This window comes from Tiliqua scincoides, chromosome 2 (assembly GCF_035046505.1).
Source record: "Tiliqua scincoides isolate rTilSci1 chromosome 2, rTilSci1.hap2, whole genome shotgun sequence".
Lineage (NCBI taxonomy): Eukaryota > Metazoa > Chordata > Lepidosauria > Squamata > Scincidae > Tiliqua > Tiliqua scincoides.
In genome coordinates this window covers 269,780,232-270,062,490 of record NC_089822.1, presented here as the reverse complement: position 1 = coordinate 270,062,490, position 282,259 = coordinate 269,780,232, and the positions used below count along the sequence as shown (strand labels likewise).

The window sequence follows — 282,259 nt, the reverse complement described above, 5'->3', positions numbered from 1 at the left end:
TCTTCCTTGAGAAGCAGTCGTGTCCCCTCCCCACTAGTCCCAGATCCCAAGACAGGATTGCTGATCTCCTCTCCTCTCTGTTGCTTCCACTGGTTCTGATGGAGCTTCCTGGTGGGTGGTGAGGCTGCAAGAAGCTGGAACTGCTCCATGGGGTCACTTCATGCTGGGTGTTCTTCTTCTTTGGGAATATTCACTGATATTGTTATTTGGGAAATAAACAACCACTGAATGCCATCCCACCCCTAGTGTCTCTTGGTGCTTCTTTCCCTCTCTACTAGAGGGTTACCAGGATTTTCAGTTTCTTGAGAAAATGGAGAAAATTTTCTTGAGAAAATTACAGCCCTTGAATTGGAGACCCTGGAATGCCCTGCAGTCCAAACTAAAAGGGACCCCAAGCCTCAGTTGTGATGAAATGCCTGTAACTTCTTCTTTAGAGTTACAGGCATTTCATCACAACTGAGGCTTGGGGTCCCTTTTAGTTTGGACTACAGAGCATTCCAGGGTCTCCCCTCCAAGTGTAAGGGGAGGATCATCATGAGTGGGGTCAGGTGATCGGTCACAAGAAGGGGTGGCCAGGATGGTGAAAGCCTTCTGCAAAGTGAAGAGGAGCTGTGCACAGGAATGGTGGGGAAAAAAATACCTAACTGGATTAACTCATTGGGGTAATAGAGTATCCCCTTCCCTAAAGAATAGAGTGAGAGATTGTGTAGCACTAATGATGTCAAATTTAGACTGCTTTTAAAAGAATGGAAATAATAGTGTTTTATGCAAAGAAATGACATATTCACCCAAAATTATTAATAAAGAAATACTGCTGTGCCCTAATCAGTGCGTGGTATGTTCCAAGAGGAGCGATTTCCAACTTTATCTGACAAGGCACTAAAATTGTCAGGTTTTCGACAATTGACAACGCACACCACCTGTGGTGTGCACACCACCTGTGGGTGGGGTGGCCATATTCCCCAATCACCCTACTACTAAATGACCCTCTCCAAACTCCTGTGGCACACCTGTGGCCCATTTGTGGCACACCAACGTGCTGTGGCAGTGTTGAAAATCATTGTCATAGACTATAGTGATTGCATTTCTCCCCCTTTATTTGTGAATAATAAAATAACAATAGTGAAAACAACAAATCAAATAAATATTAAAAGGAAAGGGGAAAGGACAAAAAAGGCCATGATATACTCAATAAACTTACAGATAAACATAAACTGTCTATTGATATCTATGAAATAAATTGCTAAGTATCTGAAGGGCTGCCATGCAGAAGGGTGGGGCTTACTCTGAGATGCCCAAGGGCAGGACCAGAATAATTGGTTGATGCTACAGGGGTGCAGATTCAGGGTAGACACTAAGAAGAAGTCCCTGTTTGTCCTGTCCTGGAACCAAGGCTGGTGCATCTGTGAGGTCAACTGAGATACTTGCCTTGGGGGGGGGGCCCTTGGGCCCACCTCCATCAGCCTACTCAGCTCAAAAAGGGGGGAGTCAAGGGAGGGATCAGGAATCCTTCGGGCAGCTGAGGGTGGCAGAAGTGGAACTCCTTGCCACAGGATGTGGTGATGGCATCTGGCCTAGTTGCCTTTAAAAGGGGATTGGACAAATTTCTGAAGAAAAAATCCATTACGGGTTACAAGGCATGATGTGTATGTGCAACCTGTTGGAGGAAATTAAAAATAGTTTCCTCTTTGGGGGGAAGCAGAGTAGCTTAAGCAGCAGACTCCCCCCCCCCCTTTTGGGCATCACCCCAGGGAACCTACCTCACCTGGCTGACTGCTAATCAATGAAAAAGACAAAGAGGCAATGGCTGGTTGAAGTTGCAAAAAAGAAGTTGTTTACTTGCAGTTCCATTGAGTGTATATTTACAGCATCTGATTAGGATCAGAGGTTCAGCTATTACTTAGATAGCAAGGCCCTGGAGCTGCCTCGCCCTGCATGCCTTGTGCTCAAGATGGCCTGGGCATCAGAGTCCTGCTTTGTGCCATCTTAACAGGTCAGTGGTCAGAGGACAAGAGAGGAAGTGCTCAGAGGAGCAGGGAAGGATAAAGGGTTAGGGCCACACCCCTCAAGGATCACAGGTAGGAAGGTCAGAGTCACTGGGCCATAGCTTGAGCCCTTCTGGACAGCATCCTCCTGATTTCAGAAATGGGCTCTGTCAGAATGCCAGATGCAAGGGAGGGCACCAGGATGCAGGTCTCTTGTGTGCTCCCTGCCACCCTCCAAACACCTCCCACACACACACCCCGGAACTTGGACTCAGTCGCCTCTCCTGCTTCACCTGAGCCTCACCTCTGTGCCCCCCACCCCTGCCAACTGTCCCTCATCTGTGCTCCTGAGCCAGAGAAAGGGGAACGGGACCCCATCCAGGGCAGGGCTGCGTTGGAGGGAGGGCGGTGAAGCGGGTGAGAGGAGAGGGGCTGCTGCCCAGGAAGCCAGCCCCCCCCCCCCCCACTCTGTGTTGCAGAAATGGCAACCCGGAGCCAGCCAGAGGACGCACCCCTGACTCAGGGAGGCGCGCAAGGAAGAAAGACCCGCACGGCTGCATCGCAAGGCACTGTCCTTCCCAGCCGTCGCCCACTGGCGAGGGCGCCTCCTCACACTGCGCCCCCCCAACCGCAGCGCTCCCCTCGCCGTCGAAAGAAGGGTTCAAGGGCGGGGCATGATGGTGGTAGGAGAGACCGTCCCAGCGGACAGCAACCTGCGCGATGACCCGGCGCGGCCGGGGGGGGCTGCATCCAGGCTCTTCCCCCACCCCTACCAAGGAGGAGGCGCCGCCAGGGGTGGCGGCAGCTGGCTCCAAGGGGCGGGTGGGCCCGATCCATCACCAAGGAAGCCCTTCCGTCAATGGAAGTCTTGCCCTAATGAGGAGATTAAAAGGCACATAAACTGTGGCAGAAGAAATGCAAGAAGGTGATACGGGAGGCCAAGCGAGACTGTGAGGAACGCATGGCCAGCAGCATGAAGGGGAATTGTGTGCCCGTTGGGCAAAAAGGCGGGGTATAAATTAATAATAATAATAATAATAATAATAATAATAATAATAATAATAAAGCTTCTTCCAATATGTTAGAAACCCACCAGAGAAGCGGTTGGCCCTCTGGATGGTGAGGGAGGGAAAGGGGAGATAAAAGGAGACTTTTAGATTTTTCCTCCAGAAATTTGTCCAGTCCCCTTTTAAAGGCATCCAGGCCAGATGCCATCACCACATCCTGTGGCAAGGAGTTCCACAGACCAACCACACGCTGAGTAAAGAAATATTTCCTTTTGTCTGTCCTAACCCTCCCAACACTCAATTTTAGTGGATGTCCCCTGGTTCTGGTGTTATGTGAGAGTGTAAAGAGCATCTCCCTATCCACTCTGTCCATCCCCTGCATAATTTTGTATGTCTCAATCATGTCCCCCCTCAGGCGCCTCTTTTCTAGAGGAGTCCAAACGCCCAAACACCTTTCCTCCTAAGGAAGGTACCCCAGCCCATTAATCATCTTAGTCGCTCTCTTTTGCACCTTTTCCATTTCACTATGTCCTTTTTGAGATGTGGTGACCAGAACTGAACACAATACTCCAGGTGTGGCCTTACCATCAATTTGTATAATGGCATTATAATATTACCCATTTTGTTCTCAATACCTTTCCTAATGATCCCAAGCATAGAATTGGCCGCCGCACATTGAGTCGACAATTTCATCGACCTGTTCACCACCACCCCAAGATCTCTCTCCTGATCTGTCACAGATAGCACAGAACCCATTAGCCTATATGTGAAGTTTGGATTTTTTGCCCCAATGTGCATGAATTTACACTTACTGACTTTACACTTACTTTACACTTTACACTTACTGACATTGAAACGCATCTGCCATTTTGCTGCCCATTCTGCCAGTCTGGAGAGATCCTTCTGGAGCTCCTCACAATCACTTCTGGTCTTCACCACTTTGTAAAGTTTGGTGTCGTCTGCAAACTTGGCCACCTCACTGCTCAACCGTCTCCAGGTCCTTTATGAAGAGGTTGAAGAGCACTGGTCCCAGGACAGAATTATGCAGGGGATGGACAGAGTGGATAGGGAGATGCTCTTTACACTCTCATAATACCAGAACCAGGGGACATCCACTAAAATTGAGTGTTGGGCGGGTTAGGACAGACAAAAGGAAATATTTCTTTACTCAGCGTGTGGTCGGTCTGTGGAACTCCTTGCCACAGGATGTGGTGCTGGCGTCTAGCCTAGACACCTTTAAAAGGGGATTGGACAAGTTTCTGGAGAAAAAATCCATTACGGGGTACAAGCCATGATGTGTATGCGCAACCTCCTGATTTTAGAAATGAGTTATGTCAGAATGCCAGATGCAAGGGAGGGCACCAGGATGAGGTCTCTTGTTATCTGGTGTGCTCCCTGGGGCATTTGGTGGGCCGCTGTGAGATACAGGAAGCTGGACTAAATGGGCCTATGGCCTGATCCAGTGGGGCTGTTCTTATGTTCTTATGTTCTTATGACAGATCTTTGGGGCACACTGCTTTTCACTTCTCTCCATTGTGAAAATTGCCCATTGACACCCACTCTCTGTTTCCTGGTCTTCAACCAGGTCTCAATCCAGGAGAGGACCTGCAAAGTTCTGCATCTGAAAGGCTTGTTTATCTCTACATTCAGCACTGAGATATTTTAGCCTTGTTGGCATCTTCTGACTATTTTGACTTCTGCCAGGTGTGAAATACGAGTCTTCTGGCCATCAGCTCTCAAATTCAAATCTGTGCCACCTTTCATCAGACTAAGTAAAACACAAAATACCTGTAGAATGTGGTTGATTGAGTAAAATTGAAAATTGAAATCAAATTAAATTGGATGTGCAAGGCAGGTAAAAGTTGCTCCTGAATATAGAAAGGAAAGCTGGGGATATGGGGGGGGGGGCTTCCTTTTGTGGCTCCAGAAATTGCAGTGGGGCATAGCTGATCTGTGTGACCATCTTGCATCAGGGAGCCTGAGTTTTTTTTGGGGGGGGGGGGGAGCTGGCAATGCTCCGTGGGGGTGCGGGTCCTTTTCATCATTGACATATAGCATGCTCCTTGTTAACGGTGGTGGTTTGCTTTTGGAAAATACTCTCCTATTTATTGAGAAATTCATTGTACAGAGTACAAAAAGGAAGCCATTTTGGTGTTGTGGTTCCCCCAGGACCCCCCTTTTTGTTCCTACTTACCTTTTTCTTTCCCTGCAGGTGAACATGCTGAAAGTGGAGATGACCCCAGTTGGGCCACCCCACGCTCAGTCCTCAGCAATGCTGAGGGAACCTGATCTTGTCCTGTGACTCACCAGCCAGGGAAGGGGAAGAGAGTTGGCCTCAAAGAGACCCTCCCTGTCTGCTCATGGACAGGCTTTTGGAGGGCATAGACTCCAAAGGAGGACTTGTGATTTCGGGGCTCTGAGTGACCAGATGGATGGACCCCATCTGGGAGCATAGGCTGTGGAAATGTGAGAAGGAGGCAAAGGAGGGGATGTTGAAACTGTCAGGTCAGAACTGCCAGGCATCCGGTCCTGATGCTGGATAGATTAGAGCTGGAGGACCAGAGAAGAGCCACAGACAAGTGGTGGAACTCTGGGGAGGAAGGAGTCTGCAGGCAGGTTTAAGGAGGAGGAAATGGGGGGGGGGCCAAGCAGGGAAAGCTCTTTGGAAAATGAACTTTAGCTGAAATTGTCCCACAACAAAGTTGATGCTTCTTTCTTAGAAATGTTTTTCGTGCCTGGGATAAATTCAGCATGTGCTGTTTTACAACTAGAGAGGTTCAGTGATGGGGAAAGCGACACCTGTGCAACTTCTGCCTGTTGCGCAGCTCTTAAAAGCACAGAAGCTCTCAGTGACTCTCCAGGATCTCAGGTGTTTCCCAGTCCCTCCTGGAGATGCTGCCTGCCAGGTAGCGCATCTGGGACCCGTGGTTAAAGCATAGACTCCGCCACTGAGCTGCCAACCTTTCCCCCATCACCTGACGCCCTTCCTTAGGAAGCCAGGCTGGCTCCCATGCAATCTGCGTTCAAGCAGTTGTCAAGATTCCACTATAGCAGGCTGCCTTGTGTGGGTTGTGGTGCCTCCGCGTGCTTCTTTTCTGTCCCTGGCCTGCTGTGTTTTTATTGTCTGATTATTTGTTTTTTTTAATTGCTGCTTTAAATCTCTACGGATCCCTTCCCTGGGACTGAAAGGCAGCCGGGAGGAATTTTAAAAGAAAGACCTTGGTGAAATGAAAGAGCTGCTCTTGCCCTGTTTGTGTCGCTGCTGCAGAACCCGCTCCCAGCCTCTGCAGGGCCACAAGCGTGCGCCAGCTGTCTGCAGCGGCCCTGGGTGGCCTCACTGTTCCTGCTGTCTGGGTGCCCCACAGTGACCTGCACACCCAGTTCCTGAGATGATTTCTCTGAAGCCGCCTGCCTTCCTTCTCATGGGAGCAGGAACAGGCCAGCAGGGGGCAGCGGAGCTCCAGGCAGTGATACAGCACCCCTGACTCAGAGGATTCCTCACTTGTCTTGCAGGGCTTGGGCTTCAGCTTTCGGGGAGGAGGACATTTGAGGTTTGGTTCCAGCTCCCTGGAGAAGCCTCCCTGGTTCAGTTTTGGAGCTCACCCTGGTTTGGCCCGTGGAGAAATTGCAACACTGCTGAGATGACCTTGCAGCAGCTGGGAGCAGAAGGCCAAGTTGCACAGCCAGAGCCCGCGATGCCCTCCTCTGGGGCAGGACTAGAGGCCAGAGTGCCCCCCTCCTGGACACAGCTTCATCATTGGCACTAGGGTTTCGGGTTCAGCAGCCAGGGAAGGGCAGTGGAAGGAAAGTCCTGTTCAGGGTTCCCAGCCAGACGGCGGCAGCCTGGCACTGCTGTGGCTTTCGGTTTCTCTTCACAACCGTTGGGCACCTCTGGTCTGAAGGGGATGGGCAGCTGCACTCTCCTCCGGGCAGCAGAAGCCATTTCACACTGCAGAGAAGCCACAGGCACAAAATGGTGGCCTCAGCAGGGAGTGGCTGCCCCGAGCAGCTGTGGGGCTGGTGCACTCACAGATATTTCCTGTTGCACGGCCTGGGAGGTGTTTGTTTCAGGCTCATAACTGTTACAGCAGCAGCATCTTGGCCCTGCTTTCAATGTCTGCATGTGGCCTGGAAGGAAGCCCACTTCCTTCCTGGCAAATCAACAAGGGGCCTGCAGTCAACCACGTCAATCTGTACTCTGCACGTGCCCCGAGGCACTCTTCATACACTGATTTCTTTCTGCAACTGCTGTAAGGTGAAAATGATGTGCTGAGCACATTCGGGGGCCCTGGAAAGTTCCACTATTAGAGGTGCAAAGCACAGCAGCCACCAGAGGAAGCAGCAGAAACAGACTCTTGCAGCACCTCAATTACAGGCCAACATGTTCGTTTCAGCACAGCCTTTTGTGACCGATTCACTGGAAGTGGTTTGGGTTGGGGGGAGGATAAAGCACCCTTGTTGCGAGACTAGCAGGGCATGTGCATCGCCTGCTGCTCCCTTTCGCCGTCAGACAAGCTGCACCTTGCAAGGAAGCAGGTCGTGAAGCTTCACTTTCCCCTTCCTCAGCAACCGAGCTTGGAAAGGGTGACCTGAACTTTCCCCTGCTCAGGAAGTCAACTTTTCTGCAACCTGCCTAAGCAGGAGGCAACAATCAGGAAGTCTGTCCAACTGAATGTTCCCAGCCAGGGTTGTGGACTTCCAGAGCAATGCAGCTGGTCCCTGGGCATGGAGCACCTGGTGAATCAACCATAGCAGTCCTGCTGCTGCAGTGGGCTCCAGCGTGCTGTTTCTTCTGCTACCACAGGCATGAAAAGGGGTTCCACCCCACAGACCCTTGTGCTGGTGGCCTGCACCCCTCAACCAGGGCTGTCAATGGCCTCTCGCTGGGTAGGGGCTGAGAGCTAGACCATAGGATCGCAGAGTTGGAAGGAACCTCGAAGGTCATCTAGTCCAACCCCCTGCCTGTAGCAGGAAATCCTCCTAGAGTATCTCCACCAGGCGCTTGTTGAGCCTCTGCACCTGGTGGAGATGCTCTAGGAAGATTTTCTGCTACAGGCAGGGGGTTGGACTAGATGACCTTCCAGGTCCCTTCCTACAAGACATGATGCAGGAGGTCTCCGAATAGGATCACTTGTGGGGCTTGTTTGCAAAGCAGGCAGGAGCCGTAGGGACCCCAGAGCTCTGTCAGGGGGAATGGACGGGGGGGGGGCTTAACTATTGCTATTTTCCTGATTTATACCCAGTTTCCTCCCCCCCCCCCCACACACAGGGCTATTTGCCCCTTGGGTGCTTCATTCCACGGTGGGGAGAGGGGATATCAGTGTGAGAGGGTCGCCTCCTTCAGTTTTGATTTCCACCAAGGGACTCCAGGGCTGTCCTGTTCCCAGACATCTCTCCTCCTGCCTGACTGCATGCAGTGTTGGAAGACTGGGTGTTGGAAGTGTTGGAAGACTGGAAGGGAGGTGCTGCTGAATGCACTGGCTGGGGGGCCAGGCACATTTGTTCATTTACTTATTTAATACATTTTTACCCCACCTTTCCCCCACTGCTGGGGGTCCCCAAGGCAGCTTACATAGAAACAAACTTTATAATGAACCTTCTCATAAAGCAATGCAACAACACTGCAGCAATGAAAGGGCAAAAAGCCGGAGGCAGCAGCACAGCAGAAATAAGAGCATCAGCAGTGGATAGATACAAAATAGGGAAGGCGACAGTGTGGGAGCACAGAAAAGAAACAGCAGTGAAAGGCAGTCATCAAAGGGGCAGTAAAAGCAGACACAAAACACTAAGAAAAAAAACAGGCCGTGCAAAGCATCCACACCACAACTCAGCACGCCATAAATGCTCATCTGAACACAGTGCAAAGGTTAAAGCTGTTTTCAGGGAGCCAGAACAGAAGCCAAGCTGAGCGTCTCCTGGTGAGCCTGCCTGGACCGGGACGCAGAACTGGAATCCAACCTCGTCCCTGCCCCAGACACAAGATGGGGTAACTGGTTCTAAATCAGCAGCTCCACAATCCACACGCACCTTTCCGTTGGATGCTTCACTGCCTGCTTTTGATTAACGAACGAATTTTGCTCGTAAATATCTTTTTCTAATAAATAAACAGTTTTGAAAAGAGTTTGCATCAGGTTAGAGCTTTCCTGTATTCATTTGCTGGAATGAAACCATCAGCAAGAGAAGTAGAAATTCTGCATCTTTGTTGGTCTGCTTGTCACAGGGATCTTTGGACAGAGTGTTAAAAAAATACTAAAGATCCTGAACCAGAACGGAGCCCATGTTTATCATGATGCGACACCCTTATAGACACAAGCGTCTTCTTCTTTCACTCTCTGCCCTGGGGCTGAGTGATGCCCCCTCACTCCTGCCCAAACCCTGTTGCCAAGAGTCCAGTTCAGTCTCGTCTTGGCCCAGCAGTTTGGGGCCCTGATCCATGGAGACCTGTGTTCTGCTAAGGTTTCCCCACAGGGAGTGCAAGAATCACATATGTTCCTTTGCATTGGTTCCAATTCCCCCCTTCAAAGGAATGGAGACAGCCGCATCCCTCTTCCCACCAGAGCATCTGTCAATCTCTCAGGCAATTCTTCTGTTTCTCTTGAAGCTGGATTGAGGCCAAACCCTCAGAAACCTGACTGGAGAGCAGCCAGAGGAGGGAAGCTGCAATGAGAAGCGTCTGGAAGAGTTAAGGACCCCTGCAAACAGGGAGTTTCTTAGGAGCAGACACAGGACAAGAGATGCTTTAATGCCCTATGTTCCCAGGTCATTCCCGAACCCTTCCAAAGCCTGGCATCCAGCACAGGACATGTGTGCCTCCCAGCAGCCTGCAAGTCCAGCCCAGCTCTTCCCAGGCTCAAGCGATGCCAGCTGCCTGGAGACACCTGACCAAGCACTGCCTGAACATGACCAGCTAAGGGGAATCTTGGCACAGTTTGTATTTAAAGACTCATCCAGAACCCTTGAAGAACCAGGCTGGCAACTGCCTGCTGCTGCTCTTAGATGCTGGAGAGCTCTGTGGAACTTTGAAGTGTTCACAGCCCTCCACAAAACCTTAATTTCAAAGGTAGACTTTTGCCTGTGTGTTAACAGAGAATGAGGACCCTGCCTAGAGCGACTGTGCGGGTGTTTCCTGCTGCCTCGCACCCAGGGCTTGCTCAAGCTGGTTTCTCACCATTTCTCAGAAACCACCTGATTTTGTTTTTGCAGGAGCAGGAAGTGCCCATCAGGGGCAGTGGAGCATCAGAGGACGAAAGGCAGTAATTACCCCAACTAGGAACTTGCAAGGGTTCGTGGGGGAGGGAGGGCAGAGTCGGGGTGGTGCAACTCCGAATCCCAGGTGATGTGTCCACCACTTCTGTGGCGCACCAAAACAAAAAAAGCCCACCCTGACGATCATCATGAGCTGATGATGGAGCCTACAGGCTGAAAAGTTAGACAGGTAAACTAGGTGGTGATCCCACCTTGGGCACCCACATAAATGAGGGTTAGGAGGGATAAAAACTGAATAAACGACGTGTTCAGTGTGCATCCAGTGATAATTCTGGGAGGGAGATTAGTTTCTGCTCAAATCACTGCAGGACTCAGTTGTTGGGAACAGGAGTTCAGAAGCTGGTCAAGGTGGGGGTGGAATTCACTTTGACCTCCTCAAAGTTCATTTTCTTTTTAAAATGTGTCTCCTATTATCATTAATCATTATTATCCCTGTTCCATAGTCTAGGACATGTACACAACCAGTTGAGTTTCTCTGAAAACTTTGACTGCCTCTGACCCGTGACATGGGTGTGTGAGCCCTCATGGGATGGTCCAAGCTCAGGAAGAGATGTCTGCAGGGAGATCAGGAGGAGATGGAGGGAGGGAGGGAGCCAAGTAGGGACAAACCTCAGCAGGTAAAAGAGGATAAGAACATAAGATGAGCCCTGCTGGATCAGGCCAAAGGCCCATCTAGTTCAGTTTCCTGTATCTCACAGTGGCCTACCAAATGCCCCAGGGAGCACAAAAGACAGTAAGACACAACCTGCGTCCTGGTGCCCTTCCCTGCATCAAGGCTAACAGGAAAGCTCTGAGACAGGCAGCCTCTGGATCAGGTTGTAATGGAAGATCATCAGGTGGATGATGTGGTGTTGACGGTGATCCCATGTTTTGACAGCTGTTTGATAGCTCTGGGAAGGGCAGGGCTGGCTCCACAGCTGTAATCAATCAAGGCCACTGGAGACCTGGATGAACACCTGAGCTTCATTTGACCTTGATGGGACTTTGAATGAGCTAAGGAGGTAGCTCATGGCTGAGCTGCATTTGGACTTAACAAGGGGCTGCAGGATGAAAGGCAGCTTTAGAAGGAGCAAAGTTACCAGACCAAAGACTACCCTGACCAGAGGGACCCCAGACCCAAGAGCCTACCTGACCTAGACCTATGGGAGAAGGGGACTGCCAGGACCCTGCTGGAGGACACAGAAGAGAGGACTGCCAGGACTCTGCTGGAGGAGACACTCTGCTGAAGACTGGACTGTGCTTTGGAGACTGGATTGGACTTGGACTGGAGACTTCAGACCTTTACCCACTGAGTTAAGTGGAGTTTTGGGGAGGGAAAGCCTCCGGACAAGAGGACTTGCAGGGAGTGTATGTGTCTGTAGCAATAAATTCTTGTTAATTTTTTTAGGATTCTTGTGTTTCTTTTTAGGAGGGAGCTCAGGGGAGGGAGCTCAGGGTATCAAGAGAGTGATTGGCCAAGGGAGATATGGCGGTGGGGGTTGGACAGGCCATTACAGGAGAAAGAGAGTTCATCATAGGCAGATCATCTCTCCTTCTGGTCCTTCCCCTAATTCTCGGATGCCTGGTGGTCTTGGTGGTGAGTCCCTGGATCTGAAGCTGCTGCTTTTGAATGCCAGGTCGGTGAATAATAAAACCTGCATCATTCGGGATTTAATCCTGGATGAGAAAGCCGACCTGGTATGTATTACGGAGACCTGGTTGGACATGGCAGGAGGAGTTAGTCTCTCTGAACTTTGTCCTCCAGGTTTCCAGGTGTTGCAGCAGCCAAGATTGCAGGGACGGGGAGGGGGAGTTGCAGTGGTCTATCGTGAGTCCATCTCCCTTACCAGGTACCCTGTCCAGCAGTCTGCTGGGTTCGAGTGCCTGCATGTTGTGTTGAGAGGGCCGGACAGGATTGGGATTCTGTTGGTGTACCGCCCGCCCTGCTGCCCAACAGTCTCCCTGCCTGAGCTGACTGGGGTGATCTTGGGGGTGGCATTGGAGGCCCCCCGCCTATTAGTGCTGGGGGACTTCAATGTGCATGCCGAGGCCCCTTCGTCAGGTGCAGCCCAGGATTTCATGGCCGCCATGACAATCATGGGCCTGTCCCAGAAGATCTTGGCCCCAACACATACTGCAGGACACGTGCTGGACCTGGTGTTTACAGCTGGACACGGGGGCAGTGATCTGGATGTAGAGGAGATCAAGATCACTCCGTTGTCATGGACAGATCACTTCCTGGTAAGGTTTAGGCTTGTTGCGACTTCCTACCTCCGCAGAGGCGGGGGACCGTTTTCTATGGTCCGCCCCCGGAGGCTAATGGATCCTGAAGGTTTCCTGAGGGCTCTGGGGGATTTCCCCACTGCCAAGACTGGCGTCTCATCTGAGGCCCTGGTTGACCCCTGGAATGGGGAAATGACCAGGGCAGTGGATGAGATTGCTCCGGAGCGACCTCTGCCACGTCGCAGACTCGGAGCGGCTCCTTGGTTCACTGAGGAGCTGCGAAGGATGAAGCGGCAGGGCAGGCGTCTAGAGCGACGGTGGCAGAAAACTCGGGATGAATCCGATCGGACACGGAGTAGAGCCCATTACAGAGTCTATTCCGTGGCGGTGGTAGCAGCGAAGAGATCGTTCTTCTCTGCTACCATTGCGTCTGCTGACAACCATCCGGCAGAGCTGTTCCGTGTGGTGCGGGGCCTCCTCCATCAGGCCCCCCCAGTAGACCAGGAGGAATACACAGTCAGCCGCTGTGACGTGTTTGCGCAACATTTTGCAGATAAAATCGATCGTATTCGTCACAACTTGGATGCCACATTGACAGTGTCTGACGATGTCCCCTTGGCAACTGCTTGTCCTGTGTTGTGGGATTCTTTTCAGCTTGTACAGCCTGAGGATGTGGACAGACTCCTTTGGAGTGTGAGGCCATCTGCCTGCCTGCTCGACCCTTGCCCAGCTTGGTTGATAAGAGCTGCCCGGGGTGGGCTGGCTGAGTGGACAGGGAGGGTGGTCAACTCTTCCTTGATGGAGGGGACATTACCACTCGCTTTGAAATGGGCGGTGGTTCGCCCCCTCCTGAAGAAGCCCTCCCTGGATTCCACTGTGTTGGATAACTACCGGCCAGTCTCCAACATCCTGTTTCTGGGCAAGGTAATTGAGCGGGTGGTGGCGTCCCAACTCCAGAGGGTCTTGGATGAAGCGGATTATCTGGATCCTTTTCAATCTGGCTTCAGGCCGGGCTTTGGGACGGAAACCGCCTTGGTCGCCTTGGTGGATGACCTACGCTGGGGACTGGACAGGGGGAGTGCGTCCCTGTTGGTCCTGCTGGACCTCTCAGCGGCTTTCGATACCATCGACCATGGTATCCTTCTGGGCCGATTGGCCGAGTTGGGAGCAGGAGGCACTGTTTTGCGGTGGTTCCGCTCCTACTTGGAGGGTCGGTCCCAGATGGTGGTGCTGGGGGATGCCTGTTCGACACCCTGGCCCTTGAGATGCGGGGTGCCACAGGGCTCAATTCTGTCCCCCATGCTATTTAACATCTACATGAAACCGCTGGGAGAGGTCATCCGGGGGTTTGGAGTGGGGTGCCATCAATATACTGATGACACCCAGCTCTATCTCTCCTTTCCTCCAGACTCCAGGGTGGCGGTTGAGGGCCTGGAGCGCTGTCTGGAGGCAGTGAGGATCTGGATGGGGGCTAACAAGCTGAAATTAAATCCGGATAAGACAGAGGCTCTCCTGGTTCGGAAATCCTCGATGCAGGTGCTGGACTATCGGCTTGCGCTGAATGGGGTTGCACTCCCTCTGAAGGAGCAGGTCCGCAGCTAGGGGGTCCACCTGGACTTGCAGCTGCTCCTGGATTCCCAGGTGGCGGCTGTGGCAAGGGGGGCCTTCGCTCAGCTTCGGCTGGTGTGCCAGCTGCGGCCGTACTTGGATCGTGCAGACCTGGCCACGGTGATCCATGCCTCGGTGACATCGAGATTAGATTACTGTAACACGCTCTATGTGGTGCTGCCCTTGAAGACAGTTCGGAAACTGCAACTAGTGCAGAATGCGGCGGCCCGCGTGGTTACTGGAGGTAGACGGTTCGACTCTGTCAGTCCGCTTCTCCAGCGGCTGCACTGGCTGCCCATTCATTTCCGGGCCCAATTCAAGGTGCTGGTATTGACCTTTAAAGCTCTATACTGCTCTGGACCAGGGTATCTTAGAGATCGCCTGCTCCCGTACAATCCGGCTCGCCCTCTCAGGTCATCAGAGAAGGCCTTTTTACAAGTGCCGCCGCCTAGGGAGGTACATGGGGCGGCTGCAAGAAATAGGGCCTTCTCAGTAGTGGCACCAACGCTATGGAACTCCCTTCCCCTTGACTTAAGAATGGCTCCCTCTCTTGAGACCTTTCAGCAAGGCCTGAAGACCCTTCTGTTTAAACAGGCCTTCTGAGTTCTCGGCCTTTTAACATCTTTTTAACATCTTTTAATATTTTTTACAGGCCTGATTCTTTTATGACTTGCTGCTGCTCTATGCTCTTTTTACCTATTTTTTTACTCTGACTGCTGTTTTTTATGATGTGTTAATATGTTTTTATTTGTTTTTAAATTGTTTTTAATATGTTGTAAGCTGCCTTGAGTCCCTTCGGGGAGAAAGGCGGGGTAAAAATAAAGTTGTTATTATTATTATTATTAATTGCTCAACTGATAAGGAATTTTGTTTGTGTCCTTTGCACACCACAGCTGTTGTTCTTGGAAAAGAAGGATGTTAATTAGCCAAAAGTGGGCATTAGAAGGGAGTTGGAATATTTGGACAAGACAAATTGGTGTATTTGGCAGGGTTACAAGACACAGGTGGGGATTGCTTAACTCACTGGTTCCCAACCTGTGGTCCAGGAGACCCTGAGAAAGGGTCTGCAAGGACTCAGATTAAAAAGATTACCTTCCATAGCTTCCAGCATCTCACCAGGTGAGCTCTCCCCCATGGACCACCAGAGAGGGCAGAGAACAGACTCTCTGAAGCCACAGCTGGCAACTAAAGCAGCAACCCACAAATCTCTACAAATAATAAATCCAATACATCTATAATAAATCTTCTCCCATTATTACAAATGTAACTGTCTTTTTTGTGTGCAGGGTGTGGGGGTTGCATGTGGTCCACGATGACTCCAATGTGTGCCTCAGTGGTCCAGCGGCTCCTAAAGGTTGGGACCCACTGGCTGCCTTAAACCATCAGTGAAGGAGTCTCAGCACAGCACAAGAATTTGAGAGACTCCCCTGGGACACTCCCAGAGCCAGGCTGCAAGCTCCTGCCTTCCGTTGCTATTTAGCTGCTTTAGATGCTCCTTCGCCAAAGTGAATGTGGTGAACTAGAAGCTGCCACTTTGAAGGTGCGCTTCTGTTTCCTATCTAGCTGCAGGGCCATAACCACAACACACCAGCTGTGCGCATGTCCACCTCGTCCCCCCCTCCCCGTCTCACACCCCGACTTGCTCAGCAATCCTGGATATGATTTCTCAGAAACCACCTGATTTAGCCTCAGCGAGAGCAGGAAATGTCCAGCAGGGGGCAGCAGAGTTCGGCGAGAGAAAGGGAGATGCTCACGATTGGCATCCTAGCAGGAATTTGCAGGGGAGGAAGGCAGGAGCGGGGGTGGGGGTCAGCCCTTGTCCTCCAGCTCCTCCCCAGTGGTGCTCCACCTCTTGCCTTCCATCTCTTTCCAGAGGACAGCAGCAAACTGCTTGCCCATCCATGCAGCGCCTTGAGGCAGGTTGCATTGGCTGCAGATTTGAGGGCCTTGAGGGGGACATAGATTCAAGGTGCCTTTTTACCCGGTCTGCCACTGCCACTTCCCTCCAAACAGCCCCCCTCCCATAAGCTGCCATGACCCACTTCCTGGGAAGCAGATCCTTCCCCTCCTTGCCATTCTCCTCCAGCACTGCCTGCCATCAAATCTGCAGCTGGGGCTGCATGGATGGGCAGCAGCCAACTGGAAAGAGATGGAAGGCGAGAGGCGGAGCTGCAGGGGGGAGGAGCTGAATTTTCTGCAACTTTTGAGCTGGGGGGCCCTGAAAAATGCATACAGTAATTTTGTGCAGTCCCTGCTTGGGAGGGGCACTTCCTCAATGACATGTATTTCTTTTTCTTCCCCCACCATTGAGAAGGAAGTGTGCAGGCCCAGCCCCAGTTGGGGGGAAGGGGAGGAGAATGTGCCATTGCCCTGTTATGTGCCATTGCCCTGTTATGTTTCCCATAATAGGTGATCCCCAGCCGGCCTCCTCCCCAGGAGATGCAACTTACATCCACTTTAGGAACAAATATAAAGAAGGAAGACAAAAGGCCCTTTCTCAGCCAAATGCCTTCCTGGCTTTCTCCAGATGGACTCCAGACGAATAACTCAGCGGAAAATCTGACATTCCACCTCAAGATGGCAAACTCTTGAATATTGTCACTAACTGGGGGTGGTTTGCAGTCCCCACAGCAAGATTTGCTAAAGACAGCAATGGTGAAACCTTTCTGGAGAAGAGTGGGGGAGGGGCAGGGGGCAGCTCAATTGTGGGACTCTCCAGCCTGACTCGGAGGTTGTTTCCTGGCAAAGGCAGGGACAGAGCAAAGGCTGCTCTGGGAACATGGACTTGGCAAGCTTTGATTTGCATACTGAATTGGTGCCAGGCTTGCTGACACATGTATGGGATGCTGGGTGCCTGCCATGACAGAAAGAGCCAGGCTGGCACTGTGACTTGTGGATTTCGGCTGATGTCAAGAGGCCTTGAAGGTCACAACTGTGGTCTGTCAGAGCAATCTCTCTCTCTCTCTCTCTCTCTCTCTCTCTCTCTCTCTCTCTCTCTCTCCTTTCCTATTTTAACCCCTTCTTCCCCACTTTCCATTCCTGAATGCACCAACAAAATACTGCTCCAGCCCCCCCTGAGCAGGCTCCCCTTTTAAGCAACCCCAAGTGTCATGGAAAAGCCTCTGCCCCAGTTGCCACTGTGCAGCCCTTCTCTTGTGGCCACCATGCAATATGCCCCCTACCCTGGGAAAGCAGCCCTGGCTCCCTCACCTTGCCACCTCCCTTGCAACTGGCTTCATAAAATGAGCCCCATGGGTTAGGCCAAAGACCCATCTAGTCCAGCTTCCTGTATCTCACAGTGGACCACCAGATGCCTCAGGGAGCACACAAGACAAGAAGTGACCTGCTTCCTGGTGCCCTCCCTTGCATCTGGTCTGCTTATAAAATCAGGACATTGCATATTCCCATCACAGCCTGTAACCCGTGATGGATTTAACCCCCAGAAATGTGTCCAATCCTCTTCTAAAGGCATCAAGACCATACGCCATCACCACATCATGTGGCAAGGAGTTCCACAGACTAATTACATGCTGGGTAAAGAAATGATTTTTTTGTCTGTTCTAACTCTCACAACACGCAAATTTTGGTGGATGTCCCCTGGTTCTGGTCCTGTGTGAGAGGGAAAAGAACACCCCCCCATCAATATGACTCAGTCATATTTCCCTCACGCTCCTTTTCTCTAGACCAGCGGTTTTCAACCTTTCTCATCTCACAGTACACTGACAAGGTGCTAAAATTGTCAACGCACACCAGCAGTTTTTTTACCATTTTCAAGGCACACCACGCTGCTGATGGGAGGCTCAAATATCATAAGAACATAAAAAGAGCCCCGCTGGATCAGGCCAAAGGCCCATCTAGTCCAGCTTCCTGTATCTCACAGTGGCCACCAAATGTCCAGGGAGAACACAAGATAACAGGCACAACCTGCATCCTGGTGCCCTCCCCTGCACCTGGCAATCTGAGGCAGCCTTCCTCCAAAACCAAGAGCATGCACAGACCTCCTATGATTTGTAACCCGTAATGAACTTACCCTACTATAAAGGATCCTCCGCACACTCCTGTGGCACACCTGCAGGCCATCCACTGTACTCCAGTGTGCCACAGCACTGTGGTTGAAAATCGTTGTTCTAGACTGAAGAGCCCCAAACACTACCACCTTTCCTCATAAAGGAGGTGCCTCCCTTATGGGCCTCCCTCTGGCCTCTGCCATGCCCACCTGCGTTGGCTTCCAAACTCCTCAAAGGGCTCTGCAGTCTTGAGTCACCACCCTCCAAATTCCTGCAGCACTTGAACCCAGAGGGGTCACCTTGGACTTCAGCAAGGCCCAGCCAGTAACTCACAAAGCCCTTCCATGTTCCTGTCTCGTGCAGTCAAACTGACAGGCAAGAACGCATGAGAGTCTCCAACTCCGAGCCTGCCAAAGGACCTGAGCTTCCAGCAGGCAATTTCCCCAATCTGATCCATCCGAGACTGCAAGAGTGGGGGAGGGGCTGCACATATCAGTTGCATAGTGAGGCTCCTGCGTGTGGAGGGCCAGTTTCCACCTGACATACTCTCCAGCTATTGAATCATCGTGTGGGGATGCAGAATATCCAAACTGCCTCATTGCACAATTTAAATACTTAGCACAATGAGGGGCAGTGTAGATGCTCCTCACACCCAGACCCGCATAATTCTGTGGAAGCCAGATGACGCACTGGGAGGGGGAGGGTCATGTGTGAACATGTGGCTCGTGGTACAATAGGGACAGCATCTGCACTGGTCCAGCGTGTGACCCTCTTTTAGGCCAGCAGCTTATAGAACGTGATCTGGCAGTGGCCAGAGAAACATCCAGCAGCTCTATCTGAGGAGGATCCATTTCTCCCTCTGGCAGCCACGGCCTTTGCACCCTCAAGGCTGGAATACCGCAGGGGGCTTTATAGGAGGCTCCCCTAACGGATGCACAAAGGTTCAAGCTGGGGCAAACGGGGCAGCCCCCTTCCTGTCTGGGGTGGGAGGGGTCCCTGGAAACATGGAGGGGTCAGTGCTCCTGCTGTTTCTTGAGCATGATTCGGAAGGCAATGCATTAAACAAGCACACGCAGCCCAACAAGCGTAGGGACAGCTCCCTCTTTTCCTCCCACATGAGCCTCCTGATCACTTCTGTTGGGTGTGGCTCCAAGGGCTCCAAGATGGAAGATGTGCAGCCACTGGCTGGGATGATGTTGACCCCCAATGCACATACGGTTCTTTGGATTTTTGGAGAGGCAACCCACACATGACAGGAGAATTCAAAGCACTTCTAACATTTACTCGTTTGCAAACAGGACCCCCACACACACACACGTGGAGGACCCCGAAGGATTACAATTAGTATTGGCAACCTTCAGTCTCGAAAGACTCTGGTATCGCGCTGACCAGTCTATAATTTCCCGGGTCCCCTCTCCTTCCCTTTTTAAAGACTGGTGTGACATTCCCTCTCCTTCCCTTTTTAAAGACTGGTGTGACATTTTCTATCTCCAATCCTCTGGCACCGTGGCTGTTTTAAAGGACAAGTTCCATATTTTAGTCAAGAAATCAGCATCTGGCATTCTATTTAGCCTCTGCATCTGGAGAGAAGCCCATGTCTCTAATACCTGCCCAAAGGGCAAAATTCCAGTGAATTTCCTCTCACTGCCAGGAACTTTCCTCTCACTGCCAGGAACTCAGCATCCTCCTGAATGCAGGTGATGGGAAAGGCAACTCCTGTTGGGAGCAGTGTGGTGCAGTGGTTAGAATGTTAAGCTAGAATGTGCGGAGACTTGGGTTTAAAGCCCCAGTCAGCTGTGAAGCCACCTGGGTGCCTTTGGGGCAGTCACCACCTTTCAGTTTCACTCACCTAAGGAGGGTTGTTTACCCATCTGTTAGTTGGCAACCTTCAGTCTCGAAAGACTCTGGTATCGCGCTCTGAAAGGTGGTTCTGGAACAGCGTCTAGTGTGGCTGAAAAGGCCGATTCGGGAGTGACAATCCCTTCCACACTGGGAGCAAGTGCAGTCTGTCCCTGGCCTGTCTCCCTGGCTATGGGCCTTCCTTCTTTGCCTCTTTGCCTCAGACTGTTGGCCAAGTGTCTCTTCAAACTGGGAAAGGCCATGTTGCACAGCCTGCCTCCAAGCGGGCCGCTCAGAGGCCAGGGTTTCCCACTTGTTGAGGTCCACTCCTAAGGCCTTCAGATCTCTCTTGCAGATGTCCTTGTATCGCAGCTGTGGTCTACCTGTAGGGCGCTTTCCTTGCACGAGTTCTCCATAGAGGAGATCCTTTGGGATCCAGCCATCATCCATTCTCACGACATGACCGAGCCAACGCAGGCGTCTCTGTTTCAGTAGTGCATACATGATAGGGATTCCAGCATGTTCCAGGACTGTGTTGTTAGGAATTTTGTCCTGCCAGGTGATGCCGAGAATGCCTCGGAGGCAGCGCATGTGGAAAGCATTCAGTTTCCTCTCCTGCAGGTTTTATAGGGTATTTTAGATAAGGGAGGGGGGACAAGAGGACACAAAGAGAGGAAAACATCAATGGGAAAAGTAACAGAGACCAACAGGCAGAAACAACATTTGGCATGTGTTATCAGCTCAGGATGTTGATCTGAGGAGGGCAATTAGATACACATCGACAATTTGTTTACAGACATATCCCTTACAGAGGGTCTGGTACTCCAACTCATCCCTTTACCCTAACCCTTTCATCCTTATTTATTGCCCTTATTTATGGCTTTCTGTTCACCCTTGTAGGCCCATACTACAGCCAGCTTGTTCTCTGAGAGGGATATTAGATGCTAGCTTTTGGTCAGAGAAGAGCCTTGTGGGTATTTCATATTGTGAACTGGGCATCTTGGGATATCTCTGTATTGCGAGCTGGGCATTTTGATATCAATGTGTAGGACAAGGACCGATTCCTGATGCTCATGCAGGAGCCTGTTGTGCTTTGTCCCTGAACCTGACCCCGGAACAGTCCCTGGCTGAGCCTCCTCTGCTTCTGACCCCCTTTTCTGCACAGCCTGGTCCCTTCTCCCTCCCCAAAGGGGGTGTCTCCAGCTGCCCTCCCTTCAGGCACTGTGAGAGTGAGCCCGGGTCCAAGGATGCTGCTGTGAAAATAAACAGGCAAATCTTTGCTGCTGCTCCTGCCACGGACACACCTGCTGGGACCTCTCAGGAGACCTTCTTGCTCCATTCTCATTCTGGAGTTCTCCCTCCCGTGTCTGTGATGCTCCTTTTCACAGCTATGATGGCTTGTCCTTTATTGTTTTATTTCACTTGTAACCCTTTTAAGTGTAGGCCGCCTTGAATGGTGAGGAAGGCGGACACCCTTCTGTGAAAGGTCCCAGTCCAGCGAGAACTGCAGCTCCTGTCAGAAGCAGCAGGGCCTGGAGGGTGATGGCCCCCCACAGGCCAGAGACAACCTTCCCCCAGAGGTGTGGAGCTTCGGTCTCTCCAGAAAGGGCAGGGCTGTGTGTTTGGGGGACAGCTTTGGGGTCAATCTGTGTGCAGCCTTTCAAATATCACTGGTGGACACATTTCTCTTGCTCACTGATATTTGAAATGATGCTCACATATTGTTATCCTCTTAAAAGTGGTGTGTTTTTCAAATACAGAATCACTGCATTGCGAAGTCTCTGCTGGGCTGTCCAATGTCAGGTTTTCCCTTTTTCCAGTCTTTTCTGTTCTGAGATGGGGGGGTGGAGCAGCCCCAGGAGAGTTTCAGCAGAAGCTGCCCCTTCTGGCCTCCACCCCCCCACCCCCACAACCTCTTTTGCTTCCACCCCCAAAGCCCGGGAAGGCGAAGGGCCGCAGCAGCCACAAACTTCTGTGGGCTCCCTCGTGGCGAAAGAAACGCTTTCCCACAGGAGAAAGAAAGGCTCCTGCAGTGGCGTAGCTGGGGGGGTGCAAAGCACTAAGTTTTGCAGGGAGCCTCACTGCAGCGGGCATAAGAACATAAGAACATAAGAACAGCCCCACTGGATCAGGCCTAGGCCCATCTAGTCCAGCTTCCTGTATCTCACAGCGGCCCACCAAATGCCCCAGGGAGCACACCAGATAACAAGAGACCTCATCCTGGTGCCCTCCCCTACATCTGGCTTTCTGACTTAACCCATTTCTAAAATCAGGAGGTTGCGCATACACATCATGGCTCGTACCCCATAATGGATTTTTCCTCCAGAAACTCGTCCAATCCCCTTTTAAAGGCGTCTAGGCTAGACGCCAGCACCACATCCTGTGGCAAGGAGTTCCACAGACCGACCACGCGCTGAGTAAAGAAATATTTTATTTTGTCTGTCCTAACCCGCCCAACACTCAATTTTAGTGGATGTCCCCTGGTTCTGGTATTATGTGAGAGTGTAACGAGCATCTCCCTATCCACTCTGTCCATCCCCTGCATAATTTTGTATGTCTCAATCATGTCCCCCTCAGGCGTCTCTTTTCTAGGCTGAAGAGGCCCAAACGCCGTAGCCTTTCCTCATAAGGAAGGTGCCCCAGCCCCGTAATCATCTTAGTCGCTCTCTTTTGCACCTTTTCCATTTCCACTATGTCTTTTTTGAGACATTGGGCAAGCGGCCCAATGACTCTGAAGGGGAGGGGAGGGAGGGGAGGGGAAGGGCCGCTTGCTCTCCGCGGGGAGGCTTCTGCAAAACTCAGCACTTTGCCCCCCTTCCAACTACGCCACGGGCTCCTGCATCGAATCGGTGCTGCTGACCCAGGCGGGCCAGGCTCGCTCTCCACCCGGCAAAGGCAGAGCTGGGACCGCCGCAGCCCCTCCCGCTCCTCCCTTCCCGGGGAGGCTGCCCCAAAGGGGATTCCCGACGGAGAGCCCTTTCGCTTTCGCTTTCCCGGCTCCGGCGCGGAATCTGCCCGGCTGCAGCGCGGCTGGCAGGGCCTCTTTTTTCCCATTGGCGGAGCCTCCACCGCGGCCAATCCCGCCTGCTCCGGCCTGGGGCTGGGCGGCCTTCCTCCGCTCCGCACTCCGGACCTCGACGGCTGCGAGACGGCAGTGCCAGATCCGTGCTCGAGAGCGAGGATGCGCCTCCTCCGCTGGCCGGTGTTGCTCCTGGCGGCGACGGCCCTTCTGTTGCGCGCCTGCTCCGGTGAGTGCCTGCACGGGCCCCACGCCCGCTTGGGCGGCCAGCAGCACTTGAACCCGGGCTGTCGGGGGGTGGTGGGTGGGCTGGTGGTCTGCGCTCCAGGCGCGTCCCGGGCAGGCGAGGCGGGACAGGGCGGGGGTCTCTCCCCGGAGACAGCCGGAGTGCTGGCCAGTCCCGCCTGCCCCCTGCCTGCTTTGGAGGCGCGAGTCTCGGCGGCGCTGCCCAGGGCTCCGGGGTCTCCTCCGCTGAGCGGCGGGTCTGGGCTGGGAAGCGGCTGGGCGGCAGCCTCTCCTCGGCGCTGCCTGCACCGGGAGGCTCCATGACCTGCCCGCGTCCCCGCCGCCCAGGCAGGAGCGTCCTGCGCGCTTCATCGTCTATCTGGCGGAGGGAGCCTTCCTTTCTCCCCTCCCCCCCCCAACGCCGCGTGGGCCAAGAGTCCCTTCGCAGCCCTTTGCTCCCCCTTCGCCCCCCGTCTCCCTTGGTCGCTTCTCAGGTGGAAAGACTTGGTGGCAAATACGGGGGTCCAGGACAGCCCCTGCCAGCCCAGCAGGGAAGCCTAGGTCTGGAGGAGGGGGACGCGGAGCGCGCCCCCTGGCAGGATGGGGTGCCCTCGGTTGAGGATTTGGCTGCTTCCGCCTGCCCTGAATGGGGTGCACCCCCCAGGACCAGATTTAGAGGCCTGGGCTCCTTGATCCTGGGCTGGTTCTCGGAGGAGGCTCCAGTGGGGGGGGGCAGTTAAGAGGAGCACCTTTGAACCGCTTCACTTCGGTGGGGGGACTGTCTGCAGCCATTCACAGCTGGTGGCCTCTGGATGGAACGTGCTCTGTGCCTGGCTCAGGAGTGGCGTCGGGATGATCCACACCATGGGGGTTACCCCTAATCTTTAGCACTGGTGGCGTTGGCAGCACCCAGTGAACCATCAGGGCTGGACAGTCGTGGCTGGCAGTGGTGAGGCTGCCCCTGCAATGCCTTGGAAAGGCAGAGCTGGTGGAAAATGCAAGAACTTGGCCACTGACTGGGAGAGTCAGTGGGGGGTACGTGACCCTCCATCTTCCTGGATTTGCTGCCCATTTGCTTCCCACCCAGCCCCATTCAGGGTGCTGGTGCCGACCTTTAAAACCCCAAATGGCGTGGGGCTGGAGTATCTGAAGGCCGACTCCCCTGGATGGTGCAGACCTAGTCAGAGGCCTTGTTCTGGGCACCAAGTTCATTGGACGAATGATGGTCAGCTGTTTGGAGCAGGGCCTTTTCAGTGCTGGGACCAGTTCTCCTGAAGGCCCTCTCAGTGGAAGGCAGGAACTCTCCCTTCCGTCTGCATTTCAGCAAGTGACTAAAATGGGGCTTTGAAGCTTTTCATATCCAAGTTTGATTGTGGTTCGTGATGCAGTTTTAAGATTGTGCTGTATATTTGGTGGATTGTTTAGTGCTGATGACTCATTCTATTCTTGGGTTTGTTTCTGCCCAGCCCTGCCCTCAAGCAGTGCCCACAGTGGACAGCAAAAGTCTTCCTCTTTGGCCATTGGAGTTTTCCACTTCCACCCCACTGCCCCAATCCCCCTGCAGTATTCTGGGGGCCTCCCCTTGATTTCTCCCTACCCAAGGACTGGACTTTTACCTGGGCTTTGGGGCTGGGCATAGATTGTCATCCTGGGGGTGTTCATTGCCCCTGCAACCTACTCCCCAGGTTTATGGTCCAAAATAGGACAGTCACATTTCTCCTAATGATTGTATGTTGTGTCTTGCTGAAACATTCCTTTTTGGGGGGGTGCTTGGATCTTGTGGGTTCCCCCTCTCAGGTTTGCTATCTTGTAGGGCAGCCTCCTTCCTTCCTGCTGGGCTCTGGAGGCTGCAGGGGGGAATTTCCTGGACCAGAGAGTGCAGCAAAGGAGGGACTTCCAAGGTGTTGAGATGGGGCAGAACACTCCCCCTCCCCAGTCCCTTAACTCTGCATCCTGCCAGGCACCAGGTGAAGGAGACTGAATGATTTTCAGTGGTCCCAAATCCTGGCTGGCCTCAGTCATCAGGCTGGAATCGTGGCCGCCTGCTTCCCTCACTTCTAGCCCCTGGGGGGTGGGGTGGCAGCCACAGCTCCCAGCATGCTTTCCCAGTCCAGAGCTGAAAGCCCCCCGCCCCAGTTTGGCCCTGCGTCACTGGGCAGGGTGGCTCAGGGTTTGGCTTTGAGGAGCTGAGGCTCTCCCAACACCTCTGTAGCTCCCCACTCAAAGTGCCTCGCAGACCAGGGCAGCAGAGATCGCCTTGCAGCTGCAGGACATGACTTACCTGCTGCAACAGTGGGAGGAAGGCCAGGGAGGGGGTCCCCTGTGAGGTTACCATGAGCTGCAGCCTGGTTGCATTTCCCTCTGCTGCTTTTCAGAAAAGAGGTTTGTCTCATCACGTTTGAGGCTGTTCTGGTGATGGTCCTCTGGGGGTTGCTTTGGGGCTGCTTTCTTGGAACCTCTAGTGAGAGGTGTTGACTGTTAGAAAGAAGCTCTCCAGTATTTTGGTGCCTGTTTTGGGAAAAGTGCAAGGCTGCATTTGGCAGGGAAATGACAGCATTTAGGGCTCTTCATTCTAGAAAAAGGGGCATATGATTACTGAGGGGGGGATATGATTGAGATGTATAAAACGATGCCAAGGATGGATATTGTGGGGAGGGGGGTGTTCTTTTCCCCCTTGCACAACACCAGAACCAGGGGACATCCACTAAAACAGTGTTGAGAGAATTAGAACAAAGGAAATATTTCTTGACCCAGCATGTGATTGGTCTGTGGAACTCCTTGCCACTGGATGTGGTAATGGCATCTGGGCTAGATGCCTTTAAAAGGGGATTAGGCAGACTGATGGAGGAAAAGTCCGTCACAAGTTATGAGCTGTGATGGGTTTGTGCAACCTCCTGGTTTTAGAAGTAGGCTACCCCAGAATGCCAGATGCAGGGGAGGGCACCAGGATGCAGGTCTCTTGTGTGTCTTGTGTGTTCCCAGAGGCACCTGGTGGGCCACTGAGATACAGGAAGCTGGACCAGGTGGGCCATTGGCCTGATCGAGCAGGGCTCTTCTCATGTTCTTAAGGACTTCCCTCCCCTTCCCCCCATTTGCAACTGTTGAAATATGCAAAGAACCTGTGATGTGAGGCAGTCTCCTCCTTGCCATGCTTTTGGGTGGGGATCAAGAGAAGACACCCTGACTCAGCCAGAGGTGGTTTTGCTCAGAGCTCCTGTTTGAAGTGTGTGTGGGGGGGAACCACCTTGGGGTGAGCTGGAGGAGGGCTTGGAAGTGGTTTCAGGGTTTCCTTGTACCCAGAGGTACAGAGAAGGGGGGGCTGTGGGGGGCTTTGATCTGGAACAAGCTCTGCTCCCCCACCCGCCACATCCTGACTTGTGGTCAGAAGCTCCAGGTTAAAGCAGACTGTCAACTGCGTTCTTCTCCCTGCTTCAGGCTGGGAGTCCTTTGGAGTTGGGTGTTCTTCTTGGAGCTCCCATCAAGTGTCTGTTCTGCACTTTCTGTTTTTCCAAAGGTGTTTTCCCCCTTGTGATTTTTGCACTTTGAAATCCGCTCTGAAGGGGAGGAAGGGTGGCCATGAAAAGTTTGGTTTCAGTTTTGCCCTGAGAATTAGAACCTCTTCCACCCCCACTGTGGCCCCAGTTCTAATCTTGTGTCCCGTCCCCCCCCCCCACCTTTCCCCAACTTCTCTTTAGGAAAAAGATTTTTTGCAGGGTGGGGCAGTGATATGCTTGATATATTCCACTGGTGGATCATTCATGGGTGGGGACGTGTGTAGGAGATTATCTGAAGTGCGTCTTTGAGAGAGGGGAGGGACAGGTGAGAAGCACATCCTCAGGGATCCACCTCCTGTGAGCACAAATGGCTTCTTGGGGAGGCCAAGTGTGTTGCAAAAGAGCAGCCTGGGAGCGGAGCCTGTCCCAAAATGGTGGCCTGTGCAATAAGTTGCATGTTCTGGTGGTTTTTAAACACGCAGTGCTCCGTATTCTCTCTTGTTCCAAGGAAGGCAAAGCTGGATTCTCCACCTGGGTTGCCGGGGAGGAGAGTACCAGAAAGTAGTTCAGATTGCTGAGGGGGGGGGGGGGGAGTGGTGAGAAGGCAGAATGTTGATTGATTCAGGATTGTGGTTGGTGCTTCCAGGGGCTCCAGCGTGGCCTTTGTCCACTCACGAGTCAGTGTGCTGGTTCTTGCCTTGGGAACCCTTGACAGTCTTCTCCCTTTGAGGAATGGGCACCTCCTAGCTCTGCTATGTCCCTGCTATGTCTTGTGAGCACTGGCACTTATATTCTTGTGGGGGTGGAGGTTGGACAGAAGCCCTGTAAGAAAACCAGAAGCCCCATCCCCAGATTTCGGAATTACCAGTTACTGGTAGCAATTGTTGGGGAAAGGGAGAGAGTCCCAGAGGAAGGCAGGCTGACCAAGGGGAGTAGCGCATAGTGGTTACTGTGCATTTACCCCTTCCTTCCCCAGCTTTCTCTGTCCTGGACCAGCAGATGAATAGAGGAAAGCCTTGGCAGTTGCACCCACTGCCACCATCCCAGGCTACTGAGAGTGGGGGAGCATCTGGGGGGAAACTCCTCCAAGGAAAGCTCTGAACCCCAGGGGTGGTTGTTCAAAACCAGAGCCAAAAGATGCAACAACCCACTGAATCACCTATGGAGACAGACCAGGCAGACCAAGAAGCAAAATGGAGCTAATGTATTTAGAAAACCAAAATGAAAAAGAGAACTATGCAAAATAGGGGGAGGAAGGGGTGGTGGTAAATGTACCATCAAACCGATCTAGATTAGAACTAGATCCAAAGGGTAAAAACTACAAGAGAAGCTATTCTGTTTGGACATCTGAAAGGTCAGGGTGGTTTGGCAGTGGAACTGATTGCTGAGGGAGGGGGTGGATTCAATATCTCACTGGAGATATTGAAGCAGAGGTTTGACAAGCACCTGCTGGAGATGCTCTAGGATAGGGGTGCTCAATAGGTAGATTGCGATCTACCGGTAGATCGCGAGGCAAAATGAGTAGATCGTGGAGCCCTGTCTCTCCAAACTGTTAATATGTCAGTTTCGTCTAGTGACTAGAGGAAGCTGACATATTTAGCTGACACTAAACTGACACTGAAACTGACACTTTAGCTGCTCTTCAGGCATACAGCAACAAAACTGGACTGGACTTGGTGGGCCTCCTCTGACCTGGTCCAGCAGGGGCTTCATACATCAAAGGGGGTGTCTGTCAGACACTTCCTTCCCCCCTGGTAGATCTCTGGGCCGTGCTGGGTTTCAAAGTAGCTCTCGAGCCAAAAAAGTGTGAGCACCCCTGCTCTAGGAGGATTTCCTGCTACAGGCAGGGGATTGGACTATTTGACCTTTTAGGTCCCAACTCTGATTCTATCTATGATGGAAAATGCCTGAGCTGGGCAGGAAAGCATGAACTAGAGGTTTCACCAAATGGATGCAGTAACTGAGAATGCCCAGCAGGTGGAGCTGGGCTGTTGCTTAAAACTCTCACGCCGCAATCCACCCGCCCGCCCCGACTGCCATTTTAAATCTGGGGAAGTTGCAGGCTGGCTGGAGGCACTGAGCCGGCAAAGTGAAAAAAATTTGCAATTGTGAGGAGCTCCAGAAGGATCTCTCCAAACTGGGAGACTGGGCAACAAAATGGCAGATGCGTTTCAATGTCAGTAAGTGTAAAGTCCTGCACATTGGGGTAAAAAAGCAAAACTTCACATATAAGCTGATGGGTTCTGAGCTGTCGGTGACAGATCAGGAGAGAGATCTTGGGGTGGTGGTGGACAGGTCGATGAAAGTGTCGACTCAATGTGCGGCGGCAGTGAAGAAGGCCAATTCTATGCTTGGGATCATTAGGAAGGGTATTGAGAACAAAACGGCTAGTATTATAATGCCGTTGTACAAATCGATGGTAAGGCCACACCTGGAGTATTGTGTCCAGTTTTGGTCGCCGCATCTCAAAAAAGACATAGTGGAAATGGAAAAGGTGCAAAAGAGAGCGACTAAGATGATTACGGGGCTGGGACACCTTCCTTACGAGGAAAGGCTACAGCGTTTGGGCCTCTTCAGCCTAGAAAAGAGACGCCTGAGGGGGGATATGATTGAGACATACAAAATCATGCAGGGGATGGACAGAGTGGATAGAGAGGTGCTCTTTACACTCTCACATAACACCACAACCAGGGGACATCCACTAAAATTGAGTGTTGGGAGAGTTAGAACAGACAAAAGAAAATATTTCTTTACTCAGAGTGTGGTTGGTCTGTGGAACTCCTTGCCACAGGAAGTAGTGATGGCATCTGGCCTGGACGCCTTTAAAAGGGGATTGGACAAGTTTCTGGAGGAAAAATCCATTATGGGTTACAAGCCATGATGTGTATACGCAACCTCCTGATTTTAGAAATGGGCTATGTCAGATGCAGGGGAGGGCACCAGGATGGAGACCTCTTGTTATGTGGTGTGCTCCCTGGGGCATTTGGTGGGCCGCTGTGAGATACAGGAAGGTGGAGTAGATGGGTCTATGGCCTGATCCAGTGCGGTGGTTCTTATGTTCTTAGTAGTCTAGCATGGGCTGCAATCCTCTCTACACTTCCCTGGGAATAAGCCCCATTGAATACAATGCCTGCCTAGCCACATGTAGGACTGCACTGCTAGTGACCTCTGGCAGTTTGTTCCCCCACATTCTCCAGGCTCCTCTCTAGTAATATGAGAAACCGCCCCTCCCAGGAGGGCACAGAACATGGCAGTTCTTGTTTATAACTGCATTGCAGTAGCAGTTGAGAATGAAGTGATGTGAGGATCCACTGAATTACTCATAAATGTAGACTAGGCAGGCAAGGAGTTGAAATACAACCAGTTTATTAATATTTTTTTAAAACCCAAAGAAAAAGGAGCCAAATGGGGGAAGGGGCAGAGAGATGCAAGAAGCCAGCATGTGGAAAATCCCTGCACTTGGCTGGATGGCTACAGAGAGACTGCTTGACTGAATTGGCTGCAAAAACGTGATGCCCACCAGAGGGAGCCCTTGAGCTACTTAAGAGCAAAGAGAACAGCATTGATTCCCTGAATGTGCCTGGCTAGAAAGAAAGGCCCTCTTGCTGACTTAGGGGTGCTGGCTGCCTACATTCCCTGGGGATCAGGGGGTTTCCCTTCCACAGAGCAGCAGCTGGTTCCAACAGGAGACCTGGCAATACGCCACCAGGCAGCCCCATGCTTAACCTTACAAAAAGAGGAGTTGAGGATGGTCATGGGGTCACCTGACTGGATATGCCATCCCACTCCTTTACCCATATAGGTGGACTTGACTGCCCAGTTGTTCTCTGAAAGGAGGAAAGGGGGAGAGATGGAGAGAATCCCAATACCACAACTTAAGGGAAGAGACTGAGAGATGCAGAGGTGCTTTTGCCTTCTTGGGGGAACCAGCCATTGGTGGGAGAGCCTGTACTGGCGGGTCTGAGTCAGGTTTGACTGGGTTCTGACCAGGATTCGGCTGTTTCTGCAGAGTGACAGTGACCCTGGAGGTGCCTCCAAGCCCCCCTTGGGAGAGAGCAAAACTGTGGGAGGTGGAAAGCGACATCGGCAACAACTTTCCGTCTCTTCATTTTCTACCACTCTAATGGAAGGGAGAGAGAGACCCATGTGATGATGTCTTGACTTTGCCTTTGGCAAGGATTCAGATAAAAAGCATCTCTACATGAAGTTTTGGATTTGTCTGAGCAGAGCATTGAAGCCACACAAAAGGGGCTTCCCTGAGTGTTTTGTTCCTCTCTTATTTCGGCTCAAGTATTGTGGCTGTTGGGAAAACTGTGACCAGAGAGTTCTGCAGCACCTGACATTGACCAGGGCTCCCCTTCCAGATTGCCTGACTAGAGAGAGCAGTCCCAGAGAGATTAGGTCAGATTACAGTCTTGTGGAGGCACCTTCAGGAGGTGTTCTGGAAGGATGTCAAGGCACAACCTTCCACCTCACTGCTAAATGCTGGAGGCTCTTCAGGAATTCAGGGCCTGAGGAAAACACAGAGGAGAAGCTCTTGGAATGAGACTGCTGACCCTTGTGGGGGGGACGGGACACGGATGGGAATGCCTAGTGCAACCCTGCCACTTTTGGACCTTTGCAAAATGCTTCACTTGTGTTGCCTGCACAACAATCCTTTAAGGGAGAGAAGTATCATCTCCATATGGCAACCAAGGCTGAGGGAGCAGCATGGCAGAGGTGAGATTATTTTATTTCCTTATTGCCTTCATATCTTGCCCTTCCACTGAAGGCAGCTCACACTGTCTCCTTGCTGATATTTTTTCTTCTTCACAACATCCCTATGGAATTGTTTAGGCTTAGTGATGATTCCCAGTGAATTTCAGGGCTGAGTGGGGGACTTGCACCCACTCCTGCACCTCTGACCACTACACCACCCTGCCTTCGGTGCCGTCAGGGACATCCTGGTCCACAGTTCAACCTCTGCCCTCTCTTGGAGAATCACCAGGGAATCCAGCTGGAGAGAATTAACTGAATTTTAGTAGGTGATAGACTAAGAGGACTGGAGGAAAGCCGTCAGAGATCTGTCACTGCCCTGAGCCTTGTGAAATAACAGGTCCCAGGTAGCTTCCAGGCTCCTTTCCCTCAATGAGGCCCCTTATCTGGGGGGCATCTGACCAGGGGCTGTACCTGGCTTCGTCTTGCTGAGCTTCAGGGGGCTTCTGCCTCTGCCTTGGGATACATCCCCTGTGCAATAGTCTTCTTAGGGACAGGAACAGGTTGGCTGAAGGGGGATGTGGCTCTTCAAGGGTTTGGAGAGGGCTGGTCCAGCCCCTCCCCCAGGCTGACAAAACGAGGCATGCCTGAATTACTGCAGACACTCGCCTATAAATCGATCCCACAGACAAGTTGCGGGCAATGGAATTTTCTATGACCCTCGGATAAGTCGGGGGTTAAACTTAGGGGGGTGTATGCCTATAGTTTTGTCTGATTTTACTCAAGGCCAGATCCTGAAAAATAACCCACCAATTGTTACCTAAGAACTGTAGTCTCTAATTTATTAAAAACTTCGTAAAAGATCATAAGATACATTTTTATTCTTTTTTAAATTCTGGTCTTCACCACCTTTTTGTAAACACTATCAGAGTAAGTGCATTGTAAACAACATACCAGTGGTTCCCAACCTGGTATTCATGTACTCCCAGGGACACTCAACAGGACCTTTAGGGGTACTTGAAAAAGAATGGCATAATGCAGGTCATGCTCCAGAATGCCTTGCAAGGACCAGCAAGGCAGGAAGGGAGGTAGCTAGTTGGCTGTGATAAGCCCCACCAATAGCTAGTTTTTGGTCATCAATTCATGTTTGCACCAGTAATTGAAAACCAGCACAGTAAAAAAGCTGAAACATAATATCACCCAGAATTTCTCAGCACACTTGTGGTGCAAAACAGTGCAAAGGCAGAGTCTTCTGTTCTTCAAACAGATAAAAAGAGAAAATATGTGATGAATACATGAAGTCTGGGCTTTCATATAGAGGAGAGGAGGGCTTGTATTATTAATTACAAACATTTTGCTAATATGAAGGGTACAATTTATGGAAATGGACTGCCAAGGGATAGGCAAGTGAAAAAGGGTGGGTACCACTGCAGGAGAACCATGAATCAAATCCACCTTTAAGGTGTCTGGTATGTTAAGCCAGAAGCTCTACGTACAACATACAACCCATAACTCATAACTGGGAGTGTGCAGTTCAATTCGCAGCAGAGAGATGCAGCTGCATATATTTGCAACTCTTTTTACTCAGAAGTAGACCCTCTGCTTTCCATGGGTGCTATTCTTAAGTAATGGTGCATTGAATTGTAGCCTGGGAAGGAGGGTCCCATCCTGGTGTTTCCAAAAACGGACCTGCTTTGCAAGCATTTGCCAAGCAGAACCAAGCTGCAGCAGAAGGAAGGAGAATAAAAGGTTAACTTTGGCTGGAAGGTCAAATTGCTTCTAAGCCTGCCAGCTGCTTGAGAAACTTGGTGCCTGTCTGTCTGCTTGAGAAACAAAACTTTTCAGAGTTGAAAGGCTCTGCCCGCTGATTGACCAGGAGATAAGGCTAAGTGAGAATTGGAGCTTGATTAATTGGCAACAATTTCAGGTACTATAGGCGAGTATCTACAGCAAATGTAAAATTCATTTTAGTTTGGCCCATGCAAAAAATACTACATCAAATATTGGAAGGATGTTCTGAATGTCACTGGTGGTATAGCATGTTAGAAGCTGGGAAGGAATCTTTCTCTTGTACTTGTTGTAGAGACACTTAGGAATTCCCCAGAGGCTGCCAAAGGAGCCTTTGCTGAATGGTGAGGTCAGTTCAGATCCTTCCTGGCCACAAGGAGTGGCTGGACACACTCTGGCCTGTGTCTGAGATGGACAAATGAACAGATCTGACTTCCAGAATTCCTGCTGGAATCTGAGCTCAGTGGAATGTGTTCATTCCAGGAACAATTGGTTGAAATTTCTTGCACTCTGGAGTAACAGCAGAGCTTGGAGGGGGAGGGCAGGTTTTAAAAATATATATATTGAAAATGGTAATTTAAAAAATGTAATAGTGCAATATTTATTTTAGAGCATCATGGAGGGAGGAAAGAGTTATCTAACCAACAGATCTCACAGTCAGTTTTCTTGCATTAGGGTCCTTTTGCAGATGCATCCAGTGTGATCCTGAATTGGCAGGAAAAACTGGGGAGCTGTTGACTCTGTGTGTGTTCCTCTTTGTAACCATTTATCTTTTCTCTCCATGGGAAGTGACAAAGGGAGTTAGTGGGGAGGGGACATTTTTAGTGAAAACCTGCAGAAGGCCAAGTGTTCTCCCTTCCTGCAGATCTCCACAGCTGCATTTTGTCCAGAAAAAGAACAAGGGAAAAATCTGACCTTAACAATGTAGATTTGGCAGATGGAACAAGATTTTGTGGTAATCTGTGAGAATAGTTAACATCAACAAACTCTACCTTTATTACTGTATACAGATCTACAGAGTTCTATTTATCCATATCAAAAGTGGCAATCAAATAAAACTAGCAAAAACAAAGATTGTAGATCTCTGCAAGTCTCAAAAATTTTAAGTACCACACACAGACCGTGTGGTCGGTCTGTGGAACTCCTTGCCACAGGATGTGGTGCTGGCGTCTAGCCTAGACGCCTTTAAAAGGGGATTGGACAAGTTTCTGGAGGAAAAATCCATTATGGGGTACAAGCCATGATGTGTATGCGCAACCTCCTGATTTTAGAAATGGGTTATGTCAGAATGCCAGATGCAAGGGAGGGCACCAGGATGAGATCTCTTGTTATCTGGTGTGCTCCCTGGGGCATTTGGTGGGCCGCTGTGAGATACAGGAAGCTGGACTAGATGGGCCTATGGCCTGATCCAGTGGGGCTGTTCTTATGTTCTTATCCATATCAAAAGTGGCAATCAAATAAAACTAGCAAAAACAAAGATTGTAGAACTCTGCAAGTCTCAAAAATTTTAAGTAGATTTTCCACAACACTAAAATTTCACTAGATATGTAAAGGCCTGGAGGTGTGTGCATGTGTGTGTGTGTGTGGGGGGGGATGTGTCACTGGGATTTTTTTTAAGTTTTAAAATGGGGGGATTAATATTTAGCGGAAAAATAGAATAAAGCCTCAGGGAGAACTGTTCTAGCAGTGCTTCTGTTCTACAGAGCTCATGTTCTCCCATCCTAAACTAAGAGGGGTGCAGGTCTGGGAGGGGGGAAGAGAGAAAATTGCCGGGTGGCAGAGGGGGAAAGCTGCTATAATATTTGGAAGAAATGGTGAAACAAGGTAAGAAGCGGAGAAGCTTGTTTTGGTCTGTTCAAAATTCCAGGCTGTGAAGTGAAAAATAAAAATTGGGCATTGGAAGCTCAATTTCAGAAACTTGAGGGCACAATCCTAACCAGGTCTACTCAGAAGTAAGTCCTGTTTTGTTCAGTGGGACAGGAAAGTGTGGTTAGGATTGCAGCCTGAGTCTGATTAGAGAAGGAAAAGTGGGGTGGAGATGCATTTACCCAAGGGGATGTCACTTATTGTCTTGTTGATGTGTGATGGGTGTTGTCTGGATAATTATACTCCAAGTACCTGTGATGCCGCTGAGTGGATGTGGATACTTCCAAAAGCAACCATGCTAGCAGATTTAGGTTGGGGCCAATTACACCTTCATCTCAATGTGCCTGTAAGAGGAGAGTTTAAAACTGGAAGTGCCTCTTCTGCCATCTGGAGCAGCTGCAGGGCAGGCCCTCCTGGTGCAGTGGAGGTGCTTTTTTTTTGTTCTGTAATGAAAGGAAAAGGCAGCAAATAAAGATCTTAAAGAAGTTTTCCTGGTGGAGCATCTCTGGGGAGCTGTTGACTCTGTGTGTTCCCATGTTTGTAACCATCAAAGAAACCACTGACCCCAAACTGAGTTCAAGGCTTTTATTATGAGGAATGGAACCTGAACTACACCAAAAACAACCTAGTTCCAAATTTCCCCAATTGAGAGGACCTGAGGCAGGCAGGCAGGAGGACTTGAGGCAAAAGGCTGGATGGTTGCTCCCTGGTTCTCAGAGGCTCTCCCAGGGGCTCCTTCCTGCAGCTCTCTCCTCAGTTCCTTCCTATAGCTTGATCTCTCCCAGCTAGCTCCTTCTCTCCCAAGCTTCCCTGGTGGTCCTTCTGCTCCTTGCTTGTGCAGCCCCTTTTATAGGCCTCTGCACGAAGCAGCCTCTACCTTCCCTCTCCTGCAGCAGTTTTCCCTCTGGTCCTCCTCAGACTGAGCCCAAGTTTTACACATAACACTTAGCTACATCAGGCCTGGAGGCGTTGGGGGGGGGGGATGTGTCATTGGGATGTTTTAAAGTTTTAAACGGGGGGGGGGTTAATATTTCAAGGAAAAATTGTATAAAGTCTCAAGGAGAACTGTTGCAGAAGCGCTTCTGTTCCACAGAGCTCATGTTGTCCCATCCTCAACTGTTATATAGTGGGTCTCACGCATCAGTAGACTTGATTAAAAGTTCCATCATAGTTTATTCCTACTCCAAATGAGTTAAAATCACACACCCACGTACACAAATACCCCAGATATATATACAACTCCAACAAGCCTACATCCCTCTTGATTGGACAGCCAATCACATATAACCGGTTGCTTTTCCCACAGGTGATAATACTCACATACATAACACAACCAAGAGGGGTGCAGGTCTGGGAGGGGGAAGAGGGAAAATTGGGGGTGGCAGAGGAGCAAAGCCGCTCTCATATTTGTGCGAGGCGGCTGCTCCAGGGGCGTGCGGCGGCCCCCCCCCCCAGAGGCTGCCCTTGCACTCGCCCCTCCGCGACTCGGACGCAGCCCCTGACTGTCTCCCCGCAGGCTCGGCGTCGCACTCGCTGCGCTACTTCTACACGGCGGTGTCGGAGCCCGTCCCGGGGCTGCCCGCGTTCGTCTCCGTGGGCTACGTGGACGGGCAGCTGATAGATCTGTATGAGAGCGACACGAAGCGGGCGGTGCCTCGGGCGCCCTGGATGGAGCAGGCGGGCCGGGAGGACCCCCAGTACTGGGACAGGAACACGCAGATCTACCGGGGCGCGGAGGCGTGGTTCCGAGGGAACGTGCCGCTCGCAATGCAGCGCTACAACCAGAGCGCAGGTGAGCGGGAGGAGCCGGGCGGGGGGAGGACCGGCAGCGGGGCGCTCGGGGGCCGGCGGGGGGTCGCGGCCTCGGCTCTCAAGGCCCCCGCGGGTCCCTTGCAGGGCTGCACACCTTCCAGCTCATGTACGGCTGCGAGCTGAGCGGGGACGGGCCCAGCGGAGGGAAACTCCAGTTCGGCTACGACGGGCGGGACTTCATCGCCTTCGACAAGGACACGCTCACCTGGACGGCGGCGGACGCGGAGGCCGGCATCACCCAGAGGAAGTGGGACAAGGAGGCGGGGTACAACGACCACACAAAGGCCTACCTGCAGGAGGAGTGCCCGGAGTGGCTGCGGAAGTACCTGCGCTACGGGGCGGAGACCCTGCAGAGGAAAGGTGAGGGGCGCTTCCGCTGGCCAGCTGCCCACGCAGCCGCAGGGGAGGGCGCCGCAGCTGCCCCACTCGGGGACGGAGGGCCTGTGCCCCATGACGCGGGCAAAGCGCCCTCCCTGCCACGCACCACCAGCCTTCCAAGGAAGGGCCTCCTCCTGCGGGGGCGCGACCCCCATCCGCAGCCCCCTCGTGGCTCCCTTGGCCTGCCGAGGGTGCAGACCCAGCCCCGTGGTGGGCTGTGACTGCACTTGGGGAAACGTCACAGGTCTGTAACTTTAACAGTGCGTATGCTGTTAACAGCATATACTCTGCATATGCTTTTAATAATGACAGTCAGTGGGGCTTACTCCCAGGTAGCTGTGGATAGCATTGCTGCCTTTGGGATAGTTGGATAATCTTTTAAAAAACAGATCAGCAACTGCTTGGGAGGCTTAGGACAATTTTCTTTATTTTAAGTAATTGCTTAAACATTATAAATTTTTAATTTAATTTTTTAAATAATTTTTTTATTGATGTAATATATTATTTATAAATTTATTATTAACAGTATTTATATACTGCTTTTCAACTAAAAGTTCACAAAGCAGTTTACAGAGAAAAATCAAATAACTAAATGGCTCCCTGTCCCAAAAGGGCTGGGGCCAGTTACTCTCCCCTGCTAAAAAAAAAGTACCCACTTGACTTATATATATGGATATAGTAACTTATCCATATCCATACATTCCACTTATATTTACATAAGCATACATCAACAGTCTTATTTTTTTCCCTCCCCCCCTGAAGAGCGACCATTAACATTAAGTATTTATATCTGGAGCCATAAGCACACCTTTTAGATTTTACCCATTATAACAGTATTGCCCCCTTTCCTTATCCATCTTCTATATCTCAACCATTTCTTTTTTATCTCGGTTTTCTTATCTTCCCATGTCTTATCCTGTTTCAAAATTGATACTATGTCTGATTGTATCCATTCATATAGGTACCAGTTCCATTTTTCCACAGTCCATTTAGATGCATCTTTCCACCCATAAGCTATAACTGCATGGATAGCTAGAATCATAGCTTTGAATAAATCCTGATTGTTTTTTTCTTTATTATTTCCCAAAACTCCCATAAATAACATTTTCCCAGAGAGCTCCAACTTAAGGTTACATAATTCCTCCACCTTTTCAGATATCAATTGCCAAAAGTCAATTACCTTAAAACATTCCCACCAAAGATGGGCATAATGACCCTTTACCCTCCTACAGTGCCACCAATTTGAATTCCTTCCCTTAATCATATAAGCCAATTGGGCAGGTGTCCTATACCATTTCAATATTAATTTCATCTCCAATTCTCTAAATTTTTCCATTCTAATCTCCAATATTCCTTTCATTAATCTGTCTATCTCCTGTACTGAGATTCCCACCTCTCTTTCCCATTTAATTTTATTAACCTAATTATATAATCTTTATCTTTAGTCATTAAATTGTATAGCTTTTTTGCCATACCCTTTTTATTATCCTCTTTAAGACTATATATTTTTTTCAAATTGAGTATCCTCTTCATTTAAAACATGGCAATATCTTTGTTTTAAAATATTATATAAAGCCATAATCCTTAACCAGTATTTTCTTCCCACTTTCTCCAGTAGTTCTTGTATAGGAGTCAATATCCCTTGAGGATTATATAAATCCTTCACTCTAAAATAACCCTTTTCCTTTAACTTCTCCCCAAAAATTTTTTTCAACGTTTTTAAATTCCTCACTTAAAAATTCAAGTGGGGTCCATTTAGAGAATTTTGGCATCCAGTTGGGTTGTATTTTCCCCCAAACTTAATGCTGACTGTCTTGGGCTAATTGTAATTTTAATTTCCTTTTTCACTTTCTGTGTAAATATTCCAAATTTACCTCCTCCTCTATTTATTGTATCTTCCCATCTCACCCATTTATCCAAATTTTTCACATCTATTTCCATCTTTATTTCCATCTTTATTTGGAAAGCTTCATAGTAACTTTCCAAATGTGGCATCCCCCAACCTAAATCTTCCTGTGGTGAATACATAACCTTCCTTAAAATTCTAGCTTTCTTTTTCCCAAACACCCAATTTTTTATTTCTTGATCCCATATAACTAATTGGTTTTTGGGAATCCACTCTGGAGGCACCTGAAATAAATATAACATGTTAGATAAAATAAACATTTTAATTGCCCTTATCTTCCCTAAAATACATAAATATCCATTATTCCATTGATTTAATTTTTTTTTGTACCTTTCTCCATGTTGTTCTGTAATTTGCCTCAACCAAGTTTTTGAAGTTCTTTCTTAATTTTAAAAAAACAACACAACTTTTAATTTAATGAATTTGATTTCATTTTGTCATATAAGGGGTGATAAAAATTTTACTGCTCAATGATGTTGCTTCTGGCCAGTGTGTCCCACAGATTGTCATTCTAAAAAGTGGGTCCCCGTACTAAAAAGCTTGAGCACCACTACATTAGGGAATAGAAGTGCTTTCAAAGTAGATTAAAGCTGTAGTTGAAATGCAGTCCAGGCCTTCGTCATAAGCACCAGCATGTATTAGTACAATTCAAACCTGGGAAAATGAAACTTATACCTTCAGACCTGAACGACAAGGCCCCAGTAGCAGGTCACCCAGTTCAGTTCACAGAATTCCAGGCCCCAATAGTCAGCTCCACCCCTTCTAGTTTACTGTGTGCCTGAACACATGGCCTTGGATCAAGTCTACATGTTTGAAGCTGAAATTAATGGCATGGAGTAGAAATATAAGTCTCAAGCACAGAAGAGAAAAGAAGAAAGATGGGGGGAAAGTCCAAAAAAGGTCAGGCAAATTGATTTCACTTGGGCTTTGTTCCTAAAGCATTGAATAAAAATAGGGGAGATGGTGAAAGCAATTCTTGGATGTCTGTACATTGTTAGAAAAAACAAAAGCAAATGATGAGGACTTTGCTGAAACAGAAGAAAAGAAATGCAGTAGCAGTACTTAAAATAGGGATGTCAGAGGGTGGGGGGGACGAGAGAAGGGGGGGCCTTCCACAAAGGCTTGTATGGAGGAATACAGTCTTTCAGGCAGCCCTGCTGAAGGCCAGTATTTGATGACATATTTGTTGTTCTTGTTGTTAGGAAGGGGGCAATGCCAGGGAACCAGGGGACATCCACTAAAATTGAGTGTTGGGCGGATTAGGACAGACAAAAGAAAATATTTTTTTACTCAGCGCGTGGTCGGTCTGTGGAACTCCTTGCCACAGGATGTGGTGCTGGCGTCTAGCCTAGACGCCTTTAAAAGGGGATTGGACAAGTATCTGGAGGAAAAATCCATTATGGGGTACAAGCCATGATGTGTATGCGCAACCTCCTGATTTTAGAAATGGGCTATGTCAGAATGCCAATGCAAGGGAGGGCACCAGGATGAGGTCTCTTGTTGTCTGGTGTGCTCCCTGGGGCATTTGGTGGGCCGCTGTGAGATACAGGAAGCTGGACTAGATGGGCCTATGGCCTGATCCAGTGGGGCTGTTCTTATGTTCTTATGTTCTTATGCCCCATGCCCAACAGAAAATCCCTCCTGCCTTCCTCTGGGAAGCTCTGCATAGTTCACGCACACACGCCTGTCTGTTACTTCTTCTCCAAAGACTGGCAGCCAAAGGACTCTCCCCTTTTTTGAAATGGGGGTTCAGAGAGTTGAGGAGAAGGGAGTATTTCTGCAGTTGTCTCTACACATATTTTGCCCTGGAAGATTCACTCTCCTCCACCTTACCAAAATTCACATGCCTTCACCCTGTGCCGTGTCTGTTTCCTCTTCTGACAGGAAGCTCATTTAAAAGAAAAATCAAGGTAAAAATCAGTATAAGGAGAGTGCCTTGGAGCATGTGCAGAGTGCATCTGTAAGGGAACCATTTTTTCCTTCTTTAAAAATGGCATCCAGTTGGAAGTACAGGAATCGCCGACCTCATCCCCTTCCTTTGGACGCTGATCGGGCTGGTCACTGCCCCTGAAGTTTCCTCCCTTCTTGGAAACTGCAGTGGAGAATTTGGGGTGGCCATTTGGACCTCCAAGAACTAGTCAAGGCAAGCAGGAGACTCAGGGATTCTTCCTCTTCACTGGGGGATGAATGTTCAGCTTCAGGAAAAGAAAAAGAACTGCAGGAAGGAGCAGAGAGGGCAGTGCTGGAAAAATGAATAGTGACCATTTCAGGAGCCGTCCCTGATGGATATACCCCGATGCTCAGGGGTGATGCTCACTTCTTGCCTTCCAGTCCAGAGCAGTGGTTCTTGCCCTGTGGTCTGTGGGTGGGCTTCAAAATGTCCATGAGCCAACTGCAAAAGGCATTATGTGTATCTGCATTTTTCTAGGGAGGGGCCAATGCTTTCATCTTAAAGGTATCTGTGACACAGAAAAGGTAGCACACCCCTTGTTTAGAGGGACCTCTGATCGGCTGTGGTGGAGGTCCAGGGACAGTTGCCCCAAAGTTTTGGAGAAGATCACAGGGAAGTCCCAGGTCTGCTACTTCTTGCTTTGGAGCTTTTGTATCAAGTCATGAGGGATGCCACTGAGTCCCTTTCTCTGCAGATTTTAGTCTCTGGAGGATGCTGCACTTGTGGGGTGACTGCTTTTGGGGCAGGGGGTGGATCAGAAGGTCCCTTCCTTCTGCTAAACTCCAGCATCCATCCTGTGAGTCAGCCAAGGACCCCAGTCTTGACACTGGCATTGCCACTTTTTCCACAGAGCCCCCCATAGTAAAGGTGACACGTAAGGACAGCCAGGAAGGCTTGGAGACCCTCCTCTGCCAGGCCCACGGCTTCTACCCCAAGGAGATTGATGCCACTTGGAGGAAGGATGGGGAGGTCAGGCAGGAGGACACGTTCCATGGGGTTGTCAGCCCCAACCCAGATGGAACTTACTACACCTGGCTGAGCATTGAGATTGATCCCAAGGAGAGGAGCCTCTACCGGTGCCATGTGGAACATGATGGGCTGCAGGACCCTCTGGATGTGACTGTGAAGGAGTCTGGTGAGAGGCTGCAGGAGAGGGAGGCCTGGGGAGGAAGCTCTTTGTGGGATGGGGGTAGAGTGTTGGGCAGATTCTGGGAGGCGGGACTCGAAGAAGAAAGACATCAGCAACTCTCAGGGTGTATTTTAGGGCTCAGAGCTTTTGATACACGCCTGTGCTGAAGGCTGGAAGGAGGATGTGGCTGCTGGAAACAGTGGGCAGAGGAACCCTGGAGAGCAGGAGGCAGAAACTTCTGCTTTCATTGCTCTGAATGGGTGACATGAGAGTGCCCCAAAATCAGACCCTTGTATGAGATCAGTGGAGACCTTTCTCAGTGGTATTGCAGGCTCCCTTGAAGGCCTGAGATGCTAAGCTCAAGTGGGTCTCCACGGGGATGGAATGCCCCTGGATCAGGGCCACCACACAGCGGGGCTCATCTCCGTGGTTTGCATGTGTCCCAGCTTCAGGGTCCCCATCTCCAGTTGAAGGGTCTCGGGATCTCTGTCTGAGGCTTTGCAGAGCCCATTTCAGTCTGAGTAAATGTGCGTTCTTTCCATTTCCCCCTCAGTGCCTGTTTGGCTCATTGCTGTGGGAGTCTTCGTGGGGCTCCTGGTGGTCCTGAGCGTGGCTGGAGTCGTTTTCTACATCAGTAAGTACATCCCTGGATGCCTCTGTTGGGCCACACGTGTGCGTCATTCAGTAGCAGATTTCAGATCCTGAGCCCCTCAGACTGGGAACTGTCTTCTCCTTCTGTGTCCTGGACCATGAATACAATTGGTGAGGAATACATGGAGGAGACACATGCTGCTGAGGACGTGCTGGTGTCCCAGGCTCCCTGACAGCCCACTGCCAAAGAGGGCCAGCAGGTGTGCAGGTCACCTGGACTTGCAGCTGCCCAGCAGGCAGGGATTCTCAGATTTGAGCACACAAAAGATAATGGACATTTGATTGATTATACTTATAAGTAAAATACAGCTGTAAATACAGTTAATTAAAGTTAAATCCCCCGGTATACTTCAACCTTTCAGATGGCTTTAGAGTCTGGATCCATAATTGTGCAGCCCCCCCCCCCATCCTTGCACACACATAGACAAGTCTAGTGGCTGCCTTGACTTGGAGCTGGTCTGGCAGACTGCTGAGGAGCTAGTGCTGCTCTGCAACGCGGATCCTAGCTGTTGATAGTCTCCCCTGCTGGCCGGGCTCTCGCTGGTTGTTTTTGGGCGCAATCCTAACCCAATTTCCAGCACTGACATAAGGGCAATGGCAGCTCCAAGGTAAGGGAACAAACATTCCCTTACTTTGAAGAGGACTTTGTGAGTGCCACCCAACTGCAGGATGCAGCACATGTCCCATTGGCACTGCTATGCCAGTGCTGGAAAGTTGGATTTGGGCATTGGTATCTCTTTTTATGCTATGGGGAATGGAAAGTTACCAATACTTTGTGGCAGTCTTAATTGGATTCTTTAGATGCTTCCCCTTTCACCCAGCAGTCCCATGTTCAGCTGTTCCTGCAGGGGCCCACACTTGGGCAGGTCTCTTGCACAACCACTCCCAAGTGCAGATCACAGTCCATCCCAGCCATTTTCCTGTACCAAGCAGGTTCCTCTTTTGCCCATATCTCCCTGGCAATGTCATCTCGGATCCTCCCTCCCTCTGTGGACACTCTGCTGTCCTGCGTGTTCTTCTTCAGCCTTCTGAGAGCAAATACACTTAAGGAATTCTAACTTGCTCAACACACGTGCTTGTGCCAAGGCTGCCAGACTTCTGTTAATGCAGTTATCACAGCAGTTGATTAGGTGATAAATCTGTAATTCTTGCAGCCCCAAAACCATCTCATGACACCACCCACATGCTTTCAAAACAAGGTTTGCTGCATTTGTGGTCCTTTCATGACAAAGCTACAAAATACAGATTTATTTATTTATATTCCGCCTTTCTCATGCTGAATCAAATGCCCAAGGTGCTTATGAAGCTTGATAATAAATGTACATTGTGTCACAACAATAAGTAGAAAACATCAGAACTGAGCATTTAAACATTAACTGTTTTAATTAAAATGTTTATTAAAACAAAGCAGAATCCAGCAAAACCCAACACTTATTGTCGAGCCATGGGGAGGGGGAGAACAAATTAGTCCAGGGAAGCAGTTGAGCAAAAGCACTATTGCAGAAGGCCAACATCCACTCATCAACCAAATGCCAGACAAAACAGGTATGTTTTGAGCCCTTGCAGAATAGCCACGAGGGAGGGAGTAGTTTTTAATTCCCCTGGAAGGGAATTCCATAATTGTGGCACCACTGCAGAGAAGGCTTGCCCCTGAGTTGTCACCCCTCTAAGTTGGGATAGAGGCAGTGCGTGAAGGAGAGCCCCTTCAGATGACCTAAAATGGCAGGCTGAAATGTATGTCCTTTGGATAGCTTGGACCCAACTTGTGAAGGGCCTTGAAAGTCAACAACAGCACTCTGAATTTTGTCTGGAAACAAATGGAAAGCCAATGTAGCCGCTGAAGCAGTGGTGCAATAGAGTCAGACTGTCTGGCCCCTGTAACTACCCAGGCCACTGCAGTCTGCATTAATTGCAGCTTCTGAACCATCCTGAAATCCAGATTTCAAGGGGCTGGAGGGGGCCTGATGGCCACTTTGTTTCCTGGGGAAATTTTCACCTAGTGCAGCAGGTGCCAAACTCTGGCCTGCAGGCCAGATTGTTGGCAACCTTCAGTCTCGAAAGACTATGGTATCGTGCTCTGAATGGAGGCCAGATTAGGCACCTGCAAAATGCCTTCTCCATCATGAGTGGAGCTTACCGTTCTGCGTTGCACCATCTTATCTTTCAATCAAATCTTCTTGCAAAGTCACGCTGGGCAGCCACTTCCACTGCCTGTCACCCCCAGCAGGCTCTACTCTGGATTTCACAGTGAAAGCAGCTGGTCGGAGTGACTTTGCAAGAAGATTGGATCAAAAGGCAACATGGCACCATGGAGAATGGTAAGCTCCACTCATGATGGGGAAGGTTTTTTCTTAATATAGTTGTCCTGCGGTTTGGAAACTGCTGACCTAGAGCCTAAACATTGAATTAAGTGTTCTAATTGTCCCAGTGACTTCTGTGGAATTTCAATCTGGCGTAAATATGTTCCTTAATTTAACAAGAAGGGGGGTAGAGTTTCCACAATTGGTCAACCAATCTGTTAACGTTGGAGGATTTACATTTTCCAGCTCCAACTTGTCCAACCAGCTGGCAGAGGTGGATTGTTAATTCTTTTTTAAAAATTTATTTATTATTTAGAATTATATAAACATTACATAAAGGAAAATACATAACACTATAACCAAGAAAATATACATAAACTATATACACTTTATATAGTAATAGAAAAATATACATAACACTATATATGTATAGAAAAATATACATAACACTATAACCAAGAAAAATATACAGCAAGAGCGAAGTAGTAGTAAATCTGATTTACTTATTTCTCTTATTCTTAAAAAAAGGAAAATAAATCTCCATCAGCCCTTCTTTTCATCTTCCATTATTTGAATTTTTTTCTCTATCTAATAACATATTTCTTAATCCTTTTTCATCAAAAGCACAGCTCATTATTTTTCGTATGCAAAAAGTCAATGAGTGATTTCCAATTGTTCATAAATGTATTCGCAGACTTGATGGATAAAAGTTCTGGAGTTTTGCCAAAACGGACAAGTTGACAATTTTAATTAGAGAAAATCCACTGAAGGTAGTTCTGTAGTTTTTTAGTGTTGTGCATACAATATTCTTACAATATTCTTGCTGCACTTGTCCTATATAAAAACAGTTTCAAATCTTTTTTTCCACACAATCCTATGTGATACCTGTTGGGTATGATCATGGACTATTAACTCTTAATTAGCTGCCAACACTATAGATCAGTGTTTCTCAAACTGTGGGTTAGGACCCACTTGGTGGGTTGTGACCTGATGTCTGGTGGGTCCTGCAGGAATTATCTTGATCCCTTTGATCCAGGGAAGTCCTCAGCTGCAAGCTGTCAACAGAAGCCCAGTTTAAGACTCCTCATGCTTTCCCAAGCAGGACAGTTCAGCCCGCCATGTTGTTAACTCCCCATCGTGATCTCCCCATTTTACAGAATTTCTAATGCAATCTCAAACTGCAAAAAAAGGATGATTCTGGGACATGCCCTCTAAATGGGGAGCACGTCTGCTCCTGGGTCTCCAACATCAACTCCAACAACCATCACAGAAAGTGGGGCATCTCCTCCTGAACCTGGAAGATGTTGGATACCACCTTTAGAACTCTTTGTGACCATTTTTCTTGGGACTGACATTGGCTGTTTGTTTAGGCATTCTGTTTTTCTGACTTTCTCGGCTGATCGTTTCCGCAGGCCCCTTCCCATTTTAGTGGAGACGCATTTATGTTCTCCCCTTTTCAGGGGTTTGGGATTCTTCGTTTCTCTGCTCTGAACCTCTTCCTTGACCAGACCTCAGTTGTCCTCCAGGGTAATTCCAGACCCCAGAGGCAGCGGAGCTGGATTGGAACAAAGCAGGCCAGGGGTCAATACCAGGAAAAACCTCCTGACTGCTTTGGTTCTTAGTTAGGTGGCTGCTGTTTATTTCTCTGTGATCTTCGTGTTGCACTTTTCTCTTTTCAGCCTCACACTGTGGAGCTAAATAGAACTATCAACAAAAATCAGTCCTCCATTCACTTGCATGACACACTGATTACAGACATGACATACAAGTGCTTATCAAGTGTAAGCAGGCTTCTCAGTCCCTGCAAAATAAGGGGACAAGATTGAGTACAGGAACTAGTATAACCCAGCAGGGGGAGCTGGGTGGCTACATAAGAAAAAAGCACACAAAAGCCCAGAGTGTAGCTAAACCAGTTAGGTTTGCTGGCTGGCTTGGAGTAGAAAGAGCAAACAAAATAGATTCTCTAAATGTGCCTAGTTAGAAATACTGTTCCTCTTGAGGGCTGCTTGCATTGTCCCAGGAGTCCTGACCTTCTGCACTCATTAGGGAGCCAGCAGGGCTGCCTTCCGCAAAGCAGCAGCCGGTTCAAACAGCAGACTTGGGGAAGCGCACCTCTCTGGCATTGTGCAAGAGCTGATCTCACCAACGTTTGATGTCATCGGGTTACCTGATGAGATGAGCGTGACCCACCTGGCCCTCCATCCCACCCCTATATTTAGACAGGTGGGCTTACCTGCCTGGTAGGTGGAGGCTGATTAGCGGCTATTGTCTCTGGAGAAGCCCAATAGCTCAGTCCAGATTCAGCCATGTGGCTTTTTGGGACTGGTGTTTGGACCTCAGATGAGCATCCCAGGATCATGGCTGCTGCATCTGGAATGGCAGACAGTCTCTGTTGGAGGTGACACCTACCAGGCAGGCCTGGGAACTATAAATGTCCAAGAATTAGGAAAAATACAGGGGAAAACAGGGCATTTCTCGCACATAAATGCACATATTTTTACTTTTAGCTGGTACCCAAAGTGTGATGCTGATCTTGCCTGGCTACTCTTTTCCGGGAACTACATTCTGGGGTTGGTTCAATATGGCCTTCTCAAAATAGGCATCGACACTGCAGCTCTGTTTGCAGCTTTCCCCACAGACATGTAACAAATGTCAACATTTGTTGACATGTAACAAATGTCAGCATTGAGACCGTTTCCCAGGACCAGAGAAGGTGTATGGTGTAGAAAGTACTTTGCGAGCCTGGGGATCTTGCAGCAGTTGGACAAGTGGTTGGGCCAATAGAAAGGTTGGCTCAGATCAATCTCTAGTTGCCCATTGTGAGCACAGGTGACAAGGTCATGGCTGCTGTTTCTCTTGGTGCTTGGGCCAGCAATTGACTTTGGGAGTCTGCAGCATCCCGAAGGGCCTGTGGGAGCTGGAAATGTTTGACAGGCAAAACAATGGGGGAGAAACAGAGCATTCATTATACCAGTGTTTCTCAAACTGTGGGTCGGTACCCACAAGGTGGGTCGTGAACCAATTTCAGGTGGGTCCCCATTCATTTCAATATTTTATTTTTACTATATTAGACTTGATGCGACCCTGGTATGTGACTGCGTTTGGGGAAATGTTGCACATCTGTACTTTTAACAGGCCGCTATGTATATGCTTTTAACAATGGTAGTAAATGGGACTTACCCCTGGGTACGTGTGGGTAAGATTGCAGCCTAGGTTTGTTAAAAAAAATTTCTGCTTTATGATGTCGCTTATGGTCATGACGTCACTTCCGGTGGGTCCTGACAGATTCTCCTTCTAAATAGTGGGTCCCTCTCGATGCTAAAAATGTGAGAACCACTGCATTCTACAGTTATAGAACCCTGAAGCAATGCAGGTTGGGGGCTGATACAAGAAAGTCTTCCTACCTCTGTTGCCTGTGGTACTTCTGGGACCTCCTCTCTGGAGGCGGTTAACCACAGACCGGAGGAGCATCTGCTGTGGGGGGGGGGGTTAACATCCAAGAGCCCTGTCACTCTCTGGAGGGTGGGATTGGATGATCTCTGGAGAACCCTTCCATCCCTGACTTTCTGATTCTGTCTCCACAGAGAAACGTCCAAAGAAAGCAGCTTACGAAGCAGCACCAGGTGAGTGCCCCTTAGGAATCATGAAAGTTGAGGAGCAGGATGTCAATTCTGGAGATGCAGCTGGTGCAGAGTTCTTGGGGGCCACTCATGTGGAGCTTGCGACACTCATGTTACATTGGTTCCGTTTGTTTCTGGGTCCAAATCAAGGTGCTGCTTAACACCTTTAATGCTGAAATCATTTGGGCCAAGCATGAGGAAAGGAGTGGGGGCTCTGGCCTTGTACTCCTGCTGCTGTCCAGATTTCCCCTTCTCCCCCTGGGGTGGCTGCCGTTTGCCCCTGGAGGGAAGCTCTCACTGGTGCACATTTGTGCTTCTCTGCTGGGGCTGATGGCAGTTGTGTGAAGGGGGCAACCAGTGACCACCCATACTGGCCCTTCGCTTTCCTCACAGAAGTTTCACTGTTGCTGGCATTGCCTTTCACTGCTGGCTGGTTAAAATATTTGTGAATGTTCTGTGATGTCATCTCATGCAGTGGGGGAGGCAGCGTGAGCAGGAACATGGTTTAAAGCCGCCTTTCTCTCTTAACGACATAAGAACCATGCTGGATTAGGCCCAGGGCCCTTCCAGTCCAGTTTCCTGTATCTCACATTGGCCCACCGGATGCCTTAGGGAACACACAAGACCACAAGATACTTGCATCTGACTGCCACTCCCCTGCATCTGGCACTCTGTTTACCCTCGCACACCCCCTCCCAAACAGACACCAGGCTGCACTTGGATTTAACTTGGGCTGCTTTATTAAACCAATTTTTAACACAGGAAATCTCAAACTACGTACCAATCACAGCTTGAAACCAGTGGTGCCTTTTAAAGGCATCTAAGCGAGGCGCCATTCCCACATCCTGTGACAGAGTTCCACAGAATAATTACACGCTGGGTGAAGAAAGATTTTTTTGTCTGTTCTAACTCTCCCAACACTCAATTTCAGTGGATGTTCACTGTTTCTGGTGTTGTGTGAGAGGCATTAGCTGGGGGCCCCCTTTGATTGGTTCAGGTGGATTCCAGGTTGATGGGAAGGGTGATCAAGATATGTCAAAGCATGGAAATGGCAGTCCTCCTGCAGCCCTTCCAGCAATACCCCCAGTGTACTTGAAGGAACCATTCAAGAGTGTCATCTGCCAGACCACCTCCTCCCCAACACAGGCCCTCAAGGGGCTCTCCTGACACAGGTGGTTTGTGGCACAAAGGAAGCCTTCTCTATAGTGGTGCCAACTCTGTTGGGAGTTGCAGGGTACTGAAGAACTAGCCCTTCCCTGACAGCTTTGGGCAAGGGCTGAAACTTTTTAATTTTGTTTTTAGGTGATGTTTTCTAAGGACAGGCCTCCTGTTTTTGCATATTGTGTCTATTATTTGCAGGGGTTTTTATTGTTTGTTTTTTGCTTTGCTGCTGATTGCTGCTCTTGTTTCACTCCTGGTTATATTTGCTAAATTGATTCGTCAGACCCTCCAACTTTACTTTAAAACTACACACACACACACACACAGATGGCCCGTGTATCTACGGATTCAGTTATCTGTGGATTGGGGGCCCTCCTATCCCTGTGCACACCCCCTCCGGAGGGTCCTCTGAGTCCATTAGAAGTTGCAGACGTCAGTGCTCAGAGTGAGTTCTGCCAGGCTCAGACTGAACTCAGCAGCTAAAATAATACAACTTATTTGCGTTAGAAACTGGAAGAGAAACCAAAGTTGTATTATTTTAGCTGCCGAGCTCAGTCTGAGTCCAGCAGGGGCCGTGGACAGACCGTGGCCTCTGCTGGTCTCAGAGGACCCCGTGGTTCCAAGTAACCAATGGGGGGGGGAGTTGCAGAATGGAATCTCTGCTGATACAGGGGCATGCCTGCATTGTATGTCTTTTTATGAACACTTTGCAAGCCACCCAGGGCATTTGCTTTTACAAGGGAAAGGCAGGGTATAAATAAATATTCCAGGCTGCTCCTTGGCTATTTGCAGAATTGATTTGCAGTGGCGGATGGATTAAACCAAGTGGTCAGAGCTGAAAGGGGTGGTTTACAACAGGGGTGTCCAAAGTTTTTGGCAGGAGGGCCACATCATCTCTCTGACACCGTGTCGGGGGCCGAATTAATTTACATTTCAAATTTGAATAAATTTACACAAATGAATATATTAAAGATGAACTTATATGAATGAATGAAGGTCTTGCAGTAGTTCAAGGCCTATAAAAGGCCTTGCACAAAGCAAGGCTGGCCTTTCCTTTCCTGCTGCTACTGCATCACAGACGTGAAACAACAAGCAATGGAGGGAGCCCTCATCCCACAGCTCACTCGAGAGGCCAAACAGTTGCCCTCATGCTGAGAGCAGTTGCATCGGGCCAGTGTGGGCTCCAACAAATCTCTGGAGGGCCAGAAGCTCATTGGATGCTAGGGGCTCCCTGAGGGCCACATAGAGAGGCCTTGAGGGCCGCAAGTGGCCCCAGGGCCAGGGTTTGGGCACCCCTCGTTTACAACACTGACTAGGTAGATGGAGACCCAGATCCAAGTCCGTGCTCAGTCCTGAAGCTTCCTAAAAACATAAAAAGAAACCTGGAACAGGCCCAGGGCCCATCTAGTCCAGCTTCCTGTATCTCACAACGGCCCACCAAATGCCCAGGGAGCACACAAGATACTTGCACCTTGCTGGCACTCCCCTGCATCTGGCAATCTATTATGCTCACACGCCCCAGCGAAGACAGCAGATTGCACTTGGGTTTAACTTGTGCCACTTTATTAAACACAATGACCAATTTTTAATGCATGAAACCTATTGAACACACCTTCCCTCCCTCGCAAGTCTGGGGTAGGTAAAAACTGATGACAGAAAAAAAATTCCTACCGGCTCTCATAATGAGCAACCAGCTAATCTCGGACTGTACATACCCCTCAGGGCTTGTAACCTGTGATGGAGTTCCTGGATACTCTGGGGCCAATCACTGTCTCTCAACGGAACCTACCTCACAGGGGTGTTGTGAAGCTATTGTGGGGAGGGAAGTAGAGTGATGCCCATAGCCCTGAGCTCCTTTGAGGGAGGGGAGAAAGAAATGTACTAATAAATAGATTTCATCTAGCTTCATTCACCCTGTCTCTTCTTCCTCTACAGCAAGCGACCAGGGGTCTGACAGCTCTGCCAGAGGTAAGTGGCGGGGGGATCCATCTTAAAGGGAGGGCTCTTTCCACAGACTCTCCTGGAAATATGCCTAGGACTGTAAAAAGGCTTCTGTTTTTCTGTGGGTCAAAAGCTTAAAACTTTCTAGGGGATAAGAAGAATTTGAGTGAAGATTGGATGAGAACTTCTGCCTCGGAAGCAGAGATGTGACTATGGTTTGTGTCACCCAGTACGAGAGCTCGCTGTGTCACTCCCATGATGGGCCTCCTCCTGTACAAGACCGTACATAACAAATTGCAATATCATATGTAGAGCCTAAATGCAGTGGCATCTCTAGGGTTGGAGCAACAAATCAGTAACCAACTAAAAACCAGTGTTCACACAACTGAATATTCTAATATTATCTCTGATACATGGAACTGAGAGCTGACTCATACTGACACCTTACTGGCTCCCTTCTATGTCATAATAACACCTCATCGGAACAACCCATTTCATTGGTCAATTTTGAGTTAAGGAAATCTACGTTTTGTTACGTAAGGCAGTTGTGTTTTCTTTTCTGATTAATTGGCCATAGCTTTTGATAGAATAAAGATACTGCAACACAGTTTTTTTCATTACATTCTGCATGCATGAAATTCCCATTCCAGTGATATATAACAGGGTGATGGTATTCATAAATACAAATTTTCAAAAAGGTTTCCAAAATTTTGGCCAGTAGTGGTTTCACACACCCCCAAGGGTGTCACTCGGTGCAGTCTGCATCCCCTACACCTCCCGAGTGACGCCACCGCTCCCAGTCAGTCAGCCCATCTTTATTTCATCTGCGCTGGGGGAAGCTCTCTTTCAAAGACACAGGTGAAGGGTGGATTCTGCTCAGGATATGCATGAAGGCCACATTTGGGGTCACATTTGATAGGACTGCCCATCAGTGTTGTCCCTGAGCTCTGTTTGTAGTACATATTGTTTGCTCCTTAACAGGTCAGAGGACAAGCTGTGAAGGCCTCAGCTGTAAAGACTGGGCTGGAGAGATCTCTTGTTCAGCAATTTTCAGTCTCTTTCATCTCACGGCACACTGACAAAATTGCCAAGGCACATAATTGTCAAGGCAGCCCATACTGCTGGCCAGGGACGACCCTTCCCCAAACTTTGCAGCATACCTGCAGACCATTTGCAGCACACCAGTGTGCCATGGAACACTGGTTGAAAATCACTCCTCTAGTTGACTACAACTCTAGGACTCTGATGCCTTCCCACTAAGAGTTGGTTGAACTTTCCTTCTCTTCTGGTTTCTGCAGCATGATCTCTTCCTGGGGCCTGAGAAGGGTACAGAGAGAGCCAGAGTTATGCTGTGAACTGCACCTGCTAAGAGATCCTGCTAACTTCCTGCACTGTTTGTTTCTGCGCCAAGACCTGGCTGTGGCCCTGCTCCAGCATCCAAATAGTTTCAGATTTATCCTTCTGTGTAGAAACTGATTTGAGCTAATTTTGTGTTTCAGCAGATTTTCTGAAGAATGTAATCTGGGGAAAATGTCACATATCTGCAGCTAAAAAAGCTTTTGAAAGGGCTGAAGATTTTTTTTTTTTTAATAATTTGTGCTCAATGTAGCACGTCATCTGCTGTGATTTTCACCTTTAGGTTTGTTCTCTGTATATTGTATGTAAAATAGGCTATGTCTGACTTTCACCAGCCTGCTACAGCCACCCAGAAGATCTCTCTCATGTCTGGGATGTTCAAGAACCCCCTGTGGGTTCCAGTGAAAGGTCCTCTCCACTGCCCCTCCAGGATCCTTCCTGCTTCCAGCTCCTTAGAACAGTGCTGCCTGTTGACCAAGGCCAGGAGGCTCAGAGGTAGAGACATGGTCATTTTGCAGCTCAGGGTCGGCCTCTTTGAAGAAGCTGACCAGCCCTGGAAGCTGGGGAGTTTCACCAGAGTCGAGGCTTCAGCCATTGTCTGGGAAGGGGAAAAAATAGGAACTGATCAGCTCTTATCTCTGGATGAGCTACTAGCCAGCCAGTTCTCCCAGCCTCAGGGCAACCTGCTGGTATGTTCTAGAGCTCTGCTTAGACCTGCTTAACAGAGCAGGTAGTGAGCTGAAAGGCAGACACTTGAGGGATGGAGAAGTGAAGGCAGAAAGGAAAGAGATGGAGGGGTGAGAGATTGAGAGAGAGGCTGAGGACGGAGGTGGGAAGAGAGAGACGTTTCTGAAGGGGGGGACACACACTCTTATCTACTGGATTGGAGGGACCTGCACTGTTGGCAGGCAAGGAAATTTCATAGGCTGAGAAGGCGAAAAGCAGTGCAAATGCTGAATTTCAGAACCTGGTTTGGAGCAGCCCAGCCTGATCTGTAGTTTTCAGTTTCTGCCTTTGGAACAATAGCCAAGAGTCTTGAGACCCCTTCATGATTCAAAGATTTATTGTGATAGCAGCTTTCATGGGCTACAGTCCCTGAACAGTTCTGCATTCATTAAGTGGTCAGTCTTTAAGCTGCTGCAGGTCCCTTCCATGCAAAAACTGGTTATCACCTCCCTGTTGACTCAAGGTCACGAGGCAGGATTGCCAACCTTTTCTCTGTCCCCTCCATTGCTTTGACGGAGCTTCCTGGTGTGTGATGAGGCTGCAGGAAGCTGGAAAGTCTCCAGGGGGCAATCTGGACTCCTTCACAGTGGATGTATTTTCTTCTTCTTCTGGACTATCCTTTTGATTAATAAAGAGCCATTGGATGCCCTCCCGCCCCCAGTGCATCTTGGTGTTTCTTTCCTCCTTTGAAGGAGGGTTCCCAGGATTTTCAGGTTCTCGAGAATACAGAGAATTCACAAACCTTGGAATAAAGATGCTGGAATTCCCCAAACAGAACACCAAGTCTTGATTGCAGTGAAGTGCCCATAACTTCATATGGATAGTGCAAAGGGAGGGTCATCTCAGGTGGGGTCAGGTGAGCCATCTCAAAAAGAGTCTGGCCAGGAAGGTGAGAAGTCTGTCAAAAGAGGAACTACACAAAAGCGCAGGAATGCCAGGGAAAAAAAGGCTAAATGGGTTTCTGTTCTTGTCAATATTGCTGAAACTTGGACTCTGTTTTTTACTGCTCTAGGAACTGGAGCTCTGTGAAATTATCAATAGGCAGTACATATTTAGTGTGCTGGAGCCTTTCTTGTATCAGATCCCAAGTAAAGAAGGATGAGTGCCTGCAAGAAAGGTTGGGGCTTCTACCAATTACCTGTATTTTAAGACAAACTCTCAGGTTGAATTGGGTTTGCCCTGAGATGATGGCACCTACAAGGTTGGCTCTCCTGTCTCCCAGAAGTCATCCAGTGAAGGCTGAGAGAGTAAATTAGGGTAAATGGAAACATGAATGGAGACAGTTCAGTGCATGGGCAGAACTGGTGTATGGCCCTAAAAGTAATTAATCATTCAAGTAGAGCCAGGATGTAGTGGTTCTGGCATTGGAAGGTTCAAATTGCCACTCAGCCACAAAGCTCCCTAGGTGACTGTGGGGCAGTTACTGTCTCACATCATCTACCTCACAGGGTTGTTGTGAGGACCAAAGGAAAGAACCATACACACCATGGAGGAAAGGTGGGATAAAACTGAAATAGACTGGAACCCTAATCCTCTTCCCCCCCCCTCCCCAATGCAGCCACATCAAAAAGGAGTGTGTGGTATCAGTGGGAGAGGGATCAAGAGGCTTGGGGGGGGGGGGAAGAGATTTAAATCCCCTTACTTCTCTATAAACCTCCCGCTCTGCAATGGGTGTCCTCGGACCTGCACCAGCTCTTAAGCTCCCAGAAGTCTGAGGAGGAAGAGGGGGCAGGGAGGGAGGCGGCTAATGGAGGGGAAAGGATCCAGTGGCAATCATGCGCATGATTGCCACTGGATCCTCCTCCTCTTGAAGCCTTCTTGCTCCACGCCTCCCTCTCCCTGTCCCCCCTACTTCCTTACCTGCTCTAGCCTAGACTGATCATCAGGCTCAAGAGTTGCAGTAATTCTTGCATACAGTAAGGGGACAGTGTTATTGCTGCCTCCCCTCTCAGGGTGGACAATCTCCCCCCCCCCGCACTATTTTGCCCAGCATGCTGCTGGGTGCAAGGGGGAGGAAAGCTTCCCCTGCGGATCTGCGGTGCGGCACAGCTCAGGAGAGCTGCCTGGAAAGCGCTGGGCTGCCCGCTGCCCTTTGGAGCCCTGGAAGGGAGACGATGCCAGATCTGCAGCGATTCCGCCCCCCTTCAGCTGAACCAGTGGCTGAGAAGGAAGGAGGCGCGTCACCCGGGGCTGTGCAGACTCGGCTGCGGGAGTTGGGAGCCCCGGGGATTCCCCTCCTGCCCGCTAGACGGATGGAGACACCGCCCCCTGGTGGTGGAGAGGAGGAAGGCCAGACACCTGCCGGCTTCTTTTCACATTTATTGAGAGGGTATTTATTGGCGAGCCCGGGGAGACGCCGCACCTTTGTGCCTTCTGCGCTCCTGAACATGCCCGCCAAGCCCCCAAGCAAGGGCGCTTCCTCACAGTGCGCTGCCCTCAGATGGCGGCGCTGTCCGCCCCGTCGAAACAAGTGCAGGATCCGAAGCTGGGACACGCGATGCGGGAGAGCGAGAAGGTTCCCGGTAGCCATAAGAACATAAGAAGAGCCCCACTGGATCAGGCCAAAGGCCCATCTAGTCCAGCTTCCTGTATCTCACAGCGGCCCACCAAATGCCCCAGGGAGCACACCAGATAACAAGAGACCTGCAAGGCCTCCTGGGAATTGTAGTTTAAGAACATAAGAACAGCCCCACTGGATCAGGCCATAGGCCCATCTAGTCCAGCTTCCTGTATCTCACAGCGGCCCACCAAATGCCCCAGGGAGCACACCAGATAACAAGAGACCTCAGCCTGGTGCCCTCCCCTGCTTCTGGCAATCAGAGGCAGCCTGCCTCTGAAACCAAGAGCTTGCACAGACCTACCATTGCTTGTAACCCGTAATGAGCTTCTCCTCCAGAAATTTGTCCAGTCCCCTCCCAAAGGCATCCAGGCCAGATGCCATTACTACTTCCTGTGGCAAAGAGTTCCACAGACTAATTACACGCTGGGTAAAGAAAAGCTTTCTTTTCTGTCCTAACTCTCCCAACACTCAATTGGGAGTGTTGAGTGTCCAGCCCTGAGCGGCCTGGACAGGGCCCTGCCTGGGGAAAGAAGGGGCCGCGCTCGGGCTCTTCCCGTCCACAGAAGCTGCTGGCCTGTTCCCGGTGGGGAGGGGGTTGACCTGACCAGCAAGGAGACCTCTGAGCCCCACCCTGCGGGAGTCGCCCGGCAAGCGTCCCCAGACCTGGCCCTAACCGCCCCACCCCCTTTTCTGGTGCGGCTTCCCGAGACCAGCCAGCCCCTCCCCACCAGGGCAGCTGCGACTCTCCGCCCCGAGGAATCCGCTCAACGATCCCTTCCGTGCCCCCCCCCGTTGCGACTCCCGCCATCCCATCCCTCCGCCCGCTCCTCGCCTCCTTTCTCTCTCCCAGGGAGGCTTGGCCGACCCGACGTGGCGCCCTGGAGGCAGGCGGGCGGGCGGGCGGGGGGAGCCGCGGCTGCTGCCGCTGCTTTCGCTTTCGCTGGCCCGGGAAGCGGGAGGGCGATGGCGCTGCAGGACGTGTGCGGGCTGCCGCGCGGGGAGTGGGACTGGAACCCGCTCCGGGGAGCCGCTGCGCAGCGCGCGAGCCCCGGGCACTTCGCCTTCGGGGCGCGGGAGCCCCGCATCGCCGTGCCCCGCGGCAGGCAGGTAAGCCGGGTGGGGGCCCTGAGCGGGGAGGGGCGGAGGAATGCGTGCAGGAGGGACAAGGAAGTGCCTCTGAGCACGTGCAGAGTGGCCTTCCCCAGTCGCCGGTCCTGTCCCCGCGCAGCCTCTCCAGCCAGTGTGCCTTTCCTCTCGTCCGTGCAGTGGGCAGGGCGGGGGGGGGGGGGGCGTGGGAGTTCACTCATTGGGAACCTCACAACAGCCAAGATGCCTCGCCGAGAAAGACGTGGGGGGGGGCGAGGGAGAGCCTTCCCTCTCCCGACCCCCAGCACCTCCAGGACGGGTGGCGGGACTGCCGGCTGAAATCTGTCCCCCAGAACAGGCTGGAGCGCCAGACCCCCTTCCTCCGTCTGACCCCAGCCCAGCGCGAGTCCCTCGCCCTGCCCGCCCCCTTGGGGCCGGGGGCGCTTGCAGGGGTCGGTCGCCACCCGTGTCTGCAATCGCAGACTCAATGCCGTCGCTCCCGCTCCCCCCACAGCCCTCCGAGTTCCTGCAGACCCACTGCGAGGGCGGCAGCCGCGACGGGCGCCGGATCGAGCTGGCCCACGGCACCACCACCATGGCCTTCACCTTCCAGCACGGCGTGATCGTGGCCACCGACTCCCGGGCCTCGGCGGGCAGCTACATCTGTGAGTCGCCCCGCGGACTTCTCCCAAGCAGTGATGCCTGCCAGGCCTCCCCTGTGGCCCCCAAGACTCCAAGAATGGCTGGCAGACTTTAAAAGGGGGGAAATCCTCGCAACAGCAGGGGTGCTGCGTGTGTTGGAGGGCTGTCCTCACGGTTGATGGTCTTCAGCCTTTGGGGTCAAGGGGTTGAACCAAGGCCAGTCCTGGGCCTCCCAGTGCCTGCGGCAGGGTGCCAAATGCGACCCCTCTTGTCTCTTGTTGCCTGGTGTGCTCCCTGGGGCATTTGGTGGGCCGCTGTGAGATAGAGGAAGCTGGACTTGATGGGCCTATGGCCTGATCCAGTGGGGCTGTTCTTATGTTCTGGTGATGCAACAGCCTCTGCTCCTCCTGCTCCTGGAATTGGAAAAGGACAAGGGGGGATGGGGTGGAAGAGGGGGTGGCAAAGGGGAGAGTGGGGGCTGCAACACTGTAGCCACCTGGTGCTTCCTTTTCCGATCCAGGAAGCGGGGGAAGGAAGGGCAGTGGAGGCAAGCAGGCAGGCAGAGGTGGGTGCCCTGAGGCAACTGCCTCAATCTGCCTCAAGGATGAGCCGGTCCTGGGTTTAAACCACCCCTAACCTGACACCTCTCCTCTCCACAGCCACTAAGCTGTTCAACAAAGTGATTGAGATCAATCCCTACCTGCTGGGCACCATGTCTGGCTCTGCTGCTGACTGTCAGTACTGGGAGCGACTCTTGGCCAAGCACTGCAGGTGAGAACAGGTGAAGTTGGCCTGGGGGTCACCCCTTCCAGGCTGGCTGGGAAGCAAGTAAGGAAAAGCTCCTGGGCTCTGATTTGCTTGCAAATTTACTCTGATTTGCTTGCAGACCTCCTGTGTGTTTTATGACATCCCACTTTCCAGGAAGTGCACATCAAGATGAGTCCCTGTGGCAAAAAGGCTGAAAAAAAACACACAAATCATTCAGAGCAAAAAATAATCAAATAGTGAAAACAGCAGCAGGTCATAGAAAATGAAACAGTTTAGCTTTAAAAGCTCTCTGGAACACAAAAGGTTTGAAGGCACCAAGGGAAGGGGCCAGCCTGATCTCCCTGCAGAGGGGATTGCAGAGTTGTGGTGCTGCCACCGAGAAGGTCCTGCACGGAATAACTTCACTGACAGTGCTGGGCACTGAGCCCAAGGTCTCTCTCTGCCAACTTACCACTTGTAATGCCTCCTCCAGCCAGCCTCATGGCTGGGCCTGTGTGACCCAGACCAGAACAGCACTGTGGTTCTTTTCTGTCCTCCCCATTTCTCCCCCCCCCCAGGCTGTACTACCTGCGCAATAAGGAGCGGATCAGCGTCTCTGCAGCCTCCAAGCTCCTGGCCAACATGCTGACTGAGTACCGAGGGATGGGGCTCTCCGTGGGCAGCATGCTGTGCGGCTGGGATAAGAAGGTACCGCCTGGTTGGGTGGGGTGAGATTTAGGAGGAGAGATTGAGGGGAGAGGCAAGGGAGGCAATAGGACTTCTCACTTGGTGGGCTGAAAAGGGGGGCTTGGTCAGGTGGATGCCAGGATGAGGGGGAGGCCTCGTGACTATGGGGAAGAAGAGGCTCTGGGGGGGCTTCTCATCATCCAGCAGTGCCAGCTCCAGGAGGTGAGGAGGGGAACCATCTGTCAGGTCAGCAGGGGAGGATAGCCCTTGCTTTTCCGATAGCAGAGTGGCACAGAAGCGTAGGGAGATAGTACAAGAAGCAGGCGATCCCAAACAGAGCCCGAGAAGCAGACACAGGCCTGGGATGCCAAAGGGCTGACACCATCTGTCAGTGCCCCAAAATTAGTTACGAGGTCCCAGCAGTGCCTTGTGCCAGCTGTCTCTCCCCCTACAACCCTGGAATTGCTGCTGTGCAGGCACAAGAGTTGTAAGGAGCCCCTCCATCCCCCTGTTGCATGTCAAGTTCCAACATTTGTGTAACACAGAACATAAGAAGAGCCCTGTTGGATCAGGCCATAGGCCCACCTAGTCCAGCTTCCTGTATCTCACAGCGGCCCACCAGATGCCTCAGGGAGCACACAAGACCACAAGATACTTGCATCCTACTGCCACTCCCCTGCATAAGAACATAAGAAGAGCCCTGCTGGATCAGGCCAAAGGCCCATCTAGTCCAGCTTCCTGTATCTCATAGCCACTCTATCCATCCTGCATAATTTTGTTTGTCTCAATCATGTTCCCCCTCAGGCCCTCTTTTCTAGAGTGAAGAGCCCCAAACGTTGTAGCCTTTCCTCATAAGGAAGGCGCCCCAGCCCAGGAATCATTTTGGTTGCTCTCTTTTGCACCTTTTCCATCTCCATTATGTCCTTTTTAAGATGAAGTGACCAGATCTGGACACAATACTCCAGGTGTGGCCTTACCATAGATTTGTACAATGGCATTACAATATTAACCGTCTTATTCTCAATACCTTTTCTAATAATCCCGAGCATGGAGTTAGCCATCTTCACTGCCCCTGCACACTGGGTCAACACTTTCATCGACCTGTCCACCAGCACCCCAAGATCTCTCTCCTGATATGTCACAGACAGCTCAAAACCCATTAGCCCAGTGGTTATCACTCCTTTAGCATCGAGACCCACTTTTAGAATGAGAATCTGTCAGAACCCACTGGAAGTGATGTCATGACCGGAAGTGACATCATCAAGCAGGAAAATTTTTACCCGTCCTAGGCTGCAATCCTACCCAAACTTACCCAGAAGTAAGTCCCATCATTGTTAAAAGCATCTTCATCGTAGCCTGTTAAATGTACAGATCTGTGACTTTTCCCCAAATGCAGTCACTTACCAGGGTAGCATCAAGGCTAATATATTAAAAATAAAATACTGAAATGAATGGGGACCCACCTGAAATTGGCTCGCAACCCACCCAGTGGGTCCCGACCCACAGTTTGAGAAACGCTGCATTAGCCTATATGTGAAGTTTGGATTTTTTGCCCCAATGTGCATGACTTTACACTTACATTGAAACACACCTGCCAATTTGCTGCCCAGTCTCCCAGTTTGGAGAGATCCTTCTGGAGCTCTTCACAATCTCCTCTGGTCTTCACCACTCAGAAAAGTTTGGTGTCATCTGCAAACATGGCCACCTCGCTGCTCAGCCCTGTCTCCAGGTCATTTATGAACAGGTTGAAAAGCACCGGTCCCAGGACAGATCCTTGGGGCACACCGCTTTTCACCTCTCTCCATTATGAAACTGCCCATTGACACCTACTCTCTGTTTCCTGGTCCTCAACCAGTTCCCAATCTGTGAGAGGACCAGCCCTCTAATTCCCTGACTGCGGCGTTTCCTCACCAGCCTTTGGTGAGGGACCATGTCAAACACCTTCTGAAAGTCCAGATATATAATGTCCACGGGTTCTCTTGCATCCACATGCCTGTTGACCTTTTCAAAGAATTCTATAAGGTTCATGAGGCAAGACTTCCATGCTGATTCTCTCTCAGCAAGGCTTGTTTGTCTAAGATTTTATCTTTGATGAAACTTATTACCTGGAACAGACCAGTCTATAGTTAGGCTGACCAGTCTATAGTTTCCCGGGTCCCCTCTCCTTCCCTTTTTAAAGACTGGTGTGACATTTTCTATCTCCAATCCTCTGGCACCGTGGCCGTTTTAAGGGACAAGTTCCATATTTTAGTCAAGAAATCAGCACCTGGCATTCTATTTAGCCTCTGCATCTGGAGAGAAGCCCATGTCTCTAATACCTGCCCAAAGGGCAAAATTCCAGCGAGGCAGCCTTTCCTCTCACTGCCAGGAACTCAGCATCCTCCTGAATGCAGGTGATGGGGAAAGGCAACTCCTGTTGAGAGCAGTGTGGTGCAGTGGTTAGAATCTTAGGCTAGAATGTGCAGAGACTTGGGTTTAAAGCCCCAGTCAGCTGTGAAGCCCCCTGGGTGCCCTTGAGCCAGTCACCACCTTTCAGTTTTACTCACCTAAGGAGGGTTGTTTACCCATCTAAGGAGATCTAAAATGAGGGGGAAGAACTATTTGCACTGTCCTGAGCTCCTTGGAGGAAGGGCAGAAGGTCAATACCTTGAGAATCATCTCTGCCTGTTCTGCAGCTCCTCAAGGAAAGAGCCTCTGTTCATACAAAGGCTGGCTTCAGAGCTGGACCAGCCCTTCTTCCCAACAATGCACCACAAGCAGACATGGCTGGAGTGCCACAGAAGAGTGTCTGCAGAGCAAGTAGCTGGTGATGACTCTGGTAAACGAGCCACACTGTGTGCTCCAGTGGAATGGAGGGGCCGACCTTCCAAGCCACTACCGATAGGACCTGGTTGTCAAACTCCATTCTGACCCCAGGTGGAGAAATCAGAGCATAAGCAAAACTCATTTAGGGGCCTTCTCAGTGGCAAGATGAGGGCAAGGACAAGGGTCAAGCTCCCCTGACCTGCAAAGGGTCAGAATTCTCTTCCTCTATAACTGCAATGTCTTCTGCAGGGTCCAGGCCTTTACTACATAGATGATAACGGAGTGCGGCTGGGAGGCCCCCTGTTTTCCACGGGGAGTGGAAACACCTATGCCTATGGGGTGTTGGACAGTGGGCACCGCCACGATCTCAGTGTGGAGGAGGCCCATGACCTCGGCAGGAAGGCCATCTCCTACGCCACCCACCGTGATGCTTACTCTGGAGGGGTGGTAAACAGTAAGTTCTGATGACCCAGGCTTTACCCCAGCTCTGTCAGCCTCCCCATCCACAAGCCCTTGTTTTGTAAGAGCCTGATTTAGTTCTGCACATTTTCACTGGTGTTGTGGTGTCTGCCTCTGTCCCACAGTGTATCACATGAAGGAGGACGGCTGGATCCGGGTTGGGTGCACTGATGTCAGCCAACTACTCCACCAGTATGCAGAGACCAAGAAATGAAATGGGGAACAAGAAACCCCAGATGTCCTCACTCAGGGCTGAAGGAGAGAAGGGATGGCTGCAAAGTAACATGGGTCAGCAATAAAGTCACAGAATATTTCTTTCTCCTGACTTTCAATTTACTCTTTAGGAGTCTATTAATTTGTTAATGCTAAAGACACAATTTTTGAAGCATGGACAAGAACATGTGGGATGCCCTGTGTTGCTAGAAATCTCTCTTTACCAGTTGATGTTTTCAAGGGGAATTGTCACTGTTAGAGATAATGGGCAAAACAAAGAGATAGCAGAAGCGCAAACCGGCAGCTGCAGTGTGTGGTGCTCAGAGCACAGGGAAGAACGCCCAAAAAAGGAGGCAAGACCCAGGGAAGTACCAACACCAAAGTCTATTTACAGGCAGTATTTACAAGTAGAAGGCAGTTCCAGAAATTGGCAAGCAGAGGCAGTCCAGCAAACAGTCCAAATAGTCAGCAAATCAGGTATCAGTCCAGCAGAGACTCGTGCAGCAATTCACTCCAACAACTCACACAGTGGAGTGTGCTTGTTGGACATTTATACTCCTGTCAGCCAATGGGAAAGGCCATGACCTCATCGCTGAGGAATGTCGTTGCATCATCCTGGGCATCAGCTTTTCCCATCTCTCCTTGTTCTGCGCAGTGACTCAGCACTTTGCCCTGATTGGCCCCTTGCCCCGTTGTCTGACAGGTATGCTTACATTTGCTTACACACAGCAGCAGTCTGGTAGGCCTGCCTCATCCAGCCACCAAATTGCCTTACTGTATGGAGCACATACAGTCACTGTGGCTGCAAATCTTCTATTGTGGGTCGGTTGGTGGCGTTCTGACTTCCTGTTAGGAAAAAGGCACCTTGCTCTGCTTGGAATGTTCTCCTTAGCTATGATTCATGGTCATCCCAGTGCCTGAGCTGTGCACCAAATGCCTCCTACCTGCTGAAGCGCCAGCCTCTGCCCCTCCCACTTTCTGTACTGGAAAAGGAAGAGGAGGATGCAGCAGAAGAGGAAGTGCGGAAGAGAGGGGAGTGATCCATTTATGTCACACACCGATCCTAACTAAAGTGTAGGGGCAGCAGGACAGAGGTTCTGCGATTGCAAATGGTTGTATAGCTGCATGCGCAGTGCACAGCTGTGGCCCACTCTTGCGGCTGGCTATCCACTGGAGTGCAGGGAAGCCAGCTTATGGAGCAGGTGGTGGAAGGAATGGGGTGGGGAGGGGGAGGAACGGGGGATGGCAGGAGGTGGATTAGGGGAGGGAGGGGTGGAAACCAGCAGCAGCAACTTGCACCAGTATCCTAGCCCTTTCCCTCCCCTCTTCCTTACTCTCCTCAACTCTGTGCTAGAAAAATGGCAGGCTCACATCCAAAGGCACTCATTGGGGCAGCAGAGGCTTTTTCCCCAGGGTAAGGGAACAAATGTTGCCTTCCCTCAAGGAGACCTCCACAAGTGCCCTCCACCACTGTTGGTGGAGCTGTGTCAGTTTGGATTGGGCTGTTACTTTTTCAATTTTGTCTGCAAGCTGCATTGGGCATCTCTCTTCTGGGAGCCCTAGAAGAGGCAACTTCCAGTGCAAATGTGTGGGCATGACTGTGAACCCAACAGAACACTGTTCTGGTCGCCACATCTCAAAAAGGACATAGTGGAAATGGAAAAGGTGCAAAAGAGAGCGACTAAGATGATTACTGGGTTGGGGCACCTTCCTTATGAGGAAAGGGTACAGCGTTTGGGGCTCTTCAGTCTAGCAAAGAGGTGCCTGAGGGGGGACATGATTGAGACATACAAAATTATGCAGGGGATGGACAGAGTGGATAGGGAGATGCTCTTTATACTCTCACATAACACCAGAACCAGGGGACATCCACTAAAATTGAGTGTTGGGCGGGTTAGGACAGACAAAAGAAAATATTTCTTTAATCAGCGTGTGGTTGGTCTGTGGAACTCCTTGCCACAGGATGTGGTGATGGCATCTGGCCTGGATGCCTTTACAAGGGGATTGAACAAGTTTCTGGAGGAAAAAGCCATTACGGGTTACAAGCCATGATGTGTATGTGCAACCTCCTGATTTTAGAAATGGGCTATGTCAGATGCAAGGGAGGGCACCAGGATGTGGTCTCTTGTTGTTCTCCCTGGGACATTTGGTGGGCCGCTGTGAGATACAGGAAGTTGGACTAGATGGGCCTATGGCCTGATCCAGTGGGGTTGTTCTTATGTTCTTAACACACGAACAGTGATGCAAAATCTCAGCACACTGGAGGACACAGATGTACAGTACCAACGTTTACTAGATTAAAAAAGAAGGGAGAGTGAAGACATTCATTCATCGTAGAATTTGGGGATCTCGTCTCCCAGGACAACCTCCTCCTTGACGCCATCTTTTGTGATAGTGACAAGATAAATGACACCCCCGCTGGAGCCATCCCGGACCATGGCCAGGGCAATAGCTGGAGGAGAGAGGAGGGAAATGTGGGGTTAAAAGTCAGCCCAGAAATAGCTGCAGGGTTAAACTGGGGTAGATATGATTTCAGAAGAGTCTCTCACCTAAAAACATACTCTGAACTATAAAAACCCTGGCACATTACATGGAAATGCTACTTCTCAAAGTTTTACAACTCTAACACACTCCCCAAACTGCAGGCACCTGTAAGTCCTCTGCTTACATTAAAAATTGTGTCTAACAGAGAGACCCATCGATGTCAAAGAGGTAACCAAAGCCTGCATCAAGGAACCTGACCAAAATCAGAATCTGCCAATCCCCTTTCCCCACCACATCTCCTTTCTGAGTTAGCTGGGCCCGGCATTGCCTAGCAAAAAAGGCCTGAGCTTCCCAGGGCTGAGTCTCAGCCCCATCTGCTCCCCCCAGATCTGAGCCCTCATCTCCAGGAGTTGCTCCACAGGACCATGTGCAACTTGGCCTCACCCCACACGCAGTTTGTCAGGTACCGTTTTTGGTGAACTGCCGACATTCCTCCTGGTCCATTCCGGGCTTGAAAGCAGAGTCAACGTAGCCATAGATGTAGGTGCTTCCGGATCCGCCGATAGCAAAGGGCTGCCGGGTGAGCATCCCGCCTAGCGTCCCATATACCTGTTGGGGTGAAGCAAAGCAAAGAAGGGGAGGCATCATTTTTAGTCAAGGCTGAGAATGAAATGCACCCGGGAAGAGGTCTGCTACATAGCAAACAATTCCCAGCCTCTCTCAACAGTTATTAAACTGGTTGCTTTGTGGCATAGATGCTCCCTTCCTGTTCTGTGGTCACTGTTTTTTAATGAATGGAGGTTCCTGTGTTTGTGATGGCTACAGAACAGTCAGATATTCAATGGGTGCTGCTTGAATGAAGGGGCATTGGGGGTGTCTTCCAAAGGCAAAGATACCTCTATGTCTAAAAAAAATTGCAATCTCATCAGGTCCCAGGGATTCTATATAGCCCCCCTACACATCCTTCAGGCACCTGGACCTACCTGCCCCCCTCTCCTGGAGTCCCATCCTGCCACCATCAGGTGGGCTGAGAGTTCCTCCTTGTACTTGTAGCTGACATTTCTCACCAAGGTGGCCGCAGCCAGGACAAGTGGGGGCTCCTCCATCTCCAAGCTGCCAGGGATCAAAAAGAGACAGTCAGCAGTTCTGGCTAGGAAGGGAAGAAAAAGACTTTCCCACAAACAGGAGACCTCCCAGGGCCCAGATGAGGCTCCTTCTCACATATATTCTAAAAAAAAGAATGTAGTTAAAATCTTCCTACCACCAGCACTACATAACACACAGTGGTGTAGCTAGAGGGGTTGCAAAGCACTAAGTTTTGCAGTTACCTGCAAAAAATTGTGCTTTGCATCCCCTTTAGCTACACCACTGATAGCACATTTTAATCAGAGGTCCCCACAGTTTTACATATTTATCATATATTCCTAAAGATATTATGCACTTAGAAAAGTGTGTGTGTGTGTGTGTGTGTGTGTGTGAGTAAAATACAAACTCAAAAACTGCATTCTAAATGGCCTCTCTTTTGGTCAATGAATGTCAGTCGTCATTTCTTGATGGAAAGAGATCTCAGTCCTTCAAATCCCCCCAAAGGCATTTTTAGTGACTTTTTAGATTCTATGCAAATCAGTTCAGCTAAACATCCTATGAGTACCCAAATCAACCTTTTTTGGATGGGGAAGTGTCTTTAATAAGAACATAAGAACAGCCCCACTGGATCAGGCCATAGGTCCATCTAGTCCAGCTTCCTGTATCTCACAGCGGCCCACCCATTGCCCCAGGGAGCACACCAGATAACAAGAGACCTCATCCTGGTGCCCTCCCTTGCATCTGGCATTCTGACATAACCCATTTCTAAAATCAGGAGGTTGCGCATACACATCATGGCTTGTACCCCATAATGGATTTTTCCTCCAGAAACTTGTCCAATCCCCTTGTAAAGGCGTCTAGGCTAGACGCCATCACCACATCCTGTGGCAAGGAGTTCCACAGACCAACCACACGCTGAGTCAAGAAATATTTTTTTTGTCTGTCCTAACCCGCCCAACACTCAATTTTAGTGGATGTCCTCTGGTTCTGGTATTATGTGAGAGTGTAAAGAGCATCTCCCTATCCACTCTGTCCATCCCCTGCATGATTTTGTATGTCTCGATCATGTCCCCCCTCAGGCGTCTCTTTTCTAGGCTGAAGAGGCCCAAATGCCGTAGCCTTTCCTCGTAAGGAAGGTGCCCCAGCCCCGTAATCATCTTAGTCGCTCTCTTTTGCACCCAATCGCTCTCTTTTGCACCCAGTAGAGAGGACCCTATTGGGCTGGGAAGAAATAAACATTTTCCATGCCTCAGTTTCTCCCTTCTTTGAAATGGGAATAATATCACAGTGTCACTCTGGAGGTGAAACTTGGTGTAGAAGTTGTCAAGTGCACAAGCCTATGCATGTCTACTCAGAAATAAATCCCAATGAGATCAATGAGGCTTACTCCCGGGTAAACTGAGCCTCACGTCTATCCAGCACTGCCATGGAAACTCCTTGGCAGCAGAAGTGGGAATTACCAGCTCTGACCTCACAACAGGAAACACTTGGGTCCTTGGACATATCTGATCTCAGCTGCGGTAACCACCTTTTCTGGGAAATCAGGCGACAAACAAGAAGCGCCTGTTCCCCCTTTGGTCCGTAGAGGGCGCTGATGCACCAGCAAAACTTCAGCCTCTACAGTTACAATTTTAATTCTTTGCTTGAACTTTGAACTAGACAGTTATAATTTTAATGCTTTGCTTGAACTTTGGACTAGACAGAGACTATTTTTGTCCCCAAACTTTAGTTCTCTTCTTTTTTCCTTCACTTTCCAGCACCCACAATCATGTCTGAATTAACTGTTGAAGGGCTTCACCTCTTCCTTGATGCCTTCATAGTTTTTTGAGCAGGGTGCAGTTTTTTGAGCAGGGTGGCAATTTAGGTTTTCCAGCCAGCAGGTAAAGATGAACTGGCCTTGTAGGTAAAGCAGCTCTAGATCTTCAAAAGTCAGCAAGTGGATATTTCCACTTCACTTGGATTGGGAGGCATAATATAACATGGTGGGTAAAGGGGTGGCTGTGTAGTATTTTCTTTGGGGTGGGGCCCTGCTGGGGATAATGTGTTGGGCAGGAGATGGACTGTGGAAGATACAGGGGTGGGCCAGTCACTCCAGGAGAAGATGGGCTCCCCATAGACAGGTTATCCCTCTGTTTGGCTCTACCCTAGCAAGTTACTAGTGTTCCTGGCAGGACTCCTTCAGCCTCAAGCTGCTGCTTTTCAAGGCCAGGTCAGCACATCATAACACCAGCCTGATCAGGGATCCGATTCTGGAGGAAGGCACTGACCTGGAAGACATCAGAGACCTGCTTGAATAAGGCAGGAGTAGTTGGATCTCTCCCAGCATTGTCCACCAGGTTTCTGGGTCCTGCAGCAGCGCAGCAGCAAGGACCAGGGTTCAGGTCCCAGTACCAGGGACCTGGCCAGATGTTTGCTGGGTTTGAGAACTTGGTGTCAGGCTGAGAGGGTGGGATTCTGCTGGTGTTCTACCTGCTTTGCTGCCCAATAGTCCCCCTGCCTGAGCTGGCTGGGATGGTCCTGGTAGTGGTATTGCAGTGCCCCTGGCTAGCAGGGCTGGGGGACTTCTGTGTCCATGATGAGGCTCCCAGTGCAGGTGCAGTGTGGCCATCATGGCAAGTACAGGCCTGTTTCACTTGATTACAGCCCCAATCTGTGTTGCTGGGCATATACTGGACCTGATATTTACAGCTGGGCAAGTGGTTGGTGACCTGGGAGTGGGGGAGTTTAAGGTCACCCCTTTGTCATGGATGGATCACTTCATGGTGGGGTTTAGGCTAATTGCAGCCTCTCACCTTCTCAGAGGTGGGCGATCAAACTATATGGTGATAGGTCCAGGTGATGGATAGAGGTTTCCTGACAGCTGTTTCCTACTGCCAGGACTGGGGACTCACTGGAAGCTCTGGCCAACCTGTGGAATGAAGAAATGACTAGGGCCCTAGATCAGATCTCTCCCAAGTGACCTCTGCCTTGGTGTAAAGCTAAGCTGGTTCGTTGGTTTACCAAGGAGATAAATGCGGTGAAACTCAGCAAATATCCTGAGTGATGGTGCTGGAAATCCTGTGATGAGTACCACTGGACACAGTTAGAGCTCATGTTGGAGCCTACTATGTGGCAGTGGTGGCAGCAAAGACAACTCTTTTCTTTGCCCCAGGGACATGCAGTGGGTGGGGAGGCAGGTGAGGCAGAGCCTCCCCACTGGAGTCCTTCAAAAAGCACCACTGCCATGTGAGGCACCAAAGCACTCTCAACCCATGCACTCTACGCATGTGTTGTGGGTGCTTGGAGGCCTCCCACAGTGGTAGTGCTTTTTGAGGGACTCTGATGGGGAGCCTCTGCCTCACCTGCCTCCCCACCCACTGCACACCCCTGCTCTGCCCCCATCGTATCTGCACAGAGCCGTTCAGCTGAGCTATTGTGTGATGTGTGGGGTTTACTGCACTTGTGCCCTCTGGAGAACAACGGGGGGTGCGGATAGCTACTCACTGGGACAAACTGGTTTGGCATTTCACGGCTCAAACTGCTCACATCCACCAAGACTAAGACTGCACGTTGTGAGTATTTGCTGATGTCCCTGTGGCACCCACTGGTCTTGTGATTCTGGATCCTTTTCAGCTTATACAACCTGAGGAGATGGTCAAGACCTTTGGGGGTCTGAGGTCCAGCCTCTTGCCAGCTTGACCTCTGCCCAGCTTGACTTATAAGGTCTTCCAGAGGAGCTGACTGAGCAGGCAGTGAGGGTGATAAACTACTCATTGTTGGAAGGTAGTACTAAAACCTGCAGTGGTTCACTCCCACCTGAAGAAGCTCTCTCCAAATTCCACAGTGCATGAGAATTTCTGGCCAACTTCGAAACACCCATTTCTGGGCAAGGTGATTGAGTGGGTGGTGGCATCTCAGCTCCAAAATGCCCTGGAGGGAACTGATTGTTTATCTGGATCCATTTAGTCCTGATTCAGGCCAGGTTTCAGGGGGGAGGCACCCTTGGTTGCCCTGGTAGGTGACCTTTGCCAGGGGCTGCATGGGAGGAGTGTATCGCTGTGGGTCCTGCTGTATGTCTCAGCAGCTTTCAACACTATCATTCACAATGTCCTTCAAGGTTGTGGAGTCACAACACAAAGCCTCTGATTCTGATTAGCGTAATGTGTTGGATGTGGGATTGCCCTCGAAAAGGGTCCAGAAATTGCCATTAGCGCAGAATGTCCCAGTTCATGTGATCACAGGGTTCAAGAGCCTGGCTCAGTGGTTCAAAAGCCAGGATGGTGTAGTGGTACAGGAGCTGGACTTAGTCATGGAAGATCCAGGGTCAAATCTCCACTCAGTCACAAAGCTTCCTGCATGACCCGGGGCCACTCTCTCTCAGCCTCACCTACCTCAATGGTGTAGCTATAAGGAGTGCCGCCCCCCGGGCACACCCACCCCCCTTGCTTGCCATGCTCCCTCTGAACACTACCAGAGCTGTGCTCCAGTTGCGTCTGGAGGCATGACTTCCCCAGGCCTCGTAAGGCCTAAGGCATAAAAATGTCCGGTTCCCCTCCCCCCCACCGGAAAACTAGAAGTGACATTCTAAGGCCTCCTGAGCACCCTCTGGTTGTGTTTGGAGGGGGCACGGGGGTGAGCTGGGGGGCATGACCTCAGTGGCCATCCTGGGTTCCTGTGACCCCCATCAACTAGGCAGCTGACCTACCTCACAGGGTTGCTGTGCGAACAAAAGGAGGGAAGAAACCATGTGCACCACCCTGAGCTCCTTGGAGGAAGGGCAGTTTAAGAACGTGGAAAATAAGTTAACTGTATTGGAGTGCTGCTCCTCCAGCTATGCTGGCTGCCAGTTTGTTTCTGGGCACCATTCCAGGGAATGGAATGCACCTGTAGCTGCCTTTGGGCCTAAGAGCCTCAGGCTGAAGCATTTTTCCTTCTTTTTGCTGCATCCTTCCCCCTTTTAGGCAACTACTTCATGCACTTGAGAAAGTCACCTCTGGTGCACGGAGGCTCAGGCTGCAATAGGGTGGAGTCTTTGAGGTGCCACAAGAGCCTGGACTGTTTTTATTGCAACAGACTAAACATGGCCACCCCCTCAGGAATCATCTGGGACAACTGGACACGGCCACACTCACCACGGCTGCTCCCTCGCCACTCCTCACCTGTGGAGCTCCAGCTGGTAGTGCACCATGTCAGCAATGGCCTGGGCATCAGCTGCTGAGCCAGAGAGGGCACAGTAAATCTGGTCATGCAGCGGTTCCAGCTTGTTGAAGACACGGTTCACGACAGACTCCCTGGATTGGGGAAAGGAAGACTTGACAAGAGCAGCAAGGGAACAGGGCAGCAGTCAAAAGGGAAGCCCCCCAGCTCTAGAAAGGGAATCCAGGAGTCCCTTCCCCAGAATGAACCCTCCGCAGGGCAGTGTGTATTTTGTTTGCCCACCATGTCCTATGTTCCAGGGCCCACAGAATTATGGGACTGAAAATCTTCACTGATTACTCCAAATGATCAATTTCACAAGCAGGGTAATTCATTTGCCAAGCTACAGTCTTGTATAAGGTTCTTTCTTCACAGCAATTTACTTCTGCTGTGTAAGGAATTTGCAGCAGAGGGAAAGAAAAGTCTGCCTATCCCAGGAAATTAACAATCTTAGGAATTTTAAGCTGAAGTGGCCACATATCACATCTCGCCTCCCCCTTATTTGAGTCTGTCCTTTTCCCACACCATATGAAAGGGGGGGACCAAGGACTTACCCTGCAGAGACTCGTGAGTCAGAACCGACCACAATGCCTCCATCAAACTCCACAGCCATGATGGTTGTCTGCAGAGGAGAAAGGAAAAGGCATTGTGGGTGCTTCGGGAACAAGATGAGAGTTATGTGGTGGAGGGCTGGGAAGCACGATATCTAGATCATCTGGGTGGAAATTGTCTTATAGCCACAAGGCTTTTATGCATTATTTCGTGTTTTAAACCATCCTGAAGCCCCCATTCCTCAGAAAGCCCCACCCCTATACTGATATCTTTTCAATGTTCATTTGCTAAAACAAGGTCCTGGAGCTCAAATGATGCTGCCTGAAAGCCACACCATCTGAATGGGAATGTGTGGGAGGAGGCTGTGGTTATGAAACATCCATGGACAGACATTCTGAACATGCTCAGAGGCATGTCCTTGATTTTTAGTTGCTCTGTTGCAGACCAAACCCTGACACTGAAATAAGGCATCAGGATTGGTGCTAAGCCCTGACAACACACCAAGGTTAGGATACTATCTTGGCAAACCTGCTCACAGGCCACAAGATCAGCAAGTCTGTGAACTGCTACTTATAGCTGATGGTGCCACTTTCTACAGGACACCAAGCCGGGGGGGGGGGGAGGAGATGGGAGTGTGGTGAAAAAGAGAGAGGACTGGGGGTAATCAGTATATTGATGACACCCCAACCCAAATATCCAGACAAGTTCTCCTGGTAATTATGAACATTTAGTAAATCTGCCAGAGGGGTGCTGGCTGAGTGGATGAGGACAAAGAATTATTCCTTGACCATGGGCACCAAGTGCCACTTCTCCTTGAAGAAACTCTCAAGGGATCCCACCATGCTAGACAGTTACTGGCCAGTCTGCACCTTCTCTTTTAGCCAAGGGGCTTGAGCATGTGGTGATGACCCAACCAGTATTCCCTCTAAGGGATCTGCATAGATGCATGGACCCCTTCTTCAGGTGTACAATCTTGGTAACCATGTCACAATGCCATCCCCATGTGTTCAAGTGATGTCATCGCCAAACATCTAGGTTGCCGATCTCCATGCTGTGTGGAGTTTGGCTAGGAGCTGGGAACACTGGTTAGGCAACATTGGGAACACTGGTTTACAGGGAACACTGGTCCCAACTCTGGGAATTCCTGGATGAAACTCATTATCTGGACCTATTGCCACATGACTTTTGACCTGGAATAGCTCAGGCTGCCCAAGTGGACAACTTGTGCAGAAAACTGGACGAGGGGAGCAAGTCTCTGTTACTGCTGTACAGTAACAGCACCTTTTGATCTCATTGACTATGGGACCCTTCTGGATGGCCTTTCGTGGTGACAGTGGTGTCACTAGGGTTTGGAGACAGTGGTGTCACCCAGTATGGGAGGCCAGCATGTCACCCCATGATGGACCACCTCCCACACAGTAAGCAGGGCAATGCCCTGGGCAGTGGACATGGTAATGCACCATTGCCCCACCAGCCCTGCCCCACCAGTTTTTTTTGGCTATAATTTTTGATAGAACAGAGATAGTGCTGTCACTCCACTGTGCGCTTCACCTGCTGAGGCCAGCACCCCCTAGTAACACCACTGTGTGGGGATGACCCTGTTCTTCAAGGACCTTCTTGCAGGATAGCTTCCAGAAGGTGGTGCAAAAGATTCTTGTTTGGCTCTTTGGAGAAAGGAGAGGTGGGATATAATTTATTTAAAATAAAATAAACTGAATAGCATGGAGGACAGTGAATGAACGTAAGAACATAAGAGCCCCACTGGATCAGGCCATAGGCATATCTAGTCCAGTTTCCTGTATCTCACAGATACCCATCAAATGCTTTAGGGAACACACAAGGCAACAGACACAACCTGCATCCTGGTGCCCTCCCCTGCATCTGGCATTCTGACATAGCCCATATCTAAAATCAGGAGGTTGCACATACACATCATGGCTTGCAACCTTTAATGGATTTTTCCTCCAGAAATTTGTCCAATTCCCTTTTCAAGGCAACTAGGCCTTATGACATCACCACACACTGTGGCAAGGAGTTCCACAGATTAATTACATTCTGGGTAAAGAAATATTTTCTTCTGTCTGTCCTAACCCTCCTGACACTCAACTTTAGTGGATGTTCCCTGGTTCTGGAGTTATGTGAGAGAGTAAAGAGCATTTCTCTATCCACTTTATCTTTCCCCTGCATGATTTTGTATGTCTCAATCATGTCCCCCCTCAGGCACCTCTTTTCGAGGCTGAAGAGGCCTGGAAGCCCATAGGTCAATGAGGCCAAACAATGAACATAAGAACAGCCCCACTGGATCAGGCCATAGGCCCATCTAGTCCAGCTTCCTGTATCTCATAGCGGCCCACCAAATGCCCCAGGGAGCACACCAGATAACAAGATACCTCATCCTGGTGCCCTCCCTTGCATCTGGCATTCTGACTTAACCCATTTCTAAAATCAGGAGGTTGCGCATACACATCATGGCTTGTACCCCATAATGGATTTTTCCTCCAGAAACTTGTCCAATCCCCTTTTAAAGGCGTCTAGGCTAGACGCCACCACCACATCCTGTGGCAAGGAGTTCCACAGACCAACCACACACTGAGTAAAGAAATATTTTCTTTTGTCTGTCCTAACCCGCCCAACATTCAATTTTAGTGGATGTCCCCTGGTTCTGGTATTATGTGAGAGTGTAAAGAGCATCTCCCTATCCACTCTGTCCATCCCCTGCATAATTTTGTATGTCTCAATCATGTCCCCCCTCAGGCGTCTCTTTTCTAGGCTGAAGAGGCCCAAACGCCTTTCCTCATAAGGAAGGTGCCCCAGCCCCGTAATCATCTTAGTCACTCTCTTTTGCACCTTTTACATTTCCACTATGTCTTTTTTGAGATGTGGCGACCAGAACTGGACACAGTACTCCAGGTGTGGCCTTACCATAGATTTGTACAACGGCATTATAATACTAGCCGTTTTGTTCTCAATACCCTTCCTAATGATCCCAAGCATAGAATTGGCCTTCTTCACTGCCGCTGCACATTGGGTCGACACTTTCATCGACCTGTTCACAACCACCCCAAGATCTGTCTCCTGATCTGTCACAGACAGCTCAGAACCCATCAGCCTATATCTAAAGTTTTGATTTTTTGCCCCAATGTGCATGACTTTACACTTACTGACATTGAAGCGCATCTGCCATTTCGCTGCCCATTCTGCCAGTCTGGAGAGATCCTTCTGGAGCTGCTCACAATCACTTCTGGTCTTCACCACTCGGAAAAGTTTGGTGTCGTCTGCAAACTTAGCCACTTCACTGCTCAACCCTGTCTCCAGGTCATTTATTGTATTGGCAACCTTCAGTCTCGAAAGACTATGGTATCGCGCTCTGAAAGGTGGTTCTGGCACAGCGTCTAGTGTGGCTGAAAAGGCCAATCCGGGAGTGACAATCCCTTCCACACCGGGAGCAAGTGCAGTCTGTCCCTGGTCTGTCTCCCTGGCTATGGGCCTTCCTTCTTTGCCTCTTAGCCTCAGACTGTTGGCAAAGTGTCTCTTCAAACTGGGAAAGGCCATGCTGCACAGCCTGCCTCCAAGCGGGCCGCTCAGAGGCCAGGGTTTCCCACTTGTTGAGGTCCATCCCTAAGGCCTTCAGATCCCTCTTGCAGATGTCCTTGTATCGCAGCTGTGGTCTACCTGTAGGGTGCTTTCCTTGCACGAGTTCTCCATAGAGGAGATCCTTTGGGATCCGGCCATCATCCATTCTCACGACATGACCAAGCCAACGCAGGCGTCTCTGTTTCAGCAGTGAATACATGCAAAGAAGGAAGGCCCATAGCCAGGGAGACAGACCAGGGACAGACTGCACTTGCTCCCGGTGTGGAAGGGATTGTCATTCCCGGATTGGCCTTTTCAGCCACACTAGACGCTGTGCCAGAACCACCTTTCAGAGCGCGATACCATAGTCTTTCGAGACTGAAGGTTGCCAATACAATACATGCTAGGGATTCCAGCACGTTCCAGGACTGTGTTGTTTGGAACTTTGTCCTGCCAGGTGATGCCGAGGATGCGTCGGAGGCAGCGCATGTGGAAAGCGCTCAGTTTCCTCTCCTGTTGTGAGCGAAGAGTCCATGACTCGCTGCAGTACAGAAGTGTACTCAGGACGCAAGCTCTGTAGACCTGGATCTTGGTATGTTCTGTCAGCTTCTTGTTGGACCAGACTCTCTTTGTGAGTCTGGAAAACGTGGTAGCTGCTTTACCGATGCGCTTGTTTAGCTCGGTATCGAGAGAATAAGTGTCGGAGATCATTGAGCCAAGGTACACAAAGTCATGGACAACCTCCAGTTCATGCTCAGAGATTGTAATGCAGGGAGGTGAGTCCACATCCTGAACCATGACCAGGTCATTTATGAAGAGGTTGAAAAGCACCGGTCCCAGGACAGATCCTTGGGGCACACCGCTTTTCACCTCTCTCCATTGTGAAAATTGCCCATTGACACCCACTCTCTGCTTCCTGGCCTCCAACCAGTTCTCAATCCACGAGAGGACCTGTGCTCTAATTCCCTGACTGTGGAGTTTTTTCAGTAGCCTTTGGTGAGGGACCATGTCAAACGCCTTCTGAAAGTCCAGATATATAATGTCCATGGGTTCTCCCGCATCCACATGCCTGTTGACCTTTTCAAAGAATTCTATAAGGTTCGTGAGGCAAGACTTACCCTTACAGAAGCCATGCTGACTCTCCCTCAGCAAGGCCTGTTCGTCTATGTGTTTTGAGATCCTATCTTTGATGAGGCATTCCACCATCTTACCCGGTATGGATGTTAGGCTGACCGGCCTATAGTTTCCCGGGTCCCCCCTCTTTCCCTTTTTAAAAATAGGCGTGGCATTTGCTATCCTCCAATCTTCTGGCACTGTGGCCGTTTTGAGGGACAAGTTGCATACCTTAGTCAAGAGGTCTGCAACTTCATTCTTCAATTCCTTAATAACTCTTGGGTGGATGCCATCAGGGCCCGGTGACTTATTGATCTTTAATTTATCAATGGTTGCTGTGCAACATCTTCTGGGTCCTTCACTCTAGGCAGAGCTGGAACCAGTGCACAAAATAACACTGGCCAGTCCTAATCCAACTGGGTGGCCCAGAAGGAGATCCCAGCTGATGGTCTTGAAAGTGCTGAGTAGTGCAACAGAATCAACAAGGATGCTCTCACTCACCCTGTTCAGTCCCTAGCATTGGCAAGGTTGGCCCAAGGCCTCCCAGCACATTAGACAGTATGCAGTCTTGCCCATCTACGATCATGTCGGCCTCTGGTCCTCCGAATCTCTGGTTGGAGAAGGAAGACAGAATGGAGCAGAAGAGAGTGACTGGCTAGACTAGAGCGCTGGTGGTAGTCTCCCAGCTCACCACTCTCCTCTCCTCCACACTTTTCTCCCTCTTCCCTTCCGAATCCAGGGAGCAGGAGGGACAGGACATGTGTCGACTGACAGGTCTCCAGTTCATGGAGAGGCGAAATGTGCACACAGCTGAGCCTCAGGCCCTGGGAGGCCTTGAGCTGGTCCTGCAGGTGCCAGGAGGTGCTGGTGCTGCATGAGCCGTGAAAGGCAAGGCAAGGCCAGGGCACGCTGCCCCCCCGCCCCCCCAGTCTCCTCACTCCGGATGGATTCAGACGTGCAGCCTCCAGGATCACGTATTCGAAGGGACTGTGAACGTGGACAAAGTGACGCTCAGCGCACCTGCCTCCTCCCTTGGCAAGAGGCAAGTGGGAGGGAAGGGGGATTAATTGGGACCCCTCCCCTCTTTGGCTCCTTTCCGCATGCAGGAATTCCGCGCTTCACTTGACTGCACCGCTGGGGGGGTCGTTCCCCCCCTCCGCAAAAGTGTCCCAGGGGAATCCGCCCCTCCTGCTTTCAGGACTCCGCCCCCCCGCACTCACCCCAGTGCTGATCTTCCGCTGCGCCCCCCGAGGGTCCATGGCGATGCCCCGTCGGACCAGCCCTGGAGTCCCTTCCGCGGGAACCTGCAGTGATAGCGAAAGTGACAGCGGAGCTCCCGGCTGCCTGCAGCGCCACTCATGGCCGCCGGAGGGCGCCTCTGCTCGCTTGGAAGTTGGCCCCAAAGATTCGAAGCCTGCCCGGGTTGAGGATTCTCTGGCTGCACCTCCGTCTCGGGGCAGCGGGCGGGCGGGCGGGCTCGCGTCCAGCCTCGCCTTCCCAGCCGCTTGCACCCGCGCTCAAATTACGCGTGGACGCAGCCCCTGCCCCGCTTGCAGCTAGGCGAGGCCTGGGACGTGACCTGATCGGACCGGGGGCTCAACCCTCCCCAAACCTGTCTCAAGTGCCAGGGTGCAGCCCTTAGGGTGCAGAGTGATGGCGACGCCGAGAGTACCTCTGAGCAGCCACAGAGTGCGTTCGTTTCATCAGCGGGAGCTGCTCTCGCGCAGCCAGGGCTGGGAAGACTCCGCCCTCCCCGTCTCTCTTTGAAGAACTGAGCAGCGCTTTCTTGGCCTATGAGAGGAACATCAGACTGGGAGGCGGCCGGGGAGGCATCCACACGTGCTCTGCGTGTTGGCCTCCTCTCCCCGCGGGTCAGCTGGGTCACTCTAAGCGCGTGGGGGGAGGGCTGAAGCCAGAGCGAGGAGCGGGCCCCGTCCAAAACGGGTCCGTCTCTGTCTGCGCCGGTGCCCCCTTCTTCCTCCCTTGCGGGCTTGTGTGAATGTGCCCGTGCGTGTGCGGGAACACGCGTCTGACATGCTAAGGGAGGATATGTCCCAGCCCCCCCCCCCGTGGATGGAAGCGAGAGAGCGGGCGCGTGTGTCAGCTCCAGAAGGGGAGCGCGACCCGAGAACTCCTCGCTGCCGCGCCCCCGCCTGCCCCGAGGGCGCCCTGCCACCGCCCCCCGCCAGAGCCCGCCCCGCCAGAGCCCGCCCCCGCCCCCTCGAGAGCCGCGGCGCGCGAACTCCCCCCGCCCTCCCCGCAGGCCGGTTTCACTTTCGGATTCCGGGAAACGGCTGCGCTTCCTGCGAGGACGGCGGCGGCGAGCGGAGGGGCTTTCCGGGGAGCGGGAGAGGGAGGGCCCCGGCGCAGGGCACGCCCCGTCCGCCTTCCCCTCCCGTCCAGCCCGCTTGCGAGGACGCTCCGAGGCGAGTCCGAGCAGGAAGCTTCTCCCCGCAGGCGAGCGGACCGGCCGAAGCGGCGCCTTCCTGGGCCGCCCGCCCGCCCCTGCAGTTCGGAGCCGTCGAGCCACCGCGCGGCCTCAGCGGGAGCCGAGCGCGCCGGAGACGATGAAGCGCTGCCGGGCGCTGCGCCTCGCCTGGCCCCCCGCCGCGCTGCTGGCCGACCTGCTGGCCGTGCGGCTGGCCTGGCAGGCGCTGAGCCCGCCGCCCTGGGGGCGCCCCCTGGCGCTGGCCTGGGCCGTGGCCGCCGGGCGCTGCGGGCTGCTCGTCCTCGCGGCCTGCGCCGCCACCTGCCACGGGGGTCCCGGCTCCAGGGACGCGCTCCTGCCCGCTGCCGCCCTCCTCAGCTTCCTGGTGCCCGGCTACGCCTCCCTGCGGGCGCTGCTGCTCCCCTCCCCGGAGGGCACCCCGGGGCTGGCGCACGGCTGGGCCAGGCTGGACGTGCTGGTCCTCGGCTACCTGGTGGTGGGCGCCGCGGCCCTGCTGTGGCACCACCTGGCCCCCTCCGGGCCGCGGCAGGCGGGGAAGAGGCCCTCCGCGTCCTTCGGGAGACTCCTCTCCTGCATGAGGCCCGATGCGCTGCGCTTCGTGGCCATCGCTGGCCTTCTCGTGGTCTCGTCCTCCGGTGAGTGGAGCCCCGTCACGGGTGGTGGTCAGCATGCTTGATGGTCTTTACAGCAGGGATGTGCAGTGGGCGGGGAAGCAGGTGAGGCAGAGTCTCCCCACCAGAGGCCTTCGAAAAGCACCACCACTGTGAGAGGTGTGCAAGCATGCACAACCCATGCACAGAGCAGTGAGAGAGTGGAGACTGCACAGCGCATGGGTTGTGACTGCTTGCACACCTACCATGGCGGCGGCACTTTTCGAAGGACTCCAGTGGGGAGGCTCTGCCTCACCTGCCTCCCCACCCACTGCATGTCCCTGCTATACAGCGCACACATAATCCATGTCTGTGGGTATGCACAGGGCTGGTTTGGATGATGGTTGCCTTGTACTGGCAGGTATCAAGCTGACAAATGCCCCAGGGCTGTGAAACCTGCTGTTTGCTAGGGGCTGCTTTGACTTGGAAAATGAATTTATTATTTCTTTTAATGTACACATTTATACTCTGCTTTTAAGAACATAATTTTTCTACGGCAGTGTGCAGGGTCACAGTACAATCCCTAATAAAATAACTAAAAGTGTCAACAAAATGTGGGGCAAAAGTCATTTACATTTAAATAAACAAAAGCACCTGAGCCCAGCACAGTAGTTCTAGACTTAGTTGAGGCATCTCTTTCTCTGCCTCTCCATTCTAAAATGATGCTCCCGGCAGCATTCAGTAGGTGCTTAAGGGTGCAATTCTAACCTCTTATGTCAGTGCTTTCCAGCACTGACATAAGGGCAATGCAGCCCTGACGTAAGGGAACAAACACTCCCTTACTTTGAGGAGGCCTCCGTGAGTGACACCCAACTGCAGGATGCAGCACACGTCCCATTGGCACCGCTGTGCCAGTGCTGGAAAGCACTGACATAAGGGGTGAGGATTGCGCCCTAAGACAAACCGTAAAATCATATAAAAGCAGCAGCATAAGCTAGAAGGGTGCCTCAGAGCGGCAGGGGGGTAGCAGGAGAAAATAGCATCATAACAAGCAGAGCCCAGAATTACAGCAGGTAAAACAAAAAGCTCCTGAAAGTGAAAAAGCCAAGATCAAAATCAGTTGATTTTGTCCTCAGTTGACCTGCAGGGATGGGGCCAGTTCTGCCCCTCTAGGGAGAGCATTCTGAATGCTGGGCACAAATTGGGAGTGAAGATAGCTCTCTACCTCTCAGTACTGGTGGGACACATAGGAGGGTCTCCTTGCAGACCTTGAGAGGTGGGCTAGTGCATGTGAGAGGCCTTCAACGCTCCAAAGCCACACTTGAACTTGTGCCCAGACGCATCCTGGTAATCTATAAAGATTTTGCCACAGTGGCGTTCCATGGTCCTGATCCGTTGCTCTGCTGTTGATCAGGTAGCTGCATTTTGGACCAGCTGAAGCATCCAAGCAGTCTTCAAGGGCATCCCCAAGTAGCACACATCACAGTAGTCCAGCTGAGACATCACTGAGGTTTGTGTCATGAGGCTTAGATCTGATCTGCTATGGAACAGATGCAGGTGGTGGATCAGCCAAAGCTGGCCAATAGCACTTACATTCATGGCTGAATCCTGGGCCTCCAGGCTCCAAGCTGAGTCCAGGAGCACCCCTAAGCTGCAGGCTTTCAGGGGAGTGCTGGCCCATTCAGCCTCCAGTAGGATGCGTAATTAGAAAAAAATCTGGATAGAAGAATGGTTGGCAACCTTTCAGTCTCGAAAGACTATGGTATAAGCCTACAGCACCCAGTAGTCCCAGGCAGTCTCCCATCCAAAAATATTCAGATTTTAACAAGGATCTCTTGAATAAGGAGAATGGAGGACTTTCCCCCTGGAATTTCAGCGTGGATTCCAGTACATGATGAATCGCAGTGCTATTCCAAGACGATTCTGCATGCCAGCCACGATCAGGTCTCACTTTGCTGCAACCCACTGCTTACCTAGTGAACCTCAAACCAGCTTCTGGCTCTTCGCTCCCCCCTTCAATGCAGCCCCAGTTTTTTGTGTGCTATTCCCTTTTCCTCAGGACCCAGTAGTCCTGAGGTCCGTCTTTTTGTGCCACAGGGGAGATGGCGATTCCCTACTATACGGGGCGAGTGACGGACTGGATAGTGAGTGAAGCTGCCTCTTCCGCCTTTGCAAAGGCTCTCTTGGTGATGTCTCTGCTCACTGTGGGCAGGTATGGAAGGAAGGGGCAAAGCTGGGGCAGATTGCAGGGGCTGGATTGAGGCTGGAGGGAGCCAGGGTGAGATTCAGAGGGTCTGGAGGGCAGAGAGCCCACCCTGCCTTCCTCCTGTCCCTCAGTGCTGTGACAGAGTTTCTCTGCGACTGGCTCTACAACACTACCATGAACCGGATCCATGCCCGTGTCCAGGGCTCAGTCTTCAGCTCCGTCATCCGCCAGGAAATTGGCTTCTTCCATGCCAACCGGACAGGTAAAGGCCAAATCTTCACCCCTCTCTGACTCACCACCTTGTGGGTCTTCATGCTCATCCAAACATCGGCTGCCAAGAACTCTCTCACACTTCGGTCCACCTAACACTCTTTCATGATCCTGGCATGAAGGCCTGTTGGGTGGGCCATGAACTGTTGAGATTATTCTTATATTATGGGTGGAGACGGCCAAGGGAACCTTGAGGGGGAGGAGTCTCAGCTCACTGGTTGAGCACCTGCTGCATATGTAGAAAGTCTCCAACCCAGTGAAAAGGATCTCTGGGAGCAGGACAGGGAAAAGATCCCCCCCCCCCCCCACTGCATGTGATCACCTTGAAGAGCTGCTGTCAAGCAGAGGAGACGCTGCTGAGCTGGACGGATGGTCTGACTCAGAGGAAGCAGCTGTGAAGGTCAGAAGGAGCCACTGAGATGGGATTTGACCAGGATTTGGTCTGTCACCTGGGAGGAAACGCCAGTTCTTGGGTGGAGGTCAAGATGCAGAACTTCCCAGAGGAAGAGGAGCACAGATGGCGAGTTGATGGAGAGGGCAAGAAGGCAGCAGAGAGTTTCTTGGAAAGTGTATCAAGAATTATAGGAAGTGTTCTGGACAGCTCTCTTCTTGACTTCTCTTCCATAGTTTCTACAGCAGCCATTTCCAACTGGTGTGCTGCAGCTCCTTGGTGTGCCATAAAACCTTCGCAGGTGTGCCATGGAAGTTTGAAACACAGCAGTTGAAAATTGCTGAAATACTCTTCCGGGGTCTGTGGCTCTGTTTCTAGGGCAACTGTCTGTATATCAAATTGTCTGTCCCTCTTTTTCTGCCAGCATTGCCATTTCTACAGGCAGTTGCCCTACAAACAGAGCCACAGAACCTGGAACAGTCTCCAGGAAACCAGAAGTGACGTCACAAGAGGCAAAGACCGTAGAGAAGACCATAGAAGTCAGTGTAACCAGAGAGGAAAAATATTGACAATCGCTTTGCTGCAGCCTTCTGGTCCTGCTCTGGAGCCCCATCCTGAACTTTCCTCCTCTCTCCCTCTCTGCCACCCCCTATGAACTCTTCTCTTCTGTGCAGGTGACATCACATCCCGTGTGACAACCGACACAGATGCCATGAGCGAAGCCCTGAGCGAGGACCTGAACCTACTCATGTGGTACCTGATGAGGGGACTCTTCCTCTACCTGACCATGCTGTGGGTCTCTGTGCCCCTGGCCCTATTTGTCACTGTGGGGCTGCCCTTCATCCTGCTTGTGCCAAAGCTCTCTGGGAAATTCCACCAGGTATCCAGCCATGTCTTGCCAAGCTGCGTCCCACGCAGGTGCATTCAGATGTGATGCCCTCTCTCCTGGGAAGGGACTGGACAAATGCCCTTGGGAGGTCCACAGGGTGTGCTGGTGGGGTTGGTTTTGGTTGCTGAAGGGCAAACCTAGGAGAGGTCTTGCTTTTATCACGTTTGTGGGCTTCCCTTTGTGGGGGAACTGGTGGGCCGCTCTGGGACACAGGATTAGATGAGCTTCCTTTGTTTGAATTCAGCAAGGCAACTTGTATGCTCTTATGACCTGAAACACAAGAGATACAAGTGGCCTCTTTGGCTCCAGTGCTTGACGTGTAGCCCTCTACAATACATGCATGTATGTATGTGCCTCTGTAAAAAGACTAGATGAGCCCTGCTGTCAACAGACAAATTATTATTATTAAGAGTATAGTATTTTTTTTTGTGCTTTTCAATTAAAGAAGTTGGGCCAAATCCTATCCAAGTTTGCAGTGCTGGTGCAGCTGTGCCAATGTGGTGTGCTTTGCATCCTGTGGTGGGGAGACAGTCACAGAGGCCTCCTCAAGGTACGGGAACATTTGTTCCCTTACTTTGGGGCTGTATTGCGGCTGCTCTGGTGCTGGAAAGCTGGATAGGATTGGGCCCTAAGTGGGTTAAACAGAAAATCAAATCAGTAAATGGCTCCCTAACCCAAAAGGGCTCACAACCTAACAAGATGTAGAAGAAACCCCAGCAACAGCCATTAGAAAAGATACTATGCTGGGGTGAAGAGGGATAGTAGTTACTCTCCCTCTGCTAAATGTAAGAGGAGCACAGCTGGAAAAAAATGCCACTTGGCCTGGTTCGCAAAGAGATGTAACTTTGGGGTTACCACAAAAAGGGGTAACAACTAGATGGACCAAGACTTCAGCTGGCCCAGCATGCTGCGTCCCTCGGTGGCCAGACAAGCACCTCTGGGGCAATTGTGATCCTGGCCTCTCTGCCACCCGTGGCCAGGACCACAAAATGGATCCCCATCCTGCCCCAGCCCACTGGGTGCATCTGGAGGCCTTCTGAGGGCTGGAGAGGCTGCATGCAGCTTCAGAAGGCCTTGGAAAGCCTGGAAAGGCCTTTTAAAAAAAGAAGAAAAATGGGTGGAAGGGGGTTGCAGTGTCACCAACAGGTGGCACCCCAGGATATTTGCCCCCCTGACCTCCCCAGGTATGTGCTCTGGGGTGCCTGCAGGTGAGATGTATGTGAGTGAGTGAGTGAATGAGTGAGTGAGTGAGTGAGTGAGTAAATTCAGGCAGCCAACTAACTGAAGACAATTGACTTCTGCTGAAGCAAGATACAGTCAGTCGCTCTTCTTGCTCTCTGTGTTGTCATTTCCCCTCCCCCCCAGAGCCTGGCCCTACAGGTCCAGGAGTCCCTTGCCAAGGCCAATGAGGTGGCGGTGGAGACCTTCCAAGCGATGGCCACGGTCCGCAGCTTTGCCAACGAGGATGGAGCCGCCCAGGGCTACGAGAAGAAGCTGCAGGAGACCTACAGGCTCAACCAGTGGGAGGCAGTGGCTTATGCTGCCTCCCTATGGACCAGCAGCGTAAGGGGTGCAACTGCTCTGGGGCTCTCTGGACAGGGATGGGAGCAAAGAGGGGGCAGTGACTGAGTCCTCTGGGACAGGAAGGGGGCCCTGAAGGCAGGGGAGGGCTGAGGCTCCAGGAACAGAGGATGCAGATTCTGTCTAAACCCCACTTTCCTCCTGCAGCTCTCCGGCCTGGCCCTCAAAGTGGGGATTCTGTTCTACGGGGGCCGCCTTGTCACTCACGGGAGTGTGAGCAGCGGAGATCTGGTTACATTTGTCCTCTATGAGATGGAGTTTTCCTCAGCAGTGAATGTGAGTCTGAAACTGGAGTGGGGTGGAAGCACTGACATGTCACTGACATGCAATGTCCCCCTGCCACTTCTATCCCGGGACCCGGCATGTCTGAGTGGGAATGGAGCGTGTCATGGTGGGGAGAACACCCATGGTCCTTTCCTCTTCTTTGTCCCCCCAACTTACTCCCTCCTTCCTCTACCCTCCAGGCCCTCCTCTTTGTTTACCCTAAAGTGCAAAAAGCTGTAGGGTCCTCTGAAAAGATTTTTGAATACATGGACCGGACTCCCCAGATCAGCTCCATGGGAATGCTGGCACCCCCAGATCTACGGGGACATGTCCTACTGCAGGATGTTTGGTTTTCCTACCCTGACAGCAACAGTTCCTTGGTGCTCAAGGTATTGGAGGGGGAAATTGGTGTGTGTGTGGAAACACTGGCAGAAGGGTTCAGGGAAGGGGGAAAGACTTGGGCTACTTATGAGTAGGCATGAGAAAGGAAGAAATACAGTTTTTGCTGGAGTAGGGGGCCCCAATCCCTCAGGATGAGCTGGAGAGCAATGCCCCTACAGCAGTCTGGGTTTTAGTTGTCTTGTAATGATTGGTGTGGAGACCCCATTCATTCTAGCAAACAGTTCTTTCTTGGCTTAAGTAGAACATTAGGTAACTTCTTTGAGTTTTCACTGCTTTGGATTTTTAGAAAAGCAGTATAAAAATATTTTAAATTAATAAAACAAATAAACTCCTTTGACTGCTAGAGCAGACCTGGGGTGGCCTTGGAGAAACCATGGGACCAGGCTGGACCTCCTCTGGGCCCCCTCCCTTGATGCTGTGTTCCAGTCTAATTTTTACTGTGTAGCCATTACAAAAACCTTGGAAAGCCATTTAAAATACTGTAGAATCAAACAATAACACTGCCGTATAAATGCATGTGCCACTATTGATTACATATGCACATCCTCGGCTGCCTGGGCTGGTACAAGGGCAAATGTGGTTGCTGTTTTTTGTGATCCTGGAATGACTGTTGGAGAGCATGCAGTATACTGTCTTTGGAGGCCACGCTATTTGACATGGGCCTTAAAAAGTCTGCAAGTGATCCCTCTCTTGCACCCTGTGTCAGCAGACAATTGAGTAGATGGTGAGGCAGACCCTTCCCTTGTTCATTCCCATCATAGTAGAGATGCAGGTGGTCCAAACTCCTGGCTAACTTGCTCTGTACCACTGCAGGTGCTGTCAGCTGGCACAAAGCAAGAAAACGTTCTCTTCTGAAGTAATGCTTGCAGCACAGTAGGGCTTACTCCCAGGAAAGTGTGTAAAGGGTTGCAGTCTTGGGGTGCCATGTGTTCTCATAAGAACATAAGAACATAAGAACAGCCCCACTGGATCAGGCCATAGGCCCATCTAGTCCAGCTTCCTGTATCTCACAGCGGCCCACCAAATGCCCCAGGGAGCACACCAGATAACAAGAGACCTCATCCTGGTGCTCTCCCCTACATCTGGCATTCTGACTTAACCCATTCCTAAAATCAGGAGGTTGCGCATACACATCATGGCTTGTACCCCATAATAGATTTTTCCTCCAGAAACTCGTCCAATCCCCTTTTAAAGGCGTCTAGGCTAGACGCCAGCACCACATCCTGTGTCAAGGAGTTCCACAGACCAACCACGCGCTGAGTAAAGAAATATTTTCTTTTGTCTGTCCTAACCCGCCCAAAACTCAATTTTAGTGGATGTCCCCTGGTTCTGGTATTATGTGAGAGTGTAAAGAGCATCTCCCTATCCACTCTGTCCATCCCCTGCATAATTTTGTATGTCTCAATCATGTCCCCCCTCAAGCGTCTCTTTTTCTAGGCTGAAGAGGCCCAAACGCCGTAGCCTTTCCTCATAAGGAAGGTGCCCCAGCCCCGTAATCATCTTAGTCGCTCTCTTTTGCACCTTTTCCATTTCCACTATGTCTTTTTTGAGATGCGGCGACCAGAACTGGACACAATACTCCAGGTGTGGCCTTACCATCGATTTGTACAACGGCATTATAATACTAACCGTTTTGTTCTCAATACCCTTCCTAATGATCCCAAGCATAGAATTGGCCTTCTTCACTGCCGCCGCACATTGGGTCGACACTTTCATCGACCTGTCCACCACCACCCCAAGATCTCTCTAAGATCATCCAAGATCTCTCTCTTTCTGGAACTGATGGGAAGGGGCCTTCTCTCTCACCCCCCCATGACCTTTTCCAACAGGGAGTGACCCTAGAGCTGCGCCCTGGAACAGTGACTGCTCTAGTGGGTCCTTCAGGGTCAGGGAAGAGCACTGTGGTGGCCCTGCTGGAGCGGTTCTACGTACCCCAACGAGGGCAAGTGCTGCTGGATGGCAGGGATCTGAGTGAATACGAGCATCACTTCCTGCATCAGAAGGTAAGGGAAGGGCCCCATCCAGAGTCTCTCCCCACTTATTGAGAACATGCTCCCACACTGATAAAGGTCTAGCACAGTGGTTCTCACACATTTAACATCTTGGCCCACTTTTTAGAATGAGAATCTTTTGGGACCCACCGGTAGTGATGTCATTTCCAGAAGTGACATCATCAAGCAGGAAAATTTTTAACAATCCTAGTCTGCAATCCTACCCACACTTACCCAGGAGTAAGTCCCATTAAGTATCATTGTTAAAAGCATATACATAGTAGCCTGTTAAAAGTGCAGATCTGTAACATGTCCCAAATGCAGTCACATGCCAGGGTAGCATCAAGTCTAATATATTAAAAATAAAATATTGAAATGAATGAGGACTCACCTGAAATTGGTTCATGACCCACCTAGTGGGTCCCACAAACCAGTTTGAGAACTACTGGTCTAGAGCATGAAAGAGCCCTTCAAGTTCCCCTCTGGGACCCGCACAAGCCTCTGTTTGCTGCCTAAAGGACAGTCTCTTTCATCCTCCTGGAGCTCCTTGGTGGCTTTGCTTTCTCCCTGCAGTGGCTGTGCTCACATTCCTGGGTCACTCTGTTTGCCATCTTTCCCTTCAGATACTTCAGAGTGTCAGTCTCTGGGCATCTTCTTGGTTTCCTCTTAAAATTGCCTCTTCTGTCCATGCAGATACCCCTCACCATCACAGGAGGGACAGAGTGAATAGAGAGATGCTCTTTTCCCTCCCACACAACACCAGAACCAGGGGACGTCTGCTAAAACTGAGTGTTGGGAGAGTTAGGACAGGCAAAAGAAAATATTTCTTTACTCAGTGTGTGGTTGGTCTGTGGAACTCCTTGCAGCAGGAAGGGATAATGGCATCTCACCTAGATACCTTTAAGAGGGGATTGGTCAAATTTCTGGAGGAAAAGTCCATCATGGGTTACAAACCATGGTGGCTACATGCAACCTCCTGATTTTAGAAGTAGACTTACCTCAGAGTGTCAGATGCAGGGGAGGACACCAGGACACAGGTTGTGTCTTGCTGTCTTGTGTGCTCCCTGAAGCATTTGGTGGGCCACTGTGAGATACAGGAAGTTTAACTGTATGGGTCTATGGCCTGATCCAGCTGGGCTCTTCTTATGTTCTTAACCCCTCCCCTCTCCTGCAGTCAGGTTCTAGAACGGGTGGGCAAACTTTCAACTTTAGGGATCCTGGACCTTTAACAATTGTGTAGGAGAGAGATCTCCTGAGCATGAAATGGAGCATGAATCTCTGAGCATGAACTGGAGGTTGTCCATGACTTTGTGTACCTTGGCTCAACGATCTCCGACACTCTTTCTCTCGATACCGAGCTAAACAAGCGCATCGGTAAAGCAGCTACCACGTTTTCCAGACTCACAAAGAGAGTCTGGTCCAACAAGAAGCTGACGGAACATACCAAGATCCAGGTCTACAGAGCTTGCGTCCTGAGTACACTTCTGTACTGCAGCGAGTCATGGACTCTTCGCTCACAACAGGAGAGGAAACTGAATGCTTTCCACATGCGCTGCCTCCGACGCATCCTCGGCATCACCTGGCAGGACAAAGTTCCAAACAACACAGTCCTGGAACGTGCTGGAATCCCTAGCATGTATTCACTGCTGAAACAGAGACGCCTGCGTTGGCTTGGTCATGTCGTGAGAATGGATGATGGCCGAATCCCAAAGGATCTCCTCTATGGAGAACTCGTGCAAGGAAAGCGCCCTACAGGTAGACCACAGCTGCGATACAAGGACATCTGCAAGAGGGATCTGAAGGCCTTAGGGATGGACCTCAACAAGTGGGAAACCCTGGCCTCTGAGCGGCCCGCTTGGAGGCAGGCTGTTCAGCATGGCCTTTCCCAGTTTGAAGAGACACTTTGCCAACAGTCTGAGGCTAAGAGGCAAAAAAGGAAGGCCCATAGCCAGGGAGACAGACCAGGGACAGACTGCACTTGCTCCCGGTGTGGAAGGGATTGTCACTCCCGGATTGGCCTTTTCAGCCACACTAGACGCTGTGCCAGAACCACCTTTCAGAGCGCGATACCATAGTCTTTCGAGACTGAAGGTTGCCAATACAGGAGAGAGAATTTCAGCAGGTGCAGCTTGTCTGCTATGAGATGACAAGCTGCACTTGCTGAAATTCCCTCTTCTATACAAGTTAAAGGTCCAGGGCCCCTAGTCTGTCCAACCCTGTTCTAGAATAAAGAGGCCCTCCTAACCTCCTGGCTCTTTTGTCCTCTGCGCAGGTGGCGCTAGTGAGCCAGACTCCGGTTCTGTTTGCTCGGTCACTGCATGGGAACATTGCTTACGGCTTGGGGGAGCAGAGCCGGGAGGAGGTGATGCAGGCATCACGGCGCATAGGAGTGCACCGGTTCATCGACAAGATGAGCCGTGGCTACGACACAGGTAACAGTCTCTTTGTTGCAGTCCCTGAAATCAACATGTAGCTGGAAACCTGCCAGCTGAGGGTCCAACTCAGGAACCCCAGCAACTCCTAGTTCCAATTTCAAGTATGCAGACACCCTGCCCTGAACTACATGTTGTGACAGACATGTGGCTCCCGCTGCCCCACATCTGCTGATGTGTCATCCCGGTAATGCATAGTCTAAACAAGGCTTTCTGAAAAGTGTACAATTGAAAGGTCTCATCAAGGTTGAAGGTCACCTCTGGAAAATGCTGAGCAGAAATCGCCAGTGAAAGGGAGTTTCAGAGCTGAACACAACCAAACAGTCTTTGTTCTCATTTGATTTATGTGTTACTGGCTTTGTGTGAAACTTAGGGCGCAATCCAAACATGTGCTGGAACAGGCAAGCCAGGAGGCTTGCGCTGGAACCAGTGCAGGATTGTGGCCAGAAGCAGCTCAGCCAGAGGCAAGGGGAAACTCTTCCCCTTACTCCTGGGTAAGGACGGCTGGCCACAATGGGTCTCCTCGGACCTGTACCACCTCCGAAGGCTTGCGCTGCAACCAGTGCAGGATTGTGGCCAGAAGCAGCTCAGCCAGAGGCAAGGGGAAACTCTTCCCCTTACTCCTGGGTAAGGACTGCTGGCCACTATGTGTCTCCTCGGACCTGTGCCACCTCCAGAGGTGGCACAAGTCTGAGGAGAGCAGAGCGGCTTGAAGCCCTTCCGTTCCCCCGGGGATGGGGTTTGGGATCTGGCATAACTGCCGAATCCCAGCCCCACCTCCTTCTCCCTGACCGCCCTCCCCGGGACCACCCATCGCCTGCCCTCCCTCTGCCCAGGAATGCCTCTCTCCCCCGCCCCCACGCCTACCTTTGCCACTTGTGTTGGCACAGGCGTGCCAACATAAGTGGCTGCGGGGAAACTGGTGTAGAGACTTGTCAGCCTCCGCACATCAGCACATCTAGATGCACTGACACAGCTTCCTCGTCAGGCGGCACAAACGTGCTTTGCAGCACATTTACGACCCTCCCAGACTGGACCAAGTCAGAGTTAGGATTGCACCCTTAGGTATTTATAGCACACCTAGGTGTGCGATAGCGTACCTAAAACTTCAAGACAATATATTAAACAAAATCATCTGCACTCATTTCCTAGGTATTCTGTAGTTTGAGTTTGTTACTGGCACAGTATGAAACATGGTAGGCATGCTATAGAATACCTACGCATTCTATTAAAATCTATAGGTAAATATATAAGGTCAGAATGAAATGAGCTGTTTTCATACTTCGCCAAAACGTGGTGGGCATTCTGTACAATTCTGTAGTTTCACACAGTGCTGATAACATAAGGATAAATACTGAAATGAATGTAAGAGGGAAGAGGCCAGACCTGCTACACTTTGGCACCTTGACATTGTGTGTGGAAAGGAACAGAGAAGCCAGCAGAGATGTTGGAACTTTGTTGCAACAGGAAGCCATATTTGGAGGATCCTGAATGTCTGCACAAGCACCCCAGTTTCTGTTTCTCTCTGCAGACGCTGGTGAGATGGGGGGCCAGATCTCCGGAGGGCAGAGGCAGGGGGTTGCCATTGCCAGGGCTCTGATCCGAGACCCCAAAGTGCTGATCCTGGATGATGCCACCAGTGCGCTCGATACAGAGAGTCAGCAGCAGGTGAGTGACTTGGATGCAAGGAAGGCAGTGGGGGGCAGAAAGAGAGCGCTGAAAATGTTTATGTTTAAGGAGAACCCCTTAGGAATTGTAATCTTGTTCCCACCAGAATTGGCATTGGCTACCTACAAATTTAGTTGGTGAAATCATGGTGGAACAAAGCTGTCACTGTCATCCTTGGAAGGATTCATTGGGTTTTGCTTCTGCTGAGCCTGACTGCTGAGATTCAAATCAAGAAGGAACTTCCCTGTGTGATCTGGGGAGAGTGGGATGGCCTGGAGGCCTGCTGTTCTTGACAGCTAGAATTACCCCTCGTTTCCCTGCCAGGGTTCCAGGGCCTCAAACAGCTTCTTGCTGTGCAGAAACTTAGCTGGTGAAGCTTTCCCCATCATGGCTTCTTGGAATCAGGAAATGCCTGATTTCTGCCTCCATACAACTGATTCCAGTCACAGGTTCCCTGCCTGGCTGGGCTCACTTGTTGGAGCTGATTGTTCTCCAGGTTCAGTTTTGCAGTTCCCTGCCTTTGGCACATAGTGATTTCTGGAGCAGATGCTGGTTGATCTTTGTACAATGGCCTTGAAGGACAGGCCTGAACCAGATTTCATCCCTTCTCAGCTTTTAAGTTTCTCTGCTTGGAGTCCAGGAATATGGCAAGAGGGGGAGGCAGAATGTAGGTTGGGGGACTCCCTGCCAGTGGCATACCTGGGGGGGCAAGGGGACAAATGCCTCAGGGGCCACACCTATGGGGCAGTGCCGCCAGCCTCAGCCCCCACCCCCGTTGCCCATTGCAGCAACTCCAGGGGTGATTCTGTGCCACTATGGGCTGCATCTTTTCTTAGAGGAGAGAAAGGGGGCAGCCCAAAGCAGCCCAGAATTGCACCAGAAGTGGCTTCAGTTCTTGGCGCAGTTCTGGAAGTGATTGCGGTGACGTGATGATGTCACTGCAATTACCTCCAGGTCAGGCAATGGGGGTAGCAAAGTGGGAGGCAGCCCCAGGCAGAGAAGGCCCCAGGTCCACTTTTTCTCTCTGCAAATTAATTCCATTTCTGCTGTCCAGGTGGAGAAGGAGATCTACGAGGGGGCAGCTCGTGCCGGGCGCTCAGTGCTGTTCATCTCTCACCGTCTTCACAGCGTGGAAAGAGCTGACCGGATCCTGGTCATGAAGGAGGGGGAGATTCAGGAGGAGGGGACCCACCCAGAGCTGATGCGGAGGAGGGGTACCTACTGGCAGCTGGTGCAGAGGCAGCAGAATGGGGCTGAAGGGGGTGGCAGCAAACCCAGCAGTGCCAGCGTGAACAGCGAACAGCCCTGATAACATCAGGATGATCTGCAGATCCTTCCTTGTCAGCTCTTGGTTCTGTCCTAGGCCTCTGTGGGGGTGCCAGGTATATGACTGCCCCCCTCTCTTACTTATCAGCCCCTTGCCTCAGTGTGGAGCCCTGAGCGCCTGCTGGGGGAAGCGCCTCTGAATATCCAGCCCCTACATTATGGGGTGTTTGGGCCCTTGCACACAGCAGACCAGGGCCTCCAGGGACTGAAGTCCAGCTGAGACAGTCACAACCCCTGGAGAGGAGATGACTGGGGAAGTGCATTTTGAGAGTGCTGTTGCTTTTCTTACTTGATGCCTCAGCAGCTGCAGGCTTGTTGGGGCTTCTGCAGATATTTTGTTTTAGAAGCACAGCCCCAATCCAAAGAGGGAGGGGACGAGTTAATAGGCAGAGACACAGGGGCAGCTATTTACTTAGATGTATTTAAATAAAAGTATTTGTATTTGGTATTTCCCCCCCCCCCTTTTTCTTGTATTATTATTACTTGCTTGGCCCCTGCTGTCTTTTACTTCCTCTTACTCTTGCCATCCCTTTCCATAAAGCAGTTGGAACAGTGATCAGTCAAAGACAACTGTTACCCTGCACATGCCCGATCTCGTCTGATCTCTGAAGCTAAGCAGAGTCAGGCCTGGTTAGTACTTGGATGGGAGACCGCTTGGGAATACTGGCTGCTGTAGGCTTATACCATAGTCTTTCCATGCCCGATCTCGTCTGATCTCAGAAGCTAAGCAGGGTCAGGCCTGGTTAGTACTTGGATGGGAGACCGCTTGGGAATACCGGCTGCTGTAGGCTTATACCATAGTCTTTCCATGCCCGATCTCGTCTGATCTCAGAAGCTAAGCAGGGTCAGGCCTGGTTAGTACTTGGATGGGAGACCGCTTGGGAATACCGGCTGCTGTAGGCTTATGCCATGGTCTTTTGAGACTGAAGGTTGCCAGCCAACCATTAATGCAGGCTTGTGGGGTGTCTTTGAACCAGTCCTGAGAGGATGATGCCGCCTGAGGGTGTCTGTGGCAAGGCATTTCCTTCCTGCTTCTCAGGAAGCTCTTGAAGGATGATAAGGAGGAACTGATCCCACACACAGAACTCACACCCAGCAGTGGCTCTCCCCCCCCCCCCGTCCCAGGACGGACAGTTCTCTCCCTGGCTTCTGTGTCCTTAACACTTGCAAGGCAGGCAGAAATGCAACTGGTGTAGCTTTAGCCAACATGAGTCAGGGCTGAGCAAAGCTTCACTTGCGGAATTTTTGCCTGTCGCCCTCTTCAGGAGTCCCGCTTGGAAAACATTGGACAACTCTCTGCTGGAGAGGGAAGGGGAACTGTGCAAGGGGAGGAGGAGCAGATTCTTGGGTCTGTCCAGGAAGAAAGCAGCCTAGTTCAACTTCTCTCCCTCCTCATCCTCGTCTCTTCGACATGCAATGAAGAGGGGGAGGTGGCCTAGATGATATGCGACATGCCCCGTGCCTGACACATTGCAAAACTTCTAAAGCAGTGTTTCTCAACCTGTGGGTCAGGACCCACTAGATGGGTCATGAGCCAATTTCAGGTGGGTCCCCATTCATTTCAACATTTTATTTTTAATATATTAGACTTGATTAGACCACGATATGTGACTGCATTTGGGGAAATGTTACAGCTCTGTACTTTAACAAGCTACTATGTAACCATGAGTTGAGAACCTTTATTGGCATTAAAATAAATTCTAAACAAGACACAAAAAACATAAAGGTTCAGTTCACAGCATAGAGTTCAAGTTAGAAGAACGCATGCGGGTATTTTCCTTATAACAGCTAACAAATAGTCAGCAAACAAATCAGTGGTGGCCACAGAGCTATCTCCCAAAAGGGAACGTAGAGAATCATCAGGTGCACCGGAGATCTTAGAATTGGATCTAAAAAGGTATCACAAAGTGTTTGAAGAGCAGGGCAATGACATAGAATATGAACCATCGTGTCGGGTTCCAGAGAACAGAATTTGCAAGTCCTATTGTTAAACTGAACGTTATGAGATCTTCCCTCAAGGACTGTGGAGGGAAAAATATTAAATCTGGCGAGCATAAAAGCCCGCCTCTTGCTTGGGTTGATTAGTTCCCTAAAATAGTTAGCAACACGGCCAGGAAATGGTAATAAGGGGAGCAGGTGGGATTAATGTTAGAAAATAATAACTGGGTTTTGACTTCCAAAAGTCTGGTCTTAGTGATGGAATGGGCCTGACTGAGACCAGTATCAGCAAGTGATTCAAGGGTAATGCCCAGGGATTGAAAGCTACTATGTATATGCTTTCAGCAATGATAGTGAATGGTACTTGTTTAGTCATTAAGTCGTGTCCAACTCTTTGTGACTCCCTGGACCACAGCATGCCAGCTGTATGTTCTAAGAGTAAATCCCACCTATTACCCACTTTTTGTAGATCATAACCAATCAATCATTTGCCCACTTCTTGCCCAACTCTGATGCAAATTTCAGCCAATGAGATATCTAGATTGGAAAACAAAGGACCAGAATTTGTATAAAAGTTGAAATCCCTGTTTGTAATTGTGCTCAATTGTTTTGAGAGTCCCGTGAGCACCCATTGCATGCAATGAAATAAACAGCCTGCAAACTTTCACTCCTGAGTACTGAGTTTTTTGAGTTGCTTTCTTTCAACCTTGCAACACTTATGGTCCAGCTCTCATCACCCAACAGACTGAGGCAAAGAAGGAAGGCCTGTAGCCAGGGAGACACACCAGGGACAGACATGAATCGGCCTTTTCAGCCACACTAGACAGTGTTCCAGAACCACCATTCAGAGTGTGATTCCAGAGTCTTCCGAGACTGAAGGATGCCAATGACACAGTCATACATAACTATGGGGAAAACCATAGCTTAGACTATATGGCCCTTTCAGGCGATTGCTTGGCTTTTCATTAAGTTGTCTAGGCTTCCCATAGCTTTCCTCCCAAGAAGCAAGTATCAAAAGAATGGGACTTACTTCTGGGTACCTGTGGGTAGGATTGCAGCCTAGGATTGCTAAAAACCTTCCTGCTTGATGATGTCACTTGCGGTCATGACATCTCTTCTGGTGGGTCCTGACACATTCTCTATCTAAAAAGTGGGCCCCGGTGCTAAAAGTTTGAGAGCCACTCTATGTAAAGCAAGCGACATCCAATGTGGTTTTGCTGAGTCAATGGCTGTGGGGGTGAAGCGCGCAATCTGTTGCTAGGCAGATTTATTTGCGGAGATTAGAACTGTTCGGAATTTCTCGCCCCCGTGCGTGTGTTCAGCGCCCCCTGGTGGCGGAGATTGGCAGCGTGGCCAAGAAACTCGCGTTCTTACCGACGAGGACTTCATCTGAGCAGCGCTGCGGCAACTCCCCTGCAGGATCGCTCCCTCTCCGCGACGTGGCCTCCTGCCTGCGGCTCACGCTCTTCCTTCCAGTGCAGCTCCAAGCGGGAAGGCACGTGCTGCACGCCTGCCTTTTGGGGGGGCGCCAGGCAGCTCTGGTTCTGCGGCGCCGCCGGGCTCCAGCTGCAGGATTTCCCCCGGCCCAGGTCTGCAGGGGGCCCCTGCAGGCCGGCACGGTTCCCTCCAGCAGCCCCCACCCACTTGGGTGGAGAGTTGACTTTCCCAGGTGGGATGGGCTGGGAGGGGGCGACAACGAGAACGCCACTCTCCTGGCAGTCGAGCTTCCCCCCCCGGTGCCCCCATCCGCCACTAGCCCTCTCCCCAAATGGCCCGGCAGAGGAAAAGCTGTCCTTGGCACATGGGGGGGGGGGCGATGGAGCGGCTTCTCTGCCCCCTCAGGTCATGCCCACGGTGATCACGGCGGGCACTGGCAGTTGCCTCAGGAGGCTGAGCCCTGCCCCTGCCTCACCCCCCTGCACAAGGGGGGAGCTGGGAACTTTCCCAATGGTTAGGGTGCGAGGGGGGCGCAGATGCAGCCCAGAGGGTTCCAGGACCTTGCACCGGTTGACCAAGTTTTTGCCCCCCCCCCCCCGAAAGCGCTCGACCCGCAGCAACATCTGGTCTGGGGTGTGCTTTGAGACACGCTCCCGTCCGGAAAAGAGGTCCGGGTGCCATTCATTCTCCTGGGCTCGCTCTTCTGCAGGCGTCTGGCAGGAGCCTTTTCGTGCCCGGCCCCAGTGGCATAGCTAGAGGGGGGTGCAGAGCGCTAACTATTGCAGGGAAGTCTCAGCGCAGACGCCTCCGTTTTGCTCCCCCGCCTGGAATGTCTCCGAGGGGCGGGGTCGCTTGCACGCGTCTCTGAGGCTCCCTGCAAGACTTAGTGCTTTGCACCCCCCATAGCTACGCCACTGCCCTGCCCTGCCCTGCCCGGCCACCTCGTCGGGCCCTCGACACTGTCAGTCTTGCACCCCAAGGCTGTCGATTCCTGGCTCGCCTCCCCTCGCAGGCAGGACTGCCTGGGAGAGGCCCCCGAGGCCGCTCCTTCCTGCTCTTCCGCTCCAGGATGGCCCCGACGTGGCGCACGGTCGAGCGCTTCCTAGAGAAGGGTGTACTGGGGGTGCCAGTGCAGGACTGGGGGCGCCAAAGTTTCTTTGGGGAGTGAACCCCCTTACACCCGCCGTTTCTCATATCTGTGGGGAGGATCACATTTCAGTGCACTTTGCTCCATGCCGGATAGACCATTGGAGAGCGGACGAGCTCCCTTTGTGCGGTACCCCGAAGCCGCTTCTGGGGTGCAGTGGCGGCTCGTCCTGCGGTCTGCCGAAGGGGAGCACCGAAGCTTCCTTTGCGGCCAGCCCACAGGTGTACCCCTCTGGTCCCTGTTGCGGGTATGCCACGTTGGCAGAAATGGCTTAAAAAGGGACAGGGGCTGCCTGGAAGCAAGACGCGTGGCGCCGAAAGCCCTGCCCGGCTACCCCAGACGTGCGAATGGGTCGCCAGTGGTTCTGTGGGGGTGCTGGGGCAGCAGCAGTCAGGCGACCTCTCGAGCGTGTCACTGCTCCGTAGAGAAGGTGTCTAACGCTGAGACCGAGCGCGTGGCTGGTCTTTGGCCACCGCGGTCCATGCACGGGCTTCCCCGGAGTGGGGATTTGCGCCCCGTCCCTCAAGCCAGGCTCCGATTGCGAGCCCTGCAAACATGGAGCGCGCGCGCCCTCTGGCGGCCACGGGAGGAGAGGCGGTGCCGGGCTGGGTTTTCCCCTCGAAACCGAAAGTGGAGCGTCGGCGCCCCTCGCTCGGCGGCTCCTGCGACGCGTCGCTGTTGGGGTGCCTGGACTGCAGGTGGGTTCGGGGTGGCGGGCAGCGGGAGGGTGCCTGGGCGGCAGCTGTCAAGGAGGGGGGGTGCAGATGGGGGGCTCCCCACCGGGCAGGGAGGGGGCGCCTCGGGCTGGCGGTCAGGTGCCCCAAGACCTGCTCCTTGTCTCACTTTGCGCCCTTTGAATTTGACGGGGCGCTTTGCAGTCCAGCTCGTGGTTCTCGTGGTTGCCTGAAGCTTGCTAGACCTCTCTGAGGTCCTTTTGACCGACAGGCAAGTGGGGCTGAGTGACCTGCCCAGGGCTGCAGGGAGTCTGTGGCAGAGGCGCAGCTAACCCAGGTCCACCTCTTTGCACTGGTGGGAGGGAGAGGGGAATTTTGTGCCCAACAACCTCATGGGCCCACTGGTAGGGCCAGGAAGGACCCTGGAAGGTGCGGTGGGGAATAGTTCTGAAGTAGATCGTGTGGGGTTGGGAACCAGAGTTACCTGGGGAGGGGAAACTTTGAATTGTTGGGATGGAACTTCAGTTGGACTGATGGAATTTTTTTCCCATTGGAGCTCCCTGTCGCAGTGCTTCTCAAACTGTGGGTCACGAGCCACTAGGTGGGTTGTGAGCCAATTTCAGGTGGGTCCCCATTAATTTCAATATTTTATTTTTAATATATTAGACTTGATGCTGCCATGGTATGCGACTGCATTTGAGGAAATGTTAAAGGCCTGTGCATTTAACAAGCTACTATGTATATTCTTTAAACAATGACAGTAAATGGGACTTACTCCTGAGTAAGTGTGGGTAGGATTACAGCCTAGGATTGCTAAAAATGTTCCTGCTTAATGATGTCACTTCTGGTCATGACATCACTTCTGGTGGGTCCCAACAGATTTTCATTCTAAAAAGTGGGCCCCGGTGGTAAGTGTGTGAGAACCACTGCCCTATCATGTATTCAATCTTTCCACTTCTCCTCTCCCCACAGATCTTGCCACCATGGGGCTGCCCCCTGCTTTGTACCTGCCCACCGCCTTATTCCTGTGTGATGCAGGCCTGCTTTCCTTGCTAGACGTGCAGCGCCTCTCTCTGGCCTCGCTGGGGGTCTTGGCAGCCTGGCTGGAGGCTGCTCTGCGCCTGCTGTTTCTCTGGGGGGCCTGGGGTCTGCTTTCTCTGGCTTGGCCCTCTTCGACCCCACCGGAAACCCTAGCAACCGTGTGCCTGCTGCCCCCCTTGTACCTCCTAGTGGGCCCCTGGTTTGGAGACCCCCCTGTCCTCCTGTCTTCAGCCTCATGGTCCTGGCTACTGCTGGGTTATGTGGTGGTGGGTCTGGCCCTCTTCGTATGGGAGGTTCTGAAGCAGGGGGGCAGCTCAGGAGGAGCCCAGAAAGAAGACAAGGCCACCCTCTGGAAGCTGGTGAGGCTTTTTCGTCCAGATGCCCGCTACTTGGCTGGTGCCTTCGTGTTCCTCACCCTGGCTGTGATAGGTGAGTGGGCTTCCGGATGGACAGGAGGGAAAGGCAGGCAGTCCTCTTGAAGAAGGGGGGGGGAAGGTCCCAGAGGGTGAAAATTTAAGCCAGAATTGTTTCATTCATAGTTTTTACTCACATATTTCCTACTTGCCCAGTCCCCAGGAACTAGGGCATGTTGTGACCTTTAGGAAGTCTCCCCTCTCCATGAAACTGACAAAGTGAAATGCACATTGCAGTAGAACATCATGGGCCCAATCCCATCCAACTTCCCAGTGCTAATGCAGCTGTGATAGTGAGGGGTGCATGTTGCATCCTGTTTTGGGGGGGGGGGCGCAACAACAGTCATTGAGACCTCCTCGGTAAAAGGCAATTTTTGTTCCCTGACCTCAGGGCTGCATTGGCGCTGGAATGTTGGATAGCATTGTACCCTTCGTTCTTAACATTTTGTGTATGTCACAGGGAATCACACTGCACATGCACTCCACCTAGTTTCTGAGTAGCTGCATGATGACAGTAGGATATAGTGGAAATTGAAACGATGCAGAAGAGAGCAACAAAAATGTTTACTGGGCTGGGGCAACTTCCCTATGAGGAAAGGCTACGGCGTTTGGGCCTCTTCAGCCTAGAAAAGAGGTGCCTGAGGGGGGACATGATTGAGAAATACAAAACCATGCAGGGGATGGACAGAGTGGATAGAGAGACACTCTTTTCCCTCTCGCATAACACCAGAACCAGGGGACATCCACTAACATTCAGTGTTGAGTTAGGACAAGCAAAAGAAAATATTTCTTTACCTAGCATGTAATTAGTCTGTGGAACTCCTCGCCACAAGAAGTAGTGATGGCATCTTGCCTAGATGCATTTAAGAGGGGATTGGACAAATTTGTGGAGGTAAAGATAATCACAGGTTGCAAGTCATGGTAGGTATGTGTAAGCTCTTGGTTTTAGAGGCAGGCCAGATGCAGGGGAGGGCACCAGGACAAAGGTTGTGTCTGTTGTCTTGTGTGCTCCCTGAAGCATTTGGTGGGCCACTGTGAGATACAGAAAGCTGAACTAGATGAGCCTTTGGCCTGATCCAGCAGGGCTCTTCTTATGTTCTTATGACAGGGGAGGCTACAACTCTAGTCTAGCAGCAGGAAGAGTCCAGCCTGCCCTGTGATTATGCAGCCCCTCCAAAAGTGGGTGGAATGCAAATGCAATCATAGGGGTGGCTGTGGCCATTTTCCTTGGAATATGACAGGTGAGGCTCTGCCTCCCCTGACTATTGCCCCATTAAATTCCCCTTTCAATCTTGAGAAACAGTATACCCACTGTAGGCTAATTAGCTTCCCACACACAAAGGGTAGCCAACCCTAGTTACACGCAGAGCATTGCTGAAGCCCAGCACCTGTTCTAAGTCAATCAGCAGGTAGCTCACCTGCTCAGGTTACAGTGTTCTTCCTTTCACTAGTTCTCAGTTAGCAGTCTCTCCCACCTCAGCAGCTCCTTAGCAAATAGCCAATCTCTGGTAATCTCCACTAGTCTGCATTCCAGCACTCCATCTTCTGTTCCCACCTTTACACCTCTCAGTCACCACTTTTGTTTCCAAGGTGTTCATTACTTCCACTTGATTGCAGCTGTGAACCACACCCATTGCAATTCAGAGCTCTGGTATTAACTCCGTACTTCCCAGAGCTGTCCAAAGCAAGGGACCTTTCCTGACACCACACTATCTCCTTGAGAGAATCTTCTGCCTCTCCACTGAGCTCATAATGTGACATCTGCCTTCACCTTTGGTCTTTCTCTCCAGGTGAAACCTTCATCCCGTATTACATGGGGCGTGTGATTGATATCCTGGGCACCAAATACAACTCAGATGATTTCTCCTTTGCCATCATTCTCATGGGTCTGGTATCACTGGGCAGGTGAGGCACACTCTTCCCTAGGCAGCCAAGCTGAGGCCCCACCCTTCTCTCAGGCCAAACCCACTGCTCTGTCCAGCTTCTGTCTTTGGCCCCGACCTCCTCCTTTGACTTCATTTCGACCATAGCTCTGATGCTATTTCCAGAAGTAACAGTTTGCTCCGTGGAAGTGGAACGAGAGAATGTGAGTGGTCATCCTTCCCTGTAGCCATGGCTCCAATGCTTCCAGGGTCAGTGTTCATTTGCAGGGGCAAGTGCTGACATCAAGGCTGGGTTTTCCTTGTGATTTGCAACCAGTGGCATAGCTAAGGGGGAACTGAGGGGGTCCATATTCGGTCATATTCGGGGTTCCAGGGGCAACTGTTACATGCCCAATCTCATCTGCTCTTGGAAGCTAAGCAGGGTCAGGGTCAGGCCTGGCTAGTACTTGGATGGGACACCACCTGGGAATACCGGGTGCTGTAGGCTTATACCGTAGTCTTTCGAGACTGAAGGTTGCCAACCAGGGGGTGCCTTTCAATGGCCTTCTGAGGCCCAGGGAGGCCACGCCTTGCCTCCCTGAACCCTGAAGGCCTGTCAGAGGCCTTAGAAAAGGCACTTCCTGTTTTCACTAAAACCAGAAGTGACTTTCTAAGGCCTCTGGCAGGCCTTCTAACAACTGGGAGGCCTCTGCACTTCCGACCACCTCCCGGATGCCCCCAGGGGATGTTCTGGGCATCTGGCCTCTGGGGTTGTTAACACATTGGGGTGGGGGTTGTTAAAAATGTTTTTGCCCCTGGCTGCCAGATCCCTTGGCTATACCACTTCCCTGAACTGTATGCAAGGTTAAATATAAAGAAAAATAATCCCCATGGCTAGGAGTCATGTCTGCGCTCCCCCTTGATCCCTAAGATACAAAGATGTCTTTGGGATGAGGCTTCTTGATGAGCCAGAAGATGCCCCCTCCAGCCTGTCCATACAGCTAATACGGAGAATTCTGGGCTTAGCAGGTGGTCTGGAGCCTGAACAGACTGAAATTCCCAAGTGATGGGAAGAGTAGCTTACCGGCTGCATGATAGCCTCTCTGCTGGCACTCCAGATGGTCACCTGATATGCGTGCTCAGCTCAGCTCAGATCATGAGCTGTCCAGGGAGCGCCCTGTCCTCACCCACCCTCAGTTACCTGTTTGAAATGTGTGAACTGTGCAGAGCGCCTTCTGTGTGTGGCACATTCATCTCTATGGCATGATCCACTTCTTCCTCTCCCGCTTCCATTCTAGCTCGACATTCGCAGGCTGTCGTGGAGGCCTCTTCATGTTCACCTTGTCCCGAATGAACATCCGGATCCGCAACCTGCTCTTCTCTTCCCTGGTCCAGCAGGACCTGGCCTTCTTTCAGGAGGTGAAAACAGGTGAGGGTCTGAAAGCCAAACCCAGTCCCATCGCTCAGTACAAGCACCCTTCGCTGTTTCCACCGATTTACTCCCATTATTATTCCGCGTTTATGTGGTGTTTCCCCGATTGGCTTTTAGATCAGTGGTTCTCAAACTTTTTAGCACCAGGACCCACTTTTTAGCATGACAATCTGCCCGGGACCCACCAGAAGTGATGCTATTAACCTGGAAGTGATGTCATGGCCAAAAGTGGCATCACCAAGCAGGAAGTGCTTTCCTGAGAATGCAGCAAGAACTGAAATTGCTCCCATTTCCCTAGATAGGTAGGCTATGAATAATTAAACAAATTAAGATAAATAATTATAAATAAAGTAAAATAAATAATTACATAACAGGAAATGAGATGGGGAAGCCAGTCCTGTTCCACCAAGTGAATTTTCTCTGTAACCTGCCTGCAATAACCTCTCCCCCCAAAAAACCAAGATTTTCAGCCCTTCCCAGTGCCTTCTTCAGTTTAAGTTCTTGTATTTAAACCAGTTCAATTTGTGCTTTGTAATGCTCATATAATTTATGCACATATACTTATCTAGACCTTTAGGTTCTCACTCCTGCATTCTTACTTTCCTATAAAAAGTTGAATCCACTCCCCCCTTTTGGGAAAGGAAAACATTTTGGAAAAACAGCACATTTCTCTGCCCTGGGAAGAGGTGTCTGGAAAAGACAACAACCCTTTCCAATACCCACCAAGCTTTACAAGACTTTAAAAAAAGTTTCATTTTGCCATCTCAAGCCTCCGTTTTTATCCTTTTAATTGTACCACGATGGAGGTGCTGTCTTCTGGAGCATTTGTTGAACTCCACGTTCCTTGTGGTGGCCTTCTTCTTCACCTGGCCTTTGATAGGAACACAGTTGCTTACTTATGAGGAAACGCAACCATGTAGCTCAGTTTCACTTTCCATAGAACTCAATACACTTGTCAGCTTGGAGGGGGGCTTACTTTTCAAGTGTTTTTTGGGGCCTGTGTTCATTGGATCAGGACCACTGTGGTGGTATTGAATTCCTCTTGGCCTTCTCTTTGCAGTGGACCAAGGCACATTTGCCTACTCACTAGGATATGTGCAGTGGGTCAGTTTCACTTTCAACAGGGCTCTATCCATTTTCTTTGTCAGCTATCAGCTAGTCAGTTTCAGTTTCACAACCCACCAACAATCAGGTCACAACCTACCAAGTGGGTCCTGACCCACAGTTTGAGAAACCCTATTCTAGATTATCCCCACCATAGCCCTGTCACTGGATGCTCCCATTTGATGGGTAAGAACATAAGAACAGCCCCGCTGGATCAGGTCATAGGCCCATCTAGTCCAGCTTCCTGTATCTCACAGCGGCCCACCAAATGCCCCAGGGAGCGCACCTGATAACAAGAGACCTGCATCCTGGTGCCCTCCCCTGCATCTGACATAGCCCATTTCTAAAATCAGGAGGTTGCAGATACACATCATGGCTTGTCCAATCCCCTTTTAAAGGCATCTACCTTTAAAGGCATGGACCTTTAAAGGCCTTTACCTTTAAAGGCATGCTATCACCACACCCTGTGGCAAGGAGTTCCACAGACTAATTACCGGTACATGCTAGGTAAAGCAATATTTTCTTTTGTCTGTCCTAACTCTCATGGGATTTGCCCAGTCTTAGTTAGGATGAAACTCTCAAGATCCTCAAAACTAGAGGAGAAGCAAATTGTGGGAGAAGGGGATTCTCTAACAAAGCATAGCTCAGGTTTGCTCCCCCAAATTCCAAATCAATATGCTCCTACTTTCAAGTTTTTTTAGTGTGCTTTTTTTGATTTACAGTCGTTGCTTTTAGCATGAATAATAATAATGACAGCATTTGTATTCTGCCTTTCTCAATGACTCTCTCAACACATTGTGAGAGTCTTACAGACTCAAGACAGTTCAAATAGGCAGGCTAAACTAAACTCATCTTTATTTCAAATGAGTTTTTACAATAATTGTTCTATGAACACTTGTAGAATCCTTCACAGTGTGCAAAATATGGGTGAAAACCAATTAATGTTGGCAAACTCAGGGTATCTGAGGTAACATTATCTCCTGTGTGAGCCCTGCCCCTTGTCTCCAAATGCTGAGCTTAAATAATGAGGACCTATTACAGATTCCATCACCAAAGAAAACAAGGGGATATAAATGCAAACAATAAATAAAGATCGGCCCTAGTGGAATAATGAATATTATTCTTCTGAATAATGTTGGTTCCCAAGAAAAGATCTGTAGCCCTAAGAATATTCCTTCTTAGGGCCAAATTACATGTGACATTAAGGGTACAATCCTCTCCTGCCCTGGAACAGGCAAACCAAGAGGCTTGCACTGTATCCAGCACAGGATAAGAGCCAGAATCTGCTCAACCAGAGGCAAGGGGAAACTTTTCCCCTTACCTCTGGGTAAGGCACCCTGGCTCCTATGGGTCTCCTTGGACCTCCACCACCTCCTGAGGTGGCGCAAGTCCGAGGAGAGCAGAGCAGCTTGAAGCCGCTCCAACCTCCCCGGCAAGGGGGTTTGGAATCTGGCATAACTGCCGGATCCCAGCCCTGCAGCTTCCCGCCCACCTGCCTGACCCAGGGCTGCCCAGGGGCTGCCCTTCCCCCACCCTGGAACACCTCCCTCCTGCCTCCTCCCCACCCACCCCAGAGTCTTGTGTCAGTTGAGCTTGGCCAAGCAAGACTCACTCCCTCCATCAGCGCGGAGGCTTCTGCCAGCCTACACAGGCATTGCTGACTCCCAAGTTGGGACTTGTGTCGGCCCGTGTGCAGCTACCAGGTCTTCTACCAGGCCTTCAAACTGTTTTGGTCTCCAGCTTGTGTGGCGCCTCCTCCTGTTGTTGAGATGCATTCTGTTATTTGTTGCTTCTATAATTTTTGGCAGCTGTAAGTCATTTGTGCAATTGAATGGCCAAAAAGCAACATATTTTCAAGGAAAAAAATAAGTACTTACCATGATTGGCTTAAAATTAATTAGCAAGGCATCAATTTTTTTATTTTATTTTAAAGATGAAGTTTAATTCGGGTAGCAAATTTTGAAACTGTTTTGAATTGGATACAGCTGAACTGAACGTTAGATTTTCCCCCACCCTCCAAACTACACAACTCACCCTCCACTTCCCAGCCTTTCTCGCACACTGGCTTGTCCTCCTGATCTGATTAGGGATTCATTTTCTTCCACAGGGGACTTGACCTCCCGCCTCTCCAAAGACACAACCATGATGAGCCGCTCGGTGCCAGCCAACACCAACATTTTCCTGCGCAGCCTGATCAAGGCCTTGGGGCTCTATGGGTTCATGTTTGGCCTCTCGTGGCGCCTGACGCTGCTAACCCTCGTTGAGACCCCGCTCATGATGGCTGCCCAGAAGTTCTATGACACTTGTCACATGGTGAGGTTTGCTTGGGAGCACTGTGCTGTGTGCCAGAATTGCTTGGGCAATGATGATAAATGTCTGACTGGCAGAGGTGGAGGGGTTACACTGGGCTGGAGGTTCTGTATATTCCTCCCCGCGTCCATGAATTTTGTTCTCACAAAACCCAGTTTCTAGAGATTGGATCAAGGGTGGTTGCTCCAGTTTTTGAAATCAGTATTTACAGGGTTGATGTGTCCCGTCGTCCCCCCAAGCTGACTATTCAAAAGAATTTGGCATTTGAAGGGAGGAGGAAGTCAGAGGAAAACATGTGAAACTGAAGAATTGCAGGGAGTGGCTGCAGGGGAAGATGGATCCAGGCAGAGCATGTTATGATTTAGTGGATGTGTCTCCCATCTGCCCTGACCCGTTTGGGAGGCTTCTGATTTTAAAAATGAAGGCTAAGAATGTAGGAGCATCAGAAGCTGCTTGATCCCCACACTGTGAGTTGTGACCCACCAGTGGGCTACTAACTGATTTCCGGTGGGTTGCAAAGCATTTTTGAAATGTGATTTTTGCAGTCACCACCATGCCATGTAAAAAGGAGAAGAAAAAAACTGAGAAAAGCCAGTAAAAAACCCAGCTGCAAACCCAAAAGGCCTGTTTCATCATAGCAAAGCTCTGATAATGCCAAACTTCGGGCACCCATGCCAGGTCACATGCCTTCCAAATTTTATCAAAGCAGGCAATGTCTGATTTTAGCAACATATCAGTATCCAGCTGGAACTGGAGGTAGCATTCACATACATGTAGTTTAGTCCATCAGTCATGTAGTTTAGTCCATCAGTCCACATACATGTAGTTTAGTCCATCAGTCAGTCAGTCAGTCAGTCTATGCGCCAGCCTCCCTGTTGGCAAGGCGATGTGAAAGTGCCTTATGGTGGTGTGACCGGGAGGGAGGTGGTGTGACCAGGAGGTGGGGAGAGGGCTGGGGGAAGTGTGCGGGAGGAGGAAGTGGGGAGGGAGGGAGGTGGATCCAAAGCCTCTGCATCACACACACTGCTTGACACGGAGGCTTTTACCTCACCCATTGTGGGGCTAGAAGTCCCTTTCTCCCAAGGGGCCACCCTCAGCTGCCTGAGATGTGCAGGATGCGGCGGCAGTCATTTTCAGCGCCACTGCTGCCCTGCGCCCGGGCAGCTCAGGATTGGGCTGCCTGCTAGCTAGTATGTTAAGTACTAAATAAGAAGCTGGTTTAGCTTTTTGTTTTTCCCCATCCTTTTTGTCTAGGAAAGCTCTATGGGTCACAATAGAATGTAATTTAAAAACTGGGTCATGGTGCAAAACGCTTTGGGAAGTCCTGTGCTAGATATTGGGCCCATCTCTCCAGGGTTTTGGTTTCTAGGGTCTTTCCCAACCCTGTCTGGAGATGGCAGGGATTGAACCTGGGATCTTCTGTGTGCTGGGGGGGGGAGGCTCTTCCACCGAGCCAGAGTCCCTCCCCTACATGAAAAAAGGCTATTTGGTGGCAATCTGTAACTGCAGCCCTCCTGCTCTCCCCTTTTCTCTGCCCCCTCCCCCATCTCCAGGCTTTGCTGCAGGAGATCCAAGACTCCCTGGCGCACTCTGGGGAGGTGGTGCGGGAAACGGTGTCGTCCATCGAGACCGTGCGGAGTTTTGCCACTGAAGAGGAGGAGTCCCAGCGCTACGAGAGGGCCTTGGCCAAGACCTGCCAGCTCAAGAATCGACGAGACATGGAAAGAGCCCTGTACTTGCTTGTACGACGGGTGAGTCACACGCAGGGCATTGGACTAGTTGACCTTGCAAGCACCATCCAACTATGAGTGCAGTCCTAACCCGCTTTCCAGCACCGATACAAGGGCAATGCAGCTCTGAGGTAAGTAAATAAATATTCCCTTACATTGAGGAGGCCTCTGTGAGTGCCCCCCAACTGCAGGATGCAGCACACGTCCCATTGGCACAGCTATGCCAGTGCTGGAAAGTGGACTAGGATTTGGGCCTTTGTGATTTTGTGAATCTGCTGCATCCAGCGGAGTGAGGAGGGTCAGGCAACTGAAGGCCTTGAATTGATGGCTCTGCCATCTTCGAGTGGAAGCAGGGAAAATGGGCAGAGTTGCCCAACAGGGCAAGGACCTTGTGGTGGTGGATTGTAGGAACGAAGGGTCTTGGCAGGTCTGTGGGTGCAAAGGTCGCAGGTAGGTGCGCATTGGGTGATAAGGGCAGAAAGACAGGGTGGATCAAGCCCATGGAGACTTTGTAGTAGGGTCAAAGAGTTTGGGCTGGGTGTGGAAGGGGGTGGGAAGCAGAGGAGGACTTCAGAGTCACCTGCAGCATCACCTGAAAGTGTCCCTAACTAACCTCTGCTCACAACTGAGCTCTCCCCAGCTGAGAGTCTTCTGTGTTTCTTTCAAGGCAGAGAAGGGCTCTCTTGTTCTGAAAGTGTCAGCCTCGCATATATCACGGAAATGGTGGAGGAAGCACCAGTGAGAACTCAGTTTTACTTGCATCCACAAAAGAACACATGATTGAAAGTGCACGGCCCAATGAAGCCTCAATGTCTTTGGGCAGTATACTGTAAACCCCAGAGACTGGGGTCTGATCATGGTGTGTGTAAATCTCTATCTCCATCCTGGAGATGTGCATCTCCTGCAAGCTTCTTGGGGGCATCTGGCTGCCTTTTACTGGAGACAAACTGTGTGTCACAGAGACCTGTCATCTCTCCTAGCAAGGCAGTTGTTGTTTTTACTTCTGGGATGTGTTTATGGTTTATTCATCCAGTGCCACTCATACACAGGACTCTACAACAGGCGAAGGGACAGGTCTTTGCCCCAAGAGGCACCCAATCTAAAAGCAGGTACAGGGAAAGCAGTTGGGGAAGGGGAGGGCAGTGAAAGCAGGGTGAATCGAGGAAGGGTATGTGATGGTTGGTTTAGTTACAGCACATCAAGGGGACTTGGGGGGTCACGCCGAAGCCCTCATGGGAAAGGTGGGTTTTGAGGAGGGACTGAGGTGCCCACCCCCCTCCTTTCTTTGTCTACAGCTACTTCAGCTGGGCCTGAAGCTGCTCCTGCTCCACTGCGGATACCAGCAGATCTGCGCTGGCCTCATGACCAAAGGGAACCTGCTCTCCTTCGTCCTCTACCAGATGGAAGTGGGTGCGTATGTACAGGTAGGTGAAGAGGGCAACGGGGCTCAGTCTTTATTGCAATCCAAACTTAGTTTATTGCAGGTGGCCTTGGCAGCCACCCCGCCATCATGCGCGCACACTCCTGCACACGCCTCCGGTCCCTCCCGCTGCCCCCACTACTCCAGCTGCTCCTTTGGGTCTTTCTGTTCTGCCCCTGGTCCTCACCCTTTGCTTCCTTGCACAGACCCTGATGTACATGTATGGAGACCTGCTCAGCAATGTGGGGGCTGCGGAGAAGGTGTTCGAGTACCTCCACCGGACACCTCTGGTTCACAAGGAGGGGACGCTGGCGCCGGACTTCCTCCAAGGACGTGTCTCGTTCAGAAACATCTCCTTTTACTATCCTTCCCGCCCAGAGATCCAGGTCTTAAAGGTACAGGATCAGTAAGCCTCAATGCCTTTCATTAGTGAGGGTAAAAACAGGCATGACATGGAATGCATCATCAAGCTTGTGGGTTTTTTCTGAGTGAAATTACTGGCCCTGTGGGGCCTGATCAGGACTGTGACACATGGGGAAGGAACCCATTTTCTCTGTCCTCCATATTCCCAAAAAGTAAGCCTCCCCCAAACTACTATAAGTCCCAGAAGGGAAGCTCAGTTGACTCCTGAAGGCTGGCAATGGGGCACGTTTTCATTGACTTGATGAGAAAGGGTTAAACAGTGACAGGACCATTGCTTCCTAGACAAATGCATCCTGGTATGGAACATTTGCATCCGTTCTTTTTGCGTCCCAGACATTTGTGTCCAATTTTATTTAGCAGGGGGAGAGTAACTGGCCCACCTCACCCCAGCACTGTCTGTTCTAGTGGCTGTCTGCTGGTATTCCTTTGCATCTTTTTAGATTGTGAGCCCTTTTGGGACAGGGAGCCATTTAGTTATTTGATTTTCTAATGTGAACTTTTTGTTGAAAAGCGGTATATAAATACTGTTGTTGTTGTTGTTGTGTCCCAATATATGTACTTTTGAATTTTTAAAATGCACAGGTAGAGTTAGTGATAGGGCTGGGATACGAGGCTTAGGATATAACATGGGGCTTGTTGCCCAATTATAGTGGAATGCAAATGACCTGGATGCAAAAAGCAAACAGATGTGAATGTCCAGGGCTCCCAGTGACCAGGGCGCATTTGACCAGGAGGACATAATTGTCCAGGATGCAAGCCCAGGATGTACTGGGTTAAATGCTTGCTCCCCATGTGCTGGCATCCTGATTCTCCCCAATATGGTTGCTGTTTTGGTTAAGGGAGGAAACCCAAGCCCTAACTACACACTAACAAAGGACGTATTTTTCTTGGGTATGGTCAGTTCAGTGTCCAGTGCCACATTCAGGGCTGGTAAGACCCTTGAGCAGAAGAATGGAGGACACACAGCCCTGGGTCTGCATTTGCTGTTTGTGGATATGGACAAAACTGGCTGCAAAGGGTTCCTTGCTCCAGTTTCATATGCAATTCTGTCAGCAGACAGCTTCCCCCTCCACTTTCTTCCTCCCATGAGACAGGCATTCTGCTTCCAAGGAAGGGTTCCCCAGGTGTTTTGGGTGAGGGTACAGGTGTAGCTGACCAGAAGCAACCAGCTAGAATTTCTGTGCCCTTATTCCTTCTGCTGCAGAATGTCTCCTTCGAGCTCTACCCCGGGAAGGTGATGGCGCTGGTGGGCCTCAACGGCAGTGGGAAGTCCAGCTGCGTGGCACTCCTGGAGCGCTTCTATGAGCCCCAGTCTGGGGAGGTCCTGCTAGACGGGGTCCCAATCCAGGAGTACGAGCACAAATACCTCCACAGGCAGGTGAGGATTTGCCAGTTGTGCTCCTCTTTAAGGTCAGATTAGATGAGGCAGAGGAGATGTGCTGGTGAGTCGCTGTCAGTCAACTGTCATGTCATCCTTTTTCTTGAAAATCAATGGTGCAGCCACATATGGAATGCTGTGTCCAGTTCTGGTCATCATCCCTCAAGGAGGAGGCTGGAAAAGGTGCAAAAGGGAGCGACCAAATGATCAGAGGTCTGGTGCCTTTCCTGACTAGGCAAGCCTGCACACTTTTACCCTGAGGGAAAAAAGTCAGTTCAGGGGCAGACAAGATCGAGGCTTATGACAATATGCATGGTGTAGATGTTTTTCTCCCTCTCTTGCAATACTAGAACCAGGCTGGGTTTTCCCATGAAACGTGCCAAATGAAATGAAATACCCAACAGTCACCAAACAAGAATTTAGAAACATAAGAAACATAAGAAGAGCCCTGCTGGATCAGGCCATAGGCCCATCTAGTCCAGCTTCCTGTATCTCACAGCGGCCCACCAAATGCCCCAGCGAGCACACCAGATAACAAGAGACCTCATCCTGGTGCCCTCCCTTGCATCTGGAATTCAGACATAGCCCATTTCTAAAATGAGGAGATTGCGCATACACATCATGGCTTGTAACCCATAATGGATTTTTCCTCCAGAAACTTGTCCAATCCCCTTTTAGAGTCATCCAGGGCAGATGCCATCACCACATCCTGTGGCAAGGAGTTCCACAGACTGACCACACGCTAAGTCAAGAAATATTTTCTTTTGTCTGCCCTATCCCTCCCAACACTCAATTGTAGTGGATGTCTTCCTGGTTGTGGTGTTATGTGAGAGTGTAAAGAGCATCTCTCTATCCACTCTGTCCATCCCCTGCATAATTTTGTATGTCTCAATCATGTCCCCCCTCAGGCGTCTCTTTTCTAGGCTGAAGAGGCCCAAACACCGTAGCCTTTCCTCATAAGGAGGGTGCCCCAGCCCAGTAATCATCTTAGTCTCATCATCATGTTGGCAACCTTCAGTCTCGAAAGACTCTGGTATCGTGCTCTGAATGGTGGTTCTGGAACAGCATCTAGTGTGGCTGAAAAGGCCAATTCAGGAGTGACAATCCCTTCCACACTGGGAGCAAGTGCAGTCTGTCCCTGGTCTGTCTCCCTGGCTATGGGCCTTCCTTCTTTGCCTCTTTGCCTCAGACTGTTGGCAAAGTGTCTCTTCAAACTGGGAAAGGCCATGCTGCACAGCCTGCCTCCAAGCGGGCCGCTCAGAGGCCAGGGTTTCCCACTTGTTGAGGTCCATCCTTAAGGCCTTCAGATCCCTCTTGCAGATGTCCTTGTATCGCAGCTGTGGTCTACCTGTAGGGCGCTTTCCTTGCACGAGTTCTCCATAGAGGAGATCCTTTGGGATCCGGCCATCATCCATTCTCACGACATGACCGAGCCAACGCAGGCGTCTCTGTTTCAGCAGTGCATACATGCTAGGGATTCCAGCTCGTCCCAGGACTGTGTTGTTTGGAACTTAGTCCTGCCAGGTGATGCTGAGAATGCAATAAATTAATCTAATTTAGAAAGAATATTATACTGAGCAGTGAAACTAAGAGTCCAACAGAAGAGATGTGTTGCTCACATAACTCTTCTTCAAGCCAGCAGGGGATGCTCTGAAGCATGTAGTTTTGCCTAATGTTGCTGCTTTGGGGATGAAATTGTGCAGATCGGCAGTCCTTGGGGAAGGTGCTAGCTGGACTCGTCTGGGTATGCAGGAATGGAAGGGGACTGGCCAGGAGGAGCACTACTGTAGTTATTCTACATTTTTACTGCAAACTTCTGCTTCATTTTTCCCTCTCAAGTATTCAGAAATGGACTTAAAAGAAAAACAAAAGCGATCCCTATATCGGGTTCCAACTGTGGTTCCTCTTCCTGCCTGCAGGTGGCACTGGTGGGCCAAGAGCCCGTCCTCTTTGCGGGCTCTATTCGGGACAACATCGCCTATGGCCTGCCCGGCTGTAGCCAGGAGGAAGTGGCTGCCGCAGCCAGAGAAGCCGATGCCCTGGGATTCATCGAGGAGCTGGAAGGAGGGTTTGATGCAGGTCGGTGGAGGTTATGGGTCCCACCTGCCCATCCCAGGCAAAACTGGCTGGCCTTCCAGGGAACCCAGGAGTCCTGCTTCTCAACTGGCAGCCACTGCATTTTAAGGGATTGAATGTTTGCTTTTATGTGTGCTGTGATTCCTGTTGCATGCTAATTTTGAACGCCTGCTACCTGGGCAAAAAGTCACCTTTTAAAAGTGGTGCTTTGCTAATACTCTGGGAGAGCGACGGGCCCTCTTCCCCCCAGCGGAGCATCTTTCCCAGGGGCCATGTGCTGGCATCTCTTCTAATGAGGTTGAGCCCCTTTGGGGCAGAGAGCCGTCCCCTTTCCATTCCTTTGCCATGTGCGCTACTTTGTGAACTTTGTTGCTGAAAAGCAGCATGCAAATTGTTTTGCTTCACATTTTTATACTGACCTTCCTCCAAATGGCTCAGGATGGCAAGCTTTGTTCCTCCTCTCCTTTTGTCCTCATAACAGCCCTGTGAGGTAGGTCAGGCTTACAGATGACTGGCCCAAGGAAACTTCGTTCCTGAGTGGGAATTGGAACCAGGATCTTCCAGGTCTAAGTTCAACTCTCAAACCACAACACCGTCCTGGCTCTCTAAATACATTTTATGTGTATAATGTTGGATAAACAAGGTCCTCAGCTAAATAACAAGGCTGGATCTGTGCTTCAAGGAAGCCCCATCTTAAAATAGCAGATTCCCTCTCTCCAAAATGAAAGGCTGACCCACTGAGCAATGAAGGTTGCCCAAGCAATGCCCAGATGCCCCCATAATGGAGGGCTTCCACCCCCATAACCACCACCTTCCTTCTACTGGCAGATGCAGCTTGTCATATTGCAGTGCTCCAAGGGCCTTGCCACAGGATATGGTGATGGCATCTGGCCTGGATGCCTTTAAAAGGGGATTGAACAAATTTCTGGAGGAAAAGTTCATCACTGGTTACAAGCCATGATGTGTATGCGCAACCTCCTGATTTTAGAAATGGGCTATGTCAGAATGCCAGATGCAAGGGAGGGCACCAGGATGAGGTCTCTTGTTATCTGGTGTGCTCCCTGTGGCATTTGGTGGGCCGCTGTGAGATACAGGAAGCTGGACTAAATGGGCCTATGGTCTGACCCAGCAGGGCTCTTCTGATGTTCTTATGTGCATCCTGTGGCAAGGAGTTCCACAGACTAATTGCACCTATCACTTTGCAAGGGAGGGCACCAGGATGCAGGTCTCTTGTTATCAGGTGTGCTCCCTGGCCTATGGCCTGATCCAGTGGGGCTGTTCTTATGTTCTTAAGGGCAAGAGAAGCTGCACCTGGCCAGACTTCCCACTCTTGTTCATCCCTGGAAACCCTGGAGTTGTGGAGCTTGAGTCTTTCACCTTCCTCCTGATCTCTAAGCTGCTTGACTCTCACCCCCAGTAGCGTAGCTACAGGGGGCTGAATGGCAAGTATTGCATGCACTGCAATGTACCGAGTAACCAGCCCCTCCCACTTGCTGTTGGAGCCAGCTGCCCAGAATGTGCATTGTGACGCCTGCAATACTTATTGCATCACCCCCTTGTAGCTATGCTACTGTTTAACCCCTCCCCTTCTGGCTGCCACAGATCAGTACAAAGGCTTTAGGACACACTGACTCTGGCTAGTCCTCACCTGTCCTGTCTCCTGCAGATGTGGGGGAGAAGGGAGGCCAGCTGTCTGTCGGGCAGAAGCAGCGCCTGGCCATTGCCCGCGCTCTGGTCCGGAACCCAAAGGTCTTGGTCCTGGATGAAGCCACAAGCGCCCTGGATGTGGAGAGCGAGGCTGCTGTGAGTATTGAGTGTGGGGTGGGGGTAGGAATCCAGCACTTTGCTGGAACACAGGAAATGTTTGTCCAGAGGTGTGTGGCGGTGAGGTGATTCTCAGTGCTCAGCTCGTTTCTGGAACTTGTGAAGTTAAAAAAACAACATGTCCTTCTGAGTAAGTGTGGAGTTCCTTTCCTTCATGAAAAGGTGAGGTTAACTCCACAGTTAAGTGCAAGTATACATGGAAGAGTCTCAACACTGTTTTAAAAAGAGGTAAAACAGCTTTGAGAAGGAAATTGAAGGCTGGGAAGTATCAGGAGGTGCTGAAAATCCCTTTTCCACCCACTGTTTATGTTCTCCAAATCTCTCTCTCTCTCTCTCTCTCTCTCTCACACACACACACACACACACACACACACACACACACACACACACACACACCCCTAAGTGAGGTTCTAAAAACAGGGTGCTTTTACTTTGAAACCCAGAACGCCAGCATTGGTGCGCTGTTGTGTGCAAGGCAGGTGTGAGCAGCCCCTATAGCCAACCTCGGAAGATGTGAGTTTAGGAAGCTGCACCTCCAGCCGTGCTTTAGCTCCAGCACCTGTCTTTGTAGCAATCAAAGAACTGAGCAATGTGGAGAGATGAAAACAGGAGAGACCTGCTTAGTGTGCTGGATGATGTGATGGTGGGTGAGGAGTGCACCTGGGTAGGGCTTTCCCCAGGAATCTGTAGGTACAATCCCCAGGATGTAGGTACAATACAATGAATCAGAGAATACTAAAATCATGAAAGGCAGTTCAAGTTTGCACACAGTAATGTAGAAGAGGCTTAAAGGTGATTGGATTAAGACACAAGAATTTCTCCCATAATGTGTGACTATGGGGGGAGGGGGTGGTTGTGTAAACTAACTGAGCTTGTGGCTTGACCAAAGTCCTGGAAATGTGGCCTGTATGTTGGGAGAACAGTTTTAACTTGCATGATATTATAGTCCATAATAGTATAACCAGATATAAAGAAAGAAAATTTTTTAACATTATTAATTAATTATTATTAACAGTATTTATATACCGCTTTTCAACTAAAAGTTCACAAAGCAGTTTACAGAGAAAAATCAAATAACTAAATGGCTCCCTGTCCCAAAAGGGCTCACAATCTAAAAAGATGCAAATGAATACCAGCAGACAGCCACTAGAACAGACAGTGCTGGGGTGAGGTGGGCCAGTTACTCTCCCCCTGCTAAAAAAAGCTAAAAGCTAAAAGGCAAAAGGGAGGATTTTCACCTAACAGTGCTGGTTGCCTTCCTTGAAGGTTTGCACAGGGATCTGTGCCAGTTCAGTTCTCTGTGATTGAGCAGAATCTGAAGGCAGAAACAGGTGAGCACAAGTGAGAACAAGGTAGGGACCTGCAGAAGGCACCATAATGCTTGGCCCAATTTTGCAGCAGCTGAATGTGGTTCTCCATTTCTTCCACAGGTCCAGAAGCTGGTGATGGACTGCAGGACCCGGGCAGTGCTGCTGATCGCCCATCACATGCAGACCGTGGAGTCCGCGGACAGGATCGTGGTGCTGGAAGGCGGGAGGGTTGTCGAAGAGGGGACGCATGCTGAGCTGATGAGCCGGGGAGGCCCCTATTACAGACTCGTGCAAAGGAACCAGGCCGAGTGACTTGTGGGCTGGGGAGAGAACCCAGCTGGGGCAGCTTGTGGGGGTCAGACTTTTAAGCCACCAAATCTTATGGACCTCAGAGGCAGGTTTGGTAAGAGGGGTGGACTCAGGACGTGTTCTGTGGAGGAGAAGCACCAAAAGGATAATTGCTCAAAAACAGGCAATACTTGCTGGAGTTTACCAGAAGTCATGTGGCAATATTTGGGAGGGGGAGAGGGACATCAGGGTGGGTTTAAAAGAGGGAGGGTACTTCATTTCCATTTGTTTTTTGCTTTTATGTTGCCATTTTATCATTGCATTTTTTTTAAGTTTCAAAATTATATTAACTCCCTTGAGCACCTCCTGAACAGGAGAGAAAAACACAGGCTAGAAATCTTTGAAATAAATGAATAACCTGGAGAAATAAACGTTGGCAGGTTGACCGATAGCCTCTTGCAGTGAACACAGCAGAATGTTGAGGTATCTCTGCAGAGCCCTAATGACCTAGTAGTTGGCAACCTTCAGTCTCGAAAGACTCTGGTATCGTGCTCTGAATGGTGGTTCTGGAACAGCGTCTAGTGTGGCTGAAAAGGCCGATTCGGGAGTAACAATCCCCTCCACACTGGGCGCAAGTGCAGTCTGTCCCTGGTCTGTCTCCCTGGCTATGGGCCTTCCTTCTTTGCCTCTTAGCCTCAGCCTGTTGGCCAAGTGTCTCTTCAAACTGGGAAAGGCCATGCTGCACAGCCTGCCTCCAAGCGGGCCGCTCAGAGGCTAGGGTTTCCCACTTGTTGAGATCCACTCCTAAGGCCTTCAGATCCCTCTTGCAGATGTCCTTGTATCGCAACTGTGGTCTACCTGTAGGGCGCTTTCCCTGCACGAGTTCTCCATAGAGGAGTTCCTTTGGGATCCGGCCATCATCCATTCTCACAACATGACCAAGCGAACACACCAAACATCTTTTAACAGGCCTACATTCTTCTCTTAGAATAATCTGCACTTGCTGCTTCTTAGCACGGTGTTCTTCAACCTTGGGTTTGGGACCCCAATGGGGTCATGGCAACTTACAGGAATGAAAAAGTCTGAAGACCACTGGACTAGAGCACTACCGGGGAAAGGGGGAGGTGTGCAGTGTGCCCCTTCAGGTGCCCGGAGACTGTATCTCAGTTCTGCTCAGGTTCTTAGCAATTGTGCTGAAAGTTTCACTAGGGGCCAGGCTTCATGGCAACTTTTTCTCATCTCTCCAGTAAGAATATTTGATTACAGTGAACAGAGCTGGGAGGGTGTAACGGGTTGGGAGTGGGTGGCAACAGGGATGGGGTGGGTGGATAGGGCCCTGGGAGGGGGTCAGGATTGATAGTAGGGTCCCCAGTCTCATACCTTATTTGTATATATTGGGGTCATGGCCCAAGAAAAGTTGAATTCCACGGCTTGAGCAGATGGAAATGTCTGTTGAAAAGCACTGATCCACTTGCTGAGAAACAGACATGTTCCCTGAGAAGCCCCTGACTTTTAGGCTGCAATCCTGATCACACCTGGGAGGACTCACTGTGACTTACTTCTAAGAACAGCCCCACTGGATCAGGCCATAGGCCCATCTAGTCCGACTTCCTGTATCTCACAGCAGCCCACCAAATGCCCCAAGAAGCGCACCAGATAACAAGAGACCTGCAAGGCTTCCTGGGAATTGTAGTTAAGAACATAAGAACAGACCCACTGGATCAGGCCATAGGCCCATCTAGTCCGGCTTCCTGTATCTCACAGCGGCCCACCAAATGCCCCAAGGAGCACACCAGATAACAAGAGACCTGCAAGGCTTCCTGGGAATTGTAGTTAAGAACATAAGAACAGACCCACTGGATCAGGCCATAGGCCCATCTAGTCCAGCTTCCTGTATCTCACAGCGGCCCACCAAATGCCCCAGGGAGCACATCTGATAAACAAGAGACCTCATCCTGGTGCCCTCCCTTGCATCCCTCAATCATGTCACCCCTCAATCATGTCACCCCTCAGGCGCCTCTTTTCTAGGCTGAAGAGACCTTTTCCCCCTTCCCCAGCATGTCAGCGTCTGCCTCGGAACCAATTCCTACGCCTCTTTTCTAGGCTGAAGAGGCCCAAACGCCATAGCCTTTCCTCATAAGGAAGGTGTCCCAGCCCCGTAAACATCTTAGTCGCTTTCTTTTGCACCTTTCCCATTTCCACTATGTCTTTTTTGAGATGCGGCGACCAGAACTGGACACAATACTCCAGGTGTGGCCTTACCATAGATTTGTACAACGGCATTATAATACTAGCCGTTTTGTTCTCAATACCCTTCCTAATGATCCCAAGCATAGAATTGGCCTTCTTCACTGCCGCCGCACATGCACATGCACAGGATTGTCTATAAGAGAATTAACAGGGTCTGCTAGAAATGATGCCTCTCTCAGCTTTTTAATTGTGGGCTTAATTCAAACATAGTTTGGTCAACACCATTGATGGCCCTTGGAATGGGGCAGTAGGGTTGACTGTTTCCTGCAGGTTTACAGATGTAGCATCGCACCTGTCACAAGTGATGCATTTGGGGCACCAAGAAAGGCTGAGGCAGTAGGAATTACTTTCAGCGGTTTTAACAACACAACCCACAAATTCTGGAACGTTGCTACAAGTGATAGAAACTGGTTATGCATATGGACGTAGGAAAAAAATGCAACACTCCAGTCATTCAATTAAGTGAAGGACACAAATCCTCAGAAAAGAAACCTCTATAAAATGAAAACATTTGCAAAGCCCAAGAAGGAAAGATGCTACTGCACTTGGCAGCATCCCCAGGTAGGGCTGGGGGAAGATCCACGTTTGAAACCTGAGAGCCCCGCAGTCAGCAGACACCAGGAGTCCCTCAGTGGTGTCCACAACACGTCTGCCCCAGAGACTTCTGATGGTGCCTGCTTGCCCACCACTGCTGCCCTCGTCACCCCACCCCCACGCTGCCCTCTCTGGTTTACATTGTGAAAAAGGAAGCATGGAGAGCAGTACAGACTGCCTCCCTCTTCCACTCCCACCCCCCTGAAACAGGCATCTGCTGAGCCAAGGCAGGAGACAGTGGTGGTAGGGGCCAGGGAGAGCAGATGGAAGGAAGGGGCAGGTGTGATCACAAGGGGAAGCTGCCTGCCTGCCTGATAGCTGTTTTGTCCCTGGCCTCACCCCTTACGTGACTATTTTGCAGTAGCATCTACCGTCCCTTTCTCAGAACTCCTGTGCTCCCCAAGGGCCCTGCAATGTTGGGAGCCTCTGGCAGAGACAATACCGACCCCAATGGCCCAACCCAGTAGAAGGCCTTTGTTTCAGCCACCCAGCACAGATCATCAGCTTGAGGGGAGGCATCCCAAGGTCTTCCACAGAGAATGAGACAGGGAGCCCACTCCTTGGGAATGGATATACAGCCCCCCCCCCAATAAAATAAGCAATATGTTCCTAAATTTGAATTATAGCTTCCTCATGAAGCAGATGGTACAATGGCTGTGCCATGAATCAAAACATCCTGAAGCTCCAGCTTCCTTATTCTCCGCTGATATTCCATGTCTCGGGTCTTCCTAACACAGAAATTGCACATCTTGTTTCCTATTCTTAAATACAGAGCTATGTAGAAACCAGCTACAGCATGAGAAAGTGGTGGTGGGGGGGGTGGAATCCAGCAAGGCTCTTCGGCCACACTTTCTATTCAGACCACCTGTTTCTCTTTCACAAATATTTGTGTAATTCTTAAGGCCACCGATAAAGCACAGGACAACTCCCAACTGATGACACCCTCTTGGATATGCCTCACAGGGGCAGATTCTGCAAACGCATTTTCAAATCTCATAACACCCCCCAGTCACTGAAAGGACAACTTGTCGAAGATGGTTTGGTGTTTTTAAATCTCAGGAATGTTAAATATAAGAGTAACAGAACAAGACAATACCATTTGGTAAAAATTCTTGCACACATCTCAAGGCATGGGAAGGTTCAAAGATGCCCTTAGGATTTCCAGCAACCAAATGTAATATTATTATGAGGCTTGGTTGACTTACAGCAGTGGTTCCCAAACTCTGAGCCGTGGCTTCCCGGCAAGCCACAAAAACCAGCAGGAGGCGCAAAAACCCACCACTGAATGTACAGGATTGTAGCCCTATAGCCATGGCCAAGTAGGTCAAGGGAGCCACCAGCTGAAAAAGTTTGGGAACCACTGATTTACACCATCTCTCCTTAGAGGGAAGTGAGATTATCAGTCATTTTGAACACTTGAGACCTCTGTGTTCAGCAAATATCTCCATTTTGAGCAACCTCCCAGCCATCCTTTTTCTGCAGCTTCTTTTGACCCAAGAGATCCTCTTGGAGAAGATGGACCTAGCATAGAATATCCTGTATAAACCCATTTATATTTTATGACAGTTAAGCAACCATCTCCTGCAGCCTGGCTTGCTCACGACCAGCACGTTTTCCAGAACTAGTTGATGTCCTTTGAGGGCTAAGTGATGTTTCTCGAATGAGCTGAGGCACACCTCACATCCTTGGGTGGAGCAGAGCGGGAGGTGTGATGGAGCCAGCAAAGGGGTGAAAGAGCTGGATGCTGCCACTGGATGGAGGGGGGGAGCCTTGCTGGGGCTTCAAGGGGCGGCCACCTCCCTTTTGACAACCAGCCCTACCTGGGCAGCCATCTGCTTTTCACTGCACTGAGTGTAGATACAGGCACCCCCCCCCCATATCTGTGTTCCTGTATCCTCAGTTTCTGCACTTTTTGTGCAGACAGAAGTTTCTGTCACACACTGACAAAATGTCCTATGTCTTTCCCCCCCAGGATGGATTCTCAGGTGATTAGCACAGAAAAGCTCTATAGCTACCCGTTCTCCCCTGGGTAGGGACCCTGTGTCATGAAGGGCTGTGGTCTGCCTGGACTTCCTCCCACAATCCAGGCGTTTCTTGCACTCAGAAGATTCTCCTCTGTGTGGATTTTTTTATGTTCACTGAAGTTTGTGCTCCACCGGAAGCTCTTACCACACACCGAGCAGGTATACGGTTTCTCCCCCGTGTGAATTCTTTGGTGTGACCTAAGGTAAGAACTCCCTCTGAAACTTTTCCCGCACTCTGAGCACGTATAGGGCTTCTCTCCTGAGTGCACGTACTGATGGATAGTATAGCTTTTGCTGTGAGTGAAGCTCTTTCCACACAACGAACAGGCGTACGGTTTCTCCCCTGTGTGGATCCGCTGATGCAAAGTGAGGCCAGTGTTGCGAGTGAAGCTCTTTCCACACTCAGAGCATTTAAAGGGCTTCTCACCGGTGTGAATTATTTGATGGGAGGCAAGGCTGACGCTGTGACTGAAGCTCTTTCCACACAGCGAACAAGCATATGGTTTCTCCCCTGTGTGGATTCGTTGATGGGACCGAAGGTCTGAACTGCCTCTGAAACCTTTTCCACATGCTGTGCATTTATACGGCTTGTCATCTGTGTGGATTCTGGGCTGTGAAGCAAGGCTTTTGCCAGAACCGAAGCACGTTCCAGCCTCTGATGATTTACATGGTTTCTCCCTGGTGTGTATATTTTGATGTGATGTAAGGTTTTTCTTGTGCCTGAAATTCTTCCCACACTGCAGGCATCTATATGGTTTCTCTTCAGTGTGGGTCCTCTGGTGTGAGGTCAGGTGTGTGCTTCGGCTGAAGGTCTTGCCACACTGCGAGCATCTATACGGCTTCTCTCCTGTGTGGACTCGCTTATGTTCATTAAGGTGCGATTTACTAACGTTTTTCCCACAAATGTCACACTTACTCTTTCTCTTTCTGTTGTTGTTTTTCTCTTGAATTTCTGCCTCTTGAGAGCCAGCTGCCTGAGAAGCAGAGGACAAAGGCCCCCTGGCCAGCTTCTCTGGAATTTCACTTTCACAGACATCAACACTAGCAGAAGCAAAGGACCATTCCTTGCTCTTCTGATCCAGGTCCATTTTCCACCCCTGCCCTTCTCTCTCTGAACATCTGGCTCTTTCCAAGGACCCCCACCGTGGCTCTTCCTCCTTCCTGCTCCCTCTTTCTTCACCTGTTGGAAGGAAAAACAAGAGAGCAGAAACAAAACCTCAAATAAGCCCAGTTAAGTACAGTTCTGCATGAGCAAATGGAAAAGACTTGGGTGCTTCCCAGGAACTACCTCCCTAGTATCTCAAGCATCAAGGATTATTAATAAGAACAAAGGAACTGAGGACGCTGACTGGAGTTTGGTTCAGGCTTTAGAAGTGACAAGAGGCAGTGAGGGAATGAAAAATAATTCTAGAAAAAGGGAACCTTATAGCTTGTTGGAAGAGTTGCAGAGATACCAGCGATGGCAGAAGAACTGCAAGGCAGGCTTCAGTAGCAGAGTGATAGACAGCAGAAGCCATAAAAAATGGGGGATGTGGTAAGGGAGACTTGATCTGGAAAACCACCTGACACTGGCTTGAGTTCACCGCCTCTGCGCTTTTAAAAAAAGAAAAGAAAAAGCCTCTTCTTGTGTGCTGCTGTGAAACCCAGAAGTGTGAGGGGTTTGGAAAAAGGCCTCCCCCGCCATGACCAGAGCTTACCATTCAGCTGGGTCGCCACTTATTTTTCCAGCCAATCTGTGTGCAGGGGCGCTGTGGGCAGCTGCTTCTGTCCAGATGTCCTGCTGCACAGATCAGCTGGAAAAATAAGCAGCAACACGGCAGAATGGCAAGCGTCGCTCGGGACTCAGAGGGGTTTTTTGGGACACAGCGGTCTGCAGTTTGGAGACCGTTGCCTGGGGGGAAAAGAGCCTTACCCAGAGAGGCCAGAAGGCCACAGTTCTCCATCATGACTTCCCAGTGCAGGGCCTTTTGGCCTGGATCCAGCAGTGCCCACTCCTTCTCTGTGAAATGCACAGCCACCTCCTCAAAGGAAACCAGGTCCTGGAAGCAGGAAGAGGAAAACATCAGGGTTCTCCTTCTTCTACGCATAATCCAAAAAAGACGGCAAAATCAAGGCGGCTGGGAATGCTCTGGAAGGGTCCAAGGTCAGCTGCTATGACAGGGACAGATTCTCTCAAGCCAGAGAGACATGCAGGGAACAGAGTCACCCTCACAGCCTCCACTCCTCCTTCCCAGTGAGTCCCCCTCACCTGAGCTGGTTGCATGGAAGTTAAGTCCACTCCATCACTAAGGAAGGATGAACTTGCGTGTCCTGCCAGCATCATCGCCTCACCTGCAAGGCACAGACATGTGAGTGAAAAGTGTTGCATTTCTTGTACAAAAGTGTTGCATTTCTTGTACATTTTGCTATCAAAATTTGACTAATCCAAATAATGGAGAAATGCAAATACAGGTGTGCGCCACTTAATGACAGGGACACGTTTGCCAATCCCCGTTGTTATGCAATTAGGTCATTAAGTGAACATTCAGTCAAACCTATTGCCTTTGTTGTGTAAACAGCCACTCCCTGCCAGACACTAGCTGGTTGCACAGGCTACTGGAGATAGATTGCATCGTCTTTACGTTAAGAGCCTCTCTCTTGTGAAAACAGACACTCTGCTGCAGGCTATGGGAGTTGCGAGTTCCTCATTAAGAGCATCTTTACTGTGCTTCGACCACTGTTATACATGCAGTCCATCATTAAGTGAACCATTGTTAAGCGGCGGACACTGTATACCAATACAAATATTCACAAAATACAGATTTTAGGGTTTCAGTCCGTTGCATGCAACAATGACAAAAATGAAAGCTCCTCCCTAGGTAGAGCCCTGGGCATGACTCAGAGTGCTGGTCTGGACTGCAGCAGTGGCCTCTGGAGCTGGGTCAGAACTGCTCCCTGAGGCTTCTGGTGGGCCACTATGAGAAACAGGAAGCTGGACTAGATGGGCCTTTGGCCTGATCCAGTGGGGCTCTTCTTATGCCTCTTTGCTCATTAAAAACCTCCTGGGCCTTTTGGCAGGTTGTTCACTGGAAGTCTCTTTCAAAATTGACTCACTTCCTTCCACAAATCTCCTCTACACAGAATCCATCCATGGATTCCCTAATTTGTACTCAGATAAATACATTACAAGAGGGAACGTATGTGATCAAATCACATGTGTATGTGAAGTCTTTAGAACACCCTAAAGTTCTGTATAGAGGCTCTCAGATTTACTCATAAATATGCAACAACCGGTAAATTTTTTAAAAGTAAAATTTTAACCAAAAGGATAAAGTGTGTCCCTTTTCCCCTACGAGTCCTGTAATTCAGCAGTATTCCTTTTCCAGAAGCAATGGAATCCCAAAAATTAAAATAAACAACCAACGCTTCAGTTTAAGAGAAGAATTACCAAATGCCTCATGCATGGAAAATCAGGGACACTGTCAGTTACCATCATGGGGTGACACAAGTGAGATGATGAGTAAGTTATGAAAAAAGCAAGTATAGCAGTGATTTTCAACCTTTCAGTTCATGGCACACTGACAAGGCACTGAAATTGTCAAGGCACACCATCAGTCTTTCGACAATCGACAAGGCACACCATGCTGCTGGTGAGGGGTTCACATCCCTCAATCACCCTATTAATAAATGGTATTTATTTGATAAATAAATATATTCACCAAACTCCCACGTCATACCTGTGGACACTTGTGGCACACTGGCTGAAAATCACTGATATGTAGGATTTAGCTTTAGTAGGGCTGCTTCTGTTTAAAATTATTTCTTTAGAATTTCTTAGCAAATGTCTTAGCAAAGAATACCAAATCTAAAATCTGGCTGTTCTGTTACTGCCTAGATAGTATCTTTGCTTTTTCTTTTCTTTTCACAAACCATACATAGGATTGGGTTTTGCAATGAAAGATAAGCTTTGCAAGACACCAGTTCTCAAAATTCAAAGTTGAAGATTTGTGAGCTGTGCAGGTCAAATAACTAACAATGATGTCCTTTTAATGGCTGCGTACTGGTCTTACTGGTGTTATACCAGGTTAAACATACACACAGTTTAGGTTCAGATGAGCTTTGTAAGGTTGATTGGTAGAAGTAAAGAATCAATATTGTGGAGGAACAAGAAGGAAAATAAAAACAAGACAGAAATCCAAAAAAAGCAGCAAGACAGAGAAAAAATACCTCAAAGTGAAAATGGCTGAACAACAATTGAAATTTTTATCTGTAAATAGTAATGGACTGAATTCCCCACAGAAGCGGAGAAGAATATTTCACTAATTATACCAATTTTAGGCTGATGTATTTTGTATACAGGAAACACATATTTAAAAAAGATGATGCAAGATTTCTCAACAATAGAAAGTTGGGAACCTTATTTTTTGCTTCAGATCCACAGAAAAAGAAAAAGGGAGGTAGCTACTTATGTTAATCCCAAACTTGAACCTGGCAGTCTGAAGATGGGAGAATTAACAGAAAGAATGAAAGAGACAGATCTAGGTAAAACAAGAAGATATTGGAAGTCTTTTTATGATTGGATAGATAATGTTAGATCAATATTATTGATTGATTAGATTAATTTAAGTATCATAATGATAAATGAGATAATATCTATACCGAGAAGTTTTTTCTTTTTTATATAACCTGTTGTTTTAAAAAAAAATTTTTAAATGCATGCTGTAACCCAAGGCCATTATCCTGATGTGTAACCTGTGTAGACCTATCCCTAAGTGTATCCCATTTCCCTGCTGTGCTTCTGTAATAAATAAACTTAAAAAAAAAGAAAAAGAATCAAGATTGTCAGAATCAAGCAGAACATCAAAGCAGACATCTAATTTCAGGTACACTCAAGAGAAGGAGACCCAGCTGATCGGACCCCGCTAGTCTTACCCAGTGAGGTGGTTCCTGCAGCACCTTCCTGCATGATCCACCCAAACAACGGCCTCTGCTTAGTGGCTACTTCAGTCTGCAGGCCCTATATGTGAAACAGCAATTAGGACACCAAGGAGCAGAGAGTGAGAAAAGGAACTAGGCAGGGAAAAGGGTGAGACATCCCCTCTTCGAGAAGAGAAGCTGGGCAACTAGAGGGACGTGTTCAGGATCTCCTGCACACATACTCAGCTCACGGAAATAGTCTCACCCATTCTTCCTGCTTCTTCTCCTTTGGCTGGCTTAGGAGGAAGCCTTCTGCCAAGGCCACCGCTTGAGAACAGGTCTCTGGTTTGCATTCCCTGACCCAGTTCGCCACCTCCGGGGGCAGGATGGTCAGGAACTGCTCCAAGATCACCAGGTCCAGCATCTGGTTCTTGGTGTGCTGCTCCGGCTTCAGCCATTGACGGCAAAGGTGGTGGAGTCGGCTGCAGGCCTTGCGGGGCCCCTCAGCCTCCTGGAAGCGGAGCTGCCTGAATCTCCAACACTGTACACCTGAGTTGGTCTTGTCCACAGTCAGGATCTCCTGAGCAGTACTTTCCCAGGATTCCCCTTGGCTCCCAGTCTCAACAGCATCAGGACCAGGTGAGTCTTGCTTTCCCATGGTCAATCTGTGAGGCCTCCAAAAGGCCTCCAAAAGGCCTTGCTCTTGGGGTGGGCACCAATCCTGAAAAAGGCGACTCGTCTTTCTCCATGCAACAGCGGCACTCACCAAGCAGGAAGATAATTGACCAGAATACCTGGGTGAGTGCTGCTAATGATGCAGACTTCTCCCTGTGAGAAAGGAAGCAGCAAGACTCATCAGGATGAACCCAGTGAGCAGTTCCATCCCCCAAAAATGCTCAACCACACAAAGATAATGCATAGCATCTCTAGCATTCCTTCACACACACACCCTGCTCCACAACACTTGTGAAAGGGAGGCCTGAAGTAGACAACTGTGACTCCTTCTCCCACTTATTATTTACTTAAAATATTTATAGCCTGCCTTTCCACTCCAATAAGGGGGCAGCTTTCCTAAAGCTTTTTGCCAGAACTCCCCCCCCCCACACACACACACTTTTCCACCTTACTCTGCAAATGGAAATCAGATGTAAAACCGGTTTCAGCAGATCCAAAATCACAAGGACTAGCCTAGAGTCTCAACAGCTGCTCAGGCCCGTCACTTTGCCTTCCCAGTCCCAATGAGTAGCTCCCTCCCCGACTACTGCCTCCATTTCTTGTCTAAGCACCTCTGCTTGGAGTATACAGGCAGTTCTGCAGTGCAGCACCATCCCTGTACTTGCTTCACAAAACATGACAAGAGCCCAAGACACTTGCAGTCAAGGTGTGAATGCAAGCAAGCCACACCAGTGGAAGAGAAAGGGAAGCAGAGGGAGGGGGAAACGGGAGGAATGTGGGACCAGGGGCTGGTTCAGCCACTGTTTAACTAGCCCAACCAAGTCCATGCATCTAAAGCAGGGGTCTCTAAACTTTTTGGCCTGCCTCAAATATCTGGAAGAGTGTCGAGGGCTGGAAAAAAAAAATTAAATACAAAATTTAAATAAACACATTAGAGATGGAACTTAGATGAATGAATAAATGAATGGACTCAAATGTCCAGGACAAGAATGAACACAGACCAAGAAACAAAGCACACACTTAAATGGACCCCCATTCCCCCACCCCACAAGCACAACTCTGGTTGTGTTTGGTCAAATGGGCCAGAGGCTCTCAGGGGATCAGAGGTTGGCTGCGGGCCGGATAGAGGCTCGCCGTGGGCCACATCTGGCCCCTGGGCCGGGGTTTGGAGACCCCTGATCTAAAGACTCACAGAGCATGCACATCCAGACCCTTGATAGGGGCGTGCGGTGGGTGGGGAGGCAGGTGAGGCAGAGCCTCCTCTCCAGTCCTTTGAAAAGCGTTGCTGCTGTGGGAGGCACGCAAGCACTCTCAACCCACACACTATTGTGCAGAAGAGTGTCTAGTCTTCTCTGCACTTGTGGGTTGAGAGTGCTTGTGCGCCTCCCATGGTGGCCACACCTTTTGAAGGACTCCAGTGGGGAGGCTCTGCCTCACCTGCCTCCACCCACTGCGCATCCCTGCCCCCTGGTCACTTTCTGGAGGGTCCAGGCCAGTTTCCTAAATCATTGGGGGGATGGGGGGAGGAAGTAGGTTTAGAAGCACGCATCTTGCAAAGCGGGCAGCTGGATCTTGGCCCCATGAGAAACAGGAGGCTGGCCTGGACTCCCTGGGAGAGGTCAGGATGCGGAGACAGCAGCGCACACAGAGGCTTGCCCACTGGCACGGAGGCTATTCCAGGCCCCCCCCCCCGAAAGTCCTGAGGGATGCTTCAGCATCGCTGTCAGCATCCCAGCGGAGGCTGCCCAGGCGCTTCCAGGCCAAGGATGCCAGCCAGATGCTGCCCGCGCCTTGCAAGGTGTGGGCTCCCCCCCAAGGCTTGCCGGCTGCAGCGGGGCGGGGGGGGGCTGTACCGGAGGCGCCTGGAAGGAGGGCAGGCAGTGGCGCATCGCGCGGGGATGCCAGGAGGGAGGCAGCCCAGGGGGCTTCCGAGGGCTGCGCGCCAAGGGCTCCAGCGCCGCGGGGGAGGCACGCAGCCGTCGAGCCGCACCCAGGCTGCGCAGGGCGCACCGGCGCGCGGCGTGGGAAAATCCGGGGCAACTTTCCCACGGGAGGGGGCGGCCGGGCGGGGCAGGAAGCGGGTGCCCAGTCGGTCCTCCCGGCTTCCTGGAGGCCTCTCTAGCAACCCCCTCTCTGCCTTTAACCCTTAGCCTGACTCTCCCCCCCCCCAAGCGAAGGCTGCATCCCCGGGACGCCTCCCCCCGGCGGCGGAAGGACCACTGCAGGAGTGGCACGTCCACAGCCTGGCCACGGAGTCACTGCTGCCCCCCTTTCCCCCCCTATTCTTTGGAGCCTCCAGCAGTAGCGCGACAGGCGGAGATCCAACAGGCGCAGCCCAGGGACGTGCGGTGGGTGATGGGGAGGCAGGTGAGGCAGAGCCTCCCCTGGGTGGTGGGTGGGGAAGCAGGTGAGGCAGAGCCTCCAGACCGGAGCCCTTCGAGAAGCGCCGCCGCCGTGGGAGGCACCCAAGCACCCACCACCCACGCGCATCGCATCGAGCATCGGGTGGTGGGTGCTTGGGTGCCTCCCATGGCGGCGGCGCTTCTTGAAGGACTCCGGTCTGGAGGCTCTGCCTCACCTCTTATGGTGGCCACAGCAGTTTTCAAAGGACTCTGTTGGGGAGGCTCTGCCTCACCTGCCTTCCCACCCTCCCCACATCCCTGGCACAGACACTCCCAGCACAGGAGACCCTCCTGAGCTTGCCAGTTGAATTCCTGCCAACAGAAGAACCTTCTGCAGCTGCAGCCCCAGCACTCTGGCCAGACCAGCCCCTCCAGCTTGTCCTCACTTCTTTCCCACACACTGGGCAACTGGAATTGGGCATCACAGAGATTCCGTTCAGCCAGCAGAATTGTGGTCAGTGGCGATACTAGGGTTGGTGTCACCCTATGGTGTCATCTCCATTTATTTATTTTAGTGTATCATAGTACAGGTCACCCAACCAATCATTAACCAACAAAAAAACCAGTGGCCAACTTGATGACACACCACTGAATAGGATGGAAATGAGAATTGACTCCTACTAACGCCTTATTGGTTCCCTGCTGTGTCCGAATAGCACTTCATTGGCTCATGGAGCAATCAGTCTCATTGGTCAGTTTTGAGTTAAAGAAATCCACTGTTTTTGACATAAGGCTGTTGTGTTTTCCTTTGCTGGTTATTTGGCTATAACGTTTGATAGAATACAGGTATTTCAAGATGGTTTGTTTCATTGCATTCTGCATTAAACTACCGTTCCAATGATATATAACATGGTGGTATTATTTGTACATACTGAGGTTTCCATAATTTTGGCCACTAGGGTCAAGCTCCTTTGACAACCCCCCCCCCTCCAAGGCCTGATACCTGGGGCAATGTACCCCCCTGCCTCCCTTAGCTACCTCCTCCCATGGCCTCTGGCTGGGACTTGCAAAGTGCTTCTGGCTTCCTGGGAGCAAGTTCCAGTGTGATCCTCTCTTTGATTGTGATGCTTGATGTTCATCAGCATTGGGAGCCCAATAGACTTGGGCTCCAAAACTTTTCCAGTTGTTGCCACCCTCCCCCTGCCCTGTTTTGCCCCACCCTCCCCTGCTCTGTTTCCCCCTCCCCTCCCCCTTAGGGAAGGAACCCAAGAAAACTTTATACCCCAATAAAATTCTTGGAGGCAGCATCTGCTCCCCTCTCCAAGATTTGCTTGGGGGGGGGGGAGAGGAGCCCTGAAGGAGAACAGCAGCCCTCACAAAACAGTTGAACAAGTCAACCCCACAGAGACTGTGTCAGGAGCAAGTCCCCTCCCCTGAGGATGCCCCCACCTTTTCCCTAAACAGCAGTGTTCCTTGTACACGGAGGCTGACCTCAGTCCATCACCTTCCCCTCCATTCCGCCCAGAGCTCTGGGTCGCGTCCCACACACAGCTCTCCCACTCAAGTCTACAGTGGAGAACAGAAAAACCATCCCCTTGATCAAAACCCTCCTAGATTACTGCTGGGCTTGGCTCACACCAGTTCAGCCCATTCACCTGATGGGTGTGGGAAATTTGCACATCCCCTAATTTCAAACCAGCCTATCAGAGGGGGGCTAGTCTCCCCATGATTGGATAATGGACTGGTCACATTAAGTGGGCCCCACAAACTGCGAGATGCCAGCCAAGCCATGATGGAAGCCCTGTTGCTGTCCTGTGAAAATAGAGTTCATTTTGAAGGTCACTGTTTGGAGGGGGCCAGGAGGGTACTGGGAGCAAGTGGGTTTCCTGCAGACAGTTGGATTCAGCTGGAAGCTTTCTGGCAGGCCTGGAAGCAGCATGTAGTATGTGTGGTTTTGGTATGATCTGAGGGTGGGGAGAATCCGTTTCCCAAAGGAACAACCTTCCTGGTGCAGTTGTGGGTGCGCCCTCACTTCTCAAGCACGGCTGGAAGCCCCAGCATGGTTGCCTGAGCTTAAGAGGGGTGGCAGTGGACTAGATGACCTCCATTGACCTTTCTAGCTTGAATAGACTATGATTCTACACCAGGAGGGAGTTGCTAGAGAGGAGGAAGAGGAGTGTGGGTATCCAGCCCAGGGGGATGCCCTTGAACCTGCTTCCTTCTCCAGGAAGGAAGAGCAGAACCTGGCCTCAGGTTCCCTCAGAGCTCCCTCTCTGATGGTCCTGCCTGCCACCCCAATGGTTGGTGCCTCTGCTCAACTCCATCATGCCAGGCCCTGTGGAGAATCGCACTGACAGCTGGAATGAGCCCCGTCTCAGCACCAGTGCAGATGACACAAAGGAAGATTAGATGTTCCCCGCCATACAACTTGCGCTCTATTGGTTTGCCTGTTCTTTTCAATACGTGCCTATAACGTGCTGCCATTTGGGCTCTGTTCAGCAGGGCTTCATCATAAGAGAAGCAGTTCGAGACGTGGCGACAGGGATCCGTGGAACTGCAGGATGGGGGTGTCCTGTCTTGATTGCTCCAGCTTGCTGAATCTTGACGCTGAATGACTGTGCGATCCTGGGGTCACTTGCAAATACAGAAATTCCCTCTCCTTTTGTCTCCCATAAAATGAAAAGGAATATTGAACAGGCTACACTCAGGAACAAGCCCTGTGAATCTGGGGCTGTGAAATGATCCATTGGAGACTGATCAGTGCATTTGGTTTGGGTTTCTTCCACCCATAACCCCCCATCCCTTCCAGGTGCCGTGATTCTGGCCCCATTCCTTGCCCACTCGTGGGACCATTCTCAAATCCAGGATCTTGCATTTTGTAGAAAGGCAGCTTGACCGCTGTTGGACTTTACACTGCAAAGAAACCCCTCCAGAGATCAAAGGAAGACAGGGTAAAAAAAACTGAAAACTCATCTCCCAAAAGTAAGTTTTATTCATCTCTTTTGGAAGCAGAGGGACAGAAAGGTGTGCAACATTCAGAATTAGGACTGTCCAGATGCCACCTGGACCCCTTGTGGAAGAAACAAGATCCAGCCCTTGCTTCACTCAGACCTGACCTGGGGTCTCCCTCCCTCTAAGGTGAGAAGCGTAGCTCTGGGGGCTCTTTTTGCAACTGCCAGGGCAGGAGGAATCCCCCTTCATGGGGCTGCTCAGAGCTACATACCTGAGGAATACAGCACTGCAGTGCTGGGTGCAGAACTGAGACAGACTCTCTCCACAGGCCAGAGATGAAGGATTCAGAGGACAAGCCATCAGGCCTGGAGCCTTGTGTGAGCATCAATGTCAATGTGAGTTCTCCCCCATCATCAATGGATGGGAAGAGCGCCTGTGTCTTGTCTGCAAGCCCCCCCCCCCCCTTGACAGGAGCTCAGGCAAACTGACACAGAAACAGAACTGGGAGCAGAAGTCTAGATCTGCCCAAGGCTCTGCCCAAGCTCTTCAGCATATGGGCTGAGGGTCTGCTTTGGGTTCTGCTGCCTCTAAAAGTGAAGGGAATTCATTCCGTTCTCAGGACAGCCTGATAATTTCTGCCAATCATTCTGTGCATATTAGAGGCAGAATACAGCAAGCTAACAATTCTATTAGAAGAGAATCAAAGTTTCTAGCTCTTATGACTGTGGTTGGACTTGAAAAATGTCTAAGTCAGGAAGAGGAAGGAGAATTTAATGGGCAGATGTGGGGATTCCCTGCCCCACAGAGGTCCTCATCCCACCCTGTGACTCGCAAAAAGGAAGTCCTTGTTTTGGAAGGGCAGAGTTTGCAAGCCTTGCGGCTGATGCTGGAGTGTGTTGCTCCCAGGCCAGCTCAAGTTGTTGGAACAGCTGTTGCATCAGCTCCCCTCCCCCACTTATTTGCAGCCAGTTGGGGGCTATGGGGGGGGAACCAAGTGGATCAGTCATGTGAGCAAGTACTGGGTCGTACAAGCTGATCACAGCAGCAAAGTCTTAGCAAGAAACACAAGCGAGAGGCTCAAGTTGTCCTTGGAGAGGAGGGGTCTGCACACTGCTGCCCGGGATTATCTGCAAAGGAAGGAGAGATGCTGTTGGGGAGGAGGCTTCATCCTCCTCTCAGACCAGAAGACAGGTGACTCCTGCACATCTGCAATTCCCTCCCTGTCCGCCTCCATAAAAACCTTCCCTCCTGAGCATCCGGGCACTTGCTAAAAATCTACGTTCTCTGAAGGAAAATAAATGCTTGAGTGGAAAGATGTTCCTCCCTGATGCCATTTATTCTGGGAACAAACTCTGGGCTTCCTCAACCCGTCTATTAAGCTGCCTTGCGAAGGAGGCACAGACTTCCCCCCAGACATCCTCCACCCTCCCTCCCTCCCGGAACTGTAATGCAATCTAATGCTAAGGAGCACCCACCAGGAGGGTTACAGGGGGGGTGCCTGCCCTGGTTCTGCCCTTGTCCACATGAGCTGCCTTCTGCCACGGCCAGAGCAAAGTAATGTTTTCCATTTTTACATGGGTGGGGGGGCTGCGCTCACAAAGGCCCTGCCACCAATCTGCTCCTTGGGAGGGGAAACAAGGGCTGAAATTTCTGCCCCCAGCCTTCCTCCCCTCTGTTCTCCTCCCCTCCCCCCCTCCCCCCCCCCGCAGAGCCTCCCATCCACTCCCTCTGGCCAGGCTGAGGAACACTAAGGTTGCAATCCTAACCAACTTTCCAGCACTGACATAGCCCTGCCAATGTGGTATGCACTGAATCCTGCAGTGGGGAGGCAGTCAAGGGGGCCTCCTCAAGCTAAGGGCATGTTTGTTACCTTACCTTGGGGGCTGCATTGCGGCTAAGTCAGTGCTGGAAAGTTGGTTAGGATTGCGCCCTAAACATCTGAGGTGCTATGGGATGGAAGGTTGCTGCCTTCCAGACCTGCTTGGGGGCTTTCATTTGAGGCATCCAGGGAGAAACTAGCTGTTGGGGCGCGAAAGGTCCTGGGCCTGACCCAAGAGCTATGGTCTTCTTAAGTTCTGAAAAATGGGGGCCAGGAGGAATTGACCCCAGCAGCCTGGGGTGGAAAACTGTCTGCTGCTCTTGGGGGGGGGGGTTATGTGAAGTAGTCCCCAGCAAGCTCCAGTCTGGAGTCTGAATGGGACCTGAAAGGCCGAGAAAGCTGCCCAGAGATCTGAGTACCCTTGAAGCATAATCATGCCTGCCCTCCATCCCTCAGCACTGTCAAAAAAGACCCACATGTCCAGCCCCCCCAGAGCAACTCACCTGGTGCCTCGGCGACGGCTGCCCTCATCCCACTGCCTGGCCTTGAAGCAGAGGGCAGTGCCAGCGATGATACCCAGGATGCCAACCGCCAGGCCCAGGGCGCACACCACATTCTCCGTCGTCTCAGGGAGGGGAGTGGGCTCCTTGGAGTCTGGGGGGGGAGAGGAGGTACAGACAGAGGAAGGGTCAGCTTGGGCTGTGGGTGCAGAACCCAGGAGTCCTGCCTGTCTCCCACCCTAGTCTCACTTTTTGCACTATGGGGGCCATAGATCTCGGCATCTGCACACTTCTCCCTTGCTCCCTAGACGTCTTGGGGTTGTCCTAGAAACCCCTGCAACAGGCCCATAAGCAAAATATGGCTTCTGCCCAGGACTGTGTGGTCACACTGCACTGACCTGTTAAGGGCAAAGGTCTCCCCATCCTCTGCACACCAGATCTCCTTCTCTTAAAAAAAGGGGGGAGAAAAGTTTCTGGTTCCTGATGGCTGCAAAGATAATGATGAAAACCAGACAGAGTGTGGGGGGTGGAACTGGGGGTGGGGGAGTGAAGCTGGAATGGCCATCAGGTCAGCAGCAGGCAAACTAAGAAATGTGCCTAGAGGCATATATTGTCTTGGCAGGGCATTTTTGAGAACATATGCCCAAATTGGCAATACACTTCTTAAAGTTCTCTCATGTGCCCAGGGGAGCCTTGAGCAGTCAATCATTTATTAGTATTATGTTTGTCGTTTATAATTGGGGGGGGGGGCAGAAAGAGATCAAAATGCTTTAGGCAACCAATTTACTGCTTCATTGGCAGTACAGGTCCAACCTTGTTATACACTGATTTTTTTATACACGGATTTGACTCAACACAAATGGCCCCTGCAAATGAGAAGGAACGTGCTGATCCTGGAGAAGGGGAAAAATGCATCCCTTTAAAATCACAGTGTGTTTTTTTTTTAACTGCTTTCTTACTGTTGTAGAGAGACAGTCATGCAAGCAATCATTCTATTCTTCCACTGAGCCAGGCACAGGCTGGGGGTTCTTTGCACTTCTAATTGCTGACTGCCTCTCTACAACAGTAAGAAAAGTTGTTTTTAAACCACAATTGTAAAGGGACTCACTTTTTTATTTTTTTAAACAGCTTTTATTTAACCAATTTTATGGTATCAGCAGGGAGTCCCAGAATCAAACTCCTGCGGATGTTGAGGCACAAACTTATTCTAATAGGAGCAATGAAGGGGCAAGAAACCTGGAAATGGGTCTTTAAATCTATTTTTACACTGATTTTTTATCCACAGATTTTTTTATCCACTAGGGGTTCTAGAATGGAACCCTAGCGGATAACGAGGGACAACTTGTATTTCTTTTATTTATTTATTATGGGTAGGGCTTAAAGAACCAAGGGGCAGCGATGCATTCTGCATGCCAACAAAAAAATTTTGTGTGCCACTTTCGGCATGCGTGCCATAGATTCGCCAGCCCTGGTCCAGGCCATTGTCTTCCTCAAGGTTTTCCTAAGGGATAGTATGTAGCTAATGTTGCCTTGAGGCTGCATCCCTACTTATCTGGGAGGCAAACTTATCTGGGAGTTAGTACTTTTGAAAACCATGCGATATACTTCTGAGCAAACCTGCATAGGCCAGCACTCCTATTACTTCAGGATATTTTTAAATCCCACCTTTCAACGTTTATGCATTTGTTTTAAAATGATGAAGACCACTCCAAGGGTCTCAGATGACACAAACCAGATATCCAAATGAAATGCACTATGTTTCAAAGTAGAAATAAGTGACAGAAGAAATGCTCCAAGATTAAAAAAAATCAAAGTTGTGTTTTTGTTCTTGCTGGAGTACAATCCTATGCACATATTCAGTGGGGCTTACTCTCTGGGGAAAATATGGACAGAACTGCAGCCCTATAGTCTTAACAGGGTGTGGTTATAGCATGAGGGGGCATCAAAAGAAGCTCACATGCATCAAACTGTCCCACCACACCGCTCCAGGGGACTGAGCAGGCCTTTAGAATGACTCCTCTTATTAGTTCTTTGTGCCGACTAGACTAAGGCAGAATCACTCACGTCACAAGCAACTGGGCTTCATCTGCACATATTGTTTAGCTGATAGTAACAACTTTGCCTTTCTTAGCTCAAAATCTTTCTGCCTTTTCAAGGTGCAGAATAAATCCCCTCCTGCTTACGCCAGAGCTTGCTCAAGCTCTCGGTCAGGCCCCAGTGGTCCACTTTGCAGACGTAGAAGTCTCCGGCCTCTGGAACGAAGCGCAGGTAGGAGAATTTGCGGAAGGTGTTGTCAGCCCTGGGGTAGAAGTCGGTCTCTTGCACACCCTCGGAAACCACCTCCCCGTTCTTCAGCCAGGTGATGTTCAGCACTGGGGGAGAGAACTTGTCCACGAAGCAGATGAGCACATTGGGATCCCCCAGATCCACGGGGTTTTCGGGGTACACCATTGCTGAAGGAGCGACTGAAAAAGAGGGACAAGGTCAGCACTCCTGTCCATCTGAAGCCTCCTTCCTTTCCCAGTGATCTCAGCACTCTGCTGGCCAATGACAGGAACCAGCCCCCACTTCTACCCCAGACCTTCATGCCTCTCCAAGGCCTCCCTATGCAATTCTGTCACGCTGTTCCAATTACAAGCAGCAAAGCCTTGATGGGGGAGGGAGCAGTCTCTTTGTCTTGGCCCCTCCTCACCTCCTAAATGAAGGAGGTGGTAAGTGGGTGCATCTGCAGAAGAAACCCTCTCAGCAACAACACCTTTCCCTGGGGTTGCTGCTTTTCCTCTAACAGCAACTGTTACCCTGCACATGCCTGGTCTTGTCTGATCTCGGAAGCTAAGCAGGGTCAGGCCTGGTTAGTACTTGGATGGGAGACCACCTTGGAATACCAGGTGCTGTAGGCTTATACCGTAGTCTTTCGAGACTGAAGGTTGCCAACCATCTGCACACAGGAATACCTGTGAGACAATGCCTCTGAGCATATGCAGAATGATTGTAGCACCTCACCACTAAACAGCATTACTGGGAGTGTGAGGAATCTCACACCTGCACAGGAATGAGGGGGTTTCTGTGCAAGCGCAAGAACTTTTGTGCTGCCACCTGCACACAGGCGTGGATTCAGGCTTGCTCAGTGAAGCATCATTTCTGAGCTCACAGTCTTGGGGGGGGGGTCAGCTTTGGTTGCTCTCTCTAGCCTGCCAGGTAATTCTCAAGCAAGGGCATGAGTGGAAGAGGGTGGCGGGCTTCTTGTGCTTTCATGCAGTTCTCATTCCAGGCAGAGGTACACAGATGTGTGTCCATCCCCCCGCAGCAACGGCTACAGATGGGGGGGGGGGGTTAGAGGACAACATTCCTTTTCAGTCTATCTAGCTAAATAGGAGAGGCTGCTTTCCTCCAGCAGAGCAGCTGTGGGAGGTGGAAAAGACTGAGGGTCTTTGCAAGAGAGCAGAGAGGGGGCACAATTTATAGTCCCACGTCTCAGAACAATGAATGACCGTGCATCCTTGCCAGGGACTCTGAAGAGGGTGCTCAGAAACCACCCAGAAAAGAAAAATGAATTTTTGTGGAGCCGACTAGGTGGCTGCCAGGGGATTTCTAGGGGCTGATCCTGCTTTGGGACTGGTCTGGTCTGCTGTACGCTTGATCCAGCGCCTTAGAGATGCCAACTTGTGCAGCTGTGAATAGGAAGATTATTGGCAAAGACAGCCTCTCTGACTTCTGGAGGAAACAGGACCACCAGTCCAGGAGGTGGGGTGGAAAATGAACTCACACACAACACTGCTCAAACATTCATCTTTCAGGGGCAGCAGAGTGTAGTGGTTAGTGTGTTGGGCTCAAGCTGGGAGACTCAGGTTTGAATCCCTACACTCAGCCATGGAGCTCCCTGAGTGACCTAATGCCCTACAGTACACCCTCTCACTTCACCTCTCCTACCTCACTGGGTCATTGTGAAGATCAAGTGGGGCTGGTAAGATGCCACTTTGCCCTCCCTGGAGGAAGAAGGAAGAGAGCCTGCCCTTCCTGAATTGCTGAGGCCAAAGATTCTGGGTGCTCCTGGTCTCACATCCTTTTGGATGACATAGTCCTAGGTGTCAGGGCTGAACTGAGACCTGAAGGGACGGGCCAAATGCTCCCTCCCCCGCCTGGGGCTGTGCCCGCCTCTGCTCCTCCTTCTCCCTGTCCTGGAAAAGGAAGAGGGAGATGGAGCAGGAGTGTGTGTGTGTGTGGGGGGGGTGGCAGGTTGCAGCATCCTCAGTGCTTCAGCCCAGCCCTCTCTCCTCCTGTCTACTCTCTCTTCAACCCCATCCCAGAGACTGGGGGGGGGGAGGAGGAGCAGTGGAGACAAGGGGTTGGGCAGGGGTGGGAGTCCCCCTGGGCTATCTGCTGTTAGTCAGCCTCAGGTCAACCCTTCCAGGCACTCTGCAGTGTGAAGGTGCAAGCCTTGAAGGTCATTTGCAAGGCCAGCTGCAGGGAGCTGAGCTAAATCTGGACCCCAGAACCAGTTCAGAGAGCTTTCCTTAAGGAACATGGACGGGGAACCCAAGTGGGGAAATCTCCCCATGGCTTTCACCCAAACCCAGAACCAAACCCCTCAATGCAGGAAGTAGAAACTAGCTAAAATAAGGGACTGCAGGATCAGGCCCCCAGCTTGCAACTGGAGGATTCAGGGTTGATGTCCTGCTGCTTGCAAAAATCCTGTAACCATTCAAGAAGAAGGAGCTGAAAAACAGTAAGCACCAGAGCAGCCCCACACACAGTGGCAGTGCGAGCGTCTTCTTGAGTAAGTTCCACAGGACTCCATGGCAGTGCCCTGAGTCCAGAGAAGCATACTCACAGCAGTAAGTTATGCTAGAGGAAGCAGGCCTTGAATCACCCTGGGAGGGTCCTGGGCTTCTGCAGGGAAGAGGCAGCCTGACCTTCCTCTCTGCCTTTTCCTAATTTTTGCAGCTCTGCCCCTTTTATGTTTCTTTCTCTGCCTCTCCCTGTTTCCTGCAGGGCTCCCTGGTCTGTGAGGTCTGGGGCGTGGTGGGGTCCATACGGCTGAGTGGGGGAGGGGTGCCCCAGCCCTTCCAGTACCGTCCGGGGCCTGCGTCCGGTTGCTGCGCTTCACGAGGATCTCCATGTTGGTTTTCGAGATGGCCAGGTTGCTCAGGGCTCCTTGTGTCTCAAAGCTAGTGAAGGTGGTGAAGTTCGGCAGCCTCCAGACGGTGTCCTTCCGGTCCCAATCCACGTGGAAGATCTCCTCGTCGTCAAACTCGTGTGAGAACTCCCCAGACTTCTCCTGCGAGGGGAAGCTTTCCTGGAAGAAGGTCAGCTGCACATACGTGTCCTCCACTGGGGGGGGGAGAGAAAGTGAGCTGACCAGGATAAAGACCTGACTGCCACAGACACCCCACCCTCTCCAGCACCCACTGAGAAGGGGAACCCGCAGAGGGGCCAGCAGGCCAAACACTCTCCATCTCTCTGAGAAACAGCCCCAATGATCACCCACAGCACATTGACCTCAGCAGGGGGCTTGCTCCAGATCAGAGGAGCCAAGAGTCTGTCTGGGGCACGCAGAGCAATGGCTGATGTCAGGTCAGAGGTGATCCTTGACATCCAGGGCAGGTCCCAAATACACCCCATGGTGTACCCACAATCTTGACCCCACGCCACCCCCTGGAAAGGTGCATCGTGACCACCTGCCATCCATGGCAGAACCTGCCATCCACGGCCAGGCAGGCATCTCCTCCCCTCCAGACAAACATTCTTCCCTCTACAGGTGGGGCAACCAGAACAAGTCCCACTCCCCCCAGGCAGTGCACCTGCATCAGCAGTTCCCTCAGTGACAAACAGGGCAGTCTCCTTTGTTGGATTCTCCAAGTGGGCACTCAGGAGACCCACCAGTTCCTTCCTTCTCCCAGCAGCAAAGGCTGAGCACATCACTCTGTTTTGGAGGCTCTGAGCCTGTCTGAAAAGCTGAAGTGTTTTCTGAGCGCTGCTCTCTCGTCCCAGGTCAGGTCAATTGGGGAGGACCCGCCTGGAGGAAGTCTGAGCTCGTTTCTCCTGTGACCCAGTAAACCCACCTCAAAGCTAAAGAAGGTGGGGGAGTCCTGCAGCCCCTGAGAACTGATCTGGAAACAGGGAAGTCTGCTCAATGCAGTGGTGCAGCAAAGAACGAAGTCTTGCAGGGAGCCTCCCCTTGGCCTGCAAGAGGCCCCTCCCTCTGCCCACCCGGCTGGGCGTGGGGAGCAAGACGGAGGCGTCAGCCTGGCTCCGAAGGGGAGGGGCCGCTTGGACGCCACGGTGAGGCTCTCTGCAAGACTTAGTGCTTTGCACCCCCTCCGGCTATGCCACTGGGGCAAGGTCTGACCCAGACTTGGAACGCGGGGGGGGGGGGAGTGATGGAGCTCAGGCTGGCTGGCTGGGGGTATTGCGGTTAATTGTGAGTGAGTGGATGAAGGTTTTCATCTTCATCTTCTTCCAGAACGCACCAGGCTCGCCTCTCCTCGCGTTCCCGGCCTTTGAGCGACGCCTGCCGGGCAATTTCGCACCTGCAGCCCCCCTCCTCCTTCCACCCCCTCGGGGACTGAGCTCCTCCGCGCCCCTCCCCAACCTGCTCTCCTGATGGCAAGGCGCTGCCCCGCAGTGCTGCCCTGTCCCCTCCCAGGAGGTCCCTGGAAACGCACCCCCAAAACATCCGAGCCCCCCAAGGGATGCAGCAGGCGCAGAACGAAGGACCTTCGGCCGCGGAAGAGGCAGTGGCGCTTGCTGCCTGCCTGCCTGCCTGCCACTGCTCAGGCCCGCCACAGCAATCCTTATGAACTCCCCTCGCCTGCTGTGGGTCCTGCATCTGCGGTGGGGGGCAATCTGCGGAAGGAACCCCAACGCCGGCACAAGCCCCCCCCCAACATGCTTCAGGCTCGCTCTGCGCAGCTCCAGTCCCTCGGCCCCCCACTCCCCCTTCGCCCCCCCCCCAGCCCTCACCTGTCAGAGGTCTGGCGCCGGGCAGGGCGAGCAGCGCCAGGAGGCAGAGGGGCGGCAGGGCTCCGCCGGCGGTCCTCATTCTCCGATCAGCAGGGGGGGCTGCGGGCGAGACTCGCGTCCAGCAGGCAGAGGCTCCGCGAGTGGGGAATGCCAAGGCTGCAGCCCCGTCCCCTGCCCCCCAGGCGGCTGTGGGGGGAGCCGAGGCTGGAGGAGTTCAGGCAGCCTCAGCCAACGGGAAGAGGGCTCTGCGGCTGACCAGCCTGTTGCCAGGTGGAACCTCCCCAGGCAGGAGCCTCAGCAGCAGATGGAAGGAGAAGCAGCAGGACTTCATGAGTACATAAGAACAGCCCCACTGGATCAGGCCATAGGCCCATCTAGTCCAGCTTCCTCTACCTCACAGCGGCCCACCAAATGCCCCAGGGAGCACACCAGATAACAAGAGACCTCATCCTGGTGCCCTCCCTTGCATCTGGCATTCTGAAATAGCCCATTTCTAAAATCAGGAGGTTGTGCATACACATCATGGCTTGTACCCCATAATGGATTTTTCCTCCAGAAACTTGTCCAATCCCCTTTTAAAGGCGTCCAGGCCAGACGCCATCACCACATCCTGTGGCAAGGAGTTCCACAGACCAACCACACGCTGAGTAAAGAAATATTTTCTTTTGTCTGTCCTAACTCTTCCAACACTCAACACTCAAGCTGTCCACCACCACCCCAAGATCTCTCTCCTGATCTGTCACAGACACCTCAGAATCCATTAGCCTATATGTGAAGTTTGGATTCTTTGCCCCAATGCGCAAGTCTTGCCTCACAAACCTTTTAGAGTTCTTTGAAAAGGTCAACAGGTATGTGGATGCGGGAGAACCTGTGGACATTATATATCTGGACTTCCAAAAGGCTTACGACACAGTCCCTCGCCAAATGCTGCTGAGGAAAGTCCACAGTCAGGGAATTAGAGGGCAGGTCCTTTCCTGGATGAGGAACTGCTTGAAGACCAGGAAACAGAGAGTGGGTGTCAATGGGCAATTTTCACAATGGAGGGAGGTGAAAAGTGGTGTGCCCCAAGGATCTGTCCTGGGACCGGTGCTTTTCAACCTCTTCATAAATGACCTGGAGACAGGGTTGAGCAGTGAGGTGGCAAAGTTTGCAGATGACACCAAACTTTTCTGAGTGGTGAAGACCAGAAGCGATTGTGAGGAGCTCCAGAAGGATCTCTCCAAACTGGCAGAATGGGCAACAAAATGGCAGATGCGTTTTAATATAAGTAAGTGTAAAGTCATGCACATCGGGGCAAAAAATCAAAACATCACATATAGGCTAATGCAGTGGTTCTCACACATTTAACACCGGGACCCACTTTTTAGAATGAAAATCTGTCAGGACCCACTGGAAGTGATGTAATGACCAGAAGTGACATCATCAAGCAGGAAAATTTTTAACAATCCTAGGCTGCAATCCTACAAAACTTACCCAGGAGTAAGTCTCATTGATCATCGTTAAAAATATACATACTACCTTGTTAAAAGTACAGGTCTGTAACATTTCCCCAAATGTAGACACATACCTTGGTAGCATCAAGTCTAATATAATAAAATATTGCAATGAATGGGGACCCACCTGAAATAGTCCCGACCCATAGTTTGAGAAATACTGGGCTAATGGGTTCTGAGCTGTTTGAGACAGATCAGGAGAGAGATCTTGGGGTGCTCGTGGACAGGTCGATGAAAGTGTCGACCCAATGTTGGGAGAGTTAGGACAGACAAAAGAAAATATTTCTTTACTCAGTGTGTGATTGGTCTGTGGAACTCCTTGCCACAGGATGTGGTGATGGTGACTGGCCTGGACGCCTTTAAAAGGAGATTGGACAAGTTTCTGGAGGAAAAATCCATTACGGGGCACAAGCCATGATGCGTATGCGCAACCTCCTGGTTTTAGAAATGGGTTATGTCAGAATGCCAGATGCAAGGGAGGGCACCAGGATGAGGTCTCTTGTTATCTGGTGTGCTCCCTGGGGCATTTGGTGGGCCGCTGTGAGATACAGGAAGCTGGACTAGATGGGCCTAAGGCCTGAACCAGTGGGGCTGTTCTTATGTTCTTAGCTCCCATTCCAGGGTGTGCAGAGAGACAGTCTGCACTGAGCAACTGTGAAAGACGAAGGAGGAGTGGGCTTCTTGCAGGAGGGTTGCCAGATCTGGATGCAGTGTACTCTGGGGGTTTGGCTGGTCCACAAGCCAAGGAGCACAGGGGAGCTGCTGCAGCCTCTGACTGGCATTCTCCCCTTTGCAGTCCAGGCTGTGTCCTGCAACAGAGAAGGGAAGCTCCCCTGGGGAAAGAAGAGGGCCCATCGTGGGTTGCCCTGATCCGGCCTGGTCACTGGATGTCAGCTGGTGGGACAGGTCCCAGCTCAGCAGGGTCCCCCTCCTGGAACCATCTCCATTTAGAACAGCAAGACTTGTTTTAAGAGAAGCAGGAGAGGGGAGATGCTCAGAGAGGGGGAGGGGAGGAGACAGGGACAATGACGGGGTGCAGGTTGTGGCAGAATGTGGTCCCAGAGAGGCCGAAGGGTGCTGGGTGCAGGACTCAGATGTGTGCACGTGTGTGGCAGACACAGGCCCCTGTGGCTATGGGTGCTGAGGGTCGCTCCCCTCTCCATCAATGCGGTCTTTCTGTGGTTCTGCTGGGGTGGGGGGATGACAGCCATCTGCAGGTCATAAGAACATAAGAACAGCCCCACTGGATCAGGCCATAGGCCCATCTAGTCCAGCTTCCTGTATCTCACAGCGGCCCACCAAATGCCCCTGGGAGCACACCAGATAACAAGAGACCTGCAAGGCCTCCTGGGAATTGTAGTTAAGAACATAAGAACAGCCCCGCTGGATCAGGCCATAGGCCCATCTAGTCCACCTTCCTGTATCTCACAGCGGCCCACCAAATGCCCCAGGGAGCACACCAGATAACAAGAGACCTCATCCTGGTGCCCTCCCTTGCATCTGGCATTCTGACATAACCCATTTCTAAAATCAGGAGGTTGCGCATACACATCATGGCTTGTACCCCGTAATGGATTTTTCCTCCAGAAACTTGTCCAATCCCCTTTTAAAGGCGTCCAGGCCAGATGCTGTCACCACATCCTGTGGCAAGGAGTTCCACAGACCGACCACACGCTGAGTAAAGAAATATTTTCTTTTGTCTGTCCTAACCCGCCCAACACTCAATTTTAGTGGATGTCCCCTGGTTCTGGTATTATGTGAGAGTGTAAAGAGCATCTCCCTATCCACTCTGTCTATCCCCTGCATAATTTTGTATGTCTCAATCATGCCCCCCCTCAGGCGTCTCTTTTCTAGGCTGAAGAGGCCCAAACGCCGTAGCCTTTCCTCATAAGGAAGGTGCCCCAGCCCCATAATCATCTTAGTCACTCTCTTTTGCACCTTTTCCATTTCCACTATGTCCTTTTTGAGATGTGGCGACCAGAACTGGACACAATACTCCAGGTGTGGCCTCACCATCGATTTGTACAACGGCAATATAAGGTCACTGCTGCCTGACCCAGGGCTCTGTGGTCTCCCCTGGCAGCTCCAGGCAGCTCCTCTCTCCCTCCTGGTGGCTGGCTGCCTGCTGGGGCACATCTGCCTGAAGGGCCTGTTTCCCCATCCTTCCTCCCCAGCAACCGATGACACTGCCTCTGCTACTGCGCTGATTGGCTTCATGCCTGGCACTGCTTAGGGACAGGTCCCTGGCAGGAGTTGATTCCCAGAGCCAGGCTGAGAAAGCCCCACTCTGGAGTTGTGGGGGGACAAGAGGGCGCTTCTCCCTGCTGAGGAAAGATGGGGCCTGCTTTGGGCATTGGGGTCCTGCTGGTGGTGATGGTGGTGGGGGCGCTCCCCCCTGAGGTGCAGAGCAGGAGGCCTCCAGGTGAGCAAATATGGGGAGGCACTGGTGGGAGTTTCTGTTGGGGTTGGCAGACCAGGGAGGGAGGCATCTCCCCCCCCCCCCCGCTCAAACATGCAACAGACTCAACAGCTCCAGCATGAGGGTTTGGAGGGGGTGAGTCTAAGTCACCCCTCAGTGAATGGGTGCCAGGTCAGCCCCCGAGAGGACCGTGTGCCCACTGTGTGTGCCCCCTCTGTCCCCCCCTTCCTCGGGAGGCGCAGGTTTCCTCCCTTTGCACTTGCCCCACTTCAGGCGCCCCACTTTCCTCCTCCCGCACCTCTTGCTTGGTGTCCAAAGAATCGAGAGTCTCGCGGCTCGCTTCAGAAGCGGCTTTCCCGGGCCGCAGCCCCTTTGGGAGGCACCTGATGCCAGCAACGTGCAGCGCCAGCGGGTGCCCAGGAGGCGTGGCTGCTCCGCCCCCCCGGGCAGTTGTGGGCTTGGCATCGACGGCTCTGGGGCAAGGGCCGCTCTCTGGTTCCAGCTGCCCGCGTCCCCCGGCGCCCTGCTGGCGCTTCAGCCCGGTTCCCCTTCGGTGCGCCGGGAGGGTGGCGGAGGCGGCTCCCCGCTGGGGTCTGCCCCGGTGCTGCTCGAGGAGGACCCGGAGGCGGGCAGCTGTGCCCTCTCCCGAGCCGCCGCCGGGCTGCAGGGCCAGGACCAGCAGCAGCCGGAGCCGCAGTCCGCCCTGCGCGCAGCTTCCACTGAGCCGCTCTCCGCCCTCTCCCGCAGAGCACTTCGTGTTCCAGGGGAAGGCCGAGTGCCGCTTCCCCGACGGGCCCGGCCCGGGCGCCTACTACCTGGAGAGGTACTTCTACTTCCAGCAGGAGTACGCGCGCTTCGACAGCCGCCGAGGGACCTTCGAGGCCGTCACGGAGCTGGGCGAGCCCGACGCGCGCTACTGGAACAGCCGGCCGGAGGTGCTGGAGGACGAGCGGGCCGCCCTGGACAGGTTCTGCCGGCACAACTACGGCGTCGTCGAGCCCTTCGCCGCCGCCAGGAAGCGTGAGTGGGCGGGGCGGGACGCGGACGGGCCCCTTCCCCAAACCCCCGGCCCGGAAGCGGCGAGGCCCCACAGCGGGGGGACCCCCTGCCGGGGCTGAAGCGGGCTCCGGAGGATGGGCGCGGGGGGCGCACCAGCAGAGGAATCCTTCCGCTGACTTGACCATGTCAACCGCTTTGCAACTCCCGTTGAAGAGCAGAACAAGAATAAGAATAATCTGAATTATTATAAATAATCAAATCTTTGATAATTATTACAAATAATCAAAGTTATAGCTACATTAACTTAATAATCAATTTATAAGTAATTATTATTCAATTTTCACAGTCATGCTGTATTTCACTGGATTTGTATATATCCACCTGTTGAGTCCTTTGCAAGGGCCTAGGATAGGTAGCTGCTGCTATTATTATTATTTTTGGCCAACAGTCTGAGGCAAAGAGGCAAAGAAGGAAGGCCCACAGCCAGGGAGACAGACCAGGGACAGACTGCACTTGCTCCCGGTGTGGAAGGGATTGTCACTCCCGAATCGGCCTTTTCAGCCACACTAGACGCTGTGCCAGAACCACCTTTCAGAGCACAATACCAGAGTCTTTCGAGACTGAAGGTTGCCAACAACAACAAGCAGCTTCCTCATGAGGAATCCATGGTGTAGGCTTCCTCATGAGGAAGCTGCTTGAACCATTCACTAAAGAGGCTATGCTGTGTCTCCAAAACTAGACGTGATAGGGCAAAACGGATGCCATATTTGGAATCAGCACCCCAGATATACCCAGGAATTGGTGTAACATTTAAGGAAGCAAAATGTGTGTTGATCTGTGTAAGTGGTGGGAGCAGAAACCAGGAAAAGTGATAGCAAATGAGATAGTGAAGATCTTGTGGGATTTTTGAATATAAACTGATAAGGTTTTGGTGCTCAGTACATCAGACATCACAGTAATAGAAGAAAATAAAGTGACCATGATTAACAGCAATACCTGGCGATAGCAGGATTGATGAAAAAGAGCGTGAAAAAGTCAGTAAATATCAGGATCTAAAAATTGAAATCCAAAGAAGTCGGGGCTATGCGGTGTGCACAACCTGCAGACAATAAGAAGATTAGAACAGCCCCACTGGATCAGGCCACAGGCCCATCTAGTCCAGCTTCATGTATCTCACAGGAGCCCTACCAAATGCCCCAGGGAGCACACCAGATAACAAGAGACCTCATCCTGGTGCCCTCCCTTGCATCTGGCATTCTGACATAGCCCATTTCTGAAATCAGGAGGTGGAACATACACATCATGGCTGGTACCCCGTAATGGATTTTTCCTCCAGAAACATGTCCAATCCCCTTTTAAAGCCATCTAGGCCAGATGCCATCACCACATCCTGTGGCAAGGAGTTCCACAGAACAACCACGTGCTGAGTAAACAGATATTTTATTTTGTCTGTCCTAACTCTCCCAATGCTCAACTTTTGTGGCAAGTGGAAGGACAATCCTTACCTATTGAACTGGGAGGGATCCCGCCTCTGTGCTCATTGTGGGGTGTAAATAAAAGCATGGGGTGGGGGGTTACATGACTTCCTGGCCCACAGGTTCTGCTATTGAGTTGGTAGAAGAACCACATTGAGTTCCTTTGCTCACCCGTCAGAGCTTGACAGGCTCCTGTTCGTGATTATCAAAGTGATAATCATGACCTTGAACAGGCCAACCTGTAAAGACCTCAAAATCTAAACAAGAGAAAACATCTAGCCAGGAGTAGTGGGTCAAGAATAAACAACAGTACGTGGCAAGACAACAAGACAACTAGAATTGGAGAGAAGATCTTCTATACATTTTTCGTACCATTTATAAATTCTTCATCTGGCACCTACGTGGCTTTGAGAACATCCTGCGTAATTTTTAATAATTGACTTTACTAAACACTCTCTCCAAAAGATGTGAGGTATGTGCAGGTTCTATGAAAGGGAAAGTGAGCTTCTCTATCCCAGCCTTAAGGCAGGGATATCATCAAATGTTTTCACACAAGTTTTCAGTAGGCTCTCCAGTTGAACCCTCCAGGCTCTGACCCCCTCTCTCCTTCTCTGTCTCTCCCCCCAGTGAAGCCCCAGCTGAAGATCACCCCCACAGACACAGACCCCCCCTCCCACCACACCCTGCTGGTTTGCACCGTGGCCGGCTTCTTCCCTGCAAAGATTAACATCACTTGGCTGCGGAACGGGCAGGAGGAGGATGAGAGCAGAGTGGTGTCCACAGAGCTGATCCGGAATGGGGACTGGACCTTCCGCATCCAGGTGATGCTGGAAGCACAGCCGGAACATGGAGACATCTACACCTGCCTGGTGGAGCACACCAGCCTCCCGGCCCCCACCAGCGTCCAGTGGGGTAGGAAATCCAAGCACTGCAGTTGCACATTGCACATTCCCCTACCTTTGAGACAGATCCTGGCCCAAGGGGGCATCGCTTGGACAAGGGTGCTCTGAGCGGGGGGGGGGGGGAGTAGGATGGCTCCAGACCTGCCCCCTTTTGAATCAAGGCTCCTTCTTTCCACAGAGCCACAGTCAGACTCTGCCCGGAGCAAGATGTGGACAGGGGTTGTGGGGCTCCTTTTGGGCCTGGTCTTTGTGGTGCCCGGACTGGTTCTGTACCTGATGAAGAAGAAAGGTGATGGCCGCTCCAAGGGGGGGTGTACTGGGGGGTGGGAGGCTGACCTCACTGGGAGCACCCCTTCTCTCCCCAGTCAGAAGCTTTGGAGGCCTCTGTGCTCTCTCCCACCCTCAAGAGGACCACCCTGCCTGTGACTCAGTCTTCAGTAGTGACCAAACATTGTGGGGAGGGGGCATGGACATCACTGGACCAAGCCAAGAAGAAAATGTAGCAGACCAGAAGAGTCTTTATTAGGCCTGAGGCCCAAGGCACCTGAGGGGATACATAATTGAGACATACAAAATTATGCAGGGGATGGATAAAGTGGATAGGGGGTGCTCTTTTCCCTCTTGTGCTCCACCAGAACCAGGGGACATCCACTAAAATTGAGTGTTGGGAGAGTTAGGACAGACAAAAGAGAATATTTCTTTACTCACCATGTAGTTAGTCTGTGGAACTCCTTGCCACGGGATGTGGTGATGGCACCAGGCCTAGATGCCTTTAAAAGGGAATTGGACAGATTGATGGAGGCAAGGTCCTTCACAGGTTACAAGCCATGATGGGTATGTGCAAGCTCCTGATTTTTAAAGTAGGCTACCTCAGAATGCTAGATACAAGGGAGGGCATCAGGATGCAGATCTCTTGTTGTCTTGTGTGCTCCCTGAGGGATCCGGTGGGCCACTGTGAGACACAGGAAACTGGCCTGATTCAGTGAGGTTCTTATGTTCTTACGCCACACTGACCCATAAGAACATAAGAACAGCCCCACTGGATCAGGCCATAGGCCCATCCAGCCCAGCTTCCTGTATCTCACAGCGGCCCGCCAAATGCCCCAGGGAGCTCACCAGACAACAAGAGACCTCATCCTGGTGCCCTCCCTTGCATTGCCATTCTGACATAGCCCGTTTCTAAAATCAGGAGGTTGCGCATACACATCATGGCTTGTAACCCGTAATGGATTTTTCCTCCAGAAACTTGTCCAATTCCCTTTTAAAGGCGTCCAGGCCAGATGCCATCACCACATCCTGTGGCAAGGAGTTCCACAGACCAACCACACGCTGTGTAAAGAAATATTTTCTCTTGTCTGTTCTAACTCTCCCAACACTCAATTTTAGTGGATGTCCCCTGGTTCTGGTGTTATGTGAGAGTGTAAAGAGCATCTCTCTATCCACTCTGTCCATCCCCTGCATGATTTTGTATGTCTCAATCATGTCCCCCCTCAGGCGCCTCTTTTCTAGGCCGTAGAGGTCCAAACGCCGTAGCCTTTCCTCATAAGGAAGGTGCCCCAGCCCAGCCCAGACCCCTATGGCTTTCTTCCTCTCCCCTGCCTGGCCACCCTCCCATTTACTTCCTTGTTGCCCCTCTGATGTCTCTTCCTGCCCAAGAAATGACATTCCTGGTGCACTTAAGGGACTGTCTCCATTGTGGTTCTCAGAAGATGAGGCACAATGAGGGGCAGCTTCCTGCCAATTTCCCCTTCCCAAAGCCTAGCCTATTTCTAAGCTCCTGCCTTGAGAGTCAGTCTCAGCTCCACTCCAGGCCCAGAGCCGGTCAGAGTCCTAAAGTCCAATCACTTGTCCAACCTGTGCTCTTAATTCAAGTTTCATTTACAACAGAGTTAAAACCAGGTGAGCAGGTGGCTGAAACTACCATTATTAAGACAACCTCACAAAAATGCCCCTATTCGGAGGGGGGATAGGATTGGGATTGCAATTGACCCCATGGCCCCTACTAGAACCAAGAAAAGAAGCCTCTTTGAAGAGGACTATTCATGCCTCCCCAGAATGAATATACTTTTATGTCCAAATCGCCTCCCCTCCCATGGAGTTTATTTTATACACAACAGTTCCTACTTTTCCCAATTAGGACATTTTGATCTGGCAGTTGGGGGGGGGGCAGAGGGTTGGGCTGGCTTGGGGGGCTCCTCACTCAATTGGACTCTTTTCTCTCTTTTTCAGGGACTGCCATCCCTCCACCTGCAGGTAACTTTTTCCTCTGTTCTTCCCCATTTCTGCTCTATTTCACCCCCTCCCATTTCCCGGTCCCAGCTACTTGGAGGGCCCTGGATTGCCCCCTCCTCCTTTCCTGCCAGAGGCTCTGTAGAGCAGAGAGGGCAGGTGCTGGCTGCCTGGGTGCCCTGCTCCAATCTTGCTTCCTGGGTCCTGTTGTCACTAAGAGCACTTCTGCCTGCTCACTGGGTAAGAGGCACTTTTTCAAGTGGGTACTCCTCTTTTATTCAGCAGGGGGAGAGTAACTGGCCCTCCTCACCCCAGCACTGTCTTTTCTAGTGGCTGCCTGCTGGTGTTCTTTTGCATCCTTTTAGACTGTGAGCCCTTTTGGGACAGGGAGCCCTCAGTTGTTTGATTTTCTCTGTAAACTGCTTTGTGAACTTTTTGTTGAAAAGTGGTATATGAATACTGATGATGATGATGCCTCTGAGAGCTTAAGGCAGACGTGCTTAGCGGGGGCAGATAAAAGGAGAGGCTCATCATTTCTCCTGCTTGCAGATATATTTGCAATTATTTATTTTGTCTTTTTGCACCTTTCAAGACCCTGACGTACACTGGGGCAAAAAGTCAAAACTTCACCTATAGGCTAATGTAGTGGTTTCCAATCTGTCTGTTGGGACCCACCAGTGGGCCCAACCCATAGGAAGAACCCTGCTGGATCAGGCCAAAGGCCCATCTAGTCCATCTTACTGTATCTCACAGTGGCCCACCAGATGCCTCGGGGAGCAACCAAGACAACAAAAGCCTTCATCCTGGTGCCACTCCCTGGCATCTGGCATTCTGAGATGGGATACCCCTAAAACCCAGAAGTTGCATACAGTCACCATGACTTGTAACCTGTGATTGGCCTTTCCTCCATCAGTCTATCCAATCCCCTTTGAAAGGCATCTAGGCCTTCAGGTGCCATCACCACATCCTGTGGTAAGGAGTTCCACAGACTAATTACTTGTTGGGTAAAGAAATATTTTCTTTTGTCTGTTCTCCCAACACTCAATTTAGTGGATGTCGCCTGGCTCTGGTGTTGTGTGAAAGGGACAAGAACATCCCTCAATTCACTGTATCCATCCCCTGCATAATTTTGTATGTCTCAATCATGTCCTCCCTCAGGCACCTTTTTTCTACAGACAAAAGAAAATATTTCTTTACTCAGCGTGTTGTTGGTCTGTGGAACTCCTTGCCACAGGATGTGGTGATGGCGTCTGGCCTGGACGCCTTTAAAAGGGGATTGGACAAGTTTCTGGAGGAAAAATCCATTACGGGTTACAAGCCATGATGTGTATGCGCAACCTCCTGATTTTAGAAATGGGCTATGTCAGAATGCCAGATGCAAGGGAGGGCACCAGGATGAGGTCTCTTGTTATGTGGTGTGCTCCCTGGGGCATTTGGTGGGCCGCTGTGAGATACAGGAAGCTGGACTAGATGGGCCTTTGGCCTGATCCAGCGGGGCTGTTCTTATGTTCTTATAAGAGCCCCAAATGCTGTAGCCTTTCCTCATAGGGAAGGTGCCCCAGCCCAGTCATCGTTTTGTTTGCTCTCTTCTGCACTTTTTCCATTTCCACTATATCTTTTTTGAGATGTGGCAACCAGAACAGGTTGCAGTACTCCAGGTGTGGCCTTGCATCGATTTGTATAATGGCATCATAATTTTAGCTGTTTTATTCCCAATAGCTTTTATAATTATCCCAAGCATGGAATTGGCCTTCTTCACCACCACCTCACATTGGGTTTGTCAGGCCTTTGGCATCCCAGGCCCTGAATTGTTGTAAACCAGGATGTGGCAGGAGGGGCCTTGATGTCCAGGCCTGGTATGAAATGCAAACAAAGGAACAGCAGCACTTTATATGTATGTGATTAGCAATCAGATGCAGCTGTGTTAGGTGGGAGCCATGTGACCTGGGGCGATGTGTGCAGAGTCACACACGTAGGCTATGGTGGAGTCCTGCAATGCACCACTGGACAGCCAATCAGAAAGGGGCACAAGACTGTCTTGTGAGGATGAGGTCGCCCTGTTCTGATTGGCTGGGCCCGGTATATATGGGGGCAAGAGCAGACACCAAATGTGGATTGTTGTGGTGGAGTTTCTGCATGTGGCACTGCTGGTTTGTTCTATGACTTGGACTGCCTTATCGTGACTGTGCCTCTCTGTATCCCTGACTCCTGGACCGCCTGACTGACTACTCTTCTGCCTGTTCCTTTACCAATACAGTACCTGCTTCTGCAACAAACAGGCCTGTGTCTGCTTCTTTGGCTCTGTTCGGGACCGTCTGCTTCCAGTGCTATCTCCCTACGCTCCCATGCCACTCTGCTACCGGGAAAGCAAGGGTTACCCTTCCCTACTGCCCTGACAGGGTTGACACTTTCATCGAGCTATTTTCATTCCCTCTCCAGGTGTCGCCCCCTGAGCTTGGACAGCAGGACCCTTCTGCATTCTCCACCCTCCCTAATCACAACTTCTTCTCTCTCTCCTCTGTCTGCAGCACTCATCAGTTAAACTGATCTCCTCTGGGAAGCACTTTTGTCCTGTAACTGATTCATCTTTCTTTGCCTGGAGGATGTAAACTTCGGAGGGATGCAAGAAGACTGGAGGAGGACAACAGCAGCTGACTGATCTTCCCTCACCCCTTGTAACAATCGACCTCCCACACTCGCATCTATTGCTTGTCTTTTGCTTCTAGGTTTGGGAGAAGACTGGCCCTTGAGGCTTTTGCTGCATCTCATCTTCTCAGTTACCAGTTGGCTAAAATCACCCGTTGCAGTGTGCAGGATTGGCCTTAGGAGCTGTGGGGCCAAAGCAAAACATTTTTGTGGGTTTCCTACTTCCGCAGCTCCCCACCACCACCAGGATGAGCGGCAGTGGCAAGGAATCCAACAGCAGCATCGCCACCTGGGGGATTTCAAGCCAATCAGACCCACAGAAGGAAGGGCCATCCCAGGGCAATGCTCTGCTTGCTGTGCTATCTTCATAACGCCTTGTCATGGAAGATTCCATGCCAGTGTCAGCTACAGAGCAAAGTGCTGGCTGCAGATGGGGGCACTTGATTCCCTGGCGCAGTGCAGGGGGCCCTCCAGGCTGCAGGGTCCAGTTTTGTCAAATTGCCCTAAGGCCAGCCTTGGCAGGGTGAAACTCACAGTATCTGCACTGTAAACCATCAGAGTTGCATCTTCCTACTGGGTGCTTCTTCTATACCTGTAGAATCCTGAAGGCCACCTGGGCAGGTCTGCCTAATTTTCACAAGTGGCAGCTTGAAAGCAGTTCCCTTTAGGATGGTGTTTGGTTTAGAACTGGAATCCTATTCCTAATGGCTCAGGTATGAATGAGAAGCAGCGTTACAAGAGTTGCTGCTCAGTCAGAAGAGGGTTGGGGGGGCTGAGCGAAGAGGGTTCTGACCCAGCTGTGGTCTTGTGGGCCCAAACACTTGTGTGTCCTGCCATTCCCTCCCCCCTTTGGTCACGTGAGTTGGCCTTACACCAAGTCAGTGGTTTTGGTCCATTTCTGTCAGGTGGGTGAACACAGACTGGCAGCAGCTCTGGGCTTTCAGGTTGGGGGGGGTCTTTCCCAGCCCTCCCTAGAGGTGCTGCAAAGGACTGAACTCAGGACCTTCTGCACGCAGAGCAAGAGCTCCTTTGCTGAGTCCTGACCCCTGTTGAGATTCGGTAACAAATTGTCTAGCTTCCTAAAGATTTCTGCTGCGTTGTGCCAATAAAGATAATTTTTTACCCTGGTGTCTTGGAGTTGCATTAGTCAGATTTACATTTCTAGGAATGAATTACTCAGAAAGTGGGTCCCTTGGGGAAAGTGGGATTTAAAGCCTTTGGTCATCATTGGTCTGTGGGGCTGGTTCTGGGGCCCTTGCCAGACTGCTCTCTGTGGGCCTCCCTCAGTCTGGAACAGCATCTCCCCTATGCCAGGGTCTGTGCTGGATCCTTCGCATCCTGCATGACGGCTCCTCAGTGTTTCGGATGCATGCTGATGACAGTAAACATCAGGGCTGGATTCCGGGACCTCTGAGCCGTGTGGAGCTGGGCTTTGATGGGGATTGAGTCGTGTGGCTGTGCAGCTTAAACGGAACGAAGAGATCTGGACCCCCTCCCTGGAGTTCCTGGAGAGGTTTCCCTTGCTGGATGTGGTGTGGCAGAGAAAAGGCAACACTAGGGTGTATTAACACATGATCTAGAGACACTTGCATTGCCCCTCTCCCAAGATGCATGTCTAGGCAGTGGTTCTCATGCTGGTGTGTCGCGACCCACCAGTTTGTATAACATTTCCCCGTCCCTTTAAGGACGGGTGTCCCTTAAACACACAGGGTGTGTGTGTGTGTGCGCGCGCGCAACGCGCACTTTGCACTTACTTTTTAAATGTAGGGCTGCAGGAGGTGCAGGGAGCCCTGCGCAGCCCTCCGCAGCGCTCCCCGAGGCTTGGAAGTTGCAATCAAAGCAGGCGCAAAGCACTTCCGTTTGCAGAGGAGCTTTGCACCCACTTCTATTGTAGCTTCCAAGTGTCGGGGAACGATGCGTAGGGCTGTGCAGGGCTCCCCACACCTCCTGCAGCCCTCCATTTAAAAAATAAGTGCAAAGCACCCACTCGCCCCCTCTTAGCGACACGATCCTGGGAGTCACGTCACTGCCTTAGCCCCTCCCCCACAAGAACTTACTGAGGGAGTAAAGCTCCCTCAAGTTTGAGAAACACTGGTCTAGGGAAAGTAATATTTGGGCACTAAGCACACACTCCACAAGCTGTCACCCTAAGGGAGCAATCCTAACCTGCACTGGAATAGGTAAGGCAAGAGGCTTGAGCTGTATCCAGTGCAGGATAGGGACCCGAAGTGGCCAGGCAAGACAGCCTGGCCCCTATGGGTCTCCTCGAGAGGTGGTGCAGGTCCGAGGAGAGCAGAGCACTCCAAGCTCCCCAGAAATGGAGGTTGGGATCTGGAATAACTGCCGGATCCCCCAAGGGCTGCCCACTGCCCACCCTCCCCCTGCCCTGGAACACCTCCCTCCGCTCCACCCCGACCTCCCCAGAGCCACTAAAATTGAGTGTTGGGAGGACAGACAAAAGAAAATATTTCTTTACTCAGTGTGTAGTTAGTCTGTGGAACTCCTTGCCACAAGATGTGGTGATGGCATCTGGCCTAGAAGCCTTTAAAAAGGGACTGGACAAATTTCTGGAGGAAAAGTTTATCATGGGTACCCATTGCCTGTGCCTGATGACACCTATGAGATGATGATGACAACTTCTGCACTGGAGGCACAATGGATGGGGGGACATGGTTGAGACGTACAAAATTATGCAGGGGATGGACAGTGTGGATAGAGAGACATTCTTTTCCCTTTTACGTAACACCAGAACCAGGAGACATTCACTAAAATTGAGTGTTCGAACAGACAAAGAAAATATTTCTTTACTCAGCGTGTGGTTGGTCTGTGGAACTCCTTGCCACAGGATGTGGTGACGGCGTCTGGCCTGGACGCCTTTAAAAGGGGATTGGACAAGTTTCTGGAGGAAAAATCCATTACGGGGTACAAGCCATGATGTGTACGCGCAACCTCCTGATTTTAGAAATGGCTATGTCAGAATGCCAGATGCAAGGGAGGGCACCAGGATGAGGTCTCTTGTTATCTGGTGTGCTCCCTGGGGCATTTGGTGGGCGGCTGTGAGATACAGGAAGCTGGACTAGATGGGCCTTTGGCCTGATCCAGCGGGGCTCTTCTTACGTTCTTTGTAAAAACCTCCATTTTGCTCTCACCACTGGGAATGACTCCAAAGAGACACCCTGGCAATGGTGGATTCACACTGAGGGCCACTGGTAGGGGCAGCAGATTGTCACCATTTGGGGCACCACCTGAGCTTGGAATAGCCCTATAAAGAGCCCAACTAGTCCAGCTAACAATCTGCCTTCCTACCCCAGTGAAGGAATCACCAAAGGTGGCTCCCAATTTGTGCACAATTTAGCAGTAAACACACAAGCCTAATAAAATGCAATAAATAAAAACCAGTAAACAGCAGGAGCAAAAATGCAACAACAACAACAACAACAGGTATTTATATACCGCCTTTCTGGCCACTGGATTGCTCCTTCGGCTTTTATTCAAGGCGTTTTGCATGGTCAGGCTTTCTCTAAACCTCCAAAGGAGTTTTTACAATAAACAGAAAAGTTCTTTCTTTCAAGAACTGACTCCATTCCAGGTGGATCTTCTGACAGTCTGCTAGCCAAACCTCCTTAGTATTTAAGGATATTGAAAGGTTGCTTTAATGTGTTTTAATGTGTCAATGGGAAACTTGGGTATGAATGAAGGGAATTCCTCTTATTCAAAGAGGGTGCAGGTAAACAGCGCTAGCAGGGTCAGTTAACATACGTACAATTAGCCCTCTGGTGCCAGGGGACATCTGGCAGCTTAAAGTGAGGTTTACCTAAGTTAATGCAAAATACAAGTATAATCCAGTGTTTGGTACAAAATACAGAAGTGACTGGAATTGCATTCAGGAGAGCAAACACAACTTGAGGATACAAAGGAAAACTTCTGACAGGATAACCAAGTTTCATTTAGCTGGAGATACAAAGCAGGGCTATCATTTTCCTGCCAGGATGTGTGATGGTGAGGGGAGAAGAGGAATGCAAACAACAAAGAGTCTGAGCTTGACCAAAGTGGAAATGAGGCCTGTAGGCCAGTGTTTTCTGGGAAAATAGTTCATTTTGCCTGCTGGCACCCAAATATGAAGGCCTGTAAAATGTTTGTTGATGTCAAAGTAGCATAACCAGAAATACAATAAAATGGGGGGGGGGGAAGTAACACAAGTGGAAGGGGTCAGCAGTGAGTCCCGCCCACTCACTGGGGCCCCAGCAGCTCCCCAGAACATCATGTGTCAACATCAGGACCCTATGCCTGTATTCCCATTGGCTAAACAGGGGGCACGAAACAATATGATGGCATGATCAAATCACATCCAGTAGTGCTGAATGATGGAACTAATTCAAACATTCAAAGGGTCTTCCTTTGCAAGGGAAGCTGAACACATGGACTTAGTGCCTTGGTTATGGGAGCCTACGTGGTCATGAGATGAAGGCAATGTGTATGTGTGAAGGAGGACAAAGGGAGAGCGACATCACAAAAGTGCTTTGAAGTCTGGTAAGATGCTGTTTGTGATGTCAGCTTCTGTCCCTGCCATATATCAAACACACATACTCTTTATGCAGCATGAATCCTCTCTATTAGGATGACTTAGAGATGGCAGAGAAATTAAATGAGTTCTTTGCATCTGTCTTCACGGCAGAAGACCTCGGGCAGATACCGCTGCCGAACGGCCCCTCCTAACCGAGGAGTTAAGTCAGATAGAGGTTAAAAGAGAAGATGTTTCAGACCTCATTGATAAATTAAAGATCAATAAGTCACCGGGCCCTGATGGCATACACCCAAGGGTTATTAAGGAATTGAAGAATGAAGTTGCAGATCTCTTGACTAAGGTATGCAACTTGTCCCTCAAAACGGCCACGGTACCAGAAGATTGGAGGATAGCAAATGTCACGCCTATTTTTAAAAAGGGAAAGAGGGGGACCCGGGAAACTATAGGCCGGTCAGCCTAACATCCATACCGGGTAAGATGGTGGAATGCCTCATCAAAGATAGGATCTCAAAACACATAGACAAACAGGCCTTGCTGAGGGAGAGTCAGCATGGCTTCTGTAAGGGTAAGTCTTGCCTCACAAACCTTATAGAATTCTTTGAAAAGGTCAACAGGCATGTGGATGCGGGAGAACCCGTGGACATTATATATCTGGACTTTCAGAAGGCGTTTGACACGGTCCCTCACCAAAGGCTACTGAAAAAACTCCACAGTCAGGGAATTAGAGGACAGGTCCTCTCCTGGATTGAGAACTGGTTGGAGGCCAGGAAGCAGAGAGTGGGTGTCAATGGGCAATTTTCACAATGGAGAGAGGTGAAAAGCGGTGTGCCCCAAGGATCTGTCCTGGGACCGGTGCTTTTCAACCTCTTCATAAATGACCTGGAGACAGGGTTGAGCAGTGAAGTGGCTAAGTTTGCAGATGACACCAAACTTTTCCGAGTGGTAAAGACCAGAAGTGATTGTGAGGAGCTCCAGAAGGATCTCTCCAGACTGGCAGAATGGGCAGCAAAATGGCAGATGCGCTTCAATGTCGGTAAGTGTAAAGTCATGCACATTGGGCAAAAAATCAAAACTTTAGATATAGGCTGATGGGTTCTGAGCTGTCTGTGACAGATCAGGAGAGAGATCTTGGGGTGGTGGTGGACAGGTCGATGAAAGTATGTCGACCCAATGTGCGGCGGCAGTGAAGAAGGCCAATTCTATGCTTGGGATCATTAGGAAGGGTATTGAGAACAAAACGGTTAGTATTATAATGCCGTTGTACAAATCTATGGTAAGGCCACACCTGGAGTATTGTGTCCAGTTCTGGTCGCCGCATCTCAAAAAAGACATAGTGGAAATGGAAAAGGTGCAAAAGAGAGCAACTAAGATGATTACGGGGCTGGGGCACCTTCCTTATGAGGAAAGGCTACGGCGTTTGGGCCTCTTCAGCCTAGAAAAGAGACGCTTGAGGGGGGACATGATTGAGACATACAAAATTATGCAGGGGATGGACAGAGTGGATAGGGAGATGCTCTTTACACTCTCACATAATACCAGAACCAGGGGACATCCACTAAAATTGAGTGTTGGGCGAGTTAGGACAGACAAAAGAAAATATTTCTTTACTCAGCGCGTGGTCGGTCTGTGGAACTCCTTGCCATAGGATGTGGTGCTGGCGTCTAGCCTAGACGCCTTTAAAAGGGGATTGGACGAGTTTCTGGAGGAAAAATCCATTATGGGGTACAAGCCATGATGTGTATGCGCAACCTCCTGATTTTAGGAATGGGTTAAGTCAGAATGCCAGATGTAGGGGAGAGCACCAGGATGAGGTCTCTTGTTATCTGGTGTGCTCCCTGGGGCATTTGGTGGGCCGCTGTGAGATACAGGAAGCTGGACTAGATGGGCCTATGGCCTGATCCAGTGGGGCTGTTCTTATGTTCTTATGTTCTATTCCTGAAAGTCCAATAACAGGTTTTCTCGGCCCAGTCTTATATGTGGCCTCTGGGATACAACTCCAAAATGGAGATTTGACTCTACCTGAAGTTCTCTCCACACTCAAGGCAATTCTGGGATTCCCAGGATTCTCTCTTGTGTGGACTCTTCTATATTCATCAAAGTTTGTGGGGCTACTGAAGCTCTTTCCACACTCGGAGCATTTATATGCTTTCTCCCCTTGTGAATTTCTTGGTGAGAAGTAAGACCTGTGTTCCGGCTGAAGCTCTTGCCACACTCGGAGCACTTAAAGGGTTTCTCCCCAGTGTGGGTCCTTTGATGAGAAGTAAGGCTTGTGTTCCGACTGAAGCTCCTTCCACACACCGAACATGTAAATGGTTTCTCTCCTGTGTGGATTCTTTGATGCGACCTGAGATTTGTGCTCCGGCTGAAGCTCTTTCCACACTCTGAGCATTTATATGGTTTCTCCCCTGTGTGGATTCTGCCATGTCTTGTAAGGCTTATGTTGTGACTGAAGCTCTTTCCGCATACAGAGCACATAAATGGTTTCTCACCAGTGTGGATTTTCTGATGTAAAGTAAGGTGGTGCTTATGACTGAAGCTTTTTCCACACTCTGAGCAGATATATGGCCTTTCCCCAGTGTGGCTTCGGTGATGTATAGTGAGGGTTACGCTGTGGCGGTAGCTCTTGCCACACACTGAGCATTTATATGGTTTCTCCTCTGTGTGGATTCTTTGGTGCGACCGAAGGTTTGAACCTCTGCTGAATCTCTTTCCACATAGTATACATACATACGGCTTTTCTCCTGTGTGACTTCTGCAGTGCAGAGTAAGGCTTTTTCTCCGACTGAAGCTCTTTCCACATTCTGAGCATTTATGTGGTTTCTCTCCTGTGTGGATTCTTTGATGGTAAGTAAGACTTTTGCTCCGACTGAAGATCTTCCCGCACTCTGAGCACTGAAATGATTTCACCCCTTTGTGGAGTGTTTGATGTAAAACAAGGCTTTTGCTTCGAGTGAAACTCTTCCCACATGCTGGGCATTGAAAGGGTTTCTCCCCTGTGTGGATTCTCTGATGGGAAATGAGGTTTGAGCTACAACGGAAACTCCTTCCACACTCTAAGCATTGGAACGGTTTCTCCCTGTGTGAATTCTTTGATGTATAGTAAGCTGTATCCTTTGCCTAAAGCTCTTTTCACACTCGGTGCACTGATATGGCTTCTCCCCTGTGTGGATTCTCTGGTGGATAGTATAGCTTTTCCTGTGACTGAAGCTGTTTCCACATTCTGAACATTTAAATGGTTTCTCCCCTGTATGCTTTCTCTGATGTGTGATGAGGCTGGACTTATTAGATGAGATTTTTGCATACAAGGAGAACGTATCTCTCTTCTCTCCTTTATCCTTCTTCTCTTCCTGGACTGGAATTTCATGGAAGTCTGCCCCTTCAGAAGTAGTAAATGGTTTCCTCCACTTCTGTTTTGCCTCCTTTTGGTCTTTGCCTTCTTTAACACTCTTCCACCTATCAGCTGCAGGAATAGAGAGAAAAATGGAATCTCAAATAAAGGCTCCACCAAAGTTTGCTCTATAGGGAAGCAGATTCTGCCACATATTAAATAGCCTCCCTTGACTGGGATGGACTGGAGCCAGTGTAGGGTCCTGGATAAAGCTCTGAGAGTGTTATAGATATTAGTCCCAGGTTCAGTCCCCTGGCATCCCAACTGAAGAGCCTCAAGTAGGAGGCTGTGAAAGGAGCACCAGTGGCCAGTTCTCATGAGCATCCTGTCACCCAGGATGGAAGTTTCCACTTAACTATCCTGACTCATAACTCTTGACGACCTCCTAGAACTTGCTTGCTCCCATCTAAAGTCACCTAAACTGGTCATTGCCAAAATGTGTGACAGTGAATCTCTCAATGTGTCTCAGTGTCTCAGAATGTGTCTCAGTGAATCTCAAGCAAATTGTGCAAGGGGGGGGGAGAACTGGCTCTTGTTTGAATCATGTAGTGTTCCTGGTACCAAAACGTGTATCACCCAAACACTGGTGCAGATATTAACATTCAAGACCAAGAGTCAATTCAGCCCACACTCTCCTGTAACATTCACAACAAAACTTCCTTCCTCCTTTCTGTTTGGGATAAGGGTGGGGATGTTTTACCCAAAGATGCCTTGCTTGCGTGGTTTTTCTGCTCAGCTTCCCTGAACACAACTCTTTGACCTGGAGCAGGTGGAGAATGCTTTCCTTCAGAGGTCCCCATTTCCTGAAAGAGAAAACCATCTCCTATTCAATCCTTGCACAGAACACAGAATGATACAACAGAGGAAGGGAACAAAACCTCTCACCCTGCCCAGACCACAGGCAGTGTGAGGCAGTGATAATGCACGTGGGACACACTTTTGCTGTGTCCTGGATAACCCATTCCTTTGGCTTCTCAGTTTCAGCAGGTGTTGCTTACACACTTCCAAGCATATCATCTTCACAACTAGAATGCTGAGTGGCCTTTGTTTAAATGCTAGCTGAGATTTTGTGGAAGATGAATTCTGGGTGCAGCAAACATTCCTACTTGGTGCTGCATTTCCATGGAGTCTCAGCATAGGACCTCAACAGGTGGGAAACTCTGGCCTCTGAGCGGCCCGCTTGGAGGCAGGCTGTGCAGCATGGCCTTTCCCAGTTTGAAGAGACACTTGGCCAACAGACTGAGGCAAAGAGGCAAAGAAGGAAGGCCCATAGCCAGGGAGACAGACCAGGGACAGACTGCACTTGCTCCAGTGTGGAAGGGATTGTCACTCCCGAATTGGCCTTTTCAGCCACACTAGACGCTGTTCCAGAACCACCACTCAGACCGTGATTCCAGAGTCTCTCGAGACTGAAGGTTGCCAACTACTAGCTATAGGAACCGCAGCTTCCAAAGCCAAAGTCTTCAGGAGGAGACAGGCTCTTCCTTAGCTAGCAGGCTGGCATCCCCACCCTCCATTCACTCACTCGCTTAGCCTCCCTCTGAGCTGCCTCTGGACAAATTCTAGCAGACTCCCTTCACCTCCAGCAAAATTCATGGCTACTGCCCAACATAGAAATAATCGGGGTGTTAAGGCAAAGTCAAGACAAAGTGACGCAACAGAAGAGTAACTCTTTCAAGTTAAGTGCACTCACATTCTGCTCTCCCTTGTTCACTCTGGACCACTCACACCTAGGAGCAGAATAAGACACTCTCACCTGCTGTTCCAGTTCCCGGGCCTCTTGCTGCCTGAGGAGGAAGTCCTCTGCCAGGGCCACTGCCTGGGAGCCGCTCTCACAGTCCTGCTCCTTCACCCAGCTCCGCATGTCCAGGGGCAGGACAGCCAGGAACTGCTCCAGGATCACCAGGTCCAGCATCTGCTCCTTGGTGTGCCTCTCCGGCATCAGCCACTGATGGCAAAGTTCCCAGAGTCGGCTGTAGACCTCACGGGGACCCTGGGCATCCCGGTAGCGGAGCTGCCTGAAGCGCCTGCACTGCGCCTCTGAGCTGATGAGATCCTGCATTTTAATCTCTTCCACTGGCCTGTTGTCTTTCCCATCCACGAGGCCTGGCCTACTGTCAGCTTGATGGACTGCTTCGGGCAGAAGGCTGGCCCCGCTCTCCTCTTCAGTCCACTGACTGGTGGCTGAGGCTTCCTGAAAGTGGGGTAGGCCAGTCTTAGCCCCATCCCATGCTCGGCTGTCTGGTGTGGGTGAGATTCCCTCCCCGGGGTGAGCGGCCTGCACTGTCCTGAGGAACTCCTGCCACTGGGCTTCCCACTGCTGTGATGCCAGCCCCTCCTCCTGCTTGATGTGCTGCGGCTCTGCCCAGCTCAGACACGGCATTGTGGGCGCTATCAGGGCAGCAGGAGATGTGGCTTCCATCTGGGCTGTGAGGCCTGCTGGCTCCTCTTGCTCCCTTTTAATCCCCAGTCTTGCCTTTTCCTCTGGCACAGCCTGGAGCTGGAGATCCGAGGCTGGGGATTCACCCCTCTGCTCCGCAGACATCTCTGCTCACCGGAGATCCTCCTGGCTCTGCTCAACTCCTCTGTCCCATTCTGGAGATAGAAGGAAAAATGTTTAGTGCTTGGAGCTGCATTCAGAGGAAGATTCTACTAAAGAGATCATCCAGGCAAGGGAGTCTCTAGGTTCATCTAATTAGGTCTTCATCTAATCAGGTCTCTGGCCAAAGGGAGGCTTTGTACAGCAGCTGCAGGCTCTCTCTCTCCCTCTCCTCTCTCTCTGTGCAACCCATAAAGGGGGGGAGCAGTGAGCAACACATAGAACAGGGTCTTCTGGGGGGGGGGGGTGATGTTCCTAGAACCCAAGACAGCACCTTCCAGAACAGACCAGATGTCCACAAACAGGACACGAAGACCACAGCCTTTCTTTGCCCCTTCTTGGGCAGAGGCAGACTGCTCCTGGACATGCAGGCTCCATTCTGGCCACATGAAGAGCGATGCAAGAGCCAGTGACCCCTTCCCCACTGCGGCCCATGAAACGCCAAGGGGGAGGCTGCTCTTTCTGCACCTGAGATTCTTGCACGGGAGAGGGATTCTTGGCTGGGGAGCCTGCAGAGGTTGTCATTAACTTTACAGCTGTATCATGTTACTGTGCTTGGGGGGATGAGACTCTGGGGAAAGGCATTAAGGTGCCATGGGGGGGATTCCTCTTCCTCACCCACCCCTTCCCCTCTGCAGCCTGGTGAAGGGCCGACGGGCACAGTGGGGAGGGGCTCTCTCCCAGGCCATTGATGCTTGTGCAGAGGTGCAATTGCTGGGCTGGGGGGGGATTTTCAGTGGCCTTAACTGTCAGGCAAACCTTCTTGGGGGGTCTTAGGGAGTAGCTGGAGTGGAGATGATGGTGTCCAGGGGGAAGGACTTTCTTTCCTCCCCTGTACAGGTGGGACATGGGGGGGGAGTGGGGGTCTTATCCAGGGTCCTTGGGGGGAGAAGGTCTCTCCCTCCCTCCCGGGCATCCCCTGTTGCTGCTGCCGCAAGGCGCCTGCTCGGGGACTCCTGCAGCCTCTCTTGCCACTGTGCTGGGCCAACCCCTTTGAATCCCCCCAGCCATACCCTCCCCCCTCCCAGGAAAGACCAGACCAGACCCACCGCTGCAGCTGCCACTCCCTGCCGCTCCCGGAGAGGGACACAGCGGGAGCCCTGTTCGTAAGGGGGGGGGGCAGGAAGGTGCAGCTGCCGCTGAGGCCCCCCACTTCCTTCTCCTCTAGGAAGGGCAGCTCTGCTGCTTTAACCCTTCAAGGCCTGGGAGCGTCTCCCCCCCCCCCCAAATCAGGGATGCAGCAGGAGCAGCAGGAGCCCCGGCCTCCCCCCCCCCGCTTTGTCTTCCTGCACAGACTCTCCGGGGTGCTGCACTGCAATTAACCACAAAAGATACTTGTGTTTCTCCCTGTGTGTGTTCTTTGACGCAAGCGCAGAATGTCCTGAGAACCACCAGGGCTGTGTGATCGATATCTGATTTTTCTGCCTTTAGCTGACTTGTCATTTATGTTCCCAGTTCTTCTCAAGGGCAGCTTTCACTAGGCAGCTTCAGAGAAGCTTGGAATTCATTTTCTCTGCCTCTCCCCCCCCCCCCCCGCCCCGGAGAAATATGGTCTTTCTTAACTGACATCTTTACCTCGCTACCTCTCAAGGGTTTTTCACATGTTAAAACTGTAACCTGCCAGTTAAACTCTGCCCAGGTACGTACAGTCATCCTCAGGGAAGCGTGTCCCATGTACAGGCAGTTGCATACCTGGGTACAGCATCGCATGATGTGAATACTCCATGTATTTGCTTAGAGCTCCTGAAGCTACTTGGATGCTGAGATGATCTTAGTTTGGGGGGGGGGGGACCCAATGGCTCCCTGGTTGTGATCCTTATTTAGAGGAGAACAAATATTGCACTAAAGCCACAAATACAGCGGGGCTCTTCTGATGGGAGGGGCCGCTTGCACTCTGCGGCGAGGCTCCCTGCCAAACTCCGTGCTTTGCACCCCCTCTGGCTGCGCCAGCGCCTGCCTCTGGTTATGGACAGGGATAGAGAAAAGCCCCCCCCCCCCGCGTCCGGTGGGCAGGAACACGCCTGGAACGGGTGCAGGGAGGCGCAGAAGGGCTTTCACGTGAGCGAGCGAGCGAGCGCGTGCCTTGAGCCGCCCACTAGGCCATGCTGCCAGCCTGGACTTGGAGCGGGCGAGGGGGCTGCGCCGCGCTGCACCTCTCCAGCGGGGGCAGCAGCGACACGCGCACCGGACCCCGCAGCAGCAGCAGCGTCTTCTCCCTCCCAGGCCAGGCCGGCAGCAGGGCCGGAAATCCGGCTGCAGACCCAGCCCCGAGCCGCCTTTCTCCTCCTCCGGAGCAGGCGGAGCTTCTCCGGGTCTCCGGCCGCAGCGCTGGCCCGCAGGTAGGTGCGTCTGGCGCGGGCACGTGCGGTGGCTGGGCAGGCAGGGGAGGCAGAGCCTCCCCACCGCAGTCTTTTGCAAAGGCCGCCGCCACTGTGGGAGGCAGTGGGTGGGGAGGCAGAGCCTCCCCACCGGAGTCCTAAAGCGCTGGGCGCTGTAGAAGGCACGCGACACTCTCAACCCACGCGCAAAGCAGCCTCTGCCTCCCCACTCGCCTCGTGTCCCTGGATCGGGCAAGCCACAAGTGACCTGACAGGCTCTGGGTACCCCTTGTGCCCCACTGCCTATTCTCCGCCCCCCCCCCCCCAATCAGGGTGCACAGCTGCCTGCACAGAGTCAGATCCTGGAGCCACCAGGCTCTGCCCCTTCTCTTGGGGTCCAGGCAGAGCCCCTCTCAGCGGCCCCACCCAATGGCAGGTGAGAGGGTTGAACCCTGGGGGGCACTAAGGACCTGTGCTGCCTGGCTCAGCTGTGCCACCACTGCAGGGGGTCCAGGAGTGGACACTGAGTGGGGGAGGGGAGGGAAGAAGGCAGGCAGGCGGCAGTGCATGTCCGGGGTATGTTGCCCCGAGACATGCATGATGTTCCTCACCAGATCCAGGTGCTTTTTAGAGCTGCATCTCTCAGGCCAGCGCCAACAATCTTTCCAGGGCCAGATGCATGTGAAGCAAAAGTTTTCACCCCCCCCCCTTGTGATCCAGGTGACAAGCCAGGATGGGTATGTGCAACCTTCTGATTTTAGGAGTAGGCTACCTCAGAATGCCATGTGCAAGGGAGGGCACCAGGATGAGGTCTCTTGTTGCCTGGTGTGCTCCCTGGGGCATTTGGTGGGCCGCTGTGAGATACAGGAGGCTGGACTAGATGGGCCTATGGCCTGATCCAGTGGGGCTGCTCTTATGTTCTTAAACTACAATTCCCAGGAAGCCTTGCAGGTCTCTTGTTATCTGGTGTGCTCCCTGTGGCATTTGGTGGGCCGCTGTGAGATACAGGAAGCTGGACTAGGTGGGCCTTTGGCCTGATTCAGTGGGGCTGTTCTTATGTTTGTTTGTTTGTTTCTTTGTTTACTTACTATATTGGTATCCCTCCTTTCTCCCAAAGGGACCCAAGGCAGCTTACAGCTTCAATAAAAATACAAAAAACATAAACACAATTAAAAACAAATTAAAAGCACTTCACAAATATCTTTAAAAACAGTGCTCAAAGCATTAAAAGAATAAAAAGGGCAACCGCAGCAATTTTATGAAAGCCCCAAGCCTGTAAACCAGATGTTAAAAGATGCTAAAAAGGCCAAGAGTTTAGGAGGCTTGTCTAAAAAGAAATGTCTTCAGGCCTGGCTGGAAAATTATAAGAGAGGGAGCAGTTCATTAATCAATGTTTTCAAGCGATCTTCTCATGAGCAAGTGCAGCTTATTTTATTAAATTATTAAATAAATTAAATTTATTAAATTATGCAGGGGATGGACAGAGTGGATAGAGAGATTCTCTTTACACTCTCACATAACACCAGAACCAGGGGACATCTGCTAAAATTGCGTGTTGGGAGAGTTAGAACAGACAAAAGAAAATATGTCTTTACTCAGCGTGTGGTTGGTCTGTGGAACTCCTTGCCACAGGATGTGGTGATGGCGACTGGCCTGGACGCCTTTAAAAGAGGATTGGACAGGTTTCTGGAGGAAAAATCCATTACGGGGTACAAGCCGTGATGTGCATGTACAACCTCCTGATTTTAGAAATGGGCTGTGTCAGAATGCCAGATGCAAGGGAGGGCACCAGGATGAAGTCTCTTGTTATCTGGTGTGCTCCCTGGGGCATTTGGTGGGCTGCTGTGAGATACAGGAAGCTGGACTAGATGGGCCTATGGCCTGATCCAGTGGGGCTGTTCTTATGTTCTTATTTATTTATGTTGTTGTTCACCTCTCCGAAAAGCCTGATGTGGTTATTGATGTATTTTTGACTCTTTGTCCAGGTTTGGCTCAGGACTCTAAAGAACCACCTCGTCCCTTATGTTCCTCCTCATTCAGGCCTTTGAGAGAGGACCACAGCAAGTGTTGTGAGAAGCAGAGTGATGTGTGAGGAGAGATTCCCACTCCCCCTTTCAGGGTCCGGTGCCCTTTGAGGAGGTGGCTGCACAACTCATGAGGAGGAGGCTTTGCTGGACTTTGTGCGAAGGGGGGGGAGGATGGTGTGGAAACTGAACAGGAAGATCGATCACCAGGTTTCCCTGCTCAGCTCTGGAGATGTGGAAAAGGCAGGGAGAGATCTCCGTCTGCATTTCTGTCTAGCAGGGATTACGCTGCGGTGGGTGGGGAGGTAGGAGAGGCAAAGCCTTCCCACCAGAGTCCTTCAGAAAGCGCCACCACTGTGGGATGTATACAAACTGCACATCTGGGTTGTGTGTGTTTGTACACCTCCCATGGCGGCAGTGCTTTTTAAAGGACTCCAGTAGGGAGGCTCTGCCTCTCCTGCCTCCCCACCCACTGCACACCCCTACTGTCTAGCTGTGAGGGAGATGTTAGAATGGGGGTGGGGGAATGGTCCAGATTGCTTCTGTCTGAATGTGAATTTTTCCTCTCCAAAGTGCCAGAAGTAAAAATTAAATTTTTATTCTTCCTGAAGACTGGCTAGAAGAGGAGCAAGAGGTGTTTGTCCAGGGGTCTGATGGAGATGAAAGGTCAGCAGGTGGGTCCTTAGAGTGCATTGTCTGGGAACAGTGGGGCTCCCACGGAGGCCTTCCATGGAACTGTTCATTGGTTCCTCTGCTGCTCTTCCTAGGGGGAAAATATACGAGCCTGGGGCTTCTCGTCAGCCTCCAGGGACCAGAAGAATGCCAGACAGACTCCCCTGTCATAACACTGCAGTGACCCACTCAGCAAAAATCCTGGCAGACCAACTCTTGCTTGTGCTTTTGAGCAGACAATTTTTCTTCCCCTTCTTCTCCTCTCTGGAATGCTTTCTGGGATAGAGGCTGAGGTTTTGGAAGTCTCCATCTCTTCCTCTCTCCTTAAGATGACAGCAGGAGTGTGACAGAAACCACAGGGAAGAATCTCCAACAGGGAGGTGCCGTCTCAGAGGAAGTTCTGGAAGCTTCCGCAGGAAGAGCCAACAAGAACATGTCCTTCCAAAATGTTATTGATGAAAGTGAGTTCCATTCTAGGTGGGGGGGGGGAGATGTTGTGACAGTGACAGGAAAAAAGGAGGGGGAGGCTAAGCCCTGCCTTAGCTCCCCACACCTGCCTTTCACTTGCACAGACCTTGCTGTAATGTTTTCAGGAGCATGTTTGGAGCAGGCTGGATTTCAGCATTTAAACAAGGATAGAGCCCCACCTCTCATAGGCCGCAGTTCTAAGCATGCTTACCCAGGTTTAAGTCCCACTGAATGTACTGTCAGGGTTGTGTGGTACCTCTCTTTGCAAGTGCCCATGTTCCGGGGTGTTTATGCTTTAAGGGAGCAATTTTCCAGAGGCATATCTGGAGGGAGGCAAGCAGGGCAAATTCCCTGAGTGCCGAACCTCCAAGGGCACCTCTGTCAGCCTTCCCCCACTCCACCACCCAGGTGTCTTTTTTTTTTTTTAAGGCAAAGAAACCGGCAGCTCCACCAGCTTCTCTACCTTTTTTAAAAGACACAAAACAAAACAGAAGAGGGGTGCCCAGCATTCAGTATTCTCCAGCAGTGATTCAGCGCCAGACTGGGCTGGCCCCCTCTCCCCTCTTCCTTTATAGGAGGAGAGGAAACGGGTGCCCTAGAGAGGCCACGTGCCAGGAGTTGCAACTCTCTATGCACTGACGCTCTTGGGCACCTGTTTCCTATCCTCCAAAGGAGATGAGAGGGCACCCTAAAGCATCCAGCAAGCTGGCGGTCACAACTTCCAGCATGCTGTCTCTCTAGGGCGCCGTCTTATCTCCTCCTATAAAGAAGGAGGGGAGAGGCAGCACCCCAGTCTGGTGTTGAATTGCTGCCAGAGAGGCAGCCGCTCATTGCCAGCAGTGATTCTGGGCACCCCTCCTCTGCCTCTGATGGCATCCTCAGAATGGTGCAGAAGTGGTGAGCACCTCCTCCCATGTTGGAGGAAATGTGTGGCCTGACAGAGCCCTCCACTCCACTTGTAAGTGGTGCGGAGGGCTCCATCGAAGCAGTCTGGGGCTCCTGGAAGCGGCGCCCAGCAGGGGAGCACTGGCTGCCTCCTGGAAGTGACGCTCGCCTGTCTTGGGCGCCACTTCCAGCAGCCCCAAAATGCTCCTATAGAGCCCACTGCACCGCTTACAAACAGCATGGAAGTCTCCGTCGGGGCCTTGGCTGCCTCTTGTATTCCCCCTTTTTTTCAAAGAAGGAACAGAGGAGGTAGCCATGCGGAAGAAATTGTGGAGATGATGATGTCACCGCAATTACTTCTGAGTCGGGGCAGAAAAGGGGGGTTGCTCCGGACGCCAGAACCCCCAGGAACACCTGTGCAACTTATAACGTTTTACTTCTCGCGTCACACTGACCTTTATGGTCTTTGCCTTTTGTGATGTCACTTCCAGCTTCTAGGGGACTCTTCCGCGTTCTGCAGCTCTGTTTCTAGGGCAACTGCCTGTAATAGTCCTTTCCTCTTCCTCTGCTGGCAACAGACAGTTGCCCTGGAAACAGAGCTGCAGAACCTGGATGAGTTTTTCAGCTATTTTCAACCACTGTTGATCACTGGGTCCACTTTCAGGGAGAAGGGTGGGATACAAATAAAGTTTATTATTATTATTATTCACTGTGCTCCAACCCTTGAGGCACACCTGCAGATCTTTTGTGGCACACTGGTTGAAAATCACTGGTCTAGGAAGCCCTTTCCTTGATTGCATCAAGCCTGGAAGAACAAGCAATCGGTTGACAAGAAGTTCAGTGGCGGATTTTATTTGTTCTGAATGAGGCTGGTGTGTGCGGGGTGGCCTCCTCAATTGAACTTCCTGTTGTGTAAGGTGTAGTAAGCCTCTCTCTCTCCCTGTTGAAAGTTTTAGCAATCTATATGTTTCTACCTTCTTTTGGAACAACTGCCTTGGATTTATATTCCCAAATTATCTACACCAGTGTTTCTCAAACTGTGGGTCGGGACCCACTAGGTGGGTTGCGAGCCAATTTCAGGTGGGTCCCCATTCATTTCAATATTTTATTTTTAATATATTAGACTTGATGCTACCATGGTGTGTGACTGTATTTGGGGCAATGTTACAGACCTGTACTTTTAACAAGATATTATATTCTTTAACAATGATAGTCAATGGGATTTACTCCTGGATAAGTATGGTTAGGATTGCAACCTAGGATTGTTAAAAATTTTCCTGCTTGATTATGTCACTTTGGGTCATGACATCACTTCCGGTGGGTCCTGACAGATTCTCATTCTAAAAAGTGGGTCCCGGTGCTAAATGTGTGAGAACCACTGGTCTACACTATAGCAGTAGATTTATTGCATTGCCTGATTGGAGACCCCATTGCTTTCTTGCTCTTCATCAGATTTCTCTCTTTGTTCCAGCAGACTTGTGGGAGTCGGTGAATGAAAAGGTAGCACCTCAAGTTGTGGAGGAAAGCAGAATATGCCCAGACATGAAAGAGGGTTTTGGAGCTCAAGATAGACCAAAAAAGCAGGAGGGAAGCCTTACAGATGCCAAGAGGAGTGAAGCTATTGCCATTACAGGTGGTGACTTCCACGACATTGCTGGCTGTCAAAAAATGCAGAAAGGAAAAAACGAATGTCCTGCATGTGGAAAAAGTTTTGCCCGTAAATCAAGCCTTGATATTCATTGGAAAACTCACACGGGTGAAAAACCCTATGCCTGCTTGGAATGTGGAAAGAGCTTCAGTCAGAGCGCACACCTCACCTCTCATCTGAGAATCCACACAGGAGAGAAACCGTTTCAGTGCCCACAGTGTGGAAAGAGCTTCAGTCGGAGCGATAGCCTTACTTCGCACCAAAAACGACATGCAAGGGAGAAACAGTTTAAATGCTTGGCGTGTGGAAAAGGCTTCAGTGTGAGCTCAGACCTGATTAAACATGAAAGAATCCACACAGGAGAGAAACCTTTTAAATGCCAGGAGTGTGGACTGAGCTTCAGCCGGAGTGATGGGCTTGCTTCACATGAAAGCAGCCACAGGGGAGAGAAGCCATTCAAGTGTCTGGACTGTGGGAAAAGCTTCAGTCAGAGCACACACCTCACCTTCCATCTAAGAACCCACACAGGAGAGAAACCGTTCAAATGCTTGGACTGTGGGAAAAGCTTCAGTCGGAGCGATGCTCTTACTTCACATCAAAGGAACCACAGAGGAGAGAAACCTTTTAAGTGCCTGGAGTGTGGAAAGGGCTTCAGTCATAGCGGAACTCTTGCTTCCCATCAAAAACGACATGCAAGGGAGAAACCATTTAAATGCCTGGAGTGTGGGAAAAGCTTCAGTGAGAGCTCAGACCTCATTAAACATGAAAGAACCCACACGGGAGAGAAACCATTTAAATGCCTGGAATGCGGGAAAAGCTTTGGCGCAAGTTCAGACCTCATTAAACATAAAAGAACCCACACAGGAGAGAAACCATTCCAGTGCCCGGAGTGTGGAAAGAGTTTCAGTCGGAGTGATGGGCTGAGCGCTCATCAAAAAAGTCACCGAGGGGAGAAGCCATTCCAGTGCCTGGAATGTGGAAAGTGCTTCAGCCGGAACGATGGCCTCGCTTCACATCAAAGAAGCCACAGAGGAGAGAAACCCTTTAAGTGCTTGGATTGTGGGAAAAACTTTGGCACAAGTTCGGACCTTATTAAACATAAAAAAATTCACACAAGAAATGAACCTTTTAATTGTATGCAGTGTGGAAAGAGCTTTGGTCAGTGTGATGCCCTTACTTCACATCAAAGAATGCATGTGGTGGAGAATCCTTAGAAATATTTAGCAGATAGTGAAATAGACATTAGAATTTTCTTACAAGGGGGGAAAAATCATTATTTGCTCAGGCTGTAGTAAGAACTTCTGTGATGGATCACCTTGAAAATGCCTGAGAATTTACAACTGGGGAAAATGGCATAAATGCTTAGAGCAGGTGTGCACAAACCCCGGCCGGGGGGGGTCAATCCCTCAGGGACCCCCAGTCTGGCCCCAGGGAGCCCTCTGTGTCCAATAACCTTCTGGCCCTCCAGAGACTTGCTGGTGCCCACGCTGACCTGTGACTACTCTCAGCACAAGGGCCAACTGTTTGACCTCTTGCACGAGCTGCAGGCCAAGGACTCCCTCTGCTGCTTGCTGTTTCATATCTGTGAAGCAGCAGCGGCAAAGGAAAGGCCAGCCTTGCTTTGCGCAAGGTCTTTCATAGTCCTTGAGCTATTGCCAAACCTTCATTCATTCATATAAGCCCCATCTCTAATATATTCATTTATGTAAATTTATTCAAATTTTAAATGTGATTAATTCTTTTTTTCCCCCGGCCCCCGACACTGTCAGAGGATGATGTGGCCCTCCTGCCAAAAAGTTTGGACACCCCTGGCTTAGAGTATGGAGAATGCTTCATTGTGTTTGGAAATTTTACTTTGCATCAATCATATATATGCTTAGAGAAAAACTAGTGGTTTCATTACTAAACCCAAACATATTTATGATCATTAGAATGCACCCAGGAGGAACTGTAAGAATACCTGGTGGACAGAAATATCGTCACATGAAAGACTTGCTGTAATGGATGTTGGCTGCTAAAAAGCACAGAAGAGAGAAGCCACAAGTGTGTTATTTGGGAAGAAACCTCCTGACAGAATCAACGTCTTATTAGAATTCAGAGAAATCCTCACTTTCTCTTGGTCTTTGCATCTTACTAGGTTTGGAGTCAAATATTGTTACTCAAAGGAAGTCTGGTTCTGTGGTCCCTTTTTAAAGGTATTTGTTTTATTTTTTAGACTATTATTTCTAGGCAGTTTTACCTAAGTAAGGTAAGATAACTTCAGTGTTTTGACATTGGCTATTTCTGTTTGTCTGCTAAGGAAGTAGATTTTGGTGATAAATTCTACAGTTTAGCTTCTCAAATGAACAATGGAAGCGTTTGAGTCTTAGGCAAATTTCATTCAGCTCCCTCACATCGTTGGTTTTTCATTTGCTTGTGATGGAGTTCACCCCTGGCCACCACCTTTTGTTGAATATTAAAGGCTAGAGCCTTTAATATGGAGAACTCATGCAAGGAAAGCGCCCTACAGGTAGACCACAGCTGCGATACAAGGACATCTGCAAGAGGGATCTGAAGGCCTTAGGAGTGGACCTCAACAAGTGGGAAACCCTGGCCTCTGAGCGGCCCGCTTGGAGGCAGGCTGTGCAGCATGGCCTTCCCCAGTTTGAAGAGACACTTGGCCAACAGTCTGAGGCTAAGAGGCAAAGAAGGAAGGCCCATAGCCAGGGAGACAGACCAGGGACAGACTGCACTTGCTCCCGGTGTGGAAGGGATTGTCACTCCCGAATCGGCCTTTTCAGCCACAGTAGACGCTGTTCCAGAACCACCTTTCAGAGCGCGATACCATAGTCTTTCGAGACTGAAGGTTGCCAACTAACTAAAGGCTAGAGCAGTGATTTTCAGCCGGTATGCCATGGCACATTGGCCTGCCATAAAAGGTCTGCAGGTGTGCTAAGGGAGTTTGGAGCGCAGTGGTTGAAAATAGCTGAAAAACTCTTCCAAGTTCTGCAGCTCTTTCCTGAGGGCAATTGTCAGGAACAAAAAGTCTCCACTCTGCCAACAGAGAAAGAGGGACAGAAAATTCATTACAACAGAGTTGGCCCAGGAAGAGGGACAATTACTACAGGCAGTTGCCCTAGAATTTGAGCTGCAGAACCTGAAAAAATCTCCCGGAAGTGACATCACAAGAGGTGAAGACCATAAAGAAGCCATAGAGATTAATGAGAAAAAAAATGTTAAAAATCACTGACCTATTCTATAGGTAGAGCACAGAACCTGCTGGTGGGATCTCTGATTCGTCACTGAGCCCCTATTGCTAGGAAGGGTTTCTGCCTCCCCCAACCAGCTTGAATGTGATTTGGACCGATAGTCTGGCTCCCCGCATTTTGGGGTGCCTGCTGGGAACTTTCAAGATACAAACATGCCTGGCCAAATGTCCATGGTTGGGTTCGTGCCCAGTCCCAAACATTCTCCATCCTATTCCAGCCAGGCCTGACAAGCCCTCTTAGCCCGCTTTTCGAGGTAAGACCACATGCACTGTAGGTGAGCTGCAAATACATTTCATATCTGTAATGAATGTGCTCTGCAATAAGAATGATGGGTACATAAGAACAAGCAGGCCCCTTTTAAGTAGGGGGGCTTCTATACAGTATTTGGCACACTACCTCAGGTAACTCAGGGTGTGTTTACAGGTGGGGCCTCCATATCTGCAGGTTATTTATCCACAGATCTGGCCCAACATGGGTCCCTAGGATCTGCATTGAGCCAGACTTGACCTAACCTGAGCCCTCCAAAGGTGACTGGAGCTGCGCTCTGGTCACCTCCGGACAGCTTCAGAATGGCCGTTAGGGCCAAAAAGACACAACTTCTGGAGAATGTCACAACTTTTCAGACTGTCTTAAAAGGCAAAAAAACATCACTTCTGGTTTCCCTGGGAAGCCAAAAGTTGCATCTTTTTGGTCCTAATGGCCATTCTGAAGCCCTGCAGAGGCCATGGGCGGACACATGCAGCCTCTGCAGGCTTCAGAAAGCCCTCTAGAGATGACCAGACTCTGGTCCCCTTCAGAGATTTTAAAGGGGCCTAAATCACGGATTTCATTATCCACAGTTTTTGGTGTTAGTGGGGGGATCCGAGAATGGTTCCCCTGCAGATATGGAGGCCCCATTTGTATCTAAGGTTTCTGTCATTCCTTCTCCCTTTTCTATTTTTTCTTTCCTTCTCTGCTGTTCACATTTTGCATCTTTTAAGCAGCTGCAAGCCCCTAGTCTCCCACCCCTGAAAATTAATGGGGCTATTTTTCCCCACTTCCTTCATCAAAACAAGAAATGATTGACCCTTTCTCCCAAAGTGTATTGCTACCTCTCTGCTCTTTTTCCTCTGCAGACTAAGGGCTCAACTAAGTCCTGGTGGTGCCGGCATGGCTAATGAGCCAAATTTGAGAGGCTGTAAAGGGCAAGGAAGCCCTTCCGTCAATGGAAGTCTTGCCCTAATGAGGAGAATAAAAAGGAACATAAACTGTGGCAAAAGAAATGTAAGAAGGTGATATGGGAGGCCAAGCGAGACTATGAGGAACGCATGACCAGCAACATTAAGGGGAATAATAAAAGCCTCTTCAAATATGTCAGAAGCAGGAAACCCACCAGAGAAGCTGTTGGCACCCTGGATGGTGAGGGAGGGAAAGGGGAGATAAAAGGAGACTTGGAGATGGCAGAGACATTAAATGAGTTCTTTGCATCTGTCTTCACGGCAGAAGACCTCGGGCAGATACCGCTGCCCGAAACTGCAGATACAAGCTGCAGATACAAGCTGCATTCAAAGAAGGAGAGAGTGAGAGCGAGAGCGTACCAATACTGTTTTTCTTTCTAGATGTGTTTTATTTTAATACATGAATAAGTCAGTAGTTCTATGTAACAAACACTGGACAGTTTATTACAGCTTGCCACTGTTATCCACTCTTATTAATTTCATTTTTTCCTTCTCAGTCACTGACCAGAGTTTATCCAGGCAGTCCTTATGGACAGGAAGCCTCTGAGTCTCAGACAAGGATCAGCATCAACTGGTCTGACAGATTAGCTTAAATAAAGTGGAGAAATCCAGCCTTTGCTGTGCCTCTTTGCTTTCTGGGCCTCTGAAATGTCCTTGCCCATCTTCTTGTTTCCTGCCAGCAGCACATGTCCCTCCAAGTCCTCTAAAAGAGTTTCCGCAGCACAAAAAGCCTCTTGCTTCTTTTCTCCATCTCTCTCACCTTCATGTGTTCGTCCTTTCTGCTTGCACTTCTCCATTCCTCAGGTCTCGGCTGTCTTGTGGATCCAAGCAGAGCTCTAGAACACAGCAGCAGGTCCCTCTGTGGCTGAGAACTCAGAGAACCAGGCTGGCAAACTGCACTCATCAAAAGCAGACACTGTGTTGCCACATGGTCATTGCTCTGGCTCAGAGCTTCCAGCCCTTGGTCTGTTGCCAGCAATGGGAGCTGGTGGGTGACCGACTGGCAGCCATATGAGGCCCACTTCATGCACGACACAGACATAATCCTCACTGTTTATCTTGTGATCTAGACTGGAAGTCTCCAGATCAGGAGCAAGTGATGTGTATAGTTCTTCCTTCCACCAGCCTCTCTCTCTGTATTTCAAATCTTCAGCTTCTCTGTCTGCTAGCATCTGCTGCCAATGGTCCTCACACTGAACCTGTGCTGTCCATGTTCTCATTCATCCTCAGATGTTAGAATGTTTATGAACATTCCATGGCATCAAAGCAGCCCAGCCAAACACCAAAGATGCTTGCGGCACAAAGGCAATGGCCGGATTTTGCTTACTCCGCATGTAATATACCTAGAGCAATTTTCAATTGTTTATATGTGTGTAATTCAATTTGGGTGATAAGAGATTAAGGCTGCAAGCCTATCCACACTTTCCTGGGAGGAAGCTCTATTAACTATAATGGGACTCACTTCTGAGTAGACAGGCATAGGATTGAGCTCTCACACAGCTAAACTTAGTGCAAATCACTGCTAAAGTCACAGTGTAAACTTAGTGCAAATCAAAGAACGTTGTCCCATTAAAAAGGTTTTTATCTGCAAATATCTGTCACTTTCCCCATCAACAGATATGCTTCTCATAGTCCCCTGAAAATCAAGATGATTTTGCCAGAAAGATATTTCCACACAGATATGCCCAAATCCAGATCGCTTTGCCAGCTGTAGACAGGACACTTGGTGAGGCCTGAGCCGGGATAAGGTTGCCTGAGAAATGGAGTGAAAGACTGGCAGGCAGGGGCAGCGCAGGGTTCACAGCATGACTGATGGGCTCCCTCTGCTCTTTTCTGACATGCCAAGAGGACATCAAGCTGCAGAATCCAAAAATAGAAGAGGGAAAAGTTCAGCCCACATCACTGAGGGTCTGGTGTGATGGGAAAAGAATCCTATATTGGTGGGGGAGGGGGGGACAAATTCTGACCTTCCAGGCTCTAAGAACATAAGAACAGCCCCACTGGATCAGGCCATAGGCCCATCTAGTCCAGCTTCCTGTATCTCACAGCGGCCCACCAAATGCCCCAGGGAGCACACCAGATAACAAGAGACCTCATCCTGGTGCTCTCCCCTACATCTGGCATTCTGACTTAACCCATTCCTAAAATCAGGAGGTTGCGCATACACATCATGGCTTGTACCCCATAATGGATTTTTCCTCCAGAAACTCGTCCAATCCCCTTTTAAAGGCATCTAGGCTAGACGCCAGCACCACATCCTGTGGCAAGGAGTTCCACAGACCGACCACGCGCTGAGTAAAGAAATATTTTCTTTTGTCTGTCCTAACTCGCCCAACACTCAATTTTAGTGGATGTCCCCTGGTTCTGGTATTATGTGAGAGTGTAAAGAGCATCTCCCTATCCACTCTGTCCATCCCCTGCATAATTTTGTATGTCTCAATCATGTCCCCCCTCAGGCGTCTCTTTTCTAGGCTGAAGAGGCCCAAACGCCGTAGCTTTTCCTCATAAGGAAGGTGCCCCAGCCCAGTAATCATCTTAGTCGCTCTCTTTTGCACCTTTTCCATTTCCACTATGTCTTTTTTGAGATGCGGCGACCAGAACTGGACACAATACTCCAGGTGTGGCCTTACCATAGATTTGTACAACGGCATTATAATACTAGCCGTTTTGTTCTCAATACCCTTCCTAATGATCCCAAGCATAGAATTGGCCTTCTTCACTGCCACCGCACATTGGGTCGACACTTTCATCGACCTGTCCACCACCACCCCAAGATCTACAACTGAGGCCCTGTCCTGTGATCAGTACCCAAAACTGTGCCAGAAGCAGAGCTCAGGTGCTTCTGGAGGTACTCCCCCACTTGGTAGATCCTGCACAGCAAAGGTTTTCAGAGGGTGGCTCAAGCAAGCAAGCGACCCTTCATCACCCTGCAGGGACATGAAGCAGTTTTGACCAGAAGAGAATCCCTTCCCAAGTCCCACATACGGCTCTCATTTACAACCTGAGCAGAACCCAAAACAGAGACCTTCCAGCAGCTTAGATTAAAAAAAAAAAAGGGGGGGGGCTAATGGTGGCAGAAGCTTTTCTCATCCCATCCACACTCCAATTCCTGTTCTCTACAGGAAAGTCTTGGAATTTGGCCCATAGAAGTTATGGGCACATCCCCTGAGGAGTCTGTAGAAAGGAGCCCCATTTACCTCTGGCAGAACAGTCAGATCCCTGGTCACTTGCTGCAGAGGGAAAAAAGAGATGGTGAGGGATGCTGTTTAGCTATATGTTTTATTTATCTTGGAGTTAGCAAATATACAGGGGACAAACTGCATGTTTCACATACTGTATAGCTTTGCCCCCCAGAGCTGAGACACAGAACCATCTCTCTCTCTCTCTCTCTCTCACACACACACTCACTCTCTCACACACATACACACACACACACACACACTCTCACACTTTCTCTCACACACACACTCTCACTCTCTCTCACACACACACTCTTTCTCTGTCTCTCTCACACACACAGCTCCTGCTGCGGTTTGGCATTTGTGCCCCGTCTTTCAACATCCAAAAGCAGCTTCAGATGGCAAAACACACAGAAATGAAGGAGGCATTTCAAATCTCCTGCATCAGCAAGAATCCCGACCCATTGCGCAAAAGCAGAACCGCTTTCTCTGTTGCTCAAGCCCGAAGCGCAGCCAGTTTCACGAGTGTTCTCGAGGCAGCTGCAGTCTCCACTGGAAGGGAGTTGTGCCTCCCCCACCTGGGAGGGCTCCGAAGGGGAGGCTCCCTGCAAGGCTGAGCGCTCTGCCACCCCTCTAAGTACGCCACTGCTCCGCTTCCTTGTCCCCCTCCCCGCTCTGGGATCAGGGAAGGGGGAGGCTGCTGGGGGGCGTGTCCAAGTGCAGTCTGTCCGCATGGCCGAGGAGGGGGCGTTCTGGGTTCTCCTCCCTGCCCCAGAAGGCGGGCAAAGGGGGCTGCTGGGGGGGTCCAAGTGCAGCATGTTGGCGTGGCCCAGGAGGGGCTTCAACCCTGTGGAGACTGGTGCCCTGTCCTTGAATCTCAGGCAGTAGCGTAGCTAGAGGGGGGCAAAGCTGCGTGCTTGCAGGGAGCCTCCCCACAGCGTGCAAGCATCCCTCCTCCTTGGAGCCAGGCGTACTCTCCCAGCCCGGAATGGCTCCACAGGGCAGGGGCCCTCGCCCGCTCCAGTGAGGTTCCCTGCAAAAGCGCTATACACCCCTTCTTGCTATGCCACTGATCTCGGAGCACCCGCAGGCGCTTCTTCCCTCTCTGTGCTGCGCTGCCAGGCTGGCCACTGTGCTAATGGTGGCCACGTTGCAGGAGGGGAGGTCCTGCTGGGAGCCCCTGCAGTTCCTCTTTGCAGCCTGTGGCTTTCCAGCCCCCCCTCCAGCAAAAAGGAGGCGCTTCATTTGCTCAGATTTATGTATGGTTTCTCTAAAACTCAAAGCGGTGTCCAGCAAAGAGCCTATTGGTGTTAGCCAACTCCAAATCCCCAAGTGACCTCCCCCAGCAGTTTCATGGAGATGCTAAACAACATGGGGGACAAGATAGACCCCCCCCAGGCACCCCACAAATCAATGGCCAGGGAGCCAAACAGGTGACCCCCCTCCCACCTGGTTCTGATATGTGACAAATGAGCAGAATCACTGGGAAACTAGTTGGCAACCTTCAGTCTCGAAAGACTATGGTATCGCGCTCTGAAATCACTGGGAAAAAAGGCCTGAAAGCCCCAACTTGGTCAGAGGTCCAGCAGGTCACTATGGTTGATGGTGTCAGAGACCACTGAGAGATTCAGCAGGACCAACAGGGTCACACTCCCCTGTGCAGTCCCCAGTGCAGGACATCAATCAAAGTGGTCAAGGATGTCTCCCCCCTGGCTTGAAACCAGATTAACAGGGTTCCAGGTAAACCGCTTCATCTAGAATTCCCTGGAGCAGAGATACCACCATCTGATTTTCCTTATGGTATGTTTGCAACACCACAAGGCAGCATAGTGGGCTGATCCCAGGGCAGGGATGATGCCTGGAAAATGGGGTGCCGATTCCAAAACATGCATGTCAGCCATTCTGCATAATCCCAATCTCAGGGCAAGTGCACCTGACACCCAGAAGCCCTTGCTCTGGACCCCTAGGGAAGGTTGGATGCTCAGAGCCACTGAAAGCAGCCACAATCCTGCCCTGTTTAGGGCCTCACTGGAGGCACTGACCCGGCCGGCTTCACTTGGACCCAGAATACTGGACAAGGAGCTGCTGGGAAATATAGATTTTTTGGGAAATAGATTTTTATTTTAAAAGTTTCATACTACAATAAATAATACAAAGGAAAGAAATCACATTTTACATTTTCAGCTACAGTCACGTTACATCAACTGTTTAACTAGAACACAGATACATCACATTATAGGTGGATTGACCCCATCTATAACACTGTATATTCTGGAGACCACAAAGCGGACCCATCCCTTTTTTATTTCTTTGTCCCTTTGGATGCCCAGCGCAAAAAGGACATACAGATTTATCAGTCTTACCGTAGACCATGGCACCTCCCACCTATCGTCTCCTCCCCTCCGTTGTCCTGCATTACTCGTCCTCTTGGGTCCCCTCATACCTCCTGCCGGCTCCTTCCCAGAGACGATAGTCTCCCAGGCCTGTTGGGCCAGTTCGGGCCACTTAAAGGCCCTCGCTACTCCCCTCCACAACTCCTTCGCCGGCATACACTCTTGGACGAAATGGGCTACCGTTTCTATCAGCAGCGGGGCGCCTACCAATCTAGAGGGTCCCAACCCCGAACAGGTCGGCTTCTTGCACCTCTTCTGATCTTCTTGCAACCATGGGTTTGCTGCTCCCACCCTGAGGACCTGATGGAAAGCCCTCCACCTTAATTTCCATAAACTGAAGGGGATTCTCTTCCTGCTAAAGGCACTGTGCGCCACCTTCTCCTACAAGAGGTACGCGGAAAGGTGCGTCTTACTTTGCTGTTTCTCTTGGTGAGGCCTCATGATAAATTCCTGTACTGTCGTTTCATACATGTAACACTTGAGTTGTTTCCCTTCCAGCCCGCTGGTTTTATACAGCTTGGCCAAGAGCCCCATCTCCTTCATCAGAGTCACCGCCTTCCTCATGTACTCCGGCAAAGATCATTTTATCGCCTGAGTGAGTACTTATCCCGTCTCTTCTTTCGCCCACCATTTCTGTCCCCAGGTCATCTTTTCCCAAGTGTCTCCAAATTGGGCCCATACAGATGCAAAGGCTCCCCCTTTCTGCGACCTCTGCCTCCATTTTGCCCAGTTGCCAAAGTTATAGAAGACGAAGATCGCCAAGAACAAAGGTCCCAGGGCCCAAACCCCTAGTCCTCCTTCTTTCACTTTCTTATATGCCATCGCTCGGGCAAGAGGGAAGAAGGTAGCGCCCCAAAAGAAAACAAAAACCTGATGGGTAACCTTGTCCACCACCTGTTTCGGCGGGGGATAGATCGCTGCCAAATTGGATGCCATCGGAACACAATACACGTTGACGCAACGCACCCTCTGGTACAGGTTCAAGTTCCATTTTTTTTCCCACCTCTTCAGTTTTTCCTCCACCTTAGAGGTCCACAGTTTCCAGTTCTCTTCCCACCCTCTTTGTTTCAGTCCAATAATTATACCTAAAAATTTTTAGATTCCACCTTTTGAACCTCTTGTTTCCTTTCATCCGTTTCAGAAACAGCCCCCATGGCCCTCCCCGCTATGTTTTTCCTCCTCCACCCAAGAGAATAACATTTGGTTTTATCCTCGTTTATCACTGCACCCGAGGTCCTGCTGTATTCATCTATTATTCCCTTCAATGTCTCCATCTCACCCATGTCTCTAACCATAATGTACACATTATCTGTGTAGGCTACCGTTTTTATGGCATTCCCAGCCTCTACGCTATTCCCTTCCCCACCCATGGCAATTCCCTTTATTCTGGGCTCTGCCTGGAGTATGGCCAGCAACGGATCTAACGCTAAAACATAGAGGAGCGGGCTCAGTGGACATCCTTGGCATATCCCTGATTCTATGGGTGTGATTTTTCCCTTCCATCCGTTTACCTGTGGCATAACTGATGCCTGCTCATAGAAAGTTTTTATACAGTTTATGAAAACCTCTGGAACACCCTTTGCCATCAGCATTTGCCAGAGATACTTTCTGTTCATTCTGTCAAAGGCCTTAGATTGGTCCATTTGTAGAAGTATCCCTTTCCACTCTCCCTTCTCCACCATCTGAAAGATCTCTCTAACCAGAACTAAGGAATCGGTCATCTTCCCCCCTGGGACAGCACTAGTCTGGGTCTTCACAATCAACTTAGAAAGTCTGTCATTCTGGAAAGTCTGTCATTCAAAATCTTTGCTAAAATCCTACAGTCAATGTTTGTCAGAGTAATGGGCCTCCAGTTTTTAGGCAGAAAATGAATTACTAACTTCATTTTTCCTTCTCAGCCACTGACCAGTTTCTCCAGCTAGTCCTTATGGACAGAGAGTAGTCTGAGAGTCAGACAATGGTCAGCAAGGCTCAAATAAGGTGGTGAAATTCAGCCTTTGCTGAGCCTCTTTGCCTTCTTGGCCTCTGAAATCACCTTGCCCATCTTTGCATTTCCTGCCAACAGCACAAGTCCCTCCTAATCCTCCGCCAGTTTTTCAACCTTTGTTCCTGGATATGCCACTTCTTGTGATCTAGTTATCTCAAGTATCATTGGAAGCAACTAGCAATGACATCATGAACAGTTAGTTCCAGGTTAGGAGGCCAGATGTGACACCATAAACAGCGGTACGAGGCTCAAGGTGAGCGGGTGGGATTTTCAAGTGCATGAAAACCACATGATTCTCTAACTAACTAAACTGCAGTCTCACTGCTGGATGGCTGGTGTCCCTTGGAAGCTGCACACACAACTGGACAATCCCTCAAGTACCACAGGTGTATGCGTACCACCAGTTGAAAAATGCTTGTCTACAAGAATATCCCTTGCACAAAAAACCTCTTGCTCCCTTCTTAGTCTCTCTCTCTCTCACCTCCATGTTGTCATTCCTCCTTTCCACTTTTGTGTCTCCATCGCTCAGATCTCTGCTTCTTGGCTCTCTAGCAGCTCTGCTGTGGATCCCAGCAGAGCTCCAGAATGTGGCAGCAAGTCACCTTGAAGTCAGGAGGTCCAAGAACTAGGCCAGAGAACTGGCCAGGAACTCAACTGCAGAGAAGGAGCCAAGCAATTTCTCTTTCCCAATGAAGGTTGCCAGCATCCTCAGATTTCTTCCATTCCCAGACTGGTGGAACTCCAGGAATTAGTCTCATCAGAGGCAGAAGTCGAGTTGCTAAAGGTAACTTCTCTGGCTCAGAGCCTCTTGGCCTTGGTCGATGGCAGCTAGGGGAGCTGGGGGGGGGCAACACACCTACTGGCACCCAAGAGGCCTGACTCATAAATGATGCAGACATAATCCCATCTCTTCATCCTGTGACGTAGACTGGGAATTCTCCAGATCAGAAGCAATCCAGATGTGTATACCTGAGAACAAAACAGCTAATATTATAATGCCGTTGTACAAATCGATGGTAAGGCCACACCTGGAGTATTGTGTCCAGTTCTGGTTGCCGCAATTCAAAAAAGACATAGTGGAAATGGAAAAGGTGCAAAAGAGAGCGACTAAGATGATTACGGGGCTGGGGCACCTTCCTTATGAGGAAAGGCTAAGGTGTTTGGGCCTCTTCAGCCTAGAAAAGAGGCGCCTGAGGGGGGACATGATTGAGACATACAAAATTATGCAGGGGATGGACAGAGTGGATAGGGAGATGCTCTTTACACTCTCACATAATACCAGAACCAGGGGACATCCACTAAAATTGAGTGTTGGGCGGGTTAGGACAGACAAAAGAAAATATTTCTTTACTCAGCGTGTGGTCGGTCTGTGGAACTCTTTGCCACAGGATGTGGTGCTGGCGTCTAGCCTAGACACCTTTAAAAGGGGATTGGACAAGTTTCTGGAGGAAAAATCCATTACGGGGTACAAGCCATGATGTGTATGCGCAACCTCCTGATTTTAGAAATGGGCTATGTCAGAATGCCAGATGCAAGGGAGGGCACCAGGATGAGGTCTCTTGTTATCTGGTGTGCTCCCTGTGGCATTTGGTGGGCCGCTGTGAGATACAGGAAGTTGGACTAGATGGGCCCATGGCCTGATCCAGTGGGGCTGTTCTTATGTTCTTAACTACAATTCCCAGGAAGCCTTGCAGGTCTCTTGTTATCTGGTGTGCTCCCTGGGGCATTTGGTGGGCCGCTGTGAGACACAGGAAACTGGACTAGATGGGCCTATGGCCTGATCCAGTGGGGCTGTTCTTATGTTCTTATGAGGCCTGACTCATAAATGATGCAGACATAATCCCCTCTCTTCATCCTGTGACGTAGACTGGGAATTCTCCAGATCAGAAGCAATCCAGATGTGATACCTCTTAAGCCAACCTGTTTCTCTGTATTTCAAATCTTCAGTTTTCCTGTCTGCTAAGCATCCCCCTTCCTGCCAACGGTCCTCACTCTGCAGCTTTGCTGTCCATGTTCTCATTCAGCCTCAGCTGTTAGCATGCTTGAGAACATTCCGAGGTACAGAAAGCAGCCCAGCCAAATACCAGTGAGGCTTGCAGCAAACAGCCAGATTTAGCTTAGGTTGGCAACCTTCAGTCTCGAAAGACTATGGTGTAAGCCTACAGCACCTGGTATTCCCGGGCGGTCTCCCATCCAAGTACTAACCAGGTCTGACCTTGCTTAGCTTCCGAGATCAGACAAGATCGGGCATGTGCAGGGTAAGATTAAGATTGAGCTTACTGCAGGGGGTATCACAGCATGCAGGTGGGGGCCACAAACGGACCAGAGAAATGACACATTGAAATCACTTAGTGCAAAACACTGCTAAAATCACAGGCTAAACTTAGAGCATATAAACAGAAAGGGTTGAAGAGCTTTTCTAACTTGAAAATATGTGTCACTTTGATACAGATGGGATCAGTATAAATTCTTTTTAAAGTTCCCAGAAAAACAAGATTAGTTCAAGCTCTCCAGAAAGACATTTCCACACAGATACACTCAACTCCTGATCATTTTGCCAGCTGGACACCTGAGTGGGGCCTGAGCCAGGATGAGAAACGGAGTGAAAAGCCAGGAGGTGCATGTCGGGGGGGGGGGGGAATTCACAGCACGGATCTGGTGGGCTCCCTCTGCTCTCTTCTCACACGCCAAGAGGAGATCATGCTGCAGAAACCAAAAACAGGAGAGGGGAAAGTTCAGCCAGTGTGAAGGCATTAGAATCCTACAGTTGGGGGGTGCACAAATATCCCTCCAAGCTTCACAGCTGAGGCCCCAAACTGTGACCAATACCCAAAATGTGGCACAAGCAGAGCTGAAGCACTTCTGGAGGTTCCCCACCACTTGCAGCCTGCGCAACAACGTCGTTCAGGGGATGGCTCAAGCAAGCAAGTTATGCTGCATCTTTCAGGGGAAGGAAGCCATCTGACGGGGACACTAAGCACTTTGACCCAGAAGGGAATCCCTTCCAAGGCTCACATATGGCCATCATTCGTAACCTGAGCAGAACCCATATTCAAAGAAAGGGAGCAAACAGACTATCCAGATGAAACTAAAGTGGGCCAAAAGTGGCAGAAGCTCTTCTTATCCAATCTCCACCCCAATTCCTGTTACCTACAGGAAAGTTATCAAATTTGGCCCACAGAAAAGCAGAAGGACAGATTCGGAGGGAAAGGTCTTCTCCTCAAGATGGATGCTCCCCTCTTACCTCTAGCGGAGCTGTCGGAACCCGGATCGCTTGCTGCAGAGGGAGAAGAGAGACAGAGTGAGGGATGCTGCTCATCTTTAAATGTTCTGTGGTTACATCTGTCTCCCACCTTCCTCCAAGGAGCTCAGGGCAGTGGACAAGGGCCCTGCATGGCTCTTTTTTCCTAAAGTAAACAGCAGCTGCAGAGGAGACCTGGTCAAGATGGCCCTTCCCTCACAATTGCCACCTGCCCTGGGAGGGAAGCTGCCATCACCAGTGGGATCTTCCTTTCAAGAGTGTGAGGTGGAGATAAGGGCTTTGAACTGGGACTGTAGCAAGAGCAAAGTGTTTCAAGCACCCCCTCTAGATTTTGGCCCTGATCCCCCCACCCCAGCAACTATTTACCTTAGAGTAGCAAATCCACAGGGCCATACTGCATGTTTCATATAATATGCAGCTTAGACCCCAAAAGCCAAGAACCAGGACCCTCCCCACACACACGCTCTTGCGCAGGTCCAGTTTTGCATTTGGGCCCCGTCTTTCAACATCTGCAAACCACTTCAGATGGCAAAACACAAAGAAGTGAAGGAGGCATTTCAAATATCCTGCATCAGCAATAATACGGATCCATTGCACAAAAGCAAAACTCTTTCTCTGTTGCACAGCCAGTGTTTCATGAGTCCTCTAAAGGCAGAGAGGGACAGGCCACCTGGAGCCTCCACTGGAAGGGAGTTCCAGAGCCTACGAAAAGGCTCTACTCCAAGTGCTCAGCCACCAAGCCTCAGATGGAGCAGACACCTGGAGCAGAGCCTCCCCAGAGCACTTCAGTCCCTAAGACAGCCCAGGCACAGCAGTGCTTTAACCTTTGGGTTGGACTCAGAAAAATCAGGGGGCCCACGTTTCACCCTGCTCCCAGGGTTACACAATGTGCTCACCTCCAAACAAGTCTGGTCATCACATGCATGCACTCAAGCTCTCTCTCTCTCTCTCTCTCTCTCTCTCTCTCTCTCACACACACACACACACACACACACACACACACACAGTGTGTGCTTTTGAACTTCAGGACTCCCAAGAGGAAGGAGGTACTCACATGATGCTGCTTTCTCTGCACGTTTCTCTGCAGAGACAAAATCAAAAAGTCAGAGCTGGGAGGGACCTACAGAGGTCATCCAATCCCACCCCCCTGCAAAGAGGAAGGAATGAGAGATTTTTATCCCTTGGTAGCAGATGCTCCTCCAGTTTGTGGTTAACAATCTTTAGGGGAGGAGGTCCTGGAAGCTTCCCAGGCAACAGTTAGAGGAGGTCTGTCCTGGTATCAAGCCCCAACCTGCTAGGCTTCCCTGCAACTCTTGTCACCTCTGGACCTTTGCTCTGGAATGACCATGGACTGTGACTGAGATCAGCAGCCAAGGAAGTGAGCTGGGGGCTGCTTTGAGAGCACAGAACTGAAGAGCCTCTTGCCCTCATATTGAAAAGTACTGGAAAACATAACTGAACATCCATTCAAAGAAGAAAGAGATCTGAGAAACACTGAAGGAGCTTGAAACTGGGTAGGGAAAACATGCATAAAATACCCAGGATTGTCAGTGTCAATCCTGAGGGAATCTTCTACACAGGTGTACCCAGTGCTTTTTATGTTAAAAAAAAAAAAAAAAAAAGGTGCAGGAACTCACAACTTGTTAATCTTTATTTATTTTTAAACCATTTTTTTATCGGAGAAATAAGTAATAAGATACAACTAGACATAGTCAATAACTACACACACACACACACACACACACACACACACACACACACACACACACACACACACACGTCCATCCCCTGTGAGCTCCCTGATAGCAAAAGCACTCCTGCCACAGCTGGAGTGAAACATCCCATTTTTTTTAGGTGGAGGTGTTCCATTGGGCTATAGGAAACTCTCTCCATTGGGCTATAGGAAAGCCTATAGTTCAAGTGTTCAGAACTAATATATAAGGTCTTGAGCCCAGCTGGTGGCCATCAGCGCCTCAAGTATTAGTTCCAAACACTTTGAGCCTAAGAGCTCCTATGGCTCAATTGCTAAAGTGCTGGTCTGTGGAGGGGTTCAAATCCCTATGAGGAATAAAAAAAATTTCTTTTCAGGTGAGGAGGTGCTCCATGGCTGCAAAATATAAAGGTTGGTTGCCAGTTGCCAAAAGGGGGGCCAGTTGAGGCTGCAAAACTCCTCAAAGTTCAGTCCCAGGCAGGCTTTTTTAAGTCCTAAAAAAGAAAAAAAAATTATTCCGCATAGAGATTTGAACCCTCAGCCTCTGGCTCCACAAACCAGCACTCTAGCAATTGAGCCATAGGAGCTCTTAGGCTCAAAGTGTTTGGAACTAATATTTGAGGAGCTGATGGCCACCAGCTGGGCTCAAGACCTTATATATTAGTTCTGAACACTTGAACTATAGGCTTTCCTATAGCCCAATGGAGAGTGCTGGGCTGTGGACCAGAATGTTGGAGTTTCAAATCCCTCCCCAGTCAGCAGTGCAAAAAAAAAAAAAGAAAAAGAAAAAAAGGTGGAGCACGAGGTCAGAAGTTCAAATCCTCAGGGGGAAAAAAAGGTGCCGGAACGCCGTTCTGGTGCGTTCCATTACAAAAAAGCCCTGGGTGTACCAATGGGATATCCAACAAAGGGGAGAATGGACGGACGGACAGAATACACTGTCAATCTACACTGGATTGATCATTGCTGGGGTGGACATGACAAACCAGAGGCAGATCTGCCACATCTTTTTTGGACATGTCTCAGGATCATCCCATTTGAATTCTGGCACTGCAAAGCATCAGAGAGATGTCAGGTGCTGCCATCAAGACCCTGTAATTGTGCTTCTTGAAAATATAGTTTTGGAGCAATGGTCAAGAATGGACAGTCCATCTCTTAATTGCTGCCCTGTAGCTGGAAAATATAAACCATATATACCTTCCAGCTTCATGGCGTTTTAATTTCAGGATCTAATTTCACAGGTTCATCACAAAAGTATTACATTATTTACATCAAATACAAAGATCTTTCCTTCTAAAGCATGTGGGGGAATGAGATGGCTTTCAGAGGTATCTTCTGCTCTAGCATAAAATGTCATTTTGGGGGAGGGGAGAGTGAAGGGCACTGCCAGGCTTTGGGGTCTCCATTTCTAGCACGTCACCTCCATCTTTATCGCCATCCATTCCTATGGTGCCATTTTTGTACGAGATGCAAGACACAGAATGAGAAGCCGGTTCCCTGTCTCAGGGGTCCAAATCTGAACCCCATCACCAAACAAGGAACGCAACTGGCCCAAGAAATGCATTCAGAGAAACACTTACTGAGGACTGCGACAATCACAACCGCAAGCAGAAGAGCCGCCAGGACCCCAGAAACGATTCCCACAGCAGTGAGCCAAACAGGCACTGAGGCTGAAATGAAATTAACACATCTCTTCTCAGACTTGCTCTCCAAAGTCTTGGGCACACATTCCCAGAAACTGGAGATGGGGGCACTGAAGCTTTGACCTGAGGCATGCAAGCCATGGAGTTCATACAGTTTTGTGAGTTTGGGGCACTCTCCTGTCATTCATTCAGAGCAATAAAAGCAGATGTTTCTGCCTCTCACAGTTTATTCATCCACCCCCCTTGCTGGCAGCCCCATCCAAAATGGGGGTGCACTGGGAATTGCGGATGAGTTTCTTCTTTAACATACTCCTTGGGTGAAAATTCACCTCCCAGAAACTGGCCAGCAGTCCAGCCCCCTCCCCACAAAAACCCCTGAGGCCTCCCTCCCCCCCAGTCTCTCACCAGACTCCTCCACTGCCAAATCCAGAGGCTTCTCCAGCCCATCGTGTTCCACATGGCACCGGTAGTGGCTCCTCTCCTTGGGGTCAATCTCGATGCTGAGCCAAGTGTAGTAAGTTCCATCCACGTTGGGGCTGACAACCCCACGGAACGTGTCCCCTTCCCTGACCTCCCCATCCTTCCTCCAGGTAACATCAATCTCCCTGGGGTAGAAGCCGTGGGCCCGGCAGAGGAGGGTCTCCAAACCCTCGTGGCTGTCCTTGCGAGTCACCTTCACCACTGGGCGCTCTGTGGGAAAGTGGAATATCTTGGTTTTTGCTTGTTGGATATTGTAGTTTATCAGAAGGAAGAGACCCCCCATTTGTACTGTGACTCAACCCCCATATTCCAGAACTGGTCCCACCCAGGCAGCTTCCTCAGGAGATGCAGAGAGTGCAACCCAACTGGGAAAACTCTCCAAGATAATAACTAGCAGTTCTGGGACTGCCCAGTGAGCTCTTTTGGAGCTTTGGGGCAAATATCACAAGGCCTCCTCTGTAGAAGAAGAAGAATGTTTTATTACGGTCACTGACCAGTACAACCTCTGTAGCTGAATTGGTTCAGATCCTGCTAAACTGGAGAGTATCAAGTGAACATCACTCCAGGGATCAGGGCTTTCACTCCAAGGGAAGGATATTGAAACTATCACTATTAGCGGTTCCAGAACTATCACCTTTCCTGCATTTTCTTTCTTTTTATGAAGTGCAAGTCGTACATTAGCTGAGCAAACATGCACTGAAGAATGACCAGTACTCTTGTGCACTTTGACTGGCTCCTCTGAGGTTTGTCAGGGCAGCAGGGGAGGATAGCCCTTGCTTTCCCCGTAGCAGAGTGGCACGGGAGCGTAGGGAGATAGCACTGGAAGCAGACGGTCCCGAACAGAGCCAAAGAAGCAGACACAGGCCTGTTTGTTGCAGAAGCAGGTATTGGTAAGGAGCAGGCAGAAGAGTAGTCAGTCAGGCGGTCCAGGAGTCAGGGATACAGAGAGGCACAGTCACAATAAGCAGTCCAAGCCACAGAACAAACCAACAGCACAACACACAGAAACTCCACCACAGTAACCCATACTTGGTGTCTGTTCTTCTATACCGGTGTCTTATATATGGTGTCTGCCCCTTATATACTGGGGCCGGCCAATAAGAACAGGGCGACCTCATCCTCACAAGACAGTCTTGTGACCCTTTCTGATTGGCTGTCCAGTGGTGCATTGCACCACTCCACCATAGCCGACATGTCTCTGCACACATCTCCCCAGGTCACATGGCTCCCACCTAACAAGGTGCTTCTAATTGCTAATCACAAACATAGACAGTGCTGCTGTTCCTTTGTTTACATTTCATACCAGGCCTGGACATCAAGGCCCCTCCTGCCACATCCTGGCTTACAACAATTCAGGGCCTGGGATGCCAAAGGCCTGACAAGGTTTAAATTGGCCTCCACTGAAGAGCTACCGAGAGGAGAGGCAAGCCAGAGTCATAAACAGCCTGGTTGGCACTTGAGAACTAGAAATACTTCTTACAGGATGTCATACTGGAAGAAAAGAATATTCCATCTATCACAGGGCTCTCTGCACCTGCTCCAAGGCTCTCCTTACATGACATGGATCTTTTCTTCCCAATCTGCTTCCTGTCAGAAGGGGAAAGTTATTCTACAGAAGCTGAGATACATCAGTGGAAAGTATCTGAATTTTTGACCCAAAAGAGTGACAACCCTGCTCAACCTGGAAAAGAAAATACCTGCAGAGAAGAGAGGAAAAAATCACCTGTTTCCTTCCTCCTCCTCCACTTTCTGGAGTACCCAATTTAAGGTGGGGGGAAACCTTAACCTGCCAATCTTGGGAGATGGAGAGCCACCATGGGGAGGGGGTGTCCATCAGCTCAGAAGCAAACAGTACAAGGCAAATGGAACTTTCCAGATGCATGGAGGAGGGGTCTTTACTTTCCACATGCAGTATGACATTGTCCAGTCTAGCAAAAGAACTGCTTGTGTGACTCTGAGCATTGTGTTTCTTGCCATCCAGCATAAAAAGGCGGGAGGTTCCTGAAGTGGGAGAGTGGACTGTATCTAGAGGTGTTTGTTTTTGTTCATAACTAAATAAAAACACAAAACTCCACATTTTTCAAACACCTCTGTCCATAGCTAATGAATTAGTAACACGGAAATCGTGTATTCAGTTGTGAATAAAAACACAAAACATCACATTTTGCATTTTAATGCAACTTAAAAAAAATTGCACTGTCGTCAAACACCTCTAACTATATCACTTCATGCAAAAGACAGGGGAGAAGGACTGTTGGAGGATGTTTCAGTGCTGCTGTGAATACAAGATCCCAGTAGGACCATCTCAATCTCATACAGTGACTGGTGTTGATCGTTGTCCTAAAGTGTCGATATTTTGTGCATTTCTGGGTATGTTTTGTCTGTTTTCATATGTGAGAACCAGCTTAAAACTCAATAGCCCACTCTGTGTCATTCAGAGCTGAGATGCAAATTACAGACAGCTTGGTGGAGAGGAAATGCTAACCACTACTCCTTACTGTTCTGGATCAGCGTGTGGTCTCTGGCAGCCCCCTCTTGACCCTGACAATCATAAAAGCAAAATATATACAAACTGGGAATGTGAGTCCATTTCAGGGTGTGACAGGGCTACATTTAGGTCACTGTGGTAGTGAGATGAGAGCGTGGCTGCTCTCATCTTGCATGTGGACAGCCAGGCCAGGACAGTCTTCTTCCCCAAAGGCAGGCTCCATACTGGTTCTTGTTTTTAAAATATGGAATAATTTTCCATATGCAAGTAACAAGAAGGTCCAACAGTTCTGTCTCTGCTGCACCAGGCCTTTTATCTGGGGTAATTCTGAGCAATGCACTCTCCTCCCCCAGCTGGAGTCTGAACTGAGACAGACCCAAGGCTTCTCTCACCCGCTCTAAGTGCAGTTTGCTTCTCAGTCTGGGGATCCTACAAGGGAAGGGGCAGCATGAGGGAACTGCCCCCCTCCCTGCCATTTCCCCCCTCACCTTTCCTCAACAGAGTCTCCTTTCCGTACTCCAGGTACTTCCGCAACCACCAAGTGCAGGTCTCCTCCAGATCAACCTTATAGTCCTGCGATCGGGGCAAGTCAGCATCCCAGTTCCTCTTGGTCACTTGAGCCTCAGCACTGCCTGCGGTCCAGGTCAGGGTCTCCTTGTCAAAGGCGATGAAGTCCCTCCCATCATAGGCGTATTGGGCACGCCCCCGTTTCTGCCCATCCTCGCTCAGCTCACAACCCCACATGTACTGCAAGGTATGGAACCCTGAATGGGAGACACACGTGGGGGCGTCAGAGCTAAAGCAGGACCAGCCAATCCCCCACTCTCCCACCCCTTCCCTGTAGAGCAGACCCAGTCTGAGTCAAAGGCCACCTAAAGCAGCCCCCCTAAATCTCTCTCTCTCTCTCGTACCCCACCACCATTAATACTGCTGCCTCCTCACCCATACCAGACTGCTAGGCACTGGTGTAACTAAAAGGGGCAGGGGGAAGACTGCACCATGTGACACCACAGGGGGGGTAAACGACACTAGTTACCAAAATGGTACAAACTGTGGTTTGATGAATAATACCATCATGTTATGTATTACTTGATGTGCATTTTAATGCAGAATGTAATGAAACAAACCACACTGAAATATCTGCATTCTATCAAATGTTATCGCCAAATAACCAGGAAAGGAAAACACAACTGCCTTTTGAAGTAACAAGTGAATTTCTCTAACTTGAAAGGGACCAATGAGACTGCTTGTTCCAAGAGCCAATGAGGTGTTACTATAACACGGCAGGGAACCAGTCAGGTGTTAGTCTGAGTCAACACTCTTTCCATGGATCAGAGTTAATACTAAAACTCTTGTTCAGTGGTGGGTCATCAAGCTGGTCACTGGATTTTTGTTGGTTGCTGATTTGCTGGGTGACCTGGACTGCTCTATAGTAAAATAGTCACGTCCCAGCTGGGCACCCAGCGTGACGCGATGAGTCCACTCCTGGCAGCAAGGCCCTGGTGAGATCACCACAGTGTGGCCTGCAGTCTGATGGGACTGGCCATTGGGAGGTGGTGGCTGTATAGTCATGCATAGTGAGGCGGTGGGCCAAGAGGGAGGTTATGTGGTGGCCACATAAGAACAGCCCCACTGGATCAGGCCATAGGCCCATCTAGTCCAGCTTCCTGTATCTCACAGCGGCCCACCAAATCATTTGTCACAGACAGCTCAGAACCCATCAGCCTATATGTAAAGTTTTGATTTTTTGCCCCAATGTGCATGACTTTACACTTACTGACATTGAAGCGCATCTGCCATTTTGCTGCCCATTCTGCCAGTCTGGAGAGATCCTTCTGGAGTTCCTCACAAACAGTTCTGGTCTTCACCACTCGGAAAAGTTTAGTGTCGTCTGCAAACTTTGCCACTTCACTGCTCAACCCTGTCTCCAGATCATTTATGAAAAGGTTGAAAAGCACCGGTCCCAGGACAGATCCTTGGGGCACACCGCTTTTCACTTCGCTCCATTGTGAAAATTGCCCATTGACACCCACTCTCTGCTTCCTGGTCTTCAACCAGTTCTCAATCCATGAGAGGACCTGTCCTCTAATTCCCTAACTGTGGAGTTTTTTCAGTAGCCTTTGGTGAGGGACCGTGTCGAACGCCTTCTGAAACTCCAGATATATAATGTCCACGGGTTCTCCCACATCCACATGCCTGTTGACCTTTTCAAAGAATTCTATAAGGTTCGTGAGGCAAGACTTACCCTTACAGAAGCCATGCTGATTCTCCCTCAGCAAGGCCTGTTCACCTATGTGTTTTGAGATTCTATCTTTGATGAGGCATTCCACCATCTTACCCAGTATAGATGTTAGGCTGACCGGCCTATAGTTTCCCCTCTTTCCCCTTTTAAAGATCGGTGTGACATTTGCTATCCTCCAATCCTCTGGCACTGTGGCCGTTTTGAGGGACAAGTTGCATATTTTAGTCAAGACATCAGCAACTTCATTCTTCAATTCCTTAATAACTCTTGGGTGGATGCCATCAGGGCCCGGTGACTTATTGATCTTTAATTTATCAATGAGGTCTGAAACATCTTCTCTTTTAGCCTCTATCTGACTTACTTCCTTACTTCCTTACTTATGCCCAAGGTCTTCTGAAGACAGATGCAAAGAACTCATTTAATTTCTCTGCCATCTCTAAGTCTCCTTTTATCTCCCCTTTCCCTCCCTCGCCATCCAGAGTGCCAACCACTTCTCTGGCAGGTTTCCTGCTTCTAACATATTTGAGGAAGCTTTTATTAATCCCCTTAATGTTGCTGGCCATGCGTTCCTCATAGATTCACTTGGCCTCCCATATCACCTTCTTAAATTTCTTTTGCCACAGTTTATGTTCCTTTTTATTCTCTTCATTAGGGCAAGACTTCCATTTACGGAAGGGCTTCCTTGCCCTTCACAGCCTCTCTAACTTGGCTGGTTAGCCATGCGGGCACCCTCCTGGACTTAGTGGAGCCCTTCTTCCTTTGCGGTATACACTTCCGCTGGGCCTCTATTACTGTTGTTTTAAGCAGCCTCCATGCACTCTGGAGGGATTGGACTCTTTTTACCTTTGCTTTCAACCTCCTTCTAACCAGCCTCCTCATTTGAGGGAAGTCCGCCCATCGGAAGTCAAGGGTTTTTGTGAGAGATTTTCCTGGTATTCTTCCCCCAACATGCATGTTGAAACGGATCACAGCTTGATCGCTATTCCCCAATGGCTCCATAACATCGACATCTCTAACCAGGTCCCGTGTACCGCACAATATTAAATCCAGAGTCACCTGTCCTCTGGTGGGCTCCGTGACTAGCTGCTCTAAGCCAAAGTCATTAAGCATGTCAAGGAATCCGGTCTCCTTTTTGTGACTGGAACACAAATTGACCCAGTGGATGTGAGGATAATTGAAGTCCCCCATGATTACAACCCTGTCCCCCCTTGTCACCTCCCTGATCCGTTTCCTCATTTCAAGGTCCCCTTCCGATTTCTGGTCTGGAGGACGATAGTACGCCCCCAGTATTACATCGCTCCTCAGGCCTGGTAATTTAACCCACAGAGATTCTACAGTGAAGTCGGACCCACCTACAATCTCTACTATGCTGGATTCTATCCCTTCCTTAACATAAAGGGCCACCCCACCTCCAACACGCCCCTGCCTGTCCCTCCTGTAGAGTTTATAGCCCGGGATTGCAGTATCCCACTGATTCTCCGCATTCCACCAGGTTTCCGTTATGTCCACTATGTCAATGTTTTCCATTGGGAGGGAAGGAGGGAGATTATGTGGTGGCCACATCTTCAACTAGCTGCTAGGGCTGGCCGTTCTCCCACAGGGCCTTCTGGGGCAACTTCCAACCCTGACGTGGGAGGCCGTCAGGGTTCTTGGTGGCCAGCCACCAAGGCCAGTGACCTCCCTTCCACCCCTGTGAGCTGAGGGAGGAAGAAAAGGGTGCCTGAATCCTCTCCCCCTGGGCTTTGTCTTAGGCCATTCCAACCCAGTTCCCTGGTTCTGGTGTTATATGAGAGGGAAAAGAGTACAAACTAATTACACACTGGGTGAAGAAATATTTTCTTCTGTCTGTCCTAACTCTCCCAACACTCAATTTTAGTGGATGTCCCCTGGTTCTGGTGTTATGAAAGAGGGAAAAGAGCATCTCTCTATCCACTCTGTCCATCCCCTGCATAATTTTGTATGTCTCAGTCATGTCCCCCCTCAGGCGCCTCTTTTCTAGGCTGAAGAGGCCCAAACGCCGTAGCTTTTCCTCATAAGGAAGGTGCCCCAGCCCAGTAATCATCTTAGTCGCTCTCTTTTGCACCTTTTCCATTTCCGCCATGTCCTTTTTGAGATGCAGCTATCAGAACTGGACGCAATACTCCAGGTGTGGCCTTACCATTGATTTGTACAGCGGCGTTATAATATTAGCCATCTTATTCTCAATCCTAAAGGATCTCCTCTATGGTGAACAAGTGCAAGGAAAGCGCCCTACAGGTAGACCACAGCTGCGATACAAGGACATCTGCAAGAGGGATCTGAAGGCCTTAGGAGTGGACCTCAACAGGTGGGAAAGCCTGGCCTCTGAGCAGCCCGCTTGGAGGCAGACTGTGCAGCATGGCCTTTCCCAGTTTGAAGAGACACTTGGCCAACAGTCTGAGGCTAAGAGGCAAAGAAGGAAGGCCCACAGCCAGGGAGACAGACCAGGGACAGACTGCACTTGCTCCCGGTGTGGAAGGGACTGTCACTACCGAATCGGCCTTTTCAGCCACACTAGACGCTGTTCCAGAACCACCTTTCAGAGTGCGATACCAGAGTCTTTCGAGACTGAAGGTTGCCAACATTCTCAATGTCTTTCGTAATGATTCCAGGCATGGAATTAGCCGTCTTCACTGGCACATTGGGTCGACACTTCCCTCTACCTGTCCGCCACCACCCCAAGATCCCTCTCCTGATCTGTCACAGACAGTGACTGATGTCCCTTCCTGCAGAAGCAGGTGTGGGGGGAGTTCCTGCTGCAGCTCCCCCTCTTCCACTCACCTGTGCTCTGGTTGTAAAGATTCTGCACAGACACGAGGTTAGTTTGGAGAACCAGATCAGTGTTCTGTGCTTTCCGTAGATGCATGTGCCAGATCTGGGGTTCCTCCTTCTCCATTGTGCTAAACCAAGGCACTTTAGGCATAATCCTCTTCCCGTTGCTATCGTAGGCACCAAAGAGCTGGCCATCCACATACCCCACAGCGACGTACTGGGGCAGGCCCGGAGTGGGCTTGGACACCTCCATGAAGAAATACCGTGCAGAGTGGGAGGTGGAAGAGAAGCCTGGAAAGAGAGGGGGCAGAGTCAGGAGGCCTCCAACTGCTCCAAAGTCCTGCTGCAGTCCTGGGTCAGCCCTCCTGGAGGACACCTGGCAGGGGTGGGTGGCAGGTGCCTGGAGAAGACCCGAGGGAGGACGACACGAAGCCGCTGTGGGGAGGCATCTGCAGCAGCAAAAGAGCGCGGGAGAAAGGAGGGCTCGGCGGTGGGGCGTCAGGCGAGCGGCAGGAGACCGGAGCGCCCTTGCAGGGCTGGGCTGGGAGCCAGGCGAAGAGGGGGCGCCCTGCAAAGCGCTCCGGGCTGCCCGCGGGGCTCAGGCCCTGCCCCCGCCAGCACTCACCGCAGCAGCCCCCGCCCTGCAGGAGGAGCAGCGCGCCCAGCAGCCAGGCGGCCCGCCCCATCCCCATCTCTCGCGCGGCGCTGGAGACGCCCGTCCAGCCCTTCGGAGCAGGAGCGGGCTGGAATCTTCGGCCAGTGGGGCGAAGGCCCGTGGCCCGAGCGCCGAGGGGAGCGCTGGCCGCGGGGGAGCGCTTCCCGCGAAAGCGAAAGCGCGGGGCTGCCCTCCGCGCCCCCTGCCGCGGCAGCAGTCCGGGAAGGGCGCGGCTGCGGGGAGGTCCGCGTGGCCGAGGGGGGCTCAGTGCAGCCCAGCGCACCCCCCTCCTCAGCTGGCCTTCTGCAACCTGAAGGCATCTCCAAGAGCCCCGGTGCCCGGACAGCGTCCTCCTTTGCAGCCTGCGTCCTGGAAAGCGTCCTCCTTGGCCCTGTGAGCAGCCCAGAGCCTTCCAGGAATCCATAAATTCGAGGTCATATCCTGTAGTTTCACATTCAACAATAAGTCATAGTGTTTAAATTAACTTCATGAAATCCACAGACAAGTGTTTTTAACTTTCATTTTGGCATGTCCTACACTTTCCCTACAAGTTGGGGCGCCCTGTCCTCTGCTCACCCTGTGCCTCCTGGTCCAGCCCCTGGGGTAACCCACTTCTAACATCAGGACGTTGCACGTACACATCATGGCTTGCAACCCGTGATGGACTTTTCCTCCAGAAATTTGTCCAATAAGAGCATCAGAAGAGCCCCACTGGATCAGGCCATAGACCCATCTAGTCCAGCTTCCTGTATCTCACAGCGGCCCACCAAATGCCCCAGGGAGCACACCAGATAACAAGAGACCTCATCCTGGTGCCCTCCCTTGCATCTGGCATTCTGACATAACCCATTTCTAAAATCAGGAGGTTGCGCATACACATCATGGCTTGTAACCCATAATGGATTTTTCCTCCAGAAACTTGTCCAATCCCCTTTTAAAGGCGTCTAGGCCAGACACCATCACCACATCCTGTGGCAAGGAGTTCCACAGACCGACCACATGCTGAGTAAAGAAATATTTTCTTCTGTCTGTCCTAACCCGCCCAAGACTCAATTTTAGTGGATGTCCCCTGGTTCTGGTATTATGTGAGAGTGTAAAGAGCATCTCCCTATCCACTCTGTCCATCCCCTGCATAATTTTGTATGTCTCAGTCATGTCCCCCCTCAGGCGCCTCTTTTCTAGGCTGAAGAGGCCCAAACGCCGTAGCTTTTCCTCATAAGGAAGGTGCCCCAGCCCAGTAATCATCTTAGTCGCTCTCTTTTGCACCTTTTCCATTTCCACTATGTCTTTTTTGAGATGCGGCCACCAGAACTGGACACAATACTCCAAGTGTGGCCTTACCATAGATTTGTACAACGGCATTATAATACTAGCCGTTTTGTTCTCAATACCCTTCCTAATGATCCCAAGCATAGAATTGGCCTTCTTCACTGCCGCCACACATTGGGTCACACTTTCATTGACCTGTCCACCACCACCCCAAGATCTCTCTCCTGATCTGTCACAGACAGCTCAGAACCCATCAGCCTATATCTAAAGTTTGGATTTTTTGCCCCAATGTGCAGGACTTTACACTTACTGACATTGAAGCGCATCTGCCATTTTGCTGCCCATTCTGCCAGTCTGGAGAGATCCTTCTGGAGCTCCTCACAATCACTTCTGATCTTTACCACTCGGAAAAGTTTGGTGTCGTCTGCAAACTTAGCCACTTCACTGCTCAACCCTGAACACAAATTGACCCAGTGGATGTGAGGATAATTGAAGTCCCCCATGATTGCAACCCTGTCCCTCCTTGTCACCTCCCTGATCTGTTTCCTCATTTCAAGGTCCCCTTCCTATTTCTGGTCTGGAGGATGATAGTACTCCCCCAGTATTACATCGCTCCTCAGGCCTGGTAATTTAACCCACAGAGATTCTATGGTAGAGTCAGACCCACCTTCAATCTCTACTTCGCTGGATTCTATCCCTTCCTTAACATAAAGGGCCACCCCACCTCCAACACGCCCCTGCCTGTCCCTCCTGTAGAATTTATAGCCCGGGATTGAGGTATCCCACTGATTCTCCACATTCCACCAGGTTTCTGTTATGCCCACTATGTCAATGTTTTCCCTGGTCACCAGACATTCCAGTTCTCCCATCTTTGCTTGGAGACTTTGGGCATTCGCATAAAAGCATTTGTACACAGAATGCCCCAGGGTGGGCTGCTTATTTGCTCCTTTGTCCCCGCATCCTCTCACTGTGCCAAACCGTCTATCACATCCCATCACGCTACCTTTCCCAATTTCTTCTCCTACTCTGCCTTTGTCTTGTTGTTCTCTAACCTCCCCATCCTCGTCCCATAGGGATGAGGAGTCCCGAACCGGATGCCCCTCGGCTCCTGTTGGCCTTCCCCCAGGGATCAGTTTAAAAGCTGCTCTGCCACCTTTTTAATGTTATGTGCCAGCAGTCTGGTTCCATTCTGGTTCAAGTGAAGCCCGTCCCTCTTATACAGGCCCCGCTTGTCCCGAAACGTTCCCCAGTGCCTAACAAATCTAAACCCCTCCTCCCTACACCATCGTCTCATCCACGCATTGAGACCCCTGATCTCCGCCTGCCTAGCTGGCCCCACGCGTGGAACAGGTAGCACTTCAGAGAACGCTACCTTTGAGGTCCTGGCTTTCCGCTTCCTACCTACCTATCTTCAGCTTCTCTGTTTGCTAAGCATCCCCTCTTCCTGCCAACGGTCCCCGTGCCCTCACACTGAACCTGTGCTGTCCATGTTCTCATTCATCCTCAGATGTTAGAATGTTTATGAACATTCCATGGCATCAAAGCAGCCCAGCCAAACACCAAAGATGCTTGCAGCACGCAGGCAATGGTCGGATTTTGCTTACTCCGCATATAATATACCTAGAGCAATTTTCAATTGTATATATGTGTGTAATTCAATTTGGGTGGTAAGAGATTAAGGCTGCAAGCCTATCCACACTTTCCTGGGAGTAAGCTCCATTAACTATAATGGGACTTACTTCTGAGTAGACAGGCATAGGATTGAGCCTTAGTGCAAATCACTGCTAAAGTCACAGTGTAAACTTAGTGCAAATCAAAGAACATTGTCCCATTAAAAAGGTTTTTATCTGCAAATATGAGTCACTTTCCCCATCAACAGATATGCTTCTCATAGTCCCCTGAAAATCAAGATGATTTTGCCAGAAAGATATTTCCACACAGATATGCCCAAATCCAGATCATTTTGCCAGCTGTACACTTGAGTGAAGCCTGAGCCAGGATAAGGTTGCCTGAGAAATGGAGTGAAAGACTGGCAGGCAGGGGGCAGCGCAGGGTTCACAGCATGACTGATGGGCTCCCTCTGCTCTTTTCTGACATGCCAAGAGGACATCAAGCTGCAGAATCCAAAAATAGAAGAGGGAAAAGTTCAGCCCACATCACTGAGGGTCTGGTGTGATGGGAATAGAATCCTATGGGGGGGGGGGAGACACAAATTTTGACCTTCCAGGCTTCACAACTGAGGCCCTGTCCTGTGATCAATACCCAAAATGTGCCAGAAGCAGAGCTCAGGTGCGTCTGGAGGTGCCCCCCCACTTGGTAGATCCTGCACAGCAAAGGTTTCCAGAGGGTGGCTCAAGCAAGCAAGCCAAGCAAGCAAGCGACCCTTCATCACCCTTCAGGGACACTAAGCAGTTTGACCAGAAGAGAATCCCTTCCCAAGTCCCACATATGGCTCTCATTTACAACCTGAGCAGAACCCAAAACAGAGACCTTCCAACAGCTTAGATCAGGAGTGTCCAAAGTTTTTGGCAGGAGAGCCACATCATCTCTCTGACACTGTCGGGGGCCAGGGAGGGAAAAATAATTAATTTACATTTAAAATTTAATTTACATTTAAAATTATAAATGGATATATTAAAGATGAACTTATATGAATGAATGAAGGTCTTGCAATAGCTCAAGGCCTACAAAAGGCCTTGCACAAAGCAAGGCTGGCCTTTCCTTTGCTGCCGCTACTGCATCAGAGATGTGAAACAGCAAGCAGTGGAGGGAGCCCTCATCCCACAGCTCACGCGAGAGGTCAAACAGTCACCCTCATTTGGGCCCCTCCTTTCAACATCTGAAAACCACTTCAGATGGAAAACACACAGAAGTGAAGGAGGCATTTCAAATATCCTGCATCAGCAATAATACTGATCCACTGCAAAAAAAGCAAAAACTCTTCCTCTGTTGCTCAAGACTGAAGCACAGCCAGAGTTTCATGAGTCCTCTAAAGGCAGAGAGGGACAGGCCACCTGGAGCCTCCACTGGAAGGGAGTTCCAGAGCCTACAAAAGGCTCTACTCCAAGAGCTCACCCACCAAGCCTCAGATGGAGCAAACACCTGGAGCAGAGCCTCCCCAGAGCACTTCAGTCCCTAAGACAGCCCAGGCACAGCAGTGCTTTAACCTTTGGGTTGGACTCAGAAAAATCAGGGGGCCCACGTTTCACCCTGCACCCAGGGTTACACAATGTGCTCACCTCCAAACAAGTCTGATCATCACATGCATGCACTCAAGCTCTCTCTCTCTCTCTCTCTGAAGGAAGCAGCAATTCAGGGTGACAGGTAAGCAAAAGGGCCAAGCATCATATGCCACATTCCATCTTTCCTCATCCATTTGGCTGCTTTTCTAAGCAACTGAGGGGCAGAGAGAATGAGGAGAGGGCAGATGGATGGATGAAAAATGAAACTGACCAGATGATGAGGGAAGGTATATAACAGGTGTGACAAACTTATTTCATACAGGGGGCCGAAGTTAGCATTCATGACTCTCGCTGAGGGCTGGAAATGACATCATTAAGCAGGTGATGGCCAGAAATAAGCACTTGGTTCTCACACAGAAACTCATTAGCTGCAAATGATAGAAGAGAAAATGTGCAACTCTGGTTCATAATTTCAAGATATGAGAGAACCAAATTGTCAAGCTGGGACAGCCCAATTATAACAGGGACCAAATAAATTGCTTCCAGGGACCATATTTGGCCCGCGGGCCTTATGTTTGGCACCCTGGTATCCAAGAACTTGGGCTGAATAGTCCAGGAGCAGTTCCTCCACCCAATCCACCCATCCCACACTCCTGTTGCTGCTCCATTCTGCACTCCCCTCACCCCCACCGATCTCCCCTCCCAACTTACTTCTGATGACACCGTCTTTGTGCTGCTCTGGAGTAAGCAGGAAGGCTCTGGCCTCCCCATTTTGCACACTGCCAGAGCGCCTTTTACAACTGGCACCAACTGCTTTATGGCAGGAGAGAAGCGCTACCAGCAGCCAGTGATTGGGCTGTTAATCTTATTCACGGGGGGTCAAAGTTAGCGCACAAGCCAGATTTCAATAATGTGGCCCAAAAAGATAAAAGGAGTTCCACCAATGAGCTGGAACTCATGTGGCCCACTCACTTTCCTAAGTTGTCCAGCATTGATATAGAAATATTTCTAAATGGTACACATAAATATGTACATGCCTGTAAGTGCCTAAAGATAATTAGGGTTTGCACTGAAATCGAGGCAGCCTCCTCCCTCCAACAAAAAGTTCACAAAGTGGTTTACAGAGAAAAATCAAATAACTAATGGTTCCCTGTCCCAAAAGGGCTCACAATCTAAAAAGATGCAAAAGCAGCAGCAGGCAGCCACTAGAACAGACACTGCTGGGGTGAGGAGGGCCAGTTACTCTCCCCCTGCTAAATAAAAGAGGAGCGCCCACTTACCCAGTCAGCAGGTAGCTGAGTTTGCAGACGACACCAAAATTTTCCGAGTGGTGAAGACCAGGAGAGATTGTGAGGAGAAGGATCCAGAAGGATCTCTCCAAACTGGCAGAAAGGGCAGCAAAATGGCAGGTGCTTTTCAATGTAAGTTGAAATGCACCTGCCATTAGGGCCAAAGCTCATTAGGGCCGAAAACCAAAACTTCACATAGAGGCTAATGGGTTCTGAGCTGTTTGTTCTCTTCCCTCAGAGCTGCATTGCCTTTATGTCAGTGCTGGAAAACACTGACACAAGGGGTTAGGATTGCACCCTTAGTCACTCTCTTTTGCACCTTTTCCATTTCCACTATGTCTTTTTTGAGATGCAGCGACCAGAACTGGACACAATACTCCAGGTGTGGCCTTACCATCGATTTGTACAATGGCATTATAATACTAGCCGTTTTGTTCTCAATTCTTTTTCTAATCATCCCCAGCATAGAATTGGCCTTCTTCACTGCCGTCGCACATTGGGGCAACACTCTCATCGAGCTGTCCACCATCACCCCAAGATCCCTCTCCTCATCTGTCACAGACATAAAAACATAAGAACAGCCCCACTGGATCAGGCCATAGGCCCATCTAGTCCAGCTTCCTGTATCTCACAGCGGCCCACCAAATGCCCCAGGGATCATTATCAGGCGGGAGGACGATCCATGGAGCTGAGCTCCGCAGGATCCAGGGCGCTCGTGGAGGGCTGCTTGCTCTACACAAGCGCCTTTACCTTTTGGCCAGCAGTAATTGAGTAGCCCCATTGCAGGGCTGCTTACCTTACTCGGGGGAAGGGGACAAACGTCCCCTTCTCCCAAGGAGCCTTCCACAGTAGCGCGGGAGGTGCAGGATTCGGTGGTAGCCCTTTTCTGTGCCGCCAAGCCTGGGCGCTCCGGGCAGCTCAGGATTCGGCTGTAAATGGTTTATAGGAGAGTACATAGGGGAAGATCAAAATGGCTTCATGCATGGAAGGTGGATGGCGGATGTGATGAGAAGAGAACACAACTTGATGTATATAGCAAAAGAATTAAAATTAAAAGCAGGGATTTTGGCCTTGGATATCTTTAAAACTTTAGATTCTGTGGAACGGTTACCCTTAATTGGAGGAATTAGGATTTGGTACCCATTTCAACAATGTAATTGAACAGCTATACACTGATAACGTGGCTATGGTACTTGTTTACCATATGATTATGGAATCATTGTTTACGATTATGGAATCAGCCTTTTCAGCCACACTAGATGCTGTTCCAGAACCACCATTCAGAGCGCAATACCTGATACTCGAGACTGAAGGTTGCCAACAAGACTGGTACTTGTGAATGATGGAGTAACGGGTAATAATCTAGGCCGAGGAACAAGACAGGGATGCCCCTTATCTCCATGTTTATTTGCTATGGCCAGGGCTTTTTTTTCTAATGGAATGCAACGGAACTGCGTTCCGGCACCTTTTTAAGCAGTCCCCTGCAGCGCCGTGGGTCTTGTTGCTAAAAGGTTTGGGACCACTGCCATGGGTCATCAGCAAACAGGATGGATGGATGGATGTTGGGGGGGAAGCCAACAGGACTTGGCACCAACTTCTGGCTTCCCTACCCAGAAGCTGCACTGGGCTCCATCTCCCTCCCTCCTTCCCTCCCTCTCAGGAGTCCGGGTCCCCCTGCACCAAAGCCCCCCTGGAGAGGGGCTCTGCCTGCAGCCCACCTCCCCCTGGAGGGGCCCCGGAGGGCAGCGTGCCTCTCCAGGGACCTTCCCTCCCAGGCACTGACCTCTGCCTGCGGAGCTGGTCCCGGATCGGGCTCCCTGCCCTGTGCTTGGAAGGAGGAAGCGAGCGGGGCGTGCGGCAGAGAGCTCTCCAAGGGGGCCCGGAACGGCGCTTCCTCCTCCCGCTGTGCTGCCTCCGCTCTAGTCCTATCCGGGATCCTCCCTCTGAGGTGCTGGGTCATCTGCTGGTGGCTGGGCTGCCCTCCCAGGCAGGTCTGGGGGGCAAACAAGGGCTCCCTCCCTCCAGATTTAACCAGGAAGAGACAAGGGGGGAGAGGAAAGACCTCTTGGAGCCCAATCTAGGCATGTCTACTCAGAAGTAAGCCCCATAAATGCCAATGGGGCTTACTCCCAGGAAAGTGAGCATAGGACTGCAGCCTGTGGCTTTTCCTCTCCCCCCACAGCAATGAGATGCTCAGAAGGGAGATCTAATTCACTCCAGGTGGAAGGGCTTGGTTGCAAAGGGGTGGCTTTATAACAGCCACAATCTGCCCCCCAAAAGTGGGGATGAAATCATCATCACAATAGTGGGGTGGGTGGGGGGCAGCCAGGATGGTGTATGGGAGTTGGACCTAGCCAGGCTGACCTGATGTTAGAACCCCAAAAGAGGACCAGGCACCCCAAAAAGTAGGATATCCAAGAAAAATATAGCACATGACCAAATAAAAGCTAAAAACACTCATGGGGCACAATCCTAGCCAGGTCTACTCAGAAGTAAGTCCTATTTTGTTCAATGGGGCCTACTCTCAGGAAAGTGTGGCTAGGGTTGCAGCCTAACCACACATTCCTGCGGTTAATTTCAACACTAGATTACTTGTGAATTAAATTTAAAACTATATTACATAGAATTTATTAAGGAGAAGAAGGCTATGAGCTAACTACAGGGTCACTGAAGTTCCTTTCCAGGACACAAGGCTTAAAAAGAGGACATGTCCTGGAAAAAGAGGACATCTGGTTACCCTGGACTTAGACCTGGAAGATCCAGTTTTAAATCCCTGCTCAGCCCTGAAGCTGCCTGGGTGAGCTTGGGCCAGTCAATCACTGTCTCTGAACCTCACAGGGTTGTTGCGAGGGCAAAAGCAACAGAGGAGCTAAGTACACCACCCTGGGCTCCTTGGAAGAAGGGCAGTATGATAACTATTTTATTTTGGACCTTCTTGTCCATCCAAGACACCAAGGGTGGCATGCGCGATTGTAGACTTACAACTACCTTGTGCAAGGACGGCCCATCCACAAGGTGGACTAAGGCAGCCACCTCAGGCACTGTGTGGTAGAGGCTGCTGCTTCCAATCCTCCCCCCCCCCCCACTTGCTGGCTTTTAAATAGAAGAGGGAAGAGAGTGGAAGAGAATGGAAGGCATGCAGAGTGGTAGGTTCCTCAGAGACACTCTAGCCTATCACTCACCTGTCCTTTCCTCTGCACTTCCTTTTCTGCTCGTTCCCCATTTCCTTTTCAAATCTAGGAAGTCCAATGGGAGGAGCAGTGGCACTTTTTCATACCACTGGATAAAGGGCCACTATAAAAGCACATCCCATTTCATATCCCTGAGGATCATGGGATGGTCCTGACTCATTTGAAAAGAGTAAAGAAGTACCTTGCAAAAATAATAAGCAGCCTGAGTGCTTACTGTGGGTTACACAACACAACTGACGTGTGTGTGGGTGTGTGTGTATAGTTATTGACTGCTTGCGAAAGGTAAATAAATTCTTTATTTTAAAAAATGATTGGTGAATAGAAAATGTTTTTTAAAAATAAATAAATAAATAAAAGATTAACAAGTTGTGAGTTCCTGCACCTTTTTTTTTATTTTACAAAAAAAGCACTGGTTATGGCTATCGAATTATTAGCAAATGTAATAAGGAAGGATATAGAAATAAAAGGTATAGACTATACAGAAACAACTAAGATTAGTTTATTGGCAGATGATACCTTACTTACATTGGAAGACCCATTAAAGTCAACTGAGAGGATTAAAAAGCATTTAATGATATTTGGAGAAATAACTGGGTTACAGGTGAATGGGAATAAATCAGATTGTATGGTGATAAATCATGAGAAGGAAGAAGAAGGAATATTGAAAGGAAAATTTGAAGGGAAACTGAATAAGAATATAAAATATCTTGGAATAAACATTGAGTGGAATTTCCAAGATACAATAAAAGCAAATTTAGAAAAAGTTTAAAAAGAGATTAAAGAGAAAATGAAGGACTATCAAAAATTAAAATTATCATAGTTTGGGAGAATTGCACTTTGTAAAATGAAAATACCTAAAATTAATTTTATATTTTGAATGTTACCCTTAAAGATGGGTGACAAAGAATGGCAGAATATGATTAATTCCTTTTGTAGTGGTAATAAAAGACCGAGAATAAGTAAGAATTTATGGTATTCATCTCAAAAAGGAGGAGGACTAGGACTGCCAAATTTAAAGCTATACTATGCAGCAAATCAATTGAGACATGTGCCTGAAATTATTATGAATAGTAATAAGCTAATTTGGATTAATTGGGAGTTAGGTAATAGTTTAGGAGAGATGGAAAGCTATTTTTTAAAAGAGAAGAATAAGGAATTACAGCCCAATTCTATCCACACTTTCCTGCGAGTAAACCCTATTGATTCTAATGGTACTTGCTTCTGAGTAAACATGCATAGGATTGGGCTGTTAGCAAAATTATGAATACTTTCTTACAAAGTTTGATGTATTGTTGGATGAGTTATAGGGCTATGATCTCTCCCACCGTTGGAAGCAGCCCCTGGCGTCATGCCCTACGCCAATCGAGCAAAGACTTATAACCGGTAACTGCTGCTTCCCGTGTTGTGCTGACGCCGTATGGCGAAGTTGGAGTGTCCTCTCCAGTGCGCGAAGCCTGGGCAAAGAAGGTATGGAGGATAGGCTGTTACCCATGCAGCAAATCCCCCCTCTCCACGTCGCTGAAATGGTCCAATGGAAAGGCAGAGGCCAATATGGTTGGTTCCAGCGGCGTCGCAGGAGTTGCCAGAACGTGACTGTGTTCAGCCATGAACTGCCTCAGGGACTCCAGCTCCTGATTTTGCCTCGAGGTTGACTCCTGAAGCCTTTTCCACAACTGGATGTAGCCACAAGGCAGTGGAGGTTTGGGGTCAGAGTTTTCCTTCTCTTAGATGGAAACCCCTCTCGTGCCCCTCCCCCTGCATCCCGTCTGCCCCACCACTGCTCCCTGTTCAACTTCCTGATACACACAAACCCCTCTCCTGCCCCTCCCCCCTGCGTCCCGTCTGCCCCACCACTGCTCCCTTTTCAACTTCCTGATACACACAAACCCCTCTCCTGCCCCTCCCCCCTGCGTCCCGTCTGCCTCACCACTGCTCCCTGTTCAACTTCCTGATACACACAAACCCCTCTCCTGCCCCTCCCCCCTGCGTCCCGTCTGCCCCACCACTGCTCCCTGTTCAACTTCCTGATACACACAAACCCCTCTCCTGCCCCTCCCCCCTGCGTCCCGTCTGCCTCACCACTGCTCCCTGTTCAACTTCCTGATACACACAAACCCCTCTCCTGCCCCTCCCCCCTGCGTCCCGTCTGCCCCACCACTGCTCCCTGTTCAACTTCCTGATAGCCACAAACCCCTCTCTTGCCCCTCCCCCTGCATCCTGTCTGCCTCACCACTGCTCCCTGTTCAACTTCCTGATACACACAAAAAATTGCATCTCATTGGGCAGCTACCGCCCACCTTAAGCTGGGCAGTCCCCAGCCAGTAAGGTGTTGCCTCGCCACGGTCCGTTAACCTCACGGGGTGCGTGGGGTTTAGGGTGAAGCGGATCGACAACTCTGCACCATGCAATAGAAAACAGAAAACTCCTGCCCTAAAGCTGGGCACCTGGAACGTAAGGACAATGACACCTGGCTTCTCTGATGACCTGCAAGCAATAGACGATGCACGCAAAACAGCTGTCATCGACATGGAGCTGAGCAGACTGCAGATGGACATTGTCGCCCTTCAAGAGACAAGGCTGCCAGATTCCGGATCTGTCAAGGAGCGAAATTTCTCATTCTTCTGGCAGGGAAAACCACCAAACGAAACCAGGGAACATGGTGTTGGCTTTGCGGTCAGAAATACCCTGCTGAAATCCATCATCCCACCTACTGTGGGAAGTGAAAGAATTTTGTCCCTGCAGCTCCAGTCATCAGCAGGACCTGTCACTCTCATCAGTGCTTATGCACCGACTCTGTTGTCTCCAGCAGAAGCCAAAGACAAATTTTATGATGACCTGGCCACCACTATCAAGAAGATCCCCGTAAAAGAGCCATTGTTCATCCTCGGCGATTTCAACGCTAGAGTTGGTGCTGATAACAGTTCGTGGCCCACTTGCTTAGGTCAGTTCGGCACTGGGAAGATGAACGAAAATGGCCAACGCCTGCTAGAGTTTTGCTGTCATCACGGTCTCTGTGTCAGCAACACGTTCTTCAACACAAAGCCCCAACATAGAGTCTCTTGGAGACACCCAAGATCAAAGCACTGGCACCAGCTCGACCTGATTCTCACCAGACGCTCCAGCCTTCCCAGCATCAAGATCACACGCAGCTATCAAGGTGCTGCCTGTGACACCGACCACTCGCTGGTGTGCAGCAGAGTGAAACTGCAAACAAAGCGACTGTATCACACGAAAAGGGAAGGAAGACCTCGCATTGATACGAGCAAGACCCGGGATCAGAGAAAAGTGGAGGAATTTGCACGAGCGCTTGAGAAATCTCTTCCAGGCCCGGTCGATGCAAACGCATCCAACAGATGGGAACATTTCAAGAATGCTGTTTACAACACCGCCTTGTCCATATTCGGCAAGAAGACCAACAAGACAGCAGACTGGTTTGAAGCCCACTCTGAGGAGTTGACACCAGTCATGGAGGAAAAGAGGAGAGCTCAAGCAGCATACAAGGCCTGTCCCAGTGAGCGCAACCTGCAGGTCCTCCGAGCTGCTCGCAGCAAAGTCCAGCAGACTGCCAGGTGATGTGCTAACGACTACTGGCTCCAGCTCTGTTCCCAGATACAGATAGCAGCTGACATGGGCAACATCAAGGGGATGTATGATGGTATCAAGCAGGCCCTAGGTCCAACACAGAAGAAAATTGCCCCTCTGAAGTCTGCAACAGGCGAGGTCATCCAGGATCGGGCGCAGCAGATGGAACGCTGGGTGCAGCACTACTCTGAGCTATAGTCCAGAGAAAATGTAGTCACCGAAGAAGCGCTGAACAACATTGAGTGCCTGCCTGTGCTGGAGGAGCTTGACAGTGAACCAACCCTAGAAGAACTTCACGTGGCCCTGGACTCCCTTGCCTTTGGCAAGGCACCTGGAAAAGACAGCATCCCTGCTGAAGTCCTAAAGTGCTGCAAAGAGATCATCGTCACTGAGCTGCATGAAATCCTCCGTCTCTGCTGGAGAGAAGGTGGAGTACCTCAAGACATGAGGGATGCAAACATCATCACGCTGTACAAGAACAAAGGCGACAGGGGTGACTGCAACAACTACCGCAGCATCTCTCTCCTTAGCGTTGTAGGAAAGTTGTTTGCCCGAGTTGCACTAAAGAGGCTCCAGGTACTTGCAGAGAGCGTTTATCCAGAATCACAGTGTGGATTCCGAGCCAACAGGTCCACCACTGATATGGTATTCTCCCTTAGACAACTGCAGGAGAAATGCAGGGAACAACGACAGCCACTCTTTATAGCCTTCATAGATCTCACGAAGGCTTTCGACCTGGTCAGCAGGGACGGCCTCTTCAAGATTCTCCCCAAGATCGGATGTCCACCCAGGCTCCTCAGCATCATCAGATCCTTCCACAAGGACATGAAGGGCACTGTTGTCTTTGATGGCTCCACATCACACCCTTTTGACATCCGAAGTGGCGTGAAGCAGGGCTGTGTTCTTGCACCAACCTTGTTTGGGATCTTCTTCGCTGTCCTGCTGAAGCAGGCCTTTGGAACGACAACAGAAGGCATCTATCTCCGGACCAGATCAGATGGAAAGCTCTTCAACCTCTCCAGACTGAGAGCAAAGTCCAAAGTCCAGCTGAAATGTCTGCGTGACTTCCTCTTTGCCGACGATGCAGCTATCACTACCCACTCTGCCAAAGATCTCCAGCAGCTCATGGGTCGTTTTAGCAAGGCCTGCCAAGATTTTGGACTGACAATCAGCCTGAAGAAAACACAGGTCATGGTTCAGGATGTGGACTCACCTCCCTGCATTACAATCTCTGCGCATGAACTGGAGGTTGTCCATGACTTTGTGTACCTTGGCTCAACGATCTCCGACACTCTTTCTCTCGATACCGAGCTAAACAAACGCATCGGTAAAGCAGCTACCACGTTTTCCAGACTCACAAAGAGAGTCTGGTCCAACAAGAAGCTGATGGAACATACCAAGATCCAGGTCTACAGAGCTTGCGTCCTGAGTACACTTCTGTACTGCAGCGAGTCATGGACTCTTCACTCACAACAGGAGAGGAAACTGAGCGCTTTCCACATGCGCTGCCTCCGACGTATTCTCGGCATCACCTGGCAGGACAAAGTTTCAAACAACACAGTCCTGGAACGTGCTGGAATCCCTAGCATGTATGCACTACTGAAACAGAGATGCCTGCGTTGGCTCGGTCATGTCGTGAGAATAGATGATGGCCGGATCCCAAAGGATCTCCTCTATGGAGAACTCGTGCAAGGAAAGCGCCCTACAGGTAGACCACAGCTGCGATACAAGGACATCTGCAAGAGGGATCTGAAGGCCTTAGGAGTGGACCTCAACAAGTGGGAAACCCTGGCCTCTGAGCGGTCCGCTTGGAGGCAGGCTGTGCAACATGGCCTTTCCCAGTTTGAAGAGACACTTTGCCAACAGTCTGAGGCTAAGAGGCAAAGAAGGAAGGCCCATAGCCAGGGAGACAGGCCAGGGACAGACTGCACTTGCTCCCAGTGTGGAAGGGATTGTCACTCCCGAATCGGCCTTTTCAGCCACACTAGACACTGTTCCAGAACCACCTTTCAGAGCGTGATACCATAGTCTTTCGAGACTGAAGGTTGCCAATATTATTATTATTATTTCTGAGCAAAGCCCCTCCAGCATGAAACACACCCACACTCATTCAAAGTAGAAAGTTTATTCAGAGTAAATTACAGATTGCTTAGGTGACCAACACTCATCCTGGCTAAGCCAGGACAAGAGGATGGTAGGGCAACCAGATACAACATACTTACAGCAAGTCAGGAAAATAATAAAGCCATCTCGTCCTACTCTACTCTACTCTACTCTACTCGAGTGCTAACTTAACTATCCAACACAGTTACCTTGGCAGATGGATATTCCCACAGCACTTCGTGTGGCAGATGCCAGGCTGAGGAGCCAAGCGCACAGTTATAGGAAATTTTCCAAGACCCACGAGGGGTACTGGACCAATCACCCAACCCAAAAAATGCTGACTCCCATCAACCCAAGCCACCAACCAACCACGTCCGCCTCATCCCTCAGTTACCAGGCCGATTCCTCACTCCCCCATCTCCCTTCAAGGTCTCCACGGGCGCCTAGGCCCCCCAGCGCCCGAAAGCAATTTGCCCCTTGTTCATGGCTCTGCCTGCTTGACCAGTTGGTCTCTGCAATTCATCCCAACTGTCCCCCTGTTCCCAAATGGGCCATCTTGCAGAAATACCATTCCTCGGCTGGCTCTGAAGTTACCAGGCCAGAATTCTCTTTTTGTTTGCTGTCAGGTCAAGCTCTTCCATTACCCATCATCCTACTGTACCACGGTACGGTGCCATCTTATTAATAAACTCTACCCCACTAACATGCTCTAATCCCGTTACCCAATTCTACCCCAACAGCTATCCTTTGTATATTCTTCAAGGCCTCTTTCTCTTCCTCTGCTGCCTGATGGACTTTTGCCATTCTGTCTCTCCACATCACTGTGGGGGTGCAGAGCGTGGTCATTGGTCATTATGTTCCGAGTCTTATGATCTAAGGTCTCTAGTTCTGGGGTTTATGGCTTTGATGGTGTTCCCAGCTGGTGTTTGGACTTCAGAATTTTTCTGACTCTCCTGATGTGTTCACTTTCAATTTGCTTTTATCTTCAGGATGTTTGATGTTATCTGCCTGAAGTAGGCCCAGATATTTATAAGGTTCTTCCTCATCCAAGTTCTTAATATGGTTTCCACTGGGCAACTCTATTTCTTCAGTTTTTATCATTTTCCCCTCTATTCATTATTAAGGGCCCAATCCTATCCAATTTTCCAGTGCCGGTGCACCTGTTCCAATGGGGCATGCACTTCATCTTGTGGTGGGGCAGTGGTCACAGAGGCCCCCTTAAGGCATGGAAACATTTCTTCCCTTACTTTAGGGCTGCATTGCAGCTGCACTGGTGCTGGAAAACTGGATAGGACTGGGCCCTAATGCAGCACACTTATCTAGTCCAAATTCCATTGTGATATCATTACTATATATACAAATAGTGTTTATTAGTGATTTGATTTCAGATTGGGATTTCCACACAAGTTTACCTCATCCATGTAGAGCAGATGATTTTATTTGATATTTTCCAAGGTATCCAAGACCTGTTTTATTTAATATTTGTGAAAGTGGAGTTATGGCAATAACAGACAGCAGCGGTGAGAGTGAGTCCCCTTGGAAGATGCCTCTTCTGATGTTCACTTGACCAGGAGTCTTGCCATTGATTGTTTGTACTCCACCTGCTCATTGCCTTTTTAGAAATGCCGGGATGTTTTTGCTGACACCTGTTATTTCTAAACCTTTTAATACCCAAGCAGGAGGCAATGAGTCAAAGGCCTTCTCGTAGTCGATCCCTGCAACACTTGGATTCGTTTTTCTCTTCTTGCTGTTTTCTAAAACATTTGAAAGACGCGTGTGGCCTCTGGGAACCAAGTGCCTCTGGGAACTAAGTGCCAGGTAAGGCACAAGAGTTTAGCATCTGGGCGAGGAGAAGGCAAGGAGACCTCTGAGTTTTGGAGAAGGAGAGGAGGAGGAGCAGGAGCAGGAGGTAAGTGTACGCATTCTAACGCTTTGTCTTTCTAACTCCCTGTCTTCTAACCTTAACCTTACCTTTAAAGCAACCTTAAATCAAAATTGAAAGTTAGCACCTAAGGGAGGTACATAGGGCTACTCTGAGCAGGAGCAGAGTCCTACTCGTGAGTAAGAGCAGCGTCCTACTCGTGAGTAAGTGCCCAAGGGTCAGGCATTTAAATCAAAGTTGAAAGTTAGCTGCACCTAAGGTAGCACTTAATCGAAGGAAGGGAGGAGGATAAAGTGAAAAGCAGGTTTTCTACTTGTTTAAATTAAACCTATACTTAACCCAGGTTAAACCTAATCTAAGTTGGAACATAACCTAAACAGGTCAGTAAATTGGGACACAGGATCTAGAGAGCAATAAATAATTAAACAAACCCAAATAAAAACTAGCTTGAGGTTACAAAAACAGTCCAGCCTAAGAGAACAGAACTAAGAGGGAAAGGACCTAGGAAGGGCCAATTCCCAACCCAGTAAGAGCCCCATTAGGCTAATCCAAGCAGTCCATTCAGGAGCCTGCAGAGTAGGTCACGCCCATCAGCAGCCATTTGCCTTCCTGAGCTTTTGTAAACTCACCTGGGAAGGCCAGCCCCCTTTCAATCAGGAAGGAAGGAGGGGGGAGGAGCCAGCCAGGAGTATAAAGCTAGGCAGGACATCGCGTGAGGCTCTCTGCAGACGCGTGTGGCCTCTGGGAACCAAGTGCCAGGTAAGGCACAAGAGTTTAGCATCTGGGCGAGTTCAGCAGCAGGGCGAGGAGGCCAGGGCCCCATACACTGCCCTTCCTCTTCCCTTGAGAAGAGGGCTGCTATCCAGTGTAAGGTTTCTAAAAGGACCCCTAAATAAAACAACAACAACAACAAAAAAGCTATGCAGTCAGACAGCCAGCAGCAGGGTGGGGGCTATCCAGTGTTTTGCATCCAGTGCCACATGTATGACTATATGCCTCTGGGGCATAAGTCATGGGTGTGTCCTCGGTGCAAGGAGCTCCAGGCTCTCAGGGAACGCGTCCGCTCCCTTGAAGCCTTGGTGGCCGACCTGGAGAAGCGCAGGCAGCCAGAGGAGGACCGTGGGGAGACTTCCGGGGACGATCAGGCTTCGTCCCAACCTCAGGCGTGCAGCTCCTCGGCTGCCCGGGTGGGAAGTCTCGGGACTGGAGGACATCATCCTGGAGAGGAGGGAAACAATCCCCTAGGGGGGATCCCTTCTCCAGGGGATGGGCCCGTATCCGAGCGCACTCGGGATACTCCTCGGCGGGAGGGGGGTCGGGGGCTTCTTGTAGTGGGGGATTCGATTATTAGAAACATAGAGAGGGGGGTTTGCGACGGATGTGAGGACCGCATGGTGACTTGCCTGCCTGGTGCGAAGGTTGCGGACATCACTTCTCGTCTAGACAGGCTGGTAGACAGTGCTGGGGGAGAGGTAGCGGCTGTGGTGCATGTCGGCACCAACGACGTGGGCAAGTGTAGCTGGGAGGTCCTGGAGGCCAAATTTAGGCTTTTAGGCAGGAAGCTGAAAGCCAGGACCTCAAATGTAGCGTTCTCTGAAGTGCTACCTGTTCCACGCGCAGGGCCAGCTAGGCAGGCGGAGATCAGGGGTCTCAATGCGTGGATGAGACGGTGGTGTAGGGAGGAGGGGTTTAGATTCGTTAGGCACTGGGAACGTTTTGGGACAAGCGGGGCCTGTACAAGAGGGACGGGCTCCATTTGAACCAGAATGGAACCAGACTGCTGGCGCATAACATTAAAAAGGTGGCAGAGCAGCTTTTAAACTGATCCCTGGGGGAAGGCCGACAGGAGCCGAGGGGCATCCGGTTCGGGACTCCTCATCCCTATGGGATGAGGATGGGGAGGTTAGAGAACAACAAGACAAAGGCAGGGTAGGAGAAGAAATTGGGAAAGGTAGGGAGATGGGATGTGATAGACAGTTTGGCACAATGAGAGGATGCAGGGACAAAGGAGCGAATAAGCAGCCCATCCTGGGGCATTCCGTGTATAAATGCTTTTATGCGAATGCCCGAAGTCTACGAGCAAAGGTGGGAGAACTGGAATGTCTGGTGACAAGGGAAAATATTGACATAGTGGGCATAACGGAAACCTGGTGGAATGCGGAGAATCAGTGGGATACCGCAATCCCGGGCTATAAACTCTACAGGAGGGACAGGCAGGGGCGTGTTGGAGGTGGGGTGGCCCTTTATGTTAAGGAAGGGATAGAATCCAGCAAAGTAGAGATTGAAGGTGGGTCCGACTCCACCGTAGAATCTCTGTGGGTTAAATTACCAGGCTTGTGCAGCGATGTAATACTGGGGGTGTGCTATCGTCCTCCAGACCAGAAATCTGATGGGGACCTTGAAATGAGGAAACAGATCAGGGAGGTGACAAGGAAGGACAGGGTTGTAATCATAGGGGACTTCAATTATCCTCATATTGACTGGGTCAATTTGTGTTCTGGTCACGATAAGGAAACCGGATTTCTTGACGTGCTAAATGACTGTGGCTTAGATCAGCTAGTCACGGAGCCCACCAGAGGACAGGTGACTCTGGATTTAATTTTGTGCGGTACGCAGGACCTGGTTAGAGATGTAAACGTTACTGAGCCATTGGGGAACAGTGATCATGCTGCGATCCGTTTTGACCTGCACGTTGGGGGAAGAATACCAGGCAAATCTCTAACAAAAACCCTTGACTTCCGACGGGCGGACTTCCCTCAAATGAGGAGGCTGGTTAGAAGGAGGTTGAAAGGGAGGGTAAAAAGAGTCCAGTCTCTCCAGAGTGCATGGAGGCTGCTTAAAACAACAGTAATAGAGGCCCAGCAGAGGTGTATACCGCAAAGAAAGAAGGGTTCCACTAAATCCAGGAGGGTGCCCGCATGGCTAACCAGCCAAGTTAGAGAGGCTGTGAAGGGCAAGGAAGCTTCCTTCCGTAAATGGAAGTCTTGCCCTAATGAAGAGAATAAAAAGGAACATAAACTGTGGCAAAAGAAATGTAAGAAGGTGATAGGGGAGGCCAAGCGAGACTATGAGGAACGCATGGCCAGCAACATTAAGGGGAATAATAAAAGCTTCTTCAAATATGTTAGAAGCAGGAAACCCGCCAGAGAAGCGGTTGGCCCTCTGGATGGTGAGGGAGGGAAAGGGGAGATAAAAGGAGACTTAGAGATGGCAGAGAAATTAAATGAGTTCTTTGCATCTGTCTTCACGGCAGAAGACCTCGGGCAGATACCGCTGCCCGAACGGCCCCTCCTAACTGAGGAGTTAAGTCAGATAGAGGTTAAAAGAGAAGATGTTTCAGACCTCATTGATAAATTAAAGATCAATAAGTCACCGGGCCCTGATGGCATCCACCCAAGGGTTATTAAGGAATTGAAGAATGAAGTTGCAGATCTCTTGACTAAGGTATGCAACTTGTCCCTCAAAACGGCCACGGTGCCAGAAGATTGGAGGATAGCAAATGTCACGCCTATTTTTAAAAAGGGAAAGAGGGGGGACCCGGGAAACTATAGGCCGGTCAGCCTAACATCTATACCGGGTAAGATGGTGGAATGCCTCATCAAAGATAGGATCTCAAAACACATAGACGAACAGGCCTTGCTGAGGGAGAGTCAGCATGGCTTCTGTAAGGGTAAGTCTTGCCTCACGAACCTTATAGAATTCTTTGAAAAGGTCAACAGGCATGTGGATGCGGGAGAACCCGTGGACATTATATATCTGGACTTTCAGAAGGCGTTTGACACGGTCCCTCACCAAAGGCTACTGAAAAAACTCCACAGTCAGGGAATTAGAGGACAGGTCCTCTCCTGGATTGAGAACTGGTTGGAGGCCAGGAGGCAGAGAGTGGGTGTCAATGGGCAATTTTCACAATGGAGAGAGGTGAAAAGCGGTGTGCCCCAAGGATCTGTCCTGGGACCGGTGCTTTTCAACCTCTTCATAAATGACCTGGAGACAGGGTTGAGCAGTGAAGTGGCTAAGTTTGCAGATGACACCAAACTTTTCCGAGTGGTAAAGACCAGAAGTGATTGTGAGGAGCTCCAGAAGGATCTCTCCAGACTGGCAGAATGGGCAGCAAAATGGCAGATGCGCTTCAATGTCAGTAAGTGTAAAGTCATGCACATTGGGGCAAAAAATCAAAACTTTAGATATAGGCTGATGGGTTCTGAGCTGTCTGTGACAGATCAGGAGAGAGATCTTGGGGTGGTGGTGGACAGGTCGATGAAAGTGTCGACCCAATGTGCGGCAGCAGTGAAGAAGGCCAATTCTATGCTTGGGATCATTAGGAAGGGTATTGAGAACAAAACGGTTAGTATTATAATGCCGTTGTACAAATCTATGGTAAGGCCACACCTGGAGTATTGTGTCCAGTTCTGGTCACCACATCTCAAAAAAGACATAGTGGAAATGGAAAAGGTGCAAAAGAGAGCGACTAAGATGATTACGGGGCTGGGGCACCTTCCTTATGAGGAAAGGCTACGGCGTTTGGGCCTCTTCAGCCTAGAAAAGAGACGCTTGAGGGGGGACATGATTGAGACATACAAAATTATGCAGGGGATGGACAGAGTGGATAGGGAGATGCTCTTTACACTCTCACATAATACCAGAACCAGGGGACATCCACTAAAATTGATTGTTGGGCGGGTTAGGACAGACAAAAGAAAATATTTCTTTACTCAGCGCGTGGTCGGTCTGTGGAACTCCTTGCCACAGGATGTGGTGCTGGCGTCTAGCCTAGACGCCTTTAAAAGGGGATTGGACGAGTTTCTGGAGGAAAAATCCATTATGGGTTACAAGCCATGATGTGTATGCGCAACCTCCTGATTTTAGGAATGGGTTAAGTCAGAATGCCAGATGTAGGGGAGAGCACCGGGATGAGGTCTCTTGTTATCTGGTGTGCTCCCTGGGGCATTTGGTGGGCCGCTGTGAGATACAGGAAGCTGGACTAGATGGGCCTACGGCCTGATCCAGTGGGGCTGTTCTTATGTTCTTATGTTCTTATGTTCTTATGTTCTTATTTTGACAATCAGTAATTGGTCTTTCGTTCCTCGAGTGTTTGGGCAATTTCCCTTCTGCTCAATTGGGAGCTGCTTATTGATTAACAGGTGTTGTATGTTTTATCTGCTGTTCTACCAGTTAATAATTGAAAGATGGTTGGCAGGCAGGTTATTGGTCTGTAATTATTTGGAACTGCACCTTTTGCTGGATCTTTCAATGAAGTGCAGCAACTGTTACCCTGAACATGCCTGATCTCGTCTGATCTCGGAAGCTAAGCAGGGTCAGGCCTGGTTAGTACTTGGATGGGAGACTGCCTGGGAATACCTTGTGCTGTAGGCTTATACCATAGTCTTTCGAGACTGAAGGTTGCCAACCAACCAACCCTGATGAAGTGAGTTTTGCCAGCTGTTAGCCATTGTTCTATATTGCCTCCTTGCAAGACAGTTCAATCATGATAGGGCGCAATCCAAACCTGTGCTGGAGCAGGTAAGCCAGGAGGCTTGCGCTGCATCCAAGGCAGGTTTGTGACCAGCAGCAGCTCAGCTAGAGGCAAGGGGAAACACTTCCCCTTACCCCTGGGTAAGGGCTGCTGGCCCCAATGGGTCTCCTCGGGCCTGCGCCACCTCTGGAGGTTGCACAAGTCTGAGGAGAGTGGAGCGGCTTGAAGCCACTCTATTCTCCATGGGGACGGGGTTTGGGATCTGGCACAACTGCTGGATCCCAGCCCTGCCTCCAGCTCCCTGTGCACCCGCCTGCCCACCCCCAGGGCCGCCCATCACCCACCCTCCCCCGCGCTGGAACGCTTCTCTCCCTCCTCCTCCCTTCCCCCCATGCCTACCTTTGCAAGGAAGCTGGCGTGAGGAAGCTGGCGCACATAAGGAGAGGTTGCCTGATTTCAAAATCATGCAGCACCAGTTGATGGTTGAACACCAGTGGCATCCTCTACTGCCAGCACCTCCACTGGTGCCTGGGCACCTTCTTCCCTTGGTGTTAATTTTTCTTGCATTTCTTGAGCCAGCGTTATTCTTTGCAGTTCTTCAGCTCAACTCCTGTGAATACTTTATTCCTTTCTCTAAATCTTTGCTGATCTGCTAGTCTTTGTTTTGATATTTCTGTATCTGGATGTTTCTCTTTCCAAATTTGGTACATTCTTTTCTCATAACCTCTTCTGACTGGTCTAGACTTGGAATAGCAGATTTTGACTTCTTCGTTGGGGTTTTTGGTGTATTTTTCCCACTTAACTGACATTTCTTCCAGTAGCCCTACAGTCTCCAGTCCTGATTGCTCAACTGATGATCCGGAGTCCTGTAGCCCACTTATCACCAGGTGCCCAGGAACTTCAGCACCTGGTGCAGTCCTTGTTGACCTGGGTGACGACCGCACCAGTATAGGCTTTGTATTTATTTTTCGCATCATACTAGGAATGCGTTTGGGACACATTTAGTCTGACTTCACAAGGACACCTCAGTTATGCAACAGGCCAAGCATGTTGATGCAAAATTTAAATGTTCAAACTAATCCATTTCCACATTCCTTAGCAGAAAGGGCAAGTGGGGGGGGTTGGGTAGATTTGCAGTCGGTGCTCAGGAAACATCCTTGCTATTCTGCTTGAGGGGTGAGGAGTAATTATAATATGAATTATAATTCTATAATTATAATACCTTCATCCCAATTAATTCCAGGGAGAAAAATGGAAGTACTACTGAGGCTGGATTTCTCCCCTCCCATTACATCACTCTTTAAAAAGTGATGGAATCGGGAGTGACACCCAACATGCCCAGTGAGTCTACAAAAAGTTTGGGAAGCACAGCTCTAAGCATTTATACGGTTTATCCCGTGAGGGTTCTTTCATGTGGTCCGGCTTTTACTTGCACTGAAGATTTTCCACTTTAAGCATCTCTATGGCTTTCTTTCCGCACAGATGAAAAGTTTTATTATGATTATTATTACCTAGAAAATTTATATACTACTTTTCAGTTTGGGTATTTGACAAAGCAGTTTGCTTAGCAAAATAAATGGTTTGTTTTCCTAAAAGGGCTTACAATGTTAAAAAAGATACAGAAGAGACACCAGCAACAACCATTGGAAGAAGCACCATGTTGGGGTGAAGAGCGACAGTTGCTCTCCCGCTGCTAAATATCGGAGGACATCGCTTGAAAAGCTGCCTGTCTGTGCAGTTCGCAGCATTTCACTTTGCTGAAAAGTCTGTTGTGTGTTCACATGAAATACTCACTTGGATTGACATGGTCTCTCTCTGGTGTGCATTCATGAGCCATTGGGGCTGATGAAAACACTTCTATTGATTCTCCCCTGTGTGGGTTCTTAGATGCAAAGTCAGGCCTGAGCTCTGACTGAAGCTCTTCCCACACTCCAAGCATTTATATGGTTTCTCACCGGTGTGGGTTCTTTGATGCAAAGTCAGGCTGTCACTCCGACTGAATTTCTTTCCACACTCCTTGCATTTATATGGTTTCTCCCCTGTATGAGTCCTTAGATGCTTAGTCAGGGTTGAGCTATCACTGAAGCTTTTTCCACACTCCTTGCATTTATATGGTTTCACCCCTGTGTGGGTTCTTTGATGCGCAGTCAGGTTTGAGCTCACACGGAAGCTCTTTCCACACTCCAAGCATGTATATGGTTTCTCCCCTGTGTGGGTTCTTAGATGCAAAGCCAGCTGTGAGCTCACACTGAAGCTCTTTCCACACTCCAAGCATTTATATGGTTTCTCACCTGTGTGGGTTCTTAGATGCAAAGTCAGCTGTGAGCTCACACTGAAGCTCTTTCCACACTCCAAGCATTTATATGGTTTCTCCCCTGTGTGGGTTCTTAGATGCAAAGTCAGTTGTGAGCTCACACTGAAGCTCTTTCCACACTCCAAGCATTTATATGGTTTCTCACCTGTGTGGGTTCTTTGATGCAAAGTCAGTTGTATGTTCTGATTGAAGCTCTTCTCACACACCAGGCATTTATGTGGTTTTTCCCCTCTGTGAGTTCTTTGATGCAAAGTCAGGCTGTCACTCCGACTGAATTTCTTTCCACACTCCTTGCATTTATATGGTTTCTCCCCTGTATGAGTTGTTAGATGCTTAGTCAGAGTTGAGCTATCACTGAAGCTCTTTCCACACTCCTTGCATTTATATGGTTTCTCCCCTGTGTGAGTTCTTTGATGCACCGTCAGGGTTGAGCTATCACTGAAACTCTTCCCACACTCCAAGCATTTATATGGTTTCTCCCCTGTGTGGGTTCGTTGATGCACACTTAGGGTTGAGCTCAAACTGAAGCTCTTTCCACACTCCAAGCATTTATATGGTTTCTCCCCTGTGTGTGTTATTTGATGCAAAGTCAGGTTTGAGCTTTCACTGAAGCTCTTTCCACACGCCTTGCATTTATATGGTTTCTCCCCTGTATGAGTTCTTAGATGCTTAGCCAGGCTTGAGCTCACACTGAAGCTCTTTCCGCACTCCAGGCATTTATATGGTTTCTCTCCTGAGTGAATTCTTTGATGCAAAGTCAGGTCTGAACTTTGTCTGAAGTTCTTTCCACACTCCAAGCACTGACATGGCTTCTCTCCTGTGTGGATTCTGTGATGCAGATTCAGACCAGCATTCGTTCTGAAACACTTTCCACATTCCAAGCATTTATATGGTTTCTCTCCGATATGAATTTTTTGATGCGTAGTCATGTGTGAGTTTTGACTAAAGCATTTTCCGCACTCCAAGCATTTATATGGTTTCTCACCAGTGTGAGTTCTTTGATGTGAAGTCAGGGCTGAGCTCACACTGAAGCTCTTTCCACACTCCAGGCATTTATATGGTTTCTCCCCTGTGTGGGTTCTTAGATGCGAAGTCAGGTGTGAGCGCACACTGAAGCTCTTTCCACACTCCAGGCATTTATATGGTTTCTCCCCTGTGTGGGTTCGATAATGGTAACTGAGGCTTCCTTTCTCTCTGAAACACTTTCCACACTCTGAGCATTCAAATGGCTTCTCCCCAGTGTGGGTTCTTTGATGTTGTCTAAGTATTGATTTAAAGCTAAAGGTCTTTCCACATTGAGGGCATTTTTCCTTCCTCTTTCCTGTTCCTTTTTTGGGATTAACTGGGATGAAATCACCACCCTGAGAAGCATCAGATTTATTCCTCCTTTTCTCTGCCTGGTTCCTCTCCTGCTTCTTTGATCTCTCTTGATATGAATCTTTCTCCTGGGTGTGGCTCTTCTTATGGGAAGCAAGATGTGTGCCTGAACAGAAGCTCTTTCTCCTCTCAGGACACTGAAATGATTTATCTCCTGGGTGGCTTTTGCAGTGTTTATTAATGCTGGATTTACAACTGGTTGTTTCCTCATGCAAAGGATACATCTCACTTCTCCTTACTTTGGAATGTTCCTCTTTGATCGGGATTTTATGGAGACAAACAACAAGTTTTCTCCTCCAGGCAGGTGCTGGGCTTTCCACTTGCCTCCATGATCTGTCCTGGCCTCCTAGAGTCACTTTCTCTACATCAAGCAAGGTTTCTGGGGACACTCCACGTGGTTCCCTCTGATCCCCACTGTCTTCTCTCTTGTTTCCTGAAACAGAGACAGAATCCTGATTAACACTGCAGCAGGGAAATGGAGCCTCTGAAGCGCACTCCTAGGCATGTATACTCTGAAGCAGCTGTTCTGCAACTGTGGGTCCGTGGCCCACCCATTGGTCATGACCCAATATTGGGTGGTTCACAAAACTGATAGGTAGATTAGACTCTGTGCATCAAGGGCCATTCAACCTGCTACTTGAGGGGAGCACTGCTGCCCAATCAGCATTGTAGCCACATGGCTTGAGTGGCTGGCAACGTGGAACTTTTGATGTGGGTCTCAATGCCAAAATGTTTGATAACCATGCTCTGAAGTAAACCCAATGGAATCAGTGGTACTTACTCCCAGGAAAGGCAGTAAAGGACTGAGATGCTGCTCAATGATCAACTCTCAATTAGCTGTTTTGGAGGAGTAGCCCAATCATGGCTGCAACTTGGCCTGTTGACCTGATCGCCAGGCGACTTGGGAGAAGGAAGATTCTCCCTGATTCTCCAAACTCTGTGAGTGCCTCCCCAGACAAGCTCAGGAAGAGCTGCTTTAAAGGCAGCTGCCAGAGGCCTGTCATCCCCTTGCCTGACCTGGGTGTGAAATCTCCTGGAAGGACAAAGCAATTCAAAAGAAAATAGCTGGTCAGTCTAGAACAGCGTTTCTCAAACTGTGGGGCAGGACCCGCTATGTTCATAAGCCAATTTCAGGTGGGTCACATAACACCTGGCTTAGCCCACTACTGAAAATACGGAAGTGAAAATACTGGGTACAGAGCTGCTGGGCAGGGCGGGCTCCCAGTGGGAGAGAGGCAGGATGCTTTGCCCTGAGTGGGTGGGAAGAGGGGACGCTGGAAAGGGGAGGGCTCTGCAGTTGGAGAAAGGGTTGTGTTCTGCTTTGAATTCTGAGCTGGATTGTTCGCGTTCTGAGCTATGCAAAATAACAGCTGGGCTTGCTGTGTAGTAGTGGATCCTTTGGCTTACTATGGCTAAGGTGTGCAGCCTAAATTGGTATAACTTCCAGCCATGACATCATGTCCAAGTCAATGACATCACTTTCAGTAGGTCCCAACAGACTGTCATTCTGAAAAATGGGTCCTGGTGCTTAAGAACCACTGGTCTAGGACCAAGAGAAGGATGACTAAATTTGCCGGTCCCACCATTTGACCAGAAAAAACTGGCAATCTGTCAGTTATGGCACCTGCTCTAGATGCTTTTAAAAGGGAATTGGACTGATTTTTAGGAGATAGGTCCATCATGGGTTACAAGCCACAATACTAGTGGGCTATATCTGAATGCCAGGTGCCAGGGAGGGCACCAGGATGCAGGTCTCTTGCTGTCCTATGTGTTCCCTGAGGCTTCTGGTCGGCCACTGTGAGATACAGGAAACTGGACTGGATGGGCCTGTGGCCTGATCCAGTGGAGCTCTCCTTATGTTCTCATGGTCACACGCCCAGTTTCTGTGGCACATCCTGACAGTGAGAAACAGGAAGAAGAGCAGCTCAGTGCCTTTCCTGCTCACTCACCAAGGGGGAAAGGGCATCCTTACCTGGAGAGGCAATAATCCCACAGTCCTCCTCCATGACTGCCCAGTGTGGAGGCTGCAGGTCTGGACCCAGCAGAGCCCCCTCCTCCTCCGCGAAGCGCACAGCCACCTCCTCCGAGGACACTGGACCCTAGAAGGAGAAAACAGTCTCTCCTCACAAATAATGTCCCAGCTTCCAACAGAAGATCTGCTGCCCTCCGTCCAAACGAGACATTCGCATGGAGGCACTGGATATTTCCCTGAGCGTATTTGGGAAAGCAGAACAGCTGGTGCTGTAACATGTTGGCCACATTAGTCCAGTTAGTTGCCTGCATCCCTCCATCCCTCTTTTCTTTCTTTCTTTACCAGGACAGAAGCCACCCCATACAAAGCACCGAGTGCTGAAGAGGAACATCAGTCCTCCCCCAGGCAGCCAGAATAGCAACTCCAGAGCAGCCCCGTCTCTGCGGCCAGAGTTCGGACATGCACATGTTTGCTCCATCTTGGGACAGCAGGACCCATCTGCTGCTGTGCAGTGACCCTTCTGGACCCCCCTTCCTAGCCCTTTGCCTCCCCGGGGCCTCCTCCCTCAGCTGCCACCAGCTCAGCCTAGTTTTCCTTCCACGGCCTGCTCTTGTTTGTGGAGTTGGTTCTTCTCGCAGGATCTGTCCTTCCAAGTGTCTTGTAGCTGTTGACTTGCTCTGTGCAGAGCTGCTCACCACTGCAGGACTCCCTGGGAGCAGAGGGCAGCCTGCACTCTCTGAGCTGAAGGACCTGCTGTGCGCAGCCCCCTCAAGACCCCTCCTGTCTTCAGCCACCTTCTCCTGCCCAGAGGCAAGCAGAAGCCTCCGCAAGGTCCCTCTGGCACCAGTCCAGAAGTCACAACTGGGAAGGAAGGTTGCAAAGCCAACAGCCAGGAGAGACAGCTCAGCTGGGCCACGGGGCTCAAGGGGGAGAGGGCTTGCGAGGCCTGCAAGAAGGAAGAGGCACCCAAGCAGTTGCTGGCACGTTCTCTCCTCTCCTGGATCTGCCCTTTACCTTAACAGGCTGTGCAGTTGCTGATCCTGCTTCATGCAAAAGAGGAGACTGTCTGGAGTGTGGCCCCGACGCTGACTCACCACCTGTGAGGGAGACAAACATGATGATGGGTACAGTGGCGTAGCTAGAGGGGGTGCAAAGCCCCAAGTTTGGCAAGGAACCTCACCGCAGCATAAGAACATTAGAACAGCCCCACTGGATCAGGCCATAGGGCCTTTTAGTCCAGCTTCCTGTATCTCACAGCAGCCCACCAGATGCCCCAGGGAGCACACCAGATAACAAGAGACCTCATTCTGGTGCCCTCCCTTGCATCTGGCATTCTGATGTAGCCCATTTGTAAACTCAGGAGGTTGCACATACGCATAGTCCGTTGGAAAGGGCAGGCTGAGCGGAATCCAATGACCCAGAATGGTTCTGATCCAATGAATGCAGCCCCCAAAAAGCACCCGAGAATCTCCCCCCCTTTCAGCTGGGAGTCTGAGCCTGAGTCCGAAACGAAGCCACGTGGCCGCGTTTATTCGCGAGTAGGCAGACTTGCCTTAGTGGAGGCAGGCGGAGAGGCTCCAAGGACACCAGAACGGTCCTCATCCAAAGAGTGCAGCCCCCAAAAGGTTCCTCCCTCCCAGCTGCCTCCCTCCCAGTCTATGGAGCCCTGTGGAAAGCAAAGCAGTCTCATAGTCGCATTTACTTGTGAGTAGGCAGGCGTGCCTTGGCTGGTGGTCAGACCAGGCAAAGGGGAATGTGAGGACACCAGAAGGGTCCTGATCCAATGGAGCTGTAAGGGGAAGTTTTCTATTTTGCACTTGCAAAGCCAGGAGGGTCTTTGTATTGATATGCCTGAAGCAGAAGAACTTTAACTGGGCACTGGGAGGGCTGAAGAGCTCACTGGTTCTTTTTGGGGGGTTGTTATTGCAGGCAGACTACAGAGTAAGCCCCATTGACCACTATGGGACTTACTTCAGAGTAGACATGCATAGGCTTGGGCTCACAAGCTGCAATCCTACCCACACTTTCCTGAGAGTAAGCCCCATTGACCACAATAGGACTTACTTCAGAGTAGATTCACTTGGTGGAACAGGACTGGCTCCCCCTTATTTAATTATTTCTTTTATTTTAATTTAATTATTTATAATTATTTATTTTAATTTGCTTGATGATGTCACTTCTGGCCATGACATCACTTCCAATGGGTCCTGGACAGATTGTCATTCTAAAAAGTGGGTCCCAGTGCTAAAAGTTTGAGAACTGCTGCAATAAGGTGTTAGTAGTTTGGAGGAATAAAACCATCATGCTGTATATCAATCAATGCGTAATTTCATGCAGAATGCAATGAAACAAACCACATTGAAATATCTGTGTTATAACAAAAGGTACAGCCAAAAAACCGGTGTGGGCCTGGGACATTGCCCCGCCCACTACATGGGGTGACGCGCAGGCCTCCCACACCGGGTGACGCGAATTCTAGTGACCCCACTGCACCAGCTGGAAGCAGCGGTGGCAGGAGCTGCTTCAGAAGTGACCCAATTTCAGGCCCTCCCCAGCCAGCCTTTGAGCCTGGCCCCCCAACACCAGCACTCCCCCCTTCCGTCCCGATCCTTCCCACCCAGCGCAGCCCCAGACCCCCTTTGGCCCCACCGGGCTGCAGACTCGCCAGAGGGGCTAAGACCCACACTGGGGGGGAGGCAAAGGGAGGGGCGGGAGGGCTTCCCCACTGGCTTCCCCCCATTTGCCCCTCTAGCAGTGTGGAGTCACTCCTGTTAACCCTCGCAGTGCCGGGCAGCCAGGAGGATGGAGTCTTGCAGTGGTGTAGTTGGGGGGTTGAAGCACCAAGTCTTGCAGGGAGCCTCAGCGCGGCGTACAAGCGGCCCCTCCCCTTCGGAGTCATTCCAGGCCGGGGGGAGGCAAAGAGGAGGCTCCCTGCAAGACTTAGAGCTTTGTCCCCCTCCAGCTACGCCACCGGGCTGCAGTCTCATCCTGGGGACACGAGCAAAGCCCGCTGGCTGGACCCCCCCCACTCAGTCTGACGGGCGCAGATGCAGCCCAGGCTGGGCTCTCTTGGGAGGGGCGCTGCGAGGGCAGATTCCTGAAGGACAAATGGGGGGGTGAATGGGAATGGTATTTCCTCCCCCCTTTGCTTCTCCCCCCACGTGCCTGGAGTCAGGAGCTCCTGCCGGGATCTGGAGGTGAGTGTCAAGGCAGCTGGGGGGAAGGGGTGCGAGGGGGGAGATGGGAGGGGGCCCAGAAGACCATATGTGAGGACCCCCCTGCACCCTTCACCTGCACGGGAGGAGCTGCTCTTCACAGTTTCAGTTATCTAGTGGGGGCCACCACTGACTCTTATTTTTAACCCATTTCTGCCCAGCCCGCAGGTGTGCACACTGGATCCCTGTTGGTATGCAATGTTGGCACAAATGGCTCAAGCCATTGTCTACCTTACACTTGGCCTATGGCCAGCTATCTTGCGCCAGGTTCACACAGAGAGGTGGAATCTGAACCATAAGCAGGAGAAGTGGGGGAGTTTGCAGCTGACTTCCAGCATCAGGCATAGAGGTGGGGAGCGACTATTTTTTCAAGGGGGGCAATGATGTCAGGTATCTCTACTGGTGGGCAAAATAAAAGGATAAGTCTGGAGAAACATCAAATACCCGGAACTCCCCCACATTTCATGAAGAGAAAATAATGTGGGCTTTTTTTTGAAAGATGCATTCATTATCTGTAAAGCATTGTCACAATAATTGGCATAGAATAAATGCATCTCTGCATGCATGTAAAATGTATTGCCTACAAAGAAATAACATGCAACCAATCCTTTCATTTACACACCAGTACAATACACAGGCTGGCAACCCTGCAAAAGTAAAACGTATCACTGTGATGCAGGTAGTATTTACTTGTATTGAAAGTGCCAATTTAATACCTATTTAACACCTACATAGCGCCTGTCTAGCATCTATCTAACACCTATATAATGCCTATCAAGTGCCTACGCAACACCTATCTATCACCTATATAGTGCCTATTTAACACCTACAAAGCACCTAACTAGCATCTAACACCTATATAATGCCTACCTAGCACCTACCTAGCACCTTTATAATACCTATCTAACACCTATATAATGTCTATTTAACACCTACCTAGCGCCTAACTAGCACCTATCTAACACCTATACAGTGCCTATTTAACACCTATATAGTGCCTGTCTAGCGCCTACCCATCACCTATCTAATGCCTATATAGCACCTATCTAGCACCTATATAATATTTGTCGATGACACACTGCTGATGCATTGATACATATTAAAATAAAATTTATTTGCATAAAAGCAAGAGGAAAGATATGCTAGTCAAATACAGTAACGTAATTGGAGCACTAGTTTTTTTCCAGTATTCATTACTTTTAAAAAGCAAAGTCCAGAAGATTTGAATTTATTGGATCTAAATATGCGGGGAGCGGGGAGGAGGCAGAAGGCAGAAGGAAGGCATTCTGGGATGGGGGAGGGCAGTCCCAGGGACAGGTGGGTGGGGAGCGGGAGGTGGGGCTGGAACCCAGCTCTTATGCCCCCAGATCCTAGCTCCAGTTCCCGAATAGCACAGAACTGCCGAACTACTCCACTCTCCTCTGACTTCTGCCACCTCTGGAGGGGGTCAGGGGCTGCAGTGGCTTACCCGGGGGTAAGGGAAAGAGTTTCTCCTTACCTCCGCTGAGCCTCTTTGGGGCCTGTTATGTCCAACTCGGGAGTGGAGTCAAGGGCTGTGATGTCTACTGGGTGGTCCAGACCTGTCCAGTCCTTCCCTTGCCAGCACGAAGAAAGGGGAGCTGCAGAAAGGGTTTTTTTGGGGGTAAAATCTGATACTAAAGTAAATAAGGTCATTCATCTGAGGGGTTTCGTCACTGGAACCCCCTGGGCACACCCCATTTACAGTGAAAGTAAAGTCCGAAATAGTCCATAAGAAGGTGCCACTTACTTCACGTGTCCCCTCTCAAGTATCTCTCACCAGGAGTTGCGCGGATGCAGCCGCCCTTTGGAAGGTAGGTGTGCCCGGGTAGTTCCCTTGGAACTGGGGTTGTCTTCGGAGGCTTTGGGGTTGTGCTCTCTTCGCTCCCCCAGGTGGTCTCTGGCCCTGCTGTCACCGGGTTCCTGGTATGGACGGATGGGGAATTCTTCTTCCCCCAGGTAAGTGAGGTCAGACTGGATATGCTGCAGGGGCTCCCTCCAGCCGGGGCTCTCCAGCAGCCCTGGGAAGGACCTCCTGTCTTGGGAAGCGAGGCAGCACTTTGGTCTGGTTCCTCTTTCTCCCTTCCTCCTCCTCCTCTCCCTGGGCTGAAGTCTAGGGCCTCTCCCAGCCTGAGGTTGCCTCCAGGCTGGGTCTGCTCCCAGGCTGCAGCTGCTCCCTCCTCCAGAGGCCTGGCCTTCCTCCACCCCTCTACTCACCTCTCTCCTCCCTCAGGAATGTGCCTCCTCCTCCTGTGGCTGCCTGGCCTCTTCCTGACCTCGATTTGTGAGATCTCAGGTCTTCCTCTTGCATGTCTGGCCCTGCCTGTTAAAAGGGGCAGCTGCAGCTGGGCTGCCCTGTCTCCTGGGAGGCTTCTGCCTGCTCAATGGGTGAGTAGGCTGTCTGTAGTGGTGGTCCAAGAACCTTACCCTCCCTGGCTGGCTCCTTGCCCCCCCCAGGGCAGTCCCCTGGGGGTTCCTTGGGCTGGCCTCCTCCTCCCCTGCAGTGGGTCGCACCCAGGGTAAGACCCTGGGTGGCAGGGCCTGTCTTGCACTGGATCCAGCACAGCCTCCTAGCCTGCCTGTTCCAGTGCAAGATAAGATGGCACTGCATGTTTCTTCCCCAGCAGCAAGACTGGAGGAGTTCGGAATAGTTTGCCTGTCCTGCTACCAGGGAAAGGAGAACTTATCATATCAGGTGTGGGGCTGCCTGAGGTCACCATAAAGACGCTGGACTGTGATGGGCTTGTTACAGTGGGGGTCAAATCTGACTAATCACCTGGGAGGCCCTGAGTCCAAATAGATGTGGTGCCAAGATGAAGCATTATACTATTTTATGGTCCCATCAGGCCAGCACAGGAGGCACATCCCTTTGCCAGTTCACCTCCAAGGCTGGTGGCTGATTCCTGACACCTGCCATTCCAGACCCCCATAACCTGATCTGTATTTGACCCACAGCTGACCCTTGGCCTTCATACTCCAGGAGGTTAGGCATGCAGCTCCCAGTTGGTTCCTAAGCAACCTTGGGCACAACCCTAACCCACTTTCCAGCACCAACATAAGGGCAATGCAGCTCTGAGGGAAGGGAACAAACATTCCCTTGCTTTGAGGAGGCCTCTGTGAACGACACCCAACAGCCCACATCCCATTGGCACCCCATGCCAGCGCTGGAAAGTGGGTTAGGATTTGGCCCTTGTCTCTTGAGACCCAGCTGTTCTTTCCCAGATACAGGCTGAGCCTGGAGAGTAAAGAACACATTAAAGCAAATCCATTTAAAGACAGCCTTGCTGACCGTTGTGATGTCAAGACAGAATAATGAAGCAGACAGTCCATCAGTCAGTCTCCCTCTGGCTGTTAGGAAGCTTCTCTAGCGGGAAGGGGGGTCTCAAGGAGAAGGGGGGGCTTGGAGAATTTCCTCAAGGGCCAAACCCCTACTGGTATATATGCCACTACCAGAGTCTCTGAGATGAATTTTATCAGGGGGTACAAAGTTTCTTTTGGGCCCCTTTGCAAAGGGGGAGGGGTGGCGGGTGAGCAGAACAGGGGCAGGGAAGGGCAAAGCAGGGTGGTGGGAGGGTAGAGGCAGCTGGAAACGTCTTTGGAGCCCAGTTCTACCCACCCATGTGGCATCAGTAGTGTCCTCAGTCATGGTAGTGTTCCCAGCATCCCATACAGGCAACAAATCTGACTAGATAGGAAAATGTCAGATCCCAGGAAATGTCTGGACCCCTCCTTTGGTTCCTGGGCCCCCCTTTAGACCCTGGGCCTGGGTACAAATTACCCGGATGAAAATGGTACTGAACCAAAAGCAGTTGTGATGTACAGTGTGCAACTCTTTCTCCTTCTGTTACGTAAATGGGCTTTTGTGACTGACACAATTCTAATTTTTGTTGACTTTTCAGTGCTGTAAAAGTTTGCAAGCCCTGGTCTGATCACATCATCTAGTTACCAGATTAGGATACAACCCCTATTACACAGCAGCTCTTCTTTAAAGGTTGAGGCTTTGGGGAGATGAAAGTGCTATGGGATGCAGGATAAATTTGGAAGGGTTTGTGTAAGATCTGGAGTGATGCTTACATTTCATTGCCAAGAAAGGTGTCACACATTTCTGCTGAGTTGTTGCTCTTGGTCCTGCTTTGTCCTTCAGCCTCCTGACTTGGAGGAGTGATCTGCAGCTGGTTTCTTACTGGGACATGGTTCAGATGCTGGGATCACCTTGGCTGCCAGGCCATGGTCTACTCTACATGACCAAAAGTGTCCTCAGTAGCATGAGTCAGTGGAATCTGGAAGGGGCCTGATTGCGTAGAAATTTCTATAAACTTTCAAGACACCTTGGGGGGGGGGCTCCTATTCCCACGAGAAAGCTTTGGCTAGGGACATTGCCAGTCTCCATTCAACATGCTTTGCACAGTGGCCAGCCAATGCCTCAAAGGAATCAGCAGCAGAAGATGGGCAGAGCTCCCCAACAACTAGCACTCAGAGATACACTGCCTGTGGAGCTGGAGGTTCCATTTTAACCCAAGATGGGCCCCCCTCCTCTTTCCCTACAAGTGCGAAATCTTCTTAGACCCTTTGAGAGACAGACTTTGTCAAAAGTTGATTGATTCTTCTTTTGGGAGTCCCTAACTCTACCACACCCTGCCTTGTTTTCATAGCAGTGATTGAACACCTTGCAATAAGATGGCCCTTAGAGAGCTGAAACTATTTCATGGGCTGAAGAGTCCACTCTGGGACTTCCTCTTCAGCATTCACATTACCAGGTCCTGCCCTTCAGGAAAGAAGAAAGTTTCCTTGACTGCAGTCAAAAGAAATCTATTCTAGAACCCAGGCCCCAGACAACCCCCCCAACAGGCTAGTAAGCACAGTGGAACTGCTGTCCAGTCCAAACTCTTGAGTAACCCCACATAGGCTGCTTTGAAGTCATTTCACTTCAATGCAAAGAATAAAGACACTGCAGATTTCCACCCCCCCCCCTCATTTCTGCAGCTCTCAGCAAGGCCATTATACACTTTGAAAAAATAAACCACCATCTCCTTCTTCCTCTTGCTTTGTCCAAGGTGGGAAAAAGGAGCTTCTCCACCTGCCTGCCTTGCTAGTCTCCTCTTTGGAGGTGCAAAGTCTTTCCTTTCACTCACCCAAATCCCCACCAAGCTAACACCAGCAGAAGGACCAGGATCCAGCCACACCCAGATGGAGCAGAGGGCAGAGCTAAGCCAGTGCCTTTGATCAGCTCATAGCCTCCTCTTTTCCATTTCCACTATGTCCTTTTTGAGATGTGGCGACCAGAACTGGACACAATACTCCAGGTGTTGCCTCACCATCGATTTGTACAACAGCATTATAATATTCGCCGTTTTGTTCTCAATACCTTTTCTGATGATCCCAAGCATAGAATTGGCCTTCTTCACTGCCGCCGCACATTGGGTCGACACTTTCATCGACCTGTCCACCACCACTCCAAGATCTCTCTCCTGATCTGTCACAGACAGCTCAGAACCCTTCAGGCTATATGTGAAGTTTTGATTTTTCCCCCCTTGGGGGGGGGGCTCCTTTTCCCACCCTGGTGCAACTGGCTGACCTGTTGCCAGATATTTCGATGGACTGGACTCTTGTTTTTGTCCTGGGAGCAACATTCTGATGAACATTTGAACTCACCTTTCCAAGGAAGGCTCCCTCCTTTCTAAGTAGGGGCTTTTTTCTTTTCATAAAATGCCATTTGAAAACTGTCTCTGAAGGGGGGGATTCCGTGGCTGCCTTGGAGTGCGGCTCTGATGCTGTTATTCAGGGAGTGGTGGGGGCTCTGCTGAAGGCTGATCTGCCCTGGGTGGGTGGAGGGAGCCTGGCATTCAGCCCCTCTACCCCACAGCAGTCTCTTCATGGCTGGGAGCCAAGAGGAAGAGCATTGAGAAGGGGAGAAGGGTCCAAGTCTTCCCACCACGCTGGTTCCGCGCCCAGGCCAGATCTTCCTTAGTGCAGCAGTTCTCAAGCAGTGGGGCCAGGACCCACCAGTGGGTCGTGACCCAACTTTTGGTGGATGGTGAAACTGACAGGCGGTGGCGTAGCCAGAGGGGGGCAAAGCACTGACTGAGTTCTGCCTTACCTGCAAGCGGCCCAAGCGGTTGGGAGCCCTGCCGGGCGGGAGGTGGATGCAGGACGGGGCGCGGGGCAGCCTCCCTTGGCTCCCCCCGCCCGGAGTGGCTCCAAAGGGGCGGGTGCCAGGCTGGGGAGAGACCCGGAGCCGCGCAGGGCGCATCGGAGGCCGGCGGGGAGCTGCGGGGTCCAGACGCAGAGGAACCCCCGCAGAGTCCTCTCGGCTGCGCGGCACTGCCAGGGTTAAGCGGAGCCACTGGGGGGGGCGGAGTGGGGCAGCCCCTTCCTCCTCCGCCCCTTTCGCCTCCTGCAGGCGCGCCTGCAGCCCCTCTCCGGAGCGCCCAGCCGGGACCAGGAGGAGCCGGTCTGAGGGGTAAGAAGGAGTCGGTCTGCTGTGGGGGGCCGCAGGGACGTGGACTGTCCAAAGCCCGGTGGCGATCACGGGGGGAGCACTGAGGACCCCCCCCCAGCCAAGACCCCTCCGGAAGGCTGCCCAGGACCCCAAATGTGCCCCCAACAGCTGCACCTGTTCAGTCCAGGAGCCTGGGATGGAGATCTGGGAGATGACCCCGGGGGAGGGTGGAAGGGCGTCTCCCCCCAGCCAGCCCCACTCGCAGCACCCCACAGCCTGGCGGGGCTGCTCTTCAGGCCTCAAACAGACCAGCTCACACTCAGCAGCAGTGAGAAAACAAGCCCCCCCCCCACCCCAGTGCCAGGCTCCAGCACCCCTTCTGGGCTGTAAGCAGTGGGGAGCATCTGGGCAGTGTGGGGGGCCAGTCCAGGAGGGCCACCACTCTGGGACTCCTCCTGCCCCAGGAGAGGGAGCGGAGCAGGCAGGGCTGCCCCGGAAACTCATTCCAATCTCTGGGACTCCAGTGGCTGTTCCCACCCCAGCTTGGGAGTGGATTTCTACTGCTCTCTACTGGTCCTGCAGAGAGAAGGCGCTGCCCCTTGTGGCCATCAGCCTCCCCCAGCCAGGGATGGTGCATAAAGCAGGGCTCCATCTGGTGACCTCAGAGGGAGAGCCTGTGGGTCTGGAAGAAGGCAGTCTGCAGACCCCTCTGCCCCAGGGGTTCAAAGTTCCAAACCAGCATTCAGGAGGAACTCATCCAAAGCCTGGACTCTTTCCATTCCAGATGCCAACCAGGGCGAAAGGGAGGGAGGGAGGGTTTGGAGCTGAATCCTTCCAGCATCTGGGATTGATCCAGACAGCAGAGGGTTTGTTAAAGAGCTGAACCCCAGGAGGAGGCACTGAGGAGGACAAGGCAGACTGAGCTCCTCAGCAGTTGAGGGGAAGAGCTCCAGAGGTGTGTCCTGCGGAGAGTGACTTCCCTGCTTAGCCTCAAAACATCTGCAACTTTCAAGCTTTGAGTTGAGAGGGGTGGGAAAGAAGCCCCCAGGAGGGGAGGGAGGCCCAGGCTCTCAACCCAGCCAGTGGAGGGGGAGGGGCCTGAGAAGGCTGAAGCCGAGGGGCTGGGTGCTTTTTTACGGTGGTGCATGCTTACTTCATATTACATTTTCCATTTATATATTTAATATTGTATTTTATTTGTTGTCAGCATCTTTCCTGGTTTGAACAGAGGCCGGTGCAATAAACGTCATATGAAAATCTGCTGGATTGTGCAGTTGAAAAGGCTCTTTCCAGCACCCTTTCCTGATCCAAAAGACCCAGAGATTTTGTTGGAAGGCTGATGCTCTCAGAAGAAGGAACTGAGCAGGGGAGATCCAGCCCCAAATGTCCACCCTGTGAAGAGGAACTGCTGTACCCAGCCCGCTTCAAAACAGCCACTTCTTTCAAGGTGTGTGTCTCAGTGTCTCTCCTTTCCACTTACAGAGATAACTGGGTCATTGCTGGTCATTGCTTCCTCTGGCCTCAGAAATGTCAGCCAATGCTTTGGCTCCCATTGCTCTCTGTCACTTCTGCTCTGCTCCCGTGTGTGGGAATGTCAAGAGCTTGGCTTTGGGAGAGAGTGCACTGGAATAGATGGGTCTGAAATGCACAGATACATTCTGGTTATAGATTTGGCATTTATCTCCTCTTTTCCTGTTCTTGCTTGGCTCACGTTGGTTGGTGACAAAGTTTCACTGCCCCAAGGGCAGCAGAAGGTGAGGTGAAGCAAGATGGGGGATGAAATGGGGCCTGTGGAAATCCACTCCTGACCTTTCCGGTGCGGTTGTGCTCAGTGCCGTCTACATGCCATTTAAGAATGAAACTGCTCACAGAAGAGTCCCACAGTACCAAATAATGCTGTCTTAGGATTTATAAAAGGTGCTGATAGGCCTGTGAGAGTTCAGAGGGAGGCCCTCCTCTTCTGACTTCTCCACAGAAATGTCTGTCGTTCACCAAGGCTTACCAAGCTGCCTCCATCCCTGGACTAGGTCAGGTTGTAGCAGGCCAAGCAGCCTCGAATATGCTTCTTCTCCACAATGGCTAATTGCGGAGACAATCTCCTAGCAGGGCTGAAGTCAGTGCCACAGCATCCATGGGTGTTTACTTCTGAGTCCACATCTCTGAACATGTGCTTTCGAGGTTCCAGTTCCCTATTGCACTGCTAATCAGGCCTGCGGGGAATGGGGAGAGAGGAGCCCCAGCTAGGTGGAGAGGGGGAGGGGCTGATGCTGATGCCAGAGCAGAGCTCAGGTAGAGGCTGCTGGCCCAAGATTGAGCAAACGTGCTTGGCTGAACTCTGGCCGCAGAGACTGGACTGCTCTGGTGTTGGCCATTCTAGCTGCCTGGTTGAGGACTGATGTTTCCCTTCAGGACTCGGTGCTCTGTATGGTATTGGCATCTGTTCAGATAAAGAAAGAGAGAGGATGGATGGATGGATGGATGGAGGCAACCAATTGGACTAATGTGGCCAAACATGACATAGGCAACCAGCTGCTCTTCTTTCCCAAATACACTGCAGGGAAATATCCAGTGGCTCCACCCAAATGTCTCTTTTCAGACTGTGGACAGCAGAGCAGGTGGATCTTCTGTTGGAAGCTGGGACATTATTTGTGAGGAGAGACTGTTTTCTCCTTCCAGGGCCCTTCATCTTCAGAGCAGGTGGCTGTGAGCTTCGCTGTGAGAAGGAGGGGGCTCTGCTGGGTCCAGGCCAAAAGCCTCCACAAGGGGAAGCCATGAGGGAAGATTGCGGGATTGTGGCCTCTCCAGGTAAGGATGCTCTTTTTCCTTTTGGCAAATGCACTGAAGAGGCATGAACGCCTCTTGTGATGGGACGGCAGGTTACCCATTAATTGATGGTTGCCCAGGACCAGGTGCTTCTGCTGAAGGGATTTTGCCTGATTTGTCTGTCCTTCCTTTTATCTTCAGGGGAATGTGGGATTTCCTGAAGGGGAATGTGGGCTTTCCTGGTTACCCATTGCTTGTGCCTGATGTCACCATCAGTGGTTGGGCTCTTTCTGGCCTGCTGTAATGGGGACATGATGGGCGTCTGATATGTTACTCATGGGGTGTTTTATGTTAAAGTGGAAGTAGAGGCAGAAGTTAGGAAACAGGAGTGGAGCCTTATTCCTTATTTAAATAAATTTTTTAACTCACACTTATTGTAAACTTTTAATTACTTAAATTGATTTGATTTTGTCATGTGGGGGGATGTTAAACATTTTTCTGCTTGATGACATCACTTCCAGGCTAATGATATGGCTTCCTATGGGTCCCGCCCGATTGTTGTTCTAAAAAGTGGGTCCTGATGCTAAAGAGGTTTGAGAACCCTTGTTTAGGTCATTCACCTTTTAGGAGATTCACACCCAGGTCAGGCAAAGGGATGACAGACCTCTGGCTGCTGCAAGGTCTTTGCCTATAAAGCAACTCTTCCTGCCAGCCTGGGGGTGTCTTTCATGGAGTTTGGGGACAGAGGGAAGCCCCTTCTCCTGAGTCAGTCCCAGCAGCTCCCCAGGGATTCAAGCAGGGACTTCTACCAGCCCTACCTTAAGTTGGTGCCAGGGATGTATTCCGGCAACCCCTGCATCCAAAGCAGGTTCTCTCTCACTGAGATATGGCTGTTCTGGACTGGGGTGGAGCTCCAGTGCTCAGGGGAAGGCCAGGTCTTGTCTCCGCTTGCTGAACTTTCCGGGCTCTTTGCAAGAGGGACTTGCCTTGGAAGGAGGAGGGTGGACAGTTGGCCTTCTCGTTGAGGCTTCCCTTCCATGTGCTGAGAGGCGAAGGAAAGACACATGGCTGGTTTCAACAGGTCCTCTGAGAGGAATTTTATCAGGGGGTACAAAGTTTCTTTTGGGGACAAAATGAGGTGGGGAAGGGCAGCAATGGGGCAGGCAGAAAGGGGGTGGGGAGAGTTCAAGAGACATCCTCCATGATAAGTATACATAACTACAGTTTGAGACTAATTATTCGCATGGGTTCCGTTCCAAGCACACGCGTGGATTTAAAAAAACCTATACCAAATCAATTTATCCCAACCCTGCCTCCTGCTCCCTGCCCCCCCACCTGCCCCCGGGGCCACCCATCGCCCTCCCCCCACCTAGGAATGCCCTCCTCCTCCTCCCTGCCCCCCCACGCCTACCTTTTGTCCTTGTGTCGGCTCATAAGAACAGAACATAAGAACATAAGAACAGCCCCACTGGATCAGGCCATAGGCCCATCTGGTCCAGCTTCCTGTATCTCACAGCGGCCCACCAAATGCCCCAGGGAGCACACCAGATAACAAGAGACCTCATCCTGGTGCCCTCCCCTGCATCTGAAATTCTGACATAACGATTTCTAAAATCAGGAGGTTGCGCATACACATCATGGCTTGTACCCCATAATGGATTTTTCCTCCAGAAACTTGTCCAATCCCCTTTTAAAGGCGTCTAGGCTAGACGCCAGCACCACATCCTGTGGCAAGGAGTTCCACAGACCAACCACACGCTGAGTAAAGAAATATTTTCTTTTGTCTGTCCTAACCCGCCCAACACTCAATTTTAGTGGATGTCCCCTGGTTCTGGTATTATGTGAGAGTGTAAAGAGCATCTCCCTATCCACTCTGTCCATCCCCTGCATAATTTTGTATGTCTCAATCATGTCCCCCCTCAGGCGTCTCTTTTCTAGGCTGAAGAGGCCCAAACGCCGTAGCCTTTCCTCATAAGGAAGGTGCCCCAGCCCCGAAATCATCTTAGTCGCTCTCTTTTGCACCTTTTCCATTTCCACTATGTCTTTTTTGAGATGCGGCGACCAGAACTGGACACAATACTCCAGGTGTGGCCTTACCATAGATTTGTACAATGTCATTATAATACTAGCCGTTTTGTTCTCAATACCCTTCCTAATGATCCCAAGCATAGAATTGGCCTTCTTCACTGCCGCCGCACATTGGGTCGACACTTTCATCGACCTGTCCACCACCACCCCAAGATAACGGAAACCTGGTGGAATGCGGAGAATCAGTGGGATACCGCAATCCTGGGCTATAAACTCTACAGGAGGGACAGGCAGGGGCGTGTTGGAGGTGGGGTGGCCGTTAAGGAAGGGATAGAATCCAGCAAAGTAGAGATTGAAGGTGGGTCCGACTCCACCGTAGAATCTCTGTGGGTTAAATTACCAGGCTTGTGCAGTGATGTAATACTGGGGGCGTGCTATCGTCCTCCAGACCAGAAATCGGATGGGGACCTTGAAATGAGGAAACGGATCAGGGAGGTGACAAGGAGGGACAGGGTTGTAATCATGGGGGACTTCAATTATCCTCATATTGACTGGGTCAATTTGTGTTCTGGTCACGATAAGGAAACCGGATTTCTTGACGTGCTAAATGACTGTGGCTTAGAGCAGCTAGTCACGGAGCCCACCAGAGGACAGGTGACTCTGGATTTAATATTGTGCGGTACGCAGGACCTGGTTAGAGATGTAAACGTTACTGAGCCATTGGGGATCAGTGATCATGCTGCGATCCGTTTTGACGTGCACGTTGGGGGAAGAATACCAGGCAAATCTCTAACAAAAACCCTTGACTTCCGACCGGCGGACTTCCCTCAAATGAAGGAGGTTGAAAGGAGGTTAGAAGGAGGTTGAAAGGGAGGGTAAAAAGAGTCCAATCTCTCCAGAGTGCATGGAGGCTGCTTAAAACAACAGTAATAGAGGCCCAGCAGAGGTGTATACCGCAAAGAAAGAAGGGTTCCACTAAATCCAGGAGGGTGCCCGCATGGCTAACCAGCCAAGTTAGAGAGGCTGTGAAGGGCAAGGAAGCTTCCTTCCGTAAATGGAAGTCTTTCCCTCATGAGGAGAATAAAAAGGAACATAAACTGTGGCAAAAGAAATGTAAGAAGGTGATATGGGAGGCCAAGCGGGACTATGAGGAACGCATGGCCAGCAACATTAAGAGGAATAATAAAAGCTTCTTCAAATACGTTAGAAGCAGGAAACCCGCCAGAGAAGTGGTTGGCCCTCTGGATGGTGAGGGAGGGAAAGGGGAGATAAAAGGAGACTTAGAGATGGCAGAGAAATTAATGAGTTCTTTGCATCTGTCTTCACAGCAGAAGACCTCGGGCAGATACCGCTGCCCGAACGGCCCTCCTGACCGAGGAGTTAAGTCAGATAGAGGTTAAAAGAGAAGATGTTTCAGACCTCATTGATAAATTAAAGATCAATAAGTCACCGGGCCCTGATGGCATCCACCCAAGGGTTATTAAGGAAGTGAAGAATGAAGTTGCAGATCTCTTGACTAAGGTATGCAACTTGTCCCTCAAAACGGCCATGGTGCCAGAAGATTGGAGGATAGCAAATATCACGCCTATTTTTAAAAAGGGAAAGAGGGGGGACCCGGGAAACTATAGGCTGGTCAGCCTAATATCCATACCGGGTAAGATGGTGGAATGCCTCATCAAAGATAGGATCTCAAAACACATAGACGAGCAGGCCTTGCTGAGGGAGAATCAGCATGGCTTCTGTAAGGGTAAGTCTTGCCTCACGAACCTTATAGAATTCTTTGAAAAGGTCAACAGGCATGTGGATGTGGGAGAACCCGTGGACATTATATATCTGGACTTTCAGAAGGCGTTTGACATGGTCCCTCACCAAAGGCTACTGAAAAAACTCCACAGTCAGGGAATTAGAGGACAGGTCCTCTCATGGATTGAGAACTGGTTGGAGGCCAGGAAGCAGAGAGTGGGTGTCAATGGGCAATTTTCAAAATGGAGAGAGGTGAAAAGCGGTGTGCCCCAAGGATCTGTCCTGGGACCAGTGCTTTTCAACCTCTTCATAAATGACCTGGAGACAGGGTTGAGCAGTGAAGTGGCTAAGTTTGCAGACGACACCAAACTTTTCTGAGTGGTGAAGACCAGAAGCGATTGTGAGGAGCTCCAGAAGGATCTCTCCAGACTGGCAGAATGGGCAGCAAAATGGCAGATGCGCTTCAATGTCCGTAAGTGTAAAGTCATGCACATTGGGGCAAAAAATCAAAACTTTAGATATAGGCTGATGGGTTCTGAGCTGTCTGTGACAGATCAGGAGAGAGATCTTGCGGTGGTGGTGGACAAGTCGACAGGCTGCGGCGTTTGGGCCTCTTCAGAGACGCCTGAGGGGGGACATGATTGAGACATACAAAATTATGCAGGGGATGGACAGAGTGGATAGGGAGATGGTCTTTACACTCTCACATAATACCAGAACCAGGGGACATCCACTAAAATTGAGTGTTGGGCGGGTTAGGACAGACAAAAGAAAAGATTTCTTTACTCAGCATGTGGTCGGTCTGTGGAACTCCTTGCCACAGGATGTGGTGCTGGCGTCTAGCCTAGATGCATTTAAAAGGGGATTGGACAAGTTTCTGGAGGAAAAATCCATTATGGAGTACAAGCCATGATGTGTATGTGCAACCTCCTGATTTTGGAAATGGGTTATGTCAGAATGCCAGATGCAAGGGAGGGCACCAGGATGAGGTCTCTTGTTATCTGGTGTGCTCCCTGGGGCATTTGGTGGGCCGCTGTGAGATACAGGAAGCTGGACTAGATGGGCCTATGGCCTGATCCAGTGGGGCTGTTCTTATGTTCTTATGTTCTTAAAATGTGACATTAAAAGCTGCTGTGAGAGAGTCCAGAGGGAAGCCCCCCTCTTGTGAGTTCTCTGAAGAAATGTTATCCACCAGGGCTAGCAAAGCAGCCTCCATCTTGCAATCAGGTCAGATTGCAACAGGCCAAGTTGCAGCCACAATTCAGCTACTTCTCTCCAACAGCTAATTGAGAGTTGATCACTGAGCAGCACCTCAGTCCTTGGCATCCTTTCCTGGGAGTAAGTGCCACTGAATCCATTGGGTTTACTTCTGAATATACCTTCCTAGGAGTGTGGTTTAGAGGTTCCATTTCCCTGTTGCACTGCTAATCAAGATTCTGTCTGTTTCAGGAAACAACAGAGAAGACAGTGGGGATCAGAGGGAGCCATGTGGGGTGTCCCAGAAACAGCCACACTTGATGCAGAAGAACTGACTATTGGAGACCAAGGCAGATCAAGGATGCAGGTGGGAAGCCCAGCACCAGCCTGGAGGACTGAACTTGTTGTTCTTCTCCATAAAATCCCAATCGAAGAGGAACTTCACAAAGAAAGGAGAAGGGAGACGCAATCTTACCATGAGGAAACCACCAGTTGTGAATCCAACATTAAGAAACACAGCAAAACCCACACAGGAAAGAAATCATTTCAGTGCTCTGAAAGGAGAAAGAGCTTCTGTAGAAGCACACATCTAACTTCCCAAAAAACAAGCCACACAAGGAGAAAGCTTCCTATCAAGATTTCTCAAAGAAGAAAGAGGGAACCCAGACAGAGAAATGGAAAATAAATCTGATGCTCATCAAGGTGGCAATTTCAGTGCCCTGCCAGTCAGGCCCAAAAGAGGAAGGAAAAATGCCCTCAATGTGCAAAGACTTTTAATAATAAATCAACACTTAGAGTACATCAAAGAACTCACACAGGGGAGAAACCATATAAGTGCTTGGAGTGTGGAAAGAGCTTCCATCAGAAAGAACATCTAAGTTCACATCAACAAATACACACCGGGCAGAACCCATTTGAATGTTTGGAGTGTGGAAAGAGGTTTAGTGAGAGAACAAACCTGAGAGTGCATCAAAGAACCCACACAGGGGAGAAACCACATGAATGCTTGGAGTGCGGAAGGAGCTTCAGTTTGAACTCAAGCTTGACTACGCATCGAAGAACCCACATTGGTGAGAAACCATATAAATGCTTGGAGTGTGGCAAGAGCTTCAGTGTGAGCTCAAGCCTGACTTTGCATCTAAGAACCCACACAGGGGAGAAACCATATAAATGCTTGGAGTGTGGAAAGAGCTTTAGTGTGAGCTCAAACCTGACTGTGCATCAAAGAAGCTACACAGGGGAGAAACCATATAAATGCAAGGAGTGTGAAAAGAAATTCAGTTGGAGTGACAGCCTGACTTTGCATCAAAGAACTCACAGAGGGGAAAAACCACATAAATGCCTGGTGTGTGGGAAGAGCTTCAGTCAGAACATACACCTCACTTTGCATCAAAGAAGCCACACATGGGAGAAACCTTATGAATGCTTGAAGTGTGGAAAGAGCTTCAGTGTGAGCTCACACCTGACTTTGCATCTAAGAACCCACACAGGGGAGAATCAATAGAAATGTTTTCATCAGCCCCAATGGCTCATGAATGCACACCAGAGAGAGACCATGTAAATCCAAGTGAGTATTTCATGTGAACACACGACAGACTTTTCAGCAAAGTGAAATGCTGCTAACTGCTCAGACAGGCAGCTTTTCAAGCGGTGTCCCCTGATATTTAGCAGGGGGAGAGCAACTGTCACTCTTCACCCCAAAATGGTGCCGTTTCCTGTGGTTGTTGCTGGTGTCTCATCTGTATCTTTTTTAACATTGTAAGCCCTTTTAGGATAACTGAAGCAATGATGAATTCACACAAGAAGACACAGAGGCCACGGTTTCAGGTTGAGCCCAGGGAGCAAGAGCCACTTTTACCAAGCTAGCTCCCTTCAGCCTTTATTTCATTCTCTTAAAGCCATACACAACAAGGCTCGGGTTTCTCTCAGCCACTGATAAAAAACACTTTCCCAGGCAAAAACACATTCCCAACAATTGAGCGCTACCCTTAACTATCCCATAACTCATCCCTGTGTTTCCCTTGTCCTGGGCCTTACGCTCTCAGCTCAGACTGACAACATGAGCTCAGAGTTTACTCTGTGCAGAAGCAGGCGTGCCTGTGGTTGCCATGTCTTGCCTAAAACTATGACGCCCAGTGCCTCTGCATGCTACACTGCTACATACCCCCATTTCTTGTTTTAAAACAAGTCTAGGCCTTGCTGGCTTAACTAAAAAGACCTGAGATTGCACTGTGGGGTCATAAAGTGCATAGTTTGACACAGCAAAGAACAACATTGGATGAAACATATTTTAACACAATTTTACATTAAGTGTTAGAGCTTTTACATATTAAAAACTATTTTAAAAAGTAAAAACACATTTATATAATTAAAAACATTTTTTTATTCGAAACAAATCTTTGAGCTTGTTTTCACTGGCACACAAGGTTTATTAAGTCTTTGAGTTTTTTAATTGTTTATATACTGGAATCGGACAAGTTCTCAGCAGTTTGCTGGTTGTTGTTGCTATGGATAGGTAAAAGTGAGACGTGTTTACGGTCTGTGTTAGATTGTTCTTAAATGTTATAGTTTATTCTGCCATGCAGGGAAGATGCTTTTGTGAAAGGCACAAGGGTTGTGAATAAAAACAGAAAATAATAACTAATAAGTTTTTGGTCATCTTTTACCATCATGGCAAGCAGTTGCATCTGGGCTTTTGATGTCAGGGCTTTCAGATCTCTCCAGATGATGGGATGGACCTCCTGTCTGGGTTTTTTTCCTGGCTGTCTGCTCTTTGGTTGTTCCTGTAAGAGTAAGCACAACAGCATAACTTCTCCCCCCCATGATATCTCATGTCCCCCGTTTTTAATTGTTCAAATAAAAGAAAATTATAAAATATGTTATGTTTAAAAACAATGTTTTAAGTGGTATAAAAAAAGTTTCTTTGAACTATCGACTGGAGCATGGTTTGTTTTTAACACAAGTGGCTTTTTCATCACTGCTATTGCAAGCAAAAGGTGGGTTATTACATGTTTGGCAGTTTCTTTTTTAAAGGCTGAAGCCCACAGGTGACCAAAATAGGTATCAGTGTATATATATGAATATGAATATGGCTTAAATTCAGGAATGTGTGTAACGTCTATCTGTCACAATTGGTTTGCCTGCGTTCCACAAGGGTTTACTGCATGTGGAAACGATGCAGGGGTTTGAAAACAATGTGGGCAAGTGTGAACAATGGTTTGTGGTTGTGAAAGAGGGATAAAAAATTGGTTAACTAACATTTTAACAAATTGATGAAAAAAGGCGGGCAGCTATGAGATTAGAAAATAATGCATTTTATTGATGAATTCAGAGAGGCCTTTAAGGGCTTGATTTAAGCTATGGGATCAGAAAATAATTCACTGATAAAACAGGGAGGCTTTTTTAAGAGCCTGACTAGAGCTATGTTACTGCCTTTAAATAAGAATCCGGAAAAGGGGGGTGTGATTTTAACATAGACAACAAAATAAGGTTTGATTTGGCTTTAAAACATTTTATAAAATAAAAAAAGGTTTGACAAATTATAATGAAATTAAAATATGATATAAAGTAGGGGGAGATATTTTAACAACTTCTAAACATACAGCATGTTTGCAATTAAATTAAAGGGCTAATTACTCATTATTTTAAAAGCTGTGATGACTGTGTTAAGGTAAGCAGATAGGAACCTTGGGTGTGTCCCAGTGTTGAGCAGGGTGCACAAAAACAGCAGACACAGCAGAGTCCTTTAACTTTTCTGGTGTATATTAGAGCAAGTTCTTCACAAAGAATAGTCAAAACACAGTCCAGGTCATACACGAAAGATTACAGCAGTCCAGTTTGCCTTATCCAAATCAGTTTCTGCCAGTCAGTCAGTCAGTCAGTCAGTCAGTCTAAGGTCAGTCACAGCATAAACACAGTTCAACAAAGTCTCCAGCAGCAGTATCTCAGTTCAACACCTACTACTGCACTTGTGGAGCTGCAGACTGGGGTTTTAGTAGTCTGAGCATCCAATCACATCCTGTTCTCTTAGCTAGGGTGTGGCAGGCTCAGGTGCAGAGTCATTCTGCTGACTCAGTGTGACTCAGCTGCCTGCAACTGTCCATAAACCAAATGGTTTGCTTTGTCTCTGACTCAGCATGGGCAGAGAGCTAACAGAGTTAAATATGCCTCCATTTCAACATTAACCACAGGTACAGCTGCGGGGGAGACTGGCACTGATAAGAAGGATAAACGGTGGGTGAACAGCCCCTGTAAATTAGACAGAACTCAACCTGAGAAAAAGGATGAACTTTCAGAGCTTTCCAAACTTAGAAATAAATTGAATGATCTAATAATGCCGAAAAGGAAAAGAGTGCATGAGGAAATTCTGGCTGCCTTTCAAGATAAGAGAACTTTAGATCTTGACCTCTCTGTCCAAGAAGGCTCAACCCTTTTGAGTTTCTCACTGCCTAAGGAAAAGCTGACAGTAAAAATGAACTCTTGCCTCAAAATGAAATTAACTTTAAATCCACAATCAGAATTAAAGGCTCTAACTCCGATTGGGTTACTTTCTGCTCTGGAACAGCCTGATAATCTCACTGAGAGGAGAGAAACTTCCCCTATAGAGCCACAATGGGTGTTGGGTGAGATCCAGGGCTCACAGACTTTTATTGAGGGATTAAATGAAGGACTACATAACTCAACAAGACTACAGGCTACTCCAGATCATGAGGATGGATCAATATTAGCACATCTAAACTACTCTTTTCTTGGCATTATGGACAGAATTTGAAGCTTATGTAGCAGAGCTGCTTCATATTTATTCCAATACATATGTGATTTTGGGAGGGGATTTTAACGCTTGTATAGGCCTTAACGACCTATACTCTCAATATAAGGCATACCCTCCCACATTAGGTTCAAATGGACTTCCATTTAATCGGCAATCCAAAGATAAGAAAGCAAACTATGCTGGGCTCTTGTTACATCAAATGACCACCAGGCTTAATCTGCACATTTTAAATGGTGCATATGGGAATGATCATCCAGCTGAATTTACTTTCCTGGCTGGAGCCAGAATGAGCCTAATAGATTATATAATTATTTCATCAAATTTAACCCCATTATTGGAGAACTTGGAAGTAGCATCAAAATTCCAAAACGATCATCTTCCTGTCTCATTGAGTATGAAAGCCCCCTTTCCTTATTTAAGAAGTGTTAATCAATATCCACTTATGATACTCCCAGAAGGGGGAATATACTGTCAGGCTAAGTGGACTCCAAAGATGGACTCGAATCTACAAACTTTACTTGCATCTGATATCATGCAAAGGATTAGGATGTCCATAACGCATTCAAGTAATCTGGTGGAAATTTGAGGAGCTGATCTGCAAGCTGAAACAGTTTGTTACTGGCAAGGTAAAAGTGACCTACCAATGTCACTATCCTAATTCGAAGCCATGGTTTGACAAGGAATGTGTACTTGCAAAAAAAGCCTTACAGAGCATCTATATTGTTGGCAACCTTCAGTCTCGGAAGACTCTGGTATCGCGCTCTGGATGGTTGTTCTGGCACAGCATCTAGTGTGGCTGAAAAGGCCGATTCGGGAGTGACAATCCCTTCCACACTGGGAGCAAGTGTAGTGTGTCCCTGGTCTGTCTCCCTGGCTATGGGCCTTCCTTCTTTGCCTCTTAGCCTCAGACTGATGGCAAAGTGTCTCTTCAAACTGGGAAAGGCCATGCTGCACAGCCTGCCTCCAAGCAGGCCACTCAGAGGCCAGGGTTTCCCAACTGTTGAGGTCCACTCCTAAGGCCTTCAGATCCCTCTTGCAGATGTCCTTGTATTGCAGCTGTGGTCTACCTGTAGGGCGCTTTCCTTGCACAAGTTCTCCATATAGGAGATCCTTTGGGATCCGGCCATCATCCATTCTCACAACATGACCAAGCCAACGCAGGTGTCTCTGTTTCAGCAGTGCATACATGCTAGGGATTCCAGCTCATTCCAGGACTGTGTTGTTTGGAACTTTGTCCTGCCAGGTGATGCCGAGGATGCGTCAGAGGCAGCGCATGTGGAATGCGTTCAGTTTCCTCTCCTGTTGTGAGCGAAGAGTCCATGACTTGCTGCAGTATAGAAGTGTACTCAGGACGCAAGCTCTGTAGACCTGGATCTTGGTATGTTCTGTCAGCTTCTTGTTGGACTAGACTCTCTTTGTGAGTCTGGAAAACGTAGTAGCTGCTTTACCGATGCATTTAAATTAACCTCAGATCTGATAGTGGCTCAATCCCTTCTGAGAGAGAAAAAAATCTATAAAAAGTTACTACTGCAAAAGAAAAAAGAGGCCCAGAAAGAAAATTCGGAAAAACTGATTCAAGCAGCAAAATCTAAAGACTTGACACTCTTCTGGCGAATGATAAAAATCTCTCTAACCACTGGGCCAACACTCCCAGATTGTTATATCCATCCAGGGATATGGGAGGAACACTTTCGAGACTGATATAAAGACGCAGATGCGACCCAGCTGAGATGGAATAGCACACTTGAAGATGTCCCATCATGGTCACCGGTGTCAACTTCCAAAATACATAATTTAATAACCCAGATGAAAACGGGAAAAGCCCCTGGAGAAGTTGCACTTATAGAATATGAATGAAAACCATTAATTACCACCTTTTCCTGAATCCAAGTTTCTTGCATCAGTACAATATCTTTAGTGGAGAAATATTCTCTTGATTCAGGGTCCTGGAAGAGTCCGGTCCATCCATTTATTTTCCATGATATGAGGGCTCTCTGCAATCCCCCATTAGCTCCACCCCTGCTTCCTCTCTCTCTGCAATCCTCCATTAGCCCCACCCATGCTCCCTCTCTCTCTCTGCAACCCTCCATTAGCCCCATCCCTGCTTCCACAATCTTCCTTTCTGCCCCTGCACTCCTGCGTCATCCCCCAGGGGCCGGGGATAAGAACAGGCCCTTAGTTTGGCTGTACGTGCTGTAAGAGGCGACTAAACAGCCACCGGGTAGATGGGACTGGTCAGCCTAGGAAGGCAGCTCATCTGAGAGAAGGAAAACTCTGATCCCAAACCTCCACTGACTTGTGGCTACATCCAGTTATGGAACAGGCTTCAGAAGTCAACCTCGAGGCAAAATCAGGAGCTGGAGTCCCTGAGGCAGTTCATGGCTGAACACAGTCACGTTCTGGCAACTCCTGCGACGCCGCTGGAACCAACCGTATTGGCTTCTGCCTTTCCATTGGACCATTCCAGCGACGTGGAGAGGGGGAATTTGCTGCATGGGTAACAGCATATCCTCCATACCTTCTTTACCCAGGCTTCGCGCACTGGAGAGGACACTCCAACTTCGCCATACAGCATCGGCACAACACGGGAAGCAGCAGTTTACCGGTTATAAGTCTTCGCTTGATTGGCGTAGAGCGTGACGCCAGGGGCTGCTTCCGACGGTTGGAGAGATCATTGCATCTCATTGGGCAGCTACTGCCCACCTTAAGCTGGGCAGTCCCCAGCCAGTAAGGTGTTGCCTCGCCACGGTCCGTTAACCTCATGGGGTGCATGGGGTTTAGGGTGAAAACCAACAAGCGGATCGACAACTCTGCACCATGCAATAGAAAACAGAAAACTCCTGCCCTAAAACTGGGCACCTGGAATGTAAGGACAATGACACCTGGCTGATGACCTGCAAGAAATAGACGACGCACGCAAAACAGCCGTCATCGACATTTTGCTGAGCAGACTGCAGATGGACATCGTCGCCCTTCAAGAGACAAGGCTGCCAGATTCCGGATCTGTCAAGGAGAGAAATTTCTCATTTTTCTGGCAGGGAAAACCACCAAACGAAACCAGGGAACATGGCGTTGGCTTTGCGGTCAGAAATACCCTGCTGGAATCCATCATCCCACCTACTGTGGGAAGTGAAAGAATTTTGTCCCTGCAGCTCCAGTCATCAGCAGGACCTGTCACACTCATCAGTGCTTATGCACCAACTCTGTCGTCTCCAGCAGAAGCCAAAGACAAATTCTACGATGACCTAGCCACCACTATCAAGAAGATCCCTGTAAAAGAGCTATTGTTCATCTTGGCAATTTCAATGCTAGAGTTGGTGCTGATAACAGTTTGTGGCCCACTTGCTTAGGTCAGTTCGGCACTGAGAAGATGAATGAAAATGGTCAACGCCTGCTAAAGTTTTGCTGTCATCACGGTCTCTGTGTCAGCAACATGTTCTTCAACACGAAGCCCCAACATAGAGTCTCTTGGAGACACCCAAGATCAAAGCACTGGCACCAGCTCGACCTGATCCTCACCAGATGCTCCAGCCTTCCCAGCATCAAGATCACACGCAGTTATCACGGTGCTGCCTGCGACACTGACCACTCCCTGGTGTGCAGCAGAGTGAAACTGCAAGCAAAGCGACTGTATCACACGAAAAAGGAAGGAAGACCTCGCATTGATACCAGCAAGATCCGGGATCAGAGGAAAGTGGAGGAATTTGCATGAGCACTTGAGGAATCTCTTCCAGGCCCGGCCGATGCAAACGCATCCAACAGATGGGAACATTTCAAGAATACCGTTTACAACACCGCCTTGTCCATATTTGGCAAGAAGACCAACAAGACGGCAGACTGGTTTGAAGCCCACTCTGAGGAGTTGACACCAGTCATTGAGGAAAAGAGGAGAGCTCAAGCAGCATACAAGGCCTGTCCCAGTGAGCGCAACCTGCAGGTCCTCCGAGCTGCTCGCAGCAAAGTCCAGCAGGCTGCCAGGGGATGTGCTAACGACTACTGGCTCCAGCTCTGTTCCCAGACACAGATAGCAGCTGACACGGGCAACATCAAGGGGATGTATGATGGTATCAAGCAGGCCCTAGGTCCAACACAGAAGAAAATTGCCCCTCTGAAGTCTGCCGCAGGCGAGGTCATCCAGGATCGGGCGCAGCAGATGGAACGCTGGGTGCAGCACTACTCTGAGCTATATTCCAGAGAAAATGTAGTCACCAAAGAAGCGCTGAACAACATTGAGTGCCTGCCTGTGCTGGAGGAGCTTGACAGTGAACCAACCCTAGAAGAACTTCACGTGGCCCTGGACTCCCTTGCCTTTGGCAAGGCACCAGGAAAAGACAGCATCCCTGCTGAAGTCCTAAAGTGTTGCAAAGAGATCATTGTCACTGACCTGCATGAAATCCTCTGTCTTTGCTGGAGAGAAGGTGGAGTACCTCAAGACATGAGGGATGCAAACATCATCACGCTGTACAAGAACAAAGGCAACAGGGGTGACTGCAACAACTACCGTGGCATCTCTCTCCTTAGCGTACTAGGAGAGTACTTAGCTGTTTGCCCGAGTTGCACTAAAGAGGCTCCAGGTACTTGCAGAGAGCGTCTATCCAGAATCACAGTGTGGATTCCGAGCCAACAGGTCCACCACTGATATGGTATTCTCAGGTCAGCAGGGACAGCCTCTTCAAGATTCTCCCCAAGATTGGATGTCCACCCAGGCTCCTCAGAATCATCAGATCTTTCCACAAGGACATGAAAGGCACTGTTGTCTTCGATGGCTCCACATCAGACCCCTTTGACATCCGAAGCGGAGTGAAGCAGGGCTGTGTTCTTGCGCCAACCTTGTTTGGGATTTTCTTTGCTGTCCTGCTGAAGCATGCTTTTGGAACTGCAACAGAAGGCATCTATCTCCGGACCAGATCAGACGGAAAGCTCTTCAACCTCTCCAGACTGAGAGCAAAATCCAAAGTCCAGCTGAAATGTCTGTGTGACTTCCTCTTTGCCGACGATGCAGCTGTCACTACCCACTCTGCCAAAGATCTCCAGCAGCTCATGGATCGTTTTAGCAAGGCCTGCCAAGATTTTGGACTGACGATCAGCCTGAAGAAAACACAGGTCATGGTTCAGGATGTGGACTCACCTCCCTGCATTACAATTTCTGCGCATGAACTGGAGGTTGTCCATGACTTTGTGTACCTTGGCTCAACGATCTCCGACACTCTTTCTATCGATACCGAGCTAAACAAACGCATCGGTAAAGCAGCTACCACGTTTTCCAGACTCACAAAGAGAGTCTGGTCCAACAAGAAGCTGACAGAACATACCAAGATCCAGGTCTACAGAGCTTGCGTCCTGAGTACACTTCTGTACTGCAGCGAGTCATGGACTCTTTGCTCACAACAGGAGAGGAAACTGAACGCTTTCCACATGCGCTGCCTCCGACGCACCCTCAGCATCACCTGGCAGGACAAAGTTCCAAACAACACAGTCCTGGAACGAGCTGGAATCCCTAGCATGTATGCACTACTGAAACAGAGATGCCTGCGTTGGCTTGGTCATGTTGTGAGAATGGATGATGGCCGGATCCCAAAGGATCTCCTATATGGAGAACTTGTGCAAGGAAAGCGCCCTACAGGTAGACTACAGCTGCATTACAAGGACATCTGCAAGAGGGATCTGAAGGCCTTAGGAGTGGACCTCAACAGGTGGGAAACCCTGGCCTCTGAGCAGCCTGCTCAGGCCTTTTTTGCATCTTTTTAGATTGTGAGCCCTTTTGGGACAGGGAGCCATTTAGTTATTTGATTTTTCTCTGTAAACCGCTTTGTGAACATTTAGCTGAAAAGTGGTATATAAATACTGTTGTTGTTGTTGTTGTTGTTTCCCAGTTTGAAGAGACTTGGCCAACTTGGCCACTTGGCCAACAGTCTGAGGCAAAGAGGCAAAGAAGGAAAGCCCATAGCCAGGGAGACAGACCAGGGACAGACTGCACTTGCTCCCGGTGTGGAAGGGATTGTCACTCCCGGATTGGCCTTTTCAGCCACACTAGACGCTGTGCCAGAACAACCATCCAGAGTGCGATACCATAGTCTTCCGAGACTGACGGTTGCCAACATTAAGTTTACTTAATACAATTTCGAAATTATATACCGTTATATATATAAATTATATACCATTATATATATAAATTATATATAATGCCGCGGCCCGTGTGGTTACTGGAGGTAGGCGGTTTGACTCTGTCAGTCCGCTTCTCCAGCGGCTGCACTGGCTGCCCATTCGTTTCCGGGCCCAATTCAAGGTGCTGGTATTGACCTTTAAAGCCCTATACTGCTCTGGACCAGGGTATCTTAGAGATCGCCTGCTCCCGTACAATCCGGCTCGTCCTCTCAGGTCATCAGAGATGGCCTTTTTACAAGTGCCGCCGCCTAGGGAGGTACGTGGGGCGTCTGCAAGAAATAGGGCCTTCTCAGTAGTGGCACCAACACTATGGAACTCCCTTCCCCTTGACTTAAGAATGGCTCCCTCTCTTGAGACCTTTCGGCGAGGCCTGAAGACCCTTCTGTTTAAACAGGCCTTCTGAGTTCTCGGCCTTTTAACATCTTTTTAACATCTTTTAATATTTTTTACAGGCCTGATTCTTTTATGACTTGCTGCTGCTCTATGCTCTTTTTACCTATTTTTTTACTCTGACTGCTGTTTTTTATGATGTGTTAATATGTTTTTATTTGTTTTTAAATTATGTTTTTAATATTTTGTAAGCTGCCTTGAGTCCCTTTGGGGAGAAAGGCAGGGTAAAAATAAAGTTATTATTATTATTATTATACCAGGCATTTGTATGAGAAATTTAAAGATTGGCTGGAGGAGGATAAGATACTTGCAGAAGAGCAGGCAGGCTTTAGAGAAGGACATTCTACCATTGATCGTTGCTTGATATTACAATTTCTTGTTGAAAAGTATACTTCTGATAAAGCAACTTCACTCCATGTAGCTTTTATAGATCTCAAGTCAGCCTTTGACTCAATATCTAGGGTCAAATTATGGAGGAAATTAGAGGCTTCTAATATTGATAGACGGCTCCCTCAACTTATTCAGGCTCTCTATAGAAATACCTCACTTAAGGTAAGATGTAGTGCTCGTGGCCATCTTACAAAAGCCATCCAAACTCAAAAAGGAGTCAAACAAGGCTGTCTTCTGTCTCCACTTTTGTTCAATTTTTTTATTGACTCTATGGTGGACCAGTTATTAACTTTCCAGTTTATTAACAGTTTTAACTAACTTTTTCACCCCCCCCCCCCAATTGCAGGAAGACATATAACAACACTATTGTATGCAGATGATGCAGCGATCATCTCTAGGACCCCAATTGGGCTTAGAAGAGCATTACGAATGCTCTTTATATATTGTGAGCAAGAAGATCTGATAATTAATTTCCAAAAAACTGTTGCACTGCACATGCCCGATCTCGTCTGATCTCGGAAGCTAAGCAGGGTCAGGCCTGGTTTGTACTTGAATGGGAGACTGCCTGGGAATACCAGGTGCTGTAGGCTTATACCATAGTCTTTCAAGACTGAAGGTTGCCAACCATAACCAAAATCATGTCTTTTGCTAAAAGGCCAATAATGCAAACATGGATGATTAACCTGCATAGAATTGATCAGATCTATCAATTTAAATATTTAGGGGTTGTCTTTCAATCTAATGGCTCTAGGAAAGTGCATGGTGATTATGTTGCATTAAATGCCCAGAGAAGTTCTGCTGCAATATCACAATTTATGAGAACAAAGGGGGGGGGGCATTATATCCCTTCAGCCATAAAATTGTTTCATGCAAAAGCAGTGGCTCAACTAATGTATGGCTCACAATTGGGCCCCTTTCCTAACACTGCAACTCCAGAACGTGTTCAATCAAAGTTCCTGAGGGCAATATTAGGAGTCCCCAGAGATGTCGCCAACGTAAAACTAAGACTGGAAACTGGCCAAATTAAAATCGAGGCCAGGACATGGATCGCAACTCTCATGTACTGGCTAAGAATGCTCTGCCTTCCCATTGGTCTTCTACCATTGATCCTGCAAGACACTTTTAAGTCGAAATGGGTCCAGTTAATTGAGCAAAAAATTGCCTCCTTGGGTCACTCTAGATTGACTCTGTTAACCATGGGAATGGAACAGGCAAAGAAAATCATTAAGCAGTGTATTGAGGATAACGAGAGACAATATGACTTAAGCAGTGCCCCAGAATTCTTTCTTAGCGAGGATAGATTATATAAGGTTGCAATAGCACCTTATTTTGCCCAGCTGGAGCAGCCTAGACATAGAAGGTTGTTTACTCTGGCCCGGCTTAATGCACTACCCTCAGCAGTGCAGGAGGGACGGTATAAAAAGATCCCCTGGGCAGAGCGCCTTTGCCCATGCGGAACGGAACAGATAGAAACAACTGAACGCATTCTGTTGCGGTGTATATACTACAAGAAGATACGTGAAGAACTTATTTCTCCTTTGATTGGCCGATTTTTCGGTTGCACAGAGCAACAATGTATGTATGTACTGTTATCCTATGTTTACATATAGGATACAATCCATGTTTACAATTCTATGTTTACATATAGTGTCACTAAATTTTTTACTGCTGCAGTGGGCATTAGGAAAAGGATCTTAAATATGGATGAACCTCTGTAGTTATAGTCTGCTAGATATATTGGAATTGCTTTAGGGGAGATGGCTGGAAGCTGTTGTTGGTTACCTCAGAACAGTTTTATACATAATTATAAACTGTTTTATCGTTTTAAACGTAATCATAATATATTGCATACTTTTGTATATGTATATATTTTGATATTTTCTATGTGGCTGGTCTTATGACCCTAATAAAGTTCTTCTTCTTCTACCTTTCTCCCAGCTAGCAAATAGGAGCTGCAATCCAGCTGAAGCTTGGAGAAGGTTGTGCAACTAGCTGGCAACTCATTCCTCTTCCCATATAGAAAGCACAGGAAGAGTCCATCAGCAATCAAGGTGTCCCTGAGGGAATTTAAACTGTGCAGAGCTAGGGCCCCATCCTATCCAACTCTCCAGCACTGGTGCAGTCGCAATGCAGCCCCGAGGTAAGGGAACAAATGTTCCATTCCTTGAGGAGGCCTCTGTGACTGCACCCCCTACGCAGGAAGCAGTGCACACCCCTTTGGCCCAGCAGCACCAGCACTGGAAAATTGGAAAGGATTGGACCCCTATTCTCTTTGCTAGCTGGTTCTTGGCACGGCCATAGTGACGCCACGAGGGTTTGCATCACACGGTACAGGAGGCCAAAATATCAAGATTTTAAAAATTTGGGTGCCTAGTGGTGCTACCCCCCCTGCACATCACCCGGTTCAGCCTGCACCCCCCAGTGAGGCCACTGCACAGCCATTCCCAACTCCAGATCACAAAGTCTTTTCTCAGCACGCTAATGAGCTGCTTTCCCACAGCATAGAAAGCGGACACCGCCAGGCCCCAGACGGCATCGGGCAGAGGCCTACTTTCGCCCTTCCACCAGAGAGACATTTTTCTGTGTCACACGGATTTTCTAAGGTACGGACTGCAGGGATGGGAAAACCCAGTGTGGCTTGACTCAAGTCGAGTCGACGAGTCACCGCCCCGCCCCTGCGAAAAAGTCTCATAAAGGGGCACGTTCCAAGCCTCTGAGTCACCCTTTAGTGACTCTCATGGACTCAAGGCGAGTTGCCCCCTTTAAAACGCCCACTGTGGAAAAAATGGGGCTGCTGCTGAGGGAGTGTGTGTGTCGGAGTTCTCTTTACTCGCTCCCCTCCTGCCCCGTCCATCTGTAACAGGGCAGGAGGGGGTAGGAGGCAGTGGCGTCACTAGGTTTTGCGTCATCCGGTGCGGGAAGCCAGCACGTCACCCCCCATAATGGACCTTCTCCCATGCAGTGGGTGGGGCAGTGATCCTGAGGAGTGGGCACCTTTAAATTACAATATCGTATACACTGCCAAATGTACCCATTTCTGGAACTGAACTTGATTCAGCTTCAACAGGTTTAGTCTACTGGCTTCAGTAGAGAACATGCCTGTTCAACATATTCTGGTTTTCAATGCTTTCTGTGTGAAGTCATACCAGAAGCAATGTTCAACATCATGTGAAGAGTCATCACAGGATGTCACATGGAGAATCATGGAAATCAGAGTTGGGACCCTCCAGATCATCAAGTCTCTCTGCCAGTGCAGAGTGACCACAGCTACAACCAGCGTTTTTTTTGTAAATAAATAAATAAATAAATAAAAAGGTGCAGGAACTCACAACTTGTCAATCTTTTATTTATTTATAAACCATTTTTTATAGGAGAAATAAAATATTTTTAATGTGCTTCCCCGCTAAAAATGAACTTACTTCTGAGTAGACATGCATAGGCTTGGGCTCTCAGGCTGCAAGGCTATGCACCCTTTCCCAGGGGCAAGCCCCATTGAGCACAATGAGACTTACTTCTGAGTAGACATGCCTAGGCTGTCTCAGGTGCAGGGGCTGCACCAGCCAGCTACTCAGGTGCAGGGGCTGCACCAGCCAGCTACTCAGGTGCAGGGGCTGCACCAGCCAGCTTCCATCCCCCCCTCCTCTGCCAAGCCAGTACCTGGGTGCTGCAGCCCATCTCCCTGGCTGGCTGGCTGTCCCTTGTCATTGTCATCGTCATCCTCCTCCTCCTCAGCACATGTCCCCACACCCTCCACTGGCTTGGAAGCTGCGCGGGAAGCAGAGCGGGGAGAGGAAAAGCAGACTGGGCTCAGGCGAGAGCTGTGAGTGCGGTGAGGCAAGGGCAGTGCTTTTTTTGTAAAAAAAAAAAGTGCAGGAGCTCACTTACAAGAACAAGTTTAAGATTAACAAGTGTAATCTTTTATTTATTTATTTACCTCCCCACCTAAAAAAAGAAGAAGAAAAAAAATTATTCCTTATGGGGATTTGAACCCCCAACCTCTGGCTCCACAGACCAGCACTTTAGCAATTGAGCCATAGGAAGTCTTAGGCTCAAAGTATTTGGAACTAGTACTTGAGGTGCTGATGGCCACCAGCTGGGCTCAAGACCTTATACATTAGTTCTGAACACTTGAACTATAGGCTTTCCTATAGCCCAATGGAGAGAGTGCTGGGCTGTGGAGCACAAGGTTGGAGGTTCAAATCCCTCCCTAGCCAGCAGTGCTGGGCGGCTCAGGGAGGGAAAAAAGGTGGGGGCGGGGAGGAGGGAAAAAAAGGTGCTGGAATGACGTTTGGGTGCATTCCATTACAAGAAAAGCCCTGGCTACAACATTCCAGATAGAGCCTACCCAGCCTCTGTTTAAAGACACACTGGGTCACTCTCTTCAAAAGCCTCCAAAACTACAGCAGTTCTCAGCTCCAGGAGATTTGAGTTCCTGTCTCATTATTTCCCTGCCAATAGTACTAGCTTGAATAGCATCACTTTGTTCTTCCCCAGCTCTCCCCTCAACAAAACAGAAATCAAAACATCCTGAATAATCCCCAGTTTGCAACTGAAGTACAGCATGCAAATCCTGCTAAATATTGTGCAATTGTGCAAATGCTGCTCTGTGACATGCCCCACAACAACTTCCTGTGCTCCGTTTCAATCAAAGGAGGAGACTGCAATCCCACACACCCTTACTTGAGAGGAGGTTCAGTTGAATGCCTTGAGGCTCACTCCTGAGTAAGCATGGATTGAATGGAATTGTAACCCTTGTAGGACTGCCCTGACACTGATCCTGCTGGGATGCCATATTACAGAGAGGCAGCATTTCCAGGCTTCCCCCCTTCTCCAGCTTCTGACTCTCTTGCAACTCTATCTACTAATATCCCCCCCCCCTTTTTGTTCTGTTCTATCTATCTGGGGTGGGAAAGAATGGGGGGGAGGGAAAGGAAGTTATAAAATGTAGAAAATGTTGGAGAAGGCAATAATCCTGAAAACATACATGCTGAGGGAGTGGGGGAGGAAGGGAAGAGGAGAAGCCCAAGAACGAGGCAAATTTGCTGCGGGTTTCGCAAATGTCTCCCCTCCCAGACACAGCATTGGGGTTACCACCTTGCTCTTTGCTCCCACCTTCCTGCAGTTGGTGAGCGACGGGGATCTCCACCTCTCCTTCTGCTTTTGCAGAGCATTATTTCCGATTTCCAGTGCCTGCCTTTTTTGGACAACAAACTTTTTAGCCCCTCTCCATGATCTTTGGGGAGGGGGAGGAAATCCTCACCTGCCCATCATCACTCCTTATCCTCTCTCTGGGCTTCTGAGTGCAGCCTGTAGTCAGGGTGCATGCTTATTGCCGGCAACCTTCAGTCTCGAAAGACTGGTATCGCGCTCTGAAAGGTGGTTCTGCAACAGCGTCTAGTGTGGCTGAAAAGGCCAATCCGGGAGTGACAATCCCTTCCACACCGGGAGCAAGTGTAGTCTGTCCCTGGTCTGTCTCCCTGGCTGTGGGCTTTCCTTCTTTGCCTCTCTGCCTCAGACTGTTGGCCAAGTGTCTCTTCAAACTGGGAAAGGCTATGCTGCACAGCCTGCCTCCAAGCGGGCTGCTCAGAGGCCAGGGATTCCCACCTGTTGAGGTCTACTCCTAAGGCCTTCAGATCCTTCTGGGTGCATGCAGCCACCCAGAAAAAGGGTAGTTCCAACCTTCCCCCCCAACAGGGGGCAAAGTCAGAACTGAACCCTCCCTTCCAAATGGGCAACTCACTGGACCAGGGACAGCAGCCCTTCCACGCTTTCCAGGGAATAAGCCCCATTGACTCTAATGTGACTTACTTCTGAGTAGACATGCAGAAGATTGGGCTGGAAGGGCTGCTGTCTCTAAAAACAAAGCCTGCTTCTTGCAAGCACAGCTAGTTGCCTGTTTGCAAAGCAAATGCCAGACAGGTGGGAAAGAGGCAGACGGAGGAGCAGCAGCAACTCCCCTTTGCTGTGCACAGAGAGGGAGGAGGGCAGGCTTTGTTGCTCCCAGGCTGCTCAGGTGAGGGCACAAGAGCACGAAGTCCCAGCAACCTCCAGCCCTTCGTTTGCAGGGGCAAGCCCCTCGGAGATCGAGCTGAAGGTTGCCATGCATTGCACTGCGTGCATGTGTGAGGCTCGCACATGCATGCAGAGCCTCAAAAGCCTCCAGACTCAGACTGGAGGCTCCTGCAGTATCATGCAGGTGTGAGGCTCGCCTCAGAAGCCTCCGGCAGCACTTTAAGGCAGGGGTTTCCTTGAAAGGGTGGGGTTGGGGGCAAGGTAGTTGGTGCGTGACCCCCCCAGCGCACCACCTGGTGTGGCCCACACTCCCCACACCCCCTATTGACGCCACTGTTAGGAGGGACTGAGTGAAAGCCAGGACAGAAGTGGTGAAAAGGAGAAGGGTGACATCAGTAGCTGCAAGGCTTACCAGATGACCCAATCCTTGGCAGCCCTACACAGAAGGAGTCCCGCTGTAGCCAGTCATTCAATGAGTGTTGCCCCTCCCCTCTTGTCCTCCTGCCCTCCCTCAGCCAATGGAAATATGAGAATGGTGACCCTTTGTCCATTGATAATCCCTTCCTTCCTTCCTATCAGAGAGGGGAAAAGAGAGCTCAATCCTGTCTCCCCCTCCTGCTCACATTAACCCTTTCCTGCTGCTCACCCTGTTGGAATGCTGGCCGCAAGAGGTTCTTCACATCATGAAAACTGGTCACAGGCCGACTCAAGTCAGCAGGCATGGGGATGAGTGCCAAGTCAAGGGGGCCCTGACATGGCACTTTCAGCGTCTTCCACAAGTGCAACTCATGAGTCGCGAAGCCACCCGAAATCACACATTTTCACAACACACAAAAGGCGAGGAGAGAGAGAGAGATGGCAGCAGGGAGGGGAATGTTCTCAGCTGGAGGTTCTGGGGAGTCCCCATCAGTAAGGGAGTTGGACAGTCCCAGTTGCAAGCTGGGGAGGGTCATAGGAGTCACAGGACCTGGGTGGCACACCATGCCATGGGGGTGTGTCATGAATATGTACAGTTCAGGCCTAGTAGCATTGCAAGGCCTGAACCAAGCTAAAACAGTAACACAGAAGTGGCTTGCATTTCCTAGCTGCTAGGATTTACAACTCAATGGAAGATGATTATGTAGCACCTAGGCAGCCAGAAAGACGCCCATCAAGGATGGAATGCAGCTGCAGATCTCCAGGGGGAGGGAAGAGCTGAGAGGGCGAGCTTCCAGCCCCACTTCTGGAGGACAGAGTCTTTGTTCCTTGTCTCTGAGTGAGAGAGGTGGTGGGTGCACATCCTGCCCCACCAGGACCATGTGGCTATAGGTAACTGGCCTGAGGATCTACAAAAAAAGCTGGCCCAGGTGAGGGTTAGAGAATAATAGAGTTAGCCAGTTAGCTTTGTTGTTTTATGCTGATATGTTTCCTAGAAGTTTTATGCCTCTAGCATTTGCTGCCTTTTGTAACTTTTTGTAACCCTATGTACAGTGGTGCCTCGCATAACAAAATTAATTCGTTCTGCGAGTCCTTTCGTTATGCGAGTTTTTTGTTTTGCGAAGCGCGTTTTTCCATAGGAATGCATTGAAATTTAATTAATGCGTTCCTATGGGCAAGAAAAGTCAGAACAAAGTCAAATTTGGTTTACAAAGTGTTTATTAAGTGCTCTTTAAAGGCATACATACTGTACTGAGGATTTCAAAAAGGGGGGATGCTGAGTGGGGAGCTTGAAGGCTGTAATCCTGTGCACACTTTCCTGGGAGCAAGCGCAATGGGACTTACTTACATAAACTGACATGAAGATCCTCCCCTTACTAGGGTGGATGGGATCAGGCTTGCGGGGAGGGGGGAGGCTGCAATGGCAGGTTGCTGGGGGGGCTTACATTCAGATGCTGGATGAGGTGAGTGAAGGCACCCCTCCCCTGCTGTGTGAGTGTGTGGGGGGGCAGAGCATCTGTGTGTGAGATAGAAGGGGCAGCCTGTGTGTGTGAGAGAGGGGGGATAGTGTTTGTGTTGCAGAGAAGTTGTGATGCTCCAGGCTTGGTGTGGGGGTAAAGAGAGGCTGTGAAGCTCCAGGCTTGCGGGGGGGGGGGGAGAGAGGCTGCGATGCTCCATGCTTGGGGAGAGAGGGCTGTGATGTTCCAGGCTTGCGGTGGGGGGCACAAAAATGGGCGGGAGCAAGAACATGCAAACCCCTGACAGGCACACAGGAGCCTGGCCCTGTGAGTGAGTGAGTGAGTGAGGGGTGGTGAAGAGAGCGTAAGTGTGTGTGTGTGTGAGGGAGGGAGGGATGCTGACTGACCCGCTGCTGCTCGAGGAAACCCCAAGAACTCATCATCCTTCCTTAGGGTGAATGTGAGCATAAACTGGCATGAAGATCCCCCCCTTAAAACAAACCAAAACAAAACAAAACAAAAAATTTGTCTTGCAAAGCACGGGTCATAAAAATTCATTGTGCGAGTCACCAAAAATTGCAAAACGCTTTCGTTCTGCGAGTTTTTCGGTGCGCGAGGCATTCGTTATGCGAGGCACCACTGTATTTAATAAAGTAGAAAATCTTTATACCATGTTGGTTCATTGTCTGTTGGGGACAAAGGTTCAGAATCCTGCCTAGCCGTTCAGCAAGCTACCAAAAATCCCCATTGTGGACTAGAAACTTGAGGACTGAGACTTTAAGTAAAGAAAGTGCTCAGTGCCTTCAAGGGATATAGTTAAGCCTAGAGGGTCTCGGGTTCCCTGGACTGAGGCACTGGCTCTTACAGTGTGGTGGCAGTACTACCGAACAGGGATCTTTGAGGGCTCTAGGGTTCAGAACCAACAACTCTGAGCACCCCAAACCCTGGGAGTGAGACCAAGCGTACGACAGGCTGGCAATGCAACCCTGTTGCAGCTGCCATGGTCCCGCCCCCGTCGCTTGCAACCGCTCCCCCTCCAAATGGGACCAGAGCTATGCTCCGATCACCTAAGGAGGGGGTTCTGAGGGCTGAGGAGGCTGCACGCCTCTGGCCTCTGGAAGGCTGACATCACTTCCAGTTTTTGGTCAGAAACCGGAAGGAACAATTTTCCATCTCCTGGAGGCATTCTGTGAGCCTCCCTGGCCCTCACGGAGCCTCCCTGGCCCTTAAAACCCCATCCAGTTGTGACTGGAATGCAGTTCCAGTCCCGTTTGCAGGGGCAGCCCTGTAAGGTGTCCCCTGGGATGGCACATCTTCCAGCTACACTGCTGGACAGTCCTGGTCTGGATGGGTCCCAGGTCTGGTTACGTGAGTGTCCATCATCATTCCTTCTGGCGGGAGGTGTGGTTGACCAGAAGGACAGAGGATCGGGCTGCCCCCACACAAGGCCAATATTTTTCCACTCTGGGGAACTCTCCAGGCACGCAGAAGAACGTAAGAACAGCCCCACTGGATCAGGCCATAGGCCCACCTAGTCCAGTTTCCTGTATCTCATAGCGGCCCACCAAATGCCCCAGAAGATGCCCCTTCCAATGGCACAACAATACCCTGAGCAGATCCAGTGCCTCTTCAGGCAGCTTTGCTAAGCTCAAGTGATCCCACTGCTGACCCCTGGCAGAGTCTGGAACTGCATTCTCGCAAACATGTTTTCTCCAGCTCACACCTGCGCATGGAGACACACAGGGAGACCAGGTGTTGCACTGATGACTGCCCTCACTGTTATTACCCAAATCATGGTGTTCTATTCTCCAAAGGTCAAGGAACTCTTTTTTATTAAAGATCACCTCTAACTTCATCAACAGAGACTGTGTCTGAAGAAACAGCTGCAGAAATAGCTTCTGGTCCACGGAGAGCTCGGAATGGAAATTCGGCCAGGCAGGGCCTCTGCTGTGAAGCGTCATATCACCCCCTTCAGATGCAGCCACTGAAAGGACTTGCAGCCTCCGCCTGGACTGCAGCCTCCGCCTGGCAAGACGGTCTTGGCTTCCAATCTGTGGCTGGTGTTGGAGAGCAGATGCTGGGAGATGACTGCAGCAGGGGTGCCCAGACTGCTGCTGCTGCTCCTGGTCCCTGTGGCCTGCGGGGGACTAAAGGCAAAATGCCCCCAGTTTGTGAACAGGGAGGAGAAGGAGCTGCTCAATTATTACAGGCCAGGAGACTACCTCCTCGGTGGGGCCCTTTCCATGAACAGAGTCACATTTGAGCCACGGCCCTTGACTGAGCCTCCCTCAACCAGCATTTCCAGGTAAGTCAAGAGGGGCTGGTGATGAGGGCTTGGTGGCTGCTACAGCCCCTTCTGATGACATGGCTTCCAGCTGCCCGAAATGGGGGGGGGGGCTTTTCCTATTGTGTCCTTGTCTCGGCTAAATCAGCAATCCTTCTGCCTATGGGGGAAAATCTGGGAATGCATCCACACACTAAGGCACCATTTGGAGTGCCACTTCACAGCTGCAGTCAGTTACAGTCCCCACGCTTGGGGAGAGTGCCCCCCCCCCCCGGCTCACTGGTGGTGATTTGAACCTGTGTAGATCCCAGCTCCTCTTAACAGGTCCACATCCCCACCACCCACACCCTGCAGCCATGGGCAGTGGGTCAGGCAGTCGCAGTTCTCTGCAGTCCTCAACCCTCCTCTGCCCTCCCCTAAGAGGCTGCTTAGGGAAACCACATCACCAACTGACTCCCAATTTCTCCCCCTTCCCCCCAACCTCACAAGTCATGAGCCTGGCCAGGCAGAATGATTAATGATGACTTAATTAATTCAGACCTTTGCATCAACAACCCAGCACAGTCCTTTTGTTTCAGTAAAGGAGACACATGGTACTGGCTCATCCTGTCCTTCCTGTTTGCCACTGAGAAGATCAACCGGGACCCCAGGCTCTTGCCCAATGTCACTCTGGGCTACAACATCTACAACACCTATTCTGATGCCCGACTGACTTCCGATGCCCTTGTAGACCTGCTCTCCACTGGAGAGACACGTGTTCCAAACTATAGCTGTGGAAGGCAGAGACGGCTGCTGGCAGTTCTTGAAGGGGCTGAAGCTGGCCTCTCCAGCCATATTTCAGCCATGTTGACTGCCTACAAAATTCCCCAGGTGAGAGTGGGTGGAGGGCACAGGCTGCGTCTCGTCCCACGTGGCTGCCTCCCATCCAAAAATGAGGTGGGGCATGCAGTGTGCGAGAAGGCTGAACAGAGAAGCACTGCCTAGTTCCGTGGACGTGTCCTTGCAGTGGGTGGGGGCTTCCTTGCATCAAAATGAAAAAGGGTTTTGCTCACTGTTAACAAGCTGAGGCCACCAAATATGTGACCTGAAGATAAATCCAAACATCCATCTCTCCTTTCCCTTCCCAGGTCAGTTATGCTTTCACGACTCGTGGTCTGAATGACAGAACTCGGTCCCCCTTTTTCTATCGGACGGTCCCCAAAGAGCCCCAGTACGTGGGGGTGGTCAGGCTGCTCCTGCACTTCCAGTGGTCCTGGGTCGCTCTGTTTGCTGCAGATACTGACAATGGAGAGCGGTTCATCAGGACCTTGACGCCCCTGTTAACTCGGAGTGGCATTTGTGTCGCTTACTCCCAGAGCATTTCGGGGCTGTCTACAGGTAAAATACTGCTCCGTAAGGAATCATTCCTCAAGGAGAGACAAGTCAATGTGTTCCTTTACCATGCAGATTCCTTCTTAGATGGGATATTCATGATACAACAGGTAGTTGAAATCTTAATAAAACCCATAGTGGGGAAAATCTGGATCACAACAGCCTTTGGGGACATCAGCTTGAACCTGAGGCCACATCATAAGTATTTCCAGCACATTCAGGGTCTTTTTTCCTTCTGCATCCAGTCAATGAAAATGATAAATTACAATGATTTTGAAATGCTTCTCTTCACCTGGCAGCGGTTAGTGGAGGGGGGATTTCACTGTGCATTTCCGAAGCCTGTTCTTTCCGTGAAAGGCTGGACGAGGTGCAGAGAAAGACCGCCTTGGGACGTGATGGAAAGAGCCCTGGCCCAGGACAGCTATGCCATCCACAGCGCTGTCCAGGCTGTGGCACAAGCCTTACACGCCGCGTCTTCGTCTCGACTCCGGCGGAGGGTGGTGGAGGCCGGAGGCAGCCTGGAGGTTCCGAGGGTGCAGCTGTGGCAGGTACTCCTCTCCCCACCCAGACAGTAAGGGCTTCTGATGGGCCTTGGAACAAGGTCAGAAGGAAGTGAAATGGCACGTATCTTTCAGGGGAATCCAGATGTGAATCTCCCTGAACAGGTCCTTCTCTCTGCCCCCTCCAAGTGGCTCCAGGGGACACAGACCATCCAGCAGCAGCCCCCGAGGCAGGGCCTAGGAAAGGGGGTAAAGGGGGTAATTTGTACCCAGGCCCAGGGTCAAAAGGGAGCCAAAGGAGGGGGCCCAGAAATTTCCTGGAATCTGATATTTTCCAATCTCAGCCAGACTCACTGCCCACATAGGATGCTGGGGGCATTACCATGGGCACATGACAGCAACTGTTGCCACAAGCCATACACACCAGGCCCAGGAACTTTCCTGAACAGTGTCACATCTGAGAGGAAGCACAGTGTCACATCTGATAAGAGGATCCACTTCTCATGAAGGAGTGTAGAGGAGCTCAGGGACACGGCTGTGGGACTGCAGACGTCTGTTCTGGGGCAAACAGGATGCTTTTCATTCTGGTGTGAGTCTGAACACTCATCTCCTGCAATGGTTTTCTGTATTGGAAAGATCTGAGAAAGACTTAGGAGTGGGTTTGGTTTTCCGTATTACTGTATCTAGCGACCAATGCCGGGCAGGCAGGTAGACCTGAGTTCTGCATTGGGAAGACAGGTAGACCTGGGTTCCAAAGACTGTTCTCGTTGTTGCCACTTTCCCCCTGACGGTTTGGCCCCCATTGCTGCCTGCCACTCAGTTTCACCCCCTCTGTCTTTGGGAAGGGGCCCTAAAGAATCTTTGTACCCCCTGAGAAGATTCCTCTCAGTGGCCCTGCCCCCAGGTGCCACTTTCAATTGGGGGACACTTGGCTAGCTCTGCCTGCCCCTTCCTGCTGCCCCCCCCACCAGCCTGGACCGCCACACTGGCCACCATCAGCCCCACTGGCATCTCTCTCTCTCTCAGTCAAAGCCTGTACCTGCACGGGAGTGTGTGTGGGGGGGAGGACTAGAGATCACACTTGCGGCCAGGGTGCCTTTGCAATGATAGCATCAAAACCCTTCCCTTCTTCTGGGCAGACTGTGCTGCACATCTACACATCTAGCTTAGCATAGCTCAGATGCAGTACAGGTCAGGCCGGCTTCATACAGATTTCACACTGGAGCAAAACATTCACATGCCTCTGTGAAGGAAAAATGGGGGGGTGGTGGCCGGGGCATAGCTGTGCGTTGTGGAGAGCTAACAGTTCACTGCCCCTGTTTTCTGCTACCATCTGTTTACTAGGGAAACTGGTGGTTAAGTCCATGCCACCATTAAAGCCAGGCAGAAAGAGAACACCTTGAAAAAGCCCTCTTCATAAGAACATCAGAAGAGCCCCGCTGGATCAGGCCAAAGGCCCACCTAGTCCAGCTTCCTGTATCTCACATTGGCCCTCCAATGCCCCAGGGAGCACACAATACAACAGACACAACCTCTGTCGTGTTGCCCTCCCCTGCATCTGGCAATCAGAGACAGACTGCCTCTACAACAAAGAGCTTGCACAGATCTACTATGACTTGTAACCCGTAATGAGCTTCTCCTCCAGAAATTTGTCCAATTCCCTCTTAAATGCACCCAGGCAAGGTGCCATCACTACTTCCTGTGGCAAGGAGTTCCACAGACTAATTACACGCTGGGAAAATATATTCTTTGTACTAACTCTCCCAATTTCTAGACCCAATTTCCCTTCACCTGTCAAGGCACCAGTGATATTGCTAACACAGGTCCAAGTTGACCCATGGCGACAGTGGGGGCTTACCCTGAAGGAGGGGAACAAATGTTCCCTTCCGCCAAGGAGGCCTCAGCATGCCCAAACTCCCTCCCCTTACGGGATTCAGCAAATGCCACATTGGGGCTGCTCTGTTACCACATGGGGAGTTGCGGTGATCGAGTTGCCTGTGTCTCTCCTGGACTGACTCAGGATTAAAGGCAGAGGCGTACCTGGAGGGGGCAAGTGGGGTAGATCTGCCTCTGGGCAGCAGAATAGAAAACGGGGTTTAGACAAACCAACCAATCAAGCAACTGGCATCGTCCCTGACTCATAGGAGATTCAATCTCTGTGAAATAACCAACACGGTCCCCTGACCTCTGATGTTTCTCTTTTGTGTCAGCTCCATCCTTTCCTGAGGAACTTCGGAGTCTACAACAGTTCCCTGGATGGCGTGTATCTGGATGGGGACGGGGATCTGGCAGCCGACTTTGACATAGTGAACTGGGTCGTTTTTCCCAACAAGTCTGTTGTCAGAGTGACGTTTGGGAGCCTGGCAAGACGACACAGCTCACCAGGCCACCACGTCACCATAGACCAGGGCGCCATTGAGTGGCCTGAACGGTTTAACCAGGTGGGGAAATCCATGATTTCTAACATCTAATAAAATATTAGATGCATCATCTCAAGATTCAAAAGCTGAGAGTCCTTTTCCTGCCCACATATTTTGCAAGAGAAAACTCTTGACAGCAGGAGTAGAGCAAAGGCGGGAGCAGTGTGTGATGGGCAGGCAACAAATGCGGGTTCTGGTGGCACCAAACAGGGCTAAACAGGGCTGGGGCAGCCACACCTAAACCCCAATGCAAAACAAGGTGGGGGGTCGCTGAGGTTGCAGTCAGTGACTTAAACTGGCAGCTGGAGAAGCTGAGCTGCAGCAAGTGGAAGAGCCTCCTCTGTTGACAGGGCAGAAGGAGTCCTTTAACAAAGGACTTTAACAAAGTCTTAGGCCCATATCAGTCCTGTTGCAGTTTGGGTTGGGGAGTGGAACTGCCTGGGTGGCCTTGGAGGACAACCCACAGCAGAATCTGGGTGGGCAAGTGTGTTCTGCAGTGGAATTCAGCCCCATCAGCTTTACGGGACCACCTGGCCACTCTGGGGTTGGGGGCAGTGTGTGGTGCTGGTTCCAGACTTGCCGGAGAGTGGTCTGCATGTGGCAGCACTGGGGCTCTGTCCTTTGACTTCCTGAGTCCCACAGGATCCTACCTTGTCAGGAGCCCATGCTGCTGAATGTCTTTGTGGAACTTCTGGGAGAGCCAGGATTTGGAGTGCAGCATCACCATGAGGGACAGGGAGGGGTCTTTTCCCAATTCTGCCCCCAAGCTCTACCCTCAAGAACCGTCTTGGGGTGCCTGCTAACCTCAGACTCGAGGTCCTGTTGGGTCCCCCCAACTGTGTGACTCACTGCTACAGACACACTGCTCCCCCACCACACAGATTCTCCTTGATGCGCCTTGTCTTCCTGCGTAGACCCTGCCTCAGTCAAGGTGCACCGCCAGCTGCCGCCCGGGATACAGCAAGCTGATTCAGGAAGGAAAGCCGCTGTGCTGCTACGCGTGTGCTCGGTGCGCGGAAGGGACCGTCTCCTCCCAGGAAGGTGGGGGGCTCCAGAGCGATGGGCTGTTTGTGGGGAGTGGGGCAAAGGTTGACTCAGACCCATTCTGTGGAGGTGTCCAGACATTCCTTAAGTCAGAGCCTTTCTTGATTTGTCTTCTTTTTACAGCCATCATTTATCTCACAAAATGGGTAGCGAGGAATTACTCCGGACAGTAAACTGTGTCCCTGAGGGAAGGCTGGAGCCTTCCTGTGTGTGTCGCTGACACCTGCTGGAGCAGGTCAGCCAGTGGGAGGGGGGAGCGGGATAAGGGCAGGGAGGAATGGGGCCGGAGGACTGAGTACAGAGAGAATAGTTATTGGACCCCCCCACCCCCACTGAAGCTAGATACATTGTGGGTGTTTGTGGCATGGTTGTACGGTTGGGGGTGAGTTCATTGGGCTGAAAGACTATTATGGGATGTAAGGCACATTAAATGATATTGGAGACACTGTTTTTTTTTCATTTCAGATGCAGATCATTGCGACAAGTGTCCGGAAGACCAGCATCCAAACAAGGCCCAGACTCAGTGTGTCCCCAAAGTCATAACTTTCCTGTCCTACGAAGACCACCTGGGGGCCCTTCTGGCGTCTTTCGCCCTGCTCTTCTCCCTAACCACGGGTTTAGTGTTAGGAGCCTTCATCAAGCACCGTGAGACTCCAGTAGTCAAGGCCAACAACCGGGACCTCTCCTACGTCCTTCTCGCCTCCCTCCTGCTCTGCTTTTTGTCCTCCTTTCTGTTCATCGGCCGGCCAAGGAGGGTGACCTGCCTCCTCCGCCAAACGGCCTTCAGCATCATCTTCTCCCTGGCCCTCTCCTCTGTCTTGGCCAAAACCGTCACTGTGGTGGTGGCCTTCATGGCCACCAAACCAGGAAGCAGGATGCGCAGGTGGCTGGGGAAGAGCTTGGCCAACACCATCATCCTGTCATGCTCCGCTGTCCAGCTCGGCCTCTGCACTGCCTGGCTGGGAATCTCTGCACCCTTCCCAGACTCTGACAGGCACTCCCAGCCCGGCCAAATTGTCCTGCAGTGCAACGCGGGGTCCGTCACCCTGTTCTACGGCGCTTTGGGCTACCTGGGTTTCCTGGCCGCCGTCTGCTTCACAGGGGCCTTCCTGGCCAGGCGGCTGCCTGGGGTCTTCAATGAGGCCAAGCTGCTGACCTTCAGCATGCTGGTCTTCTGCAGCGTCTGGGTGGCCTTTGTGCCCGCCTACCTGAGCACGAAGGGGAAGCACACGGTGGCCGTGCAGGTCTTCTCCATCCTGGCCTCCAGCGCCGGGCTGCTGGGCTGCCTCTTTTTCCCCAAATGCTACATTATTTTTCTGAGGCCAGATCTGAATAGAAAGGAACAGCTGATGATGAAAAGGAAAGATAGTGTCTGACTCACTGTTGGGCCAACCGCCAGGCCAGGCAGAGGGAGGGGGCCGTGTGGGAGGGAGGGGGCCGTGCTTGTTGAGCTGGAATCTGCATTTTACTTGGACCAAATTCAACAAGATCGGTTTGCAGGTTGGGGATACACCTTGACCCACAGCTTCTCTTGGAGGTCCAGGTGGCCTCATGGCAGCCTCAGGTAGCCTCAGTTTAGCTCACCTGTTAGCTTCAGCCTTTCATGGAGATTTCTGAGCTAACCACAAATAATCTGCCAAAAAAGAGTTTTATTTGATTTTGATTATTTAAGGGGGAGTTGGATGGGTAATAACTGTGGCTCCATCTGCTGACACTATACTATCTGTGTCAGCTAACTAGTATGCTTTTAAAGTGATTATGATTTATAGTTTGAAAAAAAAAACAGGTAACTCTGCCGTCTGCACTTCTGCCTTTGTCAAACACCAAAATCTGTGAAAACATACAAGCCTTTTTACCCACCTCCAGCTGTGGTTATTCCCATTTGAGGGCCCAATCCTGTTCAACTTTCCAGCACAGGTGATAGGGGAGGTGGTCTATAACCTGCTCTTTTATGAGCTGTTGTATTTTTTGTAAAAAATTATGTGCCTCTGGGGAAAGACTAATTTGCTTTGTAGGATCTTGACCTTTTTTAAGGTGGTAAAACAGCGGTTTTAACAGTTGTGTGGGTAGCTTGAAATATGAGTGTACCCAATTGATGTGTCTTAACAGTTGTTATAATTGTACCAGAGTTAACCATTGTGAAATTATTAATTCAGGTGTTACAGGTGCAACATAGGAGGAGAGCATTTTATGCCCAAAGTACAAATAAGGTGTTTGTGGCTGCACCTTTTTTGGTGCTATATGAAGACCAAACTGTTGTAAAATTGGAGACAGGTCTTGCAAAAACAAAGGATTTAATTGAGGACCTGCTATCAAGATATCATCTATATAATCATAAACTATGAATTCTAAATATTTATTTTTACATGGCTTTAAAACTGAATTTACATATTCTTGACTAAGAATTAAACTATTTAGCATGCTTTGGGCTGTTTAACATGCTCTGGGGCAAAACTTGCTAATGGTACTTTTGGCTTTCTTTAAGGTGGTTGGAACTCACTGGGCAATACTTTATTCTTTGCAGGGATTAAAACTATGTGCCTTAGGGGCTTCGGATCCTCAGGAATGCGACACCACACCTCAAGTATTAAGTTAGCAACCTGATCACATGCTTGATGGTTGGCATAATGAACCTGTAGTTCTGCTATGTTAAAGGCCCCTTCACCTAACAGCATGTCTGCTGTAATATGTACATTATTATCCAGGTTGCTAATGGATTGTTGTATATAAAGATCTTGGTACTCTTGGAGCCAAACAACATATTGAGGGGGAGAGGCTAGAGACTTCATTTGACCATAGTCTACTAAGGCCCTTTTAAGATCTTGATACCTGCGATATACCTGTTCATGGCGGGGGGCTTGTCCGGCAGTTCAAACTACTGGAAAAATGCCTGTCCTGACAAGGTCATGAGCATCGGTCCCGCCTTCCTTGAAGGCTTTTGCAGCTATATGTTGCATCTAACTGCTCAGACAGGGCAGCTGCCCTCGAGGAGGGTCTGGAGGGAGAGCCGGAGATAAAGAAGGAAAATAGTCTGGAGGACAAAGGAGAGCCAAGGGTAGTTTTGGGGGAGGGGCAAATAAAAGGGTGTTTTTTGTGGTCCCTAACTTACTGACAGCCTGCTCCTGTGCACTTTGGCCTTGCACTACAGCACAGATCATGGACAGCTCAAAAGATTCTTCTGCTGTCTAATTTTCTGATTTTATTGCCTCTTGAACTATTGCCTCCATAAGGGAGGGCTGCTTGTCAAGAAGAGCATTTGACTGTTCTTTTTGTTCCATCGGGGCTGGTGCAGAGGGGGGAGAAGTAGAAGTATAAGCTAATGGAGGAGGGCTTTTAGAAGGAGCACGGTTAATCTCCTCTGATTGCTTTTGAAGTTCCGCCGGCAGAACGCAGCGTCTAATGGCGTCTAGGCAAAAGTGCCATGTCTGAAGAACTGGGATGGCAGCGCATGGTTCTGCATGTAAAATCCATCCAATTCTGTCCCAGTCTTCTACCTTAAAAGTGCCTTAAAAGTACCAAGGGCACTGTTCTTTAATCAGGTAAATTAACTCTGTGACCTCTTGGGAGGAAACAGGGTGCTGGGCCTTTCGAAGAAAAAAGTGTAACTCATCGCGATGGTGTATCTGTGCTGCTGATAAATTATTACCCATACTCACTGAGGGATCCTGGCGGATGAAGGATGCACCTCGAAGCCTTTTCCAGGCAGGTGGGAGTGAGTCAGGAGGGTCCTTGTTCCAGGACTAGATGTAGCAATGAATGAGAAGCACCCAGGAGACAAAGTCAAGTTGTTTGGTGCAGAAAAGAGCGAAGCAGCTTGTCTGCTGTCCCTGGCTGTTTCAAGGGGGTCCCTGCTCTGGGCGCCAGATGAAACAATGATGAATTCACACAAGAAGACACAGAGGCCAGGGTTTCAGGTTGAGGCCAGGGAGCAAGAGCCGCTTTTACCAAGCTAGCTCCCCTCAGTCTTTATTTCATTCTCTTAAAGCCATACACAACAAGGCTCGGGTTTCTCTCAGCCAGGGATAAAAAACTCTTTCCCAGGCAAAAACACATTCCTAGTAATTGAGCACTACCCTTATCTATCCCATAACTCATCCCTGTGTTTCCCCTTGTCCTGGGCCTTACGCTCTCAGCTCAGACTGACAACATGAGCTCAGAGTTTGCTCTGCGCAGAAACAGGGGTGCCTGCGGTTGCCATGTCTTGCCTAAAACTCTGAAGCCCAGTGCTTCTGCATGCTACACTGCTACAATAACAAAGCAATTATTTTGCTATGCAAACTGCTTTGTCAAATACTCTTGCTGAAAAGTGCTATATAAATTTTCTGGGTCAATCAAAATAAAACTTTTCATCTAAGACTCTGTGCAGAAAGAAAGCCATAGAGAAGCTTAAAGTGGAAAATCTTCAGTGCAAGCAAAAGCCTGACCACATCAAAGAACCCACACAAGGGATAAAGCATGTAAATGCTTAGAGCTGTGCTTCCCAAGCTTTTTGTAGACTCACTGGGCCTGTTGGCTGTCACTCCCGATTCCATCACTTCTTAGAGAGTGATGTAATGAGAGGGGAGAAATGCAGCCTCAGTAGTACTTCCATTTTTCTCCCTGGAATTAATTGGGATGAAGGTATTATAATTATAGAATTATAATTCATATTATAATTACACCTCACCCCTCAAGCAGAATAGCAAGGATGGTTCCTGAGCACCGACTGCAAATCTGCCCAACCCCCCACCCCCGACTTGCCCTTTCTGCTAAGGAATGTGGAAATGGATTAGATGTATTTATGGCATCTCGTTAGAAGCCTGTAATGGGGGACTGGACAGATTTAAGGAGGAAAAGTCCATCATTGGTTAGAAGCCAAGAGGGGTAAGTACAACCTCCAACATGCCAGATGCAAGGGAGTGGCAAGAAGATATGGGCGTCCAGAACACTCCCCAAGACAGCCAGTGGGCCACTGTGAGATACAGGAAGCTGGAGCAGATGACCCCTTGGCCTGATCCAGGAGCGCATCTCTTGAGACACATCTCAAGACAGTCTGCCACTTCCTTAACAAGCCCCTCATAGCTCATAAGAACGTAAGAACAGCTCCACTGGATCAGGCCATAGGCCCATCTAGTCCAGTTTCCTGTGTCTCACAGCGGCCCACCAAATGCCCCAGGGAGCACACCAGATAACAAGAGACCTCGTCCTGGTGCCCTCCCTTGCATCTGGCTCCAGGGCTTGGCTTGAAGGGACACAATGCCACAATCTTGCTGAAGAACAACATGTCTGTAGGTGGGAACCCATATCCAAGTGAGAATTGCCCTGCTGGGTCAGAGCTGTGCTCCATCCACCCTGCTTTGCACAGTGACTGCCCAATGCCTCAAAGGAAAGAATGGCAGAAGATGGGTGGAGCTCCCTCTCCCACTGTTGCCCCCCAACAACCGCCACTCAGAGGTATCCTGCCCGTGGAGCTGAAGGTTCCCTTTTGACCCAAGACGGGACCCGCTCCACTTTCCCTACAAGTGCTAAATATTCTTAGACCCTTTGAGAGACAGACTTTGTCAAAAGTTGATTGATTCTGCTTTTGGAAGTCCAAGTGACGCCTCCCACACCCTGCCTTGTTTTCATAGCAGTGATCGAACACCTTGCAACAAGATGGCCCTTAGAGAGTTGAAATGTTCAGCTGTTTCATGGGCTGAAGAGTCCACTCTGGGACTTCCTCTTCAGCTTTCACATTACCAGGTCCTGCCCTTCAGGAAAGAAGAAGGTTTCTTTGACGGCAGTCAAAAGTAAGAAATCTATTCTAGAATCCAGGCCCCAGACAACCCCCCCCCCCCAAACAGGCTAGTAAGCACAGTGGAATTGCTGCCCAGTCCAAAGTTGCCCAGTCTCGAGTAACACCACATAGGCTGATTTGAAGTCATTTCACTTCAATACAAAGGATAAAGATTTTATTCTTTATGCAGCTTTCCGCCCCCCCCCCCGTTCTGCAGCTCTCAGGTGGAGCCCACAGCAAGGCCATTATATACTTTGAACATAGAAACCACCATCTCCTTCTTCCTCTTGCTTTGTCCAAGGTGGGAAAAAGGAGCTCCTCCACCTGCCTGCCTTGCTAGTCTCTTCTTTGGAGGTGCAAAGTCTTTCCTTTCACTCACCCAAATCCCCACCAAGCTAACACCAGCAGAAGGACCAGGATCCAGCCACACCCTGATGGAGAAGAGGGCAGAGCTAAGCCAGTGCCTTTTATCAGCTCAAAGCCTCTCTCCTCTTAATAGAGTAGCAGAAGCCAGCTGTTTGTCATTTGGGTTTTGCAAGGCCTCCTGGGAATTGTAGTTCATCTGAAGAAGACACCTGGCCTGCGTAGAGAAGCCCAACAGCCCCAAGTCAAGGAACCCAACAGCTCTCATAAGTTGAGAGTCTTATGGACCCTGTCTATTGGAGGGCCAAGCAAGGGGTGGAGGTGGTGATGGTGTTTGTGGGGCCAGTGGCGTAGCTAAGTCAATTGATATCCAGGGCCCACTGCCCCCTATAGGTTTGTGAATGGGGGGGACAGGAGCAGCAGCACCCTTCTCCAGCCTCCTCGCCAAGGCTGAGGGAGTGAGTTGGGGGGACCAGCTCACCCTGCTTTGGCCTGAGCTCACATACAGTGGCATCGCTAAGGGGTACAGGGTGTGTGGGTCACACCGGGTGATGCACAAGGGGGATGACGCTCTCTACCAGCCATGGTTTCTAATTCTCTCAACTTATGAGAGCTGTTGAGTTCCTGGACTTGGGGCTGTTGGGCTTCTCCATGCAGGCTAAGTGTTTTCCTGAGGTGAACTACAATTCCCAGGAGGCCTTGCAAATGCCCAATGACCAACAGCTGGCTTATGCTACTCTATTAAGAGGAGGAAGGCTTTGAGCTGATCAAAGGCACTGGCTTAGCTCTGCCCTCTGTTCCAGCAGGGTGTGGCTGGATCCTGGTCCTAGTTTGGTGGGGTTTGGGTGAGTGAAAGGGAAGACTTTGAACCTCTAAAGAGGAGACTAGTAAGTCAGGTAGACAGAGAAGCTGCTTTTGCCCCACCTTGGCCAAAACAAGTGATAAAAGGAGATGGTTGTTTCTGAGTTCAAAGTTCATATGACCTTGATGTAGGGTCTGTTAGAGATAATTGGGCTAAACACAGAGATAGCAGAAGCGCAAACCGGCAGCTGCAGTGTGTGGTGCTCAGAGCACAGGGAAGAACGCCCAAAAAAGGAGGCAAGACCCAGGGAAGTACCAGCACCAGAGTCTATTTACAGGCAGTATTTACAGGTAGAAGGCAGTTCTAGAAATCAGCAAGCAGAGGCAGTCCAGCAAAAAGTCCAAGTTCCATCCAGCAGAGATTCATGCAGCAACTCACTCCTACAACTCACCCAGTGGAGTATGCTTGTTGGCCATTTATACTCCTGTCAGCCAATGGGAAAGGCCATGACCTCATCCCTGAGGAATGTCATTGCATCATCCTGGGCGGGGATTGCATCAGCTTTTCCCATCTCTCCTTGTTCTGTGCAATGACTCAGCACTTTGTCCTGATTGGTCCTTGCCCCATTGTCTGACAGGTATGCTTACATTTGCTTGTACACAGCAGCAGTCTGGTAGGCCTGCCTTATCCAGCCACCAAATTGCCTTGCTGTATGGGGCACATACTGTAACAGGGTCCATCTGGGAGCCCCAGAACTGGAGGGGGAAATATCTGCACTGTCTTTCTTCATTACGCTGAGTGAATGGAATTCAAAGCAGTCTATGGAGGGTTATTTGAGCGTGTGGAGTGGCAGCAATTGCACTGTGCTTTCTAGCCAGTTGGGGGGATTAATGTTTCTGGAGTAAATTTATTCTCTTTGATTGCAGTCAAAGAAACCTGCTTCAGTCCTGAAGGGCAGAACCCAGTAAGTCAGAAACAGATGGGAAGCTCCCAAGAGTGGATTCTCCAGCCCCCAAAACTAACACTTAATTTTATTTGTTTGCTGTCTTACTGGAGGGTGGTATGAAAACAAGGAAGGGTGTGGTGGACATCACTTGGCCTACCAAAATGAAAGCAAAAACTTTTTTTTTGTAAGAACTTGTTTTTGTAAGAAGATTTAGCACTTGTAGGGAAAGAGAAGGAGCCCATCAGGGATTAAAATGGAACCTCCAGCTTCACAGGGAGTAACCTCTGAATGCCAGTGCTGGAGGGCAATAGGGCCAGAGGGAGCTGCACCCATCTTCTGCTTTTAATGCCTTGGAGGCCTCGGGTGGCCACTGTGCAAAGCAGGGTGGATGGAGACAGGGTAGAGCACAGCTCTGACCCAGCAGGGCTCTTCTCATGAGTTTGAGTTCCCACATGGGGACCTGTTGATCTTCAGCAGGACTGTGGCATTGTGTCCCTTCAAGCTACACTTGGAACTATGAGGGGCTTGTAAGGAAGTGGCAGTCTGCTTCTCAAACCTGAAGGCTGCACATACTCTTCATGGCTTGTTTCCAGTGATGGACTCTTCCTCCTTAAATCTTTCCAATCCCCTTTTAAAGGCTCCTGGGCCAGGTGCCATAACAACAACCTGTGGTAAGGAGTTCCACAGATTAATTACAGGCTGGGGCACCTGGAAAGCTGCTGAAACCTTCCCTTGGCTTTGTCCTCAGTGTGGCTGCAGGTGATGCCTCTGGCCACTACCTGGTGCTTGTTCCCTCTGGTTTTGCTTCTGCTGTTTCCCAGGAAAGAGTTCAGAATGGCAGTCTTGACCACCCTTTGCTATTTTCTAGAGCAGTGTTTCTCAGACTGTCAGTCGGGACCACTAGGTGTGTTGCCAAAAAGGCTGTTTTGTTTAGGGGAATTAGTATATTAGCCTTTTGGAAACTTTTAGGATCGCAGGCTGGATAACAAGACAGCGTAGAGCAAAAAAATCCCTTGTTTAGCTTAAAGAGGAGACTGGGAGAAAGGTAACTTTCAATCAAAGGATTATATTTTTATTGCAAAAACACACAAAGGTAAAATAATACACATGGAGAATGGATAAGTATAGATTTCTAGTACTTGTGTCTAGCATACCTAGCTTATGGTGGCTGCATGTGCTATGTATTTGGGTGCATCCGAAAAGGAATCAGAAACGGATAGGTTGTAGGGAAGTATTTTAGGGGTTCCTTAATCTGCTAAACCCAGTTTGCTAACTAAAGATGGGGGAAGAAGGGAGGAATAGATAGGGAAGAAGGGAGGGAGTTTTAGACACAAGATATATTTACCTGTCCCGGGGAGCAGTAGGGAGGGGAAAGAGTCCTAGGAAGGACCACTCCTGTGGGAGGGCAGCCAGAGAGAGAGAGCATGTGCTTGGAGCCTTCTCTTAAGGGGTTGTCTGACCTGGAAGCTGACCTAAACTGACCAGAAGTATCCCAGAGCTGTGCACATGCTCAGTATACACACAGGTACACATGGAGTATGTAAAAAAAAGGTGGAAGGGTCCAGAAATCAGCTATCAGCAAAGCCTGACTCTGGGGGAGGGAGGCAATTTGCATAAGGTGCTTAAGAGTGATAAAAGAACAATAGACTTCTTCCTCTGGAGGTGCATGCTTGTTTTGCATAATCAGGAGACACAGTGATTAGGTTATACATTGACCTGCAAGGAAGTGGGGGTTGTGTAATTCTTGTGCTTGTA

At 50.3% G+C, this 282,259-nt stretch overlaps 9 protein-coding genes, 1 long non-coding RNA gene and 2 pseudogenes across 11 annotated transcripts; 9 read left to right on the top strand and 3 right to left on the bottom strand.

Annotated features, from left to right (window-relative positions):
* Positions 1-34,946: 34,946 nt before the first annotated feature.
* Positions 34,947-43,860, top strand: LOC136639190 (major histocompatibility complex class I-related gene protein-like). Its single transcript, XM_066613195.1, has 6 exons — positions 34,947-34,959; positions 36,308-36,793; positions 36,898-37,173; positions 41,899-42,183; positions 42,731-42,811; positions 43,853-43,860. Exons 1-6 carry the CDS (start codon positions 34,947-34,949, stop codon positions 43,858-43,860), a joined length of 1,149 nt encoding a protein of 382 aa, XP_066469292.1.
* A 4,785-nt stretch (positions 43,861-48,645) lies between these two features.
* On the top strand, positions 48,646-54,588 carry LOC136640536 (uncharacterized). The gene is made up of 3 exons (XR_010793793.1): positions 48,646-48,751; positions 51,845-51,877; positions 53,149-54,588. It is a non-coding gene; the product is annotated as an uncharacterized lncRNA (long non-coding RNA).
* Positions 54,589-57,221: 2,633 nt separating this feature from the next.
* On the top strand, positions 57,222-63,237 carry PSMB8 (proteasome 20S subunit beta 8). The gene is made up of 6 exons (XM_066615650.1): positions 57,222-57,599; positions 58,093-58,243; positions 58,880-58,991; positions 59,546-59,675; positions 62,709-62,913; positions 63,044-63,237. Exons 1-6 carry the CDS (start codon positions 57,456-57,458, stop codon positions 63,130-63,132), a joined length of 831 nt encoding a protein of 276 aa, XP_066471747.1. The 5' UTR covers positions 57,222-57,455; the 3' UTR covers positions 63,133-63,237.
* Positions 63,238-65,406: 2,169 nt separating this feature from the next.
* On the bottom strand, positions 65,407-79,192 carry PSMB9 (proteasome 20S subunit beta 9). Of its 2 annotated transcripts, XM_066615667.1 has the most exons (7): positions 78,787-79,192; positions 78,335-78,418; positions 72,431-72,498; positions 71,840-71,971; positions 66,599-66,728; positions 66,083-66,224; positions 65,407-65,583 (listed from the first exon to the last, which is right to left on the bottom strand). In XM_066615667.1, exons 2-7 carry the CDS (start codon positions 78,371-78,373, stop codon positions 65,456-65,458), a joined length of 639 nt encoding a protein of 212 aa, XP_066471764.1. In that variant the 5' UTR covers positions 78,374-78,418; positions 78,787-79,192; the 3' UTR covers positions 65,407-65,455. The 2 variants fall into 2 exon arrangements, with proteins under 2 accessions (XP_066471764.1, XP_066471765.1); XM_066615668.1 differs by lacking the exons at positions 78,335-78,418; positions 78,787-79,192 and adding an exon at positions 75,590-75,726.
* Positions 79,193-79,417: 225 nt separating this feature from the next.
* Positions 79,418-117,486, top strand: LOC136639189 (ATP-dependent translocase ABCB1-like). Its single transcript, XM_066613194.1, has 24 exons — positions 79,418-80,198; positions 82,251-82,365; positions 82,491-82,621; positions 83,695-83,900; positions 85,275-85,472; positions 85,638-85,766; positions 85,955-86,143; positions 87,986-88,159; positions 90,420-90,579; positions 92,111-92,247; positions 93,302-93,553; positions 96,834-97,180; positions 98,192-98,793; positions 99,742-100,239; positions 102,014-102,128; positions 103,384-103,514; positions 106,729-106,934; positions 108,485-108,682; positions 109,957-110,085; positions 110,288-110,476; positions 111,709-111,882; positions 113,802-113,961; positions 115,625-115,761; positions 117,213-117,486. The coding sequence occupies exons 1-24, from the start codon at positions 79,682-79,684 to the stop codon at positions 117,402-117,404; spliced, it is 5,286 nt and encodes a 1,761-aa protein (XP_066469291.1). The 5' UTR covers positions 79,418-79,681; the 3' UTR covers positions 117,405-117,486.
* A 4,648-nt stretch (positions 117,487-122,134) lies between these two features.
* LOC136639188 (zinc finger protein 721-like) lies at positions 122,135-239,193 on the bottom strand. The gene is made up of 10 exons (XM_066613192.1): positions 239,167-239,193; positions 237,345-237,890; positions 233,028-233,170; positions 229,029-229,152; positions 228,015-228,141; positions 224,265-226,475; positions 197,629-197,635; positions 161,276-161,943; positions 122,916-123,134; positions 122,135-122,843 (listed from the first exon to the last, which is right to left on the bottom strand). Exons 1-10 carry the CDS (start codon positions 239,191-239,193, stop codon positions 122,236-122,238), a joined length of 4,680 nt encoding a protein of 1,559 aa, XP_066469289.1. The 3' UTR covers positions 122,135-122,235.
* LOC136640495 (RLA class II histocompatibility antigen, DP alpha-1 chain-like) lies at positions 133,136-142,594 on the bottom strand. Its single transcript, XM_066615664.1, has 5 exons — positions 142,396-142,594; positions 140,506-140,763; positions 137,616-137,897; positions 135,436-135,586; positions 133,136-134,240 (listed from the first exon to the last, which is right to left on the bottom strand). Exons 1-5 carry the CDS (start codon positions 142,472-142,474, stop codon positions 134,237-134,239), a joined length of 774 nt encoding a protein of 257 aa, XP_066471761.1. The 5' UTR covers positions 142,475-142,594; the 3' UTR covers positions 133,136-134,236.
* Positions 138,213-138,332, top strand: LOC136642460 (5S ribosomal RNA; annotated as a pseudogene).
* On the top strand, positions 146,137-154,454 carry LOC136640492 (H-2 class II histocompatibility antigen, E-S beta chain-like). The gene is made up of 6 exons (XM_066615661.1): positions 146,137-146,310; positions 147,055-147,327; positions 149,409-149,693; positions 149,862-149,972; positions 151,913-151,936; positions 154,441-154,454. The coding sequence occupies exons 1-6, from the start codon at positions 146,223-146,225 to the stop codon at positions 154,452-154,454; spliced, it is 795 nt and encodes a 264-aa protein (XP_066471758.1). The 5' UTR covers positions 146,137-146,222.
* LOC136641475 (zinc finger protein ZFP2-like) lies at positions 165,866-178,122 on the top strand. The gene is made up of 5 exons (XM_066617296.1): positions 165,866-165,910; positions 167,232-167,409; positions 170,024-170,086; positions 170,414-170,545; positions 172,909-178,122. The coding sequence occupies exons 1-5, from the start codon at positions 165,866-165,868 to the stop codon at positions 174,297-174,299; spliced, it is 1,809 nt and encodes a 602-aa protein (XP_066473393.1). The 3' UTR covers positions 174,300-178,122.
* On the top strand, positions 222,132-222,251 carry LOC136642827 (5S ribosomal RNA; annotated as a pseudogene).
* Positions 239,194-245,706: 6,513 nt separating the features above from the next.
* On the top strand, positions 245,707-246,921 carry LOC136639187 (zinc finger protein ZFP2-like). Its single transcript, XM_066613191.1, has 2 exons — positions 245,707-245,784; positions 246,133-246,921. The coding sequence occupies exons 1-2, from the start codon at positions 245,707-245,709 to the stop codon at positions 246,919-246,921; spliced, it is 867 nt and encodes a 288-aa protein (XP_066469288.1).
* Positions 246,922-282,259: the final 35,338 nt, after the last annotated feature.

Bases quoted from the DNA above. Each gene is read 5' to 3' on its own strand.
- LOC136639190 (XM_066613195.1), top strand. The intron at 36,794-36,897 runs GTGAGCGGGAGG...GGTCCCTTGCAG, and splicing joins GCGCTACAACCAGAGCGCAG to GGCTGCACACCTTCCAGCTC. The intron at 37,174-41,898 runs GTGAGGGGCGCT...CTTTTTCCACAG, and splicing joins GGAGACCCTGCAGAGGAAAG to AGCCCCCCATAGTAAAGGTG.
- PSMB8 (XM_066615650.1), top strand. From the start codon at position 57,456: ATGGCGCTGCAGGACGTGTGCGGGCTGCCGCGCGGGGAGTGGGACTGG. The intron at 57,600-58,092 runs GTAAGCCGGGTG...CTCCCCCCACAG, and splicing joins CCGTGCCCCGCGGCAGGCAG to CCCTCCGAGTTCCTGCAGAC. The intron at 59,676-62,708 runs GTACCGCCTGGT...TGTCTTCTGCAG, and splicing joins TGTGCGGCTGGGATAAGAAG to GGTCCAGGCCTTTACTACAT.
- PSMB9 (XM_066615667.1), bottom strand. From the start codon at position 78,373: ATGGACCCTCGGGGGGCGCAGCGGAAGATCAGCACTGGG. The intron at 71,972-72,430 runs GTAAGTCCTTGG...TCCCCAATCCAG, and splicing joins GACTCACGAGTCTCTGCAGG to GGAGTCTGTCGTGAACCGTG. The intron at 66,225-66,598 runs GTAGGTCCAGGT...TCACCCCAACAG, and splicing joins ACTCCAGGAGAGGGGGGCAG to GTATATGGGACGCTAGGCGG.
- LOC136639189 (XM_066613194.1), top strand. From the start codon at position 79,682: ATGAAGCGCTGCCGGGCGCTGCGCCTCGCCTGGCCCCCCGCCGCGCTG. The intron at 85,767-85,954 runs GTGAGTCTGAAA...TCTACCCTCCAG, and splicing joins AGTTTTCCTCAGCAGTGAAT to GCCCTCCTCTTTGTTTACCC. The intron at 103,515-106,728 runs GTGAGGGTCTGA...TTTCTTCCACAG, and splicing joins CTTTCAGGAGGTGAAAACAG to GGGACTTGACCTCCCGCCTC.
- LOC136640495 (XM_066615664.1), bottom strand. From the start codon at position 142,474: ATGAGGACCGCCGGCGGAGCCCTGCCGCCCCTCTGCCTCCTGGCGCTG. The intron at 137,898-140,505 runs GTACTGGAAGGG...CCTCTTTTTCAG, and splicing joins CCGGACGCAGGCCCCGGACG to TCGCTCCTTCAGCAATGGTG. The intron at 135,587-137,615 runs GTAAGCAGGAGG...CTCCCCCCCCAG, and splicing joins GAGCTTGAGCAAGCTCTGGC to ACTCCAAGGAGCCCACTCCC.
- LOC136640492 (XM_066615661.1), top strand. From the start codon at position 146,223: ATGGGGCCTGCTTTGGGCATTGGGGTCCTGCTGGTGGTGATGGTGGTG. The intron at 146,311-147,054 runs GTGAGCAAATAT...CCTCTCCCGCAG, and splicing joins GCAGAGCAGGAGGCCTCCAG to AGCACTTCGTGTTCCAGGGG. The intron at 147,328-149,408 runs GTGAGTGGGCGG...CTCTCCCCCCAG, and splicing joins CTTCGCCGCCGCCAGGAAGC to TGAAGCCCCAGCTGAAGATC.
- LOC136641475 (XM_066617296.1), top strand. From the start codon at position 165,866: ATGATGGTGTCCAGGGGGAAGGACTTTCTTTCCTCCCCTGTACAG. The intron at 167,410-170,023 runs GTAGGTGCGTCT...TTCTTCCTGAAG, and splicing joins GCCGCAGCGCTGGCCCGCAG to ACTGGCTAGAAGAGGAGCAA. The intron at 170,546-172,908 runs GTGAGTTCCATT...TCTTTGTTCCAG, and splicing joins CCAAAATGTTATTGATGAAA to CAGACTTGTGGGAGTCGGTG.
- LOC136639188 (XM_066613192.1), bottom strand. From the start codon at position 239,193: ATGACCAGCAATGACCCAGTTATCTCT. The intron at 237,891-239,166 runs GTAAGTGGAAAG...GTCATCTCCCAG, and splicing joins GCAATGACCCAGTTATCTCT to ATCTCCATCCCAGGCTCCTG. The intron at 229,153-233,027 runs GTGAGAGATACT...CACCCCCTCTAG, and splicing joins CTGCATCCGCGCAACTCCTG to CTACGCCACTGTACCCATCA.
- LOC136639187 (XM_066613191.1), top strand. From the start codon at position 245,707: ATGTGGGGTGTCCCAGAAACAGCCACACTTGATGCAGAAGAACTGACT. The intron at 245,785-246,132 runs GTGGGAAGCCCA...TGGCAATTTCAG, and splicing joins AAGGCAGATCAAGGATGCAG to TGCCCTGCCAGTCAGGCCCA.